At 35.6% G+C, this 288,358-nt stretch overlaps 12 protein-coding genes across 14 annotated transcripts; 4 read left to right on the top strand and 8 right to left on the bottom strand.

The window, feature by feature from the left end:
- The first annotated feature begins 4,103 nt into the window (after positions 1–4,103).
- On the top strand, positions 4,104–11,057 carry LOC128164346 (uncharacterized). 2 transcript variants are annotated; one of them, XM_052828141.1, is made up of 3 exons: positions 4,104–4,399; positions 7,245–8,650; positions 10,564–11,057. In XM_052828141.1, exons 1-3 carry the CDS (start codon positions 4,358–4,360, stop codon positions 10,631–10,633), a joined length of 1,518 nt encoding a protein of 505 aa, XP_052684101.1. In that variant the 5' UTR covers positions 4,104–4,357; the 3' UTR covers positions 10,634–11,057. The 2 variants fall into 2 exon arrangements, with proteins under 2 accessions (XP_052684101.1, XP_052684102.1); XM_052828142.1 differs by having other exon boundaries at positions 4,141–4,399; positions 7,245–8,742.
- Positions 11,058–34,136: 23,079 nt separating this feature from the next.
- Positions 34,137–45,793, top strand: LOC128162638 (embryonic protein UVS.2-like). The gene is made up of 10 exons (XM_052825881.1): positions 34,137–34,330; positions 39,873–40,000; positions 40,458–40,557; positions 41,013–41,122; positions 41,532–41,693; positions 41,847–41,940; positions 42,682–42,806; positions 44,262–44,415; positions 44,667–44,857; positions 45,371–45,793. The coding sequence occupies exons 2-10, from the start codon at positions 39,952–39,954 to the stop codon at positions 45,622–45,624; spliced, it is 1,239 nt and encodes a 412-aa protein (XP_052681841.1). The 5' UTR covers positions 34,137–34,330; positions 39,873–39,951; the 3' UTR covers positions 45,625–45,793.
- An 8,399-nt stretch (positions 45,794–54,192) lies between these two features.
- LOC128162637 (integrin alpha-6-like) lies at positions 54,193–85,649 on the bottom strand. Of its 2 annotated transcripts, XM_052825879.1 has the most exons (26): positions 85,422–85,649; positions 76,689–76,795; positions 74,122–74,210; positions 73,501–73,665; positions 72,947–72,992; positions 71,601–71,726; positions 71,067–71,274; positions 70,409–70,511; positions 69,891–70,026; positions 69,279–69,373; positions 68,598–68,902; positions 67,770–67,935; positions 66,856–67,026; positions 65,218–65,300; positions 64,749–64,902; positions 64,117–64,295; positions 63,316–63,399; positions 62,442–62,547; positions 61,820–61,939; positions 61,170–61,235; positions 59,225–59,254; positions 58,125–58,283; positions 56,786–56,905; positions 56,352–56,450; positions 55,742–55,867; positions 54,193–55,042 (listed from the first exon to the last, which is right to left on the bottom strand). In XM_052825879.1, the coding sequence occupies exons 1-26, from the start codon at positions 85,592–85,594 to the stop codon at positions 54,950–54,952; spliced, it is 3,309 nt and encodes a 1,102-aa protein (XP_052681839.1). In that variant the 5' UTR covers positions 85,595–85,649; the 3' UTR covers positions 54,193–54,949. The 2 variants fall into 2 exon arrangements, with proteins under 2 accessions (XP_052681839.1, XP_052681840.1); XM_052825880.1 differs by lacking the exon at positions 59,225–59,254 and having other exon boundaries at positions 85,422–85,648.
- Positions 85,650–85,845: 196 nt separating this feature from the next.
- On the top strand, positions 85,846–91,206 carry LOC128162639 (biogenesis of lysosome-related organelles complex 1 subunit 1-like). The gene is made up of 4 exons (XM_052825882.1): positions 85,846–86,015; positions 86,243–86,315; positions 88,264–88,396; positions 90,791–91,206. The coding sequence occupies exons 1-4, from the start codon at positions 85,955–85,957 to the stop codon at positions 90,884–90,886; spliced, it is 363 nt and encodes a 120-aa protein (XP_052681842.1). The 5' UTR covers positions 85,846–85,954; the 3' UTR covers positions 90,887–91,206.
- A 7,733-nt stretch (positions 91,207–98,939) lies between these two features.
- LOC128163515 (neuronal acetylcholine receptor subunit alpha-6-like) lies at positions 98,940–107,318 on the bottom strand. The gene is made up of 3 exons (XM_052827132.1): positions 107,237–107,318; positions 103,475–103,912; positions 98,940–101,108 (listed from the first exon to the last, which is right to left on the bottom strand). The coding sequence occupies exons 2-3, from the start codon at positions 103,784–103,786 to the stop codon at positions 100,230–100,232; spliced, it is 1,191 nt and encodes a 396-aa protein (XP_052683092.1). The 5' UTR covers positions 103,787–103,912; positions 107,237–107,318; the 3' UTR covers positions 98,940–100,229.
- A 3,550-nt stretch (positions 107,319–110,868) lies between these two features.
- LOC128162928 (galanin receptor 2a-like) lies at positions 110,869–112,017 on the bottom strand. The gene has a single exon (XM_052826357.1). It carries the CDS (start codon positions 112,015–112,017, stop codon positions 110,869–110,871), a length of 1,149 nt encoding a protein of 382 aa, XP_052682317.1.
- An 11,428-nt stretch (positions 112,018–123,445) lies between these two features.
- Positions 123,446–130,162, bottom strand: LOC128164004 (neuronal acetylcholine receptor subunit alpha-6-like). Its single transcript, XM_052827714.1, has 2 exons — positions 129,847–130,162; positions 123,446–124,367 (listed from the first exon to the last, which is right to left on the bottom strand). The coding sequence occupies exons 1-2, from the start codon at positions 130,156–130,158 to the stop codon at positions 123,489–123,491; spliced, it is 1,191 nt and encodes a 396-aa protein (XP_052683674.1). The 5' UTR covers positions 130,159–130,162; the 3' UTR covers positions 123,446–123,488.
- Positions 130,163–135,636: 5,474 nt separating this feature from the next.
- Positions 135,637–137,145, bottom strand: LOC128164342 (type-1 angiotensin II receptor-like). The gene has a single exon (XM_052828137.1). The coding sequence runs from the start codon at positions 137,077–137,079 to the stop codon at positions 135,934–135,936; it is 1,146 nt and encodes a 381-aa protein (XP_052684097.1). The 5' UTR covers positions 137,080–137,145; the 3' UTR covers positions 135,637–135,933.
- A 2,739-nt stretch (positions 137,146–139,884) lies between these two features.
- On the bottom strand, positions 139,885–252,739 carry LOC128163029 (mucin-16-like). Its single transcript, XM_052826485.1, has 117 exons — positions 252,479–252,739; positions 252,155–252,299; positions 251,939–251,950; positions 251,444–251,524; positions 250,840–250,887; positions 250,549–250,590; positions 250,113–250,372; positions 249,754–249,901; positions 249,390–249,440; positions 249,213–249,254; positions 248,747–249,006; positions 248,267–248,414; positions 248,104–248,148; positions 247,730–247,831; positions 246,667–246,914; positions 246,265–246,400; positions 245,565–246,119; positions 245,199–245,452; positions 244,953–245,094; positions 244,394–244,723; positions 244,028–244,281; positions 243,782–243,923; positions 243,223–243,552; positions 242,857–243,110; positions 242,611–242,752; positions 242,058–242,387; positions 241,692–241,945; positions 241,446–241,587; positions 240,893–241,222; positions 240,527–240,780; positions 240,281–240,422; positions 239,722–240,051; positions 239,356–239,609; positions 239,110–239,251; positions 238,557–238,886; positions 238,191–238,444; positions 237,945–238,086; positions 237,386–237,715; positions 237,020–237,273; positions 236,774–236,915; positions 236,221–236,550; positions 235,855–236,108; positions 235,609–235,750; positions 235,056–235,385; positions 234,690–234,943; positions 234,444–234,585; positions 233,891–234,220; positions 233,525–233,778; positions 233,279–233,420; positions 232,726–233,055; positions 232,360–232,613; positions 232,114–232,255; positions 231,561–231,890; positions 231,195–231,448; positions 230,948–231,089; positions 230,395–230,724; positions 230,029–230,282; positions 229,783–229,924; positions 229,230–229,559; positions 228,864–229,117; positions 228,618–228,759; positions 228,065–228,394; positions 227,699–227,952; positions 227,451–227,592; positions 226,837–227,220; positions 226,466–226,716; positions 226,210–226,351; positions 225,796–225,882; positions 225,250–225,614; positions 224,795–224,921; positions 223,858–224,007; positions 223,329–223,355; positions 222,862–222,936; positions 221,830–221,937; positions 218,398–221,712; positions 218,025–218,278; positions 217,775–217,916; positions 215,628–215,735; positions 210,115–215,499; positions 209,818–209,922; positions 209,449–209,594; positions 209,178–209,337; positions 209,050–209,075; positions 208,915–208,924; positions 207,233–207,379; positions 206,512–206,550; positions 172,737–175,292; positions 168,387–172,622; positions 167,923–168,194; positions 166,644–166,779; positions 157,947–160,322; positions 153,593–157,831; positions 152,028–152,144; positions 151,036–151,089; positions 150,538–150,779; positions 149,973–150,117; positions 149,757–149,780; positions 149,418–149,477; positions 148,789–149,045; positions 148,518–148,656; positions 147,916–148,150; positions 147,679–147,725; positions 147,192–147,350; positions 146,560–146,712; positions 145,997–146,246; positions 145,782–145,825; positions 145,280–145,355; positions 144,932–145,081; positions 144,678–144,730; positions 144,368–144,535; positions 143,814–143,978; positions 143,078–143,230; positions 142,701–142,897; positions 142,027–142,128; positions 141,570–141,633; positions 140,817–141,113; positions 139,885–140,074 (listed from the first exon to the last, which is right to left on the bottom strand). Exons 1-117 carry the CDS (start codon positions 252,722–252,724, stop codon positions 140,031–140,033), a joined length of 42,618 nt encoding a protein of 14,205 aa, XP_052682445.1. The 5' UTR covers positions 252,725–252,739; the 3' UTR covers positions 139,885–140,030.
- LOC128163027 (uncharacterized) lies at positions 175,300–178,046 on the bottom strand. The gene is made up of 2 exons (XM_052826484.1): positions 177,783–178,046; positions 175,300–177,675 (listed from the first exon to the last, which is right to left on the bottom strand). Exons 1-2 carry the CDS (start codon positions 178,044–178,046, stop codon positions 177,367–177,369), a joined length of 573 nt encoding a protein of 190 aa, XP_052682444.1. The 3' UTR covers positions 175,300–177,366.
- A 368-nt stretch (positions 252,740–253,107) lies between the features above and the next one.
- On the bottom strand, positions 253,108–271,091 carry LOC128162157 (SCO-spondin-like). The gene is made up of 36 exons (XM_052825346.1): positions 270,871–271,091; positions 269,060–269,248; positions 268,638–268,714; positions 268,378–268,485; positions 267,987–268,157; positions 267,433–267,638; positions 267,057–267,174; positions 266,696–266,863; positions 266,379–266,464; positions 265,470–265,580; positions 264,961–265,120; positions 264,202–264,439; positions 263,780–263,921; positions 263,293–263,622; positions 262,907–263,059; positions 262,096–262,342; positions 261,384–261,660; positions 260,875–261,085; positions 260,416–260,507; positions 260,225–260,274; positions 259,653–259,985; positions 259,195–259,400; positions 258,794–258,933; positions 258,248–258,357; positions 257,780–257,929; positions 257,404–257,497; positions 257,145–257,302; positions 256,756–256,878; positions 256,371–256,493; positions 256,067–256,192; positions 255,583–255,699; positions 255,019–255,141; positions 254,380–254,394; positions 253,881–254,209; positions 253,456–253,585; positions 253,108–253,157 (listed from the first exon to the last, which is right to left on the bottom strand). The coding sequence occupies exons 1-36, from the start codon at positions 270,948–270,950 to the stop codon at positions 253,108–253,110; spliced, it is 5,541 nt and encodes a 1,846-aa protein (XP_052681306.1). The 5' UTR covers positions 270,951–271,091.
- A 6,121-nt stretch (positions 271,092–277,212) lies between these two features.
- Positions 277,213–283,726, top strand: LOC128163148 (porphobilinogen deaminase-like). Its single transcript, XM_052826665.1, has 11 exons — positions 277,213–277,345; positions 279,179–279,251; positions 279,443–279,492; positions 279,695–279,828; positions 280,503–280,580; positions 280,824–280,899; positions 281,115–281,228; positions 282,158–282,316; positions 282,424–282,477; positions 282,672–282,767; positions 283,116–283,726. The coding sequence occupies exons 1-11, from the start codon at positions 277,301–277,303 to the stop codon at positions 283,329–283,331; spliced, it is 1,095 nt and encodes a 364-aa protein (XP_052682625.1). The 5' UTR covers positions 277,213–277,300; the 3' UTR covers positions 283,332–283,726.
- The last annotated feature ends 4,632 nt before the right edge of the window (positions 283,727–288,358 follow it).

Below are 288,358 nucleotides of genomic sequence, written 5' to 3'. Positions count from 1 at the left end.
TTAAATGAACAAAATGTAAATCAAATCCAGTTTCGATGTTTTAATCGAAAAATTAAAATTGATATATTTATTTGATAAGCAATACTGATTTAGGTGTATAGGTTATCCATTTTTTAAATAACTTGATTTAGCAAGTTTTTTCTCATTATTAATAAATACATGTAAATAAATTCTATTTACTACTTAGATATTAATTAAGTTTATTCGCTTGAGATAATTCCTCATCTTGACATATAACAGTTTTACGAGTGAACCTACATCAATTATAATCCGAAATTACGAAATCAATCAATTATAAAACAACAAGTTATTTGACAGTTTCACTTAATTGGTGCTTTCTTAACCGCCCAATTTAAATTACCTATTGAGTAAAACGTTAATATAATTAACTCACCATGAGTAATCTATTTTCTCACGACTATACATATTTGCTCGGTTTTATAACTGTTTTGAAAACTTATAAACAGCTCCAAAAATTCACCCAATGTCACAGACTGACACAAGCCGAAAAATGACGCATATTCTCTCTTGTAAGCGCTTCATGGATTTGGAAAATCTGAACAAGGCGGAACTTTACTTCGAGAAATCCAACGATCAAATAATTGCTTTGGACCGACAGCTGTTCAGACTGCAGCAAAGGTACGCAACTCTTATAAATACATAAATAAATGCAAATAGTGTGTTAGATTATAACAGATTGAAGGCGCCGTTTATTCAGATGATCACTAGTTTACCTATATATCATAAATACTCAAAATTATGTCATTTGAATTCTCACGCATAGTACTGCAGCATAGGTTAATAAAGAATTCTTCATCGTTCAATCAAACAATCAAATTGAAAAAAAGAAGATTTTAAAAATTGTTTTCTAAGTGAACTTGTAAAGTAAGATTATCTCAATCTAAAAATTGATGTTATCATAGCGAACTTGAAAAGTGATCGATATTACCGCCATTAACTTTAATTAATGTAAAATCAATGAAGAGATGAAAATATTTCATTTGAAACATTAAATTGTAAATTATAGGGTCACATACATCTTTTACAGATATTTGAAAGCAAGAGAGCAGGGATATAAGTGTTTCCGGTACTCACTGCGAATGCGCCTGGCTGTGACGGAAGCAATGAGAGACATCTATTATCAATTCGCTAAAGTCAAGGGGAGAGAAATCGTACGACTGCGACAGGCGTTGTTTGGAGAGGATATCTTGTTTGATGTGTCAGACTTAGACGACTCGGAGGAAGACTGAAGGTATGTAAAAGTATTAATATATTTTTTAAAGTGATAAAAGTTTTCCTGAATGAATAATATATATTATTAATGCGCGGATCTAAGGGGGTTGGATGTAAGTGGTGGGGCAACTGATATCCCCCCCACCCCCCGACCGCCTTGAAAACTCCCATTGTAATGTTATCGATAATAAACCCCAACTCCACGCAAACAAAATTTATTTCCTAGCATCGGACCCCCTTCTCCGGAAAAAAATTCTTGATTCACACACGAATTAATTTTAATTTATTTTATTCGTCGATTTACTTGGGAAATTTTATGTATTGAAAATCCACTCAAAATGAAAACAAACACAAATTTAAACAAGGATAAATGGAAAAGAAGAAGAAGTAACATTGTGATGATTTGGTTAATTTTGTACATGGATATTTTTGTATGAACCAGTTTTGTATATTTCCAAAACTAGACTATTAACATGTTCTTAATATATCGCTTACACACTTGTAATAATGAAATAATTAGGATGATACATTTGAAATCGTTAACCTTCACAAATGCATTTTGTAGATTACCAAGAGGAACTTGCCCTCGTGCTTCAAAAGTCTGAACATCCGATCGAGCCACCTCATCCTTCTCCCGTAACTTACATGTAGGATTCGGGACACCTCTTGTGGCTTCATATGCTAAAAGCAGTGACGATCGAGTATTGCCCAATTCCTTGTGCAACAGGAATTAAAGTATCAACGAAAATGACCGCGTGTCCGGGACGTTTTTGTAGACAATGTGTGTGAAGGAAAACATTTCTTTTCCTGAATTCTAATCTACTTGACATTTCATGCACAAAAAGTCATGAGGGAAGTAGCAGGACGAATTTTTTTGCTGGCTGGATACAACAGGATGCTAATGCAGGAATTTTGTTGCTTAATGTTGCTCAGTTGCAAGCTTTTAGGCAATCGATATATTTTTTAGAGCAGAAAATTACTAATACAGCTGAATCACATATCAAAAACAGATTAGAAACGAAAGGTATATACATTATATAAATAGTGCCTGTTTGGGAGGGTAACAGTTGAAATTGACATCCCGAGAAAACCATTGTCAACCGACGCGAAGCGTCGGTTGACAATGGTTTTCGAGGGGTGTCAATTTCAACTGTTATCCTCCCAAACAGGCACTATTTATTTTGTTATACTGAATGTCTTTTTAAAAATTTTTAAGAAAATTTTACTGCTTTTATATAGGAATATCGTGAATTCTACAGCGAACCGTACGCGCATAATTTTCGCGCATGTAACATTTTTTAATGTTACCCGTTGCCAAGTGCGTTGCTAACGCTGAGGGTAATATAAAATATTATTAACTGCGTCTTAACCAATCAGATTTCAGTATTTAACATGAAAGTATAACAAATTTTATTATTACATCTTTGAAACATTATTAATGCCAGCACAGTAAATTGTAAGCAAAGTTAGCATTTTACCGACACAGGCACTTGAGAATAGGGGTGATAAATTAAATATAGAGGGGATATAATTTTTTGTTCAAAAAGTTTGACGTTTTAAGTAATTTTACGCAATGAATGTATACATTAGATTATCAATAAATCATAAAAAGATAATTTAAAGAAAAAATGAGTAAAGTCCCGGGATCGAGATACGAGACACTTGGGGGTGGGGGATGGAGTGGGGGGAGGAAGATCGGTCCTGGCCTCAAGCACTTGTGGCTACCGAACGGTGTACATGTACTCCATAATCATATACGCTTTATTTCACACACCGGGAGGCTATCGGGAAGAATCTATGAAATATTGTTAATGAATCAGATTTTTACATTTATCTTACCATTTCCTGTAATAATTGTATTATATCTTTGTACTGTTATTAATCATCCACCTGAGGTATACAAGTCAGAGGAAAAAACAATATTACAATAAATGTACTGAAACGAAATTGTTTCTTGTTGATTTTACTAATAAGCTTAATTTTGGTATCCAGTAATTATAAGCAACGGTTACCATTTAACCTATAGTTACATGTACAGTGCATCTCTTAGGCGGATCTAAAGGGGGTTGTTGGATCAGAATCAATTCAATCTGATTATACAAAATAACATAATAAAAATACCGAATATAGGCCTCGTCGACCCCCCCCCCCCCCACCCAGTCTAGCAAACAAAAGTATCAGTTGGCTCCCCCCCCCCCCCTTTGGAAACATTTTCTCTCCCTTAAAATTGTTGAAATTGATCTTGTCAACAGGTTTGTCAATTGTGCTAAATATGCTTACATGTATATATATAGTATATGTGCAAATGAAATTCATATCATAATAAAAAAAAATGGAACATTTTCAAGTACCTATCGTATCTAAATTAGATGATGCAATGTTAAAAAATGAAATGTATGGTAGATAATAAGTATCAAATGTATTTCTCACATTTTACCTATGGTGAGAAAAATATTTAATTTTGGATAAAAGACAACCATGAATAAAAAAAACACAGAGCGTATATACATGTATACATTTAAATTGTAATTAAACTATAGAACCGTTTACATCATATGCATACTGAAAAAAATCTCTATATATAGAAAAAAAAGAAATGATTTCAAAAGCAATTAAAAACGGACGTAAGGGGAGAAAAACAATATAAAAGTATACACAATTCATTTCCCCTAAAATGGTTTTCTACCTAAAAATACGAAAACCTCTTCTAGAGATAAAAATTGTTTGTAAGCTCTGTTTGAAAACATGAAGGAAAGTCGCCTCTAACAAGTTTATACAACAGATGTATCTCGGGCACACGGTCCTTGACGAGGGAAACATTCGGAAGCAGGTAGCTCGAAAAGATGGCGATATCATCCGGAGGTTTCAGGAATGCGTCCCTTCCGTTTGTCGATGGATTCCACCACCCAGCCTAATGTTACGTCATTGTGTACACAAGGGGGACAGGAGCTTGGTGACAGAGTAGTGTTGTCATGGTTTTGTAAGTGTAAGGCAGTTAGTGAAGCAGTTCTATCTGTGTCATGATAACTACATGTATGACTGCATGAAAAAAAAACAACTATATACCGAGTGCGTCTAATTACATTAGTTTTCTGTTACTGTAAGGATTACCAAGTGGAAAACTATGAAAATTCAAGCTTCGGTTCTGGAGTTTTCAACATTTCTGGTAAGATACTAGTAGATGTAATTTGACGATACATTTTTTTAAAATTTTTAAATTATTGAATGAAGTGCAAAATTATGAATACTCTAGAAATTAAAATGAGCAAAATAAATATGATCCATGCAAGCTACTGCAAACTGTACTAGTTTGGCTCATACAATCTTTTTATACAAATGAATTGTGTTTTTGATATAAAAAAAGGATGCAAAGGGCTATATTAGGAATGCAATAGTATAGACACCATTATCACATCTAGTAACAATGAACAGTATTTGTCTATTTTTTTATTAATGGTGTCAGTTTTGAATGAAAGAAGGAAAAAAGATATACATTATCGTAATAATTGAATGTATTAAATAGCAAATTAAATGTGTTCAATATTATTTCTAATTAATTGAACAAATATTAAAATTAAAAAAAACACCTTCTTTTAACAATATTTCAACTCAAGATCTTATATCATAGCTGCATGTATACAGTTAAATTTTGGTGTCCATGCTTAAAGGTATAACATGTACAAGTTCGTATACATGTATGTTCTTATGAAAAGTGACTATTCTGCCCAAAAAATATTTTGTAACACTTACTTCCATTCTTACAAAATAGATAGATGAATAGATACGTTGCAACATATTTCTGACCAGCTTGTGTATTGAGTAAATTGTAACTATATGCATACATGTAACGAGAGAGAGAGAGAGAGAGAGAGAGAGAGAGAGAGAGAGAGAGAGAGAGAGAGAGAGAGAGAGAGAGAGTTTAATCAAGAGAAAAAGAGTGTGATAGTGAAAAAGGAAGAAATTATTTGACGAAGAGTAACACAGTTGGTTTTAATAGAAACTAGATGCATATATTTACTTTGGAGTTTCCTCCCGTCGAGTGTTGAACATTTATGAACAGGTACATGTAGGAGGGGACATTTGCAAAACTGCATGATAATTTCAATGTTTTAGAATACATGTATTCGGTGAAACATACACATCGCTGAGTAGTTCATTTACTGAAAATTGCGGATATCTTTTTACAAAAAAAAAATCCTAAAAATGTCTTTCAAATTAATTAACATACAGAAAATTCAACAAAAAGAAATTTTTTAATACATGTCACAAAAGGCAGGACAATCTTTTATTTTTTAGTATTACGTCTCTGTTCTGTCTGGGGGGTTTTAAGTATTAAAAATGATGTTTATGGTTAAAAGTTTGTTTTCCCCTACGAAAAAGAAATACAGAGATAACACTATAAAAAATATACCATATAGACTTAGACCAATAGGATCAAGGAATATATAGATAGCATGAAGAGACAGAGAGAATATTTACAGACTAAGAGCTAAAGGTTAAAAGTCACTATTTCTCACTGTTTACGAGACAGAGGACGACGTTGGATGTAAACTTACACACGATCATCAAAAGTTAATCTCTCCGTTATCTGACGTAACTGATCCGAGCAGACGACCGCGTTTTCAGCAGACGACAGACTATCAAACTTAATTAGGATCAAACGAAAGCGATTTCGTCAGGTAGATTTCCAACATACGGAAATTCTCGCCTGTTTTGTAAACACAGTTTGTCATCATCCCGATAAAGGCGGTAAGGTTAAAACCGCTTATTTCCTGAACGAAAACTCCCACTACCCAAATCTACTTTTTTTTCTAAAATTCATTTATTCTCTATCTTTAAAAAAATCATTAAATGGTACAAATATACACAATTGTATCTTTATAACATTTTCAAGCATACATGTGCAAACAAAGAAAAATTAAAGATGTTTTATCAAAAAACAAACGAAATATATTCACACACAATTCTAGTTTTGTGAAAATATAAATTATACACAATTTTGTAAATGTCTTACAGCCTTTTGATGTTGTTGTTTTTAAATTGTAAATAACGCGCTAATATTTAGTATATTTGGTAGATACTGATATCATTAATTCAAAAAAAATTTCCTGTTACATGTACATGTAAGTAGATTTAATTAAAATCCTCACCACAGACTTAACCAATATGTTAAAAAATCTTATGAACGTGAAAAGTAAAGGAAATGTGCTAAGATTAGATGTTTACTAAAAAGAAAAATAGTTAAGTTGTGTATGGACTGTCTCATTTTTCTCTTTTGGGGCATTTTAACCGATTACATTTATGTTCTCCTAAAAAGAAATTCTCTGTTGGAAATGCAAAGGTTTCTATTTTTTAATGCTGTTGTTTGATGCCGAGATTTCGACAACATTGAATCATAATCAATAATGAACATATTTAGAATGGAAGTGATTTAACAATCAGTACTAAATGATTTTAATTCTACATTTATGTTTGATATTCTAAAGAAGAAAAATATTATTAAGAGTTCTTTCAAAGCCATGGCTGCTCGTAAATATCAGACAAAAACAAAATATCTGGGAAGTTGATTTCCATATACATGTATAAAGGAATATGGGGTGTGACTATCTATCTTTTATAATTTCTTTTTACGAGTTTGAATGATTTCCCCAATCCAAATCTTAATATTTACATTATTATATTCATTATTGACGTTGTCTTTTGTTAAATATGCAGCTAGTAATGAAACTGATAATTATTAAAACTATGTATGATTTTTACGTGAAAATAGGGTGTATATCACACTCTACTTTTGTGAATTGTTCTTGTTCACGATGTCGCACATTGTGGCGAAACATCTAATTTGTATATTCTTAATGTTTGATTGGAACGATTTCGAGCAAAAGAAACATTAGTATAATAATACTAGTATTCAAAGAAACATTAACAATTGAATGATTATTTCCGGAGAATCTTCAGGATAGATAGATGTACGAATATTACGTAGCTATATATATTAATTGTCTTTGCAGATTTTTTCTACATTCCATGCTGTCAGAGCAATTAACTTAAAAAGTCCTCCAAAAAACCTCAGTGACGCATCCAGCCATTTTGGCCTACTCATCGGTAACACATTCACCAATGATTCATTGGGCAACGCGGGTCACGTGATCATACCAGTCTTTTATCACACAAAAACGTCACTTCCGCCTACGAGCAAATCAACAAGAACTGTTACCAAAACAACATTGACAACTGATAAATTAACATCGAAAAATCCGACAAGCTCTAATATAGGACAACAGGGACAGTCTGAGATATCACGTGGCCCCATCAATACAAACAGCAATAGTAGTTTAAACAACAGTGACAAAAACAATAGCATCGTTGTTAGTGGTACAGACCATTTTAGCAACCTTAATGCTAAAACCACAAGCAGTAGTAAAACAACAACAGTAAAACAGAAGACAAATCCGCTATCTTACTCAAAAACGGTCGTACAGATGACAACAGCTCTTCCCGCGACGAAAAAAGCAACGGGTTACAATGCTGACAAAAAGACCGAGCAAAATAGAGAACAAACAACCGGAACAATTACTCTGAAACCGAAATCTACAACATCAAAAAACACAACACCTACATCGACAACATCGCAAATAACAACCCCAAAAGCAACACAAATAGTGACAACAACCTTAAAGACAACAAATATATTTACATCAACTCCATCAACTACAAAAACTCCAACAACCGTAATAATACCGACAACCAAAACGTCATCAACAGCCACAACAACACAGACATCCACAAAAACAACAACAACTCCAGCACCAACAACTTCACAAACAACAAAAACAACAACAACACCAGCACCGACAACTCCACCGACAACAAAACCGACAACATCACCATCACTTACAACAAAACTACGTACAACAGAATTAAGGACAACAGCTTCAAAGACAACGACAGTATTTAATCAAAGATCTACAAACAACATATTAAGTAATGATAGTGCTAAGAAATACAATGAAAGCTTGGCTTCTACGACAAAAAGGACAGGAACACAGACAATGCCGAGTTTGTCTCCATCGAACTTTGTTAAAATAAGCAGCAGTGGTGTAACTGTAAACAAAGATGGCGGGAATACTGATTCAACAACGGCTTCCTTATCGACATCAAAATCTTTCACAAACAACAAAGAATTTACTACAAAGCGCCATTCCACAAACATTGCTTCAACAGCCAAGATTAATCAAAACACATTCCCCACAAATTCGACAGAAGCCGAAAGACCAACCACAGCGGCGGAAACGCTTTCTGAAGAGCCAAGCCAATCAGATGGCGACAAATACTGGCCAGTTGCCATGGCGATAACGATCGGTGTTCCCTCGATCATTGTGATTGGAGTGACCATCTCCGTGATAAACCGGAAGAGGTTAGCATTGTATAAAAGAAAGAAACGCTTTCGTAGCAGCCCCGGCATGGTACCCTGAATGTTGTAAATGAATCTATTTTTCTGAGATTCAGGTAATGATGAAAAAATATCCTTGGTCAGGCTTTGCTCGAGCGGTGTTTCTTTGGCTGTATGCATATACCAACTTTTGCTTTATATACCTCTTAGTGCTTTGGTTATTGTCGTGGCATAAGCTTTATATTTTGTACCAGTAGATCTATTTCTATTTTTTAAAGTTTAAATCTACCAGACAAGTAGAATACAACTATGTAAAAATATGATACTCGGGTGAGTAATAAAATACAAGCACACATATATTTAAATAAAAAACTGAATAATGTAAAAGAAGCTGCATGTGCATCTCTCAAACGTTTCAGATTAAGTTTTACATGAATTACACAACACAAAACTTCATTTATTTAATATACATGTATAAATGCATTGAAATAACTGTTGTACACAAAAAAAACAAGGACGATAATCGAAATATAAATGGTGTACTCTCATAGCTCACATTATAGTGCAGTACTAAGGAATACTATTCATACCACACAGAAGACCTATTATATTCTTTTTTATGAAGAATAGTTTCAAAGATACGTGTACTTTGAAACTCGTGAAATAGATACGATGTACTCTTATACAGGTAGCTTTTTTTAAAAAGGCAGCAATATTACACATAGAATATGTTGTATTGAAAGATAATAAAGTGTTTCTTGATACAATGAAAGTCATAAATGAGCGATGTACCCTCATGCTGGGTGTGGCTTTAAAGTGCATTACTAGGGATAATTTATACCGTAAGGTGTGTTTTTTATGAAATGAAAAAAAGTAAACAATTTCATTTTATGCATTTGTCGATCATCAATTGAGATTTATACATCTTTTATATTATTTTTTAAATTAATTCGATATTAATAATAAAACCCAGTACTAGTAACTTTAAAACATTCATTTTCGGATAATCAACGATATTGATAAAAAGGCAATGGCACACCAAAACTGATACATTTGCTAAATCTTTGTCTGTCTCTGCCTATAAAATAGATTATGGTGTTATAAACGAACAACCAAACATGCAAACAAACAAACAAGCAAAAAAGCAAATACATTTTGATCAGTCGGATGTAATATGCACAAAATTAAAAAAGAAATAATCACATTTTGACGAACAGTTCTATTTTGTGATCCTTCAAAATAAAATGTTGCTCTTCTATTGAATACAATCGTCATGATAATGTATTTACAATGTACCTTCGGTGTCGCTTTGCCGACAGTTTTGCTTCGAAAACAGTCAGTAACAAACGAAATACGTACTTAGAACCATTTTAACAAGAGCTTGGACTTTGGGTAGTTGTGTAAAACAGCAATGTCATGTAGGCCTGTCTATTTCATTGCTTGCCACTCAGCCATAAATTGCTCTTTGAAATCAACAAGATTTGTCTGGCTTTTGCGCTATGACTACGCAATAGGTGCATATTTCGCATGAAACTGCGTCATTTTATTTTGTTTTGACGCAAGAAACAGATAGCTACGTCCAACCGAAATTCCAAGGTCTTGTTAAAATGGTTCTATAATGTTTTGCTACTCACCGTCTACAGAAAAACAAAAGGCAGTCACGTGATGTGTTTTAGCGAGTGACAAAGTCTCTTCTTAGTCAGAGGCAAAACAATTTTTTTTTCTATCTTGCAAAATAAAAATAAATACAACAATATGGCGATTAAACCACCAGGCGTTATTAACAATTTTATAATGTGTCTATATACATGTACAGTATTTCTTCTTATAGCATTACTATAAATATATTACTCATTCTCTCTCTTCATATTACAAATCACTACTTAGTTAAACTTCGCTTCTTCTTTTTTTTTCATCACATTTTATCATATTTGCAGAACGTTGGAGAGAGCCCACAGTACTTTGCTGAATGGTTACATCACTCCTCCAGTAGAGTATGAAGTGTAGAGCCGAGAGAACATCTGCATCACGTGATGGAGCAACGCCATCTTTCGAGCCTCGTTTTCATTCGAGATTTTGAAATGCACCAAACGCAGTTTTTTTTTCAGACATTGATATCTCTACTTGATGTAGAACATTTTCTTTTTTATCATTTATGTATTACATTATAAAATTACAAATGTCACATCAATTATATTGCACTTCATTGTCCCATTTACGGTGATTTTTTGTTATGTAGCTAAGAACTTTCATTATACACTGAAAACTTTAACTGAGTTTACCGAACATACCAAGAAACAAAATTGAATATTTTACTTTGACTAGATTTATTTTAATTTCAGCTTTTGAACTATGATAGCTTTTAACGCTACTTAAACTCTGCGTGTAATATTATACAAAATGTTTAATGAAATAAAGAAGATTTCTGATATTTTGTTTTAATTATTACATTTTAAAATTTTTATCATGATTATCTTAAATTTTTTAGAAAGTAAAAAAAAAAAGATGCAACAAAACACGACGACATACGTCATCGGAAGTAGATGATTAAAAAAAAACCCCAACGGTCGACCTTTCCGATTGCTGGTTATGGTTGATTTATCATTGAAGATAATCAGCCATTTATGGGAAAATGATGATATACTACTATATCTCACAAAAAATATATTTTAAAACCAAAATGACCCTAAATATATTACACGATACTTTAAGCTATGAACGATATTCATAATTATGTATTTATAATATAGGTTATCGGATCATTAAGGACTGTTGCTGATGCACCAATAGCACTTGCACTAAAAGGCTTCGCTTTGTCATTTCTTCAAAGTGAACTAAACTCACAGGCTTTTTTTTCTCTAAACAATCAAAGATCATTGAAGATCTGGTATCAGTCGTAAGTTACTGCGATCAAATGTAAACATCTAAAGATTAAGTTATGGCTATACAATGTATACATGTATACAGCACCTACGCGGCCCTACAATGGTGATGATATATGCTGATACTGCAGTCTACGATAATTCTTATCTAAAATAGTTGGTCTTTGTCCCTTGTTTTGAAAATGACGCAAACACAATCTTGTTGCTGTGATAAAGAAAGAGGGGGATAGATAAGAGAGAGAGAGAGAGAGAGAGAGAGAGAGAGAGAGAGAGAGAGAGAGAGAGAGAGAGAGAGAGAGAGAGAGAGAGAGAGAGAGATTGAGAGAGAGAGAGAGAGAGAGAGAGAGAGAGAGACTTCGATTATTATCGTTTCTGATAAGAAATCTTCAGCCCTCTGGATTTGTGCTAGTAGGAGGGAGCTGGAAATGATGTGTAAAGAATTATGTGGTGGGTGAATGCATGTACTAGAATGGTTTCGGAGAATATGTGACGTCATTGTTATGTCCTCAAGAGCTACATGCTGCACTAAGTGGACAATATAGCGCCGTTTGACTTATCTTATGGACTACATGTAATTATGTTCGGAGAATTGGTGACGTCAAAATGATATTGTAAGGAGCTTCAAGCTGTTGCTGCCGAGTGGACTCTGGTACTGAATGACTTAATCTTGTACATACATTCCACCTGTCAGCAGGCATTCCAAGGGACTACTGAGTATCTAGTACTTTAAGCTTGTCAGAGGGCATATGAGAACATCCTTGACAGTAGATTAGATTATATGGAGATTTGATTTATCAAAATTAAAATTTAACAGTAGGATTGGAACAACTAAAACATGTGTCGAAAACGTTCAATTTCAAAAGACGAAACAAGAAAAACCCTTTCAGAGGAAACTTATCCAAATTAATAAAACTCTTGATATTAACATATAAATAAACTTATAATAATTTTAAAGTATACTGTGGGGATCTAGAATAATTGGTCAAGAGAGAGAGAGAGAGAGAGAGAGAGAGAGAGAGAGAGAGAGAGATTCAACTCCAATGCATGGCAATTTTTTTTTATTCTTTTATGCAACGTCTGGTTTTTTTTTTATTTCTGAGTGTACTTTCTAATGGTTCTAGGTTTCACAAGCATTAAGCAGGTTTACGTGACAAGAAAAAGTGAAATACATATACCCTCAACTGAAATTACATACCTTTTTTTGTAAATGTAAACGTTTACGATTATAGTAATTATATGTAAATAAGTAAGAAGATATAAAGGAAATTGAAATAACGATGAGAAAGAAAACAGGAAATTTTATAATTCTTGTAGATCGGTTGTTCTATTAAAGAGACAGTCATGATTTTGGTCAAAAATTATTTTTCTTATTTTAATGTTTACAACTGAATGCTTCAGTAAGGCATTTTAATAGGCAACCAGAATTTAGATGTCATTCGTTCAGTTTAAGCAAGTTACAGAGCCTACAATTCTTTGCTATAAAAACAAAGCTCATGTATGGAGAGAGAGAGAGAGAGAGAGAGAGAGAGAGAGAGAGAGAGAGAGAGAGAGAGAGAGAGAGAGAGAGAGAGACTAGTTCTTTATTCAGCAAAATACTATACAAGGCGCGTGCGTGAGATCAATCTTTAGCCCGGAAAACTGATTGACCCACCAATCAGCAATTTTTTTCTCCACTTCACACACTTTTGATAAAGATATCGAATAATCTAAAATGATATTTACAACACCTGTTCACAAGCCGATTTACGCGTACCAGGATCTATAGTTTGCGGAGTAAGAAGTAACTCTGGCACTGCCCAAGAGATTAGCGAAGGGTGTGAACACCTAATACTTTTATTGCCCTAGCTTCTCTTTTACCGTTGTAGAATTAAATTTTTAATAGAGCAATGCGAGATATAAGATTTCGCCGATTTTGTGTGGTATCAAAGTTAGAATGTCTATTTAAAGTACAAATTTAAGAATTTAATTTTCTTTTAAACGCCTTCTCACTTACAGTTAAAGTCCAATAATTACATATAGATATTTTCAATTGCAATCTGTTTAGGTTCAAAGTAAATACTGGTGCATTTATACAGGATAATAAAAAGGAGGACAAAACAATGCTTAATCTTATAATATTCAAAAATGAATTAAACGAAAGTGTTAATAATATTTTTCACAGTGAGCGAATGCTGTGCAAATTAAGATTGACAGCCAGACACACAGACAGACAAAACGACAATGATTTCTTTTTTCAATCAAATCATTCAAAAATTGGATTTACTTTTTTACCCCAAAATACAGATAAATATAACCCCCCCCCCCCCAAAAAAAAAAAAAAACAAAAAAACCCAAACCCCCCCCCCCCCCCCAAAAAAAAACCCCAACTCTGAACATACCAATAAAAAGAAAAGAAAAAAAAGGATAGAAAATATGGAAGAAAATGGGGGGGGGGGGGGTGAATAGAGTGTGTGATACAAGCACCAATTGAAAGCAGTATCAGAAGTGTAAAACATTAAATCAAAGGTTGACATGTGACATACCTAAAACAAGGACAAAAAATGGTCATATGATCGAAATCCTTTTCTGGGTTAGTGAAAAAGAGCAATTCTTTCCTTTTAGAAAAAAAAGTTAACACGCGTTTACTAGTAATCGTTACAATGAAATATAATGCCTAATTTAAAATTCAGTGTTAATTTAAAAAATGCATGATATAAAATTCATGAAAACTTGATGGTATCACCAACAGCGTTACATGCGCATGCTCCCCACAATATGAAGATTCTCGCACCGGGATACGTTGAATAAAAAATTGAACACATAATCAAATTATGGATGACAAAAATTATCTATAGCACCATTCGTAATCAATCAGTTCTAAACTGTCGGCGATATGGCTAGATACCTGACATGATGACGTCATGCAGATCCAACGGATCACGACCCGGTTTTTGATGACTTGTCTTGTAACAAAAACAAGTGGTAGGTGAATCTCTTTTCTTTATTGATTTGCAATTCGCATTCGCAGTTCAATGTCCTTGAAAGTACGTAAATAGTCTAAGTTTTGGATGACCTTCTTTGAAAATTTGAATCGTTCTGTTCCGACATCCAGCATTAACGCCTTAACATGACTCTCCATTGGGACGGAAACTTTCTATACATCTGTAGACATGTAGAAGAAATAGAAACAAGTACTAGAATTAGTAGGTAATTTAATCTTCGAATGACATTCATATGCTCATTCACAGTTCAGCGATGAAAGGAAAGCATTACTTCTTCTCCTGCCATTTGATAGTATTCATAAGAACGGGGTCCCTATGTACCCTTAATCGGGGGACAGAGCGTCGCCGCTAACCGCTCTTTATATACTTAGAAAATATTTTTATATGAGTTTAGTAAAATGTCCATTCTTCGTTGGGTTCAAGCATGGTGCAATCGTAGATACTCGGCTGTTTCCGCAAAGGACTAGCTTAACGTCCTATAAGCTTTAAGAGGGCTAAATGTTTTAGACTGCATTGAATTCTTTTAGTCTGTCTTAGTATGTAAAATAATGAAATTATGTTTTAATTGTTGTGTTTCGTTTTCAAGGCGGCAAAAATCCTTTTATTGCTGTGACAAAATTACTACTACAAAAAAAAATACAAAAACCCCCCAAAGTTAGTATTGAGTTTCCGCGTGCTGCTTTTTTTCCGCCATTTTGAAATTCACATTGAAAAGCTTTTCCATTTATCGATGCCATTAAAAGCTGATAATAAATAATTTATTTAACCTTAGGTTCTTTTTGACTGAAAAATATCACCAGGCTTCGTCGCTTTGTGCGGGCTTGTGATCCTGTCATAAGCAAGCTTGAAATATGTGCGTGATCTTGTCAATAGCGCGCTTGGAAAATGTGAAAGTTCGTGTTCCTCGGGGCTGCTTTTCAGCTCAATTATAATCCTAAATCATTATATTGCATTATCTTGTCATACCTTTATATATCAAGCGGTGAAAGCGGTACAAAGAAGCTTAACAAATGAAATTTTTCTGAGCGTTCATAATTATGAAGTTTTTGTGTGTGTGGTAAAAATACGTCGTTCAATAAGAGCGCATTCATTAGATATTACACCAATAGCATGTTCCTATTGTAACTCATAAATATTTTCTTTATATCTAAAATGCCGTCCTGGGTGGTTATAATTACTTCACTTTAATCTAATCCGTTCTTTTTTACTCATCCTTTCTTTCTTTAATTTTTTTTTTTTGGTAAACGTTCTCAATATGTTAATTATTTCTCCCTCTGATGCCCGACATGCAATATCAAGTTATTTCGCAGATAGATGCTATATTTTAAGGCGCCTTACACATTCTACGTGACTAAACTCAAACACCATCTTGTATCTCGATACCCAAGCGATATCCCCCTGTCCCAAACAAAGCCAATAATCATATCATTTTCCAAATGCAATTAAAATGGGCATGCGACCCACCCCAATAAAAATGCATTCTCATCAATACGGATGAAAAAGACATTTGAGATTCGAGGATTTAAAAATCGGATGAAATAAGTAATATGATTAAGCAATAATCCCGAATTGGATTGTATTTTATCGATCTCTGCATTGTTGGGTTTCTACTAAAACAAATAAGCAGGTCTTATTACAGCCCCACCAATGAATTGATTAGAAGGACTCGGGTCATGGCGACTGATAGTTACAAACCGAGAAGGGAGGAGGCCTATCAAGTTTCAGACTCTCGGTCGTTATTTTTTTTAATACATAGAATTTCAAAACATTTAAATGATTTTTTTTTAAAAGTACATTTCGAGACCATAAATCTGCTCCCGATGCGAAATGAAGCGGCGTTCCTTTTCTTGCTTATTTTTGTTTGTTTCATTTTTTTCCTCACTACAGGAGACTGTATAGTTAATAAATTACCTATAAGATCTACCCTAAATTTATAATATGATTTGTTAAGGTGTTATTTATTAAAAAAGAGTTCCATATAATCTAGGTTTTAATCTTAAAGTTTTTTGACTGTTTCCTATATACCTTTCTACGGAACTCTTTTTCTAAAGGAGATTAATACAGTCTAAAAATGGCCACGACCATCCATCTCTCTAAAACGTCTCCTCTTTTACTATAATAATTGAACCGATATACATGTATCTTTGCTTACTAATAAACAACAAAGTCAAACCCATTTTAAACCATGCTCCACATTGTTTGTGTATAATTATAAATAATATGTTCTTAGTCCATGTGTAATAAACTTCATAGATATGAAATAATGTAAAAAAAAAAACAATAGTCGTCGGGATCGTTCTTCGTTCTAGCTGAAAAGTTTAGTACTGTGGTTTCATCAATATTCGTTGAATACCAATTTTCGTGGATTTCGTTGCTAAGTTGATCCACGAAATTAAATGTTAATTTTAGTGCAATTTCTATTTACATTTTTTATCTGATAGGATCATTTGCCACGTATTTACGTACCCTTGAAACTGTGATTTTCACTCTATCCACAAAAATTGATGCCCTAGTATTTATCAATGAAACTACAGTATACCCTAACATGAATACTTTTGATATTTGACAACCTAAATTTCAACACCCTCCCACTTTCAATGTTTCCCAGTTTCAAAAAGGGGGAAGAGGGGTGTTAAACCAACCGCTTTGATTGCAATCCCCGAAAACGGGCCTCATTTGGACAAAAAAGAATCAAACTAGTCCAGAAATTATCAGACAATTTGAATTCCATGTTCTCTTAAAGATTATGTACTGAATTAGTAGGTACTACAATACATTTATAATCATTTTACTACATTTGCAATGAGAAAAAATGGAGATTAGAGGTAAAAAAAAAAAAAGATTTGTTTTGTCATTCACAACAGGTGTATCGAAGGACATTTTTATCTAAAACTTTTTTTTTACACCAGTGTTGAAATTTAAAGCGTTAAATGTTGGATGATTGAAATGCCATGTTCGATTAAGCTAAGTGAACAAATCTCTCGGAGGCCCATTGCTAAATTTAAATGAGGTGTATTGGATGAGAATCATTAAATGCTAACGTTACTTCTAAACACGACAGCTTATTTCATTGCAATTGGTTCGGGGTCTTTGCAAGTCAAAATGATTTCGTTTCTACTCCATGAAATGTTAAAGAAATAGGGATCTTGTGACGTATTCTAGTGGAACTGCTTTGTATATGTTGTTGAATACACGAAAATACTGTAATTGACCTGGGTTAAATGTTTCGGTCAAATTTAGGTATTCGGTAGTGTATATCTTTACCAATGATATCAAATGAAACTCATAGAACATTGTTGGACTGATAGGATAATTATTACAAAACTAGATAATTACTAAACCTTACACGCAACAGAATACGTTTTTCCGTATAAACATGGTGCCAGTGATCCAGGGAGATAGCAACTATGCAAGGTTACAGGTACAACACACTGCATGAGTAATCGGCAAAGGTGCAATTCAGTGTCATCGCCGATAATCTTCTAGTTCAATAATAGATTCATATCATACATATGATAGTCCAGTGTAACAAAATTCTAGATGTCGGGCGTGTGAAGTCTCCATCTCATGTGCTAGATATCATTTTGGTCCTCTTTGAGTTACACATATTAAACAAACAAACAAACAAACCAGAAAAACCATGAATAACTCAGCTGATAACATTGATACTTGATTGCTTCAAGTCTAATATATATATATATATGTATGTTCTTAAATCTAGTACGCCGGGTTTGCTTCCTACCCTTCCAAAATAAATAATAAATAATCTTTTTATTATTTTAATTATAATTCAGTACTGAATACCCCAACTCATCGGACTCTTACCTTTGCACCTAAAATGTTCAGAAATATTGTAATAAAACTGTAACTTAAATATTCATGACGTAACAAGGCCGCTGACCCCGGGGGTACGGATGTTTGGTAGGGACAGAGTACCCCGAGCCCGATATCTATTCGCACTAACATCACCCCAACGGAAACTCTCCGAGCAATTACACAAAGATAATAGGCCGAACTCCAGAAAAAGAATCACACGAACTTCACAATGGTATACATCATCATTAATTGAGCTTGTGTCGTCATGATCTATGGTCAGGCACAATACCTTCAACGGGCCATCTGATTATTGATTGCAATATATAAATAAATTTCAATAGGAAATTGTTGATAGCAAGGATAATTGTCTGTGTGTTTCAAAACATTAAAAGAAAAGTACAGTATGGACCCCAGTGAGAAGTTAAAAGAGTTAAAAGAGTGAAAAATCCAAAATATTTGCAAAGTTGAAATTGGTGTAATAGGCCATATATCATTTTCATAAATTTAGATTTATAAATGAACGAGCGACTTATATTATCTAGCAGTTTCATACTTCATAATAGAAATTTAAATTAGTGTGATCAAACATGGTATACGAAGCGTTTGTAATTATTATAATGTGTGTGTCCTTTTATTTAGATTTCTTTACATCATAAATATTAAATCTTCAAAATATAATGAATAATGGTGTATATTTCATACATTTACTTAAATGTGAAAAAAGTATTTTTATAAGTGAACTCTCAAAGGAAGGAAGTTGAAAAGTGATAAAAAATTTTGACATGAAAGTATTGTAACTTATGCCGAGTATAAAGGTTATCTCCAGACCTTTTGTTTTGTTTTCAGTTTTGCTTTTACGGCAACAAACATTTCCTACCCTTATTCTCCTAAAAGGGGACTTGGAACTTCCTTTTTTAATACATTAGAGTATCTGTTTATATAGATTTGGCAATCAAAGTGAATTTATTTCTAAAGACTAAATCTATATTTAGAAACCTTTTAATTCTTATTTTATCATCTTTTTTTATAGACCTAGATGGATTAAGATTATCTTATGATGACTAGACCAAATAACCTGGCTTACACGACTTTTTTTTCTTTAAAAATCGATTACAGAAATTAATAACAATGTTCTAGATATTTTTATGTATCAACTACCAAGAAACGTTTATGCTGCACAGTTTTAATGACATCATCGATTATTCAGGCATGCTCAGAAGCCGAGATACAGACTATTTAACACTAATACATTCGTTTAATGGAAAGCTATAAACATCGGAACAAGTGACACACAGAATAGTTTATGACAGAGGTAATTCGGTCTATGTGTCCTTTTATGCCATTCGAAATCTCTTTTTGATGGTCTCATAAAAGGTATTTCAGTGCATGAACTGAATACATTTACGATTTCGATTATTCAGGACAATCTAGTTTTATTTTCGATGTATTATATTAAACACACACCATGGTTGAATCTAATTACGTAATCAAAGTACTTTTTCTCCCCAGAGTAAAAAAAATAACAAAACGCTAAGTAAGCGAACGTGCTGTGTTGAAAGAAAGGCATATTGACATTCTTAACATTCATTGTAGAGTGATTGTGTTAATTAAATAGCTTCTTGTATTCAAGATTTATATAAGAAGGAAAAAAAAATTTAGTAAACGTCAATTCTAATGTTTAGCTTGGGAAGCTAACTGAAAAGGTTTAATTACTGTCAAATGTAAAATGACATGCGAAATAAACAATGCCATATACGATTTTAAAGAAGTCCATTTTTATGGAGCTTTGTTCCATTCTTATCTTGTAAAATTGATTATATGTTTATTAGTTGCTTTTTTGGAATTCTTTTTAAAAAAATCATACCCCCTACCCCCGAAAATCTCTTTCGAAAAACCATGTACACTCCAGATATATCATCATGTTTTCAGATATAAAATAATTTACAACTAATTATAAAAAAATTTTTGCAAAATTTAACAATTCCATTGATTTAACAAAATTAATATTTCATTGTTCGTTAACTTCATTGATCTTTATTTTCATTAAAAAAAATATAAATTTATTGATATTGTGTAGGACCATCTAAAATGGATGTCTTCTTTCACCATTAACGGCCAGCCAACTCTTTATTTTGAAAACAAAGTAAATGCAAATTGTCAATAGTTGATCCTAATTATCATAGTTGAATAATATGATGATGTTACACGAATTAGTCTAGTATTTTAAGAGCTTATACTGGGTGTTAATGAAATTACATGCATTAAGAAACGACTGATGTACAATAATATATTTTCATAAAAAGTTTTACTTATTCATACCTATATATTTCTATAGAAGGTAATTATTCATTTTCACGATTTTGAAATCAGGTAAAGGTGTATTGAAGAAGGAAAAAACTTCAGTTCTACTTTTCTGTCCGTTTCTGGGTGTTACATTTACTTTCATATCTCAAAAGTAAATATAAATTTAAAGAAAATTCAATTTGCTATTTAAAATCCTTAATTGTTCCAATGAAATAAGGGAGGAGAAGGGTTTAGGTTCGCATATCTCATTAATGATATGATCATTTCACTTTGGGAGAGCAGGTCTTCAACATCAAAGAATAGACAAAACCAGAACCCTGCTTGTGCCACATGGAAAAAAAAAGAATTGCATGGTATTTAAATATTCTCCTCCTACATGACTCTCGAGTATCCTTTAATGGCCAACAATGTGTTCATTTCTAAAGCTTATTTCATTTACTACATGTGAGTTAATATTTGTCACATAGAAAGTTTAGAAGGCAATTCGAAACAAGATTTTAAATTTGAGTAAGGGATCGATGAAATATGCATTTTGTATTGTTGAAAGGTACAATATTCCGTTCGTTTAACTTAAAGTGATCTGGGATATTTTGTTTGCACTTCTGTTTGACAGAAAACGCCAAGTGCTCATTTATTCGTTCAGACAACATATTACGTAGTGTTAGAAAATAAATCATAAAGGGTTCCTGATAAAAATAACATGTAAAAATATGAAGATAATAAGGTTTCCTACTCAACTAGAGATGTATTAAAAATCCTTATTCTTATTTTTCTGTCATGCCGTTTGCTACAATTTTTCTGGATGTATATTAAGATAAACAGAGAAAGTAGTCTTTTATTAAGAAGTTGAATTGATTTCCTCTTTTGATCTGAATTATATTTTTTTAATTTCAACATTGATTTTACACGGTGAACTTGCAATCTGTAATCGTTTCAAAAACCTGTTTTATACATCAAATTCATTTAAAGGACCAATTGCCTTTTTATTGATAGTGTTAGTCATCAGAAATATCTTCATTTTATTTACTACATTTTGTCATTATAGAAATGCAAACATGAATCTATATCTATATATAAACACTGCCATTTACTTACATGCTACCTGTGTATATTTATCGTAGTTAGTGGTATTGCTTTAATAACGATACAAGCGTCTTTAAAGCAAAATGCATTGTAGAATATAATAATTCATTCAAACTAGATAGTTGTTATTGAAGCACACAAGACGTCAAATAAGATATTTTGTTTTCTTTTTTCAGAAGTATTTTATTGTTCATTAATAAATCACATAGTATTATTTAGTAAACAAAAGTTTTCCTTTTTTCTGTATGCAAAGAGCATGCTATCAGGAGATTTATTACTATTTCCATGTATATAAATTGAACACTCGCTGACTATCTATGTTCTCAATTTTTATTGTTCAATATATTTTTAACACATGTATTCCTCATTATCAAAAGTATTTCTTTTAAAATCCTATGATTTGTTTTCCCCTTATTTTGTATTCAATGCCTGTATATGTTATTTTGTCTACGTGTTTCCCAAGTAACACTTTTAAAGTGGTCCATAATTAATTACAAAAGGGAAAGTCAATTAAGGTAGGAATTGTTATTTAAAAATCATATATAAATGTAATGTTACACCAGTCAAATTGATTAAGTTTTCAACATTTATCCAACATGCCCAATGAATCACAACAGAACATAGATAGGTTTGCTTTCACATTAATGCTAAAACAAGTAAACCTTACTTTTAAAAGATAAATCTGCTGATTTTTACATCATTGGGTAGTTTGAAAGATGACATTAATACTTTTTAGCTCACCTGAGCTGAAAGCTCAAGTGAGCTATTCTGATCACATTTTGTCCGTCGTCCGTCTGTCCGTCCGTCTGTCCGTCTGTCCGTCTGTAAACTTTTTACATTTTGAACTTCTTCTCTAAAACCGCTTATCCAATTTCAACCAAATTTGGCACAAAGCATCCTTATGGGAGGGCGAATATAAATTGCAGAAATAAAAGTTTGATCTGTATTCAAAGCGGAGAAAACCTTGAAACTGTAGAAAAAGGGGGGTGCATTTTTAAAAATCTTCTTCTCAAGAACTACCGAGGCAAATTCAACATAGTTTAGCATAAATTATCCTTATGGGAAGGAAAATATAAATTGCAAAAATTAAGTGGTAATTTTGTTTCAAATCTGAGTTATTACGAAAATAATAATAAAGGAAATGCGTGTTTCAATCAGTTTAATAGCTTCGGGTTCGGCATCCGGTAAAATGATTCCATACTTCTAAAACGAGGTTCTTTGTTTAAAGCAGCCATGACATTATACGAAAAAGGGTCGATCTGACTATGATGAATTTGCTTGTTGTGCAACAGTTCGCGTATGAAGGGAAATTTTGAAACATACAAAATATATTGGTGCCGATTTTGTGAAGTAAATTGAGGCTAAATATTTCAATGCGTTGACAGTTTTCACACATGACGTTGGTGTTAGCTTGTTCTGATTTTCGTTTCGTTCTCATTATGCTTTGTAACCTGGAAACTATCGTCTGTATTTCGTGATTTTTACGTATCAAATCAAACAGAGACTTCGGTAAATCAAACAGTTAACTGTTTACCTGCGCAAATTAAGCAAAATCGGATGTAGGGGTACTGAAATACAATTCATTCTATCGGTAATTCGGCATTATCTTTTGCGTAATGGTACATGTAGATTATTGCAATAGGTTTTGTTGAGATGCTCGGCATTTTTTCGAGTTTATTCAGTTTAAATAGAGTTTGATATCGCTGACGGAAATATGTAGGTATATACATGTATATATATGATTCATTTCGAAAAAATAAATTGTGTTCTTTATTTGTTATACATGTAGTGCATGTTTCTTGTGTTTAATTGTTTACAATTTCTATTTACTAACCATATTTGAGTGTTAAGCTTCGAATTATAAGCAAGATACAGCGATTTGCTCACAATTCTATGTTTGTACACGGATCTTAAAAACTAAAGCTTAAAAAAGTAAAATATTTGTCAATATTTATTAAGAAAATTTTCAAAGTCTGTTCTTCCAGAAACCAACTTTAACAACTTATTGTATTGTAAACTTAACCTTTTTAGCTCACCTGAGGGTGGGGCCACAATGGGGGGTCGAAGTTAAACAAATGAATATATAGAGTAAATCTTTAAAAATCTTCTCCTCAGAAACTAATTAGCCAGAAAAGCTGTAACTTGTGTGAAAGCATCATCAGGTAATGTAGATACAAATTTGTGAAAATCATGATCCCCGGAGGTAGGGTTGGGCCACAATGAAGGATGGAAGTTTTACATAGGAATATATAGAATAAATCTTTAAAAATCTTCTTCTCAGAAACTAATCGGCCAGGAAAGCTGACACTTGTGTGGAAGGATCCTCAGGTAGTGTAGATTCAAAGTTGTGAAAATCATGACCCCCGGGGTACGGTGAGGCCACAATGGGGGATCGAAGTTTAACATAGGAATATTTGAGTTAATCTTTAAAAATCTTCTTCTCAGAAACTAATCAGCCAGGAAAGCTGAAACTTGTGTGAAAGCATCCTCAGGTAGTGTAGATTCATAGTTGTGAAAATCATGGCCCCCGGGGGTAGGGTGGGGCCACAATGGGGGATCGAAGTTTAAAATAGGAATATATAGAGTAAATCTTTAAAAATCTTCTTTTCAGAAACTAATCAGCCAGGAAAGCTGACACTTTTGTGGATGCATCCTCAGGTAGTGTGAATTCAAAGTTGTGAAAATCATGACCCCCGGGGGAAGGGTGGGGCCACAATGGGGGATCGAAGTTAAACATAGGAATATATAGAGTAAATCTTTAAAAATCTTCTTCTCAGAAACTAATCAGCCGGCAATGCTGAAACTTCTTTGGAAGCATCCTCAGGTAGTGTTGATTCAAAGTTGTGAAAATAATAACCCCTGGGGTTAGAATGGGGCCACAATGGGGGGTCGAAGTTTAACATATGATTAAATAGATTAAATCTTTAAAAATCTTCTTCTCAGAAACTAATTAGCCAGGAAAGCTGAAACTTGTGTGGAAGCATCCTCAGGTAGTGTAGATTCAAATTTGTGAAAATCATAACCCTGGGGGTAGGTTTGGGCCACAATGGGAGGTCGATGTTTTACATAGGAATAAACAGAGTAAATCTTTAAAAATCTTCTTCTCAGAAACTAATCAGCCAGGAAAGCTGAAACGTGTGTGAAAGCATCCTCAGGTAGTGTAGATTCATAGTTGTGAAAATCATGATCCCCAGGCGTAGGGTGGGGCCACAATGGGGGGTCAAAATTTAACAAAGGAATATATAGGGTAAATCTTTAAAAATCTTCTCAGAAACTAATTAGCCAGATGTTTCTTTATAATTGTTAAGACTTTGGCCCCAGGACAATTCTTTGGCCTCCCGAGAAGGTTCATAGTTTGATGTACGTTTATATCTAATATATAAACTATTGTTAAGGATCATTTTGAGAACTGCAATACTCAACATATGATATGACTATAAAATCATCTTGTTAGAAAAGGGACTAATGATTATAAACATAAGAATATCCAGGGGAAAATGGATTTTATTTATACAGGATCTACATATACATTGAACATTGTCCAGATAGTTTGTATTATGACTCCATTAAACTGATTTTATCATACCTATTGTTCCTCAGGTGAGCGATGTGGCCCATGGGCCTCTTGTTTTTAAAAAATGACATTAATTTCTGTAGCTTTCTTAAAGTACGCGGTTGAGTTAAGCACTTTTCCCAGATGTCTTTACCTGTTGACATACTCAATTTCAAATTCAATTGATTATATTCATCTGGAGGGTAGAAAACACACAGAACTATTATCATAAATCATGTCACTATTAACGAATGCATAGAAATTCTAAATAATATTATACATGTAATTAATTCCATTTATCATTAATTCTGATAAGAGTACAACTCATGATAATGCATCCAATGATAAATCACATTCACTTAAATTACATTTACAATCATTGAAAAGAAAAGTACCTTTGTATAATCATGCAAATGAGTGTTTCGAAAACTTTGGTTAAATATACAAAATAAAAATAAGTTATTTTTTTATAAACAAACAGCTAAAAATATGCTCATTTTAAATTATATGAAATGTTCAGTAAAATTATTAAGAAAACTAAAAAACAGATCGACATATAGTGTCTGAAAATTTATGTAACCACGCCATCTTTTTTTCTCCCACATAAATCATAAAATAGGTTTGAGAACAAGTTCTATCATTGGGATTTTAAAATAAAAGATTTTATTTTTAAACATTTTTACGCAAATTAAAAAATCCTCTTTTTGTGGTTAAAAATAACTTAAAATGAACAAAAGAAAGTTTTCTTACCTTTTTATTAAAAAAAGTAAGATGAATATTAATGGCGAGTGTTATGGACACTTTAAGCCAAATGTAAATTATCTTTCGTATGTCCATTACTGGCTCAATAAATGTTTGCAATATGATTTTTTTCGTCAATTAGCATGGTTGCTTGAAGGGTTATTTGATGTCTTTAAGTAGGAATATTTGACTTGGACATTCATATATGTTTTTTATTTTCAGAATTTTTTTGCATTACAGAAACATATATGTCTTAAGGGAAAAACTTCTCTGTTACGCAAGTACATTAAAAACAAGTACAAACTTGAAAAAAATGACGTGAAATTCCTTAAATGGAGATGAAATTAAGAACAATAATTTTTGTGACATTTGTTATACTACGTGTGTAATAATATTTTATATAATTTTAGGAGCATATTGTCTCCCATGGGGATCGTTAGCATATTCCACTTAGTATACATGCCAATAAATAGGGCTCAATATCTGAAGTCCTTGTTTCCGCTTCACTAGAGTTTAAAAATAACTTTTATTTTCATTTTTCTATTCAGGTAAACTCATTCTGCTATGTGTCCCCCGCTAATTGTTAAAAAAATGTATTCATAAAAGGATCAGAACAGGTATTTAACACGACATAAAATGCTATCTTGGCTCTAAACTAATATCATAAGGAAATGTTGACTTACTGAAGGCGATGTTGGTGGCAATTTACTACTCAATTGTTCTTATCTATGATTATATCTTCAAAGGCTATATTATTGTATCAAACGATCCGAATAGTCCAATATCAAAATTTTAAGTGAATATTTTTTGTAGCATTTCGAAGTCAGTGGGTATGATTTATGTTGAATATTTTAATGACACCTGCGATTCAGGTATCTTCATGGGGTATAGACAGGATTCAGTGGTAATGGCGCTAATTGATTTCGGTCTTTGCTATCAATACAGCCTGATGTGCTCTTAAAAGAATGTATTAACCGAAATGCCAGCAGTCAATTGGTGCAACGTGCCGACATATACGGCACAAGGTTTTTCCTTGAATCGTTGGTGAAGCGAAAACTTTGTGTATTGTTCTTACAGTTTTTTAAAGCCATGGTTTCCTAGACCATATAAACAAACGTTCAGATTTTGTTGGGATGTTGTCATAAATAAGATGACAAATATTTGTTCAAATATTTAATAAATAAAAAACCTGTGTATTTAAACATTAGAGCAAAGATTAAAGTAGATCAAAAATGTTGGTTTTGTAATATGATGGTTATAGAATCTTCAATAATACCAAAGCATTAGAGAAACTAAAGGCATTTTCATTGACCGAGAAGTTTCATAAATTACAGAAAAGGTAAAATTTTAAATCAACTTAACCATAACCGAGTTTTAAACTTTTAAAAATCAACAAAATATTGACTATTGCTGAGAAACAAGGTCCTTGATATGAACAACTCTGCACGCATACGGAAACAACAGGAACTAAATGTTTGTATCCTTACGTGTCAATAGAAGTTTACACTGATTTTCTTTTTCACATTATGATCTTTTCTGAATGAATATAGTTTTGACTTATTTGGATATCGTTTATTCATACAGATGGAAAAAGGAGTGTTTTGATAAGGGATTTGATACATGTAACTGCATGTTTTCAATTTTAACTTAAATCTTTTTTTTAATATATAGGTACATGTATCACGCAGCTTTGGAATGGGGATTTTAGAAATATTTTTGTATAAATTTTTAGCATTGACGTTTCTCTGAATTCTGATAAAATCAAATTTTAAAGAAGTGGGTTTTTTTTAACAAAATCGAAAAAAAAACCGTTTTTCAATTAAATTTCTTGAATTGAACCATTTTGTTTTGAACCTTTAGTCAGCACATAAAAAATAAACGAAATGAAATAGTTAATTCCTATTATTAACGATATATCATACGAGAATAAAACGATTGAGTTAAGGATGAAATAAACCTTAGCTTCAGAATCAAAATATCAAATTTTAAATCTCAGACGGCGCTTTGCATACGACACTTGTTTTTTGAATTTAAGAGATGTTGGAGTCAATACTGCCTGGGTTCCTAGTATCGCATATACATCTAATACATGGTGAAATGTGAATATATTACCTTCTAGTATGAAATATAAAACCTTAGTTCGTAGGCATAAAATATATCAAGCATACACTTTAATACAGAGTTTCTATTCAGTAGATTATGATCTGACTTTGCATATATTGAGACTTTTGCATAAATATAATTTTACATTTCTTAGAATTAAAAATATACTATGTAAGCACAAGTAATAAGTCGTTTTGTGCAATTAGTTATTTACTTTGAAACATCTTTATTGATACAAAAAGCAATCTCAACTACAATATCAGCAAAGAAGAGAACAAAACAATGAAAGCGCTGCTACAATTAAAAATTTAATTGAAGCAGCCGTTTCGATCACATCTAAAGATTAAGGAAATTAAGGAAAAAGTTACTAATGGATGGAAAACTATGAATGCCTTACTATTTGTTGCATTTAAAAAAGGAAGCGAGCAAAAATCATTATTAATAGCGATTTTTGTTTATTAAACCTTGACCTACTTTTAGTAAGAAACTGAATGAGATTTGCTGTACCTGGTAAATGCAATCTGCCCATGAATGTGGGGATCATTTTTCATTGCCACCACTCTCGCGTATCAACAATACAGTAATTTGTAATCTAATATGAAATTTGGAAAGGTTAGACCCGGTCTTTTTCAAAATCTTGTGCTTTTATTGTACAGAGAAAAAGTTTGTTGGAAGTAAAATGCAATATAACAAAAGAGGCAAGTTAACGTCTTGGTAAGCTTAGCAGAAATACGACATTTTTCATGATTCATATATATGTATAACAAAACTATCAACACATCCATTTGATTTATGATTCTCATACAATTGACGTGATGTACATATACAGATATTTCTCATACCACAAAATTATATTTAGTTTATATGTAAGTATATACCCATACGCATAAATCATGCTTATCTGCACATATTTTTTATGCATATTATGTGTTTAATGTTTCATATGGAAAACGAACGAGTAAAAATCATATATGAATAACATATGTTTCCCATAACATATGGAAAGAGTAGCATATGTTACACATATGTTAATGCGTGTACAACTACACGTTTAACATACGTTTGGAAACTCACGTTTGACGTGAGGTGAAAAAGCTTGTATTATTACATAAGATTCATATGTGTTATACCTCTGTTTGGTCTCGCCATTGGTGAAACATATACACATTTTGCTGTGCAATGTACATTCATAAAATAATGATAATCTTGAAATGAACTTTTTATTAACCTTTTACTGTTGAATCAATTATATTCAAATTAGAAAAATATTCGCGCATCTTGCCTATTCTAAACGTTTGATTAGTGAAATTATGTTAAAATAACAATAAATTAAAATACGGGAAATTATATATTTTTCCCACACGAAATGATGATTACATTGATATATAAATGAAAATATATACAATTTTTGATTTTCGTTCAAAATGTTTATAACGATAGATTATTGAGAAACTTAAATTATAAAGTGCGTTAAATTATCGAAAATTTACCTACTGAATTTACTGTAACTGATTAGTATGACGGTCTACGGTAGCCTGACAATGAGATTCTTTGAATGTGTGTGATTTTGTTCCACGTTCTCTAAAGAATTATTCTTAAAGGTAATGTATATATGGCTAAAACGTTCCAATTACTATTTGCAACAATAAAAGCACCTACATGACCTTTTACTATAATGCTTTATGTCCTTTTAAATGGTAAGTGTTCCATTCAAATGATCATAGTATTTCTATGACTTTTGAATGTGAACTTGTCGTAGTATAGTACACTTTTCTGAAATACAAAATTGACCCTTTTGATTTGTGAGAGTGTAAAAAAGTAAATTCTTCGTCAACACATAAATTCAAAATGATGATAAGTGATTGAATCATCACAGTATAAAAAAGTTAGTATTAATTTTTATCGTTACATCAACAGTTATCTATCGCATGTGTTTAAACAAAACGAAATGGAGTATGCAATAGATCACTTCAATCATTGGGTTCATGCAACAGAAAGTATTTACATGTATATGACCAAAACAAATTTAAAATATACGTCAAATTAAAAAAGAACAAGATTATAAAGTAAAATAGAATTGATTAGAGTATTTATGTTCTAAAAACATATTGAAAACGAAAAATGAGCTCCAGTCCAAAATCTAAGTGCAAGAAACAGACAGACAGGCAGACAGATATGAAATATTTTTGGATCATATATTATCGTGGTCACCTGAACTCACACACATTTTGTATCCGTTTACGACTCCACTCTGCTGGGTGTGGACAAATTAGAAAATACTGACAGTCTCCTCTTGTCTGTGCCAGACAATCTATGGTTAGATGAAAACTCTCACCAAGGTGCTAAAATATGGAATTTCAGCTACAGTGTTATTACTTTAAATTATTTTGAGGAAAATAAAAACTTTAACATCAGCTAAGGTTAATCTGTTTTTCAGGTAGAGCAAATTTCAAAATTGGTTGGGATCGAGATATCGAATTAAGCGTTGAGAGAGAGAGAGAGAGAGAGAGAGAGAGAGAGAGAGAGAGAGAGAGAGAGAGAGAGAGAGAGAGAGAGAAAGAAAGAGAGAGAGAGAGAGAGATAAACTAATAGCCATTTTTAGATTTTTACTTTATTCGATGCTTATCATTTATTGTCCTTTTTATCTAAAATTTTATCCATTTAGGCACTTTGTTGATTGGTATGAAACGAGTAGCTCGAGTGTAGCAACAATAGCTTAAACCCTTTAAGCCCCTTTTTTGACAATATACGTGTCCTATATCCCGAGGGAAAACAGTTTTTGAATAATAATGGTCAATTATTGCTGTACGATGTTGCATATCTAAGGTATATGCAATTATAACAGCTAAATGGCAAAGAATATGTAGTATATTTTGACATTTTTACTGAAACAGTGTTTGTAAAGTGAACAATCTACACATTTTTGAGTTCCAATTCTGTAAGTGCTCAAAAGACAACAAATTCGTGTAGATAAATGTAATAAACAATCACAAACAATGTGTATTTGTTCATATATCATGTAACATGAAATATTTACTTTTGCTGTGCAAAATTCTTAAGGATGTTCCTGAACAACTTTACTCTGTTGGCATTAAATATTATGTTAATTTCTGTCTGAAAACAATATCGTGCAACTATGATACAGGCATGTGTCAAATTTTAACAACACTATTTGGAATATATTTCGCCACCACATTAGCTAGATTTCTTATAGATAAAGATAGATACATTTTCTTTCATCTGCCAATCTGTCCTCGGGAAAGCATTGTTAACCAAAGCCATATCCATTGATGAGTACATTAATGTCCACATATTAAAGGCAAGTCCATATTCATATGAAAGAATGTAACTATTTAAAGAAATCGAGAAAAAAAACGAAATATAAGCAAAGCAATTTAAAAACAATGCATGGGAATAAACTTAAACTCAATCTAAGAATAAATACACTTTATAACAACATGATAAACGCGAAATAAACAATATAAATATGTTGAAATAATGATTGAATTTAATAAAAAAAAAATATAATACTCTTTAAAAACAATCACCTTAATTGAATGCATATTGTTAAACTAAAATTGCAAAAGTCCTGACACATCAAATGAACTTAATTGAATGCATATTGTTAAACTAAAATTGCAAAAGTCCTGACACATCAAATGAAAATAAGGAGTCATTAGCTATCATAAACTTCAACGATAAAAAGATTACATGAATCTAAAAAAAAATTGGATGATATTAAAACTCTTCTTGATGCATGCATACATCACTGATTTGCCAAACGCATGATGTGTAAGGAACATTTTATTCAGAAATCAGAAATCTGTATACAATATATGTTATGTATTTATAGAAATATGTAAGTAATAAGCACTAAGCACTCTTAAACATAAAAATAAATCATCTTTAAGATCTTAAAAGCATGGAAATAAATATAACATAAATCAGTCTCGGTTTAGTTTTTCAAAAGGAACAAAAAAATCCTTGAAGAAATCCGTAACATACTGCCAAGGACACAAAAAAGAATTATGTAATTTTCAGACGAAATGCATTAATTATTACATAAAGACAGCTGCCGTAAGAAATGCTTTGCATAAAAGCATAAGTGCTGAAGATGTGTGAAGACAAAAAAGATATATGTCTTGTATGTTTACTTTATTCAACTCTTATACAAAATACAGAGAAGTTATAATCAAGTAAAAACATAGTTTGTTATTGATAACAAAAGACAAAACAGACATTGTTTTTTCTATTGATTGTGTTACCGCAGTTCTGAATCTGTCATTGTAAATCAAAATATATAAGAATTTTCTAATAAAATGATGTAAAAAATAAATAATGAAGAGTAAGGTCCTTTAGAATTAAAAAATGGTGACAAATGCATGAAGCACTAGAGTGGAAAACTTAATACGGCGTTATCAATAATTAATCTTGTTCAAATAACAACATGCACTAGTCAATTGATTACTTGTACAATTAAAAGAAGTCACCATGATTCACAAACATGTACGTTCTAGTCATCTGATTACATGTACTGCTAAAAGAGATCACAATGATTAAAAAACAAATAAACTTATTACATGCATTATATTCCTTAAAGCAAAATTATGAAAAATTTAGAAAATAAGGACAAAAAGAGGAAAGGGTTAACATTGAGTAAAGAGAAAACTTATCAGCTAGTTTGTACTTTATGAAATTTTAGGTGTGGTTCAAGATCACTCCTACACGTTTCTCTAGTGACATGACGCCGGTTGCTCATGTTTCTTTTGAAAGTGTTACAGACGAGTTCGCTTTTTCGGTAACTTGTGTTGAGATGATCCAGCTGTGTGGCTACACTAACAAGTCTCAATTAAAGGTCATGGAATGGATGGGGAACATTAAGCAATATCGTAACCACGTCTGAATTGTGTTTATTTTACCGCCGAGATATAGGAGACTTATCGTTTTGTCTGGGAAATATGAACCAACAACACAAAAAAACCCCAAAAACAAAAGACATTTGAGAAAACAAATAAGAAATCGGTCAAATGAATGTTATTGTATGCTTTGATTAATCTACTTTATTGTTAAAAAAACCCAGAGTCAAATGTCTCCTTTTTTTAAATTGAGAAAGGTTACAAGAATATGAAAATCAATCACTCTTTTAGTATATGAGTGAAGTCTGTGTTGTATCTTGCTATAATTTTTTGGGGTATAGGTATGATTTTACTCCTTAGGTCATTCAAGTGGAAATTTTGAAATTTTATTTCAATATGCTGAGAAACTCTTTATGCTTCGTAAATCTTTCAACACTTTATCGACCATCGTAACAAGTTTCGTTTTTTGCACCAAAAAAGAGATTTGCATGAATTCTCATGAGACTTTTTTATTTAGGAAAGTGGCATTAGTTTGTGATTAAATAAAAGTAAAAGAAAGCAAACTTCAAACAAAATATATATTTCCAATTAAAAGTACGATCATCAAAATCCAATTAGAGTTATATTCCATTGATTAATTAGTTGATGAAATTAAATATGAATTAATATTCAATTTTAAAAACATTGGCCTTACATAAACACTGTAAATGGAAAGAAAAGTAGTTAGTCAGAGCCTAGCCAAAAATACATGTCACTGGGCAAAAACGAACCAACCTATAAAACTACATATTCAATATTGATTAATCAAATGATATTAATTGAAATGATTTTTTATTTTGTAACCGTAAATAATACATAAGGAAAGGACTTAGTGGTGACATTTTAAAACCGTATACTCAGTGTTGTGGAAAGCAAAATAGTTACTGTATATTTTTTAACTGCAGTATAAACTGAAATCTAACCCAGTGATCACCGATGATAAACACCCTCTGTAAAACAGATAACGAGGGACGAAAAAGATCTACCTGTTAATGCGAAGGCACGCCACCGCTCCATTGACATGCAAGAAAAGAAAGAGGGAAAGAAAAACAGATAGCGTAAGTGCATTTTTTGAATCTAACAATGATATCTAGAATACGCATGGAGCGATTGTTACGGTAACGGGTCAACGGTTTTCTGACAGACAGCAGGAATAGCTCAAGGAAAAAAAAAGCGTATACAATCAATTTGTCGAGTGCTTGCTATTACAACGTGCCCGCTATCTAGTGGGTGTCGAGTTTCGGGGTGTGATATATTGACATCGTAGTGCAGGGTCGGGGTATTTAAAGCCCGGGGAACTGTTTCGGTGGCTTCAGTGTTACACGTGGGACGATTCTGTATGCACAGTAAGTATTTTGTTTGGGGTCCTATTATCATCATGTGTTGTTGTGTTGCATTCCTTTTTTTTATTTATGCGTCTTACTCGTACACATAATCAGAAAATAAGGTAAGCTTAATAGCTTGGGGTTTTTTTTGGGGGGGGGGGGGGTGTGGTAAAGGTAAATTTGCTCATGACGTTTACTTTCATAACAATATTCTTTAAAAACATGAAAAAATGATTTCAATTATTACATGCAATGCAATATCCAAACTTTTTATTAGAGAACAACATTCACAAAGCACAAAGGGTAAATGATCGGGGGGGGGGGGATAAAAAGAAAATAACAAGGATTTCATAAACAACATTTGATGAATGGTTTATAACAAAAAAAACCCCACATAAGTGGTTCTCTGGCAAGTGATGTTTTTATTAAGTGCTTACTGTTTTGGTAACCTTGTACGACATCAGAATGTCTACATTTGCCTTTGTCTAGCGTGTACCGTCGTTGTCTCTATGCTTGTAACTAGATCATCCTGTATAAAGTAATTCTTCTGCCTTATTAATTAAAAGATAACAAATCAAAAGATAACAATCGGCTCTTTACAGATGAGAATGAGATATCACAAAAATAAGGAACATGCTGAATAGATCTTTAAAACTTAAATCCTAATGATGTGCATTTCATTTACAGGCCTTTTTAAATAGGACAGCATACCTGCTAAAAGTCAAACACGGATTTCCTTGTGTTTATTTCTAGATGTGTGTAATTCTTAAAGTGTAAAAACTTTATTTCTATTTCTATAATTGTGAGAGAACACTTATATTGAAAAACGGGGACGATTTGCTTAACAAGATCGATTTGATATATAATAAAAAAAAAAGATTTGCAGCGTGCAAGAGATACGAATAAAAGGCTATTTATTAAATCGTTTAAATGTTACGTTAGCTGCGACTAAGGCATTTAATTAAACTACGAATATCATCTGCTAGAGTTTATCAACTCTTTTTAATAGAACAAAAATCACTTTACGTTTCTGGCAGCGTTTGCACTGTTCCAGCAACCTCGTGTCACTATTCAATTATGCAAGAAATGGTAGGTTGTTTATTGAATTATAAACACTTTTAAAAACGCTAATAGAAGTCTATCTGACATCAAGTGCACAAAGGAAAATTCTAAATATATTAGCAGTTCACTTTGACATACTGTCTAAACATACTTGAAAGAAATCTTGTTGTAATAAAAAAGAAACAAGGTATATTTATGTATCAGAATCAAAATTTGAGTGGTAGGTTTTGTTTTTTACTCTTATTTAAAAATATTATGTTGGTTCGCCTTGCTATCTTTTTATCAAACTTGCAAAAAGAATTGAAGGACATTTCGGTTAGGGGCGGAAAGGGGGATGGGGGATTAAGAAAGGTTACATTTTCTTGATTTGGTTTTGCTCATGTTGTGGGATGTATGCTATTATATTGTTTAATTTGAAAATTTGAACGTAGATTAAAATGCGTTTCTGAATCTATAGCCATACATTACGTTTTCTTTGAATAAGAGGCATGTCACTGTAAGATTTTGATAACAAAAATAACAAAAGATTGTAAAATAATTACAATAAAGCAACTCTCGAAGTCTTTTTTTAAGTACACATTGAATATTAAAGTTCTCTTTGACATCTCCTTTATCACAAGCCAAAAAAGTAAATCTTAAAGTAGCTATTTAAAAGGAATGTGGAGTGAAACCAAGCAGAAGCGTCAAAAAATACAAGCGCGATTAGTTCATAAGGGATTTCTTTATAAAAGTACGCGTTGAATATCATTGTTCTCTTTGATATCACAAGCCAAAAAATGAAATGAAATAATGAGCCTATAATTTGGGTTATCTTTATTTGTTTGGTTAATCTATTCCTAGTACGTGTAGGTGGTCGAATCATATGTTCGCGATCAATTGCTCAGCACCGGAAGTTTACGAAGAAAGATAATTCTAGCAGAAACGTTTCTAAAAGATAAGATCAGAGCGTCCTGTTAAAATACAATACCTGTCGACTTTTCACAGTTTGAAATGAGTCTAAGCTTTTAAAATCGGGAAACCTTTTGAACGCTTGAGGTTAAATCAGAGCGAATAGAATAAATTAACGGCAAAGGGTATATTGGTGCTACCGTTAGTCAGGGGATTGTTATTCAATGTTTGAAACTTAAAGGTACAGCTATTGTTTAAGCATATTGTTTTGCTATGTGATATCTACAGATTTGTCTTTGGAACATGTTTTGTGAATACATCAGAACATCCCTTCTTGAAGATGTCTTAGAGTGTACAAAAAAACCCTGAAGCTTTACTTTTTTGCTTGATAAATAATGAAAGAATAATAAACGTTGTATGCGATATTTTTGATATCTTGTAGCTTGAATGTCTGACATGTTTGAGAGTTGTATATACATGTATGCGCAGCAGAGAATTACGTAAAACTATCTGAATATCAAATGCGCTCAATAACATAAAAATTAGGCTCTCTCTATCAAATCTCGTCTCTTGTTATCTTAGAAAAACATTTGGTTAAAAAGTGTTATACAAATTATTACGCATTACGTGATAATAATGATACAGCAAAGTTTAGCCTATCTATCTAGAATATTGACAAAAACCCATGCCTTTATCTCAGTGAATTATAAATATTGTGATAAAACTTTGGTATACATTTGTATGGAGTAGCATATTTCTTTCTATAAGAAAAAGTATGGTTAGTCAAGCTTACATCTCAAATATTTTATTCGTTTTTTTAAAGATCACTATGATTGTTTTTTCTTTTAAATTGCTTACATGTAAAATTTCCTCATTCGTGTTTAAATAAATGTTAATTAATTAAGTGATCTATACACAGTGAACAAAATTTTTTTTTAACGTAATTAAAAAAGGGTATGTTCTGAAAATATTTCAGGCAGTAACCATTGAACGTTAAAACTCAATTTAAATCAAATTCAAACAGCCCCCCCCTCCAACAGACACGAGGCTGAATATAATAACCTTGATAACTGGCCTCATTAAATTCATTCATAAAACGTTAAACGAAATATTTTGTTTCAGCGTAAAATTTCGGATCCCTACAGTTGACTACATAGCCGTGCACTGGTTAACATGAAACGGAAGCCCACCTTTATTTGTCTAGAAATAGCTGGCTACAAAGACAGTCAGTGTTGTTCTAGGGAGTCGTGCGTCTCGGCTTTAAAGCAAGATTTCCCCCACATCGTCGGTCTTATTCATCTTTCTTGGCGGGAACCCCGGTTGACTCACAGGCCCCTCTTTCCTCTGTGTTACAACTACAAAGCTATCCCGTTGCTTCCAGCGTTTGTTCTCGTCTGGAAATACACAACGCAGCTTATTCTTCGTAACTTAATATTTGTTCCTTGCAATTTGATAATTAAGTCTATGAAACTGTGCATGCAAGAAAAAATTAGTTTACATTCAAGCTTTCTTCTACCCTCTCACCTGAATTCAATTTTAGTTTACAATTTCATACATTACAATTTGTTGGAATATTGAATGCCTGCTGATCAGTTTAAATGCAAAACATTGTTTAATTTCAATTGCAAATTTGATAAAAGTGGTTCTAACAAGGTCTTCTTTAGTGCTATTTTCTTTATATCCTCATCACACTGTCCTCCATGTTGCTGCTGTGCTTTGATTTCTGCAAAAAGAAAAAGTAAGACGGCGTGTTGCAAAAGTAGAAATTACAGTATGCAAATTTATTTAGAAAACACTATACACGTCTCATATTTTTTAAAAGATATATAGAATTACATGCACGAGATTTATACGACGTATATAGAAAATAACAACATTTTATTTATTAAACAGTGAATGTCGTTCGTAAATATCTTATCATATCTAGATATGAACATGACCATATGAAATTACATACCGATACATATTAAAATGGTAATGACTACACGATATGGCAGTTTCATTTTAAACATCAACAAAAAGGCAGTAAATCATAAAAGGCTCAAAAGATACAAAGCTTCTCTTTTTCCAACAGGTCGTCAAATAATGCAATCTGATAAAAACAGACTTGTAACGCGCGAGGACTGAAAATTAGCTAGTTTGTATTTGATACCTGAAATGGTACATCACTTAGTCATTTATATAATGCAATTTACTTTTAAAAGTACCCAATTACTTTGAATTGTAACTAGTTTTCAATACAATGTACTTCTACTATATGATAACGGTATGCATTGTTTGATTTTTTAAAAAAAATGTTCGATAGGTTTTGTTTAAAAAAAATCACACAACACGCTGATTTACATGCAATGATAAAGTATTTTTGCTTATGAATCCTTAATGTGACACACTTCATTACATTCAATCGTTGGTATTTTTAAAATGAATAAATAAAAAAGACTTAATTGTTGATCATCAAATTACCAAACATATCAAGCTTAAAATTTTAAAGATGGTTTCTTAAGCCATTAACTTTCATTAAGTAGAGTAAAAAAAAAACAATATCTTAGCAAAAACTTTTGTGTAATCCCTATATTTTATAACAAAGCTTTCCCTCTATGGAAGATCTTATGTAGTCTTAAAAAATATCCGTCCAGTCATTTAGCAAATACTACAGGAGTGCATAAACCAGGAGGAGAGATAGATAATATTACAATGCACTTTATCATTTTGTCATCAACGGTCGCCAAGAAGTGCTTTTCAAAAGTTAAATCTGCTGTGCATTAGAGTGGTTTAAAAACGCTAAGGGAATGCTAAAAACAATCGGATGACTTATGTTGCTCCTTTTACTTTTCTGCTTGATTTAATTTAAACTGTGTACTTTTCATTCTTATTGTGTGAAATGCAAACTTGACATCATAAATAACGAAAAAGGAATTAATGAGAAATTCTTACGTTTAAATGCCATCATTTATTATAGAATTATGTGCACCTGGTTTCAAATAAATTATTTAAATTGATTTTTTTAGCGTACAAGTCCATCTGTTTTTATCAATTATTGGCTAAAAATATTTCCCAGAAGAATAATAATTTCACTTAAGAGTACATTCTGAATTATATCGATAAATATAATCCAGAATCAGGGACTTGTGAAAATGAAGTTAATCCCCCCTAACAATGCAGAATCCTTATAAAACAGGGGAGACTATTACCTAAAAGTGCCGAAGCACTTTAATTCCCGCATTTTCAACCTAGAATAAATAACACGTTTAATACTCTAAAATGTTTTATATACTATACAAGTTCATAGCAACTATAAAACGTTAGGAAAGAGTCTCTATATATATAATGCTTAAGCTTTCATTTTGTTTATTTTGTTGCTTATACTTGTATCAAGGAAGTTATATTAAACAAAGGGGATCAGAGTTGCTCTCTATGCATAATTTTGTTTAAAGCAAACAATAGAAAAATGGATTTAAACTTTTCCCAGCGCACAAAATATTGCGGCCTACAAACCTAATAGTGCTTAAAAAGTTTGTTTCAGCCTCCCGAAAAGATTTAACTCGATATTATTGATATGTTAAGCAAATATGAAAATGGTTTTTGATTTTAAACAAGATGTCTTATCTTCTAGGATGCTGGCCATTGACCTGACCATTATCGAAACACAATGGCATGAGGAGTCAAACTTAGGAAGACTTCAATGAACTATTATGGGATTTGGTCTGAGATACTTAGCAGTTATACTTATGTTTAACAGGGGTAAGTCGCTCTTCTTGTCCTAGTCTTTCTATTTATTTCATATGAACTAAAAGCATAATAAGGTTTTAAGTTGAATTTGCATATTAAGTGTCATTCATAATTTCTTTTACATTAGTTTCCCAATGACAAAAAGCGCTATCATTAAAAATCATGTATACTTCAAGCAGTTTTTAAAAGAAAACGTACATGTTTCTGTTTGCATTTTTTAAAAATGCTTGATCAAATTGTCCTTAAAATAAAAAAAAAACAAATGAGTTTTATGCTTATCATTTAGCAGCAATGCATCTTAAGATCGAGAATATATATATATACAAAATACAATGATTGTGCAATATTAACTGACGTTTTCTTAAACATCATTCAGGTGGAAGCTGTCTTTAACTTATAACATAAAACTATGGTTTTTGTCAGTTATTAGACCAAATCCATCATACTAGTATTTTATTTTTACATATAGGCCTTTGTCAGATATGTAACTCGACTATAGTTGCATCACAAAACCAGATGGAGTCGGTGACAACTCCGGGATATAACGGTGGAACTGGTAGTTATACAAGGTATAGTTAAACGTTAATCATTGGGTATTAATAAAACAAATCAATCTCAAGTTGCTTCTTTTTATAACTTTATGAACCAATATAACCTGTCAATTTTTGGCTACCATTTTATAAATTATAAATAATATTTTTTTTTTAAAAATTAAAATTTGATTATTAATAAGTTTTTAAAAAAGAATTTTAAAGAAATTTGACAATATATAAACATTACTATATGTTTGTTCAGGAATAGTAGGAAAAAAAACTAATTTGTATGCATTTAATTTATAAAGAAAAAAACAAAAAAACGAAAAAGGATTTAAAGAAGTTTAACAATATTTAAACATAAACCATAAGTTTGTTCAGAAATTGTAGGGGAAAACTTATCATAATTTGTATGCATTTTCAAAATTGTTAAAAAAACAAACAAAATCAGATATATTCTTTTAAGAGGGCTTTGAATTGCATCTTTACAGTAATATGGACTGTTACTGGGTTCTTGACGCCGGTGCGGATGACTTGAGAATCTTGATGTTTGTAACGTATGATACTTCCTGTCCAAACGACGTTTTCTACATCCATGATGGTAAGTGTTATAATGCTTAGCCAAACATTTAGTGATAAACCTTCTGAAATGAAAAAGGTTTACTTACACTGAATTTATGAATTTACAACCACTAAGTATTTTGGTTCTTTTTGCTTTGATTTTAAGAATATAAATTTAACCAGCTTTAAGCACCAAAAAAGAATTTTGTTTATATCATTAAATGATTATTTATTTCAATAACATTTATATAAATATATTCCTCGGTTTTTTAAGAATGATATCAGATTCAAAAACAGATGTAGACACAGGCAGTAAATCAACTTTACGCGGGTTATGCAGCTTTTCTTTAATGCTCACGACCTTAATGGTTGGAGGATAAACCTGACTCTAGAATGAGATAAACTGGGCTTTATTTTATATATTAAAGCATTTTTCAACTGTTATATAGGTCCTGACGGGTCGTCAACAAAATTAGCAGACGGACAGTGCGGTAAAGCAGTTGCAACGCATTATTCAACGTTACAAAGATACGCTTTTATCAGAATGACGTCTGATGCAACCTTAGAGAAAGTCGGACTTCTTGTGGAATATGTGGCAGCTAAAGATTATTGTACGAATTTTCTTCAATTTGAAAGAACATTTAGAATACTGAATAAAACGTTTGATTAGCTATCGATACTAAATTAATCTACAAATGTAAACATGTAATATATCCGATACAATTAAGATATATGTTTATGGTATGTGATTGTTTGTTCTTTAGCCGGAAGTGGTTGTGGTGGCACGAGGCAGACACTGACAGCTACAGAGACATTCCAATATTTATCTTCTCCAAGTTTTCCTAGTCAGTACCCGAGGTACATATCTGCACAACACCGCACAGCCAAGGAACAATATTCATTGGTGCAATTAGTTACAAAGAATGAATTTATTTCTTACTTCAGTAATACAATTCTGACCTGGGTTTGGGCAATTTATACTGTATGCAGGGAAATATTCGTCCCAGGTTATTTTCGTCCCTTTTGCCCTCGTTTTCAGAGGGTGAATTTAAGACTGGACGAATTCCATTTTCTCACAATTTCTCTCTTTAAATGCAGCTTAAATACATGCTGTACGATAGAAAAGGAAATTTCAGTCAATTATAATATTACAACATGTAGATACCATTAGAATGACATGGCATTGTAATTAAACAAAACCAAATATGTACCGACACATTGCAATTCTTGTTAAAAATTGAAACATTCAGTATCTAAGTACTGAATGCACAATATTCTAAAATGTATCATTACAAATTGTCGTTAAGTTTTTAAAGTAGATGCATTTATAAATATCAATTTTTTTACAGCTTACGGTTTGCTTGTAGAACTAGAGGTTATATATTTACATATTATCAACATTATCCATCTAAATGCAGAATAATTATGCTTGAAGTACATTTAAAAATGTCTATGAGGGTCGCATTCAAATAAAATATATGGTGGTATTTTTGTAAGATTTCTTCAAGCTATAGTGTGTGACCCTTGATTTATACTTATTTTACCATGAGTTGACTAGTTCTACACATTTAGAACTATAATTATCGTCTGCTATTTCAGCGATAGCAACTGCCGCTGGACAATCAATAACGCACTTGGTACTGTGGATATCGAAGTCGTCATATCTGATATAGAAGACGGAGACCCTGCAGTCTGCGACTATGACCATTACGAAATATATGACGGTGAGTGACGTCATCAGTACACTCAGTGATATTCTTTGATTCTCCTTCATCAGGCGCTTTGCCATTTCCGTAAATCCTGCTCGGTAGTTGGAGAGTTACGGATATAGCAAAGTGTCTTGATGAATAAGATTAGTTTTGGTTATTTTTATATCAATTATGGTAAAGTTGCGTCATCATTATAGATTGATCCCTTTCATAGGTATTTTTAGATCAATGATGATGAATTAACGTCATAATTACAGTTAAGTTTCGATCCGTTGTACATAAAAGGTTCGAATGATATTGAGTTACTAATAATAAGAAAATGACTTGGTATGCAAGATGATAACAACTAAGTTTCTGTGTGATGTGTAAGAGGAAAATATCGGACTGGAGTAATTTATTTCATCAAACAAATTTTTGAAAAAGTATGATGAAAAAATTCTTGTGGTTTTCATGTAATCTTGATATTGTATTTTTTTGCATTTTTCCTGATATTAAAGACTTATTAGAAACATTAAGTCACATTTTAATAATGGACTAAGATTTTTAGAAGTATAGATTTATACATTCTGCGTTTCTGATGAAAACTCCTTTTAAATTCAAGACTCTTTCTTCCATGAAGATAAAACTTTTATTAATGCCTTTGCTCAAAATATAGCTTGTCCATGACAATTTTTAATAAAAAACATGTAACAGTTGTCACAAATGAATGTTTTAAACAAATGCCAAATAAATCTAAAAGAATAAACAACAAAGACAAATCATAAAATTTTAGTCAATTGGCAGGATTGTTTCCCTACTGAGTTTGAAAACTGACATGAAATTTCTTCACGATTGTAAAATTCTATATATGATATGAGTTAAATTTTGCCCCCATAATTCGCTATTTTTTAAAGTGTTTCGGGTACAATAAATGTTGTGTTATTTTTTAGAAAAATTGATATAAAATATATTTTTCACCTATTTATTTGATTTATTTGCACTCACTTGCCGTATATGACATCAGAAGTGACGCTATTTCTATAATTCAATCAAAATTGGTCAAACATTGACATTTTTCTTATCTTTTTACGAATGGAAAATAAATAGCGTTTGCTTGAACAAGGAAAGTATTTTTGTCACTTATTAGTTTTGGCTAGATACATCTCTGATTAAAATATTTTGTTTGTTCAAGCATGTGCTCTATGTTTTCTGAAAGAAAAACAGCTTAAAACAAGCTGTTTTGTGCTAAAAATGCAAAAACGGCGGGAAAAGGTTGTCTTTAAGATATCATATTTCTAAATTGTGGGCAGTTGAATCATAGTTAACATTATGTAAAAACATCATATTTATTCCGTACAAAGAAAACAAAGAATTACAGTAAAAGGACCAAGTTCATTTTAGGGGGCCATTTTAGGCCCATATCATATATATTCCTTTGTAATTAATGTTACTTTGCAGTTGTTACAATTTAACCTTCAATTTGGTTCGTAGGAGAATACATGTGTGAACACAACACAATACGAAAAGTCTGTCAGGAGTTCCAGAAAATCCAAGCTTACAATTACACTTCCAACAGTAGCTCGGTCGTCGTCAAATTCTTCAGCGATTCCTCGGTTAATCGGCGGGGGTTTCTTCTCAGATACAGGTATGTTCCTTTAAGATAAATAAATTGCGTAAGGTTTGTTGAAGGGGTTTATACTTCAGATTGTTATTTTGAAAGTGATGCAGCACTTCTCTAAAGTTTTAATTCATCTTTTCAATTTACTTTTGTTTACTATATATCCAAACATACGTACATCTCTTCACTTTGACCCCTGGTTTTTTTTTTAAATTCATAATTATGAATGTTGAAAAAGTTTAAAAAAATTGAATCTTCTAAATCTGTTTTCACCTCAGAGCAATAATTGCGCCAACAACAACAACCCCCATTACAACGACAGTAGCAGAGACAACAGCTGAAGCGACAACAACCGCAGAAACAACAACAACATCAACAACACCATCAACAACAACAACTTCAACAACTACAACATCAGCGCCATGTACAACAAAGTCTACAACATACATCACAACAACTAAGGCGGAAGGTGAGTCATCTACATATATAGTAGTGTATTGCAAAGTAAAAGCAAAAAACACCACTAGTTAATATCTGTTTATACGCTTATTCTTGCAAAACCACTCTATTCTTTTTGTCGATTCATTCGTGTTAAAAAAGGGCATTATTTTTTCTTTCTAATTCGGTCCCCTACTTCTAAGTGCGAGTAAAGCAAATAGCGCTGCATAGAGTATTCAAGCATTTTATTTTTTTTTAAAGATATGTTATATATGTGACAGGAAAGTACAAATCCCTGACAAAAGTAAATGTCACATGATAGAAAACTGAAGCCGGTACAACTAATTGTTTTATAAAGTTTACATAGTATTTTGATTTTAATTTATCAACAATTAATTTGTTATGGCCTTAAAGTGTCATACACAAAATCATGTAATAATACTATCATATAATAATACCATCATATACCTTTTAAAAAGATTGTAGATGTGCCGATTCAAGTTAGTTAACGATTCAACGAGATCGATTTTTTTTTATTTTGAAGGACTTACGATAAACTTCGAACTTATGTTGGGATTTATCGGTGGATCACTTCTACTCATATGTATGACGATCATCATAGTGGTCTGTGTAGTAACAAAAGCCAAACCACCGTCTGGAAAGCATATAACTCCAGTTCAACCTTTCAGACCGTATGAGACTGTCGACAAGAATTCCATTCGAATACGTAAGCCTTCAAAAATTCCTAAACAGATATCGTCCCAGAGTGGTGTGACGCAAAAATTGCCTCCATGGTAATTCATGTTTACAATGTGAACTTAATTTATAGTGAAAACATGATTTACAATGTAAACATGTAAACTATCTGGTTTGTAATTTTGTTGATAGTCTGTACTCCTGTTAAATATATTTGCTGTGTGCGTGTTCGATTTGTCTTTATCACTTGTGCTTTTAAGCTGTTCACAAATTTTCAAATTTTAAGTAATCCTTTTCATCTCTATTATGTTTTTTAAATTCATCTCTGTAATGTTTGAAAACAGCTGTTGAAAACATGCATACTTCAAAAAGTGCCCATTACACACTTTAGTCAGCAGTATAAGGCAAGGTTAAAAAGACTTGAAACATCGTATTTGAATGTTGCATGTCTGCTTGGCTGATACTGAGTATTTAAAAACCAGTTTACCATTATAACAGGTTGCTTTAGTATTTAGGTAAAAAATTCTTCTTTGCACTTTTCATTTAAATTTTTTGGGTGCATGTTAATTCGTAAAATATTAATTGTGAAATGCTGCTACGATATAGTTTGTTTCGCAGCTCTGTACCACCAGTTATTCATTATTAAGGCAAGGTGATCGTGTATGAAGTGCTTCAAGTCACTAGGAATATTTGTCTTTTTTTAAGACTTTGACATATCTTAATATAAGCAATGAAGATTTTGTCTTTGTTTATAGATAGTATAAAATAGTATAAATCTGGAATTTCTAATGATCAGTGGTTTAAGTAACTCGTTAGAATCTGACATGCCAAGGTTAGATTGTAAGGCATTCGAGAGATTTTATAGCATAGGTATACTTATACTCTCTCTGGTGTAAAACAGAGAGTTCTTTGGGTTTGTTTTATATTTATTTATTTGTAAACACGTAAAAAGGTCAATCTCCTAAGGTAACCCAGTGATTCAACTAACATTCCTCATTATATTTTAAGTGTATGCAATTTTTTTGCATGTTGAGTTTAAAAAAAATATAATCATATAATAAGTCCAACTATATACATATAGATAAAAGTAATATATTTGTTTCGGTTTCTACATTAAAAATTCAAAATTATGAGATGATTATATCTAGGATTCAAACAACTGTTTCATATATATGTCATTTTTATGCGTGAAAATGGTGATATCGACAAGAAAGGGTAAACGAATGGTTAAATGTCTGTGTATATTTTCATCAAAATGTTACCATATTGTGTTCAAATAATCATACCAATCACGTGATATTGACTGTGTGTACAAGAGATCTTTGCGATGGTTATTTTGTATTACATATATACATATACCTATTTCATGTCTTTGTTAATAAACTGTTATCCCTGTTTCAATTGTCGTTTTATATTTCAAAACAACCTTTTTGTTGAAGAAATTACTGTGTTAACATATTTATAACTACTGCATTAAGGACACTTTGTCTGAGTGCTTACTTGTGCTTGTTTGCTTGGGGACGGGTGGCATAAAATGTATTTTAAAAAGAATCTTTTATCTTAAGCTTGTGTATACTTCTATGGTGATAGCAATTTGAAATTGCAAATATTAAAAACGTCATATAAGGCATCAAATATCTTTAAAATCGTGAAAATGCACTACTGCAAAAACATTTACTTCCCAGTTTTTGCAACGTTGTAAAGTGAAGCGTTCCAGAGAAATAAGAATACTATTAACGTTTGATTTATCAACCAGTCTAAAACGTCAACGTCATCGCCCTAGTGAATAAATAATAAAAAGTTTTTAGTGAACATTTTGTACTGAAATTTGCACGCTGGTACATGTATATCTAATGATGCCCATTTGTGGGTCGTGGTAGATGTTATTATATGGACGGAAAGTGCAGATTTTTTTTTTTAAATAGTTGGATCACAAATGTTAGATACAAGTATTATTTTTTTAACGCTTTTAAAACCTACAATAAAAATAATTACAATTATGGAATTATAGATGCAACTGGTGGTTGCAAGATTTGTACAATTGGAGTACAGTGCCATTGGGTAAACTAATGCAAACGTAATGAGAGCAACTTCGTCAACTTTCTTTTATTTTGAAATGTAACAAGTAGTCAAATGGTATCATGTGGTATCATCAATATTCGTTGAATACCAATTTTCGTGGATTTCGTTTTAAAATGATCGACGAATTTAAATGTTCACTGAAGTACATTTTTTACTAACATTTTGTATTGTTGGGAACATTGCCACAAATTTACATAAATTTGAAACTGGGGTTTTCACTTTATCCACGAGTTTTCCAAATACTTTTGAATATCAATAAAACCACGGTACAGAGCAACTGCGTGTGTTGAGGGTTTGAAAATAATTTTTTACTTTGTTTATCATGAAACCTGTATACAAAGCAAATTCTTAAGGAATTAATACAACAGCCTTGAAAATAAACTACATGGCGATGGTTTTGTATAAAAGATATATTAAACCGATAATTAAAAAAGCGTTAAATTATATTGGTGTAACTGGTTCAATTGATGCATTCATGTTAAGTCCTAATCCTTTTAATTAAAGAATCACTGTGTCATCGTTACTGTAAGGAAATCTAGATACGTCTGATGACATAATTAAATTCCTATACAGAGAAAAGACCTCTTGTATTTATTAAGCACAAACCTAGCTAGTAACCAAGTTAGGTAAATTATAATCATCTTTCTAATAGTCACATGTTTGACTGGATAAAACATATTAGAATTCAAAATAAGGAGCGTCATCTGATCATATCGGTTAAAGTCTCGACAGATACCACATTACATGTACAACAGAATTTTATCAAAGTCAAAAGATTTGAAAATTCCTGCATGTTGAACTTTTTCGTAAAAAATGAGCTGGTAAAAAAATGGTTTTACATACATGTATTTAAGCAATACGGCAAAATAAAATTATGAAGTTTTCTCAAAAAATAATGATTTAATCGAAAAGGTATAGCATGTTTTTAGACCTACAATATTATTACACTGCATTGGTCGCCAGAAGAAGGCCGATCGGTTATATGATACATTGTGCTTTCTGAGATAATTTAGTTTAACAAATAAAATATACAACATGAAAATAGTCATATTGTATAATTTTATATGTTGAAATAAATTACATCAGGGACGACAATATGACACCAAATTCTGCAGAGCTATTATGAGCGTCTATCTAATACTTCAACCATACTTTTATTTTACGCAATGAAGCTTTGCTCATAGAGAGCGTGTGGTTGAAAGAGACCAACAATTCTGAAAATGTTATTTTAAGAAATGACAAAAATGTAAAATATATTGTGAAATAACTTACGTTACTGTAAATAAAAACTAAGTATGTTTTACTTACCATATTTAGTAATGGCCCGTTCTCGCTGTGCTCCTCGCTTGGGGAATGGGGAATAACTGTATTTAAATGTCGTACTTACCAATCTACAATTGTCTTCACATCGGAGGTGATGTTATATATCTGTAAGTTTTTATAATCTGCAATCTGGAATTTTATGAAAACAAATACATTAAAACATTATTTTTTCAATTTTAATCGAGAGAGAACTTAATCAATGTTAAATTTTCTGCATAACCGCTGTCTCTACTCGAAAATAATTTAGGCCAATAAAAATGTTAGAAAAAGAAAACATTACCAATACTTTTGTATGATCATGTCTTTGTAGAGTAAATGTAGTAGTGATGACACTGATGAAGGTTATGATGATGATGGCTTAATGCCAAGGTTTTTTAAAGATTTGATTAAATACTCTGTAAATGTTTAACGTAACAGTACATAATTATTTGAATTAAGATTAAAATATAAAAACAGAACCGTTTTAACACGAGTTTGGACTTTTGGCAATTCGTGCCAAACTTCGATTTGTTGGTCTGCTCATGGTCATTCGCTAATAGAAATGAATACATTAAACGCAATGACACTCGCCCGACTTCATCAAGGGTCGTATATTTCATTTGAAACACCGTCAATTTCACCCAACGGAGCAATTCTTGGGGGTACTTAAATTTCGGGTGAATTCTATGAATATTAGAGCCATTTTAACAAGACCTTGAACTTTCGGTTGGACGTAAGTATTTATTTCTTGCAACAAAACAGTTAAAAATGACGCTAGTTTCGAGTGAAATATGCTTTGCTCTGAAGAGTGTGTACTACAAGACCCATTATGAAAATGTTATTAAAAAATTTAAAAAGTAAAATGTATTGAAAGAAATAGTATTCTATTCCTTTGCACATTAATAATTTTTGACAACAATAGGACTCTGTCCAAAAGTCTGCGAATAGATTTTAAAATTTAATTATTCTCATTTTAAATTTTTTTTGGGGGTTTACAATTGGTTTACGGGTTTACGTCATATTGAATATTGACGTTTGCGTCATTTTTTTTCATCTTGTGTTTAAATAACATCTAATCAAAATGGATGGGAAAAAATGAAATAGGCCCATGCCTTTATATCTTCCTTCTATTAGAAATTCTTCTGTTGCTTTGAAATCAACTCTTTTTATGGTTTAAACCAAACTTGTATAAAAAATGGATACATCAATCATTAGAATAAAAGGCCTCATTTATTAGACAATACAACCTTTCATACACAATTGATACAGCAATGATTTAATATACAGGCACTTTCACATACAATGTACAAATCGTTTCTCCCATGATTCCGTGTTATACACCTAATCACATTGAGCTATAAACCAATCAAATCCGACGTTACATAATGACGTTGCTAAAAATATAACATAGCTAACCAATCAAAAACATTTTGAGAGAACTTCTGGCGAGTGTTTTATGACGTCAGAAACACAAAATCATGTTTTAAATCATCTGTTTGTATACACACATTTAGATACTTTAATCTTTACCTTAACAATCATTTCATTAATTCGTAACTCATTACATCCCGAATAAATATGAGCATCTGCATCCTCATACATACACACTAAACGCACAAGAGATATTTTTACAGAAAATGAATACAACAAAGGGAAAAGAAAAAAAAATTCAATAAAGATGCAAATGTATTTCAAAAATCAGACTTCACAACCAAAATCATCAGCATAATGGACAGATTCCATAAGAAATACAATAAAAAAATCAAATCTGCCTATGCTAGAAATCACAAGTAACATAGAAAACTGTGAATATCATGTTAGTATACAGGGCACTGAGCACTATCTGGTTCAATAAAATTGATGTAAAAAAAATTGGCATTGTGGATATTTCCTTAATAACCATATTGAGTTCAATTCTTTAAAATCTCAAATGATCATAAAGTAAAGAAGATCTAAAACTGCAAGCATGTAAAAAGAAACTTTTTCCCTAATGTTTGGAGGACATTAACGTACCATAAAAATTCTTTTATTGCAAGAAAGTATTACACAATTCTTTATTCCATTCAGAGTATCCAAGTATAGATAAATCAAGACTGGATTTACTTAAAATGATTATAGACATAATATGCATCATATTTAAGTATTCTGAAGAGGATTAAGTTAACAATTAAAAATTAAGGGTGGTACATATAACTATACTTCAATTTTTTTACATCAAAATTCTCATTAGTCTAGTTGTAGATATTAATCATAAATATAAATACATTTCTATGATTTGGATTATCAGAATCCAAAGAAGGTATGTTTCGTTCAGAAATGTGTGTGTAAGAAGTGAAATTGTATTTTTTTTATGATTACAGCATATAGAAGAGAATAATTTACACTACTACAGGGAAAAATTTATTTGAAGTGTATTATAAAAATAATTTTAAGGGGAGAGAAGTATGAATACCTATCAATGAGAACAATTCTTAATATTAGATATTGAGATAATCTGCAGCATAAAAAACTGACTTTTTGTACAATACATGAAAAATTTTAGGAATAGAAAAATGTTGAAATTGCAAACAAAGCAAAGCAAAGCAAAAAGCAAAACACCACAACAAAACAGAGAAGGAATGCATGGACATACAATTAGTTACATTACTCTCACTTCCAACTCTTTGGTGTTGGGAGGTACAAAAAGACCACAGCAGTAAAGCAGCGCAACTCATACAACCAGTTTATTTCTCATTCTCTATACTTTTATCCCATTTCAATAATCATTCATATTTACAAGAACTCATTATCATTCTAATATACTTACTAGTACAATTTTCAGATTCATCCATACATCATAACAGCTAATATTCTTCTCTACCAAGCAATCAAACAGACAAACCAGCAATCATACAGTTAAAGCTATTGGTCGGGGGTCGGTCACAGGAATGGCACAGGTGAGGAAATGGGGGGGGGGGGGGGGGGGGGGGGTGAGGGGATGGGTGGGTGTTGATGATGGTCTTCTCAAATATTTTGGACTAATAATTAAATTATATACTAATATATTAAGGAATGTTCGATGGATATCACCTTGGTTCATTAAATTCTACGATGAAATAATGATTACACTTGGAATATGAGAGGGGGGGGGGGTGAGCAATGAACTAAAGAATTGGGCAAAGTCAAGGGACCTATATGGACATTATTAGTTGCAGCAGGTGTGTTTGGAATGAGATGAGATGTGAAATGAGATGCTATACGAGATGAGATATGTGACCGACCACCCATAATAAGCTGAGTATGTGGAGAACTCTATCTCAAAAGCAGCATTCATGTTTGGGCCGAGACTTTTGCTTCTGTTGTTGGGAGCACCTAGAAATATTCTTTAAATTAATACATGCATGTAAACATATTCTAAAAACCATTAGACAAAAATAGAGAATAAATTATTTCCTTTCGTTTCTTGTTGTTTTGATTGTCAATTCTTTTTTTATATGCCTGGTTATTTAAAAATATTTTTAAACATATTATTTTAGAACTTAATGAATGAAGCTTTATTTTTTGATTGTCAATTTTTCTATCTTATTAATTTTTTCCCAATATCTGTACCAGTTCATCAATTTTTTTCCAATATCTGTACCAGGTCATCAATTTTTTTCCCACTATCGTTGCATACTATCTCTTCATTATGATTGTCAAGATTGTGAAAACAGACAACAAATTCAACAGCACCAACTCATGAAAAAGCGTACAAAAAGCATTGACTATATACAGAGAATAAATGGTTAATGCTAGAATGACTACCTAATATATATATATATACAAATGAATAAATCTACAATACACCAGGAATATCATGTGATCTGTAGTGGACATCACATACCGTCCTTTAACATAATTATAACATAAATAATACACATAATTACAAGTACAAACTGCTCTGACTGGTACACATTATTCCCAAAAAATTACGTACATGTTTGAAGCAGTCAAGATAAATTTCTATTCAAAATACCTTCAAGTGCTTGTACACAAACATGGTTGTATAGATTTCTTTCATTAAAACATGATTCGTTAAGAAATAAAGTAAGAATTACAGGTTGTTGAAATTACATCCAGTGTATTGATTAAAATGATAAAACAGAACTTAAGTTCACAAATAAATGCAAAACACACAGATCCACAATCTTGTGTACTATAATGTGGCCTTCATGCAAATTTCTTTTTTCAGTGAAATTTAATTACAAAAGTGCATATATAACACAAGAATCATTTAAAGAACTTCCGAAATACTAATAAACAATAATAAGGAATTCCTTTAAAACACATTTTCCAGAAAAATAATAATATATGTTTAAAGTGGGAGATTACTAATTAAATGTTCTGAACAATGCTGTAGTTTAGGTTTCACATGAAAAATGACCCTTCATGGGCCTCTAAGAACACTTTCTATAGTTCCCCCTTTTGGGAGCCTCTCTAAGACACTAGAACAGCCTTATAGGCCGAGGGTTTTTGTTTATATCACAGATATCTAATGAAGCACATTCAACAAAAAACATGGATATTGGTGATGGATTCGACAGTGTCAAGTTCTAAAGACCCTGAGCAAGTTCTCAGTCTTTGTCAAGACAACTACACAGTTAATTCTTTACAATGTCATCAGACCCATGTCGGACTTTGGAAAGAGAAAAAAATAAACATTTATGCATACTCAATGAAAGAGATGGTCAAGGAATGGCTTATGATTAACATTAACTGTAACATTCAACAACTTTTTGTATGAAAAAAAAATGTGGTCTTATAATTTTTTTCCTATTAAAAATACTTGCTAAACAGTTTATCTTAAAAAACAATGAAACTGTTGAAAACTTGCATAAAATGTACATAGACTGAGGATTATTTTTCCAGTGAATACATCTGCCCATAACAACACAGCATATCAACCATTTGTGTGTAAGTGATGCATTCTTCAAAGGCACCTTTCATAAGTACAAGCCAACAAACAAGTTTTTCTGAACATGCATAGTAAAATTGACAACCATTCGACATCTTACTTGGCAAGCGCACAGTGTGAGGATAATATCAATATGAACACAATATCATAGTCAGTTATACTGACTCTTCTGTACAAAAAAAAAAACCCAAAGAATTAAGATCTGAAAACATCCAAATCAGTTCTCAAATTTGGCAGAATACAGGAAAGAGAATCTTTTTTTTTTTCGGTTTAGATGACAAAATGCTACATATTTGAAACTATCATCTTGTTTTTATCACAGATTCAAAGAAAAAAGGTCTCAAAAGGACCCAATGTTAACAAATGGTATGCAAAAATTGGAGATAAAAAGGAAGAAAAACTCTGTATGCTCAAAAAAATCACCAGCTGATGACAAAGATTCCAAGAGTTTGCACTTGGATCTAAATTACTCTCATATTAAGCATAATTTTGTCAATATAAAAACAATAAAAAGATGTAAACATAAAAAATTCACAACCAAAAAATTATCTAACTGCATAAGTTGCACAGAATGAGGGAAACTTTATTTAAGTTGTGTCCCTTTTGTTGAAAGTATCGGTACACGTACATCAGCACTTCATTTAGAATGTGGGCCTCTTTTTTATGATAAATAGGCGTATATATCATTCTAATATATATATCAAAACTACTGGCTCAATACATAGAAATATATAATATCCTTCATATTATTCCAAATACACAAAAACAACCCCTAAAATCTGACAGTCTAAAGTCCCACTTAGCAATTTCAAATGTACCAACCCAATTAAAATTCAGTGGCATTTTAAGAAAACAGATAAAAAAAGTCTTATTTTCTGTTAAAATCTCAGTTGCAGTTAAAAAGTATGAGATTAATCTGGAAGCTTTGTTTCTTTCATGTTGCATACAATCTTGGCGAGTTCAATTGACACACAGACAGACTGCCATGGCAGCCTGGGATTGGTTGATTGTTCTGTGTGTGCAATGTTGCTATGGAGACAGGGCTGTTCTGTCTGCTTCCCTCCAATATACTTTATTTATTTTCCTTGCAATAGTTTCCTTGTCTCATGTTTAGCCTACATTGTCATAGTCTTTTGATTTCTTTATCTCTCCTTGATAAGTGGGCTCATAGCCTTCTGGTTTACTTCGCTTAAAGAATCCACACTGTAAAGGAAAAAAAAAATATGAAAAATAACATTACTTAACATTCAATATTCTTAATAAAAAAAATAACATATTTCTTTATTTGTGATGTTTGAAAATAAGAAAGCTATATGTCATAATATTTTACCTTATTACCAAAATTTAGAAGTATTTCAAGAATTTGAACTATTGCTGGTACAGATTTCCTTTCTCCTTACTGTATCTCATAACAGTTAACCAATGAAAATATCGACAGAAGAAGAGAGAAAAACAACACAACACTTCTTTTTTCCCAATATTTTCATGATTTGCATTTGATAATACGTGTAGAACTACCACCATACATTCACATCAGATACAGTTTATCTAAATATCTTCAGAAGAATCGCTAGCAAGATTAATACCCATCATCTTGTTTACTGAAATTTCAAATAAAGTGGACTACCAGAAAATAGCAACATCCTAACCACTTCACTTTTCTCATCAGCCTAAAACTCTTGATTTGTACACCCCCCCCCTCTTCTAACACCATTTCTCAACCCCCCTCCCTATAGGTCAAGACTAGTAGAAGAACCATCAATGGTTGATATAAGACTTTATGATCAAAACTACCTCTGTCCAAGACTTTTTACCCCTCCAAAGTACCAGTCCTTAAACCCCCCCCCCCTTCGCCTGGGCCATGGACTAATAAAAAGACTAGTATACTTAAAAGGTACTGACCTTGTACAATATCACAATAACAATGATGAGCAGGATAATGCCCCCTAAAGCCGCCACCAGTATAATCCACCACTGCAGTTCCTGCTTGGCTGTTGGCTTTAATTCTGGCACAGCATACGTTGTTGCCTGTGTGAACACAAAATTGACACATCTTTTGTAGGTAAAATCATATTCAATGAGGAGTTAACAGGGAAAGATTTTCCCATTATCTCTGATAATCAGTATAGGAAAATTATTCAGTATAATACCTGTACACAGATATTATTTAAGTTCACCTTTTACGTTATGAATTGACTACCGGTACATTTGCTTGAAAATTTGATAGACCTTCCATCTTTGATAGTCAATAAATAACGGCCAAGTGAAGAGCACTGCACTAAAATATGAAAACGAATTTAAACAACAGGAAGTTGAACAAAATAGATAATGTTTCTGTTAATCTGAACAGCTAACATAATGTTACACAGTATACAGTGCAAAAAAAACCAACATAAAACAAAACTAATTTAAGGAACTAAATTTTTGTTTTAGTTTTTAGCAAATAGGTGTTATTTCTTAATGATCTGAACAGCTGCATGAGGTAATGTACATGTATGACTTCATGACTTACTGTGCTTTCATCGTCTGAGGTGTCCTGGAAGATGTTGAGGTCTGGCGACACTGTTACTCTGGCTAGGGAAGATATCTGTACCTCATAGCTAGGGAAGTCCTACAAGATACAGGTATGCTTCGTGTGAAATGAGAGAGAGGTGGGATGAGAGAGAGAGAAGGGGGAAGAGAGATTCATTTATCACAGTAACACTATCATAGATCAAGTTTCATTAAAAGAAAAAAATAAGAACATAATAATGTTTTTTTTTCTTTTGTTATTGACAGAATTTACAAGAACATTTATACATCATATGAAAAGAAGAGGCCAATGTTACTATTCTACATGCCAGGCAAAAAAAATTCTTCCATATTAATTAACAGAGACAATAAAGCAGATAATCTATGTGTAACAAACATCCTTTTATCCCCAATACTGTGTCTGTAGCTATTTACCTGTAGTAGCGTTGATTCCCATAGCCGAGCTCGTACCACAATCTTGACGGACTGTTTTTTGTCCAGTCGGAATACTCTACAGCGAATTCTGATACACTTTGCTGACTTGTCCGCACAGCCCTGAATAGAAAACACACAGTTTACAGATCAGCAATCAGTGCACATCAATCTAGCTATTGTAGCTAAAGTACCAATAGTCATGTCATAGGAATATAACACTGGGATGAAAAATTAGATGTTGGTTACTGAGATACTTAAGGAGTCTCGGGGGAGAATGTTTCAAACATATGATTTCCTTTAATTTTTTTACAGTGAAATTCCAACTTATGAAAAACTATGTGCAAAATATAAAGTAAATTGACCGGATAGTTAATCTCTTTGCCGCGCTCAAATTTTGGTCGTATGTCCGATTCATCACCGACATTCTTTATAGGATTATATAGGAAAATGAGGGTTTTCATCTTCAATTTCATATTTTAAAAATTACAAACATACGATTTTCTTTTAATTTTCAGCGATGAAAGGTTAACGTATAAGTAAACTTTTTGCCAAATTAAAACGAAATTGACCGTATGGTTTTTATGCTATCCGCCGTCATAGTTTGATCCTATAAACGTGCCGTGCCAGCCATTTTACATTTAGAAATGTAAAAAAAAAAAAAGGATGTTTACGAATCAAATTCAATTTTTTTGTAGTAGAAGAAAAATACCTTTCCACTCTCACAGAACATAGAAGGATCGCGTATATGTTTTTATTTTGCAAATTATAGTTTTGATTTTAATTATTGACGCTGCAATAGAAAGTGCACGACGTTTATTTTTGTCATGTTACGTCAGAATATCAACTGACGTCATCGTAAGACGTTGATTCCGACGACAATAACTTCGATTTTGAAGAAGCGAGATGATTAAAATACTTCTGACATTATTCTAACGATTCTTTTCACTAAATATAATTTTTTGATAAGTCATTTTTTTAACATAAAAACGTTACATGATAACCTGTATATTTGAACATTTACTTTACATTTGCGTTTTACGACAATAATGCGCAATACCCTGCGCAAAGGGCACAAAATTTTAAACCCGCTACCGACCTTAATATTTTATACAAGGAAATATTCGCCCCAGTTTAATTTTACCACTTTTTCCCTCGTTTTCTATAACAAATTTAAGACTGGGCAAATTCCTGTGACTTTAAACTATCTTTCTTCATTCACAACTTTGTCTTGGTGAATTCAAGATGGGGCAAAACCGTTTGCAAGTGAAAAAGAGTAAAAACATGAGGCGAAATAACCCTGTATAGAGTACTTAGTAAACAAGAATCTAGGTTTGGGTACCAGTTTAATGACTTTCCGCCCAGATCCCGACTCTCGTGGTGGTTTGGGGGTGGTGCTGGTTGGGATCTCCTCCTCGTTGCCGACCTCACGTCTGCGGCGAGAATCTGCGGCGACATACTCCGGCCCCTCACCATTGTTGACAACCACTGCTGTTTTAACCTGTGATTTGATAAGATACATGTCAATCAAAACCAAATATTTTACCAGTAGTTTGATTGGTCTTTTATTATGCATTCTACAATTATCATCTTGACATGACATGTAAACTAAAAACAAAGATATTTTTACAGTGTAATATTCTTTTTCAATTTTTTATATAAGTTATTTGAAAAAACTTAAGTACATAATCTATGTTTGAAAATATTGCTATGTAAAATAGTTTTCTTTGTGAAATTAAGTCAATAAGCAGAAGTAAGAAGAAAGGAATTTTAATCTAACATTGAATATTATGCATCTGATCAATATGTAACATTCATGACTTCTTTCGAACTTAAATGTTGTAATTTGAACATTTAAATATGTTTCCTAAAAATTAATTGTCATTTAATTCATGAATTATCAAAGGCATGCAAAATACCTATTTTTCCATTAACATGCAGTTCATCATTAAAAGTTCTGGTCAATTAAAACAGAACAAATTTCTTTTAATCTATTATCCATACAATATTCAAAATTTTAAAAAAAAATCCCTCAATACAAAGAGACTATGCATAACAATTTCTTTTAAAAGAATAAAAGGAAAAGAAATTAATCAACTTTTATAACAAACCAATTAAACTGGAATGTAACATTAAAACTCCAAAGATATCAAAATTGGTCACAAAAATGTCTTTGCAAGGTATGATTTTTTTTCTTTTTTCAAATTTAAAATCTTAATTTAAAAAGGCCACACCTTGCATTTCAATCTGAGATGTGTAAAAATTTTGTAGCAACATTTGAAACCAAAGAAATTTGGCTATTAATAGAAGAAATTGCATTGGTCTTCACCAGTCCATTAAATGCTTAAAGATAATCAGCTTCAGTTTTAATACTACATTCATTTTTTTTTTGGCATGAAATAAAAAAAAAATGATTTCTCGGAAATGAGATATCTGACTTACTGGCAGCCGAATGATAAGATCTGCGTTCTCCTACAGCAGGCAAGCAACAGAAAAATACAAGTTCGTTAGTGACACCAGCAAAATGTTAGAAATTCACCCAAAGGCCAGCTTCACAAAATACTATTGCCAAGGTAGAAGGAAAAGTGAGAAATCTCTTACAGTAATTCAAAATTTTTCTCAAGCAATGGTTTTTTTTTAAATTAAAATCAGCTTGTTTCATTGGTGCCAAACGTTTTAAAACTTTATCAAACTAGACAGATAAAACAAAAACTTCTTTTTTTTTCAATATTGAAGTGTCTAAATAAGTGAAGTAGAACATTATGTAATTAAGATGTTGAAATGCGGGAAAAATATTGCCAAATGATACTTGCATTTCCTCTCCTGTACATTTATAGATTTTATAGAAGACTTTTTCTTTGTGAAACTGGCCATAATTGTCAATAATGCCTGTCTGTGCCATAGTTATCTACACTGCGATTCCCCACATTATTTTAAACATTTAAAAAATATTTGGTCATTAAATTATTTACATGGATGTATCTTTAATACATTTAGCCATCATGAAAAATCAACTTCTTTTCAATTGATCTGAATATTTATTTTTTTTTTTTTTTGGGGGGGGGGGGGTGTAAAAATAACTATGACATAGACTGAAGTATGAAAATTCATTATCAAAAGCAGTGTTTCTTTGAGACTAATAATTTTTTTTTCTTCTCTAAATTCCAGTATACATTTATACAGCATCAGTTTATGCAAAAAGAATTGATATAAAAGCATTGAGTATATATTATCAGTTTATAAACAAGAAATACATACTAAATATCCAAATCATACATGGATGATTTACAAAATATATTTTTAAGCATATTCTTTCACATAATGTTGCTAATTTCAGGGTCATCTTTCAAGTAGCTTTGTCTCCAAAAGAAAATTTATCTACTGTATCTTTTTATTTTGTTAAAATTATACCAGAACTCTAGGTTTCAGATGCTATTTGTTTCAATGTCTAGTACATTTAGCTGTTCCATAATATACATGATGTAGCAGTATGTCTAAAAAATTTTGTAAGCAATAATCCCCTTTAAAAAATTTTTAATCAATCAATAATAAAATTGCTTTGTAGTTTTTCTAATTTCTTGGTTTTTTTTTTGACTTAATTACAGATAAACTTTGAAGAAAGAATAATAGTTTTTTCTACACTTGAAATTTCTATACATATGTTAGTGGAGTTTGATATTGGATGGTATAAACATGATACAACCAGCGATAATGGATAATTGGAGAATAAATATTGAAAGCAGTTATATATACAACTCTGCGGTTGTTTAGGACTCTTGAAGGACAGTGATAAGATTATTTGGTACTACACAGTGGTGCGACAAGTCTGTGAATGTGTCTGGCTTCGTATAGTCAAAGCACATTCTTGGTGTGTATCTGTGGCCAAAGGCTCTGTGTTAAAAACTTCAGATCTGCCTGTCGTTGCCAAAATTAAGACATTCACACTAATCCTTATTGTCAAGATTTCTTACACATTTAAAGACACAGTGAATTGGTGAAATTTACTAAAAAGTAGTCTTTTGCATCTTTTCCTGTAACATTCATGTAAATATATCTAATACATCTAATTTTTATCCAAATCATATGTATGCAACTTTATTTGATACAGCTCATTTCTATTGGGTAAAACTAAATAAGGATGCCTAAACTGCAAAAATCATTAGCAATGCATTTGTAATTCACACAATTCACAAAGTGAAAATATCAGAAGCATGGTGGTTTGTGGCCAAATCAATACTGTGAAGCATGGAGTATACTGCGTGTTATAAGGTGCAGCATGATCATGTGCGCCGTGTTACAAGAGGAGCATGATATATATTGGGCAGCGTATGCTGCAGCATTGTAGTATTATGCACGGGGGCTGAGGTAAAAATAGGTCACCACTTACTTTTACTCCGAGGACATTGTAGTACTCTGGCTCATGAATACACTGGGCTTTGGACCTGTCCAAGGACTGAAATGGAAGATGGCAACAAATGCAATTAAAAGTTTATTTTTTTTTAAGTTCAACAAATCCTACACATCAAATAAAGTTTTGAATCCTGATGAAAGTTAAGGGGAGTTATCTATTGTGTTATTCAAAATATTTTACTTACGGTAATTCTACATTTACTTTATTTGCTTGTTCTTTGATTACCCGTATTAGTAATTTTTACTGATAACAAAAAAAAAAATTCAGTATATCCTTACAGAGTGTTTGTTTTACAAGACTATTAGTACTTAATACACTTAGGGTAAAAAAAAACCCACACCGTTTAGTACATGTATTTTTTTTCTTCTTTTATGCATGACTGCAGGTAATTGTAGCAAGAACTACAGCTTTTTTCAATAAATTTTAACTTTCTGTGCTTCAGTTTAGATCTTTAGATGACTTGTATCTTATTATTCCCCATACTGTAGATTTCTGATTAAATGCTTGGAATTCTATAGGATTTTATCTTGTAAAAGGGTTGAATCGCGGAATAAAGTTCTCGGGTAAAATAAGGAATCTATAGTAAACAGATAATGATTCATAATGATCCCTTCGTGTGTTCATACCTCGGTCTGCATCAGATACAGGAGGTGTTTCCCGTCCTCGTATTCCCCGGGGTCGACTTCGATCGGCCAGAAAATCTCCAGCTCTGCTGATCCGACCGCACCTACTCCTTCATTGTATATCTACAAAGAAAAATTCAACAGGAAAATTTCAAATTTTTTTATGTTATTCTCAAATATTTTATCATTATAATCAGGTACCGTGTTTTGTCTATAAAGGATTATTTGATTAATCCTAATCCTAAACACGTTCGTTAAAAAGAAATATAACAAGATAAACAGAGTCAAAATGTATCGAGAACTATACATGCAAGTGCAGCATATATATGTCATAGCAAAGACATTGAGATTTTTATAACATAACCATGTACAAATTAACAATATGGATGTAATAAAATGCTCAAATTTTAGTGTCATTAACTTCCTGTACATTGAGAATCTATGTAATCAACTCAAATGGCTAGATTTTACATGAGAATCAATGAAACAGGTACATATTTAATATTGATTAACTTTTTCTAAATTCTTCACTCTCAGAGCGGTGCGTTGTGCAAGTGTTAGTAGACCCCCTAGCATTTTACTTTGACTGTTAAGACACATAAATAAGTTAAGATGAAGAACATACTGTATATGTATGGTTGATAGCAGGTCCAATGGCATCTTCATTACTTATGGCACTAGCCCCCCTAATGGGCCCCTTAAACACAACATCATGGGCGGGTACAGCCTCCCTGTCAATCAAATCAAAACAGATTCAAATCTTGTACTCAAGAAACCCTTACATCACACTCAACATTGTCAAAATGTCAGAAACCTAACCAGAATTAAGAAGTTCAGTTAAAATTGGTTCTTAATGTCATGCAAAGAAGGAATTTTTAACCATGATATTGAAATTAATTTTTGACAACTAAAAAAAATTTCATAGGTCAAATTGAAACTGCCATAATAGTTACATAATTTAGCTGATGCAGTACTACGCAAAATAAGTCAAGTGTTACAAAAATTTGCTTTACTTTAAGAGAACATCATATCATAGGCTGGATGAATATTCTATAAACACACCCAGCTTTCTTATAAAATGAAACAGTCATTTCTATATTAACATAAAACAATTTCACAAACACATGCCTGACTTCTGTATCTAATGAATGCAATCACATTTCCAAATACTTATACAAATCATGATACTATCTTTATATTTGTATAAACTACTTTTATGACTATATATTATATACACACTGTTCATATGTTTTGACATACTGATGTACATTTGCCCGGCTGTTACAAGTTCATGTATGTGTATGGACTATTTTTATATGTAGAATCTCTCTTTTAGGCATTTCTCTCTAATATCTGTAATCTTGAATTCCTTCTGGGCCCAAAATTGGAAATAAACTATTATTATTATTATATGTACCATGCAAATCACATCAAGTTTTGAAGTACATTCATTTACAGATGAATGAACTTTTCCTCTCATACATTGACTGTGTACTTACCCAAACACTCTGATGTTCGTTCTTGTCACCATCTTGACCGGTAGAGTCACTTCGTCGTTGTTCAGAGACTGCTCCTTGCTCGTCCTGTTTGAAAACAGAATCAAACAGAAATTGTAAATATAACTTGTTTTATACCCGTCAATCAAAACAAAATATGATTTCTTTTAATCAGAGCCGTAAGAGTTATTCCCCTTTGATGCGTTGAGGCAAGAGCTTCACAACTAACAACAGTAAACATAGTTAAATTTGATTCATGCTTACAGCTATAACAGTTACATTTTTTTAATTGTATAGTAAACTTTTGGATAAGACAATTTACATTTATTAAGGAATAATTCTATGAGTATTATGAGGTGATAATTCAGGGCATGGTCAAATCCAATAAACCCCTAAAGGCTTTAAGATAGATTTCACCATGCTCTGACCGAAATTATCACCTCATAATATTCAAAGAATGATTCCTTATTACTTAAATTCATATTATTTTCAATTTGTACACTTTAAAACAACATTATTTTAAAACCATTTTTTTTTTTTAAGTAGCACATGCTATGTTTTACTATGAGGCGCAGCCAATACCGTTTTTTGGTTATGCTATAAGACACGCCCATTCTGTGTCACTCATGTTTAATGAAGTTATTGGGTTTAAGGGTTCCGAATCAATTCGTAGTGTTAGCAGAGACAAAGACAGTTGAAAATGAAAATATTAAGAAATCAAAATCAGTCATTCTGACACTTAAATTTACTAGAAGCACGTTTTTACTGCATTAATAACAATGTTATTACGAGAAGAAAACTTACGTGTTAAAAAGTCCTCGGATGGTAAAAGTTGTCAGATTGAGTGGTAGATTGGTTGCGTCCAACTCGATGTTGAACTCGGTGCGCTCGTTTGATTTGACGCTGTTGCCGAACGGATTGGTGAGCTCACAGAAGATGGTGGTTTTGTTGATGTTTATGCATGCCGGAGGAGAGAGTCCAGGCTAAAAAAAACACACAGAATATTGAATGTTGCAAGTCAGAATCAAGAGTTGATATTATTTGGCTAACTAATCATATGAAATATTACAATCATCTCTGCTTTCTTAAGGTCATCAATGGATAATGAGTTTTTTGCATTTTCAATATTTTTTCACAATGGAAAAAAAAATCTTTTCCACAATGTCTAGGTAAGCTATAAAAATTAACCCCTTTACATCTCAAATCATAGCTTCCACATTACAATCATTTTTTAAAATCTTATTAATAAGTTTGTTAATTCAAAAGGCCAAATTTTTAATTTTATTAATAAAGCAGTATTATCTAACAAGTATATTCATTGAATATCTGTGGGCGTCTACAGGTAATTTCATGGGGAGTGGGAAATCCCAAAATTTCAAAAACATTCTTGATTATAACTGCATGGTCAAATTTCAGAGTGTCCTATCTATACTCACCGGATAAATTGGTGTGCTGCCAGCATATTGCATGGTTTCAGGAACAACCAGATAGAAGCTGGGCTCATAGGCCGGTTCTCCAGTGTTAGTCAGTTTAATCTGGACCTTGAAAAGGTCATTCTCACCAATACTCAGAACATACTCATTTACGTCTCTGTTTAAAACAGAAAATGTTTTTGTTATATTGACCTGAAATGATATCCATTTCATGGAACTGAAAATGGCTGAAAATTAATGAAAAGGTCTCGGATTATATGCATATTTAATACCTGCATATTCATAATCTTTTCCTATTCCTACACACTTTACACTGTATTAATTTGCTTAGAAAACATGATGAATGTTAAAAGGCGTGGATATATCATGATTATTATTCATGTTTATTAATAATATGCTGTTCATACCAGGGACTTTACAGTCATAGAAAACCTTGAGATAATATATTTGAGGATTAACACATAACACTCACTTCTGAAGAGGCTTCAAGGCCATTTGAAGCTCTAGATTACTTTGGCAGATATCATCCAAACCACACTTCTTCACAAAGTCAATCTGAAAGGACAGGAAATTTCATCTTCAGATGTACACCACTACCAATCAACCATTCACACCTTACACGTAATGTAGAACTAACAGTTTCCTGTCAAACAGATGTATTCTCCAAACAAAATGTTTTTTCTTAATATAACATATTCCACAAAGCTTGGGCCTAAAAAAAAAAGTCGTGTGTTTAGGGTAACCCTACCTAACCTACAAAAAATGCCCCGATCCTACCATTTTTAGATGTCTGTTTTTATCCGATTGTGAATTTTATATTATTTCTATTAAAAAATCTGTTTTTAAGTATGACACAAACAAATATTCCTAGGATTCATGCAGAAAAAAATATGATAAAATAAACAAAAATCCCTACCTACCTAACCTAATTTTTTCATCAGTGTTACCCTAAACACACAATTTTTTTTATAGGCCTTACTTTGGTATTTCTAGGCAAAAAGTCTTATATTTTTCTATGTTAAGAATATTTCTGATATCATTATTCACAACACAACAAAACAATAGATATCCAGTTGGCAGCAATAGTACAGATATCCACAACACTGATACAGATATCCACTACATGACAAAAGAACAGATATCCAAAGCATAAAAAAGTACAGATATCCACAACATCGCAAAAGAACAGATATCCCATACACAACAACAGTACAGATATCTACACAGGTACAGATATCCACAACATGACAAAAGAACAGATATCCTATACACAACAACAGTACAGATATCTACACAGGTACAGATATCCACAACATGACAAAAGAACAGATATCCTATACACAACAACAGTACAGATATCTACACAGGTACAGATATACACAACATGACAAAAGAACAGATATTCTATACACAACAACAGTACAGATATCTACACAGGTACAGATATACACAACATGACAAAAGAACAGATATCCTTTACACAACAACAGTACAGATATCTACACAGGTACAGATATACACAACATGACAAAAGAACAGATATCCTTTACACAACAACAGTACAGATATCTACACAGGTACAGATATACACAACATGACAAAAGAACAGATATCCTATACACAACAACAGTACAGATATCTACACAGTAACAGATATCCACAACACGACAAAAGAACAGATATCCTATACACAACAACAGTACAGATATCTACACAGGTACAGATATCCACAACACGACAAAAGAACAGATATCCTATACACAACAACAGTACAGATATCTACACAGGTACAGATATACACAACATGACAAAAGAACAGATATCCTATACACAACAACAGTACAGATATCTACACAGTAACAGATATCCACAACATGACAAAAGAACAGATATCCTATACACAACAACAGTACAGATATCTACACAGTAACAGATATCCACAACACGACAAAAGAACAGATATCCTTTACACAACAACAGTACAGATATCTACAGTTACAGATATCCACTAAATGACATAAGAACAGATATCCAGTACACAATAACAATACAGATATCCACAACACAGGTACTAATATCCACAACACAACAAAGAATACAGATATATTACCTTTTCTGAGAAGGACGTCACTGACGTCTCGTCTGTCTGGTTGACAATCAACAGAATGGGATACTTGTTGATATCTTCAACAGCCTGACGTCGTCGTCGCAGTGTCCGAGATTCGGGCAGATTGTAGGAAACATCGATCTGTATTGGAGTCAACTTGTCCTTGATATTGTCCTACAAGATATATAAAGCCATATTTTTCATTACAGTTTACAATTTAATACTCACTGAAAAGTTAAAAATAATAAAATGCCATACAGTCTTTGTCAAAATTGTTGACATAATGCATGCTGAAAATTGACCTTTTTTTAATAAAAACAATTGATACAATTTCTAACTGATATCATACATTCTTCAAATAGTCCAGACATATTAAGAGAAATCGATGAAGACCATGCACATTTCATATAACTGAAAATATGCATCAAATACAATAGATATGGTCCAATATCAATTTAAATTATTTGCCGAACAGGTGTGCTAAACACAGAGGTATTGCACAAATTGGTTTACACATGTATTACATGTAGATTACAAATTATTATTAAAATTGAGTATACGAGACTAATAAGATATCAAATTTTACAAGTGTTTCAATATTTAGGTAACTACACGCAGATATTTAGGTATGTACATGTTTATACCAATTGATGAAAATGTAAAAGAACTGTAGATTCCTTATTTTACGCTAGTACTTAATTCTACGATTTAATGGTTTTGCATCAAATCGCGAGAATATAAAATCACAAATGCCGAATTTAAATAATAATTCCAAAGAGTTAACACTTGTTCGAAAAATTAAATTGAGATTTTTAAATCCGCAAGACATGCTTCTCGCGATTTTACACGAATAGCAATTTCTGGCATTTAATTAGGAATCTACAGTACACAGGTATCATAGAAGTACAGGTACTTACAGCCAGGTATATCACATGTCTCTTACAGCCCTCTAGGTCCTGGTACCTGAGTTCCTGGATATAGGACACCATGTCGGGCTGCGGAGCTCCCTTAAAGAAGATCCTCTTCTCCACACTGTCCCTCTCCGCCACTACTTTCACATCAAACTTTTGAGCCGTTGAAAAGCTTGAGAAGATAAAAGCCGGAACCATTGTCCTAATTAACAGTACAATACTCATCTACGTGTAACCTACTGCAAAAGTGGTTATTTACACATGGAGAAAATTTACACTAGTTACAGTCAGCTTAAAAACCACATTAAATACCTCCCCGCTTCCCCAATTTGGTAAAAAAATCAACATTTTATAGTGTTATATCAAGCATCTGCGTATTTAATACCCACTTGTATTGTTTGACCATAGAAAACTTACTTAACCTAAACCACCAGCCTAAATAACCACTTTTACAGTGAAGCAGATCTTGTGTGTAGGGATGGTACTTTATGTAGCAACTTTTACAGTGAAGCAGATCTTGTGTGTAGGGATGGTACTTTATGTAGCAACTTTTAATATTTCATCATATAAAAGTGACAAACTCATCCATAAAAAACAACTTTCTTGACATTGCTTTCTTACGTCAGCTAATCAATTAGAAGACACATTAAAAGACAGATGAGATATATTTTCACAACTAGAAACTAGTGGAATTTTCTCTCACACAAATAAAAAATGGTTTTCATGTATTTACCTGAGAAGGCCTTTTACTTATCATATAAGAACATTCTTGTAAATTCTTAAGTTAAGGGTATTTTCTTTTATAGCAAAATTAAAAGTCACTAGAATGTTTACCTGTGTACTGGTTTGGCACTGAACTTTAAGCAGATCTTCAACTCCACGCAGTATCTTGGCTTAGTAGTAAAGGCTGGATCATCAAATGGACAGCCAGCGGGTTTACTGAGGTTAAATTTTTTAGGAAAGAAAGTGATGTTGGGAAAGAGATGGACTATGGGCCTTGTCCGGAGCATGATGGCTTTGTTGGATCCATAGGCACCAACTGTCACATCTGGATATCCATTGTCATCCAGGTCCAGACCTCCAGATAGAGAATATCCAAATGTACGGAGACTGGGTTCAACCTCAGTAGCTGTTATTTTCTGCAATAAACACAATTAAAGTGCTTATAGTACTTATACGTTTAAGTATATAAGAACTTAGGCTAATAAAAAATCCTGTAATTTTCTGCATATTTTTAAAAATTCTCAACTAATACTCAATACATAATTCATGAATTTTATTAGCAAACAGCTAACTAAAAATTCTTAACCATGGCTTAATTTTGTGAGCAAGTAGTCATTTCATTAATTTCCCTTTACATACAGAACAAAGAACACTTAGTTCACAAACGCTAACCAAAAAAATTTTTGCAGGCAGATATTGCTGGCAAATCTCGCAAACATTTATCCCACTGACATGTATCTATTTGATCGTATCAGACAACAGTATGGGTCTTTGTCAATTCTGGCCAAATACCTGAACATATTTAGGATTGATTCCTTTGGCTGAGCCATGGAACAGATAAATGGCTCCGCGTCCAAAATTGTCGTATGGAGCTCCCACTGCCAGATCTGCAAACACAAATAAAAATTATTTTTGAGAGAGGGCGGTCTAAGTTATGGAACTTGTGCCCAATCCCAATTGTATTTTTATACAATAAAAATATGTTCAAATCAAAAACAAATAAATAAAATATATTGGATAAAAACATTAATCTTTCTCAAGGGGATTAACCTTGGGTTATTTGATTTTTTTATCCTTTTACATGTACAAATGTATACCGTATCAAATTCCATATTCTAGGATATAACACAAAATTACATTGAAATATAATCTTTTATATCATAAGATCTTATAAATGATCTTAAGCAGGTTATGAAGTTGGAGAAAATATTTTTGGATTACATGTACCGGTACATAAACGTCAATACCAAAAAATTTGATGAGAATGAAAATGAATGTAAAGAAGGTATCTTCCATGCACACCAACAATCAAATTTTATGCATAAAAATGAATGTAAAGAGGTACATGTATATTCAATGCACATCAGCACTCCTACGATTACTGAATATTAGAATTACATGTACCTGGGTACCCATCAAGATTTAGGTCTCCAGCTTTTGAGAGAGACTGTCCAAACCTGGCCTCCAGACACCTCATCTTTTCACATTCACTCTCCGCCATGTCCAGAGTGATAATCAGAGGGACAGTGGCAGACGTCAGCTGTGAAATCAGAGAAACAAAAAAAAAGTTACACACCCAGAAAATAATTTTTATTTGGATAGTTTTGGTGGTTGTAGCTTGTGTAAATATTTAAAAAAATATTGTGTAAATATTTTTTTAAAAATTCAACAGAAGTAATGTAAGGAACCTGACTTATTAAATGTAAAACGTATGAAATTAAAAATATGGCAGATATTAGCATGGTCTTCAAAAATTGATTTTGATTGTTCTATTCTGTGTAGATTGCGTAAGAAATATTTTAAACATTGTGCGAAAATTTTTTGCAAGCTTTGTAAAGAAACTGGTTGTAAATTGAGAACCAGATCTCTATTGCCTCTCTTTGTTCTTCCACATTGTCTGCGTAGCTTTGGACGAGACTTACTGGAGATTTACTGCTGTATACGTAGACGGCTCCACCGGCAAACATGTTGGTGTTGACATCAGTTTTGGTGTATAATGGACAGCCCACAACTAAATCATCAAAGCTGTAAGAGATATTTCAATTACTGTGAAATCATTATATTTCGTGGTGGCTTAATTTTCCTGGAATTCGTGGGTACCTCTTATCCTCATATTAACATCCTCCACGAATTAATAGATTAAAGTAATATAGTCATGTTTCCTTTTGTAGATAAAAGAGAATACCCGAAATTACGACCCCAAGAACCTGTAAAATTCTAGCAATCCTTGAAAATTGACCCCCACGAAAATTAATGATTCCACAGTATCTTAATTCATATTATAAAATATCAATAAAAAAGTTCAACTTTCTTTGAGGGTTTCATGTGGAAAAATATTTGGAAGTGTGCTATATATGCGGTAAACAAGATTTGAAGCTGTAAGACTGTAAAATAATTTTTATTTTGTTGGGGGTGGAGATTTCATGGTTAGGTGAAGAATTACTTTCTCGTGCAAAAACTTTAATCCTCCTTTGAGATTTATAATACAGTATAATAAAATAATGCGATAATTTGATTGGAAACATATTTCCATAGTGTTTAACATTATAGTACTGCATTTCTAGTCCTCGGTAGACCTACCCATCACTGTCGAAGTCCACCGCCACTAGGTCAGTTCCGAAGGCAGAGAATGCCATGGTGCCACTGAGTATGCTCTGCTTGAAGTACACAAGGTTACTCTTGTCCTTCCTGAAGACCACCACCTGGCCCGTGGAGTTCGATCGCGGCGCCCCTCCCACGTAAACCCTTTCGCTGAATCCCCGGAATCTGCCAGACGTCACTGAAAATCCTGAAAAACAAAACCCACACTTTTACAATCAATTATTTAATCACGGAAAGAAGGGAAAAATTGCTCCAGATATTAACTGAGAATCCTGAAAACAAATGCGAGTTTTGGTCATTATTTGGATAATTAGTTAGGAGAAATTTGCTGTTAGACACCATAAATAAGAGGAAAAATATGCTTCAATGGATGTTTAACACCAAATTAAATCATTCATCAGTTTCAAGCTTGTTTACCATGGTTTACTTGAAATCTGGGAAAATTAAGCAATTCTATCATCTTCAGTTAAATGGATTAATGAGAGAATTTTTGTATATGAATTCAGAATTTACCCATGTAAGAGTTTTTATCCACTGCAGGTGGATTTTCTTCCACTTGATATGCGTAGGTGTGGCTCCAGGACTTGTCTCTTCCGAAGTTAAATATATCTCCTGTGATGTAAATACGGGAAATCTGGCCTACAAAAATAAAATGTCAATATTACGATTTAAAACGTAACCAGTCTCTTGCAGTTGAGAAAATCTACAAACCCATTTAGGACTTGTACATGTAACTTGTATTTCAACTGCATGTTTATGTTTATTTTGCTTGTATTGCTCTAAGGGATTCTAATTAAAAGGCGGAATGTGCTCATTATGTCTGGCTATTTCATTTCAAAAAGTTTTAATATGTCAAATAAAATTAATAATTACATTTGAATACAACAACTTAAGTTCACAAAAATAGAATGATCATTGTAAAATATTTATAATAACAACCTCATCAGGTGATTACAAAAGTTAATTCTTAAAATACAATTCATTTATTTTCTTTGTGCATTGCTTAAAAATAAAAACTTCAGTTGACAAATTGTGTACCAAGTATGCGCAAATCCAAAAAATTTACAAGAAGGAGTGGGGGGGGGGGTGGAGGGGATATGAGGGAAGGTCCAAGAAATAAGTTTGTTTGCCAGGGTTCCTCTACCTATTTTTTGTAATTTTACAATGTAAATGTAAAGGACTATATTTGGTAGGATCAAATATCTGAATTTTTAAATAGTATCATATAAAAATCAAATCTTCATAAATCATTGTACAGAGGATGCCATTCACTTTAATCTTGATTTCAGTCATCATTGCTCATTCGCTTTTTATCTATGACGTCACCTAAATGGCCCAATTCCCGCAATTTTGCAAACAAATGAAAATATTGTCATTTTTTCTTTATATTTTGCATTTGGAAGTATAGAGCGCAAATCTGCTCAAGTATGATTATAATGTATGTTTTTCTTCCTAAAATTATACACATCATACTGAAAAATGGTACTTGAGCAAGCCTGCGCTCAATGTTTCCCAGTCAAAAACCCATCGGAAAACACCCATATTTTGCTACAAAACATCAATTTATCAAAATAAGATAATCTTTATGACGTCATTTCTACATTATGACCTCACTGTGCTAAAAACCTTTTACACACTTATTTTCAATATGATTTCAACTATCTTACACCTTATTTTTAAAGCTCTTTAAAAGACTCTAATTTGGGGTGAAAAATGCATAAAACTGCACATAGTCCTTTAATAAGCATGAAATTTCAAGGGGGGGTGGGGTCTGGACATTCCAGATTTGCGCATATGAGGTTTAATTATTAAAAATACTTGATTTGTATGCACACTTCACTTCATTAAGTACAATGTACCTGTCCAGTCTACAGATCCTGGGGCCCCAAGCACTATCTCCTCATCCTTTAAAATGAAAAAAATCAAAAAAAAGTGCAATTTTAATTCATTTGGTTTATTCTCATACAACATGAATTTTAACATTGAATAGTCCACAAGTGACACAAAACCCCTTGTCCAATTATACCAGTAACACCCCAGAAGCATATCAATTTTTCCTGTCATTACTGTACGGCTTTTTAAAAATAAATCTAATTCATTGTCTTTCAAAAAAAATATTCTTTTTAAAAACTTTCTTGAATAATCTAAGGGAGATTACTCTGCACATTATGGCTAATTTACACTATTTTCAAAATGGACAAAGCATACATGGAGGCAAGACAATTTATCTTTGGGTTCATAATGGTTTTTTTCATTTTTTTTTTAAGGGAGAAATAATTTACTTTCTAAAGAAAAATTTATCTTGACCAATTGGTAACATTTTCTGTTTATATATAGATCTAAGGGAGCAATTAATGCATAACCAGGACCAGCTTGAAGCTCAGCTTTTCCAAATGGACAATGAAAATCTCACCCTGGTGACCAGGGCCGACGCCCCAGCCTGACAGTAGGATGTCCCCTCATTGTCTCGACCGTCAGCCTCACACTGACGGATCTCTCGGTCAGGGTTCAGGTTATTCAACAGGGAGGCGCACCGCCCCAGGGGGTTATAATTCTCCATGTACCTAAAGGCACAGGCCTAAAAAACAGACATCATTGTATTACATACAGGTATGCCCGCCTTAAAAGGAGGAATTACCCATCAGATCTACCTTAAAAATTTAAACTCTGTGGTTTCATCAATATTCAATGAATATCAATTTTCGAGGATTTTCTTGTTAAGTTGATCCAAGAAGACAAATGAAAATTGAAGTGTAATATCTACTAACAATGAGACTGATATGATTATTGGCCACGAATTTAAGTATCTTTAAAACAGTGATTTTTATTGAATCCATTTAAATACCCACGAATATTAATGAAACCACAGTATGACATTGTTCATTATATCCTTTTATATACATGTATATAGAAAAGAAAAAACTCCAAATACATGTATTTCAGCTACTTTCCTTTAACTTTTCCCCAAGCCTTTTTTCTCATGGAGATTTACAGAGTCTAAAAATAGCTGCAACTTTGTGAGTGTGTGGCTTACCAGGGCGATCCCCTCCCCAGAGCTCCTGACGGTGCCCCCCATCCATTGACCGTTGGTCATCTCCACAGAGTGTTCATTGAATGCAGTTTCTGTAAGGATGAAACAAAACAAATTCATTGTCAGTTCAAAAGTCAGAAAACAAATTTAATTACGAAGAAATAATTTGGAGGAAGAAATCAATAGTTGTATAATTATTTTTAACTGTTTTAATTAGAGGAAAAAAATCAATAGTTGTATTATCATGTTTTAATATTTATTTCATTCAGTATACTGGTATTATGGTAATATAAGTTACCTTTTATACTTAAACATGTTAACATGGTTAAAGGATAATGCATTTTAAAGTCTGTTATTTTGGATAATTTGTGATTACATGCATAATGTTACAGAGGTTGGGATGTAAAAAAAAAATACTCAACTAATTTGCCTTAAAATTTTAATATGATATTTTTTTTACGACAAACTATAAATTAGCAATGAAAAATCCAAAATATTAATATCTATATTTAGAATTTGAATGGTTTTGTTAATCATAATTAAATAAAGGGTCTTAAAATGGCCATGCATGGCCACACAGCCTCTTATTCAAAGTCGTTAAGTATCCTCATTTTTAATTTTAAAACAATTAGGTTTAATTGGCATTAGAAACTACTGGTAATTAGTTTTCTAAATTTTCCTCAATATTAGAAAATAAATTCCTACAATAATTAGTAATTTATTAATAAAATTTTTATACCTAAAATATTCAAAGGAGAATAAATAATGCACATATTTATCAAGTGTTCTGGACTCAAATCCTTTCAGCCACTTCATTAAGGTGCCTCACTACACCTTGAAAAAGTTTCTTATATCAGCAGAAAATTAATTGATAATGATAGAAAGCATGATGAATAAAAAGTATATATGTCTAATAGGCAAAGAAATGTGCAATTTTAGTTAAAAAATGATATTTTCAAAAATTTCATTCAGTAAACATAAACAAAAGCCCCAGGTGGATTCGAACTCATGACCTGCGGTTCACAAGCCTGATACTTCAACCACTGAGCTATGACGATATACAGTACTGTACATCTGAATTGATTGATACAAACAGTTTAACAAAACATTTAAATCGCCATCTTGTGACGTAACGTCTTAAAAAGTATAAGTCATGGTGTAGTGAAGTACCTTAAAGTATACATATGGTTTTCCTTTTTTCATGAAAACACAAAGTACCTGGTTTTCCCCTTTACATGTGTTTTACATGTTCAAACAAACATGTAAGGGTGTACTGCTGATGGACTGTCCCGTTAACTATTTTCCTTATTGTTTTAACAATACACATCTACTGCATGCTTTGCCTATATCATGTATATGCCATTTTCCAATTACTTTTTTCATATCAGTTTCCTTCAGCTTTTGGGGCTGATTTTTTCCCCCTTTTACTCGAATTTCTTCTTTTCCTATTCGTTGTTCCCCCTAACATAACTTTCCATTTTTAAATGTACCTATGTTGATGTCATATTATTCTCTACCCCCCCCCCCCAATTTTCCCTTTCCTATGTTACTTTGCCACATTCTATTCCCCCACTGATATTTCCCCTTACCTATGTTGCCGACGATTTGACAGGACAGATTATTGTTGATATTGCACTGGTATACTCCTTCTGGTGTCAAAGTATGTCCCATTTGATTTGCCCCTACTCTTTTCCCCCCTCTGTTATTTTCCCCTTACCTATGTTGCTATGTCCCACTCTATTCCCCCCTCTGTTATTTCCCCCTTACCTATGTTGCTATGTCCCACTCTATTCCCCCTCTGTTATTCTCCCCTTACTGAGTATGTTGCTATGTCCCACTCTATTCCCCCCTCTGTTATTCTCCCCTTACTGAGTATGTTGCTATGTCCCACTCTATTCCCCCTCTGTTATTCTCCCCTTACTGAGTATGTTGCTATGTCCCACTCTATTCCCCCTCTGTTATTCTCCCATTACTGAGTATGTTGCTATGTCCCACTCTATTCCCCCTCTATTATTTTCCCCTTACCTATGTTGCTATGTCCCACTCTATTCCCCCTCTGTTATTCTCCCCTTACTGAGTATGTTGCTATGTCCCACTCTATTCCCCCTCTGTTATTTCCCCCTTACCTATGTTGCTATGTCCCACTCTATTCCCCCTCTGTTATTCTCCCCTTACCTAGTATTTTGCTATGCCCCACTCTATTCCCCCCTCTGTTATTTTCCCCTTTCCTATGTTGCTATGTCCCACTCTATTCCCCCTCTGTTATTTTCCCCTTACCTATGTTGCTATGTCCCATTCTATTCCCCCTCTGTTATTCTCCCCTTACCTATGTTGCTACGTCCCACCATATTCCCCCCTCTGTTATTTTCCCCTAAGGCCAAAATAAAATAACTGTTTGTTTGGCATTGCCACCCACCTCAATGAAATGTTCCCTGCTCATAAAATTATATAAGCAAAAAATAAAGATTTTTTTTATATGGGGATTTCATTTTTTCCCTCCTCTCTCCCTCATGGAGCTAGAAAACCCTAGGCGGAATTCCAAAAAACATTTTTTTTAAGGCTGACTTTACCTATGTCGATGATTTGACAGGATGGATCATTGCTGACATTACACTGGTACACTCCTCCCGGTGAGTATGTGGGATCCTGTGAGTATTTAGGGGCTCCGACCAATAACCTTCAAAGATAAAGAAAAATGTTTGATAACATATTTCTTATAATCTTATAATATGTCATTGCTATAATTAAAACCATATTGGCTAAATACAAAACAAAATACCCGGTACAAAGCATGACTTTGTACCCAGTGTTATTATTCAGATAGATTTTTTTTCATATTCTCATACATAGTACATTTACATGAAAGAGTAAACCTTTTCTCATTCTTTATATATATGCATGTATACCAGTAAATTATTCTTCATAAAGGTTCAAGGACATTCAATTATTCTTTTAACTTACAGCTGACATTAGATCATCATCTGTAGATTCGATGATGATTTTGATGATTTTTTACTATCAGCTGAGGTGCTTCAGAAAGCACATCTTAAAATTATTATATTCCAGGAAATAATACATTTCTGAATTCTTGATTTGCATTTCTTTTATTTCCTCAATCACTTCTCTAAATGTTGAATAAATGACTCATTCTTTAATTCAATACAACGGTCTTCAAAAAAAAAAAAACACTGGGAAAAAAACAAACACACCTAGACAACAATATACCGTACTTTTTTAGCTTTCAATATTCCCCAACAATCTTATAATAACCTTGTCTATCCCAATAGTCTTAAGCTTGAACACTTTCAAAAGGTGTTTGTGGCAGAAAAGGGATAAAATTTCATACACAATGATTCAGTCATTATGGGTATCAATATGAAATTTCACAACAGCTCAATGAGCCCATTATATCAGAGGCAGAAATGTGTCCATCTTAGTTTTGGTTTTTTTCCTTCACAGAGTTGAATGTTCATAAAGTTTTACCAAACAAAGATATTTAATCACTCCAACTCCTCAAAATTTGATGACCTTAAGTTCCAATACAGCTAAGCTAGGAATTAATGTGCAACATTCCACTTACAGTGTGCTTTTGTAATAAATTTTTTTCAAAGGAAATATAAATTGTAAATTGATATGCATGCAATTTAATAAAAAAAAAATAAGGCAGAGTGAATGCATCAAAATTTGAGTCACAACCAAACAAAATTTTGCATCAAAATTAAAAATAATTGAAATTCATCTCACAGAGAGTTACTTCTCTTTTCAGGGGCGAGTTGCACCTTAATAATGATTTTTTTTTTGTTTTATGTCCAATGACTCAAAATCCCTTTCTATTGTAAGAATGCGAATAACTTGCTTCTCTATCTGAGCTTGACATACTTTAATACTATGACACTGGAGATAATAGGTGGGTTTATATTTTGCATGAACTTTCGTCCCTCAGAGCAATTCAGTGTTATGTATATATACATGTTCCATCTTAATACTTAACAGGCGTGATGCCCACTAAAGAAACACTTAAAGGCCTCTTGTATCAATCAAAAGATTTGACTTCAAGTATATTTCGCATATAATATCCACAATGCTATTTTAATGGTTAGAAACAAGAGCTAATGATATGTCAAGAATCTCACTGAGGAATGTTTCCTCAAGAGAGAGTTGTATTTCCTCTGATCCTATCCAAGATAAAGCTTGGAAACAATTGAAAGCAAGTGCTGATCCCACACTGATTGTCCCTCTTGTAAACCCTTAACACAATACACATCTGTAAAATATTTCTCTCTCCCCCTTTCTTTCTCTTGCTCTATCAGAGTATCTTTCTTTTTTCTCTCTCTCTCTCTCTCTCTCTCTCTGTCTTTCTTTTTAGGACCACATCATCTATATATCACTTAGATTTGATTTCCTCTTTCCTAAAGATCTACTTGACATGTAAAAGATTTTCTCTTTTATTCTATCTTTTCAAATCATTACAAGGGTCCATTTTATAACTGTAACTCTCTCCCTATTCCTTAGACCTGGTGCTCTCTCTCTCTCTCTCTCTCTCTCTCTCTCTCTCTCTCTCTCTCTCTCTCTCTCTCTCTCTCTCTCTCTCTCTCTCTCCCCCCCCAATACATCAAACAGTTCTTCTCTGTGTGTCTTCCTTGCCAGCCCTATAACAATACACTCATTAGCTATTGTGATTTTGATCTCCCATCCTTTCTGCCAGGCATTCTAAACAATACACATCTGTGATGTCTGACTCTCTCACACTGATGGGTGTCTGATAATGAGGACAATTAGAGGTCTGCACTATGTTTTATAGTGAGGCGGGAAAACATTTGCAAAATAAACATAAACAGTGTAAAGTCAACTCTGCAAGGAATTTGATAACTTTCCATTACTGGCAGGGCAGGACTTTTGATAAACTCTCCATTAGAGTTGTAATGATACCAACTAATGCAACAATGTCAAGTTGTTAATTAGCTTCTACATATGTTATATTGTACACAGACATGGACCAAGAGTAACATGTGTATTCATGTACACTCCTCTCTCTCTCTCTCTCTCTCTCTCTCTCTCTCTCTCTCTCTCTCTCTCTCTCTCTCTCCATGGGTATATAATTATTAAATGCATCTTTTATTTCTGTATCAAATCTATGACCAGGTGACACATCTGTCACATTTTTCTTTGTCGCATGACATGACAATTGTGCATACATGTATGACACTGACATACGACGTTTTACTCTGCCTAGTGTTTTGTTTTCTCTCTGTGATTCAGTGTTTGTTGTGATGATGCCGAAGAAGAGTCACCCAATTCAATCTCCAAAGCCAATTCCCATTACATCACTCATTAACGAGTTCCCTGATGCATGATGGGGCGGTTTTGATGTGTGACGCTGAGATCAGCTGAGCTATAGGAGGGCTTAATACTGATTCATGGTAACAGCCAGAAAATTCACTGGAATTTTTTCAACCAAAAGAACAATAGACAGCATACGGAACCCACAACAATATAAATTTTCACTCCACTCAATCCCACAACAATAGCTTTCATTGTATAGGAAGGAAATTTGGTACATAAAAAAAGTTAAAATAATACCACCACTTCGTAATATCTGATAACCCGCCAGTGTGCAATCTGATGCATAAACAATGCAATCAATGTCACGATAATGTGCAGACTCTCAAATTCGTTTTTTCCTGTGTGAAATACATGGCTTTAGTTACTGCATGATTTTTATTTTCCCCGTTTAATCACAACTTTCTACTCTGTCATACTACTAGCGAGGCCCAAATGTACATCAAATTGATTTTCAAGCAAGCCAACTAAACATATAGATTTAATCCCTTCATATATCATCCCTAAATCTTTTATTAAATTGTCTACGTATCTCTTCAAACCTCCTATTTAAAAAAAATTGCCGTCTTCTTTGACCGACTGTTTACGGTAGCTGTCGGACGACTTTTATAATTACATGTAGATGTTATACACACTGAGAAAATATGAGTTAACACTTGACTGCCTTTCATAAATTTGAAGACTGGTGTCATCCTATCTATATAGCGAGATGATCTCCCAACCACAGTGGGAAAGCAGAGTGTGCTTAGAGAGCCAGGTGAGACAGCTAGGTTATTTAAATGATCCTCAAATTCACCGACAGATCAGGTTTCAGTTACCGGTGATGTTGGACAATTTAAAAGTGCAAGACCTTTTTGAGAGAATAAGAGTTGGTGGGGGAAGGGGGGCAGAGAGAGAGAGACAGTGAGAGAGAGAGAGAGAGGGGGGACAGTATGTGGGGTGGGCAGGAAAGAATGGCAGGATCTCTTGAAGAGAGAGAGAAAGAGAGAGAATAAAACTATTTTTAAAGAGAGAGAAAGATAACAACAGTGACACAATAGACCCCATGGCAAAAACTACATGTGTACTCTGGTAACATTGCGTGCTATCATTTGACAATTAAAATGTAAAATAATACATCAGCAAAAATACTGAGATTACTAAACAAGTCCTTTCTCAACTCAGATGTGTTTCTAACATCTCACTCAAATATTTCACATCTTTTGATTCATTGTAATTTGCTGGAAACTGTAAGGGAATTAAGAATGATTTTATGCCCTAAATGCTAAGAGTTGTGTCCCTTGATATACAAGAGAATTACGTAAATGTTAAGGGACCCCAAATACTGAGAGAATCAATGAATATATTGATCATTAGCTAGCTAGACCTTGTTATCATTAAATCAACACCCCTGTCCCATGGAAAAGCCGATAATCAATTAAAGAGTTCACATCAACACCTTGTCCCAGCCAACTTACAATTAATAATGAAATGTTCATATGATCACCCAATATTCACCCCAAGCATTTCCTAGTCAGGACATCCAGGAGTCTCTTGAGGCAACAGATCAGTCTCCTTTACAATAATATTCAGACTTTTCCTGGCCTGATTGACTTCTGATGAACTGGTGATGAATATCTTTGATATCCCCAAAGGTATAGCTGTGGTGGGTCAAATGAAACAATTATGATCATCCACAAATTTATAGCATCCAATTTCTGACAGGTTGAAAGCAGGACCACCTGTGTACACTAGCAGGGGGAATAACTCTGCAGTTTCTCTCCTCAGCTAGCTAATATTTCTAGAAAATTGAGGAGAAACAGCTGCCATAGAAAAATGATCAGAACAATCCCATAGTGTAGGTGTTATGTTATATATCTTTTGTTTTTTGTCCAGTTTAATAATACACAGTTGCCCGAGCTTGTAAACTGGGGATCTGCAGATGGAAAGCTAAATAGGGGGAAAACAAATCAATAAAATGGCCACACATGCACAAAGATTCACGAACCCAATTTGAAAGAAATAAATTGATTCCGTAATGTAATTTCCATTTTTTTTTCCTTTTCAATACAGTAAAGGAAGGGAGATTGAGTAATGTCTATCCCAATTCAGTTGCATGCTGCCATAATGAGCATGTTTTATGGTTTTATGGGCCTCTGACAAATCTCTCTCCATCACTTTTGACACAACCGTTTAGTACAGCTTCTTCTCTAAGTGTAATACATTACTTCTATATTCTGCTAGCCTACAAACCCAGTACAGTACCCTAGATACGGTATATATAGCAATCTCATTGACTTGTGTCAATCAACAACAAAAACTAATCATATATATACATATTTTAATAGAAGCATTCCATCTAGTTCACATTCCAAAGGATTAGGACTGTTGATTGAAGAGTTTTTGCAATATATCAAATATTCAGTAGAGTGGGTTTTTTTTCTAAGTATATACTGCCATTCTACTAAATGCGAGAACAACAAATTGCATGTTGCATGCTGAAGTGTTATTTCCTATTTCTCGATTAAGATTGGACAAGGGATTTTATCTTTCCTTATAAGTTTGTCCCTCAAAAAAAAGGCCACGGTTTTCAAGTGCAATGTTTTTTCCCTTACTCATTTTATTTCTGCGTAATTGTATTTCAAACATAAATATTTTTAACTATTACCGATAAAATATAACATACTTTCATGGTCCTTGGATATTCAATAGACGAGATAAAGACAGGCAGTTAGGCCAGAATTTTAAAAAAAATGACAAAAGCTATATATTGACATTTGCTATTTAACTGTAACAACTTAAAGCTCAAGTCAGTATATTAATTTGACTTCTCTTTAAAGGTATTAAAGCTCTTAGCTCTTTAATTGCGTAACAATATAACGTAGGACCTACAAATCTTCGAATCTTTAATTCTCAACATTAGGCCTACAATTGACAAGCATATCACACAATCATCTGATGATTAATTTATACCCTTTTTTATACCCTTTTATCCAAACATTAGAACCCTGTTAAATTTAAAGTAAACTAGATACACTTGTACATTAAACAAACAAAGGCTCTGTAAAAATCTTACCTTAACATAAAGAGCCCTTCCATAAACTCAGGACAAGGTTAGGAGGTAAGGGTAAAAGGAGTGGGGGGTGGGGGTAGGGGGGTAGGTGGGTTGGGTGGCTAGGTGATACATACGAAAGGGAAAACCCATCCCCCCCCCCCCCCCCACAAGGATTTAACCGCAGAATCCTGGGACATCCATAATGCAAAGGGGGCAGTAATTTGTGTCAGCTGACCCTGTAATCTACTGTCCACCCCTCCCCCTTGATTAAACTATAAGTGACCTTGGGTCATTTCGGCCTCATTTGTATACCCTCTCATGAGCTGACCCAGATATTGCTAGTCTACTGTTAGTTTATCTATGAATAGATTTCAAGAGTACATGTCGACTTAGTTTCCACAAATAATTGCAAACACTGCAAAAAAAGGATTTAAATAAGTCTATTGGGGTTAATTGAAATAGGAAGAGAACAAGGACATGAAAAGAGTATAATTAAAATTAACTTCCTAAAAAAAAACTAGGGCAGATCAAGTACATGTGCTGTAGTAAAAAAATACACATTTATTGTATTTGTAATGCCTGGGTTTTATGTAGAACTTATAATTACTTATTCATGTTATTTAATATATAAACTTGAAATCTCATCTGCAGGAGTTTATAGTCTACTGTAGTGTACACTTGAGCATGAATATTGATTGGCTAAATGTAGTATGCCCTAGTGATGCAATGATCTAATCACGCCTGACTAAAAAATAATAACTGATTTTTTCAGAATGGTTATAATAAAAAAAAATTACCAGTTCCATGAGAACAAAAGTGAAAGTGAGTGCATGGATGACATAAAGACCAAAACAAAATGTATCAGGTTTGTCTCATAGACCTAGAAAGAGGGGATTTTCAGCCTAAAATGAACGCTATTATTGCATTTCAAACACAATTTAGCTATAAGCTAGACCCCTAGACCCCACTCTTACTTTTTTATTTCTTCCTTCTACTTCAATTTTTAGTGACAACCCTGTACAGTATACTTGAGATCAGAAGTGACTCTGTGATTTGAGAGACTGACATAAAGATGTGAAACCCCCTAACAGGTACAGCTGATGATAGTCAAAAACACAGTATCCTGTCGTACAATACACATCAAGTATATCTATAGGAGTGACCCTCTTCTCTTGATGTTGCATACTCAAAACAGACATTATCTTCTCTTCTGATGTACAATATACAGTGTACTTCAAAAAAAAAAAAAAAAACAAGTATAACACTATGACTGCAGACACATTCATTAACAACAATAATATGAAATTATGTGTTAACATATATATTCAGTCCATGCATTTACCAAACCTTTATATATAGGAGTGTCAAATCGAGAGAAATTTCACTCGAACATGGGGATATGTGCAGAAGAAAGAGTTCACAAGAAAAGTAGATGATGGAAAAACACTTTAGATATTAAATAGACCACACTAAATCCTAGGTCATGTAGTCTATTGAATTCCCTTCACTTAAAGATCAACTTTAACATTTTGTGACAACATGCCAGAGACGATTCATCCATCTTCCTTATTTCACTTCATCAATTGCAAATCCCCAATTTAAATATTCAAAGCAAATTCAATTGTGAGTCTGAGACTTCATCAAAAAGGGGGATGATGAAGCAACGAGAAAGTGGTGAACAAGACAAGAGTGTGTCTGCACGATTCGTCTGATCATGCTTTTAAAAAAATTATGCTGTTTTTAAAAATTGTACGAAAATTAGTCTTGGAGAAGTTAATTGTCATTTCTTTCAAAGCTTACAAGATGTAATGTAACAATAAGGCTGTGAAACACTTGTAATATTTCAAGAGTGTGGTCACATACTTATAAGTGCATGAAATTGACCTTGAACTTTAAATTCAATTACCGGGGGTAAATTAATTTATGAAGACTATTATTTATGTATGTATTGTATCACAGGTAAAAATATATGTCTGATACCAATTTCTATAAAATATTCACATGAAGGAGATTATATTTTTCGTTCATATGAAATAATGTGCCAAACTATCATTTGAAGCATACATGTACAAAATTCATACCGGTACATACTATAGTGTTATTTTTGTGCATACCATTGTTTTTTTTATTTGAGGCACAATTTGCTGCACACAGTGTAATATTTTTTTGTGGTTAGTATAGAAGTATACATTCTATGACCATGCAATCACTTAAATAAAATAGCTAATGTATTTTTAGCGACAGAAAGAAAGAGATGATGACAGATTATAAAGTCATTTTCACAGACACTATTATTAAAAAACCTTGTAAAGTCTTTTTTCAGTGGACAATTCAAACTTTTGTGACATTTACAGTGTTGGAATGTTCAGATGCTTTCCATCCATGAGCATTCAACTCAATTTCAATTTATATATAGAGGAGGAACAATTTTATCGCAAGTCAGTCCAGTATATCACAATAAATTCCAGATGGTTAAAGGAATTCCTTCCTTCCTCCTTACGTCTAAATTTATTTGTCAAGTGCATTTGTTTGCAGTTAGTTGTTTTTTTGTCGAATATTTTTGACAGATGTTGTACTGCTGCTGAGACACATGAATGAGAGAGAGAGAGAGAGAGAGAGAGAGAGCGCAATATGATTGGGAGTTAAATGTAAAATAAGAAAAATATCCACCACATATTCTTACATCCAACATTTTTTAGGTTTATTTTATTCATTTGTACATGTAGCACTAGTAAAACTTCTGAAGGTAAAATAATACTTCAGTTTAAAAAAACTAATGAATAACTTTATAAAATGTAGTAATATAGCTTTAAAAAAATTATTTACACACATTTACATAACAAATATTTTACGAGCGCATCATATGCATGGCGAAGGCATGCATGGGATGGGTACGCCTAATGAATGTAAATGCCGAAAAACAACTTACAGATATTGTCCCGAGTCATTGATCTTGTGCTGAGCTATTGAAAAGCCAAAGTAGCTATTTTCGGGCCCCTGTTTAATGAATGGCATTCGCACGTCCACATTAAAACAATGAATATGAATAAATCCAAAAAATAATAGCAGTCCTTCCCATGTCAACAAACTTAGGACCGCCATTGCTGTGAGTGTCGCCAATAGTCTCGCACCTGTCCGAGAGCTTGGAATCGCGAGACAATCATGGCGGATGAATATTCGTATTTTTAAGGACGTGAAATCTTTAACCACAAAAGCAATATTTTTAAAAAGAAAAGTTATATATGTAATATAAATATACAGTTTATGAGTTTTTGTTAATTACAAAGCAAACTTATCGTTATTAATACGAAAACATATCAAAGTAAACATGCACTATATTATATGCGCATGCATAAAAAAACTAATCCTCTTGAAATGTGGGAGGATTACCAGACGTAAATTTTACGGGAAAAATATGAAATTATATGTTTAATTTTAATCGCATAAAGGAAGTTTAGGAGGATGTTATCAAGTGCAGTGAAACAACATCAGGCAAAACAACATGCAAGGCGAGATCGACAAGGTTTCTCACAGTTTCTATTATAGATCAGAAAATGTTTTCCTTCATGTCTACTTTCACTTTTACTCCATATCCTGTCAGATTGGTATTCACTATCTCCGACTATTCATAACATTATTTTACACTTTTAAACATGTTTTATATATCCTTAAATAATTCATCTTAGGATATCTGTCTTATTTGAATTGAATTATAACATTTGAGGATTTTTTCTTTATGAATTTCCACAGAAAAAAGGAAGAAGGAAGCCATAGTTGCATCAAGTGCACTCACACATGCCCTAGTAGATCATCTTAATGGAGGGTAAGACCTCAGCTGTATATTTACAGACTGTGCTAAGTTCTTGCAATCACTACTTTTTGCTTGATATTTACATATTTTTATCATGAATACTAATGTTCTGTTTTGTCTAAACTACATGTACAAGCATTCACATGTGTACTGTTTATTGATGAATATCTATACTCTGTCCCGAGTTTTTGCTTCCACCACTTTTTGCTTGATATTTCAGTAATAGTAAATACCTTTGTGCTCAAACTACGTTTATCCACTAATATGAAAAATGTCCAGATTATCTGTTTTGAAACGCCCCCTCTACTGCTTCAGGTTTCAATACACATCCAAAAATTGAAAGTCTACGGAGATTTTGCATTGCATCAGCCATTAATAAGCCTGGATGATAATGTTAAAAAATTGCGCGATGTATTCTGAGTGTATTCGGAATGGAGAAAAGATGTAAACATTTCCCATTATAAATCTCCGTAAGAAAATTGTTTTCGTTCCTGTGAAATTTTATGAGTGAAAAGGGATAATTGTTCAATGAAGATACCTTGGATATATTCCCTTTCATCGATTTCAATTGTATTTCTTTCACAGGTATGTGTATTTTTATTAAAAATCGTCAAAAATTGATGGAAGCAATAACTTGGGACAGACTATAAAGTAATATGTCCCAGGTTAACATTTCTTGCACTTTTTTTGTTGGTTTTCTTAACACATATCTGTCAGTGTGAACAACCTGAAATCATCATAATGCCAAAATTGAATGATTTCTTCTATAAATATAATTACACATTCCCTCATTATATACTCGAAGAAAACCATAGGAATGAAAATGCGTTACTTACGTGTATATGTAATGGAAAATCTGACATCTTTTATCCATTCCGAAATTCTAAGGACTCCTTGAACAATATTTCAACACTCTCTTCTAGGGCTTTTCATGTCATTTGCTTTTCAAAATCTCAATAGATTTTTTATTTTTATTTGTGTTTTGAAACCTGAAGAGTAGAGGAGGTATGTGTTTCAAAACAGAAAAAAACATATTTGTTTCATTCTAGTAGAATGATGTAGTTTGAAGGTTTTCATGATCATCAAAATATTAAGCAAAAAGAAGTGAAATTAGAAACTTAGGAAGGAGTATACATGAACTTGGTATAAGTTGTTTATAATACAGCATGTGAACTAGCTCTTTTATCTCTATAAATGGGTACAGATTGGCCATCTAGTTATGTACCTGTGCAATAGGTTTAACAATTTTTAAAATAAAGGTGCATGATTTAATTTCTCTGTATGCTCTTGTTGAGAAGCTCATTAGAATTGTAAGTCAGTACTAAAACAAGATTGGAGTATTTGAATAATTGAAGTGTAACAGGTTTCTCCACCATGTAAAGTTTGACTGTGTTACTGGTAGTGAGCAGCACTGCCTTTTGAAAACAGTATCATGTGATGATTCTTTTTAAGTCATTTTTTTTTTTTTTACCTAAAACCAGATCACTGGTATATTAGGTCTATGTTACATTTGCACACAAATTAATATTGAAACATGCACTAGAACACTGCTGGTGTACGACCAGTTCTCGCCGCGTACCATTGCTCGCCAGTGCATTGCTACCTCATTTTATCAACACATAGAATGATTAAATAATGAAAAATGACGTAACAATGCACTGGCAAGAAAAGGTACTCGGCAAGAACTGATTTGAAGCCAGTAGTATATTGGGGAAAAAATTGAAAAGTACATTGTTTATTCATTTTAAATAACTAAAGAAAGAGCAGACATTTGAAAATTGCTAAAACGTTGTGGGGGAATGATTTACTGTGTACAAGAATATAAGCTGATTTAATTGCTATGATGAAACTGTCATAAAAATTAAGTTTTTGTAAGAGAATTTATTAGAAATGTCTCATCACTTCAAACATTTTACTACTGTACTGTTTTAAATGATGTGCTTTTATCTTTATATTTCAGGGTAGCTCAAGCCTATGTCAATCAAAAGAAACTGGACACAGAGACCAAGATTCTACAGGCCAATGCCTCACAGTTTTGTCGACAGACAACGCAATGGTTGAAGCTAGTAGACGACTTCAACACAGCTCTCAAGGTAACATAATGGATGAATCAATGTTAATCATGGATGTTTTGTATGCATTATTGATGAGAAGATTTTCAATATTCAGAACATTATTGTAGCTTGATGAAAAGTCTGGTTTGAATTAGGAATGCTTTAAGCTCATTTATGATCCTCATTACCGCTGCAATATTTAAGTCTATTACGTGCATTTACATAGTCATCCTAATTTGAATTTTTTAAAGAATTTTAAATCCTGTTGTCTTTGTTGAGTAATTTCATGATTAAAGTTAAAAATCCTGATCAAATATGTTATGAACTTCTTATTCTTCTTGAAAGAATTAATATCTTTCTCTGGTTAAGATTAATGTCAAATGAAGTGTTTTGCTATTTTCCATGAGCTTGGTTTTAGATGCAGTATATTTTGATTTTTTTTATAATTTATAAAGCTAGTAAAAAGTAGCAGATAAGTCTCTATTTTGGAATATAATCTGAGAGAAAAAAATTCATTGTACAAAACAATTCTGGACTAAATGACTGTATTATATTCATCTTCCCAATTTGTCTAAATTTTTTGCAATATCATATGGTTGTACATTTATATGATTAAATTAAGGGAAACAGAACATTGCTGTGTAAAATTAACCAGTTATGATTTTGTACATGTATCTACATTTCTAAAATTAACACTGTTAAGTTTCCACCAACTTATGTACTTTTAATTAGGAAAGGACTATATATGATATGGACCTAAAATGGCCCCCTAAAATGAACATCATCATTTTACTGTAATTCTTTCTTTTCTCTGTATGTGATGTTTTTACATAATGTTCATTTGGATTCAACTGCCCACAATTTAGAAATATGACATCGTAAAGACAACCTTTCCCCGCCATTTTTGCATTTTTAGCAAACAATATTTTGATCAGAGATGTATCTAGCTAAGGCTAAGAAGTGACCAAAAAAAATCCTTGTTCTAGCATGCGCTCTATATTTCCTATTCATAAAGAGATAAGAAAAATGTCAATTTTTGAATGATTTTGATTGAATGATAGAAATAGGGTCACTTCTGACGTCATATACTGCCAGTGAGTGCAAATAAATCAAATGAATAGGTGAAAAATATAATTTACATAAACTCGTCTAAAATATAACACAGCATTTTATTGTACCAAAAACACTTTAAAAATTGGCGAATTATGGGGGCCAAATTTAACTCAAATCATACATAACACAAAACTTCTAATTACGGTAGAATATGTCAGCTTGCCCCCCCCCCCCCCCCCCCAAAAAAAAGAACTGAAAAGTTAGGTTTTTGCGGGACACAAATCAAAATGGAGATCTATTCCTTCTTCACATAACAATTTAGATTATATAAATGATTCAAACAACTTAACTTCCACAATGTTTAATAGCGATTACTATATGTTCTATAATAATTGTCATGTGATAAATAAAAGTCACATGATCAGCACCCTGTTTCCACTTAACTGAATAATGAATACACAACTTGCTGTCCTTTAAAAAGGGACTGCAAATCGTGGACCATATGCATGTGTTTCCAATGAAAACATGAAAGCCTTAAGATTATCTGAGATTCCATTGACTCTAGCCCCTGCTTTTAACCACTGAATTTGTATGTTGTATTACGTATAAGTATAGCCCTGATTTTTTATCTTAGAATTTAAAGGGTTCATGCTTCTGAAACAATTATGATCTATATTAATGAAGATTGCATGTATACTATCAGGCATTCGATGAATTCTACTATTTGCGCACACATTACGCTTCGCTCTTCTTTGTTAACTATGCAGTGACAGCTTTGTGTAAATTAATTTCATATTTTGATGCATTTTTCTTGAGATTTAAACTTTTATACAGTGACATAATTATTCAATCATCTATTATATACAGTCACAAAATTATTCAATCATACTTAAATGCTTAAATAGTTTTTAATCGGTAAGTAAAGTTAGGCTACATGTGTATTCGGAAAACAAAAAAAACATTGCAAATTATGCAATTTGATGCATGTTGTAGTTTCGGCATAACATTACAACTTATTTCATAATATTGACAGTTTATATCACATGCCGATCATTTCTTTATAAGAAATACTTTGTTACAGTACTGTTTACCGATAACTTTACAATTACAGCGCCTTTGAACTAATATGTGCATATGGCATGGAATCTCGATCCTGATTCAGATAAACGTGAGCTAGCCTGGTTCCCTGAGCTACCCATTATGCACAGGAACTAGGCTAGCTTATGCGCAGGCAGAATTTTCCCCATAGCGTCCAGTTTAACCTCGCTTATATATTTTCTGCGTGGATCTCAGGGTCCACGCAGTAATATGAGAATGTTAAGCAGTATACCAATCAAGATGTTTGTTGTATTCAATAGTGTCATTTTTCTGTCTCTGCAGGAACTGGGTGATGTGGAGAACTGGGCTAAGAGTATAGAGACAGACATGAGAACTATCTCCAGTGCTTTGGAGTATGCTTACACCAAGAGTGAATGACTCTCATGAATTTTGTGACTCGCAGTGCTACTACCTATTTCCTGTACAACAGAGATTTTCATCAAATTGCATCTACCCGGTACATTTAAAGTGGTGATGATGGCTTGACAGCTAAACTAATGCTCACAAAATTACTGACAACGTTGTTGAACGGTGTTGTTAAAGTGAAGTACATGTTGTGTAAGATATATGTATGTTGGTAATTTTTCTTGAATTTTCAATGATGAGAATAAACTCGTGTGATGTAATACACTGTAATGATATGAAGTATTGTGATATGATGTACCAGTAATAAAAACAAAGTTCTTTGTGTCAAACAGGATGTGTCCTTATGATGAGTGACATGTACATAAAGATATTTGATCAGTATATATAAACCTTTTGTCCTGATGGTTATGTAACGGGTGGTGAAAAGCCAAGTCTCAACCAGGTCTGGTTATGTAACAGATGGTGAAAAACCAAGTCTCAACCATGACTCGAACCCCTCCAGTGCACTGTGCCAGCTAGCTCTCTAACCACTAAGCTGTTGAGACACAATATATTGACTGATAGTCACATACCTGTTAACCCAGTGTCAGTTACACGTACATGTATTATAATTACAATGTATGTATGATGTTCATAGTTTAAACAAACAAACTTTATATATAAATTGGAAAGGCTCAGACCCTTATTTAGTATTCACTCCATCATGAAGGGACAGTATTTATTCAATATTGAAATTCTATTTAAATATTGGGGGGGGGCAGTTTGCTTTAGATTTATTTTCTTGAATGTAAGTATACAAAAAAAGAGTTAACAATTAAAAGGGGGATAGCTCCCCCCCCCCCCTTCCCCGAACCTCAATGTTGTTACATGTATGTGATATGGCTATTTTTTTTAGGGTGATTAAAAGTAAGGTAAGAGCACAGACTGACATCAGACTTTCCAATAAGCTGCTGTTACTTTTCTTATGCTGAAGAGTTGACTGTAAAAAGTGTTCCCCTCAAGATCAATGACCACCATAAAGGTAGACTATAGCCTTAAATCACATATAAGCTATATGTAGCTTTGAGTCTCGATGCTGCGTAGTGCCTATATGTGGCTTAAAGAAGGCCTAAAGACACATACATTGTAAAAAAAAAGATGACTGCAGGTCCCTAGTAATGAAAAGATAGCATAGAGACAATCTTTAGGCAATCTTAAATCTTTTTTCAATATCATCCTTAACGCCGAAACTTGATTAAGCTGTCTTTAAGACAGCTTATATATACAGAATATGACACTCTTTAATCAACTTTTAGCTTACTTTTCCGCTAAAATAAAGTGCATTTCATAGCAATGTATTAATTCACTTTCAAATTACGGGAAAATATCTAAGTATGCCAAAGATAAATTATGATTGAGACTTCAACGCATTGCCGTGCACCTGGGTACGATCGAGGCACACGTGCTGTGTATTTCTTGTGTACATTCTGTGTTAGTTCCAGGGGTTTTCTCAAGTTGATCGAACAATAGATTTTGAATAGATATATACACATGTACAATGAAACCAGGTATTTTTTTTCAGTTCAGTTCAGTTTATTTCACTCAACACCATATAATGGTACAAGAGGTACATAAGAAGAACAAACATATTTACATATATACAATATAGTTGTAAAGTTCAAGAAAGTAAGTGGGGTGAACGAACAATATGATTAATTTTTGAAATAAAGAAACACAGTTTTCTTAATGTGATATAATCGACTGAAGACATGAATTCATAAAACTTTTTAGTGTTAGGAGAAGACCAGTAATATGTATCTAAAAACCGACTTCGTAATTTACTTAATGCCTTGCATTCTAATATAACATGAAATTCATCACCAATTTTGTTACAATTACACAAATTACAATAACGTTTACTTCAAGTATAGACAGTCACACAAAGCAATTACTGTAATTTAACAAGGAACATTGAGTCAACCTGTACACTCATTTTGCTAATCTATTATATGTTTTTGGCAGATTTAGCATTTTATATATTAAGAGAATAATAAAATTGAGAAACGTAATACGTAGATCGTAATTTTATCATTTACTATTATATTTCAGTATTGTATTTTGTTGTTAAGAATGAAACCCACAAAACAACAGATGTGGATAATGCGTGTTCCGTCACAAATATAAATTTTGTGTAAAAACTTATTTTAATGAAGAAGCATTTATTTTGATTCGGGTTCAGTTTTAGTGTGTGATAATCAATATTATATCATATGTATACAAAATTCAAACAAATGATTGTTTTTGTCTTAGTTACTAGTCAAATATTGAGCGCACTTTCTTACGTGTACAATGTACTTACTTTTTTTACAGAGAGAGAGAGAGAGAGAGAGAGAGAGTTGACGTGTGATGTGATGTTTAGCTAATATTCAAATTTCACTTAAAGTTCTAAACACAACAGAAAGAGACTGTAAATTGCTCTTAACTGGTAGTTTAGAGAATTATGGGCATTGAGACCTGAAAACCGTCGCCAATGTAATCAACGATCGACTTGAAAGTGGCTTAATGACACTTTATATGGATAATAAGAGAGAGAGAGAGGGGGGGGGGGGGCAAATATTCATTCATTTTCGTGTGTTGACATTCCATGATGATCTTTGCACATATAAAAACAATACATCATGATAACATGCAGTGGATTAGGTATTTATTCTACAATGCTTGCTACATGATGTACATGCATGTACCTTCCAGGCTTGGGGCGAATTACATTGAAAAGTAATGCATTACATTATCATTACTTCATGAATTTGGGCATTAAATTATCATATCCATTACTTAATTTTCTTGAAGTAATGCATTACATTACCATTACATTAGTAAAGTAATGCATTACATTACCATTACTTTGTGAAAAGTCAATAAGTTTTTAAAAAGTAATTTAAAAGTTGAAAAAAAAAATTGCAAACATTTTATATACATATAAAACACGATTTAACATATTTACAGGTTCATGTTCTACGAAAGACGAATAGGGCCATATAAAATATATTTTTATCTCGTAATTACGAGAAAAGATCTCGTTATTACGAGTTAAATATCTCGTTATTACGAAAAAAATATCTCGTAACTACGAGAAAAGATCTCGTAAGAACGAGTTAATTAACTCGTTATTACGGAAAAATATAGCGTAATAACGAGAAAAGATCTCGTTATTACGAGAAAAGATCTCGTAATAACGAGAAGAGATCTCGTTATTACAAGTTAATTACGAGAAAAGATCTTCTTATTGCGAGTTAATTTTCTCGTTATTACGAGAAAAGATCATGTTTTAACGAGAAAAGATCTATCTAAAATGTCGTGTTTCATTATTCTATTCTCTTTATGTAGAGTGTATTAACTACTGCAATGTCTTTTATTATACACATACTTAGCATAATGTACTTCTAAAAGCATACACAAAATTTGATATAAAATCGCACCAAGCAGTGATGTCTAATTATACCTGAGCTACTGGTACAATATATGTAACGGTACATGATCTTATTATCTATGTTTGTTTGCGTCTCTGTAATAATTATCGTAATTATTTCACATTGCGAAAATCGTGTAAATGGTATCTTTTTCCGAATCATTATTAAGAGTGACAATTTATATATTTTTCCCTCTTACTTCTCAGATTTACACAATCGTGAATTATATTTTCACTACGACTTTGAAATAGTGAAAATTTGAATTGCGTAAATTTTATATACTGTTTTAGGTTCTGATTCGCGGAAAAAAACATGACGTGGAAAAAACCTGATATACGGCATTAATGAATTCGAAACATATGTAATTTATTCCAGTATGGTCAAGAGTAGTAAGAGTTAATCAACCTTTTGTATTCTAAAGTAAGTTATTTCTTTTGTGATCATAATTATCAAAATGATAAGTTATAAAGTGACCCCCTCCAAAAAAAAAAAAAAAAAAAATTTCGACAAAAATTGGAAAACATGCATGCAGCTTTATGCTATTCACACGCTTGATCTAGATTAGGAAGTAATTAGATTTCCAAGCGCAAATGTGTATTCACTCCCTCGGGATGAGTTGGTTGGAACTGAAATCTGATTAATTGAGGGTATATCGCCATTTCTACTTCTAATGAAAAGAACCCAATCATCAGGTAAGGATAAGATGCGTTAATTTAGTAAGTGATGACTGAATTTCATCCTTATATTGTTAAATTACATAGTTACATTCAAATCTCTAATGCATTGTACCAATGTAATGTAACGAAGTAACACAATAGACTCAGCAACTGTGGTAGAGGATAAGTACCATTGAAGCTTAAGAATAAAATAATTAATTAATGAAATTGAAAATGGTACCCCGTTTGTTGAATATTCGGAACGATTGTTTAAGTGGGTAACAACGGGATACGGGATGGAGATTTAAGGTGGTAAGGGACACCTCGATATTGAGACTTACTTCCGATCAAAAGAAAATCAAGTATTATTTTAGAAATGGTTTCTTTCCCGAAATTGTTGCCTATAACAGCGTAGCCCAGTGGTTTAGAGCGTTTTCTACGAATCTGTAAAAGTCACGAGTTCGATTCTCGCTGCAGCATTTATAATTTTTACCTTTCCAATTTTTTTTTAAAACATGTTTTGGTCTATTTTTAAAATTTGAAGATTATAAACCGCTGAGAATGATTTGATTATAATGTCCTTTTACCCCCTTTTTAAATACCAACAGGTGAGCCATACTACCTCAAACGTAAAGTTATTTTAAATTATATAAACGACAGATACACGTAACTCCCTCTTTTCGAATGCGTTCCTTTATACATTGTATGCGGTTCATTTTGTCTTTCTTTGTGTGTTTACTTGGTCATTGTTGTCATTCATGTTTACTTTATATTTATTGCATTGTTAAAATATAATTTATTTTTTATTTTTTCTATTTCCTTAATTAATTTGAATAGTTTTATCATTTCTTTCATTAAGTAATCAGTTCATTTATTAATACGAATTTTTTATCACTTCCAATTATTTATGTTCACGACATGCAGTTGTAAATGTATTAAGTTTTGCGAAAATATTAATCGATAAGACAAATATATTTTCTTTCGTTTGAACGTAGTGATTTAGATTGAAAATATTTTCTTTTGTGGTAATGATGAATATTCATGAGGTAGGCGGGGTTCGAAGGTGATTACGGGTAGAGTGCGTTCGAGTAGTATTCATTGTGACGATTCCGGACGGCACAAGAAAGTCGATTTTTATAAAATCTAAAGATTTTGAACATGTTAGATGTTGCAAAGATGCATATATGATGCACAAATTCTAGTGTTACTGACAAGGTGCTTATCAGGTAGCAAAACTTCGTGAAGTTTTTGCGAATGGTTTGGTTTGGATTGATGAAAATGTGTGCTATGGTATTTTGAAACTGAAGGAATTTTTTTTAATGAGCGACTACTGTATCGGACGTCAATGCACAAAAAAACAAGCTTTCTGAGAGTATTGCATAAGCAATACACGTCCCCTACCGGTGTGTGGAAATTGTGAAAACAATGCACTGTAATGCAGAATATCGAACCCGAACATTAAAAAATTGGAATATAAAAAATTAATTTTCTCGAAAATATGTCAACCAGACGCTACAAATGTGTAAACTTGATCTGTAGTTTGACATTTTGAAGCTGTTCAGCAAATTTCATATTATTCCTCAAACGCATAAAGAAAAAAAGTGTGGAAAACTGAAGTGGGACAGACAGACGGACGGACGGACGGACGGACGGACGGACAGACAGACGGACGGACGGACGGACGGACGGACGGACAGACAGACGGACGGATTGACGGACGCAGAGGAAAGCTATAGTCCCCTCCGGTGAAAACCGGTAGGGGACTAATGATAAAAATTATAGAAAAAGGGGTGTTAATGTTATGTTTTATTCGAGATGGAAGTACATAATAAGTATATATAATGCTGACTCGAGTACTTCCATGAAATGAAATTTATATTTACAAATTGAAACCATGTATGATGTATTCCTTGATCTCAAGGTAATCATTAATATTGGTTATATGACTGAGTTCGACCTTGTCCTTACTTATGTACAGCATATTACAGTGCAATGCAGGCACGTAAAATCGGTTTTAAAAAATCTTGACAAGCCAAAAAAAAGGTTATTTTCCAAAATCCTGATAATCCTAAATCGGGGGGGGGGGGGGGGGGGGGGTACATAACGTCTTACCGAAAGTCCAAGCTCGAATATCAAAATGCCGGTTATCTATCACATACTTTCTATAATAATATAAAGTTTCTGGATATAGAAGCGGGTTTTAGAAGCCCTCAGTTGTCTCAGATTGACTTCAAAATATTCATTCAATAAGATATTCATATATCCTTTTCTAAAGCTTTTTATTTACATCAGTATCTATAGGCATCTTATAACCCATCATGTTGAATTAGCATAATGACGTCACCTACCAATCTTGCTTAAGCTCTAGGCTGCTGGTAGATTTGGTGACCTCATTTGAAATTGAAAGTACACCAATGGTCAACATTGGTAACCAATTGCTACCAATGGGAACCATTTGTAGACATTGGGGACCGAACTTGCCGTTGGTAACTCTGAACGTACCTATTGTTATGATATAATGCTAAATATGTTGAACCATTTTTTTGGGCTCATTTCGTGTAAATTATACTTTGTCCGATTTTTTCCTTATCTTATTCTTTAAAATTGAAATAAAAAATAAACTGCATTGTTGGATATTTAGAGGAGAGGACAGGGATGACAAATCTAAACTGAAATGATAATATATACATGTACGTGGACTTAATCCTGTTTGTTGCAGCTGACTGAAAAAAATAAACTTTTGTTATTGTATTTATCTAAAACCAGTGAATGGGTATTTAAGTCTCTCTCTCTCTCTCTCTAAATATGTTTATTTAGATCAATTTTCAATATAATTTTTATTGATGTCTCAAATAAGAATTTCAGATAAAAGACAGTTTTGAAAAGCAATCTGGAGGGGAAGCGGTATTCCCATTGAACTTCCCCATTTTTTGCATACATCATTTATCCATATAGACGTAGAATACAATAATTTGTTCATTAGTCATTAATGTTTACAAATTATTGTCTAAAGTTTACAACCAATCTTTCGTGGTATAAAAAAGTATGAAATAACTCGTCCCACACTTACCGCCATGATGTCAATTAGTCAACCTGTTTCAGGAAAGTTCTTTCCATTAGTACTAAAATAACCAATCTCCATTAGGGGTAAGTTCGTTTTTCCTTATATATTTAGGAAAATAAGTATATTGTGAAAGTGAAACGTTTAATTGAAAATTTTGTTTATTATCTATAATTAAAAGGTCCCAACAAGGTTCCAGCAATGTCCCAGTGATGATCCAGCCATAGTCACCGGTGTTCCGGTATTTAACATCTTACCACCCATGTAACCCCCTTCGTGTATTCACTTACTACGCTGGAAGCCGGTGGACGGAAGCCGTCATCTTAGGACGTGGTACCGAAGGAGGACACATTGGAGGAACACTGCTGACAAATGTACCACCGTAGGAGGCCATGACGAATCGGATTTTATAAACATTTTTTTGGTTAATATTTTTTATTTGTAAATTTATTGATTTTATATATATATATATATATATATATATATATATATATATATATATATATATATATATATATATATATATATATATATATATATATATATATATATAAAGCACTAAAAATGGCTAACGACACGAACAATAGAAATTGTCAAATTTTCGGGACAACCCGTCCCTTCTTCACTTTTTTACTTATGTAATTTATTTTTTGGTCCTGAAGAAGGGACGGGTTGTCCCGAAAATTTGACAATTTCTATTGTTCGTGTCGTTAGCCATTTTTAGTGCTTTATATATTCAGTTTACTGGCTTAGTATCTATATATTAGATCCGACACCTTAAAGATGCCTAGTGTTGTTGATTCTATTCAGTGCTTTTTATATATATATATATATATATATATATATATATATATATATATATATATATATATATATATATAGATAAAGATTGTAGATAGAATACATGTGTTGAAATACCAAAGGTGTAGGCAAGTACTCTGGTGCAGGCATTTTGTAGTTTTGCATAATGCCTTAACTTTTAAGTATAGATAGTAACCACTTACATGTATGGTCTCTGGGCAGTTGTACAGAGCTACATAATCTTAATTCATTTTCATATATTTACATTTGCAAATATGTTTCCTTCTATGAACCTATAGAATAGCATAAACGTTCAATTCTGTATGAACTTTTTCGTGACGTCATAATAATCATAGCACGCGCTTATCGCTTGTCACTTGGATTATTGTAAACATAAAATCTCTGTAATTTTTTAAACAGTTCTGAACGATTTGTCTTTTCCAAACGTAAATATAAGTAATGAACAGCAATTTTAAAAAGTTCACCGGGATATGAAGTTGGTTGGTACGTGATCAAATCTACTGAGAAGCCCTTCGGGCTTCACATGATTTGATCACGTGACCAACCAACTTCATATCCTGGTAAACTTTTTAAATTGCTGTTTATTTTTTAAAAATTAATCATATAACTTCTTTTATTTGGGGAGGTTAATGTACATCTCAATGAAGTAAAAGTTTCAAAAAACCCAAAATTTGCTCTCTCTCTCTCTCTCTCTCTCTCTCTCTCTCTCTCTCTCTCTCTCTCTCTCTCTCTCTCTCTCTCTCTCTCTCAGACATACACAAAGAGAAGGAGGCACAGTTCCGTTCAATATTTGCCCTAAAATTCAAAAGTTGTTTATATATATTTCATGAAAATACGCACATACTATCTTGATCATATAAAGTACTAAGTGATACACTTATACATGTATCTTGTTTCAAAAAAATTTTTATGACTTCAACATTTCTGCTTATTTCTAAGATTTTGTAAAAAATGATGAAAACTGGCACATTTTCTCGTAGTTTTTTGAAGAGGAAAATGTGTTCGCAACTGTACCTACAACGAAATAAATAATTTTATGTGATTTCACATGATAAAGTTAAAGTATGAGTTTCATTGTGGGCGACAGCTATGGACATTGTTTTATAATTCAAAAATCACTGAAAATTTGGTGTCTTCTTCAGTTTCTAAAAATTGCAGAAAAACGCACTGTTTATGACGTCACAATTATCCTTTTGAAAGTTTAATCAGGTAACTTTTCATAGATTTTTAGTTTATTGGTATTTTTGTGTTTAAAAATATATGTATGATTTCAATTTCTGGTGATATTTGTAATAAACACTCTAAAACAGGACAAGATATGACTGAAACTGTACCTTGTTACAGTATAATAGCGCAGTAGAATATTTCTAAATTGACAAAAGCAAATAAAAAAGGATTCCGGTGACTGAAAGGTCTAAAATGTTAATGATCCAAAAGGCAAAAAAGTCCACGGCAGATGAGACATCAGACCATTCTATGTCGGCGGTTTTTGACTCTTTGTCGTAGTTGTCTGGATCATCCGTGTCAATTTGGTTCCTGATGCAGCGAAGACGGCGCTCACACCTAACCATCCTTGCGTGAAATCTCGGTATTTTTCGAGAAGATTTGCGGTGGTTCAGTCGAAGTTGTAAAGAGGAAATGAAAATTATCAGGGCACTTATAAGGAGTTTGATGACAAGGTAAATACTCATAATGGAAATACTGTCCGAATTAGCCGGAAGTGATGTACTGACAATAGTAAGAAATACAACAAATGTCAGAAATATGGTAACAGCATAACCCATTTTCTCTCCAGCATCGGCTGGTATAATGAAAACCACAGGGTTTAGTATACCCAGAAATATTACAGGAATTACTAAACTCATAATGAAATAATAGGGTTTTCGTCGTAGATAAATACTGAATGTTACGTCAGTTTCCATATTAGTTACGTCATCCCAGGCATCCATTGACGTCACTTCCCATACGCTGTTCGAAACAAAGTCAAAAAATCCTATTTCATTTTCATCCACCGTAAGATTGACTTCAAGTCGGGAATAGCTCCATGTCTTAAAAATAATATTACACATTTGCCTGTCGAAAGGAAAGTAGGTCACATCGATTTCACATTTCGACTCAAGGACCATGTATGGATACCACTGCACCTTGCCACTGGATTCCACATACAAATAATAGAAGTCGCCTCCAAGAGGTTGAAATGCAGTGAATCCATTCTTCAGAACAATATCTGGTATCCAAAGATCTTTCTGAAATTTTGTGAAATGAAGATCTTGATAACGTTTTGCGAAGTGTCATATTACATATCTCTATGTAAGCATGTAAAATTTCATAGTCCCAGAACATTTCAGTAATAAGAATTAATTCTAGTATCATAACGGAAATTCTATAGAAATTGGTTAAAGTACATGCGTTAAATAGATAACGTATGTTTATTTCTATTCATGAAGAAATGTGTTATTTTAAAAGTCCACTGATGAGCCTGTCGACGCCGGGTCAGAAATCTAAATAAAACGCTACTACTGACCACGGTGCGTCAGATCATTAGTATGCACTTGATCGCATTTACTTATTAGGAGGAGAATGTAATAGTGGTGGACATTATGATACTAGCATTTAAACTCAATATTATGTCAAGTGCAAGAACGGTTTGCTTTAATAGATGTAAATAAAAGTAATTTTGGTTGTAACAGATGCGCTTAAAGACCCATTACTCGCCTTTTACACTTTCGATTTTACAGAACACGTTTTTTGCACCCTCACACAAGACACCATCGCGTTAACGCATCTTCACATAACGCGCCGATGCTCTTACCTATCTATGGATAGTCTGTCCCAAGATATTTATGCAGCATATTTGGCCGATTGTAACTGCAATTTGTAAATACCGATCTCGATCCATAATACTCACTGATATCCCCCCCCCTCAAAAAAAAAAAAACAAACCAAAAAACAAAAAACGAAAAATAACCCCCCCCCAAAAAAAAAAACCAAAAAACAAAAAACAAAACAAAAACCAAATTAAGCAACTTATGCAATTAATGTAATAAAAATTGATCAACGGTTTATTCAAATCATGTTTTCTATTAAATAAAAACCCTAAACTTAATTTTTAGAGAGATTGAATGATAAAGATAAGTTTTATTTTTACGGAAATTTTTCAAAATTTATATTTTAATGAAATTTACCAAAAATACGCCCATAGTGTTCTTAAAAAGGCCAGTCTTCTGGGTAATTTTATTTGCATTTGATTAGGGGCCTTAAGGTGTAAACAATATCAATATTTCAGAGAATTCGGTAGTTAAATAAAATTATAAGAGATTAAATACTCTTTGAAAATTTGTTTCATTACTATTTTATCTCATTTGTAAGCAAATTTATCAATTTTTAATAAATAAGCAAGTGTAACATGAAAGTATTTGTTTTGAGATATAAATTCGTTCATTTTACAAAGGATATCAGTCAAAAAATGATTTTTCCGCAATCGGTACTAATTTTTATAGTCACGGCCCTAGCTTTTATAATACCGATGGGCCAGTTAACTGGGTAAGATTTGAAAAAGATATATCCCCAGATTTATGCTTGAGAAATTTGAAAAAAATCTGGGCTTGTTTTAGTAGGGAGGAAATTTAAAAAAAAGTCATTTTGAACTAAATAAAGAATAATAATAAAAAGACTAGACACGATCTCGTTGCGAGCAACGAATGGGTCTTCCGTCCGATTTTTTAATAGATTAGATCAAACTTATTAATTCAAAGATAAAATCGTAGACTTAAGCGAAAAATAGTAAAAAAAAATTGCGGCACTCGTAGCTTGAACCCGGGTCGCCTGGGCCACGTCCACGACTCTATTGACTGAGCTAGTCCGACTCTCGCCTCAGAAGTTTGACGCTTAGTTTCTCGAGAATGCCTTGATCGATTTTAAAACAAATTACATATTCTGAATCAGTGAAAGGGTCACTATCAACCCTACAGAAAAATATCAAAAAAGGAAAAAGTTGAAAAAAATCGATTTTTTGTCTTTCATTCCGGTGACGACCGGAAGTGACGGACGTTAACCATTTAACCTAAGGGCATCCTTCCAAAGATAGATCTATTATCGCTGAAAATTTCAAGTTTCTATCTTCAACCATTATTTAAATATTCGCTGGACAAAATGAATTTTTAAAAAAAGTAAACTTAACGACGTTCACGAACGGAAGTGACGTCATATTCGAAAAGATACGTATGCATAGCTATAGTTACTGTCTTCTATCTGTGAAATTTTCGAGAAAATCCGTCGAATCGTTTTTGAAATATTCGGTTTTAAAAAAATTGATGCAGGAAAAAAAACAAGAAAAATAATAGGTCAAAAGAAACCTAACGAAAACAATAAGGTCTTCCGTTGGAAACGGAAGACCTTAAAAACCTGTAAAATTGTTAAATAAACTATGCAGATATTGCAAATTGTCAAACCATTAAATTGGAAGATGGGAGATGAACGTAGTTGTGGCACAGATGTAATCTAGCCCTGGAATAATGATTGGAGAGAGAGAGAGAGGAGAGAGAGAGAGAGAGAGAGAGAGAGAGAGAGAGAGAGAGAGAGAGAGAGAGAGAGAGAGAGAGAGAGAGAAAACCTGGTTAAATTGCATTGTTTCTATCCCGGTTTCTGTCGCGTTCCACCATAGGGAATCATCTATCCAGGTAACGTAGAGGTAGGCTGTAGTGGACATCCTCTGGTCCACGGCGCTAATTTCATTAACACTGGACACCCACAGGCTGACGCTGATTGGGAGGCTCTGACCCTGGTTCCAGATAGGGCGGATTTTGTTGGAATAACCCGTAAGTAGATCATCCGCTAGGGTTTTGTATTCCTCCAAAGTGTAATAAAGGTGAGTAGCGTTAGCTATCAAGAAAACCGTCTCCAGAATCAGAATTGAGCGAAACATTCTTGATCAAGTGTCAAAACCCACCATCTATCTCCAAGGTTTTTTCTGTCAACTAAATAGGCGGAAAAAAATCTTCTAAGTCTTTAATACCCGTGATATTTCTCTGCGCATGACCATCAATTGACCCTGGCAAAAAAGGGTACATGTACTTCGCATAAAGTTCAAACTTTAGGTCAAAATCCGAGATGCTATTTGAGGATCAACTAGACTTTAAAGACCATCATTTTATATACCAGCAAATGATGAAAATCGGTGATAGTGTTTAATCTCAAGAGTAGAAGCGTCAATAAACTTTGCAAATAATACTTAATAATTTATGTTTGTAGTTTTGATTTGAAAGAAAGTTTTTATAATCTTTTAATGGTTATTTATTTAACATTTATTTGTCATTAGTTTTTTTTTGGGGGGGGGTTCTCTTTTTTTTTTACTCTGTATGGCCACAGGGTTATTCAATATTGCATATTTTTACCTAACGGGGTGTTGTTATTGGTAACATCAAGATTTTAAAGCATTTGATGACAATAAATAATTATAATTTAATCGTTATAGTGGTTAAGTGTCTTAAGATAATGATGGGAACAAAATAAAAATTCTCCTACAGTATATATTGAAATCTTTAAACTTTCGGTGAGTGACACGTCATCGTAGCTAATCCGCCGTAAAAATAATAAACCATATTCTTAATTGACTATTATATGCCACCAGAGCACACTAACAATTTAGCATGGTAATACCGTGTTTTCGTATACTCTGTGTCTCGATAAAGAATTTTTAATATATGTAAGGGTAGGATATAGACGTCAAATACACCCATGAGCGTATGCTTGTTTATAGGTCCATGAAATTGGCTATAAAAAATATACCATGATAAAATGGGTTTTAGAGATAATGTAATGGTACAATTTGTCAGATAAACATGCTCGTTTAGTGAAAAAAAAGATGTAAGGCAATGTCTTATGACAGTGTTTTCTTTTCTCTGCCCATATACAAATGCAAAATAAACAAATCATTCTCAAATCTTTATGTATACATGTATAAAGGGCATGTCACACCCATCTGCGTCCCAACGGCGTGTTCATAGCGTTGTAATATTCATGGACCGTAGTACTTTGTGCATGTTCAAAGTGCGCGCCGTCGCATGGCGTTCTTAAATGTTCAAGGCGATCCCACCGCGACGGACGAAGATGCTCCCGTTTTGCACACATTTGATAAATGGGTATAGAACAATAGGTGTGAATTCTGTTGTGATAGCAATTATAGTCTGCTTTTGGCCAAAGATTTTACCTGGATTTTAATTTGTGTTTTATCATTCATTTAGAGCGCCATCAAACAAGAAGAATATAAATATTTTGTTGTGTTTTAGTCTAATAAATAATAACTATTGCCATTTTTTCATTTGATAAAATAAAGTTCAAATTAATATTTTCAGTCTTAAATTTCTGCTCACTGATAAAAAGAATAAGGGTGAGATGATTTGACTTTTACATTTTTGCCCATTTACTTTAAATATAAAACTCGATGAATTTAGGAATAATTGATGGTCCCAAGCCGATTGGAAGCTGATTCAGTGGATAATTATATGATAAAGGGGAAAACTACATGGACAGTCATATGGGATACTCCGTGTCTCTTTTCACCACTCACATTATAGCTGCAAATTATGTAAAACGCATGTTTATACTTGGTTGTTTGGTATCAACAGAAAGATTATTATGAAACGAAACAGACCTTTATCACAAAATATTTTAATCTTCGAAGAAGCAGCCTTGACAGTAGATCTTATGATCGACATCACCGCTTTAGTATACTGTGGGTCACTTTTCTGGTTTTTCAAATCAGAAGCTCAATAAATTCCGACAAAAATAATAATTTAAATATTGATTCGATATACCTCAAACTGCAGGAGCTTGAAAATGTATGAATTAGGTCTACATTTGATAGGTTTTGTGAAAAAATATTTTCAGTTTTTGAAGCATGTAAAATTGCCTATTTAATTATCATCATATCATCAAACAGTCTGTCTATTTTCTTCGATTATTCAAGCCACAGCATATATGAATAATATTTAGCAGCGTTTTCACTAGACACATTTCCTCCATTTATGTGAGCAAAAGCAATAAATAAATATTAATATATAATATTTTCTCTTCAAACTTGTAGCATGTACATGTACTTCCTAAAGGCGGGAAATTAAAGAAAAAGCACTAACGTTACATACGCAGCATTTTTGCAATGATCAGAACTTGATCAGTTTTATTTAAAGAAATAAATAAAATTGTTTAGACCAAATCGATGTTTAAAATTAAATTCAAGAACATGGATGTCAATTATTATGTAAATGTGCTTTTATGCAAGTTATATTGTAACATAAAATAAATGTAAATATCAGTTGCGAGTAGATATGTCTTATTTATTTCATTGTCAATTGCCCTTACAGGAACTATGATATAGACTATAGCAATTAAGCAATTATCTCACCTGGTCAAATTCCCGTTTCGCACACATTTTTTCGATGCCTAATTTTCAAATGTGTGCAAAACGGGAATAAAGCGTTGCGTTGGTACAACGCTGTAGGAGACTCTACTGCGTTTACCTTGGCGTTTTACATTATTCAAGGACGCAGCGGGATCGCCCTGAGAACGCAGCTCCGGTGTGACAGGGGTTTTAGACAGTACTTAAAAGATTCATTTAAGAAATATTTTTTAAGAAAACTGAAAAATCTGCAAAAATGATGTGTTGGATGACAAATATATATAGTTACATAAGACTATCCACTTGATACACACAAATCAATGTTCCAAATCCCAATTTACAGGAGATGAATTGATTGTATTTACGATGTTTTGTCATAAGATTTTTTTTAATGTTTTCTTCGGAATGAAGTTAAATGTGATTTTTTTTCAATTCTTTCCCCATCTTAAACTTAAGGTGATCTCTCATCACCTGCAGGCATGTTCACGAACCTGTCTTAAGATATGACTTAACTTTGTTCCAAAGATATGACTTAGCTTTGTTCCTAAGATATAACTTAAGATATAACTTAGGAACATAATAAGATCAGTGACAGACTTATGCAGGGAAAACTCATTTAAAAATTAGACATGCCCTTTGAACAATTTGTTGTTGATGGTTTTTGTCAAATAGACGCTCACGTAATACTAAAAAACTCACCCGACCGTCAAATTTGGATTTGTTTAAGTTAAAGTGACCTATATCTTTACAAAAAAAACAAAAAAAAAACCCCCAAAACCCCCCCCCCCCAAAAAACCAAAACAAAACAAACACACACAAATAAAAAAAAATCAAAAAACATTATGCAGTAAAAATTAAACAAAAGAAAAACAACTTCCTTTTACTACTATTTGAAAGCAAAGTGTTGCTTTATCTGCCGTGTGTGGAATATCATCATTTCTGCAAAAATGAATCATTAGGTAGAAAAAGATTCGTTACCTTTTATAGACCCTGTCACACCAAGTTGCGTTCCCAAAGCGTGTTCACGGCATTGTAAATTTCCTGGAATCGCCGTAGGATAGCAGAAAAAGAGAAATGGACAATATTATTTGAAATTCTTACTAGGGAAATTGTCACGGCCTCCTGACGGCGACCGAGGCGTTCTTACGGAGTTTCTGCGGCCTGTAATTGCGTTTCCACAGAGTTCTACTTGGCGATTGACTGCGCTCTCACTGAGTATCCGCCGAGCGCTCATGACGTCTAAGAGTTTTAACCTCGCGTCTACGGCTTGATCTCTGCGCTGACTGCTTGCACATGATGTTGTACAATTGTATGGAAAACAAAAGAAGAATTTGAACTTAACACGTTTTTGTTGTGATGAAGTAAGGAGCATTGTAATTGAAACGTAACTAATTTCTAAATAATTTGGAAAAGACAAAAGTCGTAATTGACACATCTACAAAAAAAACCGTTATAAATTGTTAGAAAACATGTGAAAGTGTAAGAACAAAATGGCATGAATTCCATCCACGTCTTTTAATAGGTAATGGAATATTCGCAAAAGCTTCTTTCTACACAGTCATCGCAGTTCGAGAATACTATATCACATGCTATTGTACAACAGCCATTTTCGTGGTCTGACTGACAACGCATTAGAAACGCCATGGAAGCGCATGGAATCCTTTGAAAAGTGAAGACTTGTCCACGGATACTAATGTCAATAAGATGCACTCGCACAGTAAGTGAGGACCGAATTTCTTTTTCATATCTTATGATTAAAAGCCCGAAATGTACTTTATTAAGTCAACAAATGCATATAATAGATCCATCAAATATGGTAGCGACCATCAAAGATAAGAATGAAACAATTAATCAAATTGAAAATGGTGGTTGAATATTCGGAACGATTATCACAAGTGTGCCACGGAATCAGGATATAGATTTGAAAGAAGCGTTATTTTTTGTCTTTTTCATAAATTTTTTTCTCTAATTCTTTTTGCGCTATTTTTTCATAATTTCATATTAGTGATCTATAGATTTAGTTCATTTATTTATATATTTTGTTTACTTCTGCTGACTCGATCGAGTACTTAAATGAAATCATCAATGACAGATTGAAACAAACCTGGGTGATGTATGGATTGATCGGAAGGGATATCTTTTTAAATTGTAAGTATTGGTATTACGACGAGGTTTGACTTTCAGTACCACACAGTACAGCTAGTGCATGTAGCGGTCATTATCACGTTGTTTAAGGTTGAGCAATTCCACATTCGGCTAGATTTAAGATTTACTTTATCTCTTTGGTTTCCATTTATAATTTATAACATTTTGTACCATTGTTTGTCCATGATCATTATTGTTGATGAATAATCAAACTCCGGATTGTTCGGGTGTTAACTTTAGATATTCCTCGGTGATAGTCGGGCTTACTTGATTTCGCATTCTAGAAATTAAGAATATGTAGTGTTTATTATACAACTCTAAGAACAAAGGTACATTCATTTCCCACGAGATGAGTTGGAGCTGGAAGTGAAATAAGCATGATTAATTGCGGGTATATTTAATCATTTCTACTACTAATCACTAACCAAAGGAAATAAATTATCAATTAAAGTACTGAAGTACTGACGGGAGTTGATTTTATCGATTATCATTTATTTTAAATCATCTTATCTTGCATGGCGATTAGTTTCTAGTCTGTACTTGAATTACGCACTTTTTATATGAACTTTAGACTTTTCCGACAAGAATTTCGAGAAACCCCGTATGAATCATGTTGTGTAATATTTAAAGATAGATTTCAAACTATGTATTAGTAATCGAAGCAATTCTAAAAATTGTATGGATCCAAGCACTATTGATATCGAACCTTAGTCTCGCTCAACCAGACGCTCGGCTGTCTCCGTTAATCTCCGACAAGCAAGAGAGCGTCTGTGCTTGTCGGAGATTTACGATGACAGCCGAGCGTTTGGTTGAACGAGGCTACATTAAACTTTGGCGTAGGAATATATGAGACTAATAAAAATATCTAAATTGTTCGTATTATATAAGATCTGACTATTTTCAAAGTGTTTATTGATAAGTTTCCTCGAAAAACAATGCTTCAGCATACATTACATCGAATTTTTCTATTATTTTCAATAACTAAGTCTTGTCAGCGGTGATGATTTGTGCTTAGGTCAAAACACTGTTTCACTTTTGGTTTGCCAGAGTAACTGCATAGGGAATTGACTAAAATCAACTCCCAAAAACATTATAACAATATGATGCGCTAGTATTTAGAAGGTGGAACGGGGGACAAGAAAAATACTTGTTTTACTACAAGTATTTTCTAAATAGTTAAGTTTTTTTTCATTCTATATTTTTTGTTAGTTTTCCGTTCATTGTAATTTTCTTTTGTATTTCTTTTAAATATTCATTTATACTTATCATTATCAAGGACCCATTTGATTAACAAACCACTCAAACCAAAGAAAAAGTGAAGTCGGATGAAATGTAGAAACGTTATATAGAAATAAAAAAATAGACCCGTCAATTAAAAAATTCCAGAGTATTTAAAAAATTTGTGCCACTATAAGCTGTGTAAGCAATTTAAAGTAATGCACGTAGAAATTATTTTTTATTATTGTTATATATTATCTTAATTATTTTCATAGTCGTAAATAAATACCAATCTTTTAACTAAGTCATTCTACAGGTATTTAATCTATAGTGACATTTCACAGTATTGCTAAGAATTATTGATGAACGGAAAATACGCTGTTTGGTATTTTTATGGCCTATCTCGGACGTTTGACACAGTTTTGCAAAATGGTCCTCGTCAAAACAAAACACCTTATAGGTTTGTTATTGTCTGTCTACAAAAATGTGCCGGGTTGTCAAAAGTACATAGCAGGCGAGGTGAAAGCGCAGTCTCGGCTTCACCACGCCTTCTATGGATGTACAATCATGTATTTTCTATAGATACAGATAAACAAAAGGTTTAAATTAAAATTCTCATTGTTAGGATACATGTAAATGATGTTATCAAAAGTTATGAATGAGCTTAAAAGTAAAAAGTAGATTTATTGCGTAAAGGGGTGTGTGCGGCCATCTTGTACATTTGATGATAAGAATGTAAACATTCCTTTAACTGGCTTGTTTCTGCCCGAAACTGACCATAGATGTTGTCAAAAGATATAAAAGCACTAAATATGAAGTCCATCATGTTATTTTGTTTGAGAAATATGCATACAAGAACAGGACAATGCCTTATTAATCACTTAGAACAACTGTCGAACTGCGCAGCTACAGACTTATTTTGAAGACTAAGAAATCTGAAAAAATATGAAGGGTTTCATTGATGTCCTCTCTGCAACCATTTGTAAACACTCTAGAAACAGTAAATATACGGGTACATACTATAACTCATGCAAGCAACTACACTTTACTATTAATGCAAATTTATCAACACAAGGTACTTACAATAATTATTTGTTCCTCGGGTAATCACATAAATGTTTTTTAATGCAGTGTGTAGCGAACAATCAATGATGACGTCTCCCGATTAGGGATCCACCTTACGTCATGAGACTTAATCATAGAAATGTAACATCTGATAACTTGAAAAATGATTATGATTTACTGATTTACGCGAAAGTCGGACGAGAGTCTTTCAGAGTTGAACCAAAAGAACTAGTTGAAGACTTGTTGGTGTAGATATGTGACCTAATTACGCGCTGTGTATTTGGAGTTGAGCTCGGGGTTACCGGTCCACATGACGTAGAAGTTGATAAAGAGGCACAGCTAAGGGCGATAGTTGTGGAGCTGTAAATATTAGTGGATATTGTGGCGGTTGGTGTTTTTCTTTTGTTTCCCCTTTTTGCGCCGAAACAAAAGCAGATTCCTTCCCTAACTCGCGGGGACAAGAAGGCGTAAAACACAGGGTTAATACAGTTGTTGAGTTGAAGTAGCAGTGAACTAACAGTCACAGCAATATATCCCGGTTTAAATAATTGGAACTCGTAGGAAATCGCCAACACGTGCCAAGGGAGCAGAAACAAGAAGAAGGCCATGACGATCATTATAACCACCACCTCCAATTTGCGAGTCGATTTTTTGGTGGAACGAAATTTATTTCTTTTTAGTGTCAGCAGTTTCAATGTATGGAACACTGCCATTACTGTGAGTGGAATCAGGTATGACACCAGCAGATCTATAGGCTTTACGAATTTACTGCTAAGATTGATTTTAAGAGTTTTGAAAATACCGTAGCCAAGTGATATGAGGAAAACTGTGAAGAAGGTCACGAAAACAGTTCTTTTGGTCAATATCATGTTGGCTTTTAACGGATACGCGATGATGATGTAACGAAAAACAGACAGAACGGCTATGCAGAAACCAGATGTGGCATAAGCTGTCGACGCCAGAAGAACCAGGGAAGATTTTAGGTATTTGTCGAAGAAATCGCTGACACAGTTTTCCAGTGTCCGAAAATTATGTGAATCCATGTACGCATAGTAGAGGAATCCCCATAGAACCCCACACAGACAGTAAAGACAGTCCGATAGGGCTATAAGACATATTGTAGCGAACGTTTTCTGGTGCAGATCCTTTTTGAAAAGTATGACCAAAACTGTCATTCCATTGCTTAGAAACCCAAATGTTAGCAAGAAAATTTTCACCCACTCCATCCAAGGTAGGAACCAATTACAGTGGTCATCTAAAGAAACGGTTGTATTTAAGTATTTCCAAGTAGTGTTTGGTACGATAGACACATTTTCAGAATCTGTAAACATCTTTTGTGATTATGGTAACTGCTTACGGTTCCTTTGCCTTTGTACAGAGAAACTACAATATTAATGTGCTAATGCATGATACAAGACAGGTCACAAAATTCAGTCTTAAGCCAAACGTTGATAGTTTTAAATGATATGAAATGCGTTGGCATAAAGAAAATTGCCAAGGTATACGTAAAAATCAATTAATGAAACAAAACGCTGTTAATTGATGTTCAGGACAAGTGATTCCTATCTAAAATGCTTGCGCGGTCCGGAACTAATTGAACGAACTGCAACTGTTAAAAGCATTTCAATGGTTTCTAATTAATCACACTATTTACAATGCGAGAAAAATTCTCCGCGCATCACATATAATCCACTTTGATTATCAACTGATTACGTGGGGGTGTTAAGGAAGCATATAAAATCTGAGTTATATGTTATTCCGTGAAATCACAAATCTTAGTTATCATGTACATATTCAAATGTTTAAGCAACAAAACGTAGACTAAAAACAAATTTAATAATACTGAAGACAATTTATTTCACAAATTAGATTGTATTACTTAGATTTACACATTGCATGATGACATCATGACTGAAAGTTGAATATCATGCAAATTTGATCGGAAAGCATCGTAAACAAATTCAAAATATACGTTATCTAAGAACTCTAATAAAGTATAATGGTGTGATTTATTGAGAATTGAACATAAGAATACTTGGGGAAATGTTAGTTTTATCAATCATTCGCTAAAAGATATGTAAATTTGCTTTTATTTCTCGGCGAGGCTTTCTTCTGTCGTTTTTTACGATATAAAAATCCGACTAGAACATCACTACCCAATAGGTATTGAACTTTAAATTTTATACCTATCGTTAGTTTAATCAATGCTTATATTGAAAAGTGCTGCTAGAATCCCATGTTTTGTGCTGTTTTGATGCAATTTACCGTTTTCTGTGCAAACTTTATAAAATTTGGGAAGGTTTTTCGGGAACCGGATGAATAACTTTTTAATAAGGAAAACATAGGATTCTAGCAGCGGTTTTGATTAAACTGAGATGATTTGCCTTCACTTGGTATGTTTATTTTATTTTGGAAACCGCGGGATAGTGTTGTTCTATCTAATTTTATGTTAAGGATTATACGTAAGCTATTTATAGCTGCCATGTGATAATGCACCAATGTGGCTATAATGTACTACCCGATTTTACTGCACTGACATCTATTTTAAAGGATAATACTAAGTTTTTGATCTTATTCAAAATAATTCACGATTTTGAATAAAACAGTCAAAATAAGACGCTAAATTTCCCATATGCTTCCTTAGCACCCCCGCGTAGGTAATTGAGCCAAAATGCAAATTGGCTGACTTATTTTTTTAAGCTACCAATAAGAGGTATGTTTGTCATCCCCTACATCTATTTCAAGTATTTGAATTCTAAATTTCTTATTGTATTATCTTATATAAAAATTATATAAAAGGAACAGGGGAATATAACGTGTTATAAATATGAGCAATGAAAATGGAAAATGTTTAAATATGGTAAAAAATGTTCTGGTTTGGTGTATTAACAATGTATTCAACCTTCATAATAAACCTGGTGTCAAATATTACAATTCTGATATTGAGATCGTGATGCAATAAAAGGAAAAAAAAGTATTTATAAATTGATCTTTGTTGCTACTTTAGAAAGGAATAATTGTGTAATGTAATATATTACATATCGAAATTTTTATTCATAAGAAATGTTTTGTTAATGCAGGGTATTTGGCAAGCCTTGTCTATATAAGCCCCTTTTCTTTTTTCCCTGTTTTATCATGCTTTATAAAATATGAGCTGGGATGATGTAAATTATTTTGTTTGAATAATGAAAAATGAATTGCTTGACAAATGAAGATTTTTAACATATGGTTTAAATATGTCAACATCTTTGTAGATCTCTGTTCTCTTTAAATCCGCTTCTGTCTAAGATATCAAGTTTTCTATACACTCAGTGTTTTTGTTGTGAAAAAATAAAGATCTGATTTTTGACGTTTTTTCTATCGTACATTAAAATAACTTAAAACAATTTTAAAAATCTTTGTTGAATATGTTTTCATTATGGTCGCCAAATGCACATGTTTTTTGATGGCGGTCGTAAATAAGCGCCTATTTGCAAACGAAGTATTGCACTTATTTGATGACTTTTCAATGTACTATTTTATGTAAAATATTGAAGTTACAGAGAGCCTTCTCAATGCAATTTATATTTTATCCATAAGACCATGTTTTGGAATAACGGTTGTCTCACCCTTTTGGGATTTTACAATCCATGGATGAATTTACCCTATCTCTAGCTCTTATTAATACCAGTAATCAATCATATAATGTTCATTTTGTCATTTTACCTATCTCAGTCTGAAGTCTCTTTGGGGGTAAATCACTAAATTTGTTCAATGTTCTATCATCACTATGTTTTATCTTCTGGTTGGCGCGGCTTTTGCCTTGTTAGCTTCAGTCACTGCAAAATTATGAAGAAAATTTGATTAAAATATACTTTAAAAAATAAGCAGAAAAATAGGAAAAAGATAAACAGATAAGGTACCAAAGAGAAATAGTGAAATTTACATGAGGACTGCTTTTGACATTTACTCTCAAAAAGCTGTATATAAGATACGAATTAAGCCTACTCCCACTTTTCGACCACGTTAACAAACTTTAAACATATATCTCAAAGCAAAGTCCAGATTTTCTTTCAATTCCAAATCCCTCATTGAGTAGTTCGATACATTTTTACATACTCATTATATGTTCATAATAAATTCATTGCAAGACAAGCTAAATTAAATTGCTGGTTGAGAGAGGATTTTTGAGTTTTCTGATTATCATTTCATGAGAATAAACCTTGTTTTTTTAAAAAGAAAATGAAAAAACACGCAATTTTCAGAAAAACACTCTGAAAGCCAATCCATTGAAAGGTGACTGAATGATTATGAAGACGTAAATATTTGGCATTTATAGCAATATATCTTTGCAATTCAATCACCTTTCCAGACTTTGCAGCTAACATTCGACTAAATGGCATACATTGTCATCATGACTTAACCTCCATCTTCTTGATCTTATTCCATATTGCTTTCTACAAATCCAACTCCTTAACTTTTTATTACATATCTATATTACATATCCATATTACATATTACATATTGCTCTTTTCTAATCTAACTCCTTATTACATATCCATATTACATACCTGTCATGCTGCATACATCACGGGAGCAGCTATCTATGATCTTGATCTTGGCCTGTTGTAGAGTCTGCTGGGGACCACATCTTATGCTGATACATGTAACCCTCTCAGACGAGGACTCGCCGGTGCAACATTTACAGGTCTTTGCGAAGCCTTCTTCGGTGGAACCGCTGGGCACGGTAAAGGCATGTTGTTCGAATCTCCGCAAGAACCAGAGCAGAAGGTGTATTCGACTTCACCGACAGATACACAGCCTGTTACTGGGTCATTGATGACGCGCTTATCTGTGTGGAGGGTACATGTGGCTAAAATATATTTTTTCCAATTAAATGAAACATACAATATCAGCAAGCATCATTCATATGGAAATATGAAAAGTATTGCCAATACTCGGTTATGATTTGACAATGTTCGAAAGTAATGATAGCAGTTTATTTAGTACTCGAGAGTTGTCTTTCTTAGCAGAGGGTAAATTCAAATAAAACTTCTTCGTTGTATTTGATGCTTACAGTGATACTGTAGGTATTTTTTTATCAAATGTTCATAAAACCGTAAACTTTTCTTTCAATATCTGATGTACATATAGTGATGTTGTGCAACTGACTACACTTCAAAGAAAATAATAGAAATTTCTTGTACCTCAAGGGTTATCTTTCTTAGTACAGGGCCAATCAACCTTAAACTTACCTGATACTCCGTGCCGTTGATGACGCATTTCTGACACTCCGTGATGTTGACGCATTTGTTAGCCTCCATGTAGAGACCCTCTGGACAGACGCACCCTGGCTCGATCTTGCTGCATTCCTCGTCTCGGGTGGCACATGTTCTCTGACACAGGGAGTGGTTGGTCCAGACTTGACCATGGGATATGGAGTATTGTAGTATAATGTACCAGTAATAAAAACAAAGTTCTTTTTGTCAAACAGGGTATGTCCTTATGATGAGTGACATGTACATTAAGATATTTGATCAGTATAACTTGCATCCTGATGGTTATGTAACAGGTGGTGTAAAGTCTCTTCTAAACCGGGACTCGAACCCAGGGCCTCTGGCGAACCGTGTCAACGCTCTTACCACTGAACTATTAAGACCCGATATATTGACTGACAGTCATTCACCTGTTAACCGTGTCAGTTACATACATTTTATACATGTACGTATGATGTTTATAGTTTAAAAAAAAAACAACAAACGTTTTATGTGTATTGCAACGGCTCTCATCTTTATTCATTATTCATTACATCATTAAGGGACAATATTTATTCATTATTCATTTTTTTTTGATATTGGGGGTGGGGGCAGTTTGCTTCCCCCTTCTCGCTGTTGATACGTGCTATAACTATCTTAGGGTGATTATATAAAACTAGGTTGAGAGAACAGACTGATATCAGACTTTCAAATAAGCAGTTGTAACATTTCTTGCAGAAAAATTGACTGTTCCCTTCAAGGTGAATGACCACCTTAAAGTAGACAAGAGCATTAAACCACCTAAGCTAGCGTTAAGTCTGCTGGTGATGCTGCTTAGTGCTTATACGTGGTTTAAAGAAGATAAATGTACATGCAAAATAAAGATGAATGCAAGTTTTCAATGATATCATCCTTTACGCCCAAACTTGATCAAACTGCACATTAAGACATCTTTTGTACACAATATGTCAGTCTTTAAACAACCTTTAGCTTACTTTTCTACCAAAATAAAGTGTATTGCATGACAATGTATACATGTACTCTGTATATTCTTATTGAGACTTCAACGCATTGCTACTATATAGTAGCTTTTCCCCCATGGTAATGTTTCACCCAAACGTTTTTGGTTCAGATTTTATAAAAAATATTTATGGAAATCCAGTAAAGATTAACATCAATGTTTCTACACTCCCAGGTTGCATTTATCTGCATTCATCTGTATAGGTTAAGTTTCGTTTTGCCGATTTATTTTTTTTTTATAGACAATGCTGAAAATTAAACATGTGTAATGGAATTACACATAGAACTTAATATAGGTAATTAATTGAAAAAGTACTTGGTTTTACAAGATATACACTTATATGCATAATTCTGTGTTCTAAAATTGTAAGTGAAAATGTTTTAAGAATTTTTTGATAACTCTATCAGTCTGTCTGTTTGTTTGTGCAAATATTATCCAGGCTAAACCTCTGTTTAAGAGAAATTTTGTTTCCGATGTTTCAGAGCCCGATGTTTAAAATACTATTTTAATGATTATAGTGCATATTCTTTAGGGTCCAATAGCTCATAAACTAGAGATGAACATATCACCATATTTTCACAGCGGCAGTGGTATACCACTTGTAGATGACTCTGAAAATTTCAGCCCTCGAGGTAGGGGCCCTCGATGTTTCAGGGCCCGATGTTTAAAACCCCATTATAATGATTTAATATTGTTCTATAAATGGGGACCCGAATCTCAAATTCTAGTGATGATCACTTAACCATATTGGTATTGATATACCACTAGTAGATGACACAGAACATTTTAGCCCCAAGGGTAAGGGCCTTTGTTGTTTCCGAGCCCGATGTTTGAAATTCAATTATAAAGAATTGTGTTTTTTTAGGGCCCTATATCTCAAACACTATAGATGACAACATGAACATATTTTTACGGTCATTTAAAAGTAAAAACAACATTCAAAAAGACAAACACTCATATATTTCTTTATCAAAATGGTTGAAAATTACGTTTAATTCTGATTTTCTTTTTAAATTTTCGAACAAAATGTTTTTAAAAAAGTACACGGGTAAATTCATTATTTTTCAAAACATTTAAACAAATCACATGCGCGGATCTAGAGGGGGGGTCGGGGGGGTCCCGACCCCCCCCCCCCCCCCCCTGGAAAATGAAAATTCATTAAATTTACATAGTAAAATTATCGCGAAAATATGCCTCGGACCCCCCCTGGCAAACACAATTATCCTTCGGACCCCCCCCCCCCCTGGAAAAATTTTCTGGATCCGCGCATGAATCATATGATGACTAATGATATAATAAATAACTAGATAAATAAATCAATAAACTTTTATTCATAAAAGTAACAACCGAAAATCAAAAATAAATAACAATGCTAAGCGCATTTGATAAACGACTTTTTTAAGTTGTTAATTGATTAGAAGAACAAGTTTATATTTTTAAAAAAAAAGTAAGCTCATCACAAAACATGTGTTATTTTTGTGTGTGTGTGTGTTTTTTTTTTTTTAAATTACTCTTGTTTCATTGTTCGAAGAAATAATATGGTAACAAGTTAATCTTTATTGCAAAAATATGAAACAAATAGTATGATAAGATTTTTAAGTAAGTGAATTGTATATCGTGTTTTATATGGCATCTTTTTCAAAATTGTATATTGATAAATCAAGTTAGAAACTAAAAAGCGGAAAAATTAGAAATTAGTAAATGATAATATATACATAAGGTTAGTTCAGGCTCCATTTCACATTTTCCAAAGTAACCAGCAAAGATACCGACTTTGTTCTGGTTGTGAAACCATTTCATTTTTTAAAAAAATGTTAGCATCAAAAGACCTCGCGTTTCGTAAAAATTGTGAAGAAGAAGAAATATTTAATTGTATTTAAGATCGTCAATTCTAACGGTGTTGATTAAAATTGAAAGCCTTTAGGACGAATGGAGGAATACATTTCCACTTCTTATTCCCTTCCTCTACAAAATTAAGTCAAAATTGGTCAGTTAGTTTCCTGAGAGAAGCTTATACATAGATGGTAATACGTGAGAAAATTAAAGTTCCAAAACGGCGTATTTTCACTCAAACGTATTCTGACGTGTTCATAACGTCGAAGTCAAAACTGTAGATAAGCATCGATTAGATGAAAAAGATTCGAGGTATTCCAAAATCCGTTAAAAGTTTTTCCAAAAAGGTGTAACAAAAGGTGAAATAAATGATGATGACACATAAATGTCATGCAGGTGCGTGCCTTTGTTCATTTCAGGGGGTGAAAAAACCATGTATTTTATTCTATGTATTAATAAATGCCATGATTATCCATTATTATGAGATATTCTCACATCAGTTATTGCAAATTATTATCACGAATGGTCCGCCATAAACTTGACCGGAATGTAAAAAAAGGGGGAAAATCCACGATATAGTAGGCTTCCGTGGGGGTAATCTGGCTATAAAAAGGGGGAAAACCCACTACATAATCAGCTTTCCGTGGGGGAAAAACTGCTATATAGCCATTTTTCCAGGGAGAAAGATGGCTAGGGGGAGAGGCACTATATATAACACCGGGACTGTGTGGGTTAAAGCATATCATATCACTTATGTCTACAACATTTAGACAAATGATTGTTTTTGTCTTAGTTTCTTGTCAAATGCATGTGTATTGGCCGCACTTTCTGACATGTACTTACTTTTTTTAAGAGAGAGAGAAAGAGAGAGAGAGAGAGAGAGAGAGAGAGAGAGGGGGGGGAGGGAGACAGAAAGAGAGGGGTATAGGGGCAAATATTCGTCCATTTTCGTGTGTTGACCATGATGATAGTACATGTAAGTAACATGCAGTGGGTAAGGTATTTATTCTACAATGCTTGCTTACATGATGTACCTTCAGATAATCATATACCAATGAATTCGAAACATATGGAATTATTTCCACTATAGACTATAGTAAAGAGTAGTAAGAGTTAATCAACCTTTTGTATGCTAAGTAAGCTCATGCTTTTGTGATAATAATTATCAAAATGATAAGTTAAAAAGTGACCCAAAAAAAACCCATTTCGAAATAAATTGGAAAACATGCATGCAGCTTTACGCTATTTACACGCTTGATCTAATACAAGTATAAAGTATTTAGATTTCCAAGAACAAATGTGTATTCACTCCCTCGGGATGAGTTGGCTGGAGCTGAGATCTGATTAATTGCGGGTATTTCGCTATTTCTACTTCGGATAAAAGGAACGGTAACATCAATTAGTCATCAGGTAACAATAAGATGCGTTAATATAATAAGTGAGGACTGGATTTCTGATACATTATACCGATGTAATGTAATAAGGTAGTACAATAGACTCAGCGACTGCAGTAGAGAATAACTATCATCAAAACTCAAGAATAAATAATTAATTGATCAAATTGAAAATGGTACCCCGGTGGTTGAATATTCGGAACGATTGTTTCAAGAGTGTAACATTACTGCGATACGGGATAGAGATTTAAGGTGGGACACCTCGATATTTTGACGTACTTCCGATCAAAATAAAATCAACTATAATTTTAGAAATGGTTTCTTTCCCGAAATTGTTATCTAACAGCGTAGGTCATTGGGTTGGAGCGTTTACTACGAATCTGTATAAGTCACGAGTACGAATCCCGCTGCGGCTTTCATAATTTTTTACCTTTCCGAATTTTTTAAAAACATATTTTTGGGGTAAAATTTGAAGATTATGAAACGCTGAGAAAATTTTGATAATGTACTTTTATCCCCGCTAATATCTACAGGTGTCCGATAACACATCAAAATAAATGTTATTTCAAACTATATAAACAACAGATACATGTTACTGTCTTTTTTCCGAATGCGTTTCGTTCTCCGTGGTCCATTTTGTCTTTCTTGCTATGTTTACTTGGTCATTATTTTTCAATTTTATGTTTATTCTATATATTTATTGCATTGTTAAAATGCATTCATTTATCTTTTTCTATTTCATTAATTAATTTGAATGATTTTACCGTTAATCATTTCTTTCATAAAGTAATCAGTTTACGACTTTTTATCACTTCCAAATATTAATGTTCACGACATGCAGTTGTAAATGTATTAAGTTTTGCGTAAATATTAATCGATTATACATGTAGAATAGTTATGCTGACTGGAGTACTTCCATGAAATGAAATCTATATTTGCAAATTGAAACCATGTATGATGTATTGCTTGATATCATGGGATATCTTTAATTATTAATATTGGCTATATGACCGAGTTCGACCTTAATCATCCTTAATACATATGTACAACATATTACATACAGTCCAGTGCATGAAGCGGTCATCACGTGGTTTAAGGTTGAACCAGGTACATGTCGTCCGTCTGAGAGTATTCAACTCTGGGAATGCTTTGAAGCACATCTAGAAGTTGATGGATGTAGGAGTCTTAAACGGCACATATGTGTCTAGAGGTTGACTAGAAGTTTGATAAGTGGGGGAGGTCTTGGGTTGGGTTGGATGGGGGAGGAGGTGGGGGTTACGTGACTCTGTAAATGACTGGATGAAGGTACAGGGAAAGGTGTTTACCTTATGGTACCACCTCCCAAAGTTTCTTCTCAAAGATGGTACATTTCGGAGCTTATTGTACACAGAGCTAGATCCAAGTTTCACTTTGTATTTATCTTATTTTAATGTGAACCTTTTATTGTCCATCACGGTCATCAGTTAGATGTAGGAATTAGATTTCGGATTGTTCTGACGTTGATATTGGATTTCCAGAATTCACTCAACTGACAGACCTTAAATACTACTTAACCTGGAAGCCATATTGTTGCCTAATATATATACAAAAACATCATATTTTCCCAGCTCTTTGCTATGTGCATGCTTGATATCATTAAAAAAATATTTGCTATATCTATGCACATGCCTGATAGCACATTTGTTTAAAAAAAAATATATGAAGTGTTTAGAATTCCAGAAACAAAGGTGTAGTCACTCCCTCATGATGAGTTAGTTTGAGCTGAAATCTGATTAATGGCTGATTTATCGCCATTTCTACTTCCAAAGGAAATCAATTAATAGGTAACAATAAGATGTGCTTGTTTACTATAACTGATGATCGCAATTTTTTTTTGTCAAACAACATTCAAATCGCTATTATCTGATAGAAATGCTTATAGAATGGTACAATTGCCACGCATAATATACTCAGCAACTATAAAATAACTATCATAAAAGTAAATTGAATTGGAGATTGGTGGTTGAATATTCAGAGTGTTTTACGTGGGTCACAGGAGATAAGAAATTTTCTGAAGATCTTTTTTATTGTAATGGATGTGCGCGTGGTCCTACTTTGATTATACTTCAATTCATTTATTTGTATTAATTCTAATAACAATCTGATTGCGTAAATAAGCTGGATAAAATGTAAAAACAAAAAACAAAAAAAACGAAAAAACACAGCATGACAAGTCTTATGCCTTTGTAAAGACTAACACTGTCATTCCATTGCCCAGAAACCCAATGTTAGCAAAAAAAAAAAAAACAACAAACAACAACAAACAAACAAATTCAGCCACTCCATCCAAGGTAGGAACCAATTACAATGGTCATCTACATGAGCGGTTGTATCCAGGTATCCAGGTACTTCCAGGTAGTGTTTGAAACAACATTTTCATGACCTGATGACATGATTTTTTTGTGTGAATATATTAACATTTGTAAACTAATTTGAGGGGCCATGCCCTTTTTTTGATATCAAAAAAGGCAATTTGAAACAACTTTTGCATTACATGTCTTAACAAAATATTTATACGTCAAAAGATATTACAGAAAATGTGTGAAAATATCTGAAAAAATGTGTTGCTAATTTTGAGGTTCAGGCGAGCTTCGAGGCCTTCAGCAATTTTCATAATTGGAAGCATGAGGGTACATCTACAGACATTCATCTACTACAAACCCTGAAAATGTCAAGCTTCTATCTCGATTAATTTTGGAGGATATGCGTGGACAAAATGACCCTTAAAAATTTGCAAAATCGTTAATATCTGAAACTGGAAGTGACGTCATCATTTGACAATTCTATGAAATGTAGCGCCGATCATGCTCTATCTGTCCTAAAAATTTTGTGCAATCGGTTTAATAGTTTTTGAGAAATAGCACTCCAAAAAAAAATCAGAAAAAAATAACTAGAGACGATCTCGTTGCGAGCAACGAGTGGGTCTTCCGTCCGATTTTTGAGTAAATGAGAAAAAATCCTTCACTTTTAAGACAAAATTGTAAATCTGCGCAGAAAATTAGGGGAAGAAAAATCGGAATTCGGGGCTGAAACCCGGGTCGCCTGAGCACATGTCCACGACTCTAACAACTGATTTACTCGGATTCTCGCTTCAAGGCTTCAATTACTCGATAATGCGTTGTGCGTTGATCAATTTTAAAACAAGTTACATATTCTGAATCAATAAAAAGTTCATTATCAGCTATAAAAATTTCAAAGAAAAATATTAAAGAAAAAAAAATTGAAAAGTTCAATTTACACAAATGTGTTGATACAGTATAATAGCATAGTACTTCATATTTCTAAATTGACAAAATCAAATAAAATATGATTCCGGTGACTGAAAGGTCTAAAATGTTAATGATCCAAAAGGCAAAAAAGTCCACGGCAGATGAGACATCAGACCATTCTATGTCGGCGGTTTTGGACTCTTTGTCGTAGTTGTCTGGATCATGCGTGTCAATTTGGTTCCTGATGCAGCGAAGACGGCGCTCACATTTAACCACACTTGCGTGAAATCTCGGTATTTTTCGAGAAGATTTCCGGTGGTTCAGTCGAAGTTGTAAAGAAGAAATGAAAATTATCAGGGCACTAATGAGTAGTTTGATGACAAGGTAAATACTCATAATGGAAATACTGTCCGAATTAGCCGGAAGTGATGTACTGACAATGGTAAGAAATACAACAAATGTCAGAAATATGGTAACGGCATAACCCATTTTCTCTCCGGCATCGGCGGGTATAATAAAAACCACTGGGTTTAATAAACCCAGAAATATCACTGGAATTACTAAACTCATAATGAAATAATAGGGTTTTCGTCGTAGATAAATACTGAATGTTACGTCAGTTTCCATATTAGTTACGTCATCCCAGGCATCTATTGACGTCACTTCCCATACGCTGTTCGAAACAAAGTCAAAAAATCCTATTTCATTTTCATCCACCGTAAGATTGACTTCAAGTCGGGAATAGCTCCATGTCTTAAAAATAATATTACACATTTGCCTGTCGAAAGGAAAGTAGGTCACATCGATTTCACATTTCGACTCAAGGACCATGTATGGATACCACTGCACCTTGCCACTGGATTCCACAAACAAATAATAGAAGTCACCCCCAAGAGGTTTAAATGCAGTGAATCCATTCTTCAGAACAATATCTGGTATCCAAAGATCTTTCTGAAATTTTGTGAAATGAACATCATGATAACGTTTTTGCGAAGTGGCATACAAGTATTGTATACATTTATGAAAGCATGTAAAAATTCGCATTCCCAGAGCATTGCAGTAATAAAAATTAATTCTAGCATTCAATTCAATATCATATCAAGTGCAAGAACGGTTTGTTTTTAATAGATGTAAAAAAGTAGGTTTGGTTGTAACACCGATGTGCTTAACAGAACTTTCGCTTTTACACAACACGTTTTTTTTTTGCGCTCGCACACAAGAAACCATCGCGTTAACACATCTGTACATAACGCGCCGGTGCGCTTAGTACCTATATATAGTTTGTCCCAAGATATTTAGCAGCACATTTGGCAGATTTTTAATAAAAATACACACACAATGTACCTGTGAAAGAAGTGCAATTGAAATCAATGAAAGAGAAAATTTTTAGATACATACACTGACACATTATCATTTTTCACTCGAAAACAGATATGAAGATTTCTCCATTCGGAGGGATTGGCTGTTCGTTCGCTCTAAAACGCGTTCGCCCTTGACGCCGTTCGCTCTAGTTTTCGTTCGCCCTAGGTCCGTTCGCTCTTGACGCCGTTCGCACTGTGTCCGTTCGCCTTAATTTTATATAAGATTAATTAATTTATATATTTATGTGTATTCTTGTCAATTTAAACATTTTGAAAGATACATATATAATTATCGGGGATAATGAAAACAATACCGCCCTTTCTACTTCTACATAATAATCACCATGGTTAACAGTACCAGAGACATAAATAACAGGGATTGGCAACTCCGCCATTATCGTGTTTTGTTGTTGAAAAATGTTACGGGACCAACCTTACTTTGAGAACTACAAATTAGTTAATCCATATATTGATCTCAAACCAAAAGGATATTGTTTTTATGAAAATTGTTCATAGGATTCAGACGTTTTTGAAGCAAAAAATTGAAAAATAAGATTAATATTAAGAAAATATATAGGCCAGCTATAAAACATCGGCGAAATCTCGGACGACGGGTAGCCAACTGCCTCCTTAAACTCCTCTTTTAATATTGTTTATAAGACATAAACTCATGAAAACTTAATATATTGAATGTTTTGGTAGTAGGATTTAGCTGTTTATATTTCGATATATTTGTTTATTAGAACTATATACTGATTTAAACTGGAAATACTTTACAATAGGGACCGCGAGATTTCGCGAGATTTCGATCAGTTCCCAATCTCTGTTATTTATGTCTCTGAAAGTACATGTAGTTTGATACAGTTATACATGTTCCATTTCCGTATATATCTCATTTAGAGATTAAAGGATTGTGTTATCATGTATAAATTCTTTAAAGATAGGATAGGTGATAATCATCTGCTAAGCTTCTGAATGAGCCAATTAAAGTCTCAAATTCTTTAATTGATTAAAAACACCAAGCGAATCATTATAAAAACAAGAAGACGGTTATCGACAATGTACGGCAATAAAATCTTACAATTAACGTATACCAATTACGTCATTTTTGATGAAGGAAAAACATATTATAATTATATGCGAATAATTAATAAAAGTTAAAAAGTTTTAAGTTAAAAGTAAATGAAATAACTTATAATATTGTTTATTTATAAAGAAGGAGCGAACGGGGTTCAAGGCGAACGATTATTTGGGCGAACGATAATTAGAGCGAAGGGACCTAGAGGTCACTTGGAATACCTCGCGCAATTTCTTCAATATGTTATATCATCTCGGTCTGCTACAATACAAAATCCCCCTAGACATCCCAAATTTTTAGCCGTGTATTGAAACCTAATAAGCTAAAGGGGGCGTTTCAACGAAGAAATCTTGGAAAGTCTTACTTTTGAATGAACATCATTTGAACGCTGAGGTATTTATATACGGCGATGTAAAAGCTACTTTTTCGGATGAATGTTATTTGTTCGGACGATTAGCTATTTGTTCGGACGAATAAGGATTTGTTCGGACGAATAAGTTATTTGCTAGGACTTAATAGGATTTGTTCGGACGAATTGGCTATTTGTTCGGACGAATAAGTTATTTGTTTGGACGAAATATGATTAATTTTGTTCGGACGAATAAGCCAAATTTACATGTTATTTAGTTCGCCTGCGCGACTAAACATATAGAGCCAGAAAATTGTTTACTGACACTGTGCCAGTAATCGGCTAATTTTTTTTTCGTATTTCCTTATTTCTTGATATTTTTGGTTAACACTTGACATACTTAAGGTATCCGGTCCATATTAGGACCTAATTGTTCGAACCTTAAATATCACTCATGTATTAATTATTCTTATATCAATTCAAATAATTTTAGAGTAGAAAAAGATTAACCGAGAGAAACGTTCAAAAATATCATTAACTAAACCAGTAATTAATGAATTAATAAATGAAGATTGCATTAACGTCTATAGGGACAAGCAAATTTTTTAAAATAACAAAAAGTAAATACTAAGAGTATCAATAAATGCTTTGGTGGAAAGCTGCATTTTAATCATTAGGAAGAAGCCCAATGGGTCACATCGCTAACCTGAGCAACATCGGCATTATATGGGCGTTCAAAGGATATTGTGCCATATGGCACAGTTTCTTAATGAAGATGTAAAAGGACTACATGTATGTGCGGTTTTATGCATTTTTTGCCCCCAAAAATAAAGTTTTATAAATCGCTTTAAAAATAAGGGTGAAGATAGTTAGAATCATATAAAAAATAAAGGTGCAAAAGGTTATCACCATAGTGGCGTCATAATGTAGAAATGACGTCATGAAGACTGCCTAATTTTGGTAAATTGATGTTTTGAAGCAAAATATGGGTGTTTTCCGATGGTTTTTCGACTGGGAAACATTGAGCGCAGGCTTGTTGCACAGGTACCATTTTTTAGTATAATGTGTATAATTATCTGAACAAAAACATATGTTAAAATCTTACTTCAGCAGACTTCCGCTCTATACTTCCGAATACAAAATATAACGCAAAAATGAGAATATTTTCATCCTTCATAAATTTGACGTCATAGACAAATAGCCAATGAGCAATGGTGATTAAAATCAAGATTAAAGTGATAGGCGTCCGCTGTACAATGTATTATTATTATTTGGAAAAAAGATGCCTTTTTCACGTTGTGAATTGGGCCAAATATCGGTCCCATTTAAGAAAATCGAGAGGCCTGGAACTAAAGCATGACCTCAGCTTTGTGTACAAACACACAGTAGCATTGTGCGCAAAGCTCTGTATCTTGCTTATAACTCGAAGCTTGACTCAGATTAGTAAATAAAAATTTGAAAACAATTAAAACAAGAGAAAATTGCACTAAAACAAAGACAAAACAATTTATTTCTCATCATATATATATACGTATGTATTTCTAGCAGCGAAAATAATCTCCGTTTTGATTGAAATTGCTAAGCATCTTAATAAAACATGTTGCATTAATCAACCATTATGTAGAGATCGTACCGAATAACAAGTACCAGCATAATGAATATTATTTTATATGTTGTTAGTGCATCAGATTTTGCGCAGGTACATGTAAACAATCAGCTGTCTGATTTACCGGTCTACACGTAAAAATTTTAAATTCTAAAATAAAGACGTTGGTTCCTCTCAAGTCAAAACAAATAGAAACTAAACATGCCAAACGATAATCAAACCAAGCTAAAACCAGCGTCACAAATGAATATGTCAACGCATTGATATATTTAACCTCAATTTACATAAACGGCACAAATATATTTTGGATGTTTCAAATATTCCCTTCGCACGTAAACTCACTATGGCACAACAAGCAAATTCATTTAAGTTCAAGATGGCTGCTTCTAACATAGACTGGTCCTCTAAACTTGTTTTCGATATATGAAATATCGAGCCCGAAGTCGAATTATTATTTTCGTAAATTACTCAAGTTTGAAACAGAATTAGCCCTTAATTTTTGCAATTTATATTTTCCTACCCCTAAGGATGATTTATGCTAAATTACGTTGAATTTTACTCAATAGTTCTTGAAAAGATTTTTAAAAAATGCACCTTCCTTTCTTTTTTTTTAACAGTTTCGAGGTTTTCTCCGCGTTGAATAAAGATCAGTCTTTCATTTCTGCAATTTAAATTTGCCTTCCCATAAGGATGCTTCGTGCCAAATTTGGTTGAAATTGGCCAAGCGGTTTTAGAGAAGAAGTTTAAAATGTAAAAGGTTTACAGACGGACTGACAGACAGACGGACAGACGACGGACAAAATCTGATCAGAATAGCTCACTTGAGCTTACAGCTCAGGTGAGCTTATAAAAACCATTAAAAATAAATTCTATACCGTATATTTTTTTAGAATTGAATTTAATAGATTAAAAGTAAAGGGGGCAACTCTTCGATCACATGAAAAAGGTCAATTATTATGACACATTCCACTCTTACATACTGATACTTAAACATGAAAAGTGTGTCCAAGTATATTGGATATTATGGCCTTTTCATATCTGTCATGCATCCCTATTCATTGAACACGGGTTATTATGGATCAGATACCTTAAAATTCCTTATTTATCCATCTGTAAGATTATTTTTTTATGAAGAACCAAAAACATTTTGTTTTTGCTTTTTAGCACGCCCCGAATTTGCCGAGTTTTCACGATTTACCAGGTTGAGACCAATTAGAATAGATGAAATGCAATAACTTTTACTAAACAACTTTTTCTGTAGCTTGTACTATTACGGAGATTGATCCCTCAGTATATTGAAAACTTCTTGGGGACTAATCTAACAAACTATAGACATATAGAAAAACTTCTTAACCAAAAGTTGTTGCATTTAATTCACAATAATGAGGATTTATATCAGAAAGAACTATAAATAATATGACTTAAATTTGGCTCCCATAATTCGCCATTTTTAAAAGTGTTTCGGGTACAAATGTATGTATTTTTTGTTATTTTTTGAGTAAATGATATAAAATATATTTTTCAACTATTTATTTGATTTATTTGCACTCATTGGCAGGATATGACGTCAGAAGTGACGTTATTTTTTATAATTCAGTCAAAATCAGTCAAAAATTGACATTTTTCTTATCTTTTTACAAGTGGGAAATATAGAGCGCGTGCTTGAACAAGGAAATTTTTTTTGTCACTTATTAGTCTTGGCTATATACATCTCTCATTTTACGATCTGTCGAGATGTCACCTATACTTCGTTAAAGTCAATGATATACCCTAAAATATAGTACAAAAGCGACACACGAGGCTGTCTAGCCGATACTTATTTTAATGGGAAGCGACTCCATCTTGTATAAAATTCTAACATCCGGGGATGTTCATACATTCGAAGTATTTTTCCGAGCCTGCCAGGAAAGGCCCGGGAAGCAGCGATTGCCTTAGGTTGGATGTAATCCAAATCTTTGAACATTAATCCCTGAACGTCCAGAAACATCCAAAATGAGAGAGAGAGAGAGAGAGAGAGAGAGAGAGAGAGAGAGAACCTGGTTAAATTGCATCATTTCAATCCCGGTCTCTGTCGCGTTCCACCATAAGGATTCATCTATCCAGGTAACGTAGAGGTAGGCTGTAGTGGACATCCTCTGGTCCACGGCGCTAACTTCATTAACACTGGACACCCAAAGGCTGACGCTGATTGGGAGGCTCTGTCCCTGGTTCCATATAGGGCGGATTTTGTTGGAATAACCCTTAAGTAGATCATCCGTTAGGTTTTTGTATTCTTCCAAAGTGTAAAAATCGGGAGTAGCTTTGGCTATCAAGAAAACCGTCCCCAGAATCAGAATTGCACGGAACATTCTTGGTCAATGTCAAAACCCTCCGTCTATCTCCGAGTCTAACGAAAAATTCTTGTAAGTCTTTAATACCGATGATATTTATACGCGCATGACCATCAATTGACCCTGACAAAAAAGGGTACATGTACTTCGCATAAAGTTCAAACTTTAGGTCAAAATCTAAGAGGGTATTTGAGGATTAATTAGACTAAAGACCATCATTTTATATACCAGCAAATGATGAAAATCGGTGATAGTGTTTAATCTCAAGAGTAGAAGCGTTAATAAATTTTGCCAATAATAATTCATTATTAATGTTCGTAGTTTTGTTATGTTGATTTGAACGAAAGTTTTTAATATTTTCTATAGAAGACTTAATGTATTAAGGGTAGGATATAGACATCAAATACTCCCACGAGCGTATGCTTGTTCATACGTCCATGAAATTGGCTATTTAAAAAAAAGCATACCATGATAAAATGAGTTTTAGAAATAAAATAAGGATACAATTTGTCAGATAAACATGCTCGTTTAGATGTAAGGCAATGTCTTATGACAACATTGTCTTTTTGCAGCCTATATAGAAATGCAAAATCATCAGTTCATGTATACATGTATAAGACAGTACTTCAGGGGGCTGGGGGTTGCTGCCATTTTAGACAATATCGATCTCCTTTAAAAGAAGAGCTAGAAAATGATGAAATTTAATATTAAAATATGTTTGCAGTGTTGTTGTGTTGATTTGAACGAAAGATTTAATATCCTTTAAGGAATATATGTACTTATATTACGTTTATTTGTAATTGTATGGTCACATGATTATTCAATTTTTTTCATATTTTAACTTAACGGGGTGTTGTTGTCGGTAACATCAAGATTTTTATTATTTGAATGACTTTATAGCTAATTATGATTTAATCATTATACTGGTTTGTGTCCTAAGAAAAAGATGCAAAAAATAAAATTCTCCTATATACAGTACAGATTTAAAATATTTAAACTTTCAGTGAGTGACAAAAAAAAACTTCTGATCGTAGCTAATCCACCGTACAAATAATAAACCCCTATTCTTAAATGACCATCAGATGCCATCAGAGCATGATAAAGCACGGTTATACCGTGTTTTAGTATACTCTTTGTCTCGATAAAGAATTTTTAATGTATTAAGGGTAGGATATAGACATTAAATACTCCCACCAGCGTATGCTTGTTCATACCATGATAAAATGAGTTTTAGAAATAAATAAATGATGATATTTGTCAGTGAACAGGCTCGTTTAGGGAAAAAAAGATGTAAGGCAATGTCAAATGACAATGTTTTCTTTTTGCAGCCTATATAGAAATGCAAAATCATCAGTTCATGCTCAAATCTTTATGTATACATGGATAAGGCAGTAGATAAAACGTTTCATTACAGAATTTTTTTTTTCAAGATGGCTGAAATTAAATTTGCAAAAACTGAAGCGTTGGATGACGAATATATATACATATGTAAAGTTACAGATGACTATTCACTTAATACTCACAAATCAGCGGTCCGGATCCGAATCACGATTTACAGTTGAGGAATTATACACTGTACGCATTAACGATGGTTTATGATATAATTTTTTAAATGTTTTCCTCGACATGCAGTTAATTGTAATAGCGACCGCAGCTCGCCGGCGCGCAACGCCGGCTAGCGAAGCGAGCTCTAAGAACCAGTGTGCGCGGGAAAAAGAACGAGCTAGACCTACAGTTCATCAAACAAAATTTTTTGTCTACGTCCCATCATGCTCTCTAATGTTTTCACCCGTGCTGCTATGCCAAAAATGGCCGACTTTTAACTCGTAATTTACAGTGACTTTTAAGTTCGTTGATACCTAAATAAACTATAAGTTGACAATGATGCAAGGTACAGTATGTGTACTTCTTGCTGCGCTCGCCAGAACGGTAGCACCGTAAAACATATTATTTTTTCAATATTCAAAAAGTTACATTTATGTGTCCATTAAAAATATTAATGGACATAAAAGCTAACCCTTCTTACAAATAATGCACAATGTTTGTCAATTTAACCAACATGCAGTTACAGGTAAACACTGGATGGTTATTGTTAAAAAGAAAAGAAAAATGGTACAGTATTCCCCCGTGCCCCCCCCCCCCCGCCCCCAAGAAAAAATAAAGTATACCCCCCCCCCCCGCCCCCAAGAAAAAAAGACATTTTTTTAAAGCACCTTAATGCGCACATTTCAACAGCATAACATTGAAATACTAAAAAAAATGTGTATTGTTTTACTCTATACTTTTATTCAGAGCCACAAATTACAAAATTCCCTTGATAATGGTTGTATTCACAATTACTACTATATAACAACGTATATTTTGACATATTCCAGTACCAAAAAAATGCATTCTTTACCCATTTAAAACTTAAGGTGATCTCTCCATCCTCTCCATTTTCACGAAACGCTCCTAGGATATGACCTAAGTGTGTTCCTTTGACATGACTTAAAAAGCTATGAACATCCTATGATTAACTTCGGACACTTCCTATGAATTAACACGATGGTAACTTAAAAACATCTTGGGTTAAGCCATCATAAAACCATTCTTATTGTTCACATTAATTCAGACAGATAGAATATGAAAGACTAATGCCGGGAAAAATCATTTAACTTTTTGTCTCAATTTATTGTTGACTTTTTTGGTCTAAAAACGCCCACTTGATACAACAAAGTCACGCGACCGTCAAAGAAACTGGGCGCACAAGCTTGTAAGTTTGCAGGAATCATCGACACAAATCACTATAGTGATATAAATGTCTACCTGTATATTTACATCAACCAAGCATTATTCCCTCTACTTCTTACAGAAACTTATAGTTAATTTATAGTTCTATAGAAACAGCCAGACTGAAACGTACACGCCCCATTTATCGATTGGTCGAAATCTATAGCGGCTGAAACTGACAAGAAACTGACCGGACTGAAATTGACTCGCCGTTTATCGATTGATCGAAACCTCTACCGACCTACGAAAATTCACAGACTGCACAAATAATTATGATGATGTCTGCATGACTCAAAGTCTCACAGTTGGCAATTTCGCTGTTTCTTTTTGCTAACGTACTTATGTACGTTAACAGTAATTTAGTGAACTTTACTTACTTTTCATAATCAATTTACTTATTTGCTAAAAGAAAGATGTTAAGTTAGCGAGTTATGTAATTTTTTTCTGCAATGATCACTACCTTCATAACCCTCATGGATCATCAAAGAAAGCATTTTTTTTGTTTAAATAACCTCAAAAGGCTATGTACAGATTTGAACAAAAATCATTTTTTTTCAAAGCTTGAGAGTTGAAGTACATGTCTATTCCTGCTATTAAAAAAAACCTCACAAGCTTTCTAAGAAAGACATTGAGAGGGTAAAGCGATATATACCGTAACTAGTTATATTGGAAATGTTAATGCATACATATTTTATTCAGTTATATCGATATCTTAATAAACTAGTAATTAATAAGAAACAGAAATTAGTGTTCATACGGCAGAAATCAATAACGGCGACTTAAAATATACCGGTATTTCATAATTCAACATAATGTTATATTAACATACATTAAAAACAAAAAAAAAGGTTTTAAAAAAAACAAAATAAGGAGTCACTAGTAGGATTTGAACCCAAAACACTGCCTGTTGGTTTCACTCACTCTATTTTGTTTCCATTTCTTATTTACATCACTTTGTACCTTTATTTGTCCATCGTTGTCATTTATGAATAATTAAATTTCGGACTGTTCGGGTGCATGTTAACTTTAGATCTTCTGAATTTACCCGACCAAAAGTTTAATAGAGTACTTTAATTACTACCGATGAGGAATATTCCCCAGTGTTAGTTGTGCTTACTTGATTTCTCATTCTAGAAATTAAGATTTTTGAAGTGGTTTTTATACATTTCTAAGATCAAAGGTACATGCATTTCCCACGAGATGAGTTAGCTGGAACTGAAATCTGCATGATTAATTGCGTGTATATATATAATTTCATTTCTATTACTTAGTATATACCGATTACTAACCAAAGGAAATAAATTATCAACAAGTATTCCTTTTAAAGGAATGATCGGCATGAAATATCATTGGTCAGCTCTGTTTTTATAATATACGCTACATGCAGTAAACTATATATAAAGCACCGTTAATTTGTATTGATTTCCGAAATGGCAAGGCATGAATAACCTTTACTTTTAGTAGGCGAATTAATTATACTTCTGACTACGGTAATATTCTTACGCATATTTGAAAAAAAACCCCGTGATTTGAATCTTTATGTATGTAACTCAATAAATGTTTTATTTTCAGGGTAAACGGATAAGATTACCGTTTTAGTAATCTACGTCTAATTAAAGATTTAAATAAAGTTGTCATTGCATCCTAAATAAAATAGTACAAGGCGCAATACGTGCGCAAATAGTTAAATTTGCCGGATGCCTCATATGGACACAACTGTGATCAGCCGAAGCCGATCACAAAAACAATATGACAATATGATGCGCTAGTAATCAGAGGATGGAACGGGTACAAGAAAAAAAAACCTCCCAATAACTACATGTATATTTAAATGATTAAGTGAACTTTTTTTTCATTCTTATGAATTTTTTTTGTTATTTTTCCGTTCATTTGACTTTTGTTTTGTATTCCTCTTTAATATTCATTTATACTTTGTATTATCAAGGACCCATTTGATTAATAAAACACTCAAACCGAAGAAAAAGTGGGATCGGATGAAATGTAGAAACGTTGTATAGAAATCAGGAAAAATGACCTGTAATTTAAAATTTCCAGTATTTAAAGACCTGTGCCACTTTAAGCTGTGTAAGCAATTTAAAGTAATGCACGTAGAAATTATTTTTTTATTATTATATATTATCTAAATTATTTTCATAGTCGTAAATACTCTCAATCTTTTAACTAAGTCATTCTACAGATACATGTATTTAATCTATAGAGACATTTTACAGAATTGCTAAACGTATTGGTGAACGGAAAATACGCTGTTTGGTATTTTATGACCCATCTAGAACATTTCACTTAGTTTTGCAAAATGATTCTCGACAAAAGAAAACACCTTAGGTTTATTTCAATATGCTGGGTTGTCAAAGTACAAGTAAAAGTGCAGACTCGCCTCGTCTTCTATTGATGAACAATCAAGTATTTTGTACGTATACATAATATACAAAAGGTTGAAACAGAAGTTTTTTAATATTGAAAGAACACAATTTCATGATATTGAATACAACGATGTATATGTATAATGCAAAAGTTACATGAAAATAGTAAATTCATTGCGTTAAGTTAATCTTTTAAATAGATAAATAAATGTATTTACTCATAAGTTTTGTATCTATAGAAATATGCTGCGAAGCGGTTTATAAAAAACTGCCCCAAACCATTTTATATCGTATAAAACTAAAAAATATTGAATTCATTGCTTATAATTTAATTTGCTAAAATGACATCAAATTGTAAAAATTCAAACGTAACATCAGGCGGATTTATACATTTTTGAAGTTAGTCTTACTATAACGTAGGCAATATTCTTTATGCAATATTAAATAATTTTTAACCATTCAGAAAGCGCGTTACAACCAGAATTAAATTATTCTCCAGTAATGATAATCACATACATGTATACATAATGCAGTGTGTAGCGAACAATCTATGATGACGTCACTCGATAAGGAATCCACCTCACGTCATGAGGCTTAGTCATACGAATGTAACGTCAGATAACTGTTGAAAATTGATTATGATTTATGCAAAAGTCGGACGCGAGTCTTTCAGAGTTGAACCGAAAGAACCAGTTGAAGAGTCGTTGGTGTAGATATGTGACCTCACACGCTGTGCATTTGGAGTCGGGCTCGGGGTTACCGGTCCACCTGACGCTGACGTTGATAGAGAGGCACAACTAGAAACGTTAGCTTTGGAGCTATAAATGTTAGTGGATTGTGTGGCCGTTGGTGTTCTTCTTTTGTTTCCGCCTTTTGCAACGAAACAAAAACAGATGCCTGTCCTAACTCGCGGGGACAAGAAGGCGTAAAACACAGGGTTAATACAGTTGTTGAGTTGAAGTAGCAGTGAACTAACAGTTACTGCAGTATATCCCGGTTCAAATAATTGGAACTCGTAGGAAATCGCCAGCACATGCCAAGGGAGCAGAAACAAGAAGAAGGCCATCACGACCATAATGACCACCACCTCCATTTTGCGAGTCGAGTTTTTTGTTGAACGAAATGTATTTCTTTTGAGTGTCAGCAGTTTTAATGTATGGAACACTGCCATTACTGTGAGCGGAATCAGGTATGACACCAGCAGATCTATGGGCTTAACGTATCTACTGCTAAGGTTGATTTTAAGAGTTTTGAAAATACCGTAGCCAAGTGATATGAGGAAAACTGTAAAGAAGGTCACGAAAACGGTTCTTTTGGTCAATATTATGTTGGATTTTAACGGATACGCGATTATGATGTAACGAAAAACAGATAGAACGGCTATGTAGAAACCAGATGTGGTATAAGCTGTCGACGCCAGAAGAACCAGGGAAGATTTTAGGTATTTGTCAAAGAACTCGCCGACACAGTTTTCCAGTGCCCTGTAATTATGTGGATCCATGTACGCATAGTAGAAGAATCCCCATAGAAGCGCAGTCAGACAGTAAAGACAGTCCGACAGGGCTATCAGACATATTGTAGCGAACGTTTTCTGGTGCAGATCCTTTTTGAAAAGAATGACCGAAACTGTCATTCCATTGCCCAGAAACCCAAATGCTAGCAAGAAAATTTTCAGCCACTCAACCCACGGAAGGAACCAATTACAGTGGTCGTCTAAATGAGCGGTTGTGTTTAAGTATTCCCAAGTAGTGTTTGGAACAACAGACACATTTTCCGAATCTGCAGACATCTTTCGTGAATATAGTAACTGCTTATGGTTCCTTTGCCGTTGTACAGAGAAACTACGACGTGCTAATGCAGGATACAACACAGGTCACAAAATTCACTCTGAAGCGAAACGTTGATCAGTTTTAAGTGATATGAAATGCGTAGGCATTAAGAAAATTGCAAAGGTATACGTGGAAATCAATTATTGAAACAAAACGCTAATAATTGATATTCAGGACAAGTAATTCCTATCTAAAGTGCTTGAACGGATGGGAAATTCTATAATTACTGTAATAGAACGAACTGCAAATGTTTTATAAAAGCATTTCAATGGTTTCTGATTAATCACATTATTTATAAGGTTAGGATAATTCTTTGCGTATTCCATTTAATCCAATTTGATTATTTACTGAAGTTACTGTTAATTTAAGCTAAATCGTTAACCATTAAGAGGTATGTTTGTCATACACTATATCTATTTCAAGTATTTGAATTCTAAATTTCTTATTGTATTATCTTAGATATAAAACAGGAAAAGGGGAGTATAGTGTGTTAGTTATTAGCAATGAAGATAAGATAAAAAAATTTCAACTCAAGTAAAAATGTTCTGGTTTGGTTCATAAAATTGTATTTAACTTTCTTAATGAATCTGATGTCAAGTATAACAATTCTGATATTGGGATCATGATGCGTAAAAGAACGATAAAAGGAAAAAGTATTTATAAATTGACCTTTGTTGCTACTTTAGAGAGGAATTATTGTGTAATGTAATATACTTACACATCGAAATTTTCATTCATAAGAAATGTTTTGCTAATTCGAATTCGGGAAATATGGCAAGCCTTGTCTATATTCATTTTGCTTTATAAAATATAAGTTTCGATGATGTAAATTGTTTAAATAATAAAAAGAATTGATTGACAAATGAAGGTTTTCACATAAAATTTAAATCTGTCCACATCTTTGTATATCTCTGTTCTCTTAAAATCCACTTCTGTCTAAGATATCAAGTTTTCTATATACTCAGTGTTTTTGTTGCGAACAAATAAAGATCTGATTTTTGACGTTTTTTTCTATCGTACATTAAAATAACTTAAAACATTTTAAAAAATCTTTGTTGAATATGTTTTCTGATCAACTCTGATCAACTTCTATCTTTTGAAAAGCAGTGTAATGCGGTCTCAAGGACATGTTACTCACAGATTCGGACAATAGGACGCATTCGGCACTTTCTCACGGACGCGGCATGCAAAACACTTGCCCACTCTCTGGTTACGTCGCGGCTGGACTATGGACATGTGCTCTTGTACAACATAAATAGCACCTACATAATGAAACTACAGAGGGTTCAGAACACTGCTGCACGTCTTAATACCAGGACAGGCAAGCATAAACAAATTCAGCCCATCCTGTTTGATTTGCACTGACTTCCTGTAATGCATAGAGTGCAATACAAACTATGTGTATATGTATACAAGACGCTCTATAATCTTGCCCCGACGTATCTTGCTGAGTAGGTTTGCGAACACAAACCTGCCAGGTCACTTCGCTCGGAGTCGGCAAACCAACTAGTAGTGCCGCGAGTCCGAGCAAAACCTACGGCGATCGTCGATTCGACAGAGTGTCACCAACACTGTGGAATCAGCTTCCAGTGGGACTTCGAACAGTTACTAGTTTGAATTTTTTTAAAGCACAACTAAAAAATCATATTTTTAGAAAGGCATTTCTTTAAGTGTATTTATCCGAAAAGTTTTACGTGGTGGTTGCTGTCATGTTTTCTACATTTTTAGAGTTGGAGTCCTGATCTTAATTAATTCTAATCCATTTAATGTGGTTTGTTATAGCGGTATAATGTAAACTAGTCCTGTTTTATTATGTATTTTTGACCAAATGCACATCTGTTCTAATGGCAGTCGTAAATAAGCATCTATTTGCAAACGAATTGTTGCACTTATGTGAATTTTCAATGTATAATTTTATGTAAAATATTGAAGTTACAGAGAGCAAGGTTAAATACCTCATCTATGCAATGCATATTTTATCCATCAAACCATGTTTAAAAATCAAAGTACTGAAGTACTGACGGGAGTTGATTTTATCGATTATCATTTATTTTAAAATCAGCGATATGTGATATTGCATGGCAAGTAGTATCAGTATTCGAAATATTTCTGAGAAATTTTATGGATCCAGGCAAGATTGAACTCTAGTTTTGTTCAACCAAACGCTCGACTTTCTCCGTTTATCTCCGACAAGCAAGAGAGACTCTGTTTTGTCGGATATTAATGGAGACATCCGAGCGTCTGGTTGAACGAGACTAGAAGTCTGGCGTATGAATACATACGACTTCAAAAAATATCTAAACTATTTGTACCATTTAAAATCTTACTATTTTCATGGTATTAATAATAGGTTTTCTTGAAAAACAATGCTTCAGAATACATTGCATCTGAATTTATCGATTATTTTCAGGAACTAAGTGTTGTCAGCGGTATTGATTTGTGCTTAGGTCCAAACACTGTTTCACTTTCGGTTTGCCCGAGTAAGTGCATAGGAGAGTTGATTAAAATCAACTCCCAATAACAGTTATCTCACGCTTTTGGGATTTTACAAACCATGGATGAAATAACTCCAATCTCTAGCTCTTATTATTACTAGTATTCAATCATGCAATGTTCATTTGACCATTTTACTTATCTCGTATTTTGATGCATAACTAATATACATGTATCAGAACTCTTATATATGTATAATTTGGTAAGTCCTGGGGATTTTGTTTAACAATCGTTTTTTGCAACAAACCAAAATAAAAAAAAACCCAATAGAATACAATTGCAATTCTTTTATTAAACAGTGATTCAATAATAAACAATATATCAATATGTTGATATGTAAACAGATTTTACAATACATTGGTGTAGTCTTTTGGGGGTAAATCACTAAATTTGTTCAATGTCCTATCATCACTATGTCCTATCTTCTGGTTGGCGCGGCATTTGCCTTGTTAGCTTCAGTCACTGCAAAATTATGGAAAAAAATACTTAGATAAAATAAGCAGATACATATGAATAAGGTAAACAGATAAGGTACCAAAGAGAAATATTGAAATTAATATGAGTAACTCTTTTAACAGTTACTCTCAAAAAGCTGCATAAAAGATACGAATTAAGCCTACCCCCAATTATTGACCACGTTAACAAACTTTAAACATATCTCAAAGTAAGCAAAGTCCAAATTCTCCTTTAATTCCAACTCCCTCATTGAATAGTTCGATACATCTTTACATATTCATAATATGTTCATAATACATTCATTGCCAAACAAGCTTAATTGCTGGTTTAGAGAGGATATTTGAGTTTTCTGATTAATATTTCATGAGAATAAACCATGTCTTTTTTAACAAAAAAATCAAGCAATTCTCAGGAAAAAAAACCGCTGAACGCCAGTCCATTGAAAAGTGACTGAATGATTACCAAGATGTAATCATATGGTACGTATAACAATATATCTCTGCAATTCAATGACTTTGCACCTAACATTCGACTAAATGGGAAAAAATGGCATCATGTAAAATTGCCCCGGTCGACAACTTTACCTCCATCTTGATCTTATTCCATCTTACATATCCATATTATATATTGCTTTCTTCTAATCCAACACCTTAACTTCTTAATACATATCCATATTACATATAACATATCCATATTACATATTGATCTCTTCTAATCTAGCTCCTTATTACATATCCATATTACATACCTGTCATGCTGCATATATCACAGGAGCAGCTATCTATGATCTTGATCTTGGCCTGTTGTAGAGTCTGCTGAGGACCACATCTTACGCTGATGACCCTCTCAGATGAGGACTCGCCGGTGCAACATTTACAGGTCTTGGCGAAGCCTTCTTCGGTGGAACCGCTGGGCACGATCAGAGGCATGTAGTTCGAATCTCCGCAAGAACCAGAGCAGAAGGTGTACTCGACTTCACCGACAGATACACAGCCTGTTACTGAGTCATTGATGACGCGCTTTTCTGTGTGGAGGGTACATGTGGCTACAAGGCACAAAAAGACAACGTTATGTTAAACAGTAGGAAATCAACTTTATATCATTACAGACAGAGACGACAGACAATAGAAGGCAAAAAACATAAAATTAATATCATTAAGTAATTGGCATCAGGAAATATCTCAAACAACGTTTGATTCACAACTAGCAGAATAATATCGACATTATAGCTGTTTGGATGTATATATAATGTGGAATCATTAGTATAATTGGTAGCGTAATTTTACCTAGATTTCGTTGGTACCCCATACCCATAAATTTACGTTTTCAACAATTTGTTCCCGTTTTATTTTACAGATAGATAAGTCAGTTCACAGAAGCACGCTCAAACAAAATAAAACGACAATTTACAAAAATGGCAACCCACAAAGTTTGACCGCCAATTTGATTTCATTGGTTCTTCCGATAATGTAAAATAATTAAGAGACTGTAGATTACTTACTTGGTTTGGGTTGGCACTTAGGACAACAAATATCAGTAATGCCTTCGTAGGAAAGTTCCTCACCCTAGAAAAAGAAAACGACAGAATTTATAAATAATTCGTTCAATGTTATTTATTTTGTAGCAGCCTTGAAAATGCCTTTGAAAATCAAGTCTACCATTTTTACATGATTGATTTTTATGTCAAGACAATGGCAAAAGATATATATTTTAAATCTTTTAATTAAGGTAGTCAACAAAATATTCCTCATCTTTCCTTCAATATCTTTTTACTTGATTTGTTTCTGTAGCCATTTACTATTATTTCGGATAAAAAAAAATTGTTATTACATTTTAGCTTTCAAATTTAAACATTTTCATATATTGTTATACAGAACTTTTTTTTTTGCTTAAAGAGACTAAATACAGTCTGAAACAATACAGGGACCAGCCCGCCATCTGACTAAAAACGTTCTCACCTCTTGGCATACGGGTATTTCACAACGTCTACTGCACACCATCTCGCCATCCGAACACTCGCAGTATTTACAGCTGTCAGAGGACGGTATGGGCTCAGAGGGCTGAAACAATAGGCATAACACATGTTATCCTTATCTTTGTTTAATACCGTATATCTTGGGGTTTGTTTTTCGCATGTCACAGAATATACGAAATAGGTTAAATATTTTAACTTCCTTTATTTGCGCCACTCATGTATTGCAAGTGCTATGGGGGAGTTTTGAAGAAAGTTTCTAAATGTAATAGCAAACAATACAGGGTATATTTTTTTCCAATTATATAAAACATACATTGTCAGCAAGCATTGTGGTGGATATTTGAAAAGTATCGCCAGTACTCGGTAATAATTCGACATGATTGTAGTTTATTTAGTAATCAAGAGTTGTCTTTTTTAGCAGCTTACACCTTAAACTTTTTCGCTGTATTTGATGCTTACAGTGATACTGTAGTTATTTTCCTAATCAAACGTTCATTAAACTTTAAACTTTCCTTCAATATTTGATGTATATAGTAATGTTGGTACTAAATGCATATGTGCTATTGACTTCGCTTTATCAGAAGAATATAATAGTTATTTATTAATACACCTCGAGTAACTTTTTTTTAGCACGGGGTCAATGCACCTTAAGCTTACCTGATATTCTGTTCCGTTGATGACGCATTTCTGACACTCTGTGATGTTGACGCATTTGTTTGCCTCCATGTAGAGACCCATTGGACAGACGCACCCTGGCTCGATCTTGCTGCATTCCTCGTCGATATTCTTGTCTCGGGTGGCGCATGTTCTCTGACACAGGGAGTAGTTGGTCCATACTTGACCGTCCGGACAAGCTACAATAGGAGAAAAATTATACATTACATAAGCATAGTGAAATGAAACAAGGCAAAATATTAGCTGAAGCATTCGCTATATATGTTCATATAGTGTACATTAACATATATTTAACCAACACGTTTCTACAATATTTTGATATGGCTGTCAATAATAAACTCCAGTCGCCGAATACTTACTGCAGTTTCCATTATCACAGTCCTTCTCTTCAAAAAGATTTGTTGGGCAGTCTGGAGCATTGACAATGATCTGTCTTTCTCTGGACACCTTGCCCTTTCCACATGGCACAGCGCATTCTGTCCAGTCCGACCATTGAGAAATCTCGCACTCGGCTGTAGAGAGACGTAAAACAGAACTGTTCAAGTCCGACTCAAACTCAAAACGTTATTGCCAGTCAAGAACTAACTAAGGAATTGATAACGAATCCATTATAACATCATGATGAATTTAATTTACTGTGTTCTCCTTCATTGTATGCAATTAAGTAAATTATTATACAATAGAACCTTTCATAGATTATATGTAAATAATTTCTAATATGTAGAAAATGTCACCTATTTTGGCATGTAATTAAAATCATTTGAAAATTCATCCAAAAACTTATGTTCAAGTTGATATACTTTCAAAGAATGTGTCAAGCTCAATAACACATTTCCAAGACATTTATCGGACACCGAAAAAAAAAATTCTAATTGACTACTTTTGGTTTCAATGAGGTTGACAAGCTAGGTCACATTAGATCTTTCTTTTTTAAATCTGAACGCTTTGATAAGATACCACTTAGTTGACCCCTCTAGTGATATTAAGCAACAGTAAAGGAACTTGAAACACCTGAAAATAACTTTGCTTCACTAGATTCTGACTTTAACGTAGAGCTGAAATTACAATAGCTACATATAATTAGTTTGTACTTACTAATGCATGGTTCCTCTCCACACGGCCGTTCCTCTACCAGTGTTTCGTTACAGTTGACGGCTGAATCGTCGGGGTTAACGTAGTTACGGTTCCTGAACTGTTGACCTGGACCATCGCATGTCTTTGTACATTCTGTCCATTCGCCCCATGATGTAGTGATACAGCCTGAAAATAAAGTGCAACAAATACCTTTATCACCACTGGAATTTCATATCTTTTTTATTAAAGAAAATTTTAATACAAAATTTTCTGGGTTTTTTTCCTGTAAATTGTAGACATACATATATTATTACCTAATATTATGCAGTATTAATAACATGAATTTTATCATGCAATTTTAGCGTTTTATCTGAATTTTGTCAAGCATTTGAATAGATATTTTTCTGTCAGAATGAAGGGTAGGGATAAATAACTGTCAACTAATGTGCTACTGCAATCCTCGAACTTTGCCCTCGGACAACGGTTTTCCCGTTCCCTCCCCCATAGCACTGAAAACAGCTTTACCTTCCCTTGTTAGTTATGTAATAATATGATTATTGAATACTGATATTTACATGATTTATCAGTGTTGCAAGGTTCTGTTTCCTCATTTGATCCGGAACATGGCATTCCTGCGCAGACCGGTGCAGGGTTGTTACATGTTCTGCTTCGCTTCCTGTGACCACCAGAGCACGTGGAACTACAGCTGATCCATGACTGCCAATTCGACCAAGATCCATTAACTGCAGAGAGAAAATAAGGCGATAATTATTACCAATATTCTATTTTTATTCTATTGACCAGAGCTTTAGATTTCTTATTTTACGGATTCAAAAAGTTTTTGTTCGAACCTATTACTTTTAACAGTTTACTTTGGCCTCTTACCGTTCTGAGCATCATCAGCCACACAGGACACACTTCCGCCGTTGTAACAGTAACTAAAGAAGGAAAGAGAAAAAAAGATGAGAAATGTTTTATTTGGATGAATAGCAATGTTTCATGATAATAATGACATTGAACTAATTAGTCAATTATGCCAATGATGATGGAGAGCTTTTTCAAATTTATCAAATTATAAGAGAGAGAGAGAGAGAGAGAGAGAGAGAGAGAGAGAGAGAGAGAGAGAGAGAGTCACTAACCATATCTTGCAGTCAGCTGTGGAGACGACATCGCCAGCAGCGTAAGCTTTACCATTGTATATACATTGGACACATTCTGTTGAGGTACTCTCGCATTGCTTGGTCTCGTGGACATCCGGGCATTGCGCTCTATCGCCCTTACTGACGTCTCTGTTAATAGAATCAAATGATTAAGAAAATATCTATTGCCCTCCATGTTTGATGAAAGCAATTTTTGCCCTCCGTGTTAAATGAATTTTATATTGCCCTCAATGTTTAAAGTCAAAATTTCAGTATTTTATATAAGACAGGTCTTAAATTTCAAGCGAGTACGAACGACATGAGATGATCAAGATCTGTAGTTTTTACCTGTATCTACTCTGCATTCCGATGCCACAGGTTGTGCTACATTCGGACCATGGCTGCCATTCAGAATACTCGCAACCTGAAAATACAGTCAACCTTAGCTCTGACACTCTTGAGATTAAGATGAACATGAATCTTTACCGATCATTTTATTTGTTACAAGCATTTCTTATGATGTTATCATGTTCTTAGCATACATTAATAAGCCGGCATTAAAAGCTATAGATATTTTTTCTTTTGTTTTCAACATACATTTATAAGCCAGGTGTTTATTAATGTCAAAGGCATTTGAAATATATTATTGACAAGTTAATCAGTCACTCCGGGTTGTGAGGCAAAATATCGATTTATTTTCAAATTTACAATAAAAAAATAACATTTTGTGTACAAGCTGTGTTTAAACTGTTTACGAAACCATAACAATGACAATACTTTATGCAAGTTTAAATATGATCATTTTTTCATGTAGATAATAACTGCGTTTTTATGTGCTAAAAATACTTACAACTTGCATTTACGGAACATGTCATCACTTTGTTTTCACATTTGCTGAAAAAAAAAATAAAAGCTACGCATTGTATAAATGTACTTAAAAAAGATCAATATATATCTGTAGGCGTTATTTATTATTTAACTTTAAAATAATCACTTTTAAAGTTTCCAAAAATATAATTTTTTGAAAGTGCAAGTGAAACAAACACAAAGATGAATTTCACTGACCATGTTTCACAAGCAGAGGTCTTAACCACGTGTCCCTCAGGAACAGCTTGGCCGTTATGGTAGCAAGGACACTCCTCTTCCGGTATACATATTCCGTTGTCATCTCTGACGTAACCAGGCTTGCAGCGACACACCGGTTTGCATTCCTCTGGTTCAACGCAGCTTCCGGGGTTTCTCAGAGCGCGGCAAGTAGACGGACAATGAGTGGATGGCGTGGTACAGTTATCAAAATATTCGGGCTCAATGCATTCTAGAGTGAAACAAAGTTACGATGCATAAGCATGATCTACGTTATGGTGTTTTGCTGAGAACCCAGCATTATCATATTTGAATGTATAACTCATTTAGCGATTTTAGCGGAGAGCAGGTCCCTGTTAGTCAAGAAAATAGCTAGATTTTAGACATTAATGAATGTACATGGATAGATACATAAAAACTAAAAAGCTGAATAATCTACGCTTACTGAAAAACCACCTTCCAATCTTTAAATCTTAACTTAATCTGTTTCCTGTATCGCTGTCACGAATTAAATAAGTGTAATATGACGTTATTTCAAAGCATACCAGGTTTGCAGTCATCTTCAACAAAACATGGCTCCTCTTCTGTATCCGGTCCGTTGGGGCAAGTTCTGCTTCGGGTCTTTGTTTTGTCTTTACACTTTTCACCGGCACATTCACTCCATGTGGACCATGGTTCACAGATTTGTGTTGTTGTTGCTAAAATGGAGTACACGATAACGTAAGCCTATGAAATTTTTACTTGGTTTTTGTTAAGCTAGGAGGTCAACATACTATCTGTAAGATATTGCTTGGTTTTTTTATTGCCATAGACTATAATTTAGAAATGGGAAAAAAAAAACAAATCCAGATCTGTATGCATCAAAATTTGCCTATACAGTTGAACTTTGATATCTCGAACACCGATATCCCGAATACAATGGATATACTTATTTTTGTTTACGTACTTTACTCTCGATATCTCGAATACTCGAATAGTTAAGTTTTTAAACAGTGCCCCATCTAGTTCGAAATAACGAAGTTCGACTTAGTTGTATTTTTAAACAGAGCTCATCTTCTACGGGAATTTTTACAAAAAAATGTGTTTGAGACAAATTATTGTATAATTGGCTGTAGACAGAATTCAATGGATTGCTTTTCAGTGCTTCATTTTAGGTAAAGGCGGAAATGTTACTCACTTGGGCATGGCTCAATGTTGCAGTCTTCGGTCTCCCGAACAGCTTCCTTGCAACGGTCTGGACTTAAGGTTGTGGTCAGAATTCTCGTCCTCTCTCGGAGACCAATTCCGCATGGTTTAGAGCACTGGGACCATTCACTCCATGGTTGGTAAGTACATTCTTAAAATTTTTATAAATGAGTGAATGTTCTTGAAAATCTAAGGTGCCATTTCTGACTGATCAAAGCGTAAACTTTGACTATTGTTGGATAAATTACTATCATTTCTTAATAACATTACTGCTTTATTGATACACCAAAATCTGATTTTTGTGAAAATTGTTCTAATAAGAGACAAAGTCTTGGAATGGAGATTAAAGAAGCATATTCTACCGAAATTTAGTAGCATAAAATTTGGTAATGTTAGTAACTACCTCTATGTAGTAAGAAAACTACATGTCATATCTTTGCAAAAAATAATTGATCAAAATTTAGAATTTTATCCTATACCTTCACAGGTTCCGATCTGGCAGTTAATATATCCATCCGAACATGAACTGCAATGTAATTTAGCCATTAATGATAAAAACAAATACAGATAACATTAACATTTATGATACTCGGGTTGCTTTACATATGCATCTCTTTTAAGGTGCTCTTTTTAATACGAGAATCTCATATCTATGTGCAAAATCATTAAACTAGTGAACTTAAGTTTTGAGAAATGAAAATTTAAAAAACCCATACCAGTTGCTGCAGCCATTGATAACCACGATTACACCGTCGTCCAGTGAATCTCCGACACGAATCTTCTCCGACTCGGAAATGACGCTATCATCGTTGTCCTTGTTGACGTAACCAATCACCTCGGCGGGCTCATAACCAAAGTTGTTTACGAAAATGTCCTTATTGAAGACGCATATTTTGGGAGTTGTTGTTGGGAACGTTGTGGTCGGAAGGGTGACGACTGTGGTAGCTGAGACTGTAAAACAACAGTAGTTCCGAAGGATTTAAAAAGTGAGTGTGTAAACTTTTATTCACGACTAATATCCAACATTTTAAAATATATTGAGTACATACACTAGTAGATATATATGATACGCACAAATATACAAAAACAATCAATATAAAGAATATGTATTTAAATGTATATTTATAAAACTAGCTTTAAAATCCGAATATTTTTTCTATTCTTCTATGCAAAGGTTTATTTTTCTCAAGGAAATAAATCTAGTCTAAAAATTGTCACAGTCATCCATCCCTCTTCGATCATGAAGGCATTTTTGAAAGAGTTTTCCTGCACTTACAAAACAAAAAACAAAACAAAAACAAAACAAGTATTTTCTTACCTATTTCAATACATGCTTTTATTGTTAAGGATGCAATGGAAGCGGTTTGTGTAGATGTTGATTTTGTCAACTCTATCTTGATTCTTTGACCAACGGATCCTCCTAGATCAACACTGACTTTGTTGTTCACAGGGTTGGACTGTAATTATCATTAGTATTATTATTAATGATATTATTAATATTTATATCATTATCATTATCGAAACTCTTCTTAGTTTCTATCATATTTTTATAATACAATGACTATTGAGAACTGGAAACGGTTACGAACCTCTGTTGTCTTGACCTCAGCGTCCGACTTATCGAATAATGTGACCTTGACCCCAGATACATTGGTGGTATCAAAGGTCAAAATGGAAACTGCCGCAGCCTGATCTTGATCAAGGAGTACAAACTCTACCGTAGGTACTGCGTCCGTAAGAGTTACACCAGTTACACTAAATACGTTTGCAGGTGAAACCAGAGTTGGAATGACTACTTTGATGGCATTTGTATTACTTCCTTCGGCGATCATAGTTTCAGCACAAGCTACAAAAACAATTCATACTTGATAGTTTTTTAAAAGTCTTCCACAACATACATTTGAATGCCTCAAGTTCATCCTGACTTTATCTATATCATGATCTCATTCGATACACGGAGAGCACAACCGTACAATAAAAGATTGATCGATAATCGATATCGATTTCACAATTGTACAGTGGTCAAGAAATAACCAATCACATCTACTTTGAATTTAGAGACATATAGTCATATACTTATATTAAGCGTGGAAAAATCTTAATATATAACTTTGAAACGTGATATTTTTTCTATATCAATAGACAGAGCTCTTATTCTCAAGGAGATTGATACAGTCCAAAAATGGCCACGATCATCATGCTCTCTTAAACAACTTACGTGTGGTAGTACTAGTAGTTGGTGAAATTGTTGGAGGTGTTACACTTGTTGTTGGTGACACTGAAAGATACACAATAGTGTTGTATAAGCATTTCTGTTATCTTCATATATATATCTTCATATATATTTCAGTTTCATAAGAAACTATGAAATAATGCTATCCTTAATCAAAACCATTTAAAAGTGTTCCCGAAAAAATCCATCATAAAGATAGCTGTAAAAGATCTGTGATTTTTTTTTCAACTCAATCCAGAATTTGGTTTTCTTTTTTATTTGATTGAATTTTACTGAGATTTGATGCAGATTTTCATTTTGTTAGTACTAGATTTGAATTTTTACCTGTAGTAGGTGCTATTGTTGTCACTGCAAAATTAAAAATAAAAAAAAATAAATTGTGATTAAAGTGTTCAACACTATCATGCTTATCAAGAGACTTAAAAAGAGTTGCTTTTTATGATTACTATAATAAAAATGCAACACAAACTTTCCCAAATTTACTCCGATTTAAACAATTCTATAGAAAAATTAGAATCAATAAATGGGAGCTATTTGTACCTGGGGTATAACAAACTTCGATAGATACGCCTTCAATCTCTGGAGTTTGGCCAGTTACGGGAGTTAGTTCTACTATGATGTCATTTCCTGTGGTACCATTGAATGGTATAGTGAACGAAGTGAAGGACGATGTATCTGGAACATTCTGAAAATGGATCGAATATTTGTACAGTAATTGAAAATTTGCTACGAAAATTGTAAGCGAAGAAAGTGCAAACATTTCGTTAATGCAATACTACAAACGTTAAAGATGTGTTCATAACCTGGAAATGATTCCCATGATATCTATTTTCTTAAATAATTGATAAATAGTGACAATATATACTCCTACTTTTTTCATATATAAGGGAACTTACTTAATTTACTTTTTAGATGACAAAGGATATTAATAAAATATATCTATTAGTAAATAAAAAAGAGGTGAAATCAAAACCATCGCAAATGGTACTTTTTAGACAAATATCTGGAAAAATTAAATCGTTGAATAAAATTATCCGCAGTATTTACGTTTAGATCGGTCTGCGAAAGGGTTGAGCATTCTTATGTGAATAATGGATGTCCTTACCCTTGTTTGAGAGCCTTTTACGGTCTCCCCAGACCATACCCCAACTGTGAAACTGTTAACATTTTTCACAGTTATCTTAAAAGTGAATATCTTAGCGTCGGTGTCCTTGATTCTGTACAGTAATGTCGGTTGGGTGGTCTTAAGGGAACCGCCAGAGTTCAGTAGAGAGTTCTCCGTTGAAGGAGGCGATACTAACAAGTCCCTTCCAGTGTTGGCATACTCTAGCACAGTCTTCACACATGCTAAAATATGTAATCGATTATGATTCTAATTATTGAATTGAATGAAATGTTTGAAATAAAGACGCTTAAATACAAATTTATAGCTAAGTTAAGAAAGAAAAGTGAAACATTTTATATCTAGATTTCATGACATTCATTAAGGTATTCAGATAGATAGATAGATAGATAGATAGATAGATAGATAGATAGATAGATAGATAGATAGATAGATAGATAGATAGATAGATAGATAGATAGATAGATAGATAATACTCACGTGTTGGCAAAGTTAATGTTGGAATAGTTGGTGTTATAATGGTTGTACTTGACCCTAAAAGAAACAAGTTATGATTTTATATAAATATTAAGAAGAACTTGAATGAAGATAATTGCATTTCTTACTAATCAGACGTTATGAGTATTTTAACATTGTTAGTCAACATATTGAACGGAAAAATCAACAATTAAAAAGTGGAAGTTTAAAAGCGAATGACAAAGTCTTCATATCCAATATTCATTCGAACTGGTTTATAATTTTAATGTAAAAATTGGGTTTTATTTTAGCTGCTATTACATCAAAAATATTGTTGCAATAGTGGAAATGGAATAAAAAAGACACGCATTTCTACATAAAGTAAAACGTCTATTTGTCTTCATGGTACTTTCTATATTGATTTTAGTTTTTTTTATTGATTGCTAAACAATGAAATAAAAAGAAGTTTCTTTTTGAGAGCAGATTAGTCAAATCAATCAACATACAGAAATAATGAATACACCCCCTTATGTATAAGACGAGAAAATATGGCGATATATTAAAAATATTTGAAAGGATGCAGTAAACCAGATTTCGAAGGAGCCATGACCATTAAGATTTTTTTTTACGAGCACAGTAATAACAGTACAGTAATATGTTTTCTATAGCAATATAAAAACATGTGTTGTTTTTCTCTCATGGAAGTTTTCAAAAATATTCATTCAGTATGACGTCACAAGGAATAACAATCAACGATTAAAAAGACAAATCCATGTTTTGTATTCAAACGCTTCCATAATGATCTAATCATAAACGTTTAAAACATATTTTAAAAATGTAATTTATTGCGATTCTCCGAACTCTGTGCGTTTTCTTTACACTGACTCACAAAAATTGAAAAAATTGAAGTTTCAAATTGGAAAACATAGTAGTAGACGATGGATAGCTCACAAGGATTAGGAACATACTAGTCAACGACGGGTATTTTTACTACTAGTCAAATGTAAAATCATCACCTGTGCTTGTAGAAGGAGACGAAGATGTAGTTGTCAGGGGCGGTAGCCCATTTCCGCCGACAGAAGAAGGAGTGAATGAAATAGTAGCAGGCGTAAAACCGGCTGCAGCAGTCGTACCTGGAGAAAGTTGATAATGAAGTTTCTTCTGTTTTAAAATTTAAGCCATAACAAGTGGTACATCAGCAGAACTCCTTGTCATGTTTTGAAGAGGAGAAGTTGTTGTATTGAAGTAAATGAGAATTAATTATAAACATTGCCACTTTTTAAAAAAAAAATTTGTGTGAACATTCTTGATATTGAAAAAAAACCTTAGATTAAAAGGTGAAATATTAAATGTGAATACCTGTATGTATTAATACGTGAACTAATGATTTACAAAATATACACATTTAATTTAAATAAACTTTTCGAGTTATTGCAAAAGAAAATAAGGCGCCATTCGGTGTCGATCCGTATGGCATATCAGGATTATTGTAAAACAGACCGTATCAATAAAATATAAAGTTATCAAGTAGTCACAGATAGCGCCTCTTTCCTTGGTGCATTAAATACTCGGATGTCTGTGTCTCTTTTACGACGATAGTACATTAGGTGGAGCAGCATGTAGTTGGAGTCACAGATTATGTTACCATATATAAGCGGTCATTTTCGTGACCAAAATGCAATCAATTAAACAACTGTCAGGCAGACCAATGGTTATAAGAAAACGTGTGGGTTTGTAAAGCAAATGCAAATAAAACAGTGTTGGTTTTCTAGCTTCGGGGCAACAAAACATTAGTGTATCTTGGTAATGTCTATCGATTAAATGTCGGCATGTTGGTTTGGTTCATAATGGCATTAAATATAGTGGTTATATACTTAATTGGTTGACCAAAAATGTTCTTAATGCAACCAAAAGATGACTGAACACTTTGTTATATCCACCATAAAGGTAATTTGATATGAAGAAATATTAGACTAGGTGTAGATGTTGATCCACTTGGAGTTGGTGTAACAGATGGTGTTTATCCATTAGGTTTAGGTGTCACTGATGGAGTTGGTCCACTAGGTTTACATGACACTGAGGAAGTTTGTCTACTTGAAATAGGAACACTCGATGTAGATGTCAGTGAGTGTGCTGATCATCTTGTTGTTAGTGTCACTGATGGAGCAGGTCCACTTTGTGTAAATGGTACAGATGGCGTTGGTCCACTTGGTGTCGATTTTACTGAAGGTGTGGGGATATTTAGTGCAAATGTGACAAATGGCGTTGCTCAACAAGGAGTGAAAAAAGTTGGTGTCGGTGTCACTGAGGGTGTAAGACCATTTGGAGTAGATTTTATTGACAGAACTGGTCCATTTGGTGAAGTCGTAACAGACGGTGTTCGTCTTCTTGATATATGGTGTTCAAGTGAATCCAATAGCAGTTGTAGTAATTATGTAAGGTGTAATTATACTTGAAAATAGCGTACTTAATGTGATGTAGTTTTTATTGAAAATTGTATCACATCTATTTCATTTCTGCTTGCAATGAAAATGTAATATTATTTTAAAAATAGTCTAATTAAGTAATATCGTAAGCTAACCTATTGATGGCGTTGTTATAAGGGGAGTTGACACAGCTGTTGCAGGGGTTGATGGAGGTAAAGAAGGTGTAAGTCCACTTGGTGTTGGTGTAACAGATGGTGTTGGTCCACTGGGAGTAGGTGTTCCTGAAGGAGTAGGGCCGCTTGCTGTAGGTGTCACTGATGGAGTTGGTCCACTCGGGGTTGGTGTCACTGATGGTGTTGGTCCACTTGGAGTAGGAACACTTGGTGTAGGTGTCACTGAGGGTGTTGGGCCACTTGGCGTTGGTGTGACTGACGGTGTTGGTCCACTTGGTGTGGGAGTAACAGATGGTGTAGAACCGCTTGGTGTGGGTGTGACTGACGGTGTTGGTCCTCTTGGCGTAGACACACTTGGTGTGACTGTGACCGATGGTGTTGGTCCACTGGGTGTGGGTGTAACTGATGGAGTTGGTCCACTCGGGGTTGGTGTCACTGACGGTGTTGGTCCACTTGGAGTAGGAACACTTGGTGTAGGTGTCACTGAGGGTGTGGGGCCACTTGGCGTTGGTGTGACTGACGGTGTTGGTCCACTTGGTGTGGGAGTAACAGATGGTGTAGGACCGCTTGGTGTCGGTGTGACTGACGGTGTTGGTCCACTTGGTGTAGACACACTTGGTGTGACTGTGACAGATGGTGTTGGTCCACTGGGTGTGGGTGTCACTGATGGAGTTGGTCCACTCGGGGTTGGTGTCACTGACGGTGTTGGTCCACTTGGAGTAGGAACACTTGGTGTAGGTGTCACTGAGGGTGTGGGGCCACTTGGCGTTGGTGTGACTGACGGTGTTGGTCCACTTGGTGTGGGAGTAACAGATGGTGTAGGACCGCTTGGTGTCGGTGTGACTGACGGTGTTGGTCCACTTGGTGTAGACACACTTGGTGTGACTGTGACAGATGGTGTTGGTCCACTGGGTGTGGGTGTCACTGATGGAGTTGGTCCACTCGGGGTTGGTGTCACTGACGGTGTTGGTCCACTCGGGGTTGGTGTCACTGAAGGTGTTGGTCCACTTGGAGTAGGAACACTTGGTGTAGGTGTCACTGAGGGTGTTGGGCCACTTGGCGTTGGTGTGACTGACGGTGTTGGTCCACTTGGTGTGGTAGTAACAGATGGTGTAGGACCACTTGGTGTGGGTGTGACTGACGGTGTTGGTCCACTTGGTGTAGACACACTTGGTGTGACTGTGACCGATGGTGTTGGTCCACTGGGTGTGGGTGTAACTGAGGAAGTTGGTCCACTTGGAGTTGGTGTCACAGAAGGTGAAGGGCCGCTAGGTGTTGGTGTAACAGATGGTGTTGGTCCACTGGGAGTAGGTGTTCCTGAAGGAGTAGGACCGCTCGGTGTAGGTGTCACTGATGGAGTTGGTCCACTTGGGGTTGGTGTCACTGACGGTGTTGGACCACTTGGAGAAGGAACACTTGGTGTAGGTGTCACTGAAGGTGTTGGGCCACTTGGCGTTGGTGTGACTGACGGTGTTGGTCCACTTGGTGTGGGAGTAACAGATGGTGTAGGACCACTTGGTGTAGGTGTGACTGACGGTGTTGGTCCACTTGGTGTAGACACACTTGGTGTGACTGTAACCGATGGTGTTGGTCCACTGGGTGTGGGTGTCACTGATATAGTTGGTCCACTTGGGGTTGGTGTCACTGACGGTGTTGGTCCAATTGGAGTAGGAACACTTGGTGTAGGTGTCACTGAGGGTGTTGGACCACTTGGCGTTGGTGTGACTGACGGTGTTGGTCCACTTGGTGTGGGAGTAACATATGGTGTAGGACCACTTGGTGTGGGTGTGACTGAAGGTGTTGGTCCACTTGGTGTGGGAGTAACAGATGGTGTAGGACCACTTGGTGTCGGTGTGACTGACGGTGTTGGTCCACTTGGTGTAGACACACTTGGTGTGACTGTGACCGATGGTGTTGGTCCACTGGGTGTGGGTGTCACTGATGGAGTTGGTCCACTTGGGGTTGGTGTCACTGACGGTGTTGGTCCACTTGGAGTAGGAACACTTGGTGTAGGTGTCACTGAGGGTGTTGGACCACTTGGCGTTGGTGTGACTGATGGTGTTGGTCCACTTGGTGTGGGAGTAACAGATGGTGTAGGACCACTTGGTGTGGGTGTTACTGACGGTGTTGGTCCATTTGGTGTAGACACACTTGGTGTGACTGTGACCGATGGTGTTGGTCCACTGGGTGTGGGCGTAACTGAGGGAGTTGGTCCACTTGGAGTTGGTGTCACAGAAGGTGTAGGGCCGCTAGGTGTTGGTGTAACAGATGGTGTTGGTCCACTGGGAGTAGGTGTTCCTGAAGGAGTAGGACCGCTCGGTGTAGGTGTCACTGATGGAGTTGGTCCACTCGGGGTTGGTGTCACTGAAGGTGTTGGTCCACTTGGAGTAGGAACGCTTGGTGTAGGTGTCACTGAGGGTGTTGGGCCACTTGGCGTTGGTGTGACTGACGGTGTTGGTCCACTTGGTGTGGTAGTTACAGATGGTGTAGGACCACTTGGTGTGGGTGTGACTGACGGTGTTGGTCCACTTGGTGTAGACACACTTGGTGTGACTGTGACCGATGGTGTTGGTCCACTGGGTGTGGGTGTAACTGAGGGAGTTGGTCCACTTGGAGTTGGTGTCACAGAAGGTGTAGGACCGCTAGGTGTTGGTGTAACAGATGGTGTTGGTCCACTGGGAGTAGGTGTTCTTGAAGGAGTAGGACCGCTCGGTGTAGTCGTCACTGATGGAGTTGGTCCACTCGGGGTTGGTGTCACCGACGGTGTTGGTCCACTTGGAGTAGGAACGCTTGGTGTAGATGTCACTGAGGGAGTTGGTCCACTTGGAGTTGGTGTCACAGAAGGTGTAGGGCCGCTAGGTGTTGGTGTAACAGATGGTGTTGGTCCACTGGGAGTAGGTGTTCCTGAAGGAGTAGGACCGCTCGGTGTAGGTGTCACTGATGGAGTTGGTCCACTCGGGGTTGGTGTCACCGACGGTGTTGGTCCACTTGGAGTAGGAACGCTTGGTGTAGATGTCACTGAGGGTGTGGGGCCACTTGGCGTTGGTGTGACTGACGGTGTTGGTCCACTTGGTGTGGGAGTAACAGATGGTGTAGGACCACTTGGTGTGGGTGTGACTGACGGTGTTGGTCCACTTGGTGTAGACACACTTGGTGTGACTGTGACCGATTGTGATGGTCCACTGGGTGTGGGTGTAACTGACGGTGTTGGTCCACTTGGAGTTGGTGTCACAGAAGGTGTAGGGCCGCTAGGTGTTGGTGTAACAGATGGTGTTGGTCCACTGGGAGTAGGTGTTCCTGAAGGAGTAGGACCGCTCGGTGTAGGTGTCACTGATGGAGTTGGTCCACTTGGGGTTGGTGTCACAGACGGTGTTGGTCCACTTGGAGTAGGGACACTTGGTGTAGGTGTCACTGAGGGTGTTTGGCCACTTGGCGTTGGTGTGACTGACGGTGTTGGTCCACTTGGTGTGGGAGTAACAGATGGTGTAGGACCGCTTGGTGTAGGTGTGACTGAGGGAGTTGGTCCACTTGGTGTAGACACACTTGTTGTAGGTGTCACTGACGGTATTGGTCCACTTGGAGTAGGAGCGCTTGGTGTAGATGTCACTGAGGGTGTGGGGCCACTTGGCGTTGGTGTGACTGACGGTGTTGGTCCACTTGGTGTGGGAGTAACAGATGGTGTAGGACCACTTGGTGTGGGTGTGACTGACGGTGTTGGTCCACTTGGTGTAGACACACTTGGTGTTACTGTGACTGATGGTGTTGGTCCACTGGGTGTGGGTGTAACTGAGGGAGTAGGACCGCTCGGTGTAGGTGTCACTGATGGAGTTGGTCCACTCGGGGTTGGTGTCACTGACGGTGTTGGTCCACTTGGAGTAGAAACACTTGGTGTAGGTGTCACTGAGGGTGTTGGGCCACTTGGCGTTGGTGTGACTGACGGTGTTGGTCCACTTGGTGTAGGAGTAACAGATGGTGTAGGACCACTTGGTGTGGGTGTGACTGACGGTGTGGGTCCACTTGGTGCAGACACACTTGGTGTGACTGTGATCGATTGTGTTGGTCCACTGGGTGTAGGTGTTACTGACGGAGTAGGACTGCTTGGTGTTGGTGTTACTGACGGTGTTGGTACACTTGATGTAGTTGTGACAGATGTTGATGGAGTGGATCCAATAGTAGTTGTAGTAATTATTTTAGGTGTAGTTATGCTCGAGGATGGAGTAGCTAGTTTAATATAGTTTAATTGAAATTTATGATGCATTTATTTCATTTATGCTATAAATGAAAATATCAATGTTGAAATAGTAAAAAAATTAGCTAGGCTACCATGCAAACTTACCTATTGATGGCGTTGTTATACGGGGAGTTGATACAGCTGTTGCAGGGGTTGGTGGAGGCAAAGAAGGTGTAGATCCACTTGGTGTGACAGATGGCGTCGGTCCACTAGGTGTTGGTGTGACCGAAGGTGTTGGTCCACTTGGTGTTGGAACACTAGGTGTTGGTGTGACTGACGGTGTTGTGCCACTGGGTGTTGGGCCACTTGGTGTTGGTGTTACCGATGGAGTTGGTGTCACTGATGGTGTTGGTCCACTAGGTGTTGGTCCACTGGGGGTCGGTCCACTTGGTGTTGGTGTAACTGATGGCGTTGGGCCGCTAGGAGTTGGTGTTGCTGATGGTGTTGGGCCACTGGGTGTTGGGGTCACCGATGGTGTTGGGCCACTAGGTGTTGGTGTTACTGATGGTGTTGGCCCGCTAGGTGTTGGTGTCACTGATGGTGTTGGTGTTACTGAAGGCGTTGGTCCACTGGGTGTTGGGCCACTAGGTGTTGGTGTTACTGATGGTGTTGGTCCACTAGGTGTTGGTGTTACTGAAGGCGTTGGTCCACTTGGTGTTGGGCCACTAGGTGTTGGTGTAACTGATGGTGTTGGTCCGCTTGGTGTTGGTGTTACTGAAGGCGTTGGTCCACTGGGTGTTGGGCCACTAGGTGTTGGTGTTACTGATGGTGTTGGTCCACTGGGTGTTGGTGTAACTGATGGCGTTGGTCCACTGGGTGTTGGGCCACTAGGTGTTGGTGTAACTGAAGGCGTTGGTCCACTGGGTGTTGGGCCACTAGGTGTTGGTGTTACTGATGGTGTTGGTCCGCTAGGTGTTGGTGTAACTGATGGCGTTGGTCCACTGGGTGTTGGGCCACTAGGTGTTGGTGTAACTGATGGTGTTGGTCCACTAGGTGTTGGTCCACTGGGGGTCGGGGCACTAGGTGTTGGTGTAACTGATGGTGTAGGTCCGCTTGGTGTTGGTGTAACTGATGGTGTTGGTCCACTTGGTGTTGGTGTAACTGATGGTGTTGGTGTTACTGAAGGCGTTGGTCCACTGGGTGTTGGTCCACTAGGTGTTGGTGTTACTGATGGCGTTGGTCCACTAGGTGTTGGTGTTACTGAAGGCGTTGGTCCACTTGGTGTTGGGCCACTAGGTGTTGGTGTAACTGATGGTGTTGGTCCGCTTGGTGTTGGTGTTACTGAAGGCGTTGGTCCACTGGGTGTTGGGCCACTAGGTGTTGGTGTTACTGATGGTGTTGGTCCACTGGGTGTTGGTGTAACTGATGGCGTTGGTCCACTGGGTGTTGGGCCACTAGGTGTTGGTGTAACTGATGGTGTTGGTCCGCTAGGTGTTGGTGTTACTGAAGGCGTTGGTCCACTGGGTGTTGGGCCACTAGGTGTTGGTGTTACTGATGGTGTTGGTCCGCTAGGTGTTGGTGTAACTGATGGCGTTGGTCCACTGGGTGTTGGGCCACTAGGTGTTGGTGTAACTGATGGTGTTGGTCCGCTAGGTGTTGGTGTTACTGAAGGCGTTGGTCCACTGGGTGTTGGGCCACTAGGTGTTGGTGTTACTGATGGTGTTGGTCCACTGGGTGTTGGTGTAACTGATGGCGTTGGTCCACTGGGTGTTGGGCCACTAGGTGTTGGTGTAACTGATGGTGTTGGTCCGCTAGGTGTTGGTGTTACTGAAGGCGTTGGTCCACTGGGTGTTGGGCCACTAGGTGTTGGTGTTACTGATGGTGTTGGTCCGCTAGGTGTTGGTGTAACTGATGGCGTTGGTCCACTGGGTGTTGGGCCACTAGGTGTTGGTGTAACTGATGGTGTTGGTCCGCTAGGTGTTGGTGTTACTGAAGGCGTTGGTCCACTGGGTGTTGGGCCACTAGGTGTTGGTGTTACTGATGGTGTTGGTCCGCTAGGTGTTGGTGTAACTGATGGCGTTGGTCCACTGGGTGTTGGGCCACTAGGTGTTGGGGTAACTGATGGTGTTGGTCCACTGGGTGTTGGTCCACTGGGGGTCGGGGCACTAGGTGTTGGTGTAACTGATGGTGTAGGTCCGCTTGGTGTTGGTGTAACTGATGGTGTTGGTGTTACTGATGGTGTTGGTCCACTGGGTGGTGGGCCACTAGGTGTTGGTGTTACTGATGGTGTTGGTCCGCTTGGTGTTGGGCCACTAGGTGTTGGTGTTACTGATGGTGTTGGCCCGCTAGGTGTTGGTGTAACTGATGGCGTTGGTCCACTAGGTGTTGTTGTTACTGATGGTGTTGGTCCACTGGGTGGTGGGCCACTAGGTGTTGGTGTTACTGAGGGTGTTTGTTGGCTAGGTGTATTCGTCACTGAGGGCGTTGTTGAAATAACGCCTGTTGATATGGGTGTTGTTTGTGGTTGGACACTAGTTGTACCTGCGGAAGATTTTCGATAAGTTTTTTATTACTCTCTAACATAAATTTGTTTGTACAAACTTAACTCACCCTTTTCATTAAATAATTGATACCAAATTATTATTATTTTTTTTACATGTTTTTAAGATTATGGAAACACAGCATATTTCTCATCCAATATGTTATGTTTTGAATAAAATAGGACACAAAGCATATATCGGTTGCGTGTTTAAACTCTTGTTCTGAATAAAGTGAGACGATAAGTCAATAAATATGTTTAACCTTTTTATTATAAGAACGGAAATGAGAACAAATATTGTAATTTCTTTAGTCACCACCTATCAGTGTACAAGCCATTAAAACTCTTTCGGAATTATAACATTTGTTTGGTCAGTGATTTGAGGGGCACATGATTGCAATTTCTGTTATTAATAGTTACATTGCTACACTGAGAAAAGAATCTAAATTTGAAGTTATTGATGATCGTAGTGAGAAACTCGGATTTTAATTAATAAGGAATTAAATGTCATTGAGAGTTTGTTTGTTCATTATATATGTCACGCTGCAGTATTTACTTTCCTATGCGCTTGCTTGGCTTCTAAGCGGAAAATAAATTCAGAATTCATGTATAGGCTAAACGCCTAATTCTGCTTTTTTTTCTCTTCTTGATTGAATCATTGACTTTTGAAGATAGCAATTTTTCAAAAGTACATTTTTTCTAATGATATATAAAGTATGAGGGATTCATGTGATAATTTGACATTTAGTTTATCATGGGTTTGTGTGTCAACATGTCCTTTGCTATGAAAAATGATATGTATTTTACCACTGTAAAAGGTGAACATTTAAACAATATCTCTAGGGATGCCAATGTATTGCAGAACTACCATTTGGTCAATTACAATCCTTTTTGATCCATTAACAGATTATTAGTATCAAAATAAACATAGGGCATTTGCGACAAATTGTCTTTTATGTTAATGAACTAAAATAGAGACGGCAGACAAGAATGGTAAGATTCGGATTATATATAAATCAGAATATAGAAGAAAATCTTTGAATTATTAATTTCTTTCAAGATTAACTACGACCAATTACCCGCCAAATTACATCATTGATTACATCGTTCAGCTTCATGTCTACTTTACACTTATTGATAACAAAAGTGATCACGCGGGGGTGTTAAGGAAGCTTATGTAATCTTTGTTACATGCAAGTTCGTGAAATCACCAATCTTAGTTATTATGTACATATTCAAATATCTAAGCATGGAAACGTAGACAAAATAAAAAACCAAATAAAAAATACTGGAGACCTTTTTTCACAAATTATATTGTATAACGTAGATTTACACATTGACGACGTTATGACTGAAAGTTCAATGCCGTGTAGATTTGATCGGAAAGCATTGTTAAGAACTCTAATAAAGTATTTTGGTGTGATATATTAATAACTGAAAAAAAAACAATACGCACAAACGTATGTTATTTTGCTTTCATTTCTCGGCCAGGTTTTCATCTGTCGTTGTTATGATAAAAAAACCCGACTAGAACAACACTATCCCGTATGTATGGAACTTCAAATTTTACATGTATCGATAGTTTGATCAATGCTTAAATTGAAAGTGCTGCTAGAATCCTGTGTTATGTGTTGTGTTGATGCAACGTACCGTTTTCCGTGCAAACTGAAGAAAAGTTGGGAAGGTTTCTTAATTAATTATTTAGTTATGGAGTATAAAGGATTCTAGCAGCGGTTTTGATAAAACTGAGATGTTTTGGCTTCACTTGATATGTTTATTGGTTTGTGGAAACCAATAGGTAGTGTTCTTTATCATTTTATATTAAGGAATATACATGCTCATTTTTAAGCTGTCACGTGATACTGCAACGATGTAGCAGTGATGTACTACCCGATTTGGATGCATTGATATCTCTTTCACTGGATATTACTTTTTTTTAATCAAAACAATTAATTAATCTCACGATTTTGAATATATCAGTTAAAATAAAACGCTAAATTGCCCATATTTCCTTAACATCCCCGCGCAACAAATGTCAGATAATGTGTGTAGATAGAACGTTTTAAATAATCCTGTTTTAGATGTTTGCTCTTAATATAGACACATGCATTTTTATCATACAAATTGATGCCGTGTTAAACTTAAAAAGCTGAAGAAATTCATAATTGAAGTTCGCTCAATGAAAACAATCGCAATGGATCTCAACAATAAGTTTGATATCACTAATAAAAGATTAAAAAACGACTGGACAGTCTGGTGGTGTTTTGCTTTTTAACATTTAATATAATCGAGACCCTCTAACAAATTTTACCATTAAGTTTCAGGGTTTTTAAATAAGTCTCGAAACATTACTACTTTTGAATTTTACTTGATATAAACATTTATAATAATCAAAATTATTTCTAAGATCAAAATGATGTGTAGGTGTTGTTTCGATCGATTAAATAATGTAATCATATGCCTGGTGGTTGAGGAATAATTTCTCTTGCAAATGTATTTCTTTACATTACAACCAGATTACTACTATAAATTAGATTTAATGGGGATGTTTGCTAGAAACTTTACACGTTTGCCGATAGCAATTCTTGGTTTTTTTTTTAAAGTAAACACAATTATTTACCTATTTGCTATATTTTTGGAGAAGTTCTAGCCATTAACTTTATGAACCGAAGAACAGTTTTAGTGACGTCATTGGGTACATGTATTTTCTTATTTTTAAACTGATTATTGCAGCTTTATTCATAACAAGTCTTCTAAAGCTAATGCTTTCTTACATGACATTGTAAATGTTTCTGCAGAACACACACATATTTTTAAGCATTTTTGTTTACTTAATCACATAGAATATTTAAAATAAAAAAGCTGTTTTGTTGACCATGTATGAAATATTTTATCCACAATCAGTGAAAAAATGACCATATTTATAAAATTGTCCAAATAAATTGATGTGGATTATGCGTTCTTTTGATAACTCAATCTATCTAAATGTCGAATCTTTGAAGTTTCAAATTACAAGCGAAATTAACCCTATTGTTGAAATAAAAATGAAGACAAGTATAAGTAAAGGGTTTATACATGTATATATATTGAGTAATAATATGTTAATGAATTTCAAAAAAGAGAAAATACTCACATAGAATTGACAAGACAATAAAAAGTCAGTAATAAACGTTAAGAATCTTCAAATTTTTTTTCATAGAAGATATACATTTTTTTTTTAAATTTTGAGAAAAATAAAAGCAGTAGCGTTAATTATTTAAAAAGGATATTTGTGTTTTCTGTTCAGCTAAAAAAAATTTTTCAAGAGTTTGAACAAAAAGTGTTTAAAAAAACATGTAAGACATAAAAAATTAATTTTTGAGTGTTACATCGTCAACTGAGGTTTACTGATGAAGAAAGTATATTTATAACTGTATTGTTTGCTCGCTTTAATTTTTGAAAATATAACGATAACAAATAAATCCATTTTATTGAAGATATTTGCATCTGAGCAGCTTTTTTGTATTTGTGTCTTGATATATTCATTTAAATATAAATATTTGAAAAATATATGCAGAAACCTTCAAAACTTCAATATTTATCAAGTGTCATCATATAATTTCTAATTGACAGAAATTCTAATGATGAACATAAAATAACTGGCCACTAAAAGGCGATCAGTCATATCTATACTACTATATTAAAATAATAGACAAGAATTTTTGGGCTTAAATACCAAGAAATCGGACGAGTACTCTATTTTGTTTTACACATTTCAAACATCATTGGTACTTGAAGATTACCAAATTGTTTTTATTTTTTCTCAATCAAGTTTCGCTAATTAATAATCAACAGAAATTCCTTTAAAAAATCCGGAAATCATCTGGATTTTTTGGATTTTAAAATCTTGCGCATGTGCATTACAGTGACGCTAAATCAAGGGAGGCTCTTTAGTTTATGTTTACACAATATCACATTTGCATGGATAAATTCAGAACCTATATGACAAATACATTAAATTTAATTAAAAATTTGTCATATATTCTGTTCATCAAAGGAAATACAGGAGATAACTCAAATTCAGTGCATTTAATATGAAAAATCCCAAGAGTTTCGAATGTCAACATGGTGTGTAAATTCGAAGCGAGTAAAAACCGTTGGTAAAAAAGTGTTGAATCTTTTATTAAAATCATGAATTAAATTTTTAGATTAAAGATATTTGCAGCCTCAAAATGGTTTGTTATAAATAATTTAACTGTTATTTTCAATGCAGCTTCATTAATTTTCTACAAAATCGTTTCAGAGCGATTCAGCAATTTGTTGTTATATTACCATGTGATTACGGGTATATGGAAGGCATTTTAACTGTGGCGATGGACTGTCCCGAGACAAAGTTAGATTATTTTAACGAAGCAGAGTGAAGTGAAATTAATAGTAGGCTTCTAGCTTAGTTATGTACTTGTCAACAATACGGTGTGTCGATGTATCTATTTCGTAAATGTCCGATATCATATGCAATGTCAACCCGTGCACACACGGGTCAAAGTCTAATGATTTAAAAGTAAAAAGCTGTGCATATCTAATGTGATACTAAGGGCCTCTCGTTAAAGAGGTGGTAAGCAAATTTACCACTAGATTTCCCTTGAATTTAAAGATATTATTATATTTGAATTATTATTAACTCAAGAAAAAAATCTTATATTTTATCATTTTAATTATTTTTCTATATTTTCATATAAAGGTTTTCTTTTAATGGAGTTAATACAGAGAATTTAAAGTACTGAAGGGGAGGGAGTTGATTTCATTAAGTATTATCTATTTTAAAATCAATGATATGTAATTTTGCCTGAAAAGTAGTTTCTAAGCTGTATATAATTAACAAGGCACATGATTTTGTTATGTGAATTATCGAGCTTTTTCGACAAGCGTTCCAAGCTATAGACGGAAAACCTTATATGAATTGTGTAATTATTAAAGGTAGAGTTAACGCCATCCAACTCAACAATGCATTATATATCAGTAATCGGTTAATTTCTTGACAATATAATCGAAGCAATATTATTCTTTGGCGTAAAATTATATACATGTATGACGATAAAAAATAAATAAACTGTTCGTTCCAATTAAAATCTGACTAATTTCAAGGTATTTATAAAAAAAAAAAGTTTCCTTTCAAAAATTGCTTCTGAAAACATTACATAAAATCTTTCAATCATTTTTGCAGTACTAGGTCTTGTCAACGGTGATGATTTGCACATAGGTCCAAACACTGTTTCACTTCCAGTATGTCAGAGTATCAGCACAGGAGAGTTGATTAAAACGAACTCCCAAGAGCATTGAGCCCATATTAACCAGACGTTTAACCTGACGCTTTGTCAGAGCATCAGAATTTCGCTCAAAGGGAGAATATGGCCGAATGAGACGTCTTTAAAATGTAGGTTTAGAATCCTTAATTTATTTTACACTTATTATAGATTCAAATACACATATTTTTCAATGACATGCAAAACTTTGTCTGTAAATGGATATTCATGAATTGCAAAAGCTTTATCTTATCATTTCTGATGTGTTTTGTTAAAAAAAAGCGAAAGATTTGTTGTCGTTCCCATTGATGCATTGTTTTCTTGTTTGTATTACTATCATAGTTTTATATTAAGCTTGAATAAAGCATTCAAAGAACAGTGGTACATCAGGACATACAGGACTATCAACAGTCTCGTTTGAAGTTATCTTTTCGTAAGTTCTATGGTCGATACAACGACCTTGTCAGCAAATACATCTTCCACTGGGTTGCATGCTGACCGAAGTTTTTCATACTAATTGTTAGACCATAATTAATCACCTAATTGCCTAAGGACTTTTCCGTTTTTTCCCGATTACGACAACGAGCACACGGTGGGTGTGACCGGTCAGCAGAGGATGCTCACTCATCCATTGCACCGAATCCTATCTCTATCTTTTAAGAAGTCCGTGCTGCTCTGCTTTGAATTTGTATTTCGTTTTATGGTATTTTGAGATGGTTGACAGTTTGTTATTGGGTTTTTTTTCTTCATGTATACGTGTTATAATATACATTCAATGAATTATCGCGCTTTGATTGACCCTTCCCCATCCTCCCAACAAATATAACTACTTTAGTATCAGTACATATCGGTGATAATATTGTGTACAGTTAAACTATGTTGCAATCAAAACTGTTTTCATATTCATTTAAATAAATTTGAAATTTGCATTAAAAAGAGATAATCAGGAAAGAAGAGGGGAAAAGATTCCTCACTTTAAATAGTAATAATAATAATAATAATAATAATAATAATAATAATAATAATAATATATGTTCTTACCGGTTTCAAAGCAAGCTCGAAGGTCTATTTGAAGTTGGTAGCCTTGTGAAACATCATTCTTTTCCAAAAGTACAATTTGAATTTGATCTGCAATCGTTCCAGCAGGGAAAACAAGAATATTTGAGTCTGTAACTTCCTGTAAAAAGTAATAAATATGACATAAAACAAGCATATTCTGATTCATAGGAAAATGTGTTGAAGAACATTTACATTGCATATTTAACAATTTTGTTCTTAACTTCCTCGGGGAAAAAATAACAGAAGAGAGCTAGTTATTAATATGGATGACTTTGAAATGACGAAAAAAATAAGTAACACGAGGACAAAACTTAGGAATGGATAAAAAAATTAAAATTCAATTTGTAGTAACATCAATGATAATCTTGTGCAGAGATTCCGTAAAACTTTTCACCCTCTTTAGTCTTTGGTTCGAAATCCTGGTATTCCCGAATATTGGCCATTTTCAACAAACAACTAATAATATTTGACTGTACCTATCCCATCATAGACATCATTGACTTCCATTGTAACCTACTATGCCTTGATAAATATTTCTAACGCATTGACTGAACATAAGACACAGAAACATATTGGATCTACTAACATTTACTGTACCGCACTCTAATTTTTCATTATTAATTTAATAATGTGATTATTTTCAAATCTATAAAAGTTTTTGTTCCATATCTCATTGGTGCTTTTATAAGTGTTAACAAAGACATAAAAAAATCGAGGGACCATGATAAAGAAAGAAACGAATCTCAATATAGTATCATATTTAAATAAATGGAGAGAGAGAGAGAGAGCGAGAGAGAGAGAGCGTCAATATGAAGAAGTAAATGCTAGACCTGGGGTTTTAAGTGCTAATTAGTCAACTAACAGTATAATAGAGTTCTGTTCAGAAGTTTACGATATGATTCAGGGCATAGCACGGAAATGGGGGACACAGTGGGTTCCTATATTGTAGTACTGTAGTATTACATTAGGACACAAAATTATTGCAAAAGAAAGGTTTAGTGTGTAAACATGTCAAAGAGTAAGTGTAGAGCTTTTTATGCTAACATGTATAAATTGCAAGTTCTAACCGCTATACTTTCCTGGTTTTATGAGGTTTGAAAAACTGTTGACAATAAACGTAGTGATTATGGAATTTTGTTAGTTCTAGTTCTAGTTACACAAACTCGTTGACGTTGTACCTCAACTGTTTAACCTTTCCAAAGCCAACGTTAAAGTAAATCAAAAGATTCAAAATTAACTTGCAAATAATAAATTTTGTAACCTTATATAATACTGGTTGTGTGTCTGTTGGTTTCCTGATATTAACTTCAAAGGCTTTGACATTTGTAAATGATCCGAGATTGATGGATCCCAGCTGAATATCCCCGGGAAGGTCAATAGTTACTGTGAACGTTGTGATATCCGCTGGAACTATTAACGGTCCGTTTCGAATCTGATCAACGTTTGGCTGAATTGCTGGTTCACTCAAGGTTATGCTGGTTGCTGGTATAATTGTTGCATCAAGCATTCCATTTACTTCACGACACGGATTTGCTTAATTAAAAAAAAATGCATACATGTTAAAACACCAAACACACAGTTCTATATTATCTAACCTGTAGAACATCTAATAACGACTACTGAGTAGTTAACATCAAAACATTGTGAAAATATAACAGTTGAACTTTTCGAATATAAACTTTTGCCCTAACTCAGTGATATACTCTATGGAAGTAATATGTATACATGTTGTACATGCTGTTGTAAGACTTGGTGTGATTGAAGGTGTAAATGTTTGGCTTGGTGTTTCAGATGGAACAGTAGATAAAATTGTAGTTTGGGAGGGTGTCAGTGTTGATGTAACTTGTGTAACTGAAGGTGTAGTACCACTTGTTGTGGGTGTCACAGAAGGAGAAGGACCGCTAGGTGTTGGTGTAACAGATGGTGTTGTTCCACTGGGAGTAGGTGTTCCTGAAGGCGTAGGACCACTCGGTGTAGGTGTCACTGATGGAGTTGGTCCACTTGGGGTTGGTGTCACAGATGGTGTAGGGCCGCTAGGGGTTGGTGTAACAGATGGTGTTGTTCCACTGGGAGTAGGTGTTCCTGAAGGAGTAGGACCGCTTGGTGTAGGTGTCACTGATGGAGTTGGTCCACTCGGGTTTGGTGTCACTGACGGTGTTGGTCCACTTGGAGTTGGAGCACTTGGTGTAGGTGTCACTGAGGGTGTGGGGCCACTTGGCGTTGGTGTGACTGACGGTGTTGGTCCACCTGGTGTGGGAGTAACAGAAGGTGTAGGACTACTTGGTGTCGTGACTGACGGTGTTGGTCCACCTGGTGTAGACACACTTGGTGTTACTGTGACTGATGGTGTTGGTCCACTGGGTGTGGGTGTAACTGAGGGAGTTGGTCCACTTGGGGTTGGTGTCACAGAAGGTGTAGGGCCGCTAGGGGTTGGTGTAACAGATGGTGTTGGTCCACTGGGAGTAGGTGTTCCTGAAGGAGTAGGACCGCTCGGTGTAGGTGTCACTGATGGAGTTGGTCCACTCGGGGTTGGTGTCACTGACGGTGTTGGTCCACTTGGAGTTGGAACACTTGGTGTAGGTGTCACTGAGGGTGTGGGGCCACTTGGCGTTGGTGTGACTGACGGTGTTGGTCCACTTGGTGTGGGAGTAACAGAAGGTGTAGGACCACTTGGTGTCGTGACTGACGGTGTTGGTCCACTTGGTGTAGACACACTTGGTGTTACTGTGACTGATGGTGTTGGTCCACTGGGTGTGGGTGTAACGGAGGGAGTTGGTCCACTTGGGGTTGGTGTCACAGAAGGTGTAGGGCCGCTAAGGGTTGGTGTAACAGATGGTGTTGGTCCACTGGGAGTAGGTGTTCCTGAAGGAGTAGGACCGCTCGGTGAAGGTGTCACTGATGGAGTTGGTCCACTCGGGGTTGGTGTCACTGACGGTGTTGGTCCACTTGGAGTTGGAGCACTTGGTGTAGGTGTCACTGAGGGTGTGGGGCCACTTGGCGTTGATGTGACTGACGGTGTTGGTCCACTTGGTGTGGGAGTAACAGAAGGTGTAGGACCACTTGGTGTCGTGACTGACGGTGTTGGTCCACCTGGTGTAGACACACTTGGTGTTACTGTGACTGATGGTGTTGGTCCACTGGGTGTGGGTGTAACTGAGGGAGTTGGTCCACTTGGGGTTGGTGTCACAGATGGTGTAGGGCCGCTAGGGGTTGGTGTAACAGATGGTGTTGTTCCACTGGGAGTAGGTGTTCCTGAAGGAGTAGGACCGCTCGGTGTAGGTGTCACTGATGGAGTTGGTCCACTCGGGGTTGGTGTCACTGACGGTGTTGGTCCACTTGGAGTTGGAACACTTGGTGTAGGTGTCACTGAGGGTGTGGGGCCACTTGGCGTTGGTGTGACTGACGGTGTTGGTCCACTTGGTGTGGGAGTAACAGAAGGTGTAGGACCACTTGGTGTCGTGACTGACGGTGTTGGTCCACCTGGTGTAGACACACTTGGTGTTACTGTGACTGATGGTGTTGGTCCACTGGGTGTGGGTGTAACTGAGGGAGTTGGTCCACTTGGGGTTGGTGTCACAGATGGTGTAGGGCCGCTAGGGGTTGGTGTAACAGATGGTGTTGTTCCACTGGGAGTAGGTGTTCCTGAAGGAGTAGGACCGCTCGGTGTAGGTGTCACTGATGGAGTTGGTCCACTCGGGGTTGGTGTCACTGACGGTGTTGGTCCACTTGGAGTTGGAACACTTGGTGTAGGTGTCACTGAGGGTGTGGGGCCACTTGGCGTTGGTGTGACTGACGGTGTTGGTCCACTTGGTGTGGGAGTAACAGAAGGTGTAGGACCACTTGGTGTCGTGACTGACGGTGTTGGTCCACCTGGTGTAGACACACTTGGTGTTATTGTGACTGATGGTGTTGGTCCACTGGGTGTGGGTGTAACTGAGGGAGTTGGTCCACTTGGGGTTGGTGTCACAGAAGGTGTAGGGCCGCTAGGGGTTGGTGTAACAGACGGTGTTGGTCCACTGGGAGTAGGTGTTCCTGAAGGAGTAGGACCGCTCGGTGTAGGTGTCACTGATGGAGTTGGTCCACTCGGGTTTGGTGTCACTGACGGTGTTGGTCCACTTGGAGTTGGAGCACTTGGTGTAGGTGTCACTGAGGGTGTGGGGCCACTTGGCGTTGGTGTGACTGACGGTGTTGGTCCACTTGGTGTGGGAGTAACAGAAGGTGTAGGACTACTTGGTGTCGTGACTGACGGTGTTGGTCCACCTGGTGTAGACACACTTGGTGTTACTGTGACTGATGGTGTTGGTCCACTGGGTGTGGGTGTAACTGAGGGAGTTGGTCCACTTGGGGTTGGTGTCACAGAAGGTGTAGGGCCGCTAGGGGTTGGTGTAACAGACGGTGTTGGTCCACTGGGAGTAGGTGTTCCTGAAGGAGTAGGACCGCTCGGTGTAGGTGTCACTGATGGAGTTGGTCCACTCGGGGTTGGTGTCACTGACGGTGTTGGTCCACTTGGAGTTGGAACACTTGGTGTAGGTGTCACTGAGGGTGTGGGGCCACTTGGCGTTGGTGTGACTGACGGTGTTGGTCCACTTGGTGTGGGAGTAACAGAAGGTGTAGGACCACTTGGTGTCGTGACTGACGGTGTTGGTCCACCTGGTGTAGACACACTTGGTGTTACTGTGACTGATGGTGTTGGTCCACTGGGTGTGGGTGTAACTGAGGGAGTTGGTCCACTTGGGGTTGGTGTCGCAGATGGTGTAGGGCCGCTAGGGGTTGGTGTAACAGACGGTGTTGGTCCACTGGGAGTAGGTGTTCCTGAAGGAGTAGGACCGCTCGGTGTAGGTGTCACTGATGGAGTTGGTCCACTCGGGGTTGGTGTCACTGACGGTGTTGGTCCACTTGGAGTTGGAACACTTGGTGTAGGTGTCACTGAGGGTGTGGGGCCACTTGGCGTTGGTGTGACTGACGGTGTTGGTCCACTTGGTGTGGGAGTAACAGAAGGTGTAGGACCACTTGGTGTCGTGACTGACGGTGTTGGTCCACCTGGTGTAGACACACTTGGTGTTACTGTGACTGATGGTGTTGGTCCACTGGGTGTGGGTGTAACTGAGGGAGTTGGTCCACTTGGGGTTGGTGTCGCAGATGGTGTAGGGCCGCTAGGGGTTGGTGTAACAGACGGTGTTGGTCCACTGGGAGTAGGTGTTCCTGAAGGAGTAGGACCGCTCGGTGTAGGTGTCACTGATGGAGTTGGTCCACTCGGGGTTGGTGTCACTGACGGTGTTGGTCCACTTGGAGTTGGAACACTTGGTGTAGGTGTCACTGAGGGTGTGGGGCCACTTGGCGTTGGTGTGACTGACGGTGTTGGTCCACTTGGTGTGGGAGTAACAGAAGGTGTAGGACCACTTGGTGTCGTGACTGACGGTGTTGGTCCACCTGGTGTAGACACACTTGGTGTTACTGTGACTGATGGTGTTGGTCCACTGGGTGTGGGTGTAACTGAGGGAGTTGGTCCACTTGGGGTTGGTGTCAGAGATGGTGTAGGGCCGCTAGGGGTTGGTGTAACAGATGGTGTTGGTCCACTGGGAGTAGGTGTTCCTGAAGGAGTAGGACCGCTCGGTGTAGGTGTCACTGATGGAGTTGGTCCACTCGGGGTTGGTGTCACTGACGGTGTTGGTCCACTTGGAGTAGGAACACTTGGTGTAGGTGTCACTGAGGGTGTTGGGCCACTTGGCGTTGGTGTGACTGACGGTGTTGGTCCACCTGGTGTAGACACACTTGGTGTGACTGTGACCGATGGTGTTGGTCCACTGGGTGTAGGTGTTCCTGACGGAGTAGGACTGCTTGGTGTTGATGATACTGACGGTGTTGGTACACTTGATGTAGTTGTGACAGATGTTGATGGAGTGGATCCAATAGTAGTTGTAGTAATTATTTTAGGTGTAGTTATTCTCGAGGATGGAGTGGCTAGTTCAATGTAGTTTAATTGAAATTTATGATGCAATATTTTATTTATGCTATAAATGAAAATATCAGTGTTCATAAAGTAAAAAATTTATCTTGGCTACCATGCAAACTTACCTATTGATGGCGTTGTTATACGGGGAGTTGATACAGCTGTTGCAGGGGTTGATGGAGGCAAAGAAGGTGTAGATCCACTTGGTGTGACACTTGGCGTCGGTCCACTAGGTGTTGGTGTTACCGAAGGTGTTGGTCCACTTGGTGTTGGTACGCTAGGTGTTGGTGTGACTGACGGTGTTGTGCCACTGGGTGTTGGGCCACTTGGTGTTGGTGTAACCGATGGAGTTGGTGTCACTGATGGTGTTGGTGTCACTGATGGTGTTGGTCCACTAGGTGTTGGTCCACTGGGCGTCGGGCCACTAGGTGTTGGTGTAATTGATGGCGTTGGGCCACTTGGGGTTGGCGTAACTGATGGTGTTGGGCCGGTAGGAGTTGGTGTTGCTAATGTTGTTGGGCCACTGGGTGTTGATCCGCTGGGTGTTGGGGTCACTGATGGTGTTGGTCCACTAGGTGTTGGGCCACTAGGTGTTGTGGCACTAGGTGTTGGTGTTACTGATGGCGTTGGTCCACTAGGTGTTGGTCCACTGGGGGTCGGGGCACTTGGTGTTGGTGTAATTGATGGTGTTGGTCCACTAGGTGTTGGTGTTACAGATGGTGTTGGTCCACTGGGAGTAGGTGTTCCTGAAGGAGTAGGACCGCTCGGTGTTGGTGTGACTGACGGTGTTGGTCCACTTGGTGTAGGAGTAACAGATGGTGTAGGACCGCTTGGTGTGGGTGTGACTGACGGTGTTGGGCCACCTGGTGTAGACACACTTGGTGTTACTGTGACTGATGGTGTTGGTCCACTGGGTGTGGGTGTAACTGAGGGAGTTGGTCCACTTGGGGTTGGTGTCACAGAAGGTGTAGGGCCGCTAGGGGTTGGTGTAACAGATGGTGTTTGTCCACTGGGAGTAGGTGTTCCTGAAGGGGTAGGACCGCTCGGTGTAGGTGTCACTGATGGAGTTGGTCCACTCGGGGTTGGTGTCACTGACGGTGTTGGTCCACTTGGAGTAGGAACACTTGGTGTAGGTGTCACTGAGGGTGTGGGGCCACTTGGCGTTGGTGTGACTGACGGTGTTGGTCCACTTGGTGTGGGAGTTACAGATGGTGTAGGACCGCTTGGTGTCGGTGTGACTGACGGTGTTGGTCCACCTGGTGTAGACACACTTGGTGTTACTGTGACCGATGGTGTTGGTCCACTAGGTGTGGGTGTAACTGAGGGAGTTGGTCCACTTGGGGTTGGTGTCACAGAAGGCGCAGGGCCGCTAGGGGTTGGTGTAACAGATGGTGTTGGTCCACTGGGAGTAGGTGTTCCTGAAGGAGTAGGACCGCTTGGTGTAGGTGTCACTGATGGAGTTGGTCCACTCGGGGTTGGTGTCACTGATGGAGTTGGTTCACTTGGAGTTGGTGTGACAGAAGGTGTAGGACCGCTCGGTGTTGGTGTGACTGACGGTGTTTGTCCACTGGGAGTAGGTGTTCCTGAAGGGGTAGGACCGCTCGGTGTAGGTGTCACTGATGGAGTTGGTCCACTCGGGGTTGGTGTCACTGACGGTGTTGGTCCACTTGGAGTAGGAACACTTGGTGTAGGTGTCACTGAGGGTGTGGGGCCACTTGGCGTTGGTGTGACTGACGGTGTTGGTCCACTTGGTGTGGGAGTAACAGATGGTGTAGGACCGCTTGGTGTCGGTGTGACTGACGGTGTTGGTCCACCTGGTGTAGACACACTTGGTGTTACTGTGACCGATGGTGTTGGTCCACTAGGTGTGGGTGTAACTGAGGGAGTTGGTCCACTTGGGGTTGGTGTCACAGAAGGTGTAGGGCCGCTAGGGGTTGGTGTAACAGATGGTGTTTGTCCACTGGGAGTAGGTGTTCCTGAAGGGGTAGGACCGCTCGGTGTAGGTGTCACTGATGGAGTTGGTCCACTCGGGGTTGGTGTCACTGACGGTGTTGGTCCACTTGGAGTAGGAACACTTGGTGTAGGTGTCACTGAGGGTGTGGGGCCACTTGGCGTTGGTGTGACTGACGGTGTTGGTCCACTTGGTGTGGGAGTAACAGATGGTGTAGGACCGCTTGGTGTCGGTGTGACTGACGGTGTTGGTCCACCTGGTGTAGACACACTTGGTGTTACTGTGACCGATGGTGTTGGTCCACTAGGTGTGGGTGTAACTGAGGGAGTTGGTCCACTTGGGGTTGGTGTCACAGAAGGCGCAGGGCCGCTAGGGGTTGGTGTAACAGATGGTGTTGGTCCACTGGGAGTAGGTGTTCCTGAAGGAGTAGGACCGCTTGGTGTAGGTGTCACTGATGGAGTTGGTCCACTCGGGGTTGGTGTCACTGATGGAGTTGGTTCACTTGGAGTTGGTGTGACAGAAGGTGTAGGACCGCTTGGTGGTGTAACAGTTGATGTCACTGTAGGTGTTGTTGCACTTGGTGTAAGTGATGGTGTAGGTGTTATGGTTGGTGTTTCTGATGGTATATAAGGAGTGCTTGATGTAACTGACGGTGTTGGTGTGACGGTACCTGATGGTGTCGATGTTGGTACACTGGGAGTTGATGTCGGCGTGGTTACACTTGGAACACCTGATTGCATAAAAGAAATTGATAGAAAAACTACAATGAAGAAGTGATATGTTTTAAGTTTGAAATATGAATATAAGCAAAACATTTATCATGAAACAATCCACACAGTGTTACGTGAGAGGCACAAACACGCACTGTGTGAAATGTTAAGACAAAATATAATTAAAAAAATATCTTTTTGAATGAAAGAAATATTCCGGTAGCTGAAAAAGTTCAAGTGAATTTATGTATAACATTAGAAAAAGACAACAAAACTTAAAATATAAAACTTATCAAAAATGAAAAATTATAAAATGGTTAAAACTGGTAGCAAGGGAGATGTCAAACAAACACAGGATAAGTGGAAGGATGCTGATTGGGCACGTCTTCTACAACGAAATGAAATACAATTAGAAATAATATGTTACACGCAATTAATATTATGTTTTTCAAAAATAATTATTAGGATATATAGACAGAAACCATTTATGTATTTTTAAGACATTAAAACAGGATAGATAACAAAAACAAATTATCTGCTTATTAAGCAAAAAAATAAAGAAATCTATGTATAAAAAAACTATCAAAATTATTTTAAAAAATAATATTTTCCATGTTTTATGATCCATTTGTTTTAAGGACGACGGACCAAATTCATTTCTACATTACAAATTTTTGTGAAAATTTTACATGTGTAAAAGTGTCAGTAATATTTTTATTTTTCAATAAAAGATGAAAATATAGAAGCGTTTTCTGAGAGAAAAATAATTTTAAAAAAAAACCTGCAACAGATTTTCTATCCAAATTAAAATTTTATACTTATATAATGATTTTAAATAAATAAAATGTAAAAAAAAAAAAAGACTGGTAGTCAACTCATTTTCTCGACATCATATGAGAAGGTTTAGTGTATCATTATTTTCCTTCAATTTTTCCTTAAAAGTACCAGGCAACTATTTTTAAACAAGGTTATGTAAGTAGTTTCAAGGTTGATTTATTAAACAATTAAACCAACTAACAGAGTGTGATAAGAAACATTAATGATAAACATTCTAAAAGGATTAAGCACATGAACGGTTTTAATATGCTTTTGGGTATTGAAACTGATCGCAATATAAATTAAACTCTGTTAACTTATCTTTGTACATGGTTATAGATAATTTAAACTAATGAAAAATAATTCAGTATAATACTGTGACTTCCTTAAAAGAAATATGTGCATGTTAAATAATGTTGGATATTGCATTTATAATGTTTAACTGATTAATTTCCGCCACCACTTGTACTATATAAGATGTGTATTTATGACGTAGATTAGCAATACATTGCATCATAAGTGATTTTTCTCTAGGTTTTAGAGATCGTGATGTATTATTAAAAATTAAATGTTCGTAACGATTACTCCTTATAGGTGCACTCTATCTCTTCGCAAGGCGAATGAGATCCGTCGTCTTTAAATAAAAGAAGGCCAGGCGCCAGATCGCTCACCAAAGTAACACAAACTATAACTGATTTATCCTTTTTGCACAATTAAATGCAAAACACGAATAAATAAGATGAATAAGTTTAGTGAAGTTAGGACAAGTAATAATAAAGATATATTCATCAGAGGCACCTATTTCAAAAACTTTAACCAGCTCTTAAAACCTTAACCTACTCCTGCATCGGAAACCTATAGCTCAGATTCAGTATTCAAACCTGTCAGGTGCATCAGTATCATAAGACGCTCCATCCTTGCAAGTTTGATGAAGTTAGTACCAGTAGTAACTAAAATATAATCATCAGAGGGCACCTGCAACAAAAACTTTAACCAGATATAAAAATCTTAACCTCCTCCAGCATCCTACAGCATCCGAATCCTATAGCCCAGATTAGGCATTTAAACTTCTTTGATTCGTCAGTATTAGAAGACACACCATCTATGCAAGTTTGGTGAAGTAGGGACCAGTAGTAACATAGATATTGCTATCAAAGGGCACCTGCAACAAGAATTTTAACCTGCTCCAAAAACCTTAACCTCCTCAAGCATCTGAAATGTAGGACCCAGATTTAGCATCCAAGCCTTTCAAGTCCATAATTAGGTCCAGATGCATCATCAATACAAGTTTGGTGAAGATACAACAAGTAATAGTATAGATACAGGACCTGCAACAAAAACTTTTACCAGGTCTGAACACCGACGCCGACACCGAAGGTATAGCAAAACCTCCCCCTGACTTTGTCTCGGGGAGCTGAAAATTATTATATGGGACGTACCCTTCTCGATGCATGCTTTAATTCCCAAATCTTTCATGGAAACAGTCGAAGTTTCGTCCACGGGAACCGACTGTATTTCAACTGTGGAAGCAGGTTCACCCAAGAAGTCTTCATCCACAGTACTTTCTTCCGAGGGATTCTGCACCGTCTATCAACAGGAATAAGAACTGTGTCCAGTATAAGTAGCTCATATCTCTGTTATTTTTTCCATTCATTCTATCTAAAAGTATTTACACATATAAAACATATTCGTACCTTTTCCTTTGTCACTAATGTACCATTTGGTTGTGTAAGGATAAAAATGACCTTTTCTGCATTTTGGGTTGTGACACTGATCTTTCCCACTGGAGATTCGTCATCTTTGTCTTTGAAAACAACTTTCACTTTCACTTCCTGACCCGGATTCCCGTTAGTCGGTTCAGATGTGCCAGATAATGGGGATGAAGTGGAAGATATTACTTGGTTCACAAACACATCAACAAGATTAGCCAGGTCATTTGGATTCGTATCATCAAGCATTGGAACCGCACAACCTATCAATCATAAAATACCATCGTCACATCTCTACCACAAAACTCAACTATTTGTAACTACTTTAACCGTTCAGAAACAGAAATCATCATATTTATCGAATTGTGAAAAAAGCAGTTGTATCATTTGTAGAAAAAAGAGAAATAATAGGGAATAAACTTCTGTGAATAGAGTATAAAGTAATTCTTAATGAAACAATGTAAATAGTCCAAACAAGCAACAGATACACTTAAAAAAGTCTTTTAGTTCACCATTAAGTCAACAATATGAAGGGTTTCTTTTTAATTTGCATTGGTTATGAATTTTTGATTCAATACCAAACAATGCACAAATAATAAAAAATGGGTTTTTTTCTAATCTTAGATCAACAACTTTTGAACTGTATCTGCAGACCAATTTTATACGTAGGTAAATATTTTTGATAATATTATACTGTATAGCAAATATTGCCATTGCACACAAATATATCAAATACTGGACATGAAAACTCCAAAATACTGTCAACATACTTATCGGCGTTGTCGTTCCTTGTGGTGTGGATGTTGAACCCGATGGAGGACCTGATAAGGGTGTTGTAGATGGTGTTTGAACTGAAGGAAGTGTCGTTGTTCCTACTGCAAAAGTATATTTCAAACATATCATTTAGGCTTGGCAGTTTCATATAGCTATTATTTTCTAAAGGTAATTCGTATTGTTGTGTATTTTCAAACACAAAATATTTAGATGGGACGTACCTCTCTCGATGCATGCTTTAATTCCCAAATCTTTCACGGAAACAGTCGAAGTTTCGTCCACGGGAACCAATTGTATTTTAACTGTGGAGGCAGGTTCACCCACGAAGTCTTCATCCACAGTACTTTCTTCCGAGGGATTCTGCACCGTCTATCAACAAGAATAAGAACAGCGTCCAGTATAAGTAGCTTATATCTCTGTTACTTTTTCCAACCATTCCATCTTATATCAAAACTATTTATATATAAAATACATTCGTACCTTTTCCTTTGTCACTGTGGTACCATTTGGTTGTGTCAGGATAAAAATGACCTTTTCTGCATTTTGGGTTGTGACACTGATCTTTCCCACTGGAGATTCGTCATCTTTGTCTTTGAAAACAACTTTCACTTTCACTTCCTGACCCGGATTCCCGTTAGTCGGTTCAGATGTGCCAGATAATGGGGATGAAGTGGAAGATATTACTTGGTTCACAAACACATCAACAAGATCAGCCAGGTCATTTGGATTCGTATCATCAAGCATTGGAACCGGACAACCTATCAATCATAAAATATCATCGTCACATCTCTACCACAAAACTCAACTATTTGTAACTACTTTAACAGTTCAGAAACAGAAATCATCATATTTATCGAATTGTGAAAAAAGCAGTTGTGTCATTTGTAGAAAAAAGAGAAAAAATAGGGAATAGAGTTCTGTTAATAGAGTATAAAGTAATTCTTACTGAAACAATGTAAATAGTCCAAACAAGCAACAGATACACTTAAAATGTCTTTTAGTTCACCATTAAGTCAACAATATGAAGGGTTTCTTTTTAATTTGCATTGGTTATGAATTTTTGATTCAATACCAAACAATGCACAAATAATAAAAAATGGCTTTTTTTCTAATCTTAGATCAACAACTTTTGAACTGTATCTGCGGACCAATTTTATACGTAGGTAAATATTTTTGATAATATTATACTGTATAGCAAATATTGCCATTGCACACAAATATATCAAATACTGGACATGAAAACTCCAAAATACTGTCAACATACTTATCGGCGTTGTCGTTCCTTGTGGTGTGGATGTTGAACCCGATGGAGGACCTGATAAGGGTGTTGTAGATGGTGTTTGAACTGAAGGAAGTGTCGTTGTTCCTACTGCAAAAGTATATTTCAAACATATCATTTAGGCTTGGCAGTTTCATATAGCTATTATTTTCTAAAGGTAATTCGTATTGTTGTGTATTTTCAAACACAAAATATTTAGATGGGACGTACCTCTCTCGATGCATGCTTTAATTCCCAAATCTTTCACGGAAACAGTCGAAGTTTCGTCCACGGGAACCAATTGTATTTCAACTGTGGAGGCAGGTTCACCCACGAAGTCTTCATCCACAGTACTTTCTTCCGAGGGATTCTGCACCGTCTATCAACAAGAATAAGAACAGCGTCCAGTATAAGTAGCTTATATCTCTGTTACTTTTTCCAACCATTCCATCTTATATCAAAACTATTTACATATAAAACACATTCGTACCTTTTCCTTTGTCACTGTGGTACCATTTGGTTGTGTCAGGATAAAAATGACCTTTTCTGCATTTTGGGTTGTGACACTGATCTTTCCCACTGGAGATTCGTCATCTTTGTCTTTGAAAACAACTTTCACTTTCACTTCCTGACCCGGATTCCCGTTAGTCGGTTCAGATGTGCCAGATAATGGGGATGAAGTGGAAGATATTACTTGGTTCACAAACACATCAACAAGATCAGCCAGGTCATTTGGATTCGTATCATCAAGCATTGGAACCGGACAACCTATCAATCATAAAATATCATCGTCACATCTCTACCACAAAACTCAACTATTTGTTACTAATTTAACAGTTCAGAAACAGAAATCATCATATTTATCGAATTGTGAAAAAGCAGTTGTGTCATTTGTAGAAAAAAGAGAAATAATAGGGAATAAACTTCTGTGAATAGAGTATAAAGTAATTCTTAATGAAACAATGTAAATAGTCCAAACAAGCAACAGATACACATATACAATTCTTTCAGTTCACCATTAAGTCAACAATATGAAGGGTTTCTTTTTAATTTGCATTGGTTATGAATTTTTGATTCAATACCAAACAATGCACAAATAATAAAAAATGGGTTTTTTTCTAATCTTAGATCAACAACTTTTGAACTGTATCTGCGGACCAATTTTATACGTAGGTAAAAACTTTTGATAATATTATACTGTATAGTAAATATTGCTATTGCACACAAATATATCAAATACTGGACATGAAAACTCCAAAATACTGTCAACATACTTATCGGCGTTGTCGTTCCTTGTGGTGTGGATGTTGAACCCGATGGAGGACCTGATAAGGGTGTTGTAGATGGTGTTTGAACTGAAGGAAGTGTCGTTGTTCCTACTGCAAAAGTATATTTCAAACATATCATTTAGGCTTGGCAGTTTCATATAGCTATTATTTTCTAAAGGTAATTCGTATTGTTGTGTATTTTCAAACACAAAAAATATTTAGATGGGACGTACCTCTCTCGATGCATGCTTTAATTCCTAAATCTTTCACGGAAACAGTCGAAGTTTCGTCCACGGGAACCAATTGTATTTTAACTGTGGAGGCAGGTTCACCCACGAAGTCTTCATCCACAGTACTTTCTTCCGAGGGATTCTGCACCGTCTATCAACAAGAATAAGAACAGCGTCCAGTATAAGTAGCTTATATCTCTGTTACTTTTTCCAACCATTCCATCTTATATCAAAACTATTTATATATAAAACATATTCGTACCTTTTCCTTTGTCACTGTGGTACCATTTGGTTGTGTCAGGATAAAAATGACCTTTTCTGCATTTTGGGTTGTGACACTGATCTTTCCAACTGGAGATTCGTCATCTTTGTCTTTAAAAACAACTTTCACTTTCACTTCCTGACCCGGGTTCCCGTTAGTCGGTTCAGATGTGCCAGATAATGGGGATGAAGTGGAAGATATTACTTGGTTCACAAACACATCAACAAGATCAGCCAGGTCATTTGGATTCGTATCATCAAGCATTGGAACCGGACAACCTATCAATCATAAAATATCATCGTCACATCTCTACCACAAAACTCAACTATTTGTAACTACTCTAACAGTTCAGAAACAGAAATCATCATATTTATCGAATTGTGAAAAAAGCAGTTGTGTCATTTGTAGAAAAAAGAGAAATAATAGATAATAAAGTTCTGTTAATAGAGTATAAAGTAATTCTTAATGAAACAATGTTAATAGTCCAAACAAGCAACAGATACACTTAAAAAGTCTTTTAGTTCACCATTAAGTCAACAATATGAAGGGTTTCTTTTTAATTTGCATTGGTTATGAATTTTTGATTCAATACCAAACAATGCACAAATAATAAAAAATGGTTTTTTTCTAATCTTAGATCAACAACTTTTGAACTGTATCTGCGGACCAATTTTATACGTAGGTAAATATTTTTGATAATATTATACTGTATAGCAAATATTTCCATTGCAAACAAATGTATCAAATACTGGACATGAAAACTCCAAAATACTGTCAACATACTTATCGGCGTTGTCGTTCCTTGTGGTGTGGATGTTGAACCCGATGGAGGACCTGATAAGGGTGTTGTAGATGGTGTTTGAACTGAAGGAAGTGTCGTTGTTCCTACTGCAAAAGTATATTTCAAACATATCATTTAGGCTTGGCAGTTTCATATAGCTATTATTTTCTAAAGGTAATTCGTATTGTTGTGTATTTTCAAACACAAAATATTTAGATGGGACGTACCTCTCTCGATGCATGCTTTAATTCCCAAATCTTTCACGGAAACAGTCGAAGTTTCGTCCACGGGAACCAATTGTATTTCAACTGTGGAGGCAGGTTCACCCACGAAGTCTTCATCCACAGTACTTTCTTCCGAGGGATTCTGCACCGTCTATCAACAGGAATAAGATCAGCGTCCAGTATAAGTAGCTTATATCTCTGTTACTTTTTCCAATCATTCCATCTTATGTCAAAACTATTTATATATAAAACATATTCGTACCTTTTCCTTTGTCACTGTGGTACCATTTGGTTGTGTCAGGATAAAAATGACCTTTTCTGCATTTTGGGTTGTGACACTGATCTTTCCCACTGGAGATTCGTCATCTTTGTCTTTGAAAACAACTTTCACTTTCACTTCCTGACCCGGATTCCCGTTACTCGGTTCAGATGTGCCAGATAATGGGGATGAAGTGGAAGATATTACTTGGTTCACAAACACATCAACAAGATCAGCCAGGTCATTTGGATTCGTATCATCAAGCATTGGAACCGGACAACCTATCAATCATAAAATATCATCGTCACATCTCTACCACAAAACTCAACTATGTGTAACTACTTTAACAGTTCAGAAACAGAAATCATCATATTTATCGAATTGTGAAAAAAGCAGTTGTGTCATTTGTAGAAAAAAGAGAAATAATAGGGAATAGAGTTCTGTTAATAGAGTATAGAGTAATTCTTAATGAAACAATGTAAATAGTCCAAACAAGCAACAGATACACTTAAAAAAGTCTTTTAGTTCACCATTAAGTCAACAATATGAAGGGTTTCTTTTTAATTTGCATTGGTTATGAATTTTTGATTCAATACCAAACAATGCACAAATAATAAAAAATGGTTTTTTTCTAATCTTAGATCAACAACTTTTGAACTGTATCTGCGGACCAATTTTATACGTAGGTAAATATTTTTGATAATATTATACTGTATAGCAAATATTGCCATTGCACACAAATATATCAAATACTGGACATGAAAACTCCAAAATACTGTCAACATACTTATCGGCGTTGTCGTTCCTTGTGGTGTGGATGTTGAACCCGATGGAGGACCTGATAAGGGTGTTGTAGATGGTGTTTGAACTGAAGGAAGTGTCGTTGTTCCTACTGCAAAAGTATATTTCAAACATATCATTTAGGCTTGGCAGTTTCATATAGCTATTATTTTCTAAAGGTAATTCGTATTGTTGTGTATTTTCAAACACAAAATATTTAGATGGGACGTACCTCTCTCGATGCATGCTTTAATTCCCAAATCTTTCACGGAAACAGTCGAAGTTTCGTCCACGGGAACCAATTGTATTTCAACTGTGGAGGCAGGTTCACCCACGAAGTCTTCATCCACAGTACTTTCTTCCGAGGGATTCTGCACCGTCTATCAACAGGAATAAGATCAGCGTTCAGTATAAGTAGCTTATATCTCTGTTACTTTTTCCAATCATTCCATCTTATGTCAAAACTATTTATATATAAAACATATTCGTACCTTTTCCTTTGTCACTGTGGTACCATTTGGTTGTGTCAGGATAAAAATGACCTTTTCTGCATTTTGGGTTGTGACACTGATCTTTCCAACTGGAGATTCGTCATCTTTGTCTTTGAAAACAACTTTCACTTTCACTTCCTGACCCGGATTCCCGTTAGTCGGTTCAGATGTGCCAGATAATGGGGATGAAGTGGAAGATATTACTTGGTTCACAAACACATCAACAAGATCAGCCAGGTCATTTGGATTCGTATCATCAAGCATTGGAACCGGACAACCTATCAATCATAAAATATCATCGTCACATCTCTACCACAAAACTCAACTATTTGTAACTACTCTAACAGTTCAGAAACAGAAATCATCATATTTATCGAATTGTGAAAAAAGCAGTTGTGTCATTTGTAGAAAAAAGAGAAATAATAGGGAATAAAGTTCTCTTAATAGAGTGTAAAGTAATTCTTTATGAAACAATGTAAATAGTCCAAACAAGCAACAGATACACTTATACAATTCTTTCAGTTCACCATTAAGTCAACAATATGAAGGGTTTCTTTTTAATTTGCATTGGTTATGAATTTTTGATTCAATACCAAACAATGCACAATTAAAAAAAAAATGGGTTTTTTTCTAATCTTAGATCATCAGCTTTTGAACTGTATCTGCGGACCAATTTTATACGTAGGTAAATATTTTTGATAATATTATACTGTATAGCAAATATTGCCATTGCACACAAATATATCAAATACTGGACATGAAAACTCCAAAATACTGTCAACATACTTATCGGCGTTGTCGTTCCTTGTGGTGTGGATGTTGAACCCGATGGAGGACCTGATAAGGGTGTTGTAGATGGTGTTTGAACTGAAGGAAGTGTCGTTGTTCCTACTGCAAAAGTATATTTCAAACATATCATTTAGGCTTGGCAGTTTCATATAGCTATTATTTTCTAAAGGTAATTCGTATTGTTGTGTATTTTCAAACACAAAATATTTAGATGGGACGTACCTCTCTCGATGCATGCTTTAATTCCCAAATCTTTCACGGAAACAGTCGAAGTTTCGTCCACGGGAACCAATTGTATTTCAACTGTGGAGGCAGGTTCACCCACGAAGTCTTCATCCACAGTACTTTCTTCCGAGGGATTCTGCACCGTCTATCAACAAGAATAAGAACAGCGTCCAGTATAAGTAGCTTATATCTCTGTTACTTTTTCCAACCATTCCATCTTATATCAAAACTATTTACATATAAAACACATTCGTACCTTTTCCTTTGTCACTGTGGTACCATTTGGTTGTGTCAGGATAAAAATGACCTTTTCTGCATTTTGGGTTGTGACACTGATCTTTCCCACTGGAGATTCGTCATCTTTGTCTTTGAAAACAACTTTCACTTTCACTTCCTGACCCGGATTCCCGTTAGTCGGTTCAGATGTGCCAGATAATGGGGATGAAGTGGAAGATATTACTTGGTTCACAAACACATCAACAAGATCAGCCAGGTCATTTGGATTCGTATCATCAAGCATTGGAACCGGACAACCTATCAATCATAAAATATCATCGTCACATCTCTACCACAAAACTCAACTATTTGTTACTAATTTAACAGTTCAGAAACAGAAATCATCATATTTATCGAATTGTGAAAAAGCAGTTGTGTCATTTGTAGAAAAAAGAGAAATAATAGGGAATAAACTTCTGTGAATAGAGTATAAAGTAATTCTTAATGAAACAATGTAAATAGTCCAAACAAGCAACAGATACACATATACAATTCTTTCAGTTCACCATTAAGTCAACAATATGAAGGGTTTCTTTTTAATTTGCATTGGTTATGAATTTTTGATTCAATACCAAACAATGCACAAATAATAAAAAATGGGTTTTTTTCTAATCTTAGATCAACAACTTTTGAACTGTATCTGCGGACCAATTTTATACGTAGGTAAAAACTTTTGATAATATTATACTGTATAGTAAATATTGCTATTGCACACAAATATATCAAATACTGGACATGAAAACTCCAAAATACTGTCAACATACTTATCGGCGTTGTCGTTCCTTGTGGTGTGGATGTTGAACCCGATGGAGGACCTGATAAGGGTGTTGTAGATGGTGTTTGAACTGAAGGAAGTGTCGTTGTTCCTACTGCAAAAGTATATTTCAAACATATCATTTAGGCTTGGCAGTTTCATATAGCTATTATTTTCTAAAGGTAATTCGTATTGTTGTGTATTTTCAAACACAAAAAATATTTAGATGGGACGTACCTCTCTCGATGCATGCTTTAATTCCTAAATCTTTCACGGAAACAGTCGAAGTTTCGTCCACGGGAACCAATTGTATTTTAACTGTGGAGGCAGGTTCACCCACGAAGTCTTCATCCACAGTACTTTCTTCCGAGGGATTCTGCACCGTCTATCAACAAGAATAAGAACAGCGTCCAGTATAAGTAGCTTATATCTCTGTTACTTTTTCCAACCATTCCATCTTATATCAAAACTATTTATATATAAAACATATTCGTACCTTTTCCTTTGTCACTGTGGTACCATTTGGTTGTGTCAGGATAAAAATGACCTTTTCTGCATTTTGGGTTGTGACACTGATCTTTCCAACTGGAGATTCGTCATCTTTGTCTTTAAAAACAACTTTCACTTTCACTTCCTGACCCGGGTTCCCGTTAGTCGGTTCAGATGTGCCAGATAATGGGGATGAAGTGGAAGATATTACTTGGTTCACAAACACATCAACAAGATCAGCCAGGTCATTTGGATTCGTATCATCAAGCATTGGAACCGGACAACCTATCAATCATAAAATATCATCGTCACATCTCTACCACAAAACTCAACTATTTGTAACTACTCTAACAGTTCAGAAACAGAAATCATCATATTTATCGAATTGTGAAAAAAGCAGTTGTGTCATTTGTAGAAAAAAGAGAAATAATAGATAATAAAGTTCTGTTAATAGAGTATAAAGTAATTCTTAATGAAACAATGTTAATAGTCCAAACAAGCAACAGATACACTTAAAAAGTCTTTTAGTTCACCATTAAGTCAACAATATGAAGGGTTTCTTTTTAATTTGCATTGGTTATGAATTTTTGATTCAATACCAAACAATGCACAAATAATAAAAAATGGTTTTTTTCTAATCTTAGATCAACAACTTTTGAACTGTATCTGCGGACCAATTTTATACGTAGGTAAATATTTTTGATAATATTATACTGTATAGCAAATATTTCCATTGCAAACAAATGTATCAAATACTGGACATGAAAACTCCAAAATACTGTCAACATACTTATCGGCGTTGTCGTTCCTTGTGGTGTGGATGTTGAACCCGATGGAGGACCTGATAAGGGTGTTGTAGATGGTGTTTGAACTGAAGGAAGTGTCGTTGTTCCTACTGCAAAAGTATATTTCAAACATATCATTTAGGCTTGGCAGTTTCATATAGCTATTATTTTCTAAAGGTAATTCGTATTGTTGTGTATTTTCAAACACAAAATATTTAGATGGGACGTACCTCTCTCGATGCATGCTTTAATTCCCAAATCTTTCACGGAAACAGTCGAAGTTTCGTCCACGGGAACCAATTGTATTTCAACTGTGGAGGCAGGTTCACCCACGAAGTCTTCATCCACAGTACTTTCTTCCGAGGGATTCTGCACCGTCTATCAACAGGAATAAGATCAGCGTCCAGTATAAGTAGCTTATATCTCTGTTACTTTTTCCAATCATTCCATCTTATGTCAAAACTATTTATATATAAAACATATTCGTACCTTTTCCTTTGTCACTGTGGTACCATTTGGTTGTGTCAGGATAAAAATGACCTTTTCTGCATTTTGGGTTGTGACACTGATCTTTCCCACTGGAGATTCGTCATCTTTGTCTTTGAAAACAACTTTCACTTTCACTTCCTGACCCGGATTCCCGTTACTCGGTTCAGATGTGCCAGATAATGGGGATGAAGTGGAAGATATTACTTGGTTCACAAACACATCAACAAGATCAGCCAGGTCATTTGGATTCGTATCATCAAGCATTGGAACCGGACAACCTATCAATCATAAAATATCATCGTCACATCTCTACCACAAAACTCAACTATGTGTAACTACTTTAACAGTTCAGAAACAGAAATCATCATATTTATCGAATTGTGAAAAAAGCAGTTGTGTCATTTGTAGAAAAAAGAGAAATAATAGGGAATAGAGTTCTGTTAATAGAGTATAGAGTAATTCTTAATGAAACAATGTAAATAGTCCAAACAAGCAACAGATACACTTAAAAAAGTCTTTTAGTTCACCATTAAGTCAACAATATGAAGGGTTTCTTTTTAATTTGCATTGGTTATGAATTTTTGATTCAATACCAAACAATGCACAAATAATAAAAAATGGTTTTTTTCTAATCTTAGATCAACAACTTTTGAACTGTATCTGCGGACCAATTTTATACGTAGGTAAATATTTTTGATAATATTATACTGTATAGCAAATATTGCCATTGCACACAAATATATCAAATACTGGACATGAAAACTCCAAAATACTGTCAACATACTTATCGGCGTTGTCGTTCCTTGTGGTGTGGATGTTGAACCCGATGGAGGACCTGATAAGGGTGTTGTAGATGGTGTTTGAACTGAAGGAAGTGTCGTTGTTCCTACTGCAAAAGTATATTTCAAACATATCATTTAGGCTTGGCAGTTTCATATAGCTATTATTTTCTAAAGGTAATTCGTATTGTTGTGTATTTTCAAACACAAAATATTTAGATGGGACGTACCTCTCTCGATGCATGCTTTAATTCCCAAATCTTTCACGGAAACAGTCGAAGTTTCGTCCACGGGAACCAATTGTATTTCAACTGTGGAGGCAGGTTCACCCACGAAGTCTTCATCCACAGTACTTTCTTCCGAGGGATTCTGCACCGTCTATCAACAGGAATAAGATCAGCGTTCAGTATAAGTAGCTTATATCTCTGTTACTTTTTCCAATCATTCCATCTTATGTCAAAACTATTTATATATAAAACATATTCGTACCTTTTCCTTTGTCACTGTGGTACCATTTGGTTGTGTCAGGATAAAAATGACCTTTTCTGCATTTTGGGTTGTGACACTGATCTTTCCAACTGGAGATTCGTCATCTTTGTCTTTGAAAACAACTTTCACTTTCACTTCCTGACCCGGATTCCCGTTAGTCGGTTCAGATGTGCCAGATAATGGGGATGAAGTGGAAGATATTACTTGGTTCACAAACACATCAACAAGATCAGCCAGGTCATTTGGATTCGTATCATCAAGCATTGGAACCGGACAACCTATCAATCATAAAATATCATCGTCACATCTCTACCACAAAACTCAACTATTTGTAACTACTCTAACAGTTCAGAAACAGAAATCATCATATTTATCGAATTGTGAAAAAAGCAGTTGTGTCATTTGTAGAAAAAAGAGAAATAATAGGGAATAAAGTTCTCTTAATAGAGTGTAAAGTAATTCTTTATGAAACAATGTAAATAGTCCAAACAAGCAACAGATACACTTATACAATTCTTTCAGTTCACCATTAAGTCAACAATATGAAGGGTTTCTTTTTAATTTGCATTGGTTATGAATTTTTGATTCAATACCAAACAATGCACAATTAAAAAAAAAATGGGTTTTTTTCTAATCTTAGATCATCAGCTTTTGAACTGTATCTGCGGACCAATTTTATACGTAGGTAAATATTTTTGATAATATTATACTGTATAGCAAATATTGCCATTGCACACAAATATATCAAATACTGGACATGAAAACTCCAAAATACTGTCAACATACTTATCGGCGTTGTCGTTCCTTGTGGTGTGGATGTTGAACCCGATGGAGGACCTGATAAGGGTGTTGTAGATGGTGTTTGAACTGAAGGAAGTGTCGTTGTTCCTACTGCAAAAGTATATTTCAAACATATCATTTAGGCTTGGCAGTTTCATATAGCTATTATTTTCTAAAGGTAATTCGTATTGTTGTGTATTTTCAAACACAAAATATTTAGATGGGACGTACCTCTCTCGATGCATGCTTTAATTCCCAAATCTTTCACGGAAACAGTCGAAGTTTCGTCCACGGGAACCAATTGTATTTCAACTGTGGAGGCAGGTTCACCCACGAAGTCTTCATCCACAGTACTTTCTTCCGAGGGATTCTGCACCGTCTATCAACAAGAATAAGAACAGCGTCAAGTATAAGAAGCTTATATCTCTGTTACTTTTTCCAACCATTCCACCTTATATCAAAACTATTTATATATAAAACACATTCGTACCTTTTCCTTTGTCACTGTGGTACCATTTGGTTGTGTCAGGATAAAAATGACCTTTTCTGCATTTTGGGTTGTGACACTGATCTTTCCCACTGGAGATTCGTCATCTTTGTCTTTGAAAACAACTTTCACTTTCACTTCCTGACCCGGATTCCCGTTAGTCGGTTCAGATGTGCCAGATAATGGGGATGAAGTGGAAGATATTACTTGGTTCACAAACACATCAACAAGATCAGCCAGGTCATTTGGATTCGTATCATCAAGCATTGGAACCGGACAACCTATCAATCATAAAATATCATCGTCACATCTCTACCACAAAACTCAACTATGTGTAACTACTTTAACAGTTCAGAAACAGAAATCATCATATTTATCGAATTGTGAAAAAAGCAGTTGTGTCATTTGTAGAAAAAAGAGAAATAATAGGGAATAAAGTTCTGTTAATAGAGTATAAAGTAATTCTTACTGAAACAATGTAAATAGTCCAAACAAGCAACAGATACACATATACAAGTCTTTTAGTTCACCATTAAGTCAACAATATGAAGGGTTTCTTTTTAATTTGCATTGGTTATGAATTTTTGATTCAATACCAAACAATGCACAAATAATAAAAAATGGCTTTTTTTCTAATCTTAGATCAACAACTTTTGAACTGTATCTGCGGACCAATTTTATACGTAGGTAAATATTTTTGATAATATTATACTGTATAGTAAATATTGCCATTGCACACAAATATATCAAATACTGGACATGAAAACTCCAAAATACTGTCAACATACTTATCGGCGTTGTCGTTCCTTGTGGTGTGGATGTTGAACCCGATGGAGGACCTGATAAGGGTGTTGTAGATGGTGTTTGAACTGAAGGAAGTGTCGTTGTTCCTACTGCAAAAGTATATTTCAAACATATCATTTAGGCTTGGCAGTTTCATATAGCTATTATTTTCTAAAGGTAATTCGTATTGTTGTGTATTTTCAAACACAAAAAATATTTAGATGGGACGTACCTCTCTCGATGCATGCTTTAATTCCTAAATCTTTCACGGAAACAGTCGAAGTTTCGTCAACGGGAACCAATTGTATTTCAACTGTGGAGGCAGGTTCACCCACGAAGTCTTCATCCACAGTACTTTCTTCCGAGGGATTCTGCACCGTCTATCAACAAGAATAAGAACAGCGTCCAGTATAAGTAGCTTATATCTCTGTTACTTTTTCCAACCATTCCATCTTATATCAAAACTATTTATATATAAAACATATTCGTACCTTTTCCTTTGTCACTGTGGTACCATTTGGTTGTGTCAGGATAAAAATGACCTTTTCTGCATTTTGGGTTGTGACACTGATCTTTCCAACTGGAGATTCGTCATCTTTGTCTTTAAAAACAACTTTCACTTTCACTTCCTGACCCGGGTTCCCGTTAGTCGGTTCAGATGTGCCAGATAATGGGGATGAAGTGGAAGATATTACTTGGTTCACAAACACATCAACAAGATCAGCCAGGTCATTTGGATTCGTATCATCAAGCATTGGAACCGGACAACCTATCAATCATAAAATATCATCGTCACATCTCTACCACAAAACTCAACTATTTGTAACTACTCTAACAGTTCAGAAACAGAAATCATCATATTTATCGAATTGTGAAAAAAGCAGTTGTGTCATTTGTAGAAAAAAGAGAAATAATAGATAATAAAGTTCTGTTAATAGAGTATAAAGTAATTCTTAATGAAACAATGTTAATAGTCCAAACAAGCAACAGATACACTTAAAAAGTCTTTTAGTTCACCATTAAGTCAACAATATGAAGGGTTTCTTTTTAATTTGCATTGGTTATGAATTTTTGATTCAATACCAAACAATGCACAAATAATAAAAAATGGTTTTTTTCTAATCTTAGATCAACAACTTTTGAACTGTATCTGCGGACCAATTTTATACGTAGGTAAATATTTTTGATAATATTATACTGTATAGCAAATATTGCCATTGCAAACAAATATATCAAATACTGGACATGAAAACTCCAAAATACTGTCAACATACTTATCGGCGTTGTCGTTCCTTGTGGTGTGGATGTTGAACCCGATGGAGCACCTGATAAGGGTGTTGTAGATGGTGTTTGAACTGAAGGAAGTGTCGTTGTTCCTACTGCAAAAGTATATTTCAAACATATCATTTAGGCTTGGCAGTTTCATATAGCTATTATTTTCTAAAGGTAATTCGTATTGTTGTGTATTTTCAAACACAAAATATTTAGATGGGACGTACCTCTCTCGATGCATGCTTTAATTCCCAAATCTTTCACGGAAACAGTCGAAGTTTCGTCCACGGGAACCAATTGTATTTCAACTGTGGAGGCAGGTTCACCCACGAAGTCTTCATCCACAGTACTTTCTTCCGAGGGATTCTGCACCGTCTATCAACAGGAATAGGATCAGCGTCCAGTATAAGTAGCTTATATCTCTGTTACTTTTTCCAATCATTCCATCTTATGTCAAAACTATTTATATATAAAACATATTCGTACCTTTTCCTTTGTCACTGTGGTACCATTTGGTTGTGTCAGGATAAAAATGACCTTTTCTGCATTTTGGGTTGTGACACTGATCTTTCCCACTGGAGATTCGTCATCTTTGTCTTTGAAAACAACTTTCACTTTCACTTCCTGACCCGGATTCCCGTTAGTCGGTTCAGATGTGCCAGATAATGGGGATGAAGTGGAAGATATTACTTGGTTCACAAACACATCAACAAGATCAGCCAGGTCATTTGGATTCGTATCATCAAGCATTGGAACCGGACAACCTATCAATCATAAAATATCATCGTCACATCTCTACCACAAAACTCAACTATGTGTAACTACTTTAACAGTTCAGAAACAGAAATCATCATATTTATCGAATTGTGAAAAAAGCAGTTGTGTCATTTGTAGAAAAAAGAGAAATAATAGGGAATAGAGTTCTGTTAATAGAGTATAGAGTAATTCTTAATGAAACAATGTTAATAGTCCAAACAAGCAACAGATACACTTAAAAAAGTCTTTTAGTTCACCATTAAGTCAACAATATGAAGGGTTTCTTTTTAATTTGCATTGGTTATGAATTTTTGATTCAATACCAAACAATGCACAAATAATAAAAAATGGTTTTTTTCTAATCTTAGATCAACAACTTTTGAACTGTATCTGCGGACCAATTTTATACGTAGGTAAATATTTTTGATAATATTATACTGTATAGCAAATATTGCCATTGCACACAAATATATCAAATACTGGACATGAAAACTCCAAAATACTGTCAACATACTTATCGGCGTTGTCGTTCCTTGTGGTGTGGATGTTGAACCCGATGGAGGACCTGATAAGGGTGTTGTAGATGGTGTTTGAACTGAAGGAAGTGTCGTTGTTCCTACTGCAAAAGTATATTTCAAACATATCATTTAGGCTTGGCAGTTTCATATAGCTATTATTTTCTAAAGGTAATTCGTATTGTTGTGTATTTTCAAACACAAAATATTTAGATGGGACGTACCTCTCTCGATGCATGCTTTAATTCCCAAATCTTTCACGGAAACAGTCGAAGTTTCGTCCACGGGAACCAATTGTATTTCAACTGTGGAGGCAGGTTCACCCACGAAGTCTTCATCCACAGTACTTTCTTCCGAGGGATTCTGCACCGTCTATCAACAGGAATAAGATCAGCGTTCAGTATAAGTAGCTTATATCTCTGTTACTTTTTCCAATCATTCCATCTTATGTCAAAACTATTTATATATAAAACATATTCGTACCTTTTCCTTTGTCACTGTGGTACCATTTGGTTGTGTCAGGATAAAAATGACCTTTTCTGCATTTTGGGTTGTGACACTGATCTTTCCAACTGGAGATTCGTCATCTTTGTCTTTGAAAACAACTTTCACTTTCACTTCCTGACCCGGATTCCCGTTAGTCGGTTCAGATGTGCCAGATAATGGGGATGAAGTGGAAGATATTACTTGGTTCACAAACACATCAACAAGATCAGCCAGGTCATTTGGATTCGTATCATCAAGCATTGGAACCGGACAACCTATCAATCATAAAATATCATCGTCACATCTCTACCACAAAACTCAACTATTTGTAACTACTCTAACAGTTCAGAAACAGAAATCATCATATTTATCGAATTGTGAAAAAAGCAGTTGTGTCATTTGTAGAAAAAAGAGAAATAATAGGGAATAAAGTTCTCTTAATAGAGTGTAAAGTAATTCTTTATGAAACAATGTAAATAGTCCAAACAAGCAACAGATACACTTATACAATTCTTTCAGTTCACCATTAAGTCAACAATATGAAGGGTTTCTTTTTAATTTGCATTGGTTATGAATTTTTGATTCAATACCAAACAATGCACAATTAAAAAAAAAATGGGTTTTTTTCTAATCTTAGATCATCAGCTTTTGAACTGTATCTGCGGACCAATTTTATACGTAGGTAAATATTTTTGATAATATTATACTGTATAGCAAATATTGCCATTGCACACAAATATATCAAATACTGGACATGAAAACTCCAAAATACTGTCAACATACTTATCGGCGTTGTCGTTCCTTGTGGTGTGGATGTTGAACCCGATGGAGGACCTGATAAGGGTGTTGTAGATGGTGTTTGAACTGAAGGAAGTGTCGTTGTTCCTACTGCAAAAGTATATTTCAAACATATCATTTAGGCTTGGCAGTTTCATATAGCTATTATTTTCTAAAGGTAATTCGTATTGTTGTGTATTTTCAAACACAAAATATTTAGATGGGACGTACCTCTCTCGATGCATGCTTTAATTCCCAAATCTTTCACGGAAACAGTCGAAGTTTCGTCCACGGGAACCAATTGTATTTCAACTGTGGAGGCAGGTTCACCCACGAAGTCTTCATCCACAGTACTTTCTTCCGAGGGATTCTGCACCGTCTATCAACAAGAATAAGAACAGCGTCAAGTATAAGAAGCTTATATCTCTGTTACTTTTTCCAACCATTCCACCTTATATCAAAACTATTTATATATAAAACACATTCGTACCTTTTCCTTTGTCACTGTGGTACCATTTGGTTGTGTCAGGATAAAAATGACCTTTTCTGCATTTTGGGTTGTGACACTGATCTTTCCCACTGGAGATTCGTCATCTTTGTCTTTGAAAACAACTTTCACTTTCACTTCCTGACCCGGATTCCCGTTAGTCGGTTCAGATGTGCCAGATAATGGGGATGAAGTGGAAGATATTACTTGGTTCACAAACACATCAACAAGATCAGCCAGGTCATTTGGATTCGTATCATCAAGCATTGGAACCGGACAACCTATCAATCATAAAATATCATCGTCACATCTCTACCACAAAACTCAACTATGTGTAACTACTTTAACAGTTCAGAAACAGAAATCATCATATTTATCGAATTGTGAAAAAAGCAGTTGTGTCATTTGTAGAAAAAAGAGAAATAATAGGGAATAAAGTTCTGTTAATAGAGTATAAAGTAATTCTTACTGAAACAATGTAAATAGTCCAAACAAGCAACAGATACACATATACAAGTCTTTTAGTTCACCATTAAGTCAACAATATGAAGGGTTTCTTTTTAATTTGCATTGGTTATGAATTTTTGATTCAATACCAAACAATGCACAAATAATAAAAAATGGCTTTTTTTCTAATCTTAGATCAACAACTTTTGAACTGTATCTGCGGACCAATTTTATACGTAGGTAAATATTTTTGATAATATTATACTGTATAGTAAATATTGCCATTGCACACAAATATATCAAATACTGGACATGAAAACTCCAAAATACTGTCAACATACTTATCGGCGTTGTCGTTCCTTGTGGTGTGGATGTTGAACCCGATGGAGGACCTGATAAGGGTGTTGTAGATGGTGTTTGAACTGAAGGAAGTGTCGTTGTTCCTACTGCAAAAGTATATTTCAAACATATCATTTAGGCTTGGCAGTTTCATATAGCTATTATTTTCTAAAGGTAATTCGTATTGTTGTGTATTTTCAAACACAAAAAATATTTAGATGGGACGTACCTCTCTCGATGCATGCTTTAATTCCTAAATCTTTCACGGAAACAGTCGAAGTTTCGTCAACGGGAACCAATTGTATTTCAACTGTGGAGGCAGGTTCACCCACGAAGTCTTCATCCACAGTACTTTCTTCCGAGGGATTCTGCACCGTCTATCAACAAGAATAAGAACAGCGTCCAGTATAAGTAGCTTATATCTCTGTTACTTTTTCCAACCATTCCATCTTATATCAAAACTATTTATATATAAAACATATTCGTACCTTTTCCTTTGTCACTGTGGTACCATTTGGTTGTGTCAGGATAAAAATGACCTTTTCTGCATTTTGGGTTGTGACACTGATCTTTCCAACTGGAGATTCGTCATCTTTGTCTTTAAAAACAACTTTCACTTTCACTTCCTGACCCGGGTTCCCGTTAGTCGGTTCAGATGTGCCAGATAATGGGGATGAAGTGGAAGATATTACTTGGTTCACAAACACATCAACAAGATCAGCCAGGTCATTTGGATTCGTATCATCAAGCATTGGAACCGGACAACCTATCAATCATAAAATATCATCGTCACATCTCTACCACAAAACTCAACTATTTGTAACTACTCTAACAGTTCAGAAACAGAAATCATCATATTTATCGAATTGTGAAAAAAGCAGTTGTGTCATTTGTAGAAAAAAGAGAAATAATAGATAATAAAGTTCTGTTAATAGAGTATAAAGTAATTCTTAATGAAACAATGTTAATAGTCCAAACAAGCAACAGATACACTTAAAAAGTCTTTTAGTTCACCATTAAGTCAACAATATGAAGGGTTTCTTTTTAATTTGCATTGGTTATGAATTTTTGATTCAATACCAAACAATGCACAAATAATAAAAAATGGTTTTTTTCTAATCTTAGATCAACAACTTTTGAACTGTATCTGCGGACCAATTTTATACGTAGGTAAATATTTTTGATAATATTATACTGTATAGCAAATATTGCCATTGCACACAAATATATCAAATACTGGACATGAAAACTCCAAAATACTGTCAACATACTTATCGGCGTTGTCGTTCCTTGTGGTGTGGATGTTGAACCCGATGGAGCACCTGATAAGGGTGTTGTAGATGGTGTTTGAACTGAAGGAAGTGTCGTTGTTCCTACTGCAAAAGTATATTTCAAACATATCATTTAGGCTTGGCAGTTTCATATAGCTATTATTTTCTAAAGGTAATTCGTATTGTTGTGTATTTTCAAACACAAAATATTTAGATGGGACGTACCTCTCTCGATGCATGCTTTAATTCCCAAATCTTTCACGGAAACAGTCGAAGTTTCGTCCACGGGAACCAATTGTATTTCAACTGTGGAGGCAGGTTCACCCACGAAGTCTTCATCCACAGTACTTTCTTCCGAGGGATTCTGCACCGTCTATCAACAGGAATAGGATCAGCGTCCAGTATAAGTAGCTTATATCTCTGTTACTTTTTCCAATCATTCCATCTTATGTCAAAACTATTTATATATAAAACATATTCGTACCTTTTCCTTTGTCACTGTGGTACCATTTGGTTGTGTCAGGATAAAAATGACCTTTTCTGCATTTTGGGTTGTGACACTGATCTTTCCCACTGGAGATTCGTCATCTTTGTCTTTGAAAACAACTTTCACTTTCACTTCCTGACCCGGATTCCCGTTAGTCGGTTCAGATGTGCCAGATAATGGGGATGAAGTGGAAGATATTACTTGGTTCACAAACACATCAACAAGATCAGCCAGGTCATTTGGATTCGTATCATCAAGCATTGGAACCGGACAACCTATCAATCATAAAATATCATCGTCACATCTCTACCACAAAACTCAACTATGTGTAACTACTTTAACAGTTCAGAAACAGAAATCATCATATTTATCGAATTGTGAAAAAAGCAGTTGTGTCATTTGTAGAAAAAAGAGAAATAATAGGGAATAGAGTTCTGTTAATAGAGTATAGAGTAATTCTTAATGAAACAATGTTAATAGTCCAAACAAGCAACAGATACACTTAAAAAAGTCTTTTAGTTCACCATTAAGTCAACAATATGAAGGGTTTCTTTTTAATTTGCATTGGTTATGAATTTTTGATTCAATACCAAACAATGCACAAATAATAAAAAATGGTTTTTTTCTAATCTTAGATCAACAACTTTTGAACTGTATCTGCGGACCAATTTTATACGTAGGTAAATATTTTTGATAATATTATACTGTATAGCAAATATTGCCATTGCACACAAATATATCAAATACTGGACATGAAAACTCCAAAATACTGTCAACATACTTATCGGCGTTGTCGTTCCTTGTGGTGTGGATGTTGAACCCGATGGAGGACCTGATAAGGGTGTTGTAGATGGTGTTTGAACTGAAGGAAGTGTCGTTGTTCCTACTGCAAAAGTATATTTCAAACATATCATTTAGGCTTGGCAGTTTCATATAGCTATTATTTTCTAAAGGTAATTCGTATTGTTGTGTATTTTCAAACACAAAATATTTAGATGGGACGTACCTCTCTCGATGCATGCTTTAATTCCCAAATCTTTCACGGAAACAGTCGAAGTTTCGTCCACGGGAACCAATTGTATTTCAACTGTGGAGGCAGGTTCACCCACGAAGTCTTCATCCACAGTACTTTCTTCCGAGGGATTCTGCACCGTCTATCAACAGGAATAAGATCAGCGTCCAGTATAAGTAGCTTATATCTCTGTTACTTTTTCCAATCATTCCATCTTATGTCAAAACTATTTATATATAAAACATATTCGTACCTTTTCCTTTGTCACTGTGGTACCATTTGGTTGTGTCAGGATAAAAATGACCTTTTCTGCATTTTGGGTTGTGACACTGATCTTTCCAACTGGAGATTCGTCATCTTTGTCTTTGAAAACAACTTTCACTTTCACTTCCTGACCCGGATTCCCGTTAGTCGGTTCAGATGTGCCAGATAATGGGGATGAAGTGGAAGATATTACTTGGTTCACAAACACATCAACAAGATCAGCCAGGTCATTTGGATTCGTATCATCAAGCATTGGAACCGGACAACCTATCAATCATAAAATATCATCGTCACATCTCTACCACAAAACTCAACTATTTGTAACTACTCTAACAGTTCAGAAACAGAAATCATCATATTTATCGAATTGTGAAAAAAGCACTTGTGTCATTTGTAGAAAAAAGAGAAATAATAGGGAATAAAGTTCTGTTAATAGAGTATAAAGTAATTCTTACTGAAACAATGTAAATAGTCCAAACAAGCAACAGATACACTTAAAAAGTCTTTTAGTTCACCATTAAGTCCACAATATGAAGGGTTTCTTTTTAATTTGCATTGGTTATGAATTTTTGATTCAATACCAAACAATGCACAAATAATAAAAAATGGTTTTTTTCTAATCTTAGATCAACAACTTTTGAACTGTATCTGCGGACCAATTTTATACGTAGGTAAATATTTTTGATAATATTATACTGTATAGCAAATATTGCCATTGCACACAAATATATCAAATACTGGACATGAAAACTCCAAAATACTGTCAACATACTTATCGGCGTTGTCGTTCCTTGTGGTGTGGATGTTGAACCCGATGGAGGACCTGATAAGGGTGTTGTAGATGGTGTTTGAACTGAAGGAAGTGTCGTTGTTCCTACTGCAAAAGTATATTTCAAACATATCATTTAGGCTTGGCAGTTTCATATAGCTATTATTTTCTAAAGGTAATTCGTATTGTTGTGTATTTTCAAACACAAAATATTTAGATGGGACGTACCTCTCTCGATGCATGCTTTAATTCCCAAATCTTTCACGGAAACAGTCGAAGTTTCGTCCACGGGAACCAATTGTATTTCAACTGTGGAGGCAGGTTCACCCACGAAGTCTTCATCCACAGTACTTTCTTCCGAGGGATTCTGCACCGTCTATCAACAGGAATAAGATCAGCGTCCAGTATAAGTAGCTTATATCTCTGTTACTTTTTCCAATCATTCCATCTTATGTCAAAACTATTTATATATAAAACATATTCGTACCTTTTCCTTTGTCACTGTGGTACCATTTGGTTGTGTCAGGATAAAAATGACCTTTTCTGCATTTTGGGTTGTGACACTGATCTTTCCAACTGGAGATTCGTCATCTTTGTCTTTGAAAACAACTTTCACTTTCACTTCCTGACCCGGATTCCCGTTAGTCGGTTCAGATGTGCCAGATAATGGGGATGAAGTGGAAGATATTACTTGGTTCACAAACACATCAACAAGATCAGCCAGGTCATTTGGATTCGTATCATCAAGCATTGGAACCGGACAACCTATCAATCATAAAATATCATCGTCACATCTTTACCACAAAACTCAACTATGTGTAACTACTTTAACAGTTCAGAAACAGAAATCATCATATTTATCGAATTGTGAAAAAAGCAGTTGTGTCATTTGTAGAAAAAAGAGAAATAATAGGGAATAGAGTTCTGTTAATAGAGTATAGAGTAATTCTTAATGAAACAATGTAAATAGTCCAAACAAGCAACAGATACACTTAAAAAAGTCTTTTAGTTCACCATTAAGTCAACAATATGAAGGGTTTCTTTTTAATTTGCTTTGGTTATGAATTTTTGATTCAATACCAAACAATGCACAAATAATAAAAAATGGTTTTTTTCTAATCTTAGATCAACAACTTTTGAACTGTATCTGCGGACCAATTTTATACGTAGGTAAATATTTTTGATAATATTATACTGTATAGCAAATATTGCCATTGCACACAAATATATCAAATACTGGACATGAAAACTCCAAAATACTGTCAACATACTTATCGGCGTTGTCGTTCCTTGTGGTGTGGATGTTGAACCCGATGGAGGACCTGATAAGGGTGTTGTAGATGGTGTTTGAACTGAAGGAAGTGTCGTTGTTCCTACTGCAAAAGTATATTTCAAACATATCATTTAGGCTTGGCAGTTTCATATAGCTATTATTTTCTAAAGGTAATTCGTATTGTTGTGTATTTTCAAACACAAAATATTTAGATGGGACGTACCTCTCTCGATGCATGCTTTAATTCCCAAATCTTTCACGGAAACAGTCGAAGTTTCGTCCACGGGAACCAATTGTATTTCAACTGTGGAGGCAGGTTCACCCACGAAGTCTTCATTCACAGTACTTTCTTCCGAGGGATTCTGCACCGTCTATCAACAGGAATAAGATCAGCGTTCAGTATAAGTAGCTTATATCTCTGTTACTTTTTCCAATCATTCCATCTTATGTCAAAACAATTTATATATAAAACATATTCGTACCTTTTCCTTTGTCACTGTGGTACCATTTGGTTGTGTCAGGATAAAAATGACCTTTTCTGCATTTTGGGTTGTGACACTGATCTTTCCAACTGGAGATTCGTCATCTTTGTCTTTGAAAACAACTTTCACTTTCACTTCCTGACCCGGATTCCCGTTAGTCGGTTCAGATGTGCCAGATAATGGGGATGAAGTGGAAGATATTACTTGGTTCACAAACACATCAACAAGATCAGCAAGGTCATTTGGATTCGTATCATCAAGCATTGGAACCGGACAACCTATCAATCATAAAATATCATCGTCACATCTCTACCACAAAACACAACTATTCGTAACTACTTTAACAGTTCAGAAACAGAAATCATCATATTTATCGAATTGTGAAAAAGCAGTTGTGTCATTTGTAGAAAAAAGAGAAATAATAGGGAATAAAGTTCTCTTAATAGAGTATAGAGTAATTCTTAATGAAACAATGTAAATAGTCCAAACAAGCAACAGATACACTTATACAATTCTTTCAGTTCACCATTAAGTCAACAATATGAAGGGTTTCTTTTTAATTTGCATTGGTTATGAATTTTTGATTCAATACCAAACAATGCACAAATAATAAAAAATGGTTTTTTTCTAATCTTAGATCAAAAACTTTTGAACTGTATCTGCGGACCAATTTTATACGTAGGTAAATATTTTTGATAATATTATACTGTATAGCAAATATTGCCATTGCACACAAATATATCAAATACTGGACATGAAAACTCCAAAATACTGTCAACATACTTATCGGCGTTGTCGTTCCTTGTGGTGTGGATGTTGAACCCGATGGAGGACCTGATAAGGGTGTTGTAGATGGTGTTTGAACTGAAGGAAGTGTCGTTGTTCCTACTGCAAAAGTATATTTCAAACATATCATTTAGGCTTGGCAGTTTCATATAGCTATTATTTTCTAAAGGTAATTCGTATTGTTGTGTATTTTCAAACACAAAATATTTAGATGGGACGTACCTCTCTCGATGCATGCTTTAATTCCCAAATCTTTCACGGAAACAGTCGAAGTTTCGTCCACGGGAACCAATTGTATTTCAACTGTGGAGGCAGGTTCACCCACGAAGTCTTCATTCACAGTACTTTCTTCCGAGGGATTCTGCACCGTCTATCAACAGGAATAAGATCAGCGTTCAGTATAAGTAGCTTATATCTCTGTTACTTTTTCCAATCATTCCATCTTATGTCAAAACTATTTATATATAAAACATATTCGTACCTTTTCCTTTGTCACTGTGGTACCATTTGGTTGTGTCAGGATAAAAATGACCTTTTCTGCATTTTGGGTTGTGACACTGATCTTTCCAACTGGAGATTCGTCATCTTTGTCTTTGAAAACAACTTTCACTTTCACTTCCTGACCCGGATTCCCGTTAGTCGGTTCAGATGTGCCAGATAATGGGGATGAAGTGGAAGATATTACTTGGTTCACAAACACATCAACAAGATCAGCAAGGTCATTTGGATTCGTATCATCAAGCATTGGAACCGGACAACCTATCAATCATAAAATATCATCGTCACATCTCTACCACAAAACACAACTATTCGTAACTACTTTAACAGTTCAGAAACAGAAATCATCATATTTATCGAATTGTGAAAAAGCAGTTGTGTCATTTGTAGAAAAAAGAGAAATAATAGGGAATAAAGTTCTCTTAATAGAGTATAGAGTAATTCTTAATGAAACAATGTAAATAGTCCAAACAAGCAACAGATACACTTATACAATTCTTTCAGTTCACCATTAAGTCAACAATATGAAGGGTGTCTTTTTAATTTGCATTGGTTATGAATTTTTGATTCAATACCAAACAATGCACAAATAATAAAAAATGGTTTTTTTCTAATCTTAGATCAAAAACTTTTGAACTGTATCTGCGGACCAATTTTATACGTAGGTAAATATTTTTGATAATATTATACTGTATAGCAAATATTGCCATTGCACACAAATATATCAAATACTGGACATGAAAACTCCAAAATACTGTCAACATACTTATCGGCGTTGTCGTTCCTTGTGGTGTGGATGTTGAACCCGATGGAGGACCTGATAAGGGTGTTGTAGATGGTGTTTGAACTGAAGGAAGTGTCGTTGTTCCTACTGCAAAAGTATATTTCAAACATATCATTTAGGCTTGGCAGTTTCATATAGCTATTATTTTCTAAAGGTAATTCGTATTGTTGTGTATTTTCAAACACAAAATATTTAGATGGGACGTACCTCTCTCGATGCATGCTTTAATTCCCAAATCTTTCACGGAAACAGTCGAAGTTTCGTCCACGGGAACCAATTGTATTTCAACTGTGGAGGCAGGTTCACCCACGAAGTCTTCATTCACAGTACTTTCTTCCGAGGGATTCTGCACCGTCTATCAACAGGAATAAGATCAGCGTCCAGTATAAGTAGCTTATATCTCTGTTACTTTTTCCAATCATTCCATCTTATGTCAAAACTATTTATATATAAAACATATTCGTACCTTTTCCTTTGTCACTGTGGTACCATTTGGTTGTGTCAGGATAAAAATGACCTTTTCTGCATTTTGGGTTGTGACACTGATCTTTCCCACTGGAGATTCGTCATCTTTGTCTTTGAAAACAACTTTCACTTTCACTTCCTGACCCGGATTCCCGTTAGTCGGTTCAGATGTGCCAGATAATGGGGATGAAGTGGAAGATATTACTTGGTTCACAAACACATCAACAAGATCAGCCAGGTCATTTGGATTCGTATCATCAAGCATTGGAACCGGACAACCTATCAATCATATATCATATTATAAACAAACTTGAAATATTTAAAGTACATTTAAGAGTTCATAATACAATGAAAAAAAATTGCATAGTAAAAGAAACAGTTTTTTGTTTGCATATCAAAGAAAAAATTCGGAATAATATATAGTTGAAAATATTAAGCATGAAAAATTAAAAGATAGTCAACATACTTGTAGGCGTTATGGGGCCTTGTTGTGTGGATGTGAATCCAGATGGAAGACCAGATAGGGGTGTTGTAGATGGTATTTGAACTGAAGGAAGCGTTGTTGTTCCGACTACAAAGATATATTTCAACCATGATTTAGACTTTATGAATCATATTCAGTTTCAAATAACCATTTTTTTCAACTAGAAATTGATATCGCTGTGTACACTTAAACATTAACCGTACTTAAAGTTGACGTACCCATTTCAATGCATGTTTTTATTCTCAAATCTTTCACGGAAACAATTGAAGATATTCTCGCTGGAAAAAATATTATCTCCACGTCAGTGGCCAATTCCTCAGCAAAGTCTGTCTCCACAGTTTGTTCTGCAGATGGATTCCGTACCGGCTGAAAATATAAAGAATACCAACGTTGTCTCTCTACATTTTCAATATATTCAAAACTAAATTATTTGTTAAATATTTGTACCTTTTCCCTCGTAATTGTCGCACCATTTGGTTTTCTTAGGATAAAAATGACCTTCTCTGCATTTTGGGTTGTGACACTGATCCTTCCCACTGGAGATTCCTCATTTTTGTCTTTGAAAACAACTTTCACTTTCACTTTCTGACCCGGATTCCCGTTAGTTAGTTCAGATGTTCCAGATAATGGGGATGAAGTGGAAGATATTACTTGGTTCACAAACACATCAACAAGATCAGTCAGGTCATTTGGATTCGTATCATCAAGCATTGGAACCGGACAAACTTGAAATACAAACAATAAGTGTTAATGTTATATCTAACATTTCTTAAATATTTATCCATGGTTCTTTTAATATCAGATATTGAAGCCTCTTTTTTTGAACAGTTACATAAGTTCTATTATATATCCATTTCGATTTTATTTATGTATACCTTTTTCCAAAACATTGACTTTAAAATAATACCTTTATCAGAATTTAGAAATAAACAACGTATAAATCTATTAAAATCAAGGGAAATCAAGACTGATATGTGGCTGTACTTTGTACCTGTGTTGGTGTTGATGATAAAGTTGCCAAGCTCACAACGTCATGCACTGTTTCTATGCGAGTACGTTGAAGATTGTTTGATGTTGTGTGTTCGATGGATGTCTGTGTTTGTTTGCTTTTGCTGGCGTGCCAATTTCACAAGTATAAGCAATACTTACCCTTTTTAAACCCAACAGACGGTTCAAAGGGATTAAAACAGAACAGTTGAAAAAAAACAGATTAAACTGGAAAAATGAACATTAAATAAATTAGGTATAACTGGGAAAAATATTAAAAATATTTCTGGAAAAGAAATTTTTACGAGGTATTAAGATTTATACAAATACAAAACTTATTTCTTATTAACTCATTTTGTATAAGTCATTTATTTTGAAAAGACCTAATCGTGTGCCTCTTGAAATTTTGAATTTAGATATAATGTAAAATAAGTTTTGTAATTCATATCTCTATAATCAATAAACTGTGTGCAATATACGACAACATTTATAAGGACACAAACAATAATGTAATGCACTATACATGATGTAGACATTTATACAAAACAGCAACAAATACATATTTGGGTTAAAGGAAAAGGAAGGAAAGGTAAAAATAATCGATAACGATAAAATGCTTACCTGAAGTAGTTGTTGGGGGTGTTTTAGTTGTAGTTTCCTCTGCAATAAAAATACTTTAAAAGTAAACAGCTTCGTAAGATGATACATTGCATTGTTCATACAATATTATAGGACGGAACAGAAAGTTAACTTTTCCTGTTCTGGAATTGTACCGAATCAGATGTAATATCACCATGTGAATTATATACTTTACATGTTGCGTGCGAACATTCTATATAGTTTTGGCTCATTGGTAAATTAACGTTATTTATTCTTCTTAATTCTCGTAAAATTCCTCCTTAATGTGATTCTTTTGATTTTCTTATTCTTTGTTTAAATAAGGCGTTTGATAAACATTAATGTACATTCTAACACATCACAGTCGGGAGCAAATTTTTGAGAATTAAGAATAGTATCTAGCAATAATTTACATATAAGCTAAAACTATAGAAAATGTACGCAACATGTAAAATATACATTTTACTAGGTGATACTCTTTTCAAAAGCCACCTTCAACTTAAACATGCCTAAAATATTTAATGAAAATCTTATTATCTAACGCGTTTTCATTGAAATTGTGTTAAATGCTCGTCTATTAAATAACAATACTGGGTTGGTCAAACAAATGTAAAAACTTCTTTTTTTAAATTGGTGTAATAAAAAACACTATAACACTTTGGATCATGCATTCTAATATTGCACGCGCAGACCATTGCACAATGGTTTAAAAAAAAATACGCACTGCAGTCTTTTTCGTCATCGCAATGCACGAGGCAATCACATTTTCCGTCGCATATCTCACTAGTAAGATAACAAATTGGTTCCTTAGAACAGGGAATGGTTGTCGGTGGGCATTGATATGTTGTTGTCAACACAGATGTTGTTGTGCCTAAGTAAAACAAAATTTTTGTCCCGTTAAAAATCATTTAAATTACATGGAGATACATACAAAACTTCAAATTTATAAATGAAATTTAGTGTGCTTCTAAGAGAGTTTCTGGTAAGCTAGTGAAACATAAATCGCAATGAAAGATATCTAATAATAATGAAATACAAACACCAGTTGGAAGAAAAATACTGTAATGTAATAAAAGTGCCTTGGGTTTAAATATATCTTCCATTTGCTTTATTTTAATTGTGAATAAATAATTAGTACATTATAATACAAACTTCAAAAGTTCAATTTCTAAATAAATTTGACCAATCTACAATTGCATCAATTTTTGTCTGGTTAAGTTTTTACTTGTTGTAACACACTTCTTTCTTTTTTTTACAAGAAATAAAAAAATGCAAATTCTCATTAAAGATGGTTATATTCGTATGATTGTTGATTTACATTAACATGGTTTCGGGATACATGAAACAGTTCAGATTTATCCTTTTGATAAAGCAGAAATGTAATAAATGAAAGTATTAGTTTTTATTTCTTATATATACATAATCATTTTACTGAATGTCAAAGGCAATTAAATCTTGTACCAATTTTTTAACACTTTATTTTATCTGTTACGTTATTAATTATTAAATTAATCTGACGGCATCCAAATTTTTATCTTAATCAATCCATTCAAAAGGATATTGGAAAAAGTAGGTTTAATAGAAATATGTTCCATTTATGTTTTCTTGGGGTTTTAATCGTGAAAAAAATCGCTCTTAAACGGGTAAGTCGAGACAACACTTCAAAATAAAATCACCGAGACAACCCTCTTCATCCTCGCCGTCGTCACATTGTTTTATACCGTCGCAGCGCTGGGAGCCAGCTATGCAGGTACTGCGATCATTGCACCAAAAATCACAGGTACTGGACGCTGTAGTTTGCGCTTCTCGTAGGATAAGAAAAGAGAAAAGGGACTAGAAATTTTTGCAAAATGAAAAAGTGTAATGTGGCTGTGCAGAAAGAAATGTGAAATTTTAATTTATATGTACACTGTAGCTAACTAATCGTGTGAGGTAGATATTGATTTAGAAGGTTAATTAATATGTTAAACTATTCAAAAGGACAGATCATTGCATACGTGTTGAAATATGTTTTTGGGAAAGTGCATATAGGAAAGTTTCCCTAAGAGGCGTCTATTTTTCTACATGTAACAAATAATGTGTTTGAAGTTATGCATGCAAATGAAAAAGTCTGTTTTTGATACATGTATATGAATTGAATATTAAATGAATTAAAAGAAAGTATAAAATTGTTTTTATATAGGAAAAAGAGGTAAACATTTTGAGTATCATTTGTAAAAATTCTCACAAGATCATTAAATTGGTGGTATAGTATTAAATAACATTCACAACAAAGCATCATTAATCACTGAATTAATGGTTTTAATGAAACCTTATCCAGTCTTATCAAAATGAAAAATTCTAGAATTTCTACTTTTTGCATTTAAACAAAACAATAATATGGATTATTCATATGCTTTAACTTACCACTCGTAATCTGTAAATATAAATGTTTGAATGATTTTAATTTAATATATCTCATCAAGAAATTCCATTACTACTAAAGTCAAATACATCAATCGTATAAACATTAGTATGTTACTAGTATTTAACGTGACTCACTGATGGGTTTGGTGTCGTTGTTGATGCTAAAATAGAAAAATGGTAATAAGTTTATCTAAACAGAAATACGAAATTTAAATAAGAAACATAAAAAGGTAATCAAATTCAATTTTAAAAAAACAACATACGCTGTCCTATGACTGGTTTGTAACATGCCCGGATTTTGAGATTTGAGATTTCTGGCTGTTCAGCAGAATCGCTCCTAATGTTGATTGTAAAATTGTCTGTGATGATACCAGCAGCAAACACAAATTCTACCGTCTCATTATTTTGAGTTATGATTTTTTGCTGAAAAACATTCATATAGCGGTATTAATCAAACCGATTTGTTCCTTTGTTCTATCTAATTTGACTTAGCCTTGGTTTTATGATATCATATAATGCAACTTTTATACATACTTTATAATCCGTGAGGTATTCAAGGCCAACAGTGTCTGCTCTGTTTACAGTAAATGACACTCGCAAAATAGTCGGAGTGTCTTGCGATATAATTTTTACGACAACATTTTCATCATAAGTTGGCTCCTTTTTCGGTTTGTACACACCTGTACAAAAGATATTTTTCATTAAACAAAATGAATTTTAATCTTTTTTTCTTTTAAATACAGTTAAATAAATAAATTTTAGAATTAACTTTAAAATGTCAACAATAATAATCATAGTTTGCACACAAAAAAACCGACAGTATTATCATCAATGAAATTGACAAGGCCACTCTCTCGCTAAACGCATATTACATTTAAATATAAAAGTTTAAAAACAATTTACTGTTTGTTTGTAAAATGTTTTCTATAGGAGCGTCCGGATCTTCACTGGGAGAACGAAGAGACACATCTATAGCTTGTTCAGGTCCAATATCGACGTAACTGCAAACTAAAATTCAAAATCGTATTTCAATGTTTATACATGGATTTAAACATTTAATTTCTAGCAAATGTCTACAGACAACTCCTTTCAAACATTGAAAAAAAAACATTTGAATGATAATAATTCAGTAACAAAAGGTACGTACACATTTATAAAAAAAATAGATTAACATTAATATATCTTTAATCATGATTATACCTGTTGTAGAAGGGGTCGAAATAGTAGTTATTGTTGCAGAAGGAGTGGAGCCACTTGGCGTTGTTCCACTCGGTGTTGGTCCGCTCGGAGTTGGAGTCGCAGAGGGTGTTGGTCCACTTGGAGAGGGTCCACTAGGTGTTGGTGTCACCGACGGTGAAGGTCCACTTGGGGTAGGTGTCACAGATGGAGTTGGACCGCTTGGTGTGGAAACACTTGGTGTTGGTGTCACTGAGGGTGTTGGTCCACTTGGGGTAGGTGTCACCGATGGAGTAGGGCCGCTAGGAGTTGGTGTTACTGATGGTGTTGGTCCACTAGGTGTCGGTGTAACTGATGGCGTCGGTCCACTTGGTATAGGTGTACCAGATGGAGTTGGACCGCTTGGCGTGGGTGTGACCGATGGTGTAGGACCACTCGGAGTTGGTGTCACAGATGGTGTTGGTCCACTTGGAGTTGGTGCACTTGGTGTAACTGTCACCGATGGTGAAGGTCCACTAGGCGTAGGTGTAACAGAGGGAGTAGGGCCGCTCGGAGTTGGTGTCACTGATGGAGTTGGTCCGCTTGGTGTAGGTGTACCTGATGGAGTTGGACCGCTTGGGGTGGGTGTGACAGATGGTGTAGGACCACTTGGTGTAGGTGTAACTGATGGAGTTGGACCACTTGGGGTGGAAACACTTGGTGTTGGTGTCACTGAGGGTGTTGGTCCACTTGGGGTAGGTGTCACCGATGGAGTAGGACCGCTAGGAGTTGGTGTCACTGATGGTGTTGGTCCACTAGGTGTCGGTCCACTTGGTGTAGGTGTACCAGATGGAGTTGGACCGCTTGGCGTGGGTGTCACAGATGGTGTTGGTCCACTTGGAGTTGGTGCACTTGGTGTAACTGTCACCGATGGTGAAGGTCCACTAGGCGTAGGTGTAACAGAGGGAGTAGGGCCGCTCGGAGTTGGTGTCACTGATGGAGTTGGTCCGCTTGGTGTAGGTGTACCTGATGGAGTTGGACCGCTTGGTGTGGGTGTGACAGATGGTGTAGGACCACTTGGTGTAGGTGTAACTGACGGAGTTGGACCACTTGGAGTGGAAACACTTGGTGTTGGTGTCACTGAGGGTGTTGGTCCACTTGGGGTAGGTGTCACCGATGGAGTAGGACCGCTAGGAGTTGGTGTCACTGATGGTGTTGGTCCACTAGGTGTCGGTCCACTTGGTGTAGGTGTACCAGATGGAGTTGGACCGCTTGGCGTGGGTGTGACCGATGGTGTAGGACCACTCGGAGTTGGTGTCACAGATGGTGTTGGTCCACTTGGAGTTGGTGCACTTGGTGTAACTGTCACCGATGGTGAAGGTCCACTAGGCGTAGGTGTAACAGAGGGAGTAGGGCCGCTCGGAGTTGGTGTCACTGATGGAGTTGGTCCGCTTGGTGTAGGTGTACCTGATGGAGTTGGACCGCTTGGTGTGGGTGTGACAGATGGTGTAGGACCACTTGGTGTAGGTGTAACTGATGGAGTTGGACCACTTGGGGTGGAAACACTTGGTGTTGGTGTCACTGAGGGTGTTGGTCCACTTGGGGTAGGTGTCACCGATGGAGTAGGACCGCTAGGAGTTGGTGTCACTGATGGTGTTGGTCCACTAGGTGTCGGTCCACTTGGTGTAGGTGTACCAGATGGAGTTGGACCGCTTGGCGTGGGTGTGACTGATGGTGTAGGACCACTCGGAGTTGGTGTCACAGATGGTGTTGGTCCACTTGGAGTTGGTGCACTTGGTGTAACTGTCACCGATGGTGAAGGTCCACTAGGCGTAGGTGTAACAGAGGGAGTAGGGCCGCTCGGAGTTGGTGTCACTGATGGAGTTGGTCCGCTTGGTGTAGGTGTACCTGATGGAGTTGGACCGCTTGGTGTGGGTGTGACAGATGGTGTAGGACCACTTGGTGTAGGTGTAACTGATGGAGTTGGACCACTTGGGGTGGAAACACTTGGTGTTGGTGTCACTGAGGGTGTTGGTCCACTTGGGGTAGGTGTCACCGATGGAGTAGGACCGCTAGGAGTTGGTGTCACTGATGGTGTTGGTCCACTAGGTGTCGGTCCACTTGGTGTAGGTGTACCAGATGGAGTTGGACCGCTTGGCGTGGGTGTGACCGATGGTGTAGGACCACTCGGAGTTGGTGTCACAGATGGTGTTGGTCCACTTGGAGTTGGTGCACTTGGTGTAACTGTCACCGATGGTGAAGGTCCACTAGGCGTAGGTGTAACAGAGGGAGTAGGGCCGCTCGGAGTTGGTGTCACTGATGGAGTTGGTCCGCTTGGTGTAGGTGTACCTGATGGAGTTGGACCGCTTGGTGTGGGTGTGACAGATGGTGTAGGACCACTTGGTGTAGGTGTAACTGAAGGAGTTGGACCACTTGGAGTGGAAACACTTGGTGTTGGTGTCACTGAGGGAGTTGGTCCACTTGGGGTAGGTGTCACAGATGGTGTTGGTCCACTTGGAGTTGGTGCACTTGGTGTAACTGTCACCGATGGTGAAGGTCCACTAGGCGTAGGTGTAACAGAGGGAGTAGGGCCGCTCGGAGTTGGTGTCACTGATGGAGTTGGGCCGCTTGGTGTAGGTGTACCTGATGGAGTTGGACCACTTGCAGTGGGTGTGACAGATGGTGTAGGACCACTTGGTGTAGGTGTAACTGACGGAGTTGGACCACTTGGAGTGGAAACACTTGGTGTTGGTGTCACTGAGGGTGTTGGTCCACTTGGGGTAGGTGTCACCGATGGAGTAGGACCGCTAGGAGTTGGTGTCACTGATGGTGTTGGTCCACTAGGTGTCGGTCCACTTGGTGTAGGTGTACCAGATGGAGTTGGACCGCTTGGCGTGGGTGTGACCGATGGTGTAGGACCACTCGGAGTTGGTGTCACAGATGGTGTTGGTCCACTTGGAGTTGGTGCACTTGGTGTAACTGTCACCGATGGTGAAGGTCCACTAGGCGTAGGTGTAACAGAGGGAGTAGGGCTGCTCGGAGTTGGTGTCACTGATGGAGTTGGGCCGCTTGGTGTAGGTGTACCTGATGGAGGTGGACCGCTTGGAGTGGGTGTGACAGATGGTGTAGGACCACTTGGTGTAGGTGTAACTGACGGAGTTGGACCACTTGGAGTGGAAACACTTGGTGTTGGTGTCACTGAAGGTGTTGGTCCACTTGGGGTAGGTGTCACCGATGGAGTAGGGCCGCTAGGAGTTGGTGTTACTGATGGTGTTGGTCCACTAGGTGTCGGTCCACTTGGTGTAGGTGTACCAGATGGAGTTGGACCGCTTGGCGTGGGTGTGACCGATGGTGTAGGACCACTCGGAGTTGGTGTCACAGATGGTGTTGGTCCACTTGGAGTTGGTGCACTTGGTGTAACTGTCACCGATGGTGAAGGTCCACTAGGCGTAGGTGTAACAGAGGGAGTAGGGCCGCTCGGAGTTGGTGTCACTGATGGAGTTGGTCCGCTTGGTGTAGGTGTACTTGATGGAGTTGGACCGCTTGGTGTGGGTGTGACAGATGGTGTAGGACCACTTGGTGTAGGTGTAACTGAAGGAGTTGGACCACTTGGAGTGGAAACACTTGGTGTTGGTGTCACTGAGGGAGTTGGTCCACTTGGGGTAGGTGTCACAGATGGTGTTGGTCCACTTGGAGTTGGTGCACTTGGTGTAACTGTCACCGATGGTGAAGGTCCACTAGGCGTAGGTGTAACAGAGGGAGTAGGGCCGCTCGGAGTTGGTGTCACTGATGGAGTTGGGCCGCTTGGTGTAGGTGTACCTGATGGAGTTGGACCACTTGCAGTGGGTGTGACAGATGGTGTAGGACCACTTGGTGTAGGTGTAACTGACGCAGTTGGACCACTTGGAGTGGAAACACTTGGTGTTGGTGTCACTGAGGGTGTTGGTCCACTTGGGGTAGGTGTCACCGATGGAGTAGGACCGCTAGGAGTTGGTGTCACTGATGGTGTTGGTCCACTAGGTGTCGGTCCACTTGGTGTAGGTGTACCAGATGGAGTTGGACCGCTTGGCGTGGGTGTGACCGATGGTGTAGGACCACTCGGAGTTGGTGTCACAGATGGTGTTGGTCCACTTGGAGTTGGTGCACTTGGTGTAACTGTCACCGATGGTGAAGGTCCACTAGGCGTAGGTGTAACAGAGGGAGTAGGGCTGCTCGGAGTTGGTGTCACTGATGGAGTTGGGCCGCTTGGTGTAGGTGTACCTGATGGAGTTGGACCGCTTGGAGTGGGTGTGACAGATGGTGTAGGACCACTTGGTGTAGGTGTAACTGACGGAGTTGGACCACTTGGAGTGGAAACACTTGGTGTTGGTGTCACTGAAGGTGTTGGTCCACTTGGGGTAGGTGTCACCGATGGAGTAGGACCGCTAGGAGTTGGTGTCACTGATGGTGTTGGTCCACTAGGTGTCGGTCCACTTGGTGTAGGTGTACCAGATGGAGTTGGACCGCTTGGCGTGGGTGTGACCGATGGTGTAGGACCACTCGGAGTTGGTGTCACAGATGGTGTTGGTCCACTTGGAGTTGGTGCACTTGGTGTAACTGTCACCGATGGTGAAGGTCCACTAGGCGTAGGTGTAACAGAGGGAGTAGGGCCGCTCGGAGTTGGTGTCACTGATGGAGTTGGTCCGCTTGGTGTAGGTGTACCTGATGGAGTTGGACCGCTTGGGGTGGGTGTGACAGATGGTGTAGGACCACTTGGTGTAGGTGTAACTGACGGAGTTGGACCACTTGGAGTGGAAACACTTGGTGTTGGTGTCACTGAGGGTGTTGGTCCACTTGGGGTAGGTGTCACCGATGGAGTAGGACCGCTAGGAGTTGGTGTCACTGATGGTGTTGGTCCACTTGGAGTTGGTGCACTTGGTGTAACTGTCACCGATGGTGAAGGTCCACTAGGCGTGGGTGTAACAGAGGGAGTAGGGCCGCTCGGAGTTGGTGTCACTGATGGAGTTGGTCCGCTTGGTGTAGGTGTACCTGATGGAGTTGGACCGCTTGGTGTGGGTGTGACAGATGGTGTAGGACCACTTGGTGTAGGTGTAACTGATGGAGTTGGACCACTTGGGGTGGAAACACTTGGTGTTGGTGTCACTGAGGGTGTTGGTCCACTAGGAGTCGGTGTAACTGATGGTGTAGGGCCACTTGGCGTTGGTGTGACTGACGGTGTTGGTCCACTAGGTGTGGGTGTCACGGATGGTGTAGGTCCACTAGGAGTTGGTGTCACTGATGGTGTTGGTCCACTTGGTGTAGGTGTAACTGACGGAGTTGGACCACTTGGTGTTGGACCGCCAGGTGTTGTTACACTAGGGGTTGACCCATTTGTGGTCACAGATGGTGTTGTTCCAAATGAAGGTGTTGTGATTATTTCCGACGGAGTTCCTATTTAATATAATGATATATGATGACTTTTCAATAATTTTCAGTTATTATATCTTTGTTTTTCTTAATTTATGCATAAAGACAATTTATTTTTTGGTGTTTATCAGAAATTTTTTTAACAGACTTACCGGATGATATTGTTGTAATTCGCGGTGTAGATACTTTTGTTGCTGGCGTTTGAGGAACTGTTCCACTCGAAGTTACTGAAGGCGACGTACCGAGGGTGGTTGTTACACCTATTCAAAATCAGTTTATATATGTTACATTTATTTAGCCCTACATCTATAACAAACATTAAACACTGAAATTATGTTTAACAAGTCCATATAAAAACTAAAATATTCAAATACACGTAGATTTGTCGGCTACTGTGGAATCATTAGATGTCGTGGTGGCTCAATTTTCGTGGAATTCGTGGGTATCCCTTAACCACGAATTGACATCCCCCACGAATTAATAAAATAAAGTACTAAGACATGTTTCCTTTTGTAGATATAAGAGAATACACGAAATTACGTCCCCACAAACCTGTAAAATTAAGCAATCCACGACAAATGGCATCAACTAAATTTAATGATTCCACAGTATGTCGTCCGTTACATTAAAAAGAATTGTATCAGAAATAAATTATGATGTAAGTTTAATCTTTTAAATTTTTTTCATTAACAATTCATTTGTGAATCACTTCTGCTATATTGAAATAGACATCATCTTTTTTTTTTAAATCCGCCAGACATACATCCTCATTTCATTAACATAGTATCATTAACTGTAGTAAGAATATTTTAAGCACACATTGATTTTAATATTTGATGTATTCATTAGTTGAACTTTAATTTCAAGATGTTTGCTACAAACAGAGCTGGATAAAGAAAAACCATAGTTTGATAAATAAATTTCTCAACAAAACTATAGTAGACAAGTTTGGTGATTAAAAACTACATTTAAATTCATGACCATCATTTCTATTACAATAAAAAGTGAGCCGTTTTTGTAAAGTCATACAGAATAAATATTCTATTTATATAAAACAATCCAGCTGCTTGATATTTTAGATATACGGTATTTTCACCATGCATTGGACACCTGTGGAATTTTCTCTTTGATCAAACATCAATTATAGTCTAGATTTAAATACAACTTGTTTTAAAAGTTAAAGGTTTTTCCCTTGCTCAATTATTGGGGACAAAATAGTGAAAGTGTTGAAAACGTAGAAATAAAGCAAATTAATGAAGTGTTGAACAATTTGGCAATAGATCGGACAATATTTACCAAGCATTGAACGGCTATACAGTAGAGATTAAAAATAAGAAAAATTTTAATGCAAAAATAAAGAGGTTTGAAAATAAAATTTAATTAATTGCTATAAAGAGCATTGTTTTTATTATCGAATCTACAGTCAGGAATTTAGACTACTGCTTCTGTTCAAAGGACTATTTATCTTGAGAGGTTCTTTATCGTGTCAGCACCTACAGGAACTTTTGATTAAAAAAGCAGTATCCATCAAACTAACTTTTCAGTGGTCTGAGGAAAATGATTGTTTCATTTTTTTTTTTAATTTTACTATAATTTTAAAGTATATCACAAGAAAAGGGAACCTAGCATGTTAATAATTAGATAAAATCATGCATTGAAAAATATCCAATGCACGGTTTATTTGTGTCCGATCCATTGTGAAATGAAAATATGAAGCAAAGATGACCTTGACATTAATAGTTCAAATTTCTAAGACTTATTCTAATTAAATTTTGTTTCAAAAATTACTTTGTAATTATTTGAGGTAGAGGGTGCATTTTCAATAAAGCATAACATTCAAATAATGCTCTTATGTTAAATCTGTGCAACTAAATTTTCAATGATGGCGTATTTGACGTTATTTTACGATGCCTATATTGCTATATTTTTGCCAATATGACTATCAAATTCTTAATAATCATAAAGTTCATTAGTTCTAATTCAGGGACATACGAAACATTACATGGGCGAATGCACATTTATTTGTATATTTTTAACCAAAGTTGTCAGATAACAGGTATGCGTCCGATGCATGGTTAATTCATCCTATACAAATGTTTCTGACTTTGTTCTGTAACAAGCTACTGTTTTGATACAAAACACCTGTTTATAAGATCTATGTATTTCATCTATTTAAATTTACTAAAACAGAAAAACATTGCAAGTAAATTACGATAAATGATCAAAACCCAAACAAAATTATCTTTAAAATGGACTGACATATACATATTTAATAAATCCAACTGTTCAATTCCCATACCACTTGTGCAAGCTTTGACTTCAACGCTAGATACAGTTGAGGGTGCACTTGTGTCCTTCTTGGTAATCTTTATGGTAATTTTGCTTCCAGTTTCACCTCTGAAATTAACTTCAACAGTGCCATCAGGTGACAAAACTGGTGTCTGAAAGAATATCGAAAACTGTCTTATGTAACCATATTTACATCGTTCACTTTTCCTAAAGTTTTGTCGAATCTCCTCAAATAATTCTCTGTGATATAAAATCAATACCTTTGTAATCTTTTCTCCATTGGGTTGCTCTAATGTGACTTCAACAGTTTCTGCATTCCTAACAATGGCTTTCACAGCGGTGACCTGTGGTGGCTGATCACTGTTCAGAGTGAATTCAACAGTTGGGGTAGGATTAACATTGTCCGTAGTGGCACCAGTAGAAGTGAACACATTGTCCACATTTTCGCCAGGCATATCATCACTGCTTGGCGTCAATACATTTGGACCAGCTGTCAGCATTTCATCAACGCAGCCTGTAACGAATAAAAACAAATATATTTCACCATTTCTTTCTGTCTTTATGGTGACAACATTAATTTTTCAACTATTTGATATTATGATACATCAACATAAGGTAAAACTATGGATATACTTGTCACTGTTGTAGTAGTTGGGCCACTTGGTGTTGGTGTAATTGATGGTGTCGGTCCACTTGGTGTAGGTGTACCTGATGGAGTAGGACCACTTGGTGTCGGTGTGCCTGATGGTGTTGGTCCACTTGGTGTAGGTGTAATTGATGGAGTTGGACCACTTGGGGTGGAAACACTTGGTGTTGGTGTCACTGAGGGTGTTGGTCCACTTGGGGTAGGTGTCACTGATGGAGTAGGACCGCTCGGTGTTGGTGTCACTGATGGTGTTGGTCCACTAGGTGTCGGTGTAACGGATGGTGTGGGGCCACTTGGCGTTGGTGTTCCTGACGGTGTTGGACCACTTGGTGTGGGTGTGACAGATGGTGTAGGACCACTTGGTGTAGGTGTAACTGAAGGAGTAGGACCACTTGGGGTGGAAACACTTGGTGTTGGTGTCACTGAGGGTGTTGGTCCACTTGGGGTAGGTGTCACCGATGGAGTAGGACCGCTTGGCGTTGGTGTCACTGATGGTATTGGTCCGCTAGGTGTCGGTGTTACTGATGGTGTCGGTCCACTTGGTGTAGGTGTACCTGATGGAGTTGGACCGCTCGGTGTTGGTGTGACCGATGGTGTAGGACCACTCGGAGTTGGTGTTACTGATGGTGTTGGTCCACTAGGAGTGGCTACACTTGGGGTAACTGTCACCGATGGTGAAGGACCACTTGGCGTAGGTGTAACAGAGGGTGAAGGGCTGCTTGGAGTTGGTGTCACTGATGGTGTTGGTCCGCTTGGCGTTGGTGTTCCTGATGGAGTTGGACCGCTTGGTGTAGGTGTCACTGATGGTGTTGGTCCACTTGGTGTAGGTGTAACTGAAGGAGTTGGACCACTTGGGGTGGTCACACTTGGTGTTGGTGTCACTGAGGGCGTTGGTCCACTTGGGGTAGGTGTCACTGATGGAGTAGGACCGCTTGGCGTTGGTGTCACTGATGGTGTTGGTCCACTAGGTGTCGGTGTAACGGATGGTGTGGGGCCACTTGGCGTTGGTGTTCCTGACGGTGTTGGGCCACTTGGTGTGGGTGTGACAGATGGTGTAGGACCACTTGGTGTAGGTGTAACTGAAGGAGTAGGACCACTTGGGGTGGAAACACTTGGTGTTGGTGTCACTGAGGGTGTTGGTCCACTTGGGGTAGGTGTCACTGATGGAGTAGGACCGCTCGGCGTTGGTGTCACTGATGGTGTTGGTCCACTAGGTGTAGGTGTAACGGATGGTGTAGGGCCACTTGGCGTTGGTGTTCCTGACGGTGTTGGTCCACTTGGTGTGGGTGTGACAGATGGTGTAGGACCACTTGGTGTAGGTGTAACTGAAGGAGTAGGACCACTTGGGGTGGAAACACTTGGTGTTGGTGTCACTGAGGGTGTTGGTCCACTTGGGGTAGGTGTCACTGATGGAGTAGGACCGCTCGGTGTTGGTGTCACTGATGGTGTTGGTCCACTAGGTGTCGGTGTAACGGATGGTGTGGGGCCACTTGGCGTTGGTGTTTCTGACGGTGTTGGACCACTTGGTGTCGGTGTGACAGATGGTGAAGGACCACTTGGTGTAGGTGTTACTGAAGGAGTAGGACCACTTGGGGTGGAAACACTTGGTGTTGGTGTCACTGAGGGTGTTGGTCCACTTGGGGTAGGTGTCACTGATGGAGTAGGACCGCTCGGTGTTGGTGTCACTGATGGTGTTGGTCCACTAGGTGTCGGTGTAACGGATGGTGTGGGGCCACTTGGCGTTGGTGTTCCTGACGGTGTTGGACCACTTGGTGTGGGTGTGACAGATGGTGTAGGACCACTTGGTGTAGGTGTAACTGAAGGAGTAGGACCACTTGGGGTGGAAACACTTGGTGTTGGTGTCACTGAGGGTGTTGGTCCACTTGGGGTAGGTGTCACTGATGGAGTAGGACCGCTCGGCGTTGGTGTCACTGATGGTGTTGGTCCACTAGGTGTCGGTGTAACGGATGGTGTGGGGCCACTTGGCGTTGGTGTTCCTGACGGTGTTGGACCACTTGGTGTGGGTGTGACAGATGGTGTAGGACCACTTGGTGTAGGTGTAACTGAAGGAGTAGGACCACTTGGGGTGGAAACACTTGGTGTTGGTGTCACTGAGGGTGTTGGTCCACTTGGGGTAGGTGTCACTGATGGAGTAGGACCGCTCGGCGTTGGTGTCACTGATGGTGTTGGTCCACTAGGTGTCGGTGTAACGGATGGTGTGGGGCCACTTGGCGTTGGTGTTCCTGACGGTGTTGGACCACTTGGTGTGGGTGTGACAGATGGTGTAGGACCACTTGGTGTAGGTGTAACTGAAGGAGTAGGACCACTTGGGGTGGAAACACTTGGTGTTGGTGTCACTGAGGGTGTTGGTCCACTTGGGGTAGGTGTCACCGATGGAGTAGGACCGCTCGGCGTTGGTGTCACTGATGGTGTTGGTCCACTAGGTGTCGGTGTAACGGATGGTGTGGGGCCACTTGGCGTTGGTGTTCCTGACGGTGTTGGACCACTTGGTGTGGGTGTGACAGATGGTGTAGGACCACTTGGTGTAGGTGTAACTGAAGGAGTAGGACCACTTGGGGTGGAAACACTTGGTGTTGGTGTCACTGACGGTGTTGGACCACTTGTTGTGGGTGTGACAGATGGTGTAGGACCACTTGGTGTAGGTGTAACTGAAGGAGTAGGACCACTTGGGGTGGAAACACTTGGTGTTGGTGTCACTGATGGTGTTGGTCCACTAGGTGTCGTTGTAACGGATGGTGTGGGGCCACTTGGCGTTGGTGTTCCTGACGGTGTTGGACCACTTGGTGTGGGTGTGACAGATGGTGTAGGACCACTTGGGGTGGAAGCACTTGGTGTTGGTGTCACTGAGGGTGTTGGTCCACTTGGGGTAGGTGTCACCGATGGAGTAGGACCGCTCGGCGTTGGTGTCACTGATGGTGTTGGTCCACTTGGCGCTGGTGTCACAGATGGTGTTGGTCCATGTGGAGTGGCTACGCTTGGTGTAAATGTCACCGATGGTGAAGGTCCACTAGGCGTAGGTGTAACAGAGGGTGTGGGGCTGCTCGGAGTTGGTGTCACTGATGGTGTTGTTCCACTTGGTGTAGGTGTCACCGACGGTGATGGCCCACTAGGTGTTGGTGTAACTGACGGTGAAGGTCCACTAGGTGTAGGTGTAACTGAAGGAGTTGGACCACTTGGGGTGGAAACACTTGGTGTAGGTGTAACTGATGGAGTAGATCCACTTGTTGTCACAGATGGCGTAGTTCCAAATGATGGAGTCGTAATTTTTTCTGATGGAGTTCCTTTTTAAAGAAATATTTGATGTTTTGATAACAATGTTTGGCCATAAAAAAAATTAATTTTTTTCATTCATTATCAAAATGCATATGTGTTTATTAGAAATTTATTTGCAGACTTACCCGAGGATGGTGTACTAATCTGCGGTGTAGATACTTTTGTTGCAGGCGTTTGAGGAACTGTTCCACTTGATGTTACGGAAGGCGTCGTACCAAGGGTTGTGGTGACACCTAATAAAAATCAATATAAATCGGTTATATCTATCTAGCACTAAACTTATTAAAGAAAACGTTAACAACTCGCTTATTATGATAGACAAGTTCCATTGAAAACTGAAATATTCTTATGCTCGGAGCAATTTTATTTCAGTTACCTAGCATGTTACGATAAAAAGATATTCAATTGTACCAGAAATTAAATTATTCTTTAAGTTTATTATCAAAAATTATCTGGGTGGTTTTTTTTTGTTCAACAATTCATTTGTCAATTTAATCTTTTTCGTTTTTTTAACCACATTTTATCACTATGTGTTCCTAAATCTACCAGATATACATCACCATTTCATTTAACATAATATAAGTTAATGTAGTAAGTAACCAAACGTTGATTTTAATCAATGACGTTTGCATTGCAGTTTTTCTTCGAAGTTTTAGATAACTGCTACATTCAGGGCTACATAAAGAAAAATCAGAGTTTTATACCTTTAGTGAGAAAATTGAATTTCTAAACAAAACTATAAAAAGACCAGTTTAGTTATTAAAAGACTGTATATATAGTCTTAGCGTGAATTGTTAGATAACACAACGCTATATGGTTTTGCAGAACTTAAGTACTGCAATAATCTGCAGTAAAGAGAAAGATCAGACTAAAACTAAGCACACTATTTCCGGGCTACAACATGTATTTCACTAACTGTAAAAACATGTTAAAAATGCAAAAGACGTTTTAACAAGGTAATGCTTTTCGTTGCTACATACTTTTGCTACGGAAAAGCAGAAGAATAGACGATACTATAGTGTAGTATAAACAGTCAGCAGTATATTGTTGGTACATGAAACAATGATTTATAGCAGCTAAAGAGAGCGATAGAGTTAGGGCTCTGGCGTTAATTTGCTAAATAGCATCATAATATTCTACAGATTATTGATCGATACCCGGAGGTGGTAGTGTAAATTCGGGTGGAGTTGGGGGGGATCCAGGAAGAACTGTCGTCAATGTTGATGTCACCCCTTAAGATGATAAACCGGCGATGTTATTTTGATACCTCAATATATTTCTTTATTATATAATTTAATTATTGATATCACATACTGTGGAATCATTTGTATTCGTTGGGGCCAATGTTCGTGTGTAGCCAACCTTTTCCTGTTTCGTGGGACTTTAATTCGTTGGTAGTGTAATCGGGATAATTTAAATAAATTTTTAAAAAATGATTGTGTATAGGTTCATTGAGATGTAAATTCGTGGGTAAAGGTTATCCACGAAAGCCATGAAATTGGTCCCCCACAAACAATGTTGATACCACAGTAATTATTTTGGAATTGATTATTAATGTTCAACGCTCATTAATGTTCAATTTGACAGTCTTTTTTTTTCATCATAAAAATGTTTGATTACTTACTTGTCGTCGACAATGTTGTCTGTGTGCCTGTAAAGAAATAAATATTATATATTTTTATGCTTTAATGAATTAACATATATCACATGATCCAATGCCATTCTTTGGAAGTTTGTAAAGTTACTGTAATACAAAATAATAATCTACAAAAAAAATACGAAAAAAACGAATTTTGTAATTAAATATCATATATTTCCAAGGACAAAATGTTAACCTAGCTCTCAATACAATTTGCAATGGTATATTAATGAATTGATAACTCAATGTTTAAGACGGTGATATCAAACAGGAATATTGTATTATTATGATTTTTTAAGATATTGGAATTTTTGCAATATTGAAGCAAATGCAAAAATAAATAAATTGCTCAAATTATGTTTTGAAATATTGTAAAATATGTTAACAAAACTAAAAACTATTAAAAAAATCTGCATGTCTTAATATTCGTCGATTTTAACGTAAGTTGAAATAAAGCCAAGAACAGTTAATCTAGTTGCAAAAATAAATAGGAGATATGAAGCTGCCCATATACCTGTCGTAGAAATCGTAGAAATAGTCGACGTTTGTAAAAGTGGAGGTAACGTAGGAGCTAAAACGGTTGAACTCGGTAACTTTATCGTAGCCGGTGTGAAACCGGCAGCAGCAGTGGAACCGGGTGGTGTTGATACTGTAGAGAGAAGACCTGTAGGATAACGTAACGGCGAAAATGGAGATTGCGAAGATGATGCACCTAATAGGAAGCCTAAGGTTGCACTTCTAAAGGAAAATTACTGTAACACTTTCTTAACAACTGTTATGAAATGAGTTTTTTAAATACCGATCAACGCTTTATTATCTGTCTCTTAAAAAATACAAGAAACTCAAATGACAGAAAAATGTGTTCAAAAGTAATGCAGACTAAGTGCAGGTTAATGTAGGTCAGTGCAAACAAATCTGATTTTTTGTTAATAGTGATTTGAAAAAGTGTATTTACAGCTAATCAATACAATTGCTTTATGAAAAAACAATAACTCATAGATTGCTAAGTTAAGTTATTTCTACGATTACGGGCAGGTGGTTAACCTTACATTAATACTTGCTCTTGAGTTTTTCTGGAGTGCAAATGTATAGCAGCATTTTTGTTTTCGCTCTTCTTGCTCATATGTAATATATTACTGTTATTTTACCCAAAACCAAATTCCTTCAGTACACGATTTGATAAAAAGAAATCTTCTATTTTAACAGAATCCAAATAATGATGTCATATAGATATCTGAATTCTTTTAAAGTATCTTAAAATAAATAACAGAATTAAAGGTTGCCAAAACCAAGCAATCAACTAGTTATCAACTACATCGTTATACAAAATAATGTAGTTTCATCTATATTTCAACTGTTTTTGAAGAGCAATATCTAGTTACATTTAATTAAATGCATGAGGATTTATGCTATGAATATTAATGAAACCATAGCATCAACGAGAGGGTTACCTCCGAAACAGGCTTTGACTGATAACACTAGCAAAACATCTTGGGAAGCGTCACTGGGTTTGACAGTGATCACAATTTCGTTAACTAGCATTGATTTCAGATCAGCTGCTTCAGTTCCAGAGAATTTCTGAAAATAAATAATGAACTTTAAATGCTTCAGTACTTATAAAATTTAGAGTCAAGAATACATTTGTCCATAAAATAAAATAAAACTATTATACCTACAATTTTTAATTAAGTGTGATCCAAATTACTCAAATAAGTGATTAATGAGTGATGCATTAGTGATCTGTTTATTCTACACATTTGTTAGTACAAGAAAATAAAAGCATTCTAAACCGTTTTCATAGACATGTATGAATCAGATTACGTATCATTTTTTTTCAAGTTGGAATAACAGAAAGAAAGTAATGATACCATTGACTATTCAAAATTAATTTTACTAAATACTCTACCTTTCCACCAAGGAGAGGATACAAAGTGTCGTCATCTGGAATCTTGTACGACACATCGAATGATTCAATGTTTCTCTCACTGATTTCCGTTGTTGTTAGAAGTTCTTCAGGACTCACTTTAATTTGGCCCACTTCTACCCCTTCAGGGGGGAACGAAATAGAAACAACAATAGGCTTTTCTGGCGATGTTTCTTTGACCGTAAGAGGACCATTAACGTTTTCTGGTCGAACCTTATCAATATCAGCAGGCGAAATTTCATTATTGGTAAATGAAATGCTTCCAGTGGGAATCTGGGAATAATCGCTCATTCCCTCGGTCTTGACACAAACCGTGGAGATGGTTGGAGTTGTTGATTGAACTATTCCTTTAAAGAAATATTAATGTCCTTTCATCAGTGCAATTTACATGTTTCAACTTCTATTCTTTGTTTTTTGTTGAATATCATTAAGTCTTCGTAGTCAATAATCGCTTTTAAATGAATTTTATAAAATGTACAAGATAAAATTAATATCCATTATAATGAGAGAAAAGCTTATCGATATTACCTGTGGTTGTGAAAACGGATGTTGTTGTAAGAAGTGGCGTTGTTGTCACTACTCCAACTTTTTCCGTTGTTTGCGTAGTTCCAGTTGCTAAAGAAATATAATAGATGTACAAGTATGAACAAAACAAAATGTATTGACCCGGCTATGAAGCATGTCTTTGCTAACCTTCAAACATTAATGAACTGAGACATAAAATTTAAGACATTTTTTTAAAAATCACCAGAAAGAATAGAACATTCATACGAGAAAAGATATTTGATAGTCGATGAACAAGTAAAACAAATACAAGCTGTTACACAAAGAACGCTAAAATAGTTAGTCATTATCTGTTCCAAACATACATAAATTATCATTAAATGTTATATCTATTTCATTAAAAACTGTTTTAATAAACTAAATATAATATCCTCTTACCCTCGGTACACGCTTTGACTTCAACGCTAGATACAGTTGAAGATGCAGTTTCGTCTTTCTTGGTGATCTTTATAATAATTTTGCTTCCAATTTCCCCTTTAAAGTTAACTTCAACAGTGCCATCGGGTGACAAAACTGGTGTCTAAAAGAATAACAGAATTTCTCCATTGGAATCATTCATACAATAATGCACTTAACTTCAATTTCTTACGAATGTATTCAAATCAATTCAATTGAATTGATATTAAATCAATACCTTTGTAATCTTTTCTCCATTGGGTTGCTCTAATGTGACTTCCACCGATTCCGCATTCCCAACATTGGCTTTCACAGTAGTGACCTGTGGTGGTTGATCACCGTTCAGAGTGAATTCAACAGTTGGGGTAGGATTAACATTGTCCGTAGTGGCACCAGTAGGAGTGAACACATTGGCCACACTTCCAGGGATATCGTCACTGCTTGGAGTCAACTCATTAGCACTGGCTGTCAACATTTCATCGACACAAGCTGAAACAAACAAAGTCAAATATTATATTTAATACATTCTTTCCGTCTTAAGGTAAACACACTTATTTTCCAACTGCTCGAAGTATGGATCTATTTATTTTAAGAAAACACTAGACCTACTTGTAACTGTTGTAGTGGTTGGGCCACTTGGTGTTGGTGTTACAGACGGTGTAGGTCCACTAGGTGTTGGTGTAACGGATGGGGTTGGACCACTGGGTGTTGGAACACTTGGTGTAGGTGTTACGGAAGGAGTCGGCCCACTGGGCGTGGGTGTCACAGAAGGTGTTGGTCCACTAGGCGTAGGCGTCACAGATGGAGTTGGTCCACTGGGTGTAGGTGTACCAGATGGAGTAGGTCCACTTGGCGTAGGTGTTCCAGATGGAGTAGGTCCACTTGGCGTTGGAGTTACTGATGGTGTCGGTCCACTTGGTGTTGGTGTTCCTGGCGTTACGGACGGTGGTGGTGAAGAAACACTTGGTGTAGTTGTTGAAAGGATTGTGGAAACTATCAAATGCATTAGGCTTTTTAAGAATGTGTATAAATTTTGTTATTACTCATGCTACACTTGTGCAGTTTTTAGAATTAATTTGCAACAATAGAATGGTGTTTTCACTTTACAAGATTCTTGCACTATATAAACTTATTATGTTGTCCATCAATTTAATTGTTTTTTTATAAAACTTTCCTTAATGTTTTCTAAAAATGCTGAATAAAGATCGGTACTCGACTCTTACCCTGTGTACAAGCTTTGACTTCAACACTAGATACAGTTGAGGGTGCTGTTTCGTCCTTCTTGGTGATCTTTATGATAATTTTGCTTCCAATTTCCCCTTTAAAGTTAACTTCAACAGTGCCATCAGGCGACAAAACTGGTGTCTGAAAAAAGAAAAGAATTTCTCTCTTGTAATCAGTATTACAATTATCCACTTTTTTCAAATTCTTACGAAAGTGTTAATATCAAATCAATTGATAATATCAAAACCTTTGTAATCTTTTCTCCATTGGGTTGCTCTAATGTGACCTCCACCGTTTCTGCATTCTCGACAGTGGCTTTCACAATGGTGACCTGTGGTGGTTGGTCACTGTTCAGAGTGAATTCAACAGTCGGGGAAGGATTACTGGTGACCGTACTTGCGCCAACAGGAGTGAAAATGTTGGGGATATTTCCGACAGGGATATCGTCACTGCTTGGCGACAACACATTTGGACCAGCTGTCAACATCTCGTCAACGCAAGCTGTAACAAACACATTCAAATATATATCATGCTTCGCTTCACGATGAAAAGACGTATCTAATAACCCTTCAATGTTAGGATCAAGCAAAGCCTAGTGAAGCACTGGACCTACTTGTAACTGTTGTAGTGGTTAGACCACTTGGTGTGGGTGTTACGGACGGTGTAGGTCCACTAGGCGTTGGTGTTACAGATGGGGTAGGTCCACTTGGTGTTGGTCCACTGGGTGTCGGTGTAACAGATGGAGTAGGTCCACTTGGAGTAGGGGTAACCGATGGAGTAGGTCCACTTGGTGTAGGTGTTCCAGATGGAGTAGGTCCACTTGGTGTTGGCGTCACTGATGGTGTCGGTCCACTTGGTGTTGGCGTTCCTGGCGTTACAGACGGTATTGGTGAAGAAACACTAGGGGTACTGGCTATTGTCGTTGTTGGAAGTGTTGTTGTAACTAAAACATTTATTTGGTATATAAAACTCTTTATACGCTTGTTCTTTGTCTGAACCAATCAATAACTTGCAATTTCAAATCTCAAGATAAGAACAAGAAAACACGAAAGGAATAAGCTTTCTTTCGCCGTCTGTTCCTCATATATTTTTATTCAATATTCATTTCTGAAAACAAAGGTCAAGTGTACATCTCAAAACTAGTCTGGTTGTCGACTTTTATTTACCTTCTGTACATGCTTTGACTTCAACTCCAGAAACAGTTGAGGGTGCGGTTGGGTCTGTCTTGGTTATTGTGATGATGATTTTGCTTCCGGTTTCTCCTTTAAAGTTCACTTCTACAGTGCCATCGGGTGAAATAACTGGTGTCTGTATAAAAAAGAGCACCTGGTTTGTATCTTCTCTGCTATTTTCAATATTATTCAATTCCTCTATGACTATCCTCAAACATATTCAAGAAACGAAATGAATACCTTTGTTGTCTTGTCTCCGTTAGGTTGCTCTAAGGTTACTTCCACCTTCTCCGCATTCAAAACGGTCGCTTTCACAGTGGTGACCTGTGGTGGTTGGTCACTGTTCAGAGTGAATTCAACAGTCGGGGAAGGATTACTGGTGACCGTACTTGCGCCAACAGGAGTGAAAATGTTGGGGATATTTCCGACAGGGATATCGTCACTGCTTGGCGACAACACATTTGGACCAGCTGTCAGCATCTCGTCAACGCAAGCTGTAACAAACACATTCAAATATATATCATGCTTCGCTTCACGATGAAAAGACGTATCTAATAACCCTTCAATATTAGGATCAAGCAAAGCCTAGTGAAGCACTGGACCTACTTGTAACTGTTGTAGTGGTTAGACCACTTGGTGTGGGTGTTACGGACGGTGTAGGTCCACTAGGCGTTGGTGTTACAGATGGGGTAGGTCCACTTGGTGTTGGTCCACTGGGTGTCGGTGTAACAGATGGAGTAGGTCCACTTGGAGTAGGGGTAACCGATGGAGTAGGTCCACTTGGTGTAGGTGTTCCAGATGGAGTAGGTCCACTTGGTGTTGGCGTCACTGATGGTGTCGGTCCACTTGGTGTTGGCGTTCCTGGCGTTACAGACGGTATTGGTGAAGAAACACTAGGGGTACTGGCTATTGTCGTTGTTGGAAGTGTTGTTGTAACTAAAACATTTATTTGGTATATAAAACTCTTTATACGCTTGTTCTTTGTCTGAACCAATCAATAACTTGCAATTTCAAATCTCAAGATAAGAACAAGAAAACACGAAAGGAATAAGCTTTCTTTCGCCGTCTGTTCCTCATATATTTTTATTCAATATTCATTTCTGAAAACAAAGGTCAAGTGTACATCTCAAAACTAGTCTGGTTGTCGACTTTTATTTACCTTCTGTACATGCTTTGACTTCAACTCCAGAAACAGTTGAGGGTGCGGTTGGGTCTTTCTTGGTTATTGTAATGATGATTTTGCTTCCGGTTTCTCCTTTAAAGTTCACTTCTACAGTGCCATCGGGTGAAATAACTGGTGTCTGTATAAAAAAGAGCACCTGGTTTGTATCTTCTCTGCTATTTTCAATATTATTCAATTCCTCTATGACTATCCTCAAACATATTCAAGAAACGAAATGAATACCTTTGTTGTCTTGTCTCCGTTAGGTTGCTCTAAGGTTACTTCCACCTTCTCCGCATTCAAAACGGTCGCTTTCACAGTGGTGACCTGTGGTGGTTGGTCACTGTTCAGAGTGAATTCAACAGTCGGGGAAGGATTACTGGTGACCGTACTGGCGCCAACAGGAGTGAAAATATTGGGGATATTTCCGACAGGGATATCGTCACTGCTTGGCGACAACACATTTGGACCAGCTGTCAGCATCTCGTCAACACAAGCTGTAACAAACACATTCAAATATATATCATGCTTCGCTTCACGATGAAAAGACGTATCTAATAACCCTTCAATATTAGGATCAAGCAAAGCCTAGTGAAGCACTGGACCTACTTGTAACTGTTGTAGTGGTTAGACCACTTGGTGTGGGTGTTACGGACGGTGTAGGTCCACTAGGCGTTGGTGTTACAGATGGGGTAGGTCCACTTGGTGTTGGTCCACTGGGTGTCGGTGTAACAGATGGAGTAGGTCCACTTGGAGTAGGGGTAACCGATGGAGTAGGTCCACTTGGTGTAGGTGTTCCAGATGGAGTAGGTCCACTTGGTGTTGGCGTCACTGATGGTGTCGGTCCACTTGGTGTTGGCGTTCCTGGCGTTACAGACGGTATTGGTGAAGAAACACTAGGGGTACTGGCTATTGTCGTTGTTGGAAGTGTTGTTGTAACTAAAACATTTATTTGGTATATAAAACTCTTTATACGCTTGTTCTTTGTCTGAACCAATCAATAACTTGCAATTTCAAATCTCAAGATAAGAACAAGAAAACACGAAAGGAATAAGCTTTCTTTCGCCGTCTGTTCCTCATATATTTTTATTCAATATTCATTTCTGAAAACAAAGGTCAAGTGTACATCTCAAAACTAGTCTGGTTGTCGACTTTTATTTACCTTCTGTACATGCTTTGACTTCAACTCCAGAAACAGTTGAGGGTGCGGTTGGGTCTTTCTTGGTTATTGTAATGATGATTTTGCTTCCGGTTTCTCCTTTAAAGTCCACTTCTACAGTGCCATCGGGTGAAATAACTGGTGTCTGTATAAAAAAAGAGCACCTGGTTTGTATCTTCTCTGCTATTTTCAATATTATTCAATTCCTCTATGACTATCCTCAAACATATTCAAGAAACGAAATGAATACCTTTGTTGTCTTGTCTCCGTTAGGTTGCTCTAAGGTTACTTCCACCTTCTCCGCATTCAAAACGGTCGCTTTCACAGTGGTGACCTGTGGTGGTTGGTCACTGTTCAGAGTGAATTCAACAGTCGGGGAAGGATTACTGGTGACCGTACTGGCGCCAACAGGAGTGAAAATATTGGGGATATTTCCGACAGGGATATCGTCACTGCTTGGCGACAACACATTTGGACCAGCTGTCAGCATCTCGTCAACACAAGCTGTAACAAACACATTCAAATATATATCATGCTTCGCTTCACGATGAAAAGACGTATCTAATAACCCTTCAATATTAGGATCAAGCAAAGCCTAGTGAAGCACTGGACCTACTTGTAACTGTTGTAGTGGTTAGACCACTTGGTGTGGGTGTTACGGACGGTGTAGGTCCACTAGGCGTTGGTGTTACAGATGGGGTAGGTCCACTTGGTGTTGGTCCACTGGGTGTCGGTGTAACAGATGGAGTAGGTCCACTTGGAGTAGGGGTAACCGATGGAGTAGGTCCACTTGGTGTAGGTGTTCCAGATGGAGTAGGTCCACTTGGTGTTGGCGTCACTGATGGTGTCGGTCCACTTGGTGTTGGCGTTCCTGGCGTTACAGACGGTATTGGTGAAGAAACACTAGGGGTACTGGCTATTGTCGTTGTTGGAAGTGTTGTTGTAACTAAAACATTTATTTGGTATATAAAACTCTTTATACGCTTGTTCTTTGTCTGAACCAATCAATAACTTGCAAATTCAAATCTCAAGATAAGAACAAGAAAACACGAAAGGAATAAGCTTTCTTTCGCCGTCTGTTCCTCATATATTTTAATTCAATATTCATTTCTGAAAACAAAGGTCAAGTGTACATCTCAAAACTAGTCTGGTTGTCGACTTTTATTTACCTTCTGTACATGCTTTGACTTCAACTCCAGAAACAGTTGAGGGTGCGGTTGGGTCTTTCTTGGTTATTGTAATGATGATTTTGCTTCCGGTTTCTCCTTTAAAGTTCACTTCTACAGTGCCATCGGGTGAAATAACTGGTGTCTGTATAAAAAAGAGCACCTGGTTTGTATCTTCTCTGCTATTTTCAATATTATTCAATTCCTCTATGACTATCCTCAAACATATTCAAGAAACGAAATGAATACCTTTGTTGTCTTGTCTCCGTTAGGTTGCTCTAAGGTTACTTCCACCTTCTCCGCATTCAAAACGGTCGCTTTCACAGTGGTGACCTGTGGTGGTTGGTCACTGTTCAGAGTGAATTCAACAGTCGGGGAAGGATTACTGGTGACCGTACTGGCGCCAACAGGAGTGAAAATATTGGGGATATTTCCGACAGGGATATCGTCACTGCTTGGCGACAACACATTTGGACCAGCTGTCAGCATCTCGTCAACACAAGCTGTAACAAACACATTCAAATGTATATCATGCTTCGCTTCACGATGAAAAGACATATCTAATAACCCTTCAGTGTTAGAATCAAGCAAAGCTTAATGAAGCACTGGACCTACTTGTAACTGTTGTAGTGGTTAGACCACTTGGGGTGGGTGTTACGGACGGTGTAGGTCCACTAGGCGTTGGTGTTACAGATGGGGTAGGTCCACTTGGTGTTGGTCCACTGGGTGTCGGTGTAACAGATGGAGTAGGTCCACTTGGAGTAGGGGTAACCGATGGAGTAGGTCCACTTGGTGTAGGTGTTCCAGATGGAGTAGGTCCACTTGGTGTTGGCGTCACTGATGGTGTCGGTCCACTTGGTGTTGGCGTTCCTGGCGTTACAGACGGTATTGGTGAAGAAACACTAGGGGTACTGGCTATTGTCGTTGTTGGAAGTGTTGTTGTAACTAAAACATTTATTTGGTATATAAAACTCTTTATACGCTTGTTCTTTGTCTGAACCAATCAATAACTTGCAATTTCAAATCTCAAGATAAGAACAAGAAAACACGAAAGGAATAAGCTTTCTTTCGCCGTCTGTTCCTCATATATTTTTATTCAATATTCATTTCTGAAAACAAAGGTCAAGTGTACATCTCAAAACTAGTCTGGTTGTCGACTTTTATTTACCTTCTGTACATGCTTTGACTTCAACTCCAGAAACAGTTGAGGGTGCGGTTGGGTCTTTCTTGGTTATTGTAATGATGATTTTGCTTCCGGTTTCTCCTTTAAAGTCCACTTCTACAGTGCCAACGGGTGAAATAACTGGTGTCTGTATAAAAAAGAGCACCTGGTTTGTATCTTCTCTGCTATTTTCAATATTATTCAATTCCTCTATGACTATCCTCAAACATATTCAAGAAACGAAATGAATACCTTTGTTGTCTTGTCTCCGTTAGGTTGCTCTAAGGTTACTTCCACCTTCTCCGCATTCAAAACGGTCGCTTTCACAGTGGTGACCTGTGGTGGTTGGTCACTGTTCAGAGTGAATTCAACAGTCGGGGAAGGATTACTGGTGACCGTACTGGCGCCAACAGGAGTGAAAATATTGGGGATATTTCCGACAGGGATATCGTCACTGCTTGGCGACAACACATTTGGACCAGCTGTCAGCATCTCGTCAACACAAGCTGTAACAAACACATTCAAATATATATCATGCTTCGCTTCACGATGAAAAGACGTATCTAATAACCCTTCAATATTAGGATCAAGCAAAGCCTAGTGAAGCACTGGACCTACTTGTAACTGTTGTAGTGGTTAGACCACTTGGTGTGGGTGTTACGGACGGTGTAGGTCCACTAGGCGTTGGTGTTACAGATGGGGTAGGTCCACTTGGTGTTGGTCCACTGGGTGTCGGTGTAACAGATGGAGTAGGTCCACTTGGAGTAGGGGTAACCGATGGAGTAGGTCCACTTGGTGTAGGTGTTCCAGATGGAGTAGGTCCACTTGGTGTTGGCGTCACTGATGGTGTCGGTCCACTTGGTGTTGGCGTTCCTGGCGTTACAGACGGTATTGGTGAAGAAACACTAGGGGTACTGGCTATTGTCGTTGTTGGAAGTGTTGTTGTAACTAAAACATTTATTTGGTATATAAAACTCTTTATACGCTTGTTCTTTGTCTGAACCAATCAATAACTTGCAATTTCAAATCTCAAGATAAGAACAAGAAAACACGAAAGGAATAAGCTTTCTTTCGCCGTCTGTTCCTCATATATTTTAATTCAATATTCATTTCTGAAAACAAAGGTCAAGTGTACATCTCAAAACTAGTCTGGTTGTCGATTTTTATTTACCTTCTGTACATGCTTTGACTTCAACTCCAGAAACAGTTGAGGGTGCGGTTGGGTCTTTCTTGGTTATTGTAATGATGATTTTGCTTCCGGTTTCTCCTTTAAAGTTCACTTCTACAGTGCCATCGGGTGAAATAACTGGTGTCTGTATAAAAAAGAGCACCTGGTTTGTATCTTCTCTGCTATTTTCAATATTATTCAATTCCTCTATGACTATCCTCAAACATATTCAAGAAACGAAATGAATACCTTTGTTGTCTTGTCTCCGTTAGGTTGCTCTAAGGTTACTTCCACCTTCTCCGCATTCAAAACGGTCGCTTTCACAGTGGTGACCTGTGGTGGTTGGTCACTGTTCAGAGTGAATTCAACAGTCGGGGAAGGATTACTGGTGACCGTACTGGCGCCAACAGGAGTGAAAATATTGGGGATATTTCCGACAGGGATATCGTCACTGCTTGGCGACAACACATTTGGACCAGCTGTCAGCATCTCGTCAACACAAGCTGTAACAAACACATTCAAATGTATATCATGCTTCGCTTCACGATGAAAAGACATATCTAATAACCCTTCAGTGTTAGAATCAAGCAAAGCTTAATGAAGCACTGGACCTACTTGTAACTGTTGTTGTGGTTAAACCACTTGGTGTGGGTGTTACGGACGGTGTAGGTCCACTAGGCGTTGGTGTTACAGATGGGGTAGGTCCACTTGGTGTTGGTCCACTGGGTGTCGGTGTAACAGATGGAGTAGGTCCACTTGGAGTAGGGGTAACAGATGGAGTAGGTCCACTTGGTGTAGGTGTTCCAGATGGAGTAGGTCCACTTGGTGTTGGCGTCACTGATGGTGTCGGTCCACTTGGTGTTGGCGTTCCTGGCGTTACAGACGGTATTGGTGAAGAAACACTAGGGGTACTGGCTATTGTCGTTGTTGGAAGTGTTGTTGTAACTAAAACATTTATTTGGTATATAAAACTCTTTATACGCTTGTTCTTTGTCTGAACCAATCAATAACTTGCAATTTCAAATCTCAAGATAAGAACAAGAAAACACGAAAGGAATAAGCTTTCTTTCGCCGTCTGTTCCTCATATATTTTAATTCAATATTCATTTCTGAAAACAAAGGTCAAGTGTACATCTCAAAACTAGTCTGGTTGTCGACTTTTATTTACCTTCTGTACATGCTTTGACTTCAACTCCAGAAACAGTTGAGGGTGCGGTTGGGTCTTTCTTGGTTATTGTAATGATGATTTTGCTTCCGGTTTCTCCTTTAAAGTTCACTTCTACAGTGCCATCGGGTGAAATAACTGGTGTCTGTATAAAAAAGAGCACCTGGTTTGTATCTTCTCTGCTATTTTCAATATTATTCAATTCCTCTATGACTATCCTCAAACATATTCAAGAAACGAAATGAATACCTTTGTTGTCTTGTCTCCGTTAGGTTGCTCTAAGGTTACTTCCACCTTCTCCGCATTCAAAACGGTCGCTTTCACAGTGGTGACCTGTGGTGGTTGGTCACTGTTCAGAGTGAATTCAACAGTCGGGGAAGGATTACTGGTGACCGTACTGGCGCCAACAGGAGTGAAAATATTGGGGATATTTCCGACAGGGATATCGTCACTGCTTGGCGACAACACATTTGGACCAGCTGTCAGCATCTCGTCAACACAAGCTGTAACAAACACATTCAAATGTATATCATGCTTCGCTTCACGATGAAAAGACATATCTAATAACCCTTCAGTGTTAGAATCAAGCAAAGCTTAATGAAGCACTGGACCTACTTGTAACTGTTGTTGTGGTTAAACCACTTGGTGTGGGTGTTACGGACGGTGTAGGTCCACTAGGCGTTGGTGTTACAGATGGGGTAGGTCCACTTGGTGTTGGTCCACTGGGTGTCGGTGTAACAGATGGAGTAGGTCCACTTGGAGTAGGGGTAACAGATGGAGTAGGTCCACTTGGTGTAGGTGTTCCAGATGGAGTAGGTCCACTTGGTGTTGGCGTCACTGATGGTGTCGGTCCACTTGGTGTTGGCGTTCCTGGCGTTACAGACGGTATTGGTGAAGAAACACTAGGGGTACTGGCTATTGTCGTTGTTGGAAGTGTTGTTGTAACTAAAACATTTATTTGGTATATAAAACTCTTTATACGCTTGTTCTTTGTCTGAACCAATCAATAACTTGCAATTTCAAATCTCAAGATAAGAACAAGAAAACACGAAAGGAATAAGCTTTCTTTCGCCGTCTGTTCCTCATATATTTTAATTCAATATTCATTTCTGAAAACAAAGGTCAAGTGTACATCTCAAAACTAGTCTGGTTGTCGACTTTTATTTACCTTCTGTACATGCTTTGACTTCAACTCCAGAAACAGTTGAGGGTGCGGTTGGGTCTTTCTTGGTTATTGTAATGATGATTTTGCTTCCGGTTTCTCCTTTAAAGTTCACTTCTACAGTGCCATCGGGTGAAATAACTGGTGTCTGTATAAAAAAGAGCACCTGGTTTGTATCTTCTCTGCTATTTTCAATATTATTCAATTCCTCTATGACTATCCTCAAACATATTCAAGAAACGAAATGAATACCTTTGTTGTCTTGTCTCCGTTAGGTTGCTCTAAGGTTACTTCCACCTTCTCCGCATTCAAAACGGTCGCTTTCACAGTGGTGACCTGTGGTGGTTGGTCACTGTTCAGAGTGAATTCAACAGTCGGGGAAGGATTACTGGTGACCGTACTGGCGCCAACAGGAGTGAAAATATTGGGGATATTTCCGACAGGGATATCGTCACTGCTTGGCGACAACACATTTGGACCAGCTGTCAGCATCTCGTCAACACAAGCTGTAACAAACACATTCAAATGTATATCATGCTTCGCTTCACGATGAAAAAACGTATCTAATAACCTTTCAATATTAGGATCAAGCAAAGCCTAGTGAAGCACTGGACCTACTTGTAACTGTTGTAGTGGTTAGACCACTTGGTGTGGGTGTTACGGACGGTGTAGGTCCACTAGGCGTTGGTGTTACAGATGGGGTAGGTCCACTTGGTGTTGGTCCACTGGGTGTCGGTGTAACAGATGGAGTAGGTCCACTTGGAGTAGGGGTAACCGATGGAGTAGGTCCACTTGGTGTAGGTGTTCCAGATGGAGTAGGTCCACTTGGTGTTGGCGTCACTGATGGTGTCGGTCCACTTGGTGTTGGCGTTCCTGGCGTTACAGACGGTATTGGTGAAGAAACACTAGGGGTACTGGCTATTGTCGTTGTTGGAAGTGTTGTTGTAACTAAAACATTTATTTGGTATATAAAACTCTTTATACGTTTAATAGTGTTCTTTGTCTGAACCAATCAATAACTTGCAATTTCAAATCTCAAGATAAGAACAAGAAAACACGAAAGGAATAAGCTTTCTTTCGCCGTCTGTTCCTCATATATTTTTATTCAATATTCATTTCTGAAAACAAAAGTCAAGTGTACATCTCAAAACTAGTCTGGTTGTCGACTTTTATTTACCTTCTGTACATGCTTTGACTTCAACTCCAGAAACAGTTGAGGGTGCGGTTGGGTCTTTCTTGGTTATTGTAATGATGATTTTGCTTCCGGTTTCTCCTTTAAAGTTCACTTCTACAGTGCCATCGGGTGAAATAACTGGTGTCTGTATAAAAAAGAGCACCTGGTTTGTATCTTCTCTGCTATTTTCAATATTATTCAATTCCTCTATGACTATCCTCAAACATATTCAAGAAACGAAATGAATACCTTTGTTGTCTTGTCTCCGTTAGGTTGCTCTAAGGTTACTTCCACCTTCTCCGCATTCAAAACGGTCGCTCTCACAGTGGTGACCTGTGGTGGTTGGTCACTGTTCAGAGTGAATTCAACAGTCGGGGAAGGATTACCGGTGACCGTACTGGCGCCAACAGGAGTGAAAATATTGGGGATATTTCCGACAGGGATATCGTCACTGCTTGGCGACAACACATTTGGACCAGCTGTCAGCATCTCGTCAACACAAGCTGTAACAAACACATTCAAATATATATCATGCTTCGCTTCACGATGAAAAGACGTATCTAATAACCCTTCAATGTTAGGATCAAGCAAAGCCTAGTGAAGCACTGGACCTACTTGTAACTGTTGTAGTGGTTAGACCACTTGGTGTGGGTGTTACGGACGGTGTAGGTCCACTAGGCGTTGGTGTTACAGATGGGGTAGGTCCACTTGGTGTTGGTCCACTGGGTGTCGGTGTAACAGATGGAGTAGGTCCACTTGGAGTAGGGGTAACCGATGGAGTAGGTCCACTTGGTGTAGGTGTTCCAGATGGAGTAGGTCCACTTGGTGTTGGCGTCACTGATGGTGTCGGTCCACTTGGTGTTGGCGTTCCTGGCGTTTCAGACGGTATTGGTGAAGAAACACTAGGGGTACTGGCTATTGTCGTTGTTGGAAGTGTTGTTGTAACTAAAACATTTATTTGGTATATAAAACTCTTTATACGCTTGTTCTTTGTCTGAACCAATCAATAACTTGCAATTTCAAATCTCAAGATAAGAACAAGAAAACACGAAAGGAATAAGCTTTCTTTCGCCGTCTGTTCCTCATATATTTTTATTCAATATTCATTTCTGAAAACAAAGGTCAAGTGTACATCTCAAAACTAGTCTGGTTGTCGACTTTTATTTACCTTCTGTACATGCTTTGACTTCAACTCCAGAAACAGTTGAGGGTGCGGTTGGGTCTTTCTTGGTTATTGTAATGATGATTTTGCTTCCGGTTTCTCCTTTAAAGTTCACTTCTACAGTGCCATCGGGTGAAATAACTGGTGTCTGTATAAAAAAGAGCACCTGGTTTGTATCTTCTCTGCTATTTTCAATATTATTCAATTCCTCTATGACTATCCTCAAACATATTCAAGAAACGAAATGAATACCTTTGTTGTCTTGTCTCCGTTAGGTTGCTCTAAGGTTACTTCCACCTTCTCCGCATTCAAAACGGTCGCTTTCACAGTGGTGACCTGTGGTGGTTGGTCACTGTTCAGAGTGAATTCAACAGTCGGGGAAGGATTACTGGTGACCGTACTGGCGCCAACAGGAGTGAAAATATTGGGGATATTTCCGACAGGGATATCGTCACTGCTTGGCGACAACACATTTGGACCAGCTGTCAGCATCTCGTCAACACAAGCTGTAACAAACACATTCAAATGTATATCATGCTTCGCTTCACGATGAAAAAACGTATCTAATAACCTTTCAATATTAGGATCAAGCAAAGCCTAGTGAAGCACTGGACCTACTTGTAACTGTTGTAGTGGTTAGACCACTTGGTGTGGGTGTTACGGACGGTGTAGGTCCACTAGGCGTTGGTGTTACAGATGGGGTAGGTCCACTTGGTGTTGGTCCACTGGGTGTCGGTGTAACAGATGGAGTAGGTCCACTTGGAGTAGGGGTAACCGATGGAGTAGGTCCACTTGGTGTAGGTGTTCCAGATGGAGTAGGTCCACTTGGTGTTGGCGTCACTGATGGTGTCGGTCCACTTGGTGTTGGCGTTCCTGGCGTTACAGACGGTATTGGTGAAGAAACACTAGGGGTACTGGCTATTGTCGTTGTTGGAAGTGTTGTTGTAACTAAAACATTTATTTGGTATATAAAACTCTTTATACGTTTAATAGTGTTCTTTGTCTGAACCAATCAATAACTTGCAATTTCAAATCTCAAGATAAGAACAAGAAAACACGAAAGGAATAAGCTTTCTTTCGCCGTCTGTTCCTCATATATTTTTATTCAATATTCATTTCTGAAAACAAAGGTCAAGTGTACATCTCAAAACTAGTCTGGTTGTCGACTTTTATTTACCTTCTGTACATGCTTTGACTTCAACTCCAGAAACAGTTGAGGGTGCGGTTGGGTCTTTCTTGGTTATTGTAATGATGATTTTGCTTCCGGTTTCTCCTTTAAAGTTCACTTCTACAGTGCCATCGGGTGAAATAACTGGTGTCTGTATAAAAAAGAGCACCTGGTTTGTATCTTCTCTGCTATTTTCAATATTATTCAATTCCTCTATGACTATCCTCAAACATATTCAAGAAACGAAATGAATACCTTTGTTGTCTTGTCTCCGTTAGGTTGCTCTAAGGTTACTTCCACCTTCTCCGCATTCAAAACGGTCGCTCTCACAGTGGTGACCTGTGGTGGTTGGTCACTGTTCAGAGTGAATTCAACAGTCGGGGAAGGATTACTGGTGACCGTACTGGCGCCAACAGGAGTGAAAATATTGGGGATATTTCCGACAGGGATATCGTCACTGCTTGGCGACAACACATTTGGACCAGCTGTCAGCATCTCGTCAACACAAGCTGTAACAAACACATTCAAATATATATCATGCTTCGCTTCACGATGAAAAGACGTATCTAATAACCCTTCAATGTTAGGATCAAGCAAAGCCTAGTGAAGCACTGGACCTACTTGTAACTGTTGTAGTGGTTAGACCACTTGGTGTGGGTGTTACGGACGGTGTAGGTCCACTAGGCGTTGGTGTTACAGATGGGGTAGGTCCACTTGGTGTTGGTCCACTGGGTGTCGGTGTAACAGATGGAGTAGGTCCACTTGGAGTAGGGGTAACCGATGGAGTAGGTCCACTTGGTGTAGGTGTTCCAGATGGAGTAGGTCCACTTGGTGTTGGCGTCACTGATGGTGTCGGTCCACTTGGTGTTGGCGTTCCTGGCGTTACAGACGGTATTGGTGAAGAAACACTAGGGGTACTGGCTATTGTCGTTGTTGGAAGTGTTGTTGTAACTAAAACATTTATTTGGTATATAAAACTCTTTATACGCTTGTTCTTTGTCTGAACCAATCAATAACTTGCAATTTCAAATCTCAAGATAAGAACAAGAAAACACGAAAGGAATAAGCTTTCTTTCGCCGTCTGTTCCTCATATATTTTTATTCAATATTCATTTCTGAAAACAAAGGTCAAGTGTACATCTCAAAACTAGTCTGGTTGTCGACTTTTATTTACCTTCTGTACATGCTTTGACTTCAACTCCAGAAACAGTTGAGGGTGCGGTTGGGTCTTTCTTGGTTATTGTAATGATGATTTTGCTTCCGGTTTCTCCTTTAAAGTTCACTTCTACAGTGCCATCGGGTGAAATAACTGGTGTCTGTATAAAAAAGAGCACCTGGTTTGTATCTTCTCTGCTATTTTCAATATTATTCAATTCCTCTATGACTATCCTCAAACATATTCAAGAAACGAAATGAATACCTTTGTTGTCTTGTCTCCGTTAGGTTGCTCTAAGGTTACTTCCACCTTCTCCGCATTCAAAACGGTCGCTTTCACAGTGGTGACCTGTGGTGGTTGGTCACTGTTCAGAGTGAATTCAACAGTCGGGGAAGGATTACTGGTGACCGTACTGGCGCCAACAGGAGTGAAAATATTGGGGATATTTCCGACAGGGATATCGTCACTGCTTGGCGACAACACATTTGGACCAGCTGTCAGCATCTCGTCAACACAAGCTGTAACAAACACATTCAAATGTATATCATGCTTCGCTTCACGATGAAAAAACGTATCTAATAACCTTTCAATATTAGGATCAAGCAAAGCCTAGTGAAGCACTGGACCTACTTGTAACTGTTGTAGTGGTTAGACCACTTGGTGTGGGTGTTACGGACGGTGTAGGTCCACTAGGCGTTGGTGTTACAGATGGGGTAGGTCCACTTGGTGTTGGTCCACTGGGTGTCGGTGTAACAGATGGAGTAGGTCCACTTGGAGTAGGGGTAACCGATGGAGTAGGTCCACTTGGTGTAGGTGTTCCAGATGGAGTAGGTCCACTTGGTGTTGGCGTCACTGATGGTGTCGGTCCACTTGGTGTTGGCGTTCCTGGCGTTACAGACGGTATTGGTGAAGAAACACTAGGGGTACTGGCTATTGTCGTTGTTGGAAGTGTTGTTGTAACTAAAACATTTATTTGGTATATAAAACTCTTTATACGCTTGTTCTTTGTCTGAACCAATCAATAACTTGCAATTTCAAATCTCAAGATAAGAACAAGAAAACACGAAAGGAATAAGCTTTCTTTCGCCGTCTGTTCCTCATATATTTTTATTCAATATTCATTTCTGAAAACAAAGGTCAAGTGTACATCTCAAAACTAGTCTGGTTGTCGACTTTTATTTACCTTCTGTACATGCTTTGACTTCAACTCCAGAAACAGTTGAGGGTGCGGTTGGGTCTTTCTTGGTTATTGTAATGATGATTTTGCTTCCGGTTTCTCCTTTAAAGTTCACTTCTACAGTGCCATCGGGTGAAATAACTGGTGTCTGTATAAAAAAGAGCACCTGGTTTGTATCTTCTCTGCTATTTTCAATATTATTCAATTCCTCTATGACTATCCTCAAACATATTCAAGAAACGAAATGAATACCTTTGTTGTCTTGTCTCCGTTAGGTTGCTCTAAGGTTACTTCCACCTTCTCCGCATTCAAAACGGTCGCTTTCACAGTGGTGACCTGTGGTGGTTGGTCACTGTTCAGAGTGAATTCAACAGTCGGGGAAGGATTACTGGTGACCGTACTGGCGCCAACAGGAGTGAAAATATTGGGGATATTTCCGACAGGGATATCGTCACTGCTTGGCGACAACACATTTGGACCAGCTGTCAGCATCTCGTCAACACAAGCTGTAACAAACACATTCAAATGTATATCATGCTTCGCTTCACGATGAAAAAACGTATCTAATAACCTTTCAATATTAGGATCAAGCAAAGCCTAGTGAAGCACTGGACCTACTTGTAACTGTTGTAGTGGTTAGACCACTTGGTGTGGGTGTTACGGACGGTGTAGGTCCACTAGGCGTTGGTGTTACAGATGGGGTAGGTCCACTTGGTGTTGGTCCACTGGGTGTCGGTGTAACAGATGGAGTAGGTCCACTTGGAGTAGGGGTAACCGATGGAGTAGGTCCACTTGGTGTAGGTGTTCCAGATGGAGTAGGTCCACTTGGTGTTGGCGTCACTGATGGTGTCGGTCCACTTGGTGTTGGCGTTCCTGGCGTTACAGACGGTATTGGTGAAGAAACACTAGGGGTACTGGCTATTGTCGTTGTTGGAAGTGTTGTTGTAACTAAAACATTTATTTGGTATATAAAACTCTTTATACGTTTAATAGTGTTCTTTGTCTGAACCAATCAATAACTTGCAATTTCAAATCTCAAGATAAGAACAAGAAAACACGAAAGGAATAAGCTTTCTTTCGCCGTCTGTTCCTCATATATTTTAATTCAATATTCATTTCTGAAAACAAAGGTCAAGTGTACATCTCAAAACTAGTCTGGTTGTCGACTTTTATTTACCTTCTGTACATGCTTTGACTTCAACTCCAGAAACAGTTGAGGGTGCGGTTGGGTCTTTCTTGGTTATTGTAATGATGATTTTGCTTCCGGTTTCTCCTTTAAAGTTCACTTCTACAGTGCCATCGGGTGAAATAACTGGTGTCTGTATAAAAAAGAGCACCTGGTTTGTATCTTCTCTGCTATTTTCAATATTATTCAATTCCTCTATGACTATCCTCAAACATATTCAAGAAACGAAATGAATACCTTTGTTGTCTTGTCTCCGTTAGGTTGCTCTAAGGTTACTTCCACCTTCTCCGCATTCAAAACGGTCGCTCTCACAGTGGTGACCTGTGGTGGTTGGTCACTGTTCAGAGTGAATTCAACAGTCGGGGAAGGATTACTGGTGACCGTACTGGCGCCAACAGGAGTGAAAATATTGGGGATATTTCCGACAGGGATATCGTCACTGCTTGGCGACAACACATTTGGACCAGCTGTCAGCATCTCGTCAACACAAGCTGTAACAAACACATTCAAATATATATCATGCTTCGCTTCACGATGAAAAGACGTATCTAATAACCCTTCAATGTTAGGATCAAGCAAAGCCTAGTGAAGCACTGGACCTACTTGTAACTGTTGTAGTGGTTAGACCACTTGGTGTGGGTGTTACGGACGGTGTAGGTCCACTAGGCGTTGGTGTTACAGATGGGGTAGGTCCACTTGGTGTTGGTCCACTGGGTGTCGGTGTAACAGATGGAGTAGGTCCACTTGGAGTAGGGGTAACCGATGGAGTAGGTCCACTTGGTGTAGGTGTTCCAGATGGAGTAGGTCCACTTGGTGTTGGCGTCACTGATGGTGTCGGTCCACTTGGTGTTGGCGTTCCTGGCGTTACAGACGGTATTGGTGAAGAAACACTAGGGGTACTGGCTATTGTCGTTGTTGGAAGTGTTGTTGTAACTAAAACATTTATTTGGTATATAAAACTCTTTATACGTTTAATAGTGTTCTTTGTCTGAACCAATCAATAACTTGCAATTTCAAATCTCAAGATAAGAACAAGAAAACACGAAAGGAATAAGCTTTCTTTCGCCGTCTGTTCCTCATATATTTTCATTCAATGTTCATTTCTGAAAACAAAGGTCAAGTGTACATCTCAAAACTAGTCTGATTGTCGACTTTCATTTACCTTCTGTACATGCTTTGACTTCAACTCCAGAAACAGTTGAGGGTGCGGTTGGGTCTTTCTTGGTTATTGTAATGATGATTTTGCTTCCGGTTTCTCCTTTAAAGTTCACTTCTACAGTGCCATCGGGTAAAATAACTGGTGTCTGTATAAAAAAGAGCACCTGGTTTGTATCTTCTCTGCTATTTTCAATATTATTCAATTCCTCTATGACTATCCTCAAACATATTCAAGAAACGAAATGAATACCTTTGTTGTCTTGTCTCCGTTAGGTTGCTCTAAGGTTACTTCCACCTTCTCCGCATTCAAAACGGTCGCTCTCACAGTGGTGACCTGTGGTGGTTGGTCACTGTTCAGAGTGAATTCAACAGTCGGGGAAGGATTACTGGTGACCGTACTGGCGCCAACAGGAGTGAAAATATTGGGGATATTTCCGACAGGGATATCGTCACTGCTTGGCGACAACACATTTGGACCAGCTGTCAGCATCTCGTCAACACAAGCTGTAACAAACACATTCAAATATATATCATGCTTCGCTTCACGATGAAAAGACGTATCTAATAACCCTTCAATGTTAGGATCAAGCAAAGCCTAGTGAAGCACTGGACCTACTTGTAACTGTTGTAGTGGTTAGACCACTTGGTGTGGGTGTTACGGACGGTGTAGGTCCACTAGGCGTTGGTGTAACAGATGGAGTAGGTCCACTTGGTGTTGGTGTCACTGATGGTGTTGATGTAACAGATGGAGTAGGTCCACTAGGCGTTGGTGTTACAGATGGAGTAGGTCCACTTGGTGTTGGTCCACTAGGTGTCGGTGTAACAGATGGAGAAGGTCCACTTGGCGTTGGTGTTACTGATGGTGTAGGACCGCTAGGTGTTGCTGTTACAGATGGGGTAGGTCCACTTGGTGTTGGTCCACTTGGTGTAGGTGTAACAGATGGAGCAGGCCCGCTTGGTGTGGGCGTCACTGATGGTGTCGGTGTAACAGATGGAGTAGGTCCACTAGGCGTTGGTGTTACGGAAGGAGTAGGTCCACTTGGTGTTGGCGTCACTGATGGTGTCGGTGTAACAGATGGAGTAGGTCCACTAGGCGTTGGTGTTACGGAAGGAGTAGGTCCACTTGGTGTTACAGATGGTGTAGGCGTACTAACAGAGGTTGTAGTTCCTGCTGTTGTTGTAAGAGGCGTTACAAAAGTTTAAAAAATGCAGCTTTAATACAATTGTACGAAACATTTATTCATATGAAAGCTTGGTTTATTATATATGAGTTATTCGATATCAAAATCTATCTATCATTTAAAATTTGACATTACCTTCTACACATGCTTTAATTTGAACGGAGGATATTTTTGATGGTGAGGAACTAATGTCCTTGTACAATGTCATTTTGATTGATTTTCCCTCTATTCCTTTGAAATTGACCATTAAATCTCCTTGATATGTTAATTCCTGTAAAAAGATTGCAGATTTTATTATTATATTTTTTTAACTAAAAAAGCATTTTCCTATATATTCCAATTTTGCACATATCTTAGCAATACAAAAATTTACTGTTGCTATATTATGTCAATTGTTTTAGAACAGTTGTACATGTTGAGAAAAATTATCTCTGAGTGATCAAGCAACTTAATAATTTTTTTAAAATTTTACAGTAATGATATCTTTTTTTTAAAATCTTCATTAAATAAAATAATTTTAAACATAAAAAGTCTTGCCTTTTTCTCTGCTGTTGCTCCATTTTCTAGCAAGACTTCAATTACAGTTTTATAGACATTATCTACTGTCACTTTAACATCAGTTATCTTTGCAAGGTTATTGAAAGTCAAAATGGCCGACGCGACGGATGTCTGTGCTGTTTCAGTTGTCCCAGATGACGTAAACATGTCGCTTGGGTTAGGATACGTGGAACTGCTTACTGACAAGATGTTAGGATTGGCCTCAGTAACCATGATGGTCTGGCAAACTTGAAAACCGAGAGAAATGAAAATGTAGCCAAGTTAAATGTATCAACATTTTTCTGCAATAGTCTAAAAAAATTATATCTCTGTTTATATGAAGTTTTCAGAGATTAACCAGTAGCGGTCTCCCCTCAAATATCCCTGATATCACTTCATCCATTTTAATCTTGAAATAGATAGATTGGTCCGTCTTAACATTAACTTACCGTATAAATCCCATATACTAATTTTGTCGAATGCGTTTCTTTAACGATTCTTTTTAAATTAAGAAATGTGTAAAAAGACGTAACGAATTCAGAAGTTTAGACAAAAAAAATGGTTTGTCTTTTCAGCCATTCACTGTTCGGGAGAATAAGTATATTACTAATATAAAATGTACATAAGGAGAAGAATATTTAAAAAAATATATATCTTTGCAGGATATGTACAAAAATTTGTAAAAAAATAGATTTAATTGGAACGTATATACGAAAGACCTATATATCAAATAAAAGCAGTGTTTTCATTTAATGCATCGATTTTCTTTAGAATATGTACATAAATTTTAATGAAAACGTTTCTGTTTTAAAGAAATACGCTTAGTCTTCACAATTTGGAGAGATACTGTACATGTATATATATTACTTTGGCCATTCTACACTAGCAAACGGTTTAACTGCCTCTTGAATTCACCAACATACAGTCGTTTAATATATATTCTTCTTTTAGATTAACACAAACATTTCAATAATTGATTTGAATTTGCAAAGTCTTAAACTTGCCCGTTTACAATGAGGCAAAAAGGCGAAATAATCTGGGGCTTTCACTGTATATACTATACCTGTGGTGACAGTAGGAGTTGTCTCCGTAATCGGTGGTGTGGTGACAGAGGGCGTGACTTCCGGTGTTGTTTGTGATGTCACGGAAGGAGTTGGAGTTGTCACTATCAAAATGTGTAGTTATTAGATTTACTATCAAATTATAGGTAAATTTAATTTTTCCTTAAATTGGAATTTCTAGTTTGATAATTATTATCAAATCTGTAAATTTTTGTGTTTTATCTCATGGTCAGTTACTGAGTAACATATGTTTAGAATTTAATAAAGTATGACTTTCACAGACAACATATAGGGTCTAGATAGGAAAAAGAGTATTGTCACTGCCAGGTATTGTTAATTCGAGTGATTTTTATTTCTGCATCAGTCTTATTTTTACCTGGAACTGACGGTGATGGAGTAACTGGTGTAGTAGTTGAAGGAACTACAAGAAAAAAAAATCATAAAAGCTTTAGAAAAACATGAACATTCACGTCAAAGTAAGAATTTGTCTTGATTTTTTAAAGAACTGTTAAAACGCCTTTTAATGTTAAGTTACATACCCTCAGTGCAAGCTTTAACTTCGGTGTTTTTAACGGAGGTCTGAACATCAGAGCTAGTTTTGGTGACCACGATTTTGACTTTTTTGCCAGGAACACCGCTGAACGTAGCAGTAACTGGTGTTTCGCCCACCGTTGTGACAGGCTTAGTCTATCAAATACACGAAAACTAAGATTTTGACAAAGAACAATTGCAACAGGCGCACTTTTGTGGAGACTATATAAAAGTTGTAAAGAGTATATGAATTAAAAAGGGTTATTTGGCGTGTCAAAGCGATATTCAAGCTATTAATTATTTAACCTCTTTAATTTGATCATAATAATAATATTTTGAAGTAAAGATAATGAGAAAAGTTATCAAAATGTTTTCTCTTTCGAGTTTTCTACATAGTACATGCAAAGTATTAATGTCCGATCCTGTATTAAAAAAAATTAAAAAAAAATTTTTTTGATAATGTGAGTTCCAATTTTTGAGAAGCATACCTGGGTCTGAATTGGGGTATCGTCTTCGTCTAATAGCGTAAACTCCACGAACGTTGCCTTGGTAACGGTTGTGGTGACCGTTGTGACCCTTGGTGGTGACGCTGTGTTAAATGTGACCACAATCTCCGCTGTGGTTGTCAGGGTGTTGGAGACCACTCCAACAGACGTGAATAAGTTTGGCAAGTCAGTCGTGAGGAACGACGGACTATCAACGGACATCACGGAAAGGTCAGTCGGGGTCAACATCTCCTCAGTACAGACTAGGGGGAAGTAAGAAAATACCCCAATTATTTCATTTTCTTAATGATACTTCGAAACAAAATAAGACTTTTCCTATTCATTCGCGTTTCAAAAAAAGAGGAAGCATAGTTTTATTAATGCTCGATGTTATGAATGACTAATTACTTTTTAGACAAAGCAGATTTGAGGGAAGTATGTTTTATAAAGTTTAACTTGTTGTATTTACCTGTTGTCAAAGGAGTTGTTTCCTCTGATGGGACAGGGGAGGCTAAAATAATTTTAATAATCGATGACAAAAGTATTTCAGATAATAAAACTTCGTTTTGTTAAAAAAGAAAGTATTTCAGAAAAAATAAAACTTCGTTTTTTTAAAAAAAACCCAGAATATAACAAAATGCATTACTTGTTGGAACTATAACTGTAGTTGTCACTGATGGTGTAGTTGTCTGTGTGACTAAAATGAGAAATATTTAAAAATCAAAAACCAAAAAATACTAATCTTTAACAGGAAAAAGACCGATCAGAGCAAATTGTGATTATAAATCTGATTGACGTTGGAACTATTCATTGATTAATGGTGCTGTTTAGTTTGTGCGTCATGAATTAATTTTTTTTTAAAATTGCGAAAATGGGAGAGAATAATGGCGAAAAAAAGAGAGATGATCGATCAGAGGAGGGGGAAATTATTCTCTAATTCGGTCTTAATATATATAAATGTAGATACGTGCCGATTTATTTCATTTTATTAAACAGACTTAGGTACGTACTCTCGGTACAGGCCTTGACTTCTGTGTTTTTCACGGAGGTCTGGACATCCGGGCTTGTTTTGGTGACCACGATCTTGACTTTTTTGCCAGGAACTCCACCGAACGTGGCAGTAACTGGTGTCTCGGTGACTTTTGTGACAGGCTTAGTCTATCAATTCAGTGGCACATGAAAATATTATTGTATAACAAATTTTCATGTTATTTAATATAAAAAAAAAATTGAATAAGTTACTGTATGCTAAACGTGCATATTTTACATTTTCTGATAAATGAGCACAATTTTTCAATTTTATTCTATTTTATTTATCAACAAAATTTTTTTTTAACGACCTGTTTTGAAAATAAAACAGGGATTTTACCTGAGTCTGAATTGGGTTATTGTCTTCGTCTAAAAGCGTAAACACCACGGACGTTGCCTTGGTAACGGTGGTGGTGACCGTGGTGACCCTTGGAGGTGACGCTGTGTTAAATGTGACCACAATCTCCGCAGTGGTTGTCGGGGTGTTTGAGACCACTCCAACAGATGTGAATAAGTTTGGCAAGTCGGTCGAGGGGAACGACGGACTATCAACGGACATCACGGAAAGGTCAGTCGGGGTCAACATCTCCTCAGTACAGACTGTGGGAAATATGAAATTTTGTGTTATACCCTTTTCTTTTGTTATTTATTCAAATCTTAAAGGCGCAAAGATATTGTAAAACGAAAAAAACGTGTCTACAACTTTAGTTTCGATCCGGAAAGATCCGTTTGCTTGAAAGAGATTTAGAAATTGACCCTAATTAGATCCTGTTTACCTGTTGAGATTGGAGTTGTTTCCCCTGATGGGGTAGGTGTACCTTAAAGAATAATGTAATATAAGTCTTGATTCATTTCATATTAGTTTTCAGCATCATATCATGACCACAAGAAAGAAAAATTATATCTTTCAAATGACAATGACATATTGTTCCGACCAAAATACACTATATGTTCAGGTATAAAAGAAATATTGATATATTTTTTTTTCAAAAATGCATTATAGATGCATTATAAAATATATATATAATATATAAATAATATACATGCATATTAAATGTTTTTATTACTTAATGGAGTTGTCGTTGATGGGGTGGGTGGTGCTGGGGTCGTCAACGCTAAAATGAAAAGCAAATATAATTATATTACAAAAAGTTCTGATAGTGACCAATATTTTTTTCATTTGAAAAACAATGTTACATTGTAGATTATAAATAATTCGACAATTTGGAGACAAGAAAACATGATATTCTGGTGATTAAACAAATCATAAATAACATGGGGAGGAAAACAAGATCTTAGCTTGCATTATCTTTACCTTTATTAGTTTATGTATATTAATATAAGTAATAAATGCTGATTACATTGTAATTGTCCATAAAAAATCAATTGATAAATAAATAAAATTTATTGTCGATATTCTAAAAAAATCTCTATTTTTGACAAAACATTGAACTCGAAATTGCCAATAAAAAATTAAATATTCTTTATTAAATGTTGAATTGAATAATCTTCAAACAAGAAATAAGCCGCCCAGAATTCAGTCCCACAGGGGCAACTTGACCCTGCCTTTTATTTTAAAAAAAAAACAGGTTTAAAACACTTAAGTTTAAAGACAATTTATTTGAGGCTCCATGCATGTCAGTATTCGGGTACTTGAAGAACAGGAAGTACCTGAAGGTGTTGTAGAACCCGGAACCTGGCCCTGTATAGGAGCTGTTCCCGAAGAAGGACTAGGCGGAGTTGTCGATGAAGCTTTATATTAACACACAGTAAATATTATTTAGGATTTCATTATCAACATATTATTAAACTTTTCATTGTTTACTTGCTATTTGCTGATCTGCTCAGGGTACATTGATTCACAAATTGTGTAAATGTGGCCAAATTCATTTAAATATTCATTGCTTTTATTTCTTTAGAAAAAAATTGACATCCATTTGATGTATGATACATGTGTATACTGTATATCTGTCAAGAAAGATATCAAACGTCTTTTATGTTGTCCTCTGATTATTTATTTTTTTGATTTACATGTTTATCATTTCTAGAAATTACAAAGACAGAATTCTATTTGTAGAGGTGAGAAAAGTCGATGAATTTGCCGGAGAAAAAAGTCGCAGAGACTACATGTAGACTATACTAGCATGTTCAAGGTTCCAAACTTACGTGGCAATGTCACTAAGAAAAAAGAAAATAAATGAATTAAGTATTGTACCCATTCTTTTTATAATGGTAACACACTGTTTTGATTATTTTTCAATATTTAGTGTAATACTAGTTGACATAGTAGAGAGAGAGAGAGAGAGAGAGAGAGAGAGAGAGAGAGAGAGAGAGAGAGAGAGAGAGAGAGAGAGGGAGAGAGAGAGAGAGAGATTATCTTACCTATTTCAGAACAAGCTTTCACTTCTGTCTCTTTAATAGTTAATGAGTCGGTCGTTGAGCTGGGTGTTGCTTTGATGGTGATCCCAAGGCTTGGCTGTCCATTAAAGTCCAGGATGATTCGCCCATTTGGTGTAGGATCAGGATTCTTTTTTAAAGAAGGACAACCGCATAAGTTTAACAAGTTTAAGGTAATGCTTTCTTGTCATTACCCCTCAAAAAATTATAGTTTATGAATATTTATTTAAATTAAAAACCTTACGGGATAGGTTTGCAACAAAACTGACATGAGTTCAGATGAACTTTTATATATCAAACTCCAATTACCAGTTTCCTTGTGGAGCCATTTTCATCTGTGAATGTCACTTCAATATCTTTTCCGTTGGTAAGGGTGAATACAAAGTCCGTGACCTTTGGGGGTTGTGGCGTTTTGAAGGTCAGGTCAACTGTCACTGGAGACACAGACCCAGGCATTGAAAGAACTCCCAAAGACGAAAATATATCAGTGGCGAGCATCGTAGTCGGGAAACCGGAAATAGTTACTCCAACGACGGATGGTGAAGTATCCAGCATGGCGTCGGCGCAAGCTACAGACAAAGTCGATGACGATTAAATTTCAACGTTTGCAATGTCAACAGTTCTTATTATTTAGTTTTTTTTTTAAAAAGCCAGAGAGCAAGATTGTTCAGGGTTTTCTTTCTAAATCGTATTCTAACCTATGGATACATAACATATACTAAGTAGGTAAAGACAGTTATGCATAATGGTTTCAATATAACTAAAATTCAAATAACTATTTAAAAAAAACCGCTGTTATGTATATTTTCAACCACATGGTAGAATGCATTCTATGACTTTGTCCTTGTTATGAATTTAACAAATAATTTGAAACAGTGGTACGCGTTATCTATGACTTAAAATTAACTATTATAACGTAAAACAGTGGTACGAATTATCTATGACTTACGTGTTGTTACAGTGGTTGGAACCGTTGTTGTGGGAGTAACTGCAAATCAAAGATAGAAAAAAAACTTATTTATTCGAAATAAATGTAGTTATGCCAACGTAAATTTGATAGACAATGCTTTATGACTACTTTGTATACGCGAATCCAGAATTTTTTTTTCTGCAAATGATAATTATATTTTACAGGCAGTATGCGAGTGGCCTCGTTTAAAGTAGCTTTACTACGTGAAATTAATAAGTTTGAGTTTTTAATGTGTTGTCTAGATACATGTACCCCTGACCCCACTCTTCTAGATACATGCAATGTCATGCTTTGACTTTTCTGTGTGAACACGTACCTCCGTGTATACAAGCGACCACTTCCAGTTTGATTTTGTAAGGTTGGCTGCTATCTGTTCTCTGGAGCAGAGTGACGTCAACAGCGGCGACCTTGAAGCTGTCGGGGAAGGTCACGGGTCCAATACCAGTCTAGAAAATAAACATATATATCTATATCATTAAGCTTCAGTTGGATTGCTTTTTTTTTACTCTAAAAACTAGAAAAATTGGGGTGTAAAGGCAACAGCATTGCTCAAGCAACCACCTTCCATCTTTAAAAATTATTGCAACAAAAAGTCATGCGTGAATTTTGTAAAAAAAAAAAAATAATAATTAACATCCACGAAAAAAAACAAGCCAGGGAGCCAGTCCTCAAAATGTACTGTTAAGAGCATACAAGTATATAAGTATAAGGTCTTTATCAACTATCAATACAATCACTTACGAAGCTGGTGAAGTCCTGTGAAGTAGAAGTTGGCGTGACTTTGTACGAGACAGAGATTTTCTCCACGTTGCTCTGGTCTCCCACGATGTTCAAACTCTTGATGACGCTTCCATCCGGGTTGTCTGTCGTGGTAAGATCCACGCTGATTGTTGCGGTGTTGCTGTTGATCTCCAGTGGAGCGGTGGATCCCGGCCTCAGGTTCTCTGCCGTGTACGGGCTGATAGGTTGCGGGTTGATGTAGATTTTGGTGGAGGGTAGAGCGGCGGGGTTGGACATGATCTCTCCACTGATGCAAGGGGTGGAGGTGGTCAATGTTGAGCTTATTATGGCTGTGGGTGTAATAAAAAATATTTGGACCATATTGACTGTGTTTAAAGATTAAATACCAAATGTAATTTTTTATATGCATAACTACTTGGTAGTGCTTATTATTTTAAGATATAAAGATTTTAAAACATGATATTCTGAATGCCATGAAAATCTGATTAAATTTACATACGTGTTGTCTCTGTTGCTGTAAAAAAAAATGTAAATTTATATATCACGTGTTTAGTTGATACATAGAAATAACATGCATGTATTTAAAACATCTTAGATAACCTACGACTAGTATGCCCTTAGTGTTCGAACACAGAGAGACTATTTCATAACAGGAGAAACTATTTCATTACATGCCCTCCAACAATGCTTACATTTTTATGCAAAGTGTTATAATAAATGGGTTTTACTGTATTTAAATGGTGTCTTACAATAAGACAGTCTTATGATAACCGGGTTGTACTGAAATGCTCTACCTAGTGTTAAACGAGTACCTATGGAACTACTATATGAATAGTACATATAGTATTTATGCCAGTAAAAACCTTTTTAAAGGTGTTGCAAAAACATAATTGTATGTGCTTGAAAATAAACCGCTACGGGGTTACGCAGGGGGTTACTGATGATACCATAAAATTATTCAAGGGATCGAAACCATTTCATTTAGGTTTTGCCAAAAAAAAATTATATGTACTTGAACAAAATGTTCCGAATGTTGAGATTTTTGGCGGTTTTATAGTGGTGTCTTTTTAGTTTGATGATGAGTCGGTCTTATTATGACAGCTTAATAATTAGTTAATTGGACTGTAGTATATCTTACCTGGAGTAGTTGTTGCGCAGTTTTTCTCATCCGACTGGTCAGTACAGTCATACACTCCATCACAGTGTTGAGTTCCGTTGATACATTTCTCATTGTCACAAGTGTACTCGTTCAATGTGCATGCTGTTAACAAGTAATTTCTTTTTAATGTGCATGCATTCCGTTTGTAGAATATTGCAGATGGTGATATATTTTTTAAGTTTTATGGAAATGTTGTTTTTAAATTATAACATGGATATTTTATTGCATTATCTAACGCAGATTCTTTCTTTTTGGGAATTGGCAAGCTCTTTGTTGATTTAAAAAAATACCGGTATTAAAAATACAATTCGTCGTCTTGGTCGGTTTAACTCAGGTATATATAGTAGCATACATGATGAGAAGCAAAAAAAACCCAGTAATTTATAATAGATTATTTTCATAAAGGTTCTGATATAAAATGAATATGAGGTGAATCTATAACACTGAAAACAAACTTGTACAAGAAATACTATTTAATTTGTAAAATAAATATGTATATAATAATTAGTGTTTAAGAGGAGAACTTTTCGCCAAATTACTTACGGCATTCCATTTCGTCAGACCCATCCCCACAGTCCAAGACTCCATCACATCGTTTGGATGGGTCAATGCATTCACAGGACGATGAACAGGTGAACTCGGCGCTACTGCACGTACAGTCTGTAACAAAAAAAAATCATTTTTTTAAACTACATCATGTATACAGATTTTGTTTTATAGCTTTATGAATATACACCTCGATACTTTGTTAACGTCGGGAAACGTAAAATTTAAACATCAAATGTCAACAAAATTTCAATTCAAAATTCTAATTTCTTTAGCTATTTACGATGGTTTCTACCAAACATTTTCCCCATTTTTTAAGGGATACTGAATTCATTAAGTAAAGTGATTAAAGAGTTAAACGTTTTTAAGCATAAGTTTCTTATTTGTCCCCATCCCCCCGCCCCTCTCCTGTGAAAATATTCTTTGATCTGCGCCTGTGTATTGTATCCGAAACCGAATGAGAACGAAGAGAGAGACTTACTACATCCGATTTCGTCAGATCCGTCCCCGCAGTCGTCGTGTTTGTCACACTTCAATGTGATTGGTAGACACAGCCCGCCACCGGTGGCGCCACACCGGAAGTTGCGCACGCGTGTACATTCGGTTTCTACAAAAAAAAATTAACAAAAATTTCGAAAATCAATTTATCATTTCTTTTTTGTGCCTTTCAAATGGATATGTTGATAGAAAACACCCAAATCTTCACATGAGAGATTTTGACGGACATAACAAATCAATTTACCATGTTTGCTTAAAGCTAAACTTCAATACGAAATACGTCTTACCACCGCAATCTTTCTCATCGGAGTTATCGCCCACTCCACAATCCATATTGCCGTCACACTTGAAGGTTTTGGGAATGCACTTTCCACTTTCACAAGTAAATTCGTGTTCGGCACAAGTGTATGCTTTAAAAAACAATAACATTAATACCATTTATGAAAGTTTTAACAAAGTTAAATTTCTTCAGATAAAAAAAACCTGCTTAAATACTGTTTTGTTATTCATGTATCAAAACTAATTATTAAAACAAGCAAATCCATTTTAGATCAAAAAATTGTTGTTGTATATATATATATATATATATATATATATATATATATATATATATATATATATAGATTATAAAGGTGTTTATGGTGCTAAATATATCGTGAATGGTTTTCTTACTGCAGTTCAATTCGTCTTCTCCGTTGATACAATCTCTCATTCCGTCGCAGAGAACGTTGCTATCTACACAGTAAGTCTTGTTCAGGTTGGCGCACTGGAACTGGCCTACCTTACATTTGTACTCTACAAAATATAAATAAATTACATCGTATTGACAATTCCTAAAACAAATCCTAAAATGTGTTCGTAAGGTACAGTGGTGCATCGTTAATCGGAAGATCGTTGAACTTGACGCATTATTTTTCAAGACGATCTCTTATTCTAGCATGAATTGTTAATTTATCTGGTTTTTTAACTTTACAGTGAATTTATTTCGAGGATTAAGGAGGTCTTATTGTAATGTCTATAGTTTTCGTGTTGGTTTTGGTTCTGGATTTTACACAACTTACCACAGCCCTGTTCGTCACTTCCGTCCCGGCAGTCAACGTGGTTGTCACATCGATACTCCATTTTGATACAATCCCCTGTGCGGTTACACGTGAATTCGTTGTCTTTGCAGACAGTGCAGTTTTCGCCCGAGCAATGGAATTTGCCGTTTATACAGGTACTGTAAAGGAGATCGAAATTGTGTCACAAATTGAAGCCAATTTGACTACATAGTGCAAAGAAAACTCAAGAATAATTCATTTGACATTAAGAACTTTTTACCAGTTCAGACAATCCTTGATGATAGAAGCGCCTTTGGGCCATTCTTGACCATTGTAGTAACATGGGCAGTCCTCAGCCAAAACGCATCTCTCATCTGCGCGAGAACAAAAAACTTGCATAAACACAAGAGTAAACTCAACACTAATTGAATGAACCAATTTCTGATCAGTACGGAGAACAAAAACGTTTGAAAATATATGCATATGCTAGAGTAAACAAACATATTATGAAAACAGTAAATATATATCTACACGAAAATTACGGGATTCGAACGATTTTATTATAAGGTGATAATTTCGGTCGGGGCGTGGTCAAAACCAATAGTAATTAAGTGGAATAATAAATATTTGTTTGTCGTTTCAATCGACCCTCGTACCTCTCTGTACGTATCCCTCGGGACAGAAGCAACCCTCCACACACTGGGTATCGTTACAGTACGGCTCCGGCTCGTCCCCGATATTCCTACACGTCTGGGGGCAGGGGGAGGCGCAGGGGGTGTAGCGGAAGCCGTTCTCACACATGATGGCTGTGGTTTGAGGGAAAACAAAGGCCATTAGAATCGTTACTTGTTTTCTGTGCATGCCGAGCTTCAGTTACAAGTACATAGTACGGAATTTGAAGTAACGTTATAAATAACATCCATTACGCAAAGTGAATTTTGATGGAAATGTGAATACTTTATTTAAATATCAATAATACGAATTATATGAGTGTAGAATATATTATAAAATATTTGGAAAAATTACTTGCATATATACATTACATGCCTCGATTTTATCCTATACATCTCAAAAATTATAAAAAATACTTCAGTATACATGTACAACTGTAGAATGTTACTCACGACAAACTTTCTGGCTCCTCCATTTTACCGGATATCCGGCCTGATTACAGCGCTCGGCGAAGTCAGCTACGGCTGTACAGAAACATTCACAGTCTCCTCCGCTATCACATCTGTTCAATAGAATTCACCCAAACTTTACCGGAGTATTTTCATATGTTCGTAACTTTAATCCACATTATTTTCTAGGCGGTCTTTTCAAGCAATCGATAATTAATGTTCAAAATGATCCATGGAAAACCCCCCAGAATATTTTCATAAATTGATAACAGAATTCCTCAAGGAAGATTCGTTATAATATATTTTATACTCAGAACATTACCAGCTTTAAAGACAGTCATCAATATTTCAAATAATATTTGACCAAAATATCGGAATTAGTTTTTTGGGGTTTCTTTAGGTTTTTTTTTTGGGAGGGGGGTGGATTGATTTTTCAAAAGCTGAATATTTGCGCGGATCTGAATAGAATTCGGTTCTTTTTTCGCTTGAAAGACATCTTGTACCCCAATTAAACAACGTTTAAATATTTTGGCTTGTTAGACAACAAACCTGCAGGCGTCGAAAAGACAGTTGGCGTGGTATCTGTTGACTACTGTATCCGTCAGGAACTCCCGACAGGACTTGAAGATGTCGCTGTGGATGATACCACAAGATTCCTCCGCCCACTGTTTTCTGTGGGACAGTTCTCCCTGTAATAAAGTGGGAGGGGCTACACAATGAGTAACTATACGTATTGAGTAATTATACGTACATTTCTACACTTTTCATGCCGTCAGAACGAAAGAGAAATTTGTAATGATAACGGTATATTGTTGATGTTTCATACACTTTTATATTATTTTTGCTAAAAGTGCTGCACTCATTAAGAAAAGGAACGAGTTTATTTATAAATGAATATCACTGTACGTTCTAAAGTCTATATTTAAATAAAGAAGTATGAGTGCGCTTACGGAGCAAGGGACAATTTCGGAAGAAGTGCCGACGGACGCTACTGGACAACTGGTAGAGGCAGCCCAACTGTTGGCAAAGTCCATGGCGGTGCCTTCACTTCCGTCGACCTTTTTGTACTCATTAACGGAATCGCCGTCATAGTTTCCACACAATCCCTCAACTCGTCCTTGCCAGATTGGTTTCAGGAAAACGTACACACGGGTACCTATCATACAGAAAGGAGAAACAAAGTGTTATAGTTTGAAAAATGTATTGACATTGGTTAAGCAGATATTTAAAGGGCTTACCATGTGACTCAAGAGTAAATTTATCGAAATATATAAATCGCATATTTAGAAAAAAAAGTCTTGAGAAAATGAAATAAGTTACAAATACATTAATTCAAATAATTTTGAAGATATTTGTATATAGAGAAGGGATGGGAATAGAGAGGGGATTGGACGGAAAGGAAACTGACCTCCGTCCCATAAAATGGTGATGTTTTCACTGGGTGCGTGAATGGACGTCCAGAAGCTTTGCTTGGTGATGACAATGTTGTTCAGTTGGTAGATATCCCCCGTGGTGTTGACGTCATCTTTCCCTCGGACCAGGTTGATTTCTTGCCCTTTGATGGTGATCTGGATGGATTTGGTGCAGGACACGTCGGTGCTGCCGCACTTGACGTTCTCCGTGATGACCTGGAAACTCTTGTCCTTGGCCCTGGTCAGGATGTAGGAGCAGACTCCTTGGAACGAGAAGGAGACCCCGTCGAAGGTTGTGTAGTGAGGATCTCCCGAGGCTCGGCAGACGGCTGTTTGAAAAGACATGAAAAAAAGTTTGTATAGAGTTACATGTAATTGGACTACATGTTAATCTCTAATCGCTTAAAGGGAAATTAACGTGAACAGAATTAAGCGGAAATTTTTATCAGAGGATGAAAGGATTTTAGCGGTATGATTGTCGATTTGACGATACTTATGTATTTATTTAATTAAAACGTTAAATAACGAGGTGGATTCGACAGATGAGAAATGTTAACATCATGAATACCTGGACAATGTTTGTCTTCAATCTTTATCCAGTTCTGATTCTCGCATCGGCTGAAAAACAGAATAGGAAATATATGATACAAGTACTTTTACATGAGCGTGAACAAAAAATTTAAAGACAAAATAAGACTTTTCATTTCATTTCTATTTAATTCAAAATATGTAAAAGTAAATCACCCATAAGACACTTACAAAACTTTGCAGCCGTAGGTCACGGTCTCTCCGGGTTTGTACCACATGGTTCCGAACAGACAGGGGCATTGTTCAGACGATACACAGGTACCCTATAGAAAGAAATAAAAGAATGGTTCGAACATGTACAACTGCTGAGGGGTGACAAATTTCTGGAGAATTTTCTATTTTTCATAAGTAATGCAATAATGTAATAAAATTTTGGTTTTTGATTTTCTCCATTTCTTTCAATTTTTTGCGAATTGGGGAATGGATGGGAGTTTTGTGAATCTGGCCCCATTTTTTAGGACGTCGTGAATATCGTTTATAATTCTCCTTTTTATTATTCTTTTTTTTTTTGGTGTTTTTGTTTTTGTGTTTGATTTTGTTTTGTTTTGGTTCGTTTTTGGGTTTGTTTTTTTTTTTTGGTTTTGGGGTTTTTCATGGAGGGGGCGGGGTATTGAGGGAGTTATATCTTACATCTGGTGCCATGTATGCAGTCTGGTTGTTGCTTTCGTCACAAACACACCCGTCCATGAGCACGTCACTGTCACAGATCATCTCCCTCCCGTACAGTTCACAGGTCTTACGACAGGCCGTAACACCTTTTCGGTACACCTGGTTCTTGGGACACACGATCTGCTCCTCACAACTCTCCTTGCCACAGGCAAACGTACCGTTTGAACATGTACTAAAAAAAGTACACATGTACATTAAATTAGTTAGACCAAAGATGATGGTATCGACCAATTACTGTAAACCGGAAAATTTTCGCCCCCGTGTTATTTTCGCCCCATTCACCCTCAATGTCAGTGAGCGAATTAAAGACTGTGCAAATTCCATTGTCTCAGATCACCTTTTTTTTTTCAAAACACAACTTGGCTTGGGCGAATTTAAGGCGAGGCGAAAGTAGAATTAAAGGTGAAAATTACATGAGGCGAAAATAACCTAATAAACAGTACAAACAAAACCTTCTACGTCATCCTTACCAGTCGGTGCATCTTCGGGATACCACATCTCCCGCCTTTTTGATCCGGTTTTCTTTGGGTGAGTACTGGTCGTAACAAGTACAGCGTTCAATGTTCACGCACGTTCCGTAGTCGTCCTGTACCTGTCCGGTGGGGCACATACATCCGGGTACGCACTCCTCCTCGCAGTTCGCGTCCGCCAGCTGCTGGTCCCGGCAAGTTCCGTGACAGATTTTGGCGCAGTCTGTATAAACTGATCCGGCTCCGGATCCCTCTTGTGTACAGCTGAGGTAGCTCTCTATATGTACGTGAATATAATTATTCATTTTATCATATAAAAAAAAAATCCGTAAAATTACAACTTTTTTAAGCTCTCGAGCTCATCATTACAATTACAAAACATTTATACATGAAAGTGTTATTTACTTAATTTCGTTGTTTCATTTATCCTATTGTCGAAAACTTATACAACAACATTAGTATTTCAAAACACGAACATTTATTTTTATGACAATTTTAGATTCTCACAGTTAATTAGCACAGTTAAACGGTATTTTATAAAAGAAAAAAAATGTTTTAAGTGTGTGTGTGTGGTCCGTGACTTTTTTTCTTTATATTTTAATACATATTTTCTACTTCATAATGACTATTTGCTATCAAGTGAAATTTAAACCAAAAAAAAAAATTAAATTTAGATTTATTGATTTGAATTTGAATCCAGGATTCCACGTACCACAGCGGTTGATGTAGGCGCTATCGTTGTACCAGGGGACAAACAGACCACTGAAGGTACAGTGGCGGGAAAATGCGGACACTATGTCACATAGCGCCTCCATGTTGACCTGAGTGGTGCGTTTCTTCATGTCGTAGTTACACTGGGCGTAGTAGAACTTGGACAGCTCCTCGTGTTTCTGTATACAGTCGGCGAACAGTGCCCCCCGTGTGGTGTTCATAAGAGGGTAGCAGGCTTCGTGCTTTTCCTAAAATTAGGAGAAAACTCAGGCTCACAATACCATGCGATACGTTTTACAAAAGTAAAACATTGTTATTTTGAAAACCATCTCGTACAGCGACGTCGGTTTCATCTATATTAATTATTGTGTTAAAAAGTTTACAAATACAGTACAGCCCGGTTACATGTACATATATAAAGAACACACTTATGATTGATTTAGGTTTACAGCGATGTCAGTTTCACCCACATTTTAAATTGTGTTAAAATGTGTTCGTAATTATAATGATTTACGTTTTTACAAAATAAATTCGTCTGTCCTTAACGCTTTGCTATATAAGCTTGTATTGTTGTTTAACTTATCTTTTATAAGAGTGTCCCACGGCTTTTGTTCCCGTACAAATGGGATAACAAGATGTTTTAATGACATGATGTGATCGAAACATTTGTGAGATAAATTTTCTATTGATCTAGTTAATTTAATAAACCGAGTGAACTTTTTTTCAATTTAATCAACAGGCCGTGAATAAAAATACATATACAACACGTTTTGTTAATTAAGATATAAGTATACGTGTATTAAATGATATACCTCCATTTCCATGTTGTAGCTGTATACCCCCGTCTGACAAGTGGAATCGCCGTACGCCGTGGCAAAGTTCTGGACGGTGGCCTGTTCTCCCCCATTAGGGACCTTGAAGTCGTCTGTGATGTCATAGTTGAATTGTCCACACATTCCTCTCACCTGAAGAAGGTTAAGATTTTGCAAATTTGCTTTATTTGATTATAAATAATACATTCGTTAATTTGATATGAGGAAAACAAGGAGCAAATACGCTATACTCATATTAGCATTAAGGTTGATATTGTGGAAAAGCTAATGAAAGGTAAAATTCTAAACCTTCGTTTCATTTGGATTGCACATGTAAATACATTGGTGGAACTTTGTGAACTAGGAATAGAATTTAGTTTCCTAACCTTGTTTGCATAGAACGGTTTCAGATCAATGTACAGTGTTCTTTTCTTGTCGTAAAGAATCTTCAACCCGAACGCTTTCACAACTCGGAACTTGTTCGTGACCTCCTTGACATAGAGTCCATTGAAAGAGTACGGTGTCTTCCGAATGGTCTCACTGTAGTCCACGTGGTTAATGAAGAGTTTTTCTCCTTCTAGTTTGATAATGGCACTTTGGTACGTCAGAGTGACGCTGCCGATGCAGTTCACGTCCTGAAAGTCTGTACATTTGTCCATTTTTATTTTGATTGTCATGTTAGCTCGTTCGTTGTCATCTACAATGTTTGAATCCGGCTGAAAAAAACAAAAAAAATATTCTCTGTGATAATTGGGTATCTATCGTGTATAAAATATGTTATATTTCGAAATACCATAAATATAGTTGCATGTACTCGTTGCGACAAAAAATAACTTAATGATTAGAAATTTTCGGAGGGTGTCGGGTTTTTACCTCTACTAGAGTGTAAGAGCAGGAGTCGGGAGCGAAACTGTAACGGTTCCCGTCAAAAGTGGCCACGTGATTCAGACCGACGATCTCACAGCTTGATGAGCAGCGGTCCTCTTCGCACGTCCATCGTCCTCTGTCACAGGTGCTGTAATTAAAATATTTTTCGTCATCAACATACTCTCTTCAGTAAATATCGATTGGTACTGTATCGCAAAAAAATCTCCAATCCACCTTTACATTAAGTAAGTCATCTAGAATTCCTTAAAAGGTGTAAAGGCAAAATTTATGAAAATGAATATCATTGTAACGCTTGATTTCTTTTGAGCTTAGCTTTTACAAATTCTAGCTTCAAAAATAAATATTTTAAGAACGAAATGTTCATAGGGGCTAAGGATGTAACATTTCAGATGACACCTATGACCCACCATAGATTACAGCGTTGTTTGATGGTGTCTCCGTGCTTGTACTGTTTCTTGTTGAACTCGCACATACACTCGTCCGGTTTGACACACTGGCCGTTCTGTAGGAAGGTTCCGACGGGACACTGGCATCCACTGATGCACATCTTGCACTCGTCGGGTTCCACCAGGTACAGTGTCTTGCAGGTGCGTGGGCAGGATGAGGTGCACTCAGAGTACTCGAGAGGGGCGGGGCATTCACGTGCTGTGTAGGAAATGATGGCCATTTGTAGCAATATACTAGTAATTTTAAGTACTGTGGTTCATATGCGTATGATCAGTATATCTCCTTAAGATCATGCAATGAAATCCTTTTTTTTTTTTTACAAACATATTTTAATTCGTGGGTTACGTTTGAAATTGAAATTATATAAAATAAAATAAATTACCGAACTTATATATTTTCTATCATTCTGGCGAACACGTTTTATATCTTTGATTTAGACATCGTTGTTTGTCGATTAATTTTCTATTTTCTTATAACATTTTCAAATATATTTTCGTTGGAAACCAAATTAGCATTCTGACAATGTACTAATCAAATTTTAAACATCAAGTGTGGAGAGAAACAAATAAATAACATTTTAATATGGCCCAGATTTCCTTACTTGGCGTTTTTGAAAATTTAGATAAGTTTAAACTTAAAATCCATTCGAAAATGAAATACGATATTACCCACCCACCCTCATCCCTCCTATCACCCATCTGACAATGCAAAACACTTACGGCACAGATACTTGGATCGCCATTTCATGACGATGTTAATGGCGGCACACTCTTGGGAGTAGGCGTTGGCGTATTCACATCTGACCTGGTTTCTCTCGTCGTCTGTGGTGGCCCTGCAGTGCATGTTCTTGCACATTGTGTAGTACATCTTTGGGTTGATCTGTAATAATTTGAGTGCATTGCAGTATTTCTGTACATTTTAATTAATTTAGGATTTAAACAAGTTCGTATGTGTTTAAGACAACTTAATTGGGGAAAGGTGTGTTCAACGGTTCTTTTGGTTGATAATTAGGGTTTTCCGTCTTCAGCGGAAGCCCCTACTATTATTCTATTGTGTCTTTATCACTTTTCTTCTTATTATTTCTTATATAATTTTTTGCGTTGATTAACAATTTAGTCTTAAAAGTGAAGGATTTTATCTCATTTACTCAAAAATCGGACGGAAGACCCACTCGTTGCTCGCAACGAGAACGATCTAGTTTCTTTGATCTATTCTTCTTTGAACTTACTGCTGTATGACAAGGATGAAGTAACGTGTTTATCAGTGCGCATGCGTCAGCGGCAGCCTGTTCATCTTCCGGTGTTCGACAGTAATTTGGCATGTATCCAGCCGGGCTACACTGTAAAATGTTTCAATAAAACCGTTTAAAATACATCTTGTAACTAACAACTTGACTACATGTTTTCTTACATGAAATCAGTTGTCAAAATTGCACAGATTGTTTGAACACAGGGATGGTTGTGGAAATGAGCCGTTCTCCAAAAGGATTTTGTTTGACTGTGGTGTGACCGGTTGGAGTTCGTGCACAGTTATATAGGAAATGGGAGGACATGGGTTTGAATCTGAAGTAACGCAGACTTATTAATTTAATCCATATAGAGACAATTTTTATATTCTGATATTTTTTTTTGTTCTATGCATTGATCATATAATAATGTAAATCACAACTTTGAATATTTTCTTCCTGCAAAATTATCGATAAATTTGTCATAATGTCATAACTCAGGATGGTCTCGTGACAAGGTCTTGTACATATGTGTGAAGTTGGTGGCCATTACATGTATTATAATGTTGTTCGAGGGTTTAATTTGAGGATTTATCGTGATGGTACAATGTCAGTATAGCTTTTAGTGCGGATGTAATAAATGAAGCATTGGGAACCAGTCAAGCAAGTCACGTGGGTGAATGCAGGAAATGGCGACACTTACTTCCTCCACGTCACTTCTCTAATACACGAAAAGAAATTGAAAGTAGAGAATGTATGATAGAAAAAGATAATTAGTTAAGCCTTATGTTGACTAGTATCTAAAATGACAGTAAACTGTGTGAACATGTAGCTTGATTTACCAATTACTGCTTAATAAACAACATCAAGAACGCACATGTAATGAATAATGTGTTGTTTTATTAAACTCACCCCATCAACCGAATTGACCACCTGCCAGGAATTGGCAAAATACACAGGACTGCTGGAGAGAGAGCCTGAAGATGTCTTAAACTCATCTAGAAAACAGAATGGCCAAAAGCTTTCAATACGTTTGCTTATCATACTGTTCCAAGCACTATCAATTTGAACTTTTCTGTATATTTGCAAAAATTTTGCCATGAAGAGGATAAATGAAAAGAAAAAACTTATTTTCACAGGCAGATGCAGCAGCTTTAAAACCATGATTTGTCAAAAAAAAATTTATACATATCCAGTGATTTTATTACAATTCTGTAGAGAAGACTTACCGCTAGGATCGCGATTAAGGTTTCCGCAGAGACCCTGGAATTTGACGTCACCCTGTACTTTGTCGCTGTATACTGTCAGTTCCACGGTCGACTTACTGTCAACCTTTATGCTCAGGCCTTTAGCGGAGTCCACAAATATCCATCCGCTCATGTTGCGTACATTGTAAGCTAAAAGAAGTACCAGCAAATGTAAAGAACAAATTTCCCTCAAAAAGTATTTTTCAGAAGCATTATGGTGTTTATTTTAGTGACTTATTCTCACATATTTTTTTTTTAGATAAAATGACTTTTTGCTACACATGTATCAAAATGCATCCGAGTTGATTATGGTACAAGTTACCATAGTATCAGGGCTACGTACTGTTTTCCGGTGTAGACTTTGGTTCCTCTCCCGACAGAATGAAATCCATATCGTTGACCTTGACCTGACCTGCCTCTACAGAAATTGTTTCACCGCTTCCGAGGAACATGGTTACCCTCTACAATTTGATTCAATAGTTTTTATTTTCTAAATCAAACATTATGCTTTTGTAATTAGCTTAAAATTTGATAAAAATATATTTAGTAAAATTTGACTTCAATTGATAATTTTTAATACAGATAATTTTTTTTTCAATATTTATCTATTTTACAGAGGTAACAAGTGATGATCTGTTTCATTCATTGACAATTTGTTGGGTTTTTTTGGGTTTTTTTTTTTATTTTTTTTTATTTTACCGCTATGGCCCCGGCCATACCTTTGTGCATTCGCTGACTTTAGCGCAGTTCTTTGGGGTGAGCTCCACTTTCCATCCCTTGTCAATATCCTTCAGCAATGTATAGGTGCACATGCCTCCATATTCATACTCCAGTCCGTCAAAGGTCCTGTAGTAGCTAGGCCCGAAGTTCAGACACGTTTTGAAGGCGAGTTCATTTGTTTGAACCACCACTGATGTATCTGGGACTGCAATTATGGGCAAAATATATTTTTAATAACCGAATATCAAGGTACTAACCAGACAGTTTATTACGCATAAAACAGAAATGTGTATATTTCATTATCGAATTGCTAGAATTGGTTATCTTTAGTCTTATAAGAAAAGTGGTCTCATTGACCGGGTCCAAAATAGTCCGAAAACAATTATACTGGTTAGGTGGCGCTTAACCGGAAATCGAAGCAAAATTTTGACAATTTTAAAACTGGCACATATCCCCGTTCGCATTAAAAGTTATATACTTTTTAATTCAATTTATAAATATTTTTATAATTATTCATTGTAGTCCTTTTATCATTATCAGACTTCATTAATACCTGTGGTATTAGCATTGGCGCACACGGTACAGCTGTCTCGTCCCACTCCCCACCCTTTGCCGCCATTGGTACAGCAGTCGGCCTGACTCACTACCTGGTTGTAGTACTTGTCGACCTTTGCGGCGCCACAGTAATGGTCCGAGTAACAGAACTTGGCCGTGCTGGAGGTGTCTGGAAAAAAATATAATCTCATGCTAAAATGTAATTATAGTTTCCGCTTATTTTCATCTTTGATATCTGAACAGCAAAATACCTAGAAACTATGTAAACCTTGTATATATTTTTCCATTATTTAATTCTTCATCGTTCCCTTTCACTTTTTTAAAGATTTTAACTCAATCAAGATATTTTTTTCGGAGGTGGGGGATTCAGGTATTTTTAATTATCTCACCTGAGATTTTATCCTCACATCTGTATCCCGTGTACGCAGCAGGGCACGAGCACACATTCGGGGGTTCTGTGCAATTGCCGCCATTTTGGCAGGCAGGGCTACATTGCGCTAAAAATTAGAAATATAGAGTCACCAGATTAATTAATTGCTGAACAAAAACTACAATGGATATTGATTTATTTTTTACTATTTTCAATTCAATCGATATGTAATGCTATATAGGTGACGTTACTAAAGATTTGTGTATTGCGCATGCTTACGAATGTCACACGTGAGACTTCCGTTTACAGAACTGACCCATCCGTCGCAGCAAGCCTGATACTTCTCGTCAATTTTCCTGTTAAAAGAAATAAAATATTTCAATGCTGGAAACCGTCTTTTTAATATATTTCCTTCTTATTATCTATAATAATTATTTTTAAGTAGGAGTTATTCAATATTAATATATACATGTATTTTTTTTATTTATTTATTTTTTTTGGATTAGAAAGTCGAAAAAGTACTATAGTAAATGTATTCATTGTATGTTTATTCAGAAAGTCAGTTTGTTATTAAAGTTCATACTCGTACAATGCCAAAGTATATGTGCTTCTCAACACGCACTTTTTCGTGGGCTTTTAGAACTTTTTTTTCAGATGAAGCATCTACAGAGTCTTAATTTTTTTTTTATTGCCTTACGTACTTATAGAAATAACACTGAAGATTCGGGTCGGGATTTGTCAGGAGCGTGTTGATTTCCTGTGCTGATTTTCCCGGGAATGTTTTCGTTTTGTTTAAACTGAATCCATCGATGACGTAGTCTATGAAGGCGCTACATTTGTCGTCTGCAAATTGGTGAATCGTCCGGGTATTCGTACACACATTTGGTGCGCTGCAAAAAAACCCGAAAATTTCAGACTCGAAATATTATCATGAAATGTTATATGAGACATAGATTTTTTTTCAAAATAGAAAATGACATTAAAAGGTGAAATCTTTATCAGGCAAATGAATCATAATTCAAGATGAAGCATTTACTTATTTTAAAAGAAATAGATTTATTTAATTGTCTTCATTAAGTAGATAATTTAGATATCTTCTAAAAGGGTAAAAGGGGCGGTATTATGTACGAAAAATTCTCTAAAAAGTACAAGACGTTTATATAGACAAATATTTAGTTTCTTCAATTTTTTTGTTAAATTCTGTACATAATAAAATAATAACTTTTCAATAAATTTGGCGCTTAGCCTTATGTTTTATTCAACCCTCTATTTCCTTTATCTTCTTTTTGTTGGTGCTTAAATTATAAAAGCCTTTCAGAATTAATGTACTGATATAACAATCCGTATCTACTCTACTAGCACGTTTCAGTAAGGAATATATTGCGGAAGGGTTTAAGTAGTTCGGCGTCTAAGTAAAAATACGTTAATCTTAATATTACTTTGTTACCGTTAACAATTACATACACTTTACATGTAATACAAGGTTTAGTTTTTCTTCAAATAAAAAGAAATTGCTACTAAGATTACAAGGAACGCTAACATATAAGTCAATCAATTTGCACTAAACTGAGCGGAAGTATCTGAGTGAACCGGGTCTTTCTTTTGATTTAGGGATATTAAACAAAGCCGCTGTAAAAATGTAAAGATTTGCAAGATATTTTAAAACTAGGACTGGACTATTTCTATATATCGTTATGATCATCCAGCAAGCTTCTGGACTTTTTTTTAGTACATATTGTGTAGGTTTCGTAAGTGTACTGACGACCAGTTCAATACATCATTAACATTTACATTCAGCTTAACCATCCATGCGTTCTCAAAATTAGATATTCTTTTATACCGCATAGAAAAAAAACATTTCAAATATGTTTTATTCTTTTGCCCATGAAATTGTAAATTTTATATATATAGTCGCCAAACGTTACCTACTTTATGGATAAAGGAACAACTACCCATAAACTTATTTCTAAAAATGAAGCTGGACATGCAGAATAGAAATGCGCCGGAAAAAAATTTGCATGTTCATCTTTTATGGTAAATTAAATGAATGTAAAATAAAATTAAGATTTCGATGAATTTGCAATTGGCGATCATGAATGTCCATATACTTTCGTCAAAAAATGAAATATCCAAGGAATTAAACTAGAAATGAAATGTAATAACGTTGCAATAACGTTGCATGTTTTATGCTTCGTATGAGAGTTGCGTACTTTATCTTAACGGTGCTTCACGAGACTAGATGGTCAAGAAATTTTTAATCAGATATTTTTTCAAATGATATATTTGACATTAAACTATTATTCTAGAAAAAAAAACTAATTATTTAAGCTTTAAAATTAGAATAATATCCAAAATCCTCACGCGGCGCTCTTCTTTTCAAGCTTAAATTAGTATAGACTAAGAATGGCCACGAATATCTAGCTTTCTCAAGTAAATAGAAACGAGCTTATTGTCAAATTTACTTATTCCAATAATTTTAAATCACCGGCCGAATATTTTTTTGGCTTCTTACCTTTGAGACAAAACAGCAGGAGCCGAGGTCAGTATCCATAGTAACAGTCCGAGGTGTATGGGAATAGACCCCCTTTCCATCGCCCAGCAGGGGCTAACAACGCAAAGTCTCTTGTGATTTTAAGAGTCCTTTTAATAATTTTGGCGTTTTTTTAATCGTAGCGTACACTTTAGAAGAAGAAAAAAAAAATACGACTTTTCTTCGCTACGATCGGAGGGACGTGATTTGGTCCTCTGGGGCAAATCAGCAAACTCCTGTGTATTTATACCCGTGGACCTGACGTAAGCACGACTATTGTTCTATATCTCTCTATATTATGAAAGGGCCTCGGACAGAGAAAAAACGCAGAAAAAAGGGGGACATCAATAGATGGCTAAAGATTTTTGCGCTTATTTACCAGATCTGGCGACAGCTTGGAGGTCCCTTATTCGCGGTCCCAGGAGGGGCAGCGAAATCAATGCGGAGATGGTAGGGGGGTCGATATCTACCTTTGTATGGTTTTGTTTGATGTCTCTGTCAAGATGTTTAAAACCTGACGAAAAATCATCCACTGCGGACATGATTTCTTGAGAGCTTTATTGAACGAAGATGGGTGGCCATATTGAATAATGGAGGTTTTTCTCTGTTCCTTCTTTATCTAACTATTCACAGATATGCAGAATTAGGCTTATCACCACTGAATTCAGCATTGGTGATTTTTCCTTAATATTAAAAACCGAGGTGTCTTTATTTTCTCTTTTCTCTCACTCTTTATCTTTCTTTCTTTCAACATTTCATTAATTGGTTTTAATGCTGATTCAGCTAAATTTCATTCAAGCTTATTTGTGTAAATGATAAGTAGATGATGAATAGGAGGAACACTAGATCATTGCCAGATATACCAAGGCTTGCGTTATTTTTATGTGCAGCATTATATCTTGCTGAACAGGCCGATTCTTTTGTCCCTGGACTGGTCTTTGATAGTTCTTTGTTGGAGGGCGTGGGGGTTAATTAGTTAACGGTACCGATCTTCTTGATAAAGACTTACTTAAGACTTAATGTAAGACCATCTGGCCCCGGGGCCATAAAACTTAGACTAGCTCACTTTTGATCTAAGTCTTACTTTTTCACTATAAGTTCCTTTCGTAAAAGTAAGACTTAGATCAAAAGTAAGCTCGTCTAAGTTTTATGGCCCCAGGGCCTGATTAAGACTTGAGACCAGTCCCATTGATAATTACTGCAGACCGTATAAGACCTGTCTTGTTAATGTTAAAGACCTTAAGACATGTCTTTAAAGACCAGAGTAACATAGTCTTGAAATAACAAACACCGCATATTGGGCGTGGTCTCGGGGCCACATCAGATCACACAAGGACAGGTGCAAAGTCGTCCCTCGACCAGAAGTGACCGCAAGAAATGTTTATCAATAGTTTTTGAAATATGATACATGCTTTATGTTTGCCAATTTTCTATTAGTTGCTCCGATCAAAATTTTAAACCGTCAAAAAAAATAATGTAAAATTACAAACTTAAGTAAATGGGCTTGAGTAGATCTGTAAATTGAATAAAAGAGAAAAAAAAATGACGTTCATTTAACATGTTTGAATGCCGTGGCCATTTACAAATCGCAACTCCTCGGGCCTCTCCTGCAGAGCTAGAAAAAAAAATGACGGATGAATTACTAGACGTCTATTGACACTTTTCATAAAATTTGAAATTTGAAATAGTTGAATAATTCATTTTTTGCTGAGATAGATAATTAAAAAGGATGAATGCATTTATGTTAAGAGGGTTGTATGTGGTCGTGGCTATTTTTAGACTACCGTATATAATTAATCTCCTTGAGAAGAGCTTATATAAGAGTTTATAATAAATGACACAAGAAATTAATCAAATTTCAAAGATAACATATTTGGGTTTTTTTTTCTACTAAACGACATTTGTAGCTAAAAATATCATATCCAAAATTTAAAAGTTCCGATAAATTTGATGGATATCGATTATTCGTTAACCACCCTGTTAAAACGTTATAATAACGTTTCTTCCAACTATAATAAGAGGACTCGAGTAAACAACCAATAATTGTTCAAATAAAACGTACTTCCATAGCATTATGCATAAACAATTAATAATGCTGTATAAACGTTTTATTTTGGATAATGCAAATCTAAAGCAAAAGCAATACGCGTTAGCTAGTAGTCAATTTGCAAATGACACGAGTGCTGTCTTTTTGCCTATTGTAGCTTAAATTGCCGCACCCCCCCCCCCCCCGAAAAAAAAACACCAAAACAACAACAACAACAAAACAAAAACAAAAACAAAAACAGCTAACGGAAAGGTAAACTTATTAATTCAATTCGATCCATTTTTTTCTGAAATTGCATACTAGTAAATCATTTATATGTACAACCTAGAGGAGATAAACCTATAATGTAAAACGATAAAATAACATTTATGATGTAAAACGATAAAATAACATGTGGTACAGCCAAACATGCAATTAATTATATTATACCTTTCTAATTATATCTCCTTTTCTTGCGCCTTCCTCATATTTAAAAATGTATCATGTGGCCAATTATATAACAAACTCGCTAGAAAAATTAGAAAATCAATCTAAAAAATCGTTACCGTTATCATTATGTAAATGTATTTTCCTAATGTAAATATAAAAGAATTGCAACATTATGCACTAGTTTTTTTATCGATGTCAAATACCAATTAAAAAAAAAATGGTGAGAAATTGGTCATTGCTCAATACAATTCTTAAAAATTTTCACAGTACGTTCTATTCTTTTGAAAAATATTGTTTATACACTCGATTTTTTCACTAACTTGTACGGATAGTTATTTATTTCTGTTTTATTTTTTATAATTTTTTTATAATAAAAAGGATAAATGAAAGTGTCCACTAACTTGATGGTTGTTTTCTTAATTAATGTTTTTTTTTTCTTAATTAGAATTCTAAAAACAATCCCGTGAATTGATTAATCATTATACAAGTATGAACAGAGCAATAAGTAAATTTAGATGTATGAATAGCCTTGAACAATTACGTACATTGTTATGACATTGAAGAGCCTTATAACATGAATGAGAGTTAATTTGAATACAATTTTTGCACGTATTTTTGCACGTTTTATGTGCAATCACACTGAACTGTATTTTACGTTGGTAAAAAATTTTATTATTGGAATCAACATACATAGTTAATGATGTAAACCAATTTTTCATCAAATTATGTATGTTTATTTATTTTTTTTTTATATATATCTATAGATCTATAATTTTTATGTCTAAAATTAGAACGAATTACTGTATCGATTTTTTAGCCGAGTTCTGCTAAAAGCAGAGTCCTGGCTGTAGGCAGGCAAATCACCAATATGCAATAAAGAGACTTCAAAAGAGTACGGCTTTCAGTACTTCAGTACTTTGATAAAATTTTGGTATCATTTTGGTATGATAAAACGAATTTAATTTTGTGATGTATTCATTTTGTTAAGTTCACCCACTCTTCCCTCAGCCATTCAGTCATCCAAGGTTCACTCATTCACTCATGCACCCAATGGCTGTATTTTTCCGTGAAGCTTAAGATCTATACCTACCCAAGGCTAGGGGATTTTTTTTTTACACAATACATTCAGGGTTTGAGAGGGGTAGCCGGGTGTGCAATGGGCATCTTAAAGAGCATCGAATCGCCCTCTAAACTTACAAAGTTTCTCCAAACGCTTGAAGCTGAAGAAAAATTAAATTAAAGGTACGTTTCGAAATGAAATAAGTTTGATTAAAATTTAATTTAATTTTATTTTTTATTTTCTAGAGTAAGGGTGGATGTACTACTTTTATACCAAAAAAAAAAGTCAGTGAACCACCTGACCGTCATGCACATGTAGTTTTGAGAAGAACCGTGTCTTGATAATATTTTGTTGTTCATTGGATCGCAAACGTACATGTATATGATACAGTGAACAGAGAGTTTTTCCGAGCTTTTTCTGAAAAGCCAGGTGAAGTTTGTGGTTTTCAATATCTGGATAAAGAGGAATTTATGTAAAATTAAATCAACTTTAAAAGAATTATTTTTTTTTACTCTGCCTAAATAACAATTATTATCACTGAAAAATTTTTAAAAAATGGAAATCTGGAAATGATTTTACGGAATAAATTTTACAAACGTATTTTCTTAGGTAAAAAAAAATAAAATGGTAGAATTTAGTATAAACAAATGGAGTTTTAATGAATAGAAGGGTGAGTGTATTTATGTTAATTTATTAAGAGGGTTGGATATGGTCGTGTCGATTTTAAGACTAAATGTACCTTATATTAATTTTCCTTGAGAAATGTCTACTATGGTCTCATCAATATTTGTCAAATCTTATTTATCGTGAATTTCGTTGTTAAGTTGATCCACGAAATTAAATGTTCAATGAAGTGCAATTGCTACAAAGATTTTGTATTGATAGGCTCATTGGCCACGAATTTACGTATCTTTGAAACTGTGATTTTCATTGAATCCACCAAAATTCATATTTCCGAATATTAATGAAACCACAGTATATAAGAGTTTATATTAAGATATTAAAAAAACCTTTTAAAGATATCATATTTGGATTTTTTTAAATGACATTTTGTGGCTGAAAATATCATATCTAAAATTTTAAGGTAAATATGGTGGATTATTTTTAAGTAAGTAAGTACACTGTATATGTATGTAAGTAAGTGATTTATTTAAAAAAAAATTTCGAGATGAGGGCGTATGTACTTAAAACTTTGCACGTACATACAAAATTGTTTTCTCTATGGGGGGGGGGGGGGGGGGGGGTAGCTACAACAATGCAACCTTCTCCCGATTTTTTTTTTGGGGGGGGGGGGGGGGGCTTACATTATTGCAGCACGGGGGGGGGGGGGGGCTGCATGTCCGAAATCGATGTCACATTAGGTCGAAATGTCAGTGACCTAAGCGGGCCATTCACATTATCACTTTTTCTCATAATAAAAAAAAAGAAGTGAAAATAACGTTTTCTCCATAATGTTTTAATATTCACTGAATCGTATACATATATCGTGCGTTAATATAGTTACCTTACTACATGTGTTCCTAATATTGAAGTGTCCAAGAAATAAGGCGATGCTATTTTTTTAATATGTCACAGATCGTGTCCGTTAGTTATGATTTATATGACTTCTGAATGAAATATTACATGGTTGTATGCAATTGAAATTAAACACATGAAAAGTTGCGTTATAAATCATATTTATATCATGACCTCGGATTATTTATTATTAACTAGTCCGAAGCTCATGTCAGACTGTCTACTTTTCACGGTCATAAATAATGTTAATACAATCTTCCAACTATACTTGCATGCGTATAAGTAAAAATAAAGCATCAAACATTTTTCCGTCTGTAGATCAATATCGCTCATAACACCTGTATTTTGTCATCAAAGGTAAGAGCTAGTACAGAGGCGTGTTCAGCAGAGAGAGCGCCCGCGAGCGCTCGCCAAAATTTGTGTTGCGGGTATAGGGAATTTTGGCGAGCGCTCGCGATCACCCGCTCTGTTGAACGGGCCTCTGGTCGCAAACAGGTGAACACAGGTGGAATGATTAAATCCCGTGCAGTCCGTGACGTCAAAATGCTCGACCTATATATACATGTACCTTTTCCCTGCCCCGGTCTATTATTATACATTCAATGAAGTCATCTAGTCGAGAGCGAAGTCATGTGATGAGGGGAAGTATGACCTTCGGTAATTCACGGAGCGGATCAAACTTAGTCACGTGTTTATTAAATCCCATTTGTTATAGGCCGGGAAGTGAAGTGGCGACCCGCTGCTATAATTTCCATATCATTAACACCCCCAGGTTTTCTCGTTGACTGTTTCTTCACATTCTCTTTTTTCGACACATTTTTTTTTGTTTACCACTCCAAGTGTTTGTTGTTGGGTTGGGGTTTTTTGCGGAACTCTTTTTGTATATTTTTACATTTTTTTTAGGCGTGAGAGGGAAGTGTCAGATTCTTATTCATGTATATGATCATAATATCATAAAAAATAAAATAATCAAATTTATAATACCAAAATTAGGTACTGGCAATAGAAAATAAACGTTCACTTTAATTTTGTCTATTTGTATTGCTTTTGTCTCTTCGTGGAGAGAGGACTATGAAGTGCAGAAGAATCCCGGGGGTACACAATTTTTTTTACGAACCACAGCTCCCCAAAGACTCTGAATCAGGTGGGTATACTCTCGCAACCTACGGCCTTACATACTATTTCTTTATAAGCAAAGCATATGACTTTGATTAACTTTTTATAAGTAAAGAAAAGAAAAATAATCTCAAGGTTGTCATGTGACAAATGAAGTAGGAAGTTACATAGGCCTTGCAAAAGACAGGGTTTCTTTAGTTGTCGAAGGAAAGAGCTAAGGAATAGACATTGAACCGATTCTGAAGATGGATATTAAGAAAACTATCCGAGTGGGGTCTAGAAAGAGTCAGGTAAAGTTATGAAATTTCAAAAAATATCTTTTTTCTTTTTGTCATTTTTTGTCATATTTAAAATCAAAACTCACCGACAGCGGATAGCAATTATGAATCCCGTGCTTATAAGATTGATATCAAAATGTAACGTTAGTTGGTCACAAATTGTTTATATTTTCTAAAATTTTGAAATGTCTTATTTATCGACAGACAAGAAATGAGTGTACTAATTATTATATTAACGTGTGCGATAAAAATATTTTCTGTTCGAGCAAAAGCAAAACTAAAAATAAACATTAAAAAACAAACAATAAACAATATGAAACAAGAAGGATACACAAATCTTATGTATTAATGAACAAAGTCAACAAATTTTGCAACATGGTTTTTTAATTCATAGTAAAGGACGCTTTTGGCTATACCAATATTTCTTGTTCTTTGGAAAAATGGCTTTAAAAAAGAAGGGGCGAGCGAGCAACTTGAAAATTGTGATATTATTATTTTGTTTTGTAATGATTTTCAGGGGACAAAAATTAGATGGAGCGAGCGAATATATATTTTTCAATATCTTTTTACATTTATAGAGAAAAATGGACTTAAAATCTTTATATTATAGAGTTAAATGGTAATGTGAAATATCAAACATTAAATTACTATGTATCTGCATTCAATAATTTATTGTAGATCAATATTACTAGCATATAAAACCTTAATTAATTATCAAGATTGATAGTTTTTATGCACTGATCTTATCATCTTCTTTTAACAACTTTTGCAAATACTTTTTACACACATGAATTTTTATATGAGAATGATTTTCCAATTTTTTAATTTATTTTTTTTGAGGGGGGGGGGGGGTTGGTTTAAATGAGAAAGTATTGAGGAATATAGTGATGTAAAATAAATGAGGAGAAGAAAATATTTATTCAAAAGGCTTATAAATGTAATTAGTCCTTTACAATTATGTGATTACAACTTAAAAAATGATAGAATCCAAAACAGAGAAAAAATCCCCCCCCCTCCCCCCAAGTGTCTAAAAACAAAAAACAAAACAAAAAACAGCAGATAAGTCTTACTACTGGGAACATATCAAACAACCATGTCACAATACAGAAAGTCCACAATGCACAATGTATACAAGTAGGAAGATGATAATGGCTCGGTAAAGCATTGAAGAAGCAGATTTCTACATCACAAGAGCAGGATAAAGCTCTTTAACCCCTGTATAATACCAAGCTATCTTTTCTTCTTGGAACAAAGGAACCACCGGAAGTGAAGTTTGTCCTCCTCCATTGAGCTATTGACAGTGTTCATTATTTCATCTGATGATGATATTTCACAATATCACTTTATAATAAATATGTATATTTGTAATGATCTTTGTATTATAAATTCGTAATTTCTAGAATAAAGCCTTGCGTTACTTCATTAATGAGCAACTTTTACATGCAATCTCTTTTGCAATGTCTTCCTTTATTCGGCCATACTTTGAGAGCAGTATAAATTTTGAATTCAAAACTTGTATTCCTATTTTCAAAATATGCATCTAGATTATTTTCATATTAGCCACTTTTTAATGGAGTTCATACGAAAATGAACCACCAAAGTGGCTAATATGAAAATAATTTGATAAGTTTTGAATTCAAAACTAATGCGAAAATCCGTACCCCCCCCCCTCCTTTTTTTTAAATTGTACGTTTATTGTTCTGAAACCTCACTCTTATCCCCAAGATTTTTTTAAATACATGATTATCATGTTCCGAATTACTTAAAACTTGGCACAGCCTCAGAAGCAGAGGACATTTCTGAAATGGTGGGGAAAATGCATAACCGAAAGATTTTTTTCTGTAGTTGGCGATGATCCAGACAGACACGATCATTGATGCCTTGTCAGCTGCGCATCCGGAAGTGAAGTTTGAAGTTGGTAAGTGAACCGGACCCTGGGGCCTCACTACTGGCTGAAATTGCTAAGTTTGTGCATGTTATAATGGTTAAGCGTTCTTTATCATTCTATTTCGTTCTTTTTTTTTTCAATATAATAAATTTCACTTACATGTACATTGCTTTTGGTATTTTAAAAAAAGACAAGTAAATTTTGCTGTTCTTTTATTTCAGTTTCTATGGACACAATTGGAGACAAAATTCAGGATGTTGCATTACCACAGGTAATCAAATGTTTTAAAAATAATTTTGAAGTAAACTCTTCTCTGGTTTATAAATAAAAATGGATGCGAAATTTCAACGATCGATTCTTTAAAAATCAATTTAATCTTAAAACTTCATGCATAACTTTGTTTTTAATTATTTGCAAATCCATGCATTAATTATTTTTTTCTAAACCGATGTATCTTTAAAATTTATTTTCAGATCGGGTTATCAGGGGTTTTTACAAAGGAACTTGAGGCGGCCCTGCTCTTGAATCACGTGGACATTGTTGTGCATTCAATGAAGGACTGTCCGGCCCTGCTCCCAGATGGTCTTGCTATTGGAACAGTATTCAAGTAAGTTATAAGGAATATTGTTATACCTTTATGTTAAATACTGAAATCTGATTGGTTTAGACACAGTTCATAATCTGTTCTATTACCCTCAGCGTTAGCAACGCACTTAGCAACGGGTAACATTAAGAATTGTTAAATGCGCGAAAATCATGCGCGTACGGTTCGCCTTAGAATTCACGTTATTCCTATCTAAAATCAGTGATGTTTTCTTAAAAATTAAGACATTCAGTATAACAAAATAAATAGTGCCTGTTTGGGAGGATAACAGTTAAAATTGACACCCCGAGAAAACATTGTCAACCGACGCGAAGCGGAGGTTGATAATGTTTTCTCGGGGTGTCAATTTCAACTGTTACCCTCCCAAACAGGCACTATTTATATATTCAAGTACACTTTACTGTGTAAATAACTGCAAAATCATATTTTCTCTTTATATGTAATGGAAGCTCTGAATTTGAGGAACACAATATAGCTAAGAAATCTGTTTGTGATTTAGTTCAGCTAAGATTCTACCTAATCAGAAATAAGGCCATGAATTATATGCATACTGAAGTTGCAAAGAACCAATCGCTCGAAGGATTGTTCTGTCTTTTCCGTAAAGTCGAGACCTATCTGAAAATAAACTGATCGATGTTACGATAATGATTTTGATTATAAGTAACTTTTTTTTACAGAAGAGACAGTCCTTATGATGTGGTAGTGATGAATGTCAAAAACATCGGGAAAACCCTAGCAGATTTACCGGAGGGAAGGCAAGTTTGCAATGGGATTTTTAAAAAGTGAAGTAGTACTCTGCGTTTACTGGAAAAAATTGGGGTTTTTTCTATTCTTTATAGTGTTCTGATGGGATGGTGGTTAACATTATTTTGAAGTTGTTATTTTTACAATATTTTGGCTTTGCGTATGTTTTTTTTTATAGGAATATGCGAGATAAATCAATATCTTATGATTTCAAGACTTTGACTCATAAATAACCAGTTGCTTTACATTGTTAGTGTTGTGGGAACCAGTTCACTCCGCCGGATTGCCCAAGTATCTCGGATCCATCCTCATCTGAACTTTGAAAGCATTGTAAGTAATTATTCTAACTAACCAAAGTACAGAGAGAGAGAGAGAGAGAGAGAGAGAGAGAGAGAGAGAGAGAGAGAGAGAGAGAGAGAGAGAGAGAGAGCCGGCGTCTTGATTAGAAAAGATGAGAAATTATTACATAGAAAAAAGAGAAAGATATGCAACTGAGATAAAACTTTGTTTTTACATTAATTAGTTTACTTTTTTTCTTTAATCAGAGAGGGAACTTAAACATGCGCCTACAGAAACTGGACGATTGTGATAAATACGCTGCCCTGATATTGGCGGAAGCCGGATTATCGAGAATGGGGTGGGAAAACCGATTATCCGAGGTAAAGCAATAATTTTTACAAAGGTTATTTGATGTTTGGTATTTTTTTTCTTCAAGCCATATATGTGCAGAATATGCATGTGGTGATTTGATTCTAACTTGCTATTAATGTCCATTTTGTCTAATGGATAACATAACTCCCTTCTTAACTTAAACTATCAAGAACTTATTGTTCCCCATCAGTTTCTTGATTTCTTGTTATATTAATTAACTCATTTTTCTGGTACGCCATTGTTAATACAATATCGTACCGTTGCTATTATTTCTAAACTTTTACATCACTACATGATCTTACCTCTATCTTTTTGGAGATCGCTGTTGCTCTGCTTTGAATTTGTATTTCGTTTTATGGATTTTTGAGATGGTTGGCGGTTTGTTATTGTCATTTTTTATACACTCTTTTTAGATTAATAAATATGCCTAAAATTGGATCACTCTTCTAATAACTATGATATAATATAAACTCATTAAGGTGGTATGGGATATCTGTCGATATTAATGTGAATTAAAGTACATTATTATTGACATACTCTCACCGGTTTAGATATCTAACCCCAAAAAAATACAACTTTTGGAAAGATACAATTTTTAAATTCCCAGCGAGATTCGAAGTCATGACTTTCAGATCTGTAGAGAACCCTCTAACCCACTGCGCTGAAGCTGTAAGATGACATTTTTGGGAATGAAACCATTTATAAAATTATGATTTATATTATTGTTTATTTCTATCAATAATACGTCTCAACTGGACAGGGAGGTATCCTATTCCACCTTAATTCCTTGTTCATGTACATTACATTATAATTACATGTACATTACTGTCATTGACTCCTAGAGGGTCACTCTTGAGATAAATAGAATTATATGATATAAACTCATTAAGTCATTGCTCATACACATTATAATTGCATTTCCGTCACTGACTTTTAGAGGCTGGCAGACAGCGGCTGTTTGTACGCGGTGTGTCAGGGCGCCATTGGTGTTGAATGCCGAGCAGACGACAAGGGAACTCTAGCTGTTCTAGACTCCATCACAGACCGAAATACCATGCTTCAATGTATTGCCGAGAGATCATTCATAAAAAGCTTGGTAAGTTAATATTTACTTGATAACCAAACAATTACATTATTTATTGATTTAATCACTTGTAATCAAGCGTTTTGTCAGCATTTAACAGTTGGCTTGTTCCTTTTCAGGGAGTAGGGTACAAAGCCCCGGTGTGTGTTCATTGTGAAATCTCGCGAGACGAGGTGAGACCTTTTTTCTAGAACATTTTATATAAATAATACAGCGCAATGCGAAGTATACTCCATTTTTTTTTTATCGATTTTTGGTATAGAGACAACTTGCATCAAACCAATACAAGATTATAGCAATAACATTTACACAAGTTATTCGCCTATCAGAATTTTCAGTGCTTTGATTTTCTCTGTTCTACTCATAGATTCATCTGAGTGGAGCTGTATACAGTCTTGATGGACACGAGACACAGATTCTGGACACGCGAGCCTCGCTCCACCCTGATGCACAGCGAAAAGGGGTATGTTAATTATCTCAGCTTGGGGTAATGTCGGACACTCAACAATCGAGAATATTTATAATTGAAAACAGAATTTTTAGAATTAATGACCTCTATATATAAAAGTATGATAGTGTATTTCACTTCCTAGCATGCCTTTTGAAGAAAGTGTTCAAAATGTTGTGTCACTTAATTTTTTAAGTTAAATTTGTAATGTGTCCTTGAAATTGATTTATCTGGCTGATGTGATTGTTGTTTGTTTCCCAGCAACCAAAATCTTTTTCTTCACAATCGGATAATAAAATATACCTCATCAAATAAGAAATAAGAGCCACCAAACAAACAATGGGCTTTTCTTATTTTTCACAGAAAGGAGAGCAGATTTCAATCCAGAGTCCGAGCTTTATGTCCATAGCGGTGGGCAGCGCTGCAAGCCGTGAGGAAATGGCGGCGGCCCAAAGAACCGGAAGCCACCTGGCAGAGGAATTTCTTAAGTCGTCTGCTAAAGAAATGCTTATTACCGCCAAAGTATCCACGGAAAACTCCATTCTCCAGGAAAGATCCCGACGAGAAATGCAGGCCTGAATGGTCTGCAAATAAGGCTTCATACATGTACGAGGCTTTGGACAAATCAGTTGACTAAGGAATGGTTGTTATAGTTACTCACATAAAGGAGGGCTCACATGAGTTTTCTGTCTGTCTATTCGTTTGCCCATATGTCATTTTCTGTATTCGTTTATCTGTATGTTTGTTATATGTATTCAAGTACATGTGTTGCAATGCTGCCTAAGTTCTTTCTTCTGTGAGCGAGCACAGCACAGGATTAATGTATGATGAAAACCTTCCTCTGAATCCTAGAAAAAGACAATGTGTCATATACATGTATATATTTACAACATGCTTGCATGTGGACTTTAATTATTTTAAAGTCCAAATACATACATATACTGATATATTCACAATAAATATGCCTGCATGGTGATATGTGTTGATTAATGTGTTTCAGACAATGTCTATTTATAATTTAATTTACTCGTATGGGGAATGTCCCTTGAAAAATGCGAATACAAATCTAATACTTTATATTAAGCACATGTTTATAATATTATATGTATATCTTTGATGAAAACATGAATGGTCTTTCATTATCCCTTTTAATAATTGATTTATCCTTTGTTGGTGTTATACGAGACTGAATAGCCCGGGGTTGAAACACACCAGACACTAGACCGCGGTTTACTCTGTAATGACTGCAACGTACATTATAAGTACATAAATAGCGCAATCATTTATTTATTTCTTCTTGTATACATACTACTTTGTAGTATTGTGGAAAAGAATGATTTGTTTATCAATTTTTATTTTAATCAGTGAAAATAAAGTCGTTATAAAACAAATGCAGCGTTATATTTATTTAGGTGATAATTTTGGTCGGGTCGTGATCAAATCCAATAAAGCCCGAAGGGCTTTATGATAGATTTGATCACGTTCCGACCGAAATTATCACCTTATAATATTCAAAGAATTATTCCTAATTAGTTAAATTTATATAATTTTCAGCAGTAGCAAAATTAAAATTAGAATTTTAAGTTTGCAAAACCCCGCTAGCGCCCCAACAATACATCATTTGAATTTATTGGACTGTATAGTATAAAATCGATTCGTAGTGTTATCACAGGCAAAGCCACGGGAAAATGTAAATATAGAGACATATATAACAGAAAAACAGTTAGTATTTACGTCCCTGGTAAATTATCAATCGCTAATTTTGGAATCTATTCCAACATCGTTATGTAAATGTCAGCAGTGTTTATCGTTAATTGCTTATAGTTAAGGATGTTATTCCTTTAAACTTGAATATGATAATTTAAACTATTATGTAGTATATTATTTTAGTGCATATTTTAGCATAAAATTTTGAGCATTTCCCTATATTTATATACAGAGCTCTTCATCGCAAAAAGATAAAAATAGTCCTAAAAGGATACGGCCATCTTAATTAAGATCAGAGGAAGTGTCAAATATATGAGTTTTTAATAATGCATTTCGATGACAAAAGAGCAAGTTTGTCGGAAAAGAAACATTTATTTACTTCAAACACGTTGTCGAGTTATTTTATGAGAACATTTTTTTTACATTTGAACCAACTGTATTCATGCACCTATAAACTCAGCAACTGTTATGCAATTGATTTTACAGTAATCAGTTATAATATACAGTTTACTAAAACATATTGATTTGACCGTGGATTTCATTACGGCGCTTTTGATGGAAGGCAGCTTCTAGTAAATGAAGTAGAACCATTTTAACAAGGCCTTGGACTTTCAGTAGGGTGTAACTATCTAATTCTTGCGTCAAAAAAAGTTCAAAATGACGCTGGTTTCAAGCGAAATATACACTGATTGCGTAGTCTTAGCTCAAAAGCCAGACAAATGTTGTTGATTACAAAGAGCCTTGGCTGAATGGCCAGCAATGAAATAGACAGCCTACGTCACATTGCTGTTTGACACGATTACCCAAGGTCCAAGCTCTTGTTAAAATGGTTCTACATGTACACCGTTGAATATATAAACAATTATATATTTTGAATTATTGATTTTTATCAATTTGATATTCCCTCAGTTGACCTTTTCAAATTAGGCATGGTACAATCAAGATTTAATACACGTGTGCGAGAGATGACACTATAGCAATGAATATGTTCTGATTTAGTAACTTTATTAAAATTTGAGCGTTTTGGTGGGTAATAAACATTATACAAAAAGAATCCATGGTATTTCAGGAGCTCCATCATGCAATCGATTCCGATAATCGCCCAGTCATTCAGTGCATCAACGGTGCGGTAGAAGCGTATCATTGCATAAAAAAAACCATGTTTTGAGAGGATTTTTCTGTTTGAGTAGTTTGATACTTTTATTTTGCTTTATTTTCTTTTTTCCTTTCTTTTCTTTTCTTTTTTTTTCTTTTTTTTTTTTTTTTTTGGTTGGGTTTTTTTTTTTTGGGGGGGGGGGCAGGGGAGGGGTAGTTGGTTGGTTGTTTTGGTCTTGTTTAACTTTGTTTAGTTATTTCTTTTTTAGGAAGGGGGTACAATAAAAGAGGATTTTCCGTGACTTCTTTATTTTATCAATGTACGTGAAATACTGTTAAGAAATTATCTTGAACTCGATGACTTAGGTGGTGTCAATATAATTTCTGATTTATGTAGCCAAGTGACGATTAACGAAAATTATGACCTCACTAATCTATAATCCTGTAAAATTAGACGAAAATCCATCGGTAAACGACAGTTGTAATCGATTTTTCCCCGTCCCATTGTTACATCTGATATTGTTTTAAAAGCATATCTATTGATGTAATCTATATATGATGGTTTGTGGTTCATGACCAAAAAATGTTTCGTGATGTTAAGCTTAGAGGAGCCCGACCGGCAAAGACATACATGAAGCTCGCCAAAAAGTACACTGCATGCGCAGATCCAGAAAATATTTCCGGGGGAGGGGGAGGGTGGAAATCTATGGATATCTTAAACTTCCAGGAGGTGGTCCGAGGCCAATTTTTTGGAATTTTTACTAATACATGAATTTAGAAAATTTGAATTTTCGTGATTGGGGGGGGGGGGGCTTCAGACACCTTTGCCCCCTCTAGATCCCCGCATGCACTGTTGTATGTACTTGACGTAAATACATATATATGTGCGCTGTACGTATATATAATTTCTTTACGTACAGTCCCCATCTCTTCGCGCCGTTTTTTTTTTTTCATACTCTGGTATTGATATTTCATGAATCTTGTATAATTTACGGATGGGAAATATCATTTAATTATTTTTTGCAAATTCATCACTGTGTAACCGTTTAGTCACGTAACTTATATATCATTGATGTCACGTCATTGCGTAGTGTGTGTTTTATTGTCTTTTCCTTATTCATTCATATGAAGACAATATAATTCAATTTCAAAACTCCATGATTCATCTTGATATTAATACTGATTTTCAATATACCGAGATACATTTTTGAAAAGATATAAGTATTAATATCTGGAAAGCAGTGATTGGGATTGCTTAAAGTACAATGTTTTATTTACCACAAGTACTAATACTTTTGGATTATATAAAAGTTTGTGGGGTTCGAATACGGACTTTCATCAGTTTTAAACGACCTAAAAGCTGCGACAGGGTATGTTAATTATTGAAATAATTTTTATGAAGAATTAGCAAATCATGGTGTCTTCGATTAACTTTTAAAATTATGAAATAGTTATTAACTAGAACATTCTGGATTTATAATTCATAAATGTGTATTCTCTTTAATCCAACAAAATATTCAAATAAATCCCTTGACAGATATGGAATATAAATTAAATATGAGAAGAAAACAAAAATCGAACCCTCCTTCAAAAGAGCTTCGGACATAGGCGCCATCTGTGACAAGGAATTCATTATGCGCTGTGTACATCGGTGTGCTTGGGAGGGGATTGGATGTTGATAGATTTTCAATCAAAATCACGTCCCAACAAAAAAGCCGCGTCCTTAAACTGGCCCCTTGTGTATCGTACAAACAATATACATACACTTATCACCGCGTCAACAGCTGTTGGAACTATTATATGAATGTCGGATATATCAAATTCATGGATTTCTTATTCAAGAAAGACATTATCTAAGCAGTTTTATAACGCGGGTTGTTGTACAACCGTTTCACATGTGTTCACCGAATTAAAAACCTTGACATTTGAAGGGCATATTATTAAAACCGAAAACCGTTTTATATATGCAAATGTTTATTTTATTCCGCATCATTACAAAATAAAATCAAAGGATTTTGTGCGTTTCAACAAACGTTGGTATTTGCATTACAGACCACAAGTCACTAAGATTGGAAGCTTTATCGAGCACACAGTTCGCGTATTAAGGGGCCGCATTGTTCAGTTTTTCTTACATTGTCTTCATGCCTCCGTTATTAAGAATTAATTCGGCATATTTAGAAATTACACCCAAAAAAACTCGTGTACCACATGACTTTCACTAATAGAGCCAAGTTAATTTTAGCATTACTTATATGATTTTTCACGTGATGTCATGTAACTGGCGTTTTTCCATTATTTAACTTGAAAATCTCGTGAAATTCGCGTTTCAGACGCAATTAATTGCCTGCGTAAAACATTTGTCAAATGATGAAGTCCTTCTTTTGTAACTTGAATTGTACCTTCTTCTTGTTTTTTTTTTTTTTCAATTTTTTAAAAATTTTTTTGTTCACTTATTTGAAAATGTGTACTGTGCATTTATCGTATATTTCGTTCTGAAATACTCTCGTTTCTATCATCATAACTTTGCTGTCATAACAATCGATTGATTTTTTTTTATGCAAATAGAAATTATACATAAACGGAGATGGGTTGTGATAAAGTATTCCAACGGAGATATCTCAAATTTCTATATTTTTGTCTACGCTTCATAACTATTAATTTTTCTGTTAATCAGATTACAAAGCGGGTTGGGAATTATAATCATACATGTGATTGTATTATGAGTACAAATTAATATTGGATCACAAGTTATTTTCATTTAAATAGATGCATGGGATAAAAGGTCACCGCATATACACGTATAT

Source organism: Crassostrea angulata, chromosome 9 (assembly GCF_025612915.1).
Source record: "Crassostrea angulata isolate pt1a10 chromosome 9, ASM2561291v2, whole genome shotgun sequence".
NCBI lineage: Eukaryota > Metazoa > Mollusca > Bivalvia > Ostreida > Ostreidae > Magallana > Magallana angulata.
This window is presented reverse-complemented; position numbering and strand designations above follow the sequence as displayed.

What these genes read in the sequence shown, in the direction of transcription:
- LOC128162157 (XM_052825346.1), bottom strand. Translation starts at nt 270,950, where the DNA reads ATGGAAAGGGGGTCTATTCCCATACACCTCGGACTGTTACTATGGATA. An exon ending in AAGTCTCACGTGTGACATTC is followed by an intron (nt 268,486 to 268,637) that starts GTAAGCATGCGC and finishes TCTAATTTTTAG; the next exon opens with CGCAATGTAGCCCTGCCTGC. An exon ending in GGTCGCTTGTATACACGGAG is followed by an intron (nt 253,158 to 253,455) that starts GTACGTGTTCAC and finishes TTTGATTTGCAG; the next exon opens with TTACTCCCACAACAACGGTT.
- LOC128162637 (XM_052825879.1), bottom strand. Translation starts at nt 85,594, where the DNA reads ATGGCGGTCCTAAGTTTGTTGACATGGGAAGGACTGCTATTATTTTTT. An exon ending in CTGTCAAATCATCGACATAG is followed by an intron (nt 74,211 to 76,688) that starts GTAAAGTCAGCC and finishes TCATCCTTACAG; the next exon opens with AAACTGCATTCAATGAACAC. An exon ending in TGTATCTGATGCAGACCGAG is followed by an intron (nt 61,236 to 61,819) that starts GTATGAACACAC and finishes CTTCCATTTCAG; the next exon opens with TCCTTGGACAGGTCCAAAGC.
- LOC128164346 (XM_052828141.1), top strand. Translation starts at nt 4,358, where the DNA reads ATGAAAATTCAAGCTTCGGTTCTGGAGTTTTCAACATTTCTG. An exon ending in TGGAGTTTTCAACATTTCTG is followed by an intron (nt 4,400 to 7,244) that starts GTAAGATACTAG and finishes TTGTCTTTGCAG; the next exon opens with ATTTTTTCTACATTCCATGC. An exon ending in TCCGTGATAAACCGGAAGAG is followed by an intron (nt 8,651 to 10,563) that starts GTTAGCATTGTA and finishes TCATATTTGCAG; the next exon opens with AACGTTGGAGAGAGCCCACA.
- LOC128162639 (XM_052825882.1), top strand. Translation starts at nt 85,955, where the DNA reads ATGTTATCAAGTGCAGTGAAACAACATCAGGCAAAACAACATGCAAGG. An exon ending in TGCAAGGCGAGATCGACAAG is followed by an intron (nt 86,016 to 86,242) that starts GTTTCTCACAGT and finishes GAATTTCCACAG; the next exon opens with AAAAAAGGAAGAAGGAAGCC. An exon ending in ACTTCAACACAGCTCTCAAG is followed by an intron (nt 88,397 to 90,790) that starts GTAACATAATGG and finishes CTGTCTCTGCAG; the next exon opens with GAACTGGGTGATGTGGAGAA.
- LOC128164004 (XM_052827714.1), bottom strand. Translation starts at nt 130,158, where the DNA reads ATGTTCCGTGCAATTCTGATTCTGGGGACGGTTTTCTTGATAGCCAAA. An exon ending in AAATGATGCAATTTAACCAG is followed by an intron (nt 124,368 to 129,846) that starts GTTCTCTCTCTC and finishes ACAAAATTTCAG; the next exon opens with AAAGATCTTTGGATACCAGA.
- LOC128163515 (XM_052827132.1), bottom strand. Translation starts at nt 103,786, where the DNA reads ATGTTTCGCTCAATTCTGATTCTGGAGACGGTTTTCTTGATAGCTAAC. An exon ending in AAACAATGCAATTTAACCAG is followed by an intron (nt 101,109 to 103,474) that starts GTTTTCTCTCTC and finishes ACAAAATTTCAG; the next exon opens with AAAGATCTTTGGATACCAGA.
- LOC128164342 (XM_052828137.1), bottom strand. Translation starts at nt 137,079, where the DNA reads ATGTCTGCAGATTCGGAAAATGTGTCTGTTGTTCCAAACACTACTTGG.
- LOC128163027 (XM_052826484.1), bottom strand. Translation starts at nt 178,046, where the DNA reads ATGCTTGATGATACGAATCCAAATGACCTGGCTAATCTTGTTGATGTG. An exon ending in CATTAGTGACAAAGGAAAAG is followed by an intron (nt 177,676 to 177,782) that starts GTACGAATATGT and finishes TCCTGTTGATAG; the next exon opens with ACGGTGCAGAATCCCTCGGA.
- LOC128162928 (XM_052826357.1), bottom strand. Translation starts at nt 112,017, where the DNA reads ATGTTTACAGATTCTGAAAATGTGTCTATCGTACCAAACACTACTTGG.
- LOC128163148 (XM_052826665.1), top strand. Translation starts at nt 277,301, where the DNA reads ATGGATATTAAGAAAACTATCCGAGTGGGGTCTAGAAAGAGTCAG. An exon ending in AGGATGTTGCATTACCACAG is followed by an intron (nt 279,493 to 279,694) that starts GTAATCAAATGT and finishes ATTTATTTTCAG; the next exon opens with ATCGGGTTATCAGGGGTTTT. An exon ending in GTGAAATCTCGCGAGACGAG is followed by an intron (nt 282,478 to 282,671) that starts GTGAGACCTTTT and finishes TTCTACTCATAG; the next exon opens with ATTCATCTGAGTGGAGCTGT.
- LOC128163029 (XM_052826485.1), bottom strand. Translation starts at nt 252,724, where the DNA reads ATGCTGGATACTTCACCATCCGTCGTTGGAGTAACTATTTCCGGTTTC. An exon ending in AGTCAAAGCTTGTACACAGG is followed by an intron (nt 227,221 to 227,450) that starts GTAAGAGTCGAG and finishes TGCATTTGATAG; the next exon opens with TTTCCACAATCCTTTCAACA. An exon ending in CGAAGTTTGTTATACCCCAG is followed by an intron (nt 149,781 to 149,972) that starts GTACAAATAGCT and finishes TTAATTTTGCAG; the next exon opens with TGACAACAATAGCACCTACT.
- LOC128162638 (XM_052825881.1), top strand. Translation starts at nt 39,952, where the DNA reads ATGGGATTTGGTCTGAGATACTTAGCAGTTATACTTATGTTTAACAGG. An exon ending in GGAACTGGTAGTTATACAAG is followed by an intron (nt 40,558 to 41,012) that starts GTATAGTTAAAC and finishes GCATCTTTACAG; the next exon opens with TAATATGGACTGTTACTGGG. An exon ending in TTTCCTAGTCAGTACCCGAG is followed by an intron (nt 41,941 to 42,681) that starts GTACATATCTGC and finishes CTGCTATTTCAG; the next exon opens with CGATAGCAACTGCCGCTGGA.